Source organism: Falco peregrinus, chromosome 4, assembly GCF_023634155.1.
Source record: "Falco peregrinus isolate bFalPer1 chromosome 4, bFalPer1.pri, whole genome shotgun sequence".
Taxonomy (NCBI): domain Eukaryota; kingdom Metazoa; phylum Chordata; class Aves; order Falconiformes; family Falconidae; genus Falco; species Falco peregrinus.
The window spans coordinates 116,796,203-117,039,995 of NC_073724.1; the positions used below are offsets into that span (position 1 = coordinate 116,796,203).

Genomic DNA, 243,793 nt, shown 5'->3' on the forward strand with positions numbered 1-243,793 from the left:
TTGAGTCTGAGCTAATTTGCATGTATGTGAGACAAGTATGACCCTCTACATGATAATGCTACTGGCCCTGTTGAAAGCTCTGTTTCTAACATAGCTGTTGCAGAAGCAGAGTAACACACTGGTCCTGTGAGTGAGACTGCTGCAAACCCCAGAAGTTGGCAGCTTTCACAACATACTGTAAGACTTTTGCTTTTTCTGAAGTTTTGGCCTATGATTGATTGGTTTAATTTTGCTTAGCAAAGTTCAATTTATGCTTTACAGGCACCATTAGTATTTGAGTGTCTGCTTCTGTGGTGATGGATGCCATGTAGAGTTGGGTGGGTTTGGAAATGGTTTTCCTGTCCCCACAAAACTCTTCAGCATTTAAAATAAATTTTGTACCAAAGCTCTCTTGGAAGAAGAGGAGGGAAAGAGCATGTACATGTCATGCCATTAGTAATGATTTTATTTTCAGAAAAAACGCTTTGGGTATCAAGATCCTCCTGGGTCTCCCTGAGGCCAGTCTTTCTGCCCCACCCTCTGGTGCCCAAGCTCTTTATTTGAATAAATACGTGTTTATTGGAGCAAGGACTTCAGTGTGCAGGTTTCTCACGTCCCAAATTAGTTTTTAACCATGGGACTAAAGAGCTTGTCTCTTTTCTGGCAGAATGAATATTTCATTATTTATACAGCTGCAAGAGGACTTTGCTGGTCATCAAGCAGCTAGGTCTTTTGGGGTGAGTGACTTTCTGCTTCACAACCACGTAGCTGCAGCCAGAAAGCTTTTTTTCTGACAAAAGTTTCGGCTGAAGCTGGTGTGTTTTTTGTGGCTGGTGCCAATTTTGACAAATTAATATTTTCACATGAAGGACAGAAAAGGAGATTTCATCAAAAATTGCAGGCCAGCAGTTGTGTTAAGCAGCAGATCTCATGCAAATCCATGACGACCATGGTTTTTATTGTCAAAGTGTTATAATGTGGATTATCTGGAAGTACAAAGAACACACACAGAGATCTGGATAGCCAAATCTAGCTGCCCTGAGGCACTTGAGAATTGCTGGTCTAGAAAAACCTGAAGTGGATTGGATGTGGCAGGCTCCTGGTTCAGCCTCAGCCAGCTCTGTGAGCTAATTCCTGTTTACAGAGGTGTAGAATGCTTGCTCTTTAATTGAGAAAAGTAGTTAGGAGATTATCACATCTCATAAATGGCTACAATCCTCAAGTGGCAAGATGGTCGGGTGAAAATATGTTTTATTTTTAGTACATTGTTGCTGTGCTCCAGTAATAAAATGTGAAGTGCAGGAAGGCAGCAATTTCAAGGGGAGCTTTTAGAAAGGAGAACTAAGGGCTGCTGTTCACACCATTCCTGACTTCTTGTTCCTGTCCAAACCAATGTGATCTGAAATATGGGGTGGGGGTGAGGGGGGGTTGCTTGTTGTTTATCTATTTATTTGCTTGTCATTGGATTCTCATAGCTTTTATTTTTCATGAAATTATTGACTTAGTGCAGTTGACTGCAAAGTTTTGACTGCAGAGTCTTTGCATTGCATTAGCACTTAGAGGTGTCAGTTGAGATCAGGGCCGTCTGCGCATACATGGCCATATGCACATACATGGCCATAGTGACAGGTAAGGCTTGTCTGATGAGCTAATGATTTGTTTCAGCCCAAAATTTGAGGGTATGTTTGGATGCTACTATTTAAGATGAGGAAACTGCTGGCCCAAGGTCACATGGAAATTCACTATGATAGTGAATTCAGAAACTGAATCCAGGTTCCTTTAACTAACTTATGAGATTACTATTTTTTCCATCTGTGTTTCATCAATGAGCAGCAAAAGAATTAGATAGAAAAAGAGATTAAATAACTCCTTTCCTTTCCCCTTTCCTTTCCCCTTTCCTTTCCCCTTTCCTTTCCCCTTTCCTTTCCCCTTTCCTTTCCTTTCCTTTCCTTTCCTTTCCTTTCCTTTCCTTTCCTTTCCTTTCCTTTCCTTTCCTTTCCTTTCCTTTCCTTTCCTTTCCTTTCCTTTCCTTTCCTTTCCTTTCCTTTCCTTTCCTTTCCTTTCCTTTCCTTTCCTTTCCCTTTCCCTTTCCCTTTCTCTTTCCCTTTCCCTTTCCCTTCCCTTTTTCTTCTCTGTCTAAAAACCACGTCACATTTTTTTGCTGTTTCTTTTTTGCAGTGGGTGAACCCTCATTTGAGCAATAAAGAAAAGACACATCCAAAATATTTGTAGCTTATTAAAACGACCTGAGATGGTCTCAAGGCTATCTTTTCTCAGGACAGGATGATGGGGAAAACCTAACATCCACTTAATTTGGTTAAAAATAATTAGACTCATAAGTGTAAACATGTTTCATATCATGAGGTGTAGGAAGATCTAAGCACTGCGGTTTCAAATGCCAATAGCTGTGCAAATTGCAGAGCCTTTCATGAGGTTCATTGAGTCCTTAATCATACAAACTCCCAGGGGCTGAAGAGCCGTTCAGTCTGGGAAAACAAAGCTGAGTCTGAATGGCAGAGATTTCCCTGGTAAACATCTCTAACCTCTCTTTATGAGGTGCGTGAGGAGGTCACCAAACCAAATCAGGAGATAGAGAACAGGGGATAGGGTCATACCCAAGGAGTTTAAGGAATTTTAAGATGGCTGTTGTGAAGAAAATGTGCAATAAATCCAGGGAAACTGTGCTGAGACCTAGGCCTTTCAGAACAAGTGGTGCAACTCCAGGCAAAGAGAACTGTGGGATTATGGAAAAAATCAAGGAATAAAATTTTTGCTGTTGACTTCACTTAGAGGCAGAATTTCATGTTAGGGCTCCTGAGATTTATTCCCTTGTCATTCAAGTCTCATGTCCTTTGGGGGTGTTGTGCAGCATGGAGTTGTCATCTGCTTCAAGGAGAGGAAAGGGCTAACGGGGAAGGCTTGATTGAGGTGATCTGAACTTGAGAGGAGGTGGTGCAAAGGCAGTCTCAGTGACAAACCTAGTCAGAGGAGAAAGCTGGCCACTACCAGCATCAGTGCAGGGGGACCCCCTAGGAGAGAAAGGAACTGAGCCACGGGCCCATGGCGGGATCTGAGGATGGGCTGCTGAGAGCACACAAGACAAATGTGCGAGGCCAAGGCCTCACAAGATGCGTGTCAGGAGTAGAAAATTTAACCTTCAGAAATCTAGTGAGTCTGCAAGTGCCACCTGTGTCCCTTATCCCTTTCTGCCCCTCTCCCCGTGCAGGGACCATGGCTCAGGTGATGGTATCCGCTGCTTGTAAGACGGATGGGTCAAGGATCCAATAAGTCAGGACATGCCAGCTATCCCAAAAGACTCCCCATGGTTTTCACCTTTATTCCTAGTCCTACTTCATGGCAGAGTCACACCTTTACTAGAGACCCAGTTAAGCACAGTGGTTTTGAGGTTACAGTACAGGCCAGCTAAAAAAATATCTCTGAACCTGCCACAGACTTGGTCTAGAAACTTGAGAAGTCCCCTAACCTCTTCATGTCTGTGTTGACCTATTGATAAATTAAGGACAATAATATTTATCTCTTTGATGAGGTGATATCATGAAGTCGAGTTCATTAATAGACATCAAGTCTCCAGAGCTCCTTAGAGTACAGGCTTTGCTGTGACAGTCTGGTTTTCCGTCTGGATTCCTGAAGCCTTATGCAATTATTCTGTCCGTCCATCTCTTTATCAGTCCCCTTTCTAAAAACGGAAATCATCGTTGAATTAATCATGTTGGACAAGGGCTCAAAGTTGCCAAGAAAATATAATGAGGCACTGGTAAGTTCCATGAAAACTACTGGGAGAGTAGGAAGAGAAGACTGGAATTAATACACTCCAAATGTGGGAGGAACCCTCAGTTTAGGAAGGCTGTGACAGGAATTTTTTTCTGCTTGGTCTGACCCTGCACAATCAGCCTGTAGGTAGTGACCGGCCAGCTACCACACATGTGTTTTGGAACCACAGTTCCAAAGTTGGAACCACACAGAATGCAGTGCCTTTTGCCAGCTGGTCATTGCTAGACTTAGGAGAAAGCCTGAAGGCACGGAGGGTACCGAGGGGAAATGGTTATCCTCAGGGTATCTGCAGGCTTTGGAAGTGAGGGCTGAGATCACAGGGAAATGAGGAAGGAAGGGGGAAAAAGAAGGGGTTGTTGTGGTGCAGGGAGGCAGTAGATAGAGCAAAGCAGAAAGCCATCGGTGTGCAGGCTCTGTGAGTTCCCCTACTTGCAGTTATACTTGTTAATTATTATTAGAACATCTGTTTACTATTTTGAATGGGCGATTTCAAAAGAGTTTATAAAATGACAGGAAATGAGACAGAAATGTGAAAATATTTGTGTGTGTGTGTCACCCAACATTTATTTCTGAAAACATTCATTAGTAAGGGAAGCCTCAGAAAAACATTTCAAAAATGTGTATTTAACTCAAAAGCCCGAAATACGGGAATAAAATCAGCTTCATCTTTGATACTGACATTCAACAGGGAACACTGAAACCCTGTTATAGAACTAATCTGAAAAACACAATAGCTACTAACAATTTTTCAAGGAGTGAAGCCATTGTAGCTGTGGGATCAGGTACTGCTCCTGCTTTGACAAGGAAGGATTTGGGTTGTCAAACATTCTGCATGCTGCAGCGCATAACACACGTTCAAGTGACGTTCAGTCCATAATTGCCAACAGCTTTATAACGCTGTACATCCCTCAGTATGGCACCAAAGAAGACCAGCATTGATGTTGGCTTCAAGTAAGTCTACATGTTTGTTACAAGGGGATAAGAAGTGTTTGGTGTGAAAGCTGAACAGTGGAAGAGATGAAGCTGGATGGTGGTGGTGGTGGTGACTGGATGGTAAGGCTCAGTTTTCATGGACATAACTGGCGTTTTATGTCCAAGAACACAATTGGAAAAGGGTTTTGTGTGTGTGGCCTCATCAATTATTTTTTTTTTTTAATTATTATTACAAGAATGTATAACTGATTTCTTGATGTGTATAATAGTCATATACCCATCTGGCAGAGAGATGATAAGTCAGAACTACCAAACCAGTGAGCTACTAGGAAGTTTGCTATGCCTGTTAGATATCGCAGATTAAAATGAATTTGAATAATCTCAGCCTTTATGAAAAACAGGGTCTCCTATGCCTTCTTCAAACACATCTCTATTCTAAGTTCAGATGCAGGTGTAAGTCCAAGAGAACTTTATCTTTTGTACATCTTTAAGTAAAGAGGAGGTGCAGGGAGAAAGACTGTAGTACAAACATTATGTGTCCATACTTGGTTTCACTTTGATGCTGCAAGGAAACTGTGTTCCAAAATATGCACTTCAGGCTTGTTTAGACTAATGTGTCATTAACTGCTGCTTAGGCAATGCATAAATTTTTGTTTCTGGGATGAAGGCCACTCCTAGTATTAGGAACTGGGTTTTGGACAAAATGCATTTCATTTTTAATTATTTTCTTAATGAAGTAAATCAACCAACTTACTGCCTATGAGAAGAGGTGGGTGTAACTTCTTTTACACTGTCAAACAAACAGACTAGCACATTCCTAAACACTAGTAACATGCTCATTTTCAAGCAAGATGCCTGATCCATATAATTTCCAATGCCAAGAGTCAAGTAATAGGAGAGAAGTGGCAGAGAAACAATGATTCTACTACCTATATGTGGGAGGGAAATAAAGTTTTGTGATTCAAATTCAACAGGAATATGTGGAATATTGTTACGTCTTTAAAGTTCCAATACGTTGGAGACCTGGGCAACTTGCAAAGTTTTGATATAATGGAAATGAAGGTAAACTAAAATTTAGCCTGGAAAACAAGTACTGTGTTCTGTTCCAAAAGAAGAATCGCTACTGCTCTGTTTATGTCCTAAATCTTTTAAAGAATCAATGAATCATAGAATGATTTGGGTGGAATTGACCTTCAGGACCACCCAGTCCCACCCCCTGCCAGGGGCAGGGCCCCCCTCCCCCCAGCCCAGGCTGCTCCCAGCCCCGTCCAGCCTGGCCTTGAGCCCTGCCAGGGATGGGGCACCCACAGCTGCTCTGGGCAGCCTGGGCCAGCGCCTCGCCACCCTCACAGGGAAAGGTTTCTTCCTAATCCTGTTCTAAATCTACTTTATTTTAGCTTAAAATTGTTACCCCTTATCCTATCACTACAGGCCCTGGTAAAAAGTCTCCATCTTTCTTATAAGCCTCCTGTAAGTACTGAAAGGCCACAATAAGGTCTCCCCAGAGCCTTCTCTTCTCCATGCTGACGAAGCCCAACTCTCTCAGCTTTTCTTCATAGGAGAGGCGCTCCAGCCCCCTGACATTTTCCATGGCCCTCCTCTTGACCTGCTCTAACAGGTCCATGTCTTTCATGTGCTTGGGGCCTCAGAGCTGGACACAGTACTCAGCACTCCAGGTGAGGTCTCATGAGAGTGAAGGCACAAAGTATTGCCCATTTTTGCCTTCCAGTAAACCATTTTTTTAATTTTATTTATTTTTTTTTAATTTGGTAGCCTAACAAAGACCCTGTGGGTTCATAAGAAGCACCTTGGTTCTGTATCTCCAGATGCCTTTTCCTACTAAGTTCACAGACTTTCCCATTTTAGACTATTTCTACTGCTTCTCACTTTCTTTTACCTTTTCATTCAAATATTCCTAGACTCTCTCTACCAATGAAATTTATCTGACAGTGCTACCAAACAGATGTTCAGAGAGGTCCTCGCTCAAGAATCTCTCTTCTTCAAACCCTTCTACGTCCTCCACACATTCAGGAAACTTCTAAAAATACCCAATATCTTTGTCAGGAACAGGCCCTGCCTTCCAGATCTTCATGCAGTGGTGATCTACACAAGCCCTCTCTTTGCGTGAGCAAGTGCAGGGACAGCTTTTTGCCCAGATTTTTATATTCAGCCCTGCCAAGCAATTCAGCACTGCCATGCTCCCAGAGGGATCTACATCGGAACTTTTGTGTCGCTGGGTGTCTCACATCTATAAGCATTTCCATGGAGAAGAAGTCTGACGTGCAGTGTTGGAGTACTTTGGAGGAGTTTCCTCTCCCAGTGCTTATATACTACTTCTTTTGAAAGACAGCTTCCAGGACTATCATTCGAAGAAGTTTTCGGCATCTACTTTTATATTACATTTTAATTAAAAGGGAAAGGGGGAAAAACAGGTGAATCAGCTAGGAATGTAATCCAAGGAGGAAAACTGGAAAATTATACTTTATCCTGTAGGACTGTTTAAAATTGGCTAGAGTTTATCTTGAAATCTTGTGTGCATAGTATGCATGTGTGTATATCTATCTGTGTGTGTTTATCTATATATGCATGCATATATAAGCACAAACACGTAGAAGTCTTCAGGAGTTTATACAGTACTTTTACATTATCTATCAAGACTGTTTTTCCCTTTCCTATATTTAAGCCGAGTTTCTTAAGTTCATGAATCCAAGGCATCCTCAGAAATATCTGCATATGAACTGCAGCCAAGTCCTAAGGGAGACTTGCATGGCATTTGCACACCCTGTTGACATTTAGAACAAAAGTCAAGCCCTGAAAACATAAAAAAATTATGGGTTAGCTCTCTTTTCAGTGCCTGCATAAATTAGCAATACTGTCATCCTTGTCATTTAATACTATGGCTGCATCAGTGTAGAAATTCATATTTACAGCACCGACCCACCAGTCTTTGAACCTTGAGAATGGGGAATAGATTTCACAATGGGCTGCAGTGGATTCACTTTAGAAATCTTAGCAGAGTTGCAGCAGCTACCATGTATTGGTGATGGAGAGAAAGAAAAAATATTGAACTCTTTTTCTGTGTAGGAACACATATTAACTTTTATTAGTGGCCCAAAATCCTTGTTGAAGGTCTAGAATTCTGCTGAATGAAGAATGCAGCCTTCTAATAATCTTTGATATAATGATTACTATCGATCCTCTTGATTTTAGTGGCCAAAGAGAGCTTGTCCAAGGCCACCTGACTTCTTGACAGTACTCTTTTTCTTCTTGAATTGGTGGACGATTTGGCAAGCTTTGAAAGCATCCTAGCTTAGATAGGGAGCCTGAGATTTTCAGCACTCTTAGTTAAAAAATGTGCTTCTGAAAGAATTTGGCTCCAGCCCCTTTGGCTGCCCAAATTATATTTATAGTCAAACTTGGCATCTACCTGACACAGATCTCCAGGCAGCTTTACAAATCACTGCTCTCCTCAGTTTACAAAGAAGGTAAGAAGACTTGAGCACACAGTTGCTCAGTAGCAGTTGTCCAGACTCCTGGTCTGAAGAGCTACGCTCTGAACTTCAGCATCCCTGCAATGTTAGAAACTATATAGTCTGGAACAAAACTAAACAAAGCTATCTTGATTCAGCCTGAACGCTACTGTGGTAGGTCTAAAGAAAAAGAAAAAAGGTATAAATATAAATGCAAGCTACTGATCCTATGGTTAGAATGTCAGTAAGGACGCTTTAATACTATTTATAGAGAAAGTGTATATATAGTATTAAGGAGATGAGTGTATTTTATCTTCTGTCAATGCGTAAAGCTGTCTGAGTGTAATAACTCTCAGCTGGCCCTACCTCTGCGCAGACTGCTTACAAATCATTGCAAACATTTGTACAGAGCAAAGCACGAGACACACATGAATGGAAAAAAGCTGCAGGAAAAGCCCAGTCCTGAGCAGGGACACCTCTGGAGAGACCTTTATGTGTCTTACTATGTAAAGCCAAAATCCACAAGAATGGTGAAGTCGCGCTTAGCTCCATAATATTTACTGTAGTTTGCAGGCCTGGTAGAGCTTTACAAAGCCGATGGTCAAATGCTGCAGCTCTTCTGAAACCAATCTTCTGCTGCGGATGGGAAAACATTTGGTATGAAATATTTCAGCAGAATTAGCCTTCTTTCTGGCAGAGGATATCAAAGAACTCTGAAAGGTTCAGGAAGTGTGTTATTTAACTTTTCTGAATGAGGGAAACTGAGGCTCAGGAGTGCCTTGTCTGGGGACTGAAACTTCACTGTGGCATCTTCTGTTCAGACCCTGTGAGCATTGTGACTTGTCCTGGTGTAGAATGAGGCCATGGAGGCTACGGTACCACTCTGAGTGTGCATTAACATATACAGACCAGAACAGTTTCGCCTTGTTGGTAAACACGAGCTGTATTATTTTGTATTTCATTTCTACAAAAAGCATTCTGTCTTTTGGGTTGTTTTTTTTTGTTTGTTTGGTTGGTTTGTGGTTTGGTTTTTTTTTTTTTCCTTTTCAAATCAACTTACGGAAGAAATAGCATCTTTGGGGAAAAAAAATAAGGTCAATGTTTCCTCCCTAATCTGCCTCATGGCCTCGTTCTTTCTCCAGCAGGATGATGGGCTGGTTGCAGCCCTGCCAAACCTGCCTGTCCTCAGCCAAATGTGACAATCCCTGGGAAGCACCTGGCCCAGTTCTTGCCTTGCCTCGGGTCTCTCCCTCCATCACTGTCCCTGCTCAGGCTCACCACATTGCAGGCAGTCACTCTAATGAGAGGGAAGAAAGTTTTTTCTTCTTCTTTCCCTTTGCAAGGGAAGTCACCATTGAGCTGTATTCCCTTTCTGATTTTATTTATATGCCTGTTATTTTTCCTGGTCAACGGAGAGCAGTAATTACAGGAAACGTTTGGAAAGTAAGGTGGAAGCCATTTTAGAAGTTAGTTGGAGAGATTTAAATGTTAGTATAATTTCCAGTACCATACCCTAACTGTATGGACATCCGTTGCCAAATTAATGCGTGCAGTAGGAGATAATCAGGGATATTAGACATAGACCAAATGCTATTTCAAATAAAGCACCTGTGCTGTGAGCAGTATGCTCTATCATTTAGTTGTCTTTCCTTGCTTGAAGTAAGGAAATGAGAATTTCTTTGTGAGGAAAAAGGAAGAAAGAAGATAGTTTGTTTCCTACTGGTTCAGAGAGTAGTCCCTTTAATACACATTGTAAAACATTCTGACTAGCTTTTCTTTTTCTTTTTTTCCTATTTCTCTTTCCCCCCTCTTTTTTTTTATCTTTTCCTTTTCCTTCTTTTTCTTTTTTTCTTTTTTGCCTTCTTCTTTATTTCTTTTCTTCTTTACTGTTTGAATATGAATAAAGAAGCGCCTATGGAGGTTGTCATCGGTTTGACACAGTAAGTGGAAGCCTAATTTTCCACACTTCCAGTGAGATTTAAATCTCAAAGGCATGAATGACCACTGCAGACTAACCTCATTTCTGTAATTTCTTTGGCTCCAGTGCAGTTTTACATAGGATAAATTTAGTCATTATTTTCAAATGTGAGCTAATAACCCATATTTTCTGTTTTGCACAACTGTCATCGTGTGATTTCTTGAAATTCAGGTGCAAAGCATTGAACTGGAGGGACAGTGCTTAGATCGTTTTATGTCCCTAATTTTTCCACTTCCATTGGATAGCTTTTCTAGGACAACTCCGGTCTGTGTCATATATCTTCAGGAGGAATTCTGCCTTGATATCTAGGAATATTTTGATATACCATAGTTTTAGTCTCTCTCAGCTGTCACCTTCCATCATCATAACAAGAGCTATCCTACTAGTTTAACCCTCTAATCCCTGTAGAAATGCTAGTGTGGCCATAGCCTGGGATGCCATGGGCTGAGGCGTGTGTCCCTCAGGCTGTCATTTTAGTTTTTGTCACATGGCTTTCTTCATACTTGTACTTGGATAAAGAAATGCACTTTGAATTCTGGTCTTCTTGAGCTACAGCTACGTGAGCAACATAGTACAGCACAGCAGGAGCAGATTCATAGACTGAAGGAGCTTATTCTGAAGATCTGACATCCCCATTATAATTTTATTTTTTTTGGTGTGTTGTTTCGAGCTAGCTCTACTCTAGTCCCATAGAGTAAATGAACTTTGGTGGCTGGAACGTATCAAGTCAACTTCTGTAGCCCATCTTCCCCCTCACTTCTAGCTGAAAGGGATCTAGTTTGCTCCAAGGCAACTCAGAGGTGCAAACCAAATCACAGTGAGTGGGGACCATCAACAGATTTGCCTCAATAGCATGCTCCTGATACAAAGTAAAATGCCAGTGTAGATGTATACATGTGAGGTACAGAAAACTTGTTTCCTTTTTATTTCCAGTATCATAGGGCTGCTTATTTAACACCTACTCTGGATGCCGTTGCTCCTTCTATTTGCAATAGTCATCTCTGGTGGTTTAGATGGGTGTCATGATTCAGTTTGTGAGGCAAATGCCACCCCTCTCCCCTCTAAAAATAAATGAATAAGTAGTAAAATGACTTAATCTCTCTGTTATTTCCTCACTCCCCATTTTTTCATACAGAAGAGGTATTTGTTGGTGTTTTACTGAGGCTGGATTTAGAAATGAAGCTTCAATGTGAAGCACAGAACAAGCCTTGTTTCACAGTGGTGTGGGTAAAGGTGACTGAGGGGGTAGTGTAGTTTACCACACCATCAAGATTACATGAAATCTGGGGAAAATGCACATCCTTTACAAAACCAGGTTATTTGAGGAAGATAGTAGGTAAACAAGAATGGTTTGTGCACAAAACATAAGCTTCACTTTCATTTTTTTTCCACTTTCTAATGGGCAATATCTTTGTAATAAATGGAGCCCTCTCCTCTTCAGCTGCGTATCCTGTTGTGAAACATGCTTTTGTCTCCCTGCAATGGCTCTCTAGCTCTTCAAAAAAATCTTTATAGGGTTTAGTGTATTGATGATAAAGTGCTACCAGATTCCTTTTACAAGAATACTTACGAGAGGATGATGACAAGGATGATATCAGAAAAATGGCAGAGTATCAGGAGGCCACTCATGGGAGATGCAGAGACTGCTGGCCAGCCTTGGCTCACCAGGACTTTCCCACGGACATGCAAAGCCTGTAGCAGCCAACAGGCTTACAGGGGTGGTGGTCCAGCTGGGACGGGTCCCACAAGACTAATGGAGCAAGTCATGAGTATTTCTCTCGGGGGAAATATAACACCTTAAACATTAGGAAATATTCTGCAAACTTCAGATAGAAAAAAAAATATATTTCCATCTGGCCTATACATTTCTACAGCCCACAACTGACTCTGGTCATAAAACCACTGATGTTTACAAAGTAAACAAAGGGGTTAGATGGGGAAACATATCAGTTATACAGTATCCCACTAGGTATTTTAATGCCTGAAGATGATGCAAGAGGGGAGCAGGGGAGATGGCTCGCAGACAGATTCTTCTTTCCACTAATTTATTCGGTGCTCCACATTCCCTTGACCTCTGATCTTGCATAAGCACCAAAACAAGTTTGATCAGTGCATGTTTATATTGACATCAGTATATTAAAAACCCCCAAAAGCACTCCCTGACTGGCGCTGCAAGGGGTGCAAAGGGCTCTGTGTGTGTGCATGGCTGTGCGTAGCTGTGTGCAATCAGACAGTTCATTCTTCTTTTAAGAAGTATTACATGCCCAGGCTGTGGTATTCTGCCTCCTTTCGAAACGTGTCAGCTTAAACAGTCTCTGCAGCACACATCCCTTTCTTCTAGTCCTATTTTTTTTTCTGCGTGCTGTAAGAGCTGCTCAGTCCCACCCCGCCGTCAGCAACAGAGATTTTTTACATAAAGAGAAGTTACTGAAATGATCCGTGGGCACTTCATTATCACTGGTGTGCTGGATGATAGGGGTTGGAGTATCTGTGGTACCTGTAGAACTATCCTGGGATGGAGGGAGGCAGGTAACAGTCTGGGCTGCCTCCAGCAGAGGGAAGTGGTACACACGCTGTGCAGAGCAGCCGGCAGAAATGTCAGGTCTCCTCTCTGCAGGGCTGAATCTTCCCCACGCGCACACCTCATTTAATCCCCTCTGGCTCCTCACCTCGATGGTCTTACCTTCCCGTTCCCCCAGACCAAGAAATGAGGCGTCCCCAGGCCAACTCTCACATACACCACCCCTGCAATAGGACTTACATAGATGTTGGATTTTAAGTCCCAGAGTAAGTGCTGGGAAACACAGGTGCAACCAGGGCTCCAAAAGCTGTTTTGCTTTTAAGTGTAAGGTTTTAGTATTATATGCCAAAGGCTACTTTAAATCGGGGTTGCCTTTTCCCTGAAGCAGGGATGGCAGAGGGACCCCCTTGAAAGGTCCCCAGCTGGTCCCAGCGCTGCCTACAAATGAATCCGTGCACGGATACACACTCATTCCTGCATACCTACACAAAGCTGAAGGCTGCCCAGAAACATAGTTGTGAGGCATTTTTTCCTCTCCTTTTGCTTGTCACACATCTTTCTGTCACAGGGTCCCTTTTGCTTGTAGGCAAACACACACACACTGAACAAAAATGCACTCACATCTCACATGCAAGAAATTCTTTGAGCACTTCTCCTTGATAGTTATACACTTTAAAAACATATTTAACTCTTCCCTTAGCTTCTCTGCCTTTAGAAAAAGTAGAAGCCTGCTGGAGATTAATTTATGGAGAAGATAATGTCCTTAACCTACACTTCCCTGAACTGCCTTAATACTGTTTGCAAAGCAGCCAGATGACTTTGTCTCCTCCTCACCCCATCTAGAGCTGCAGGGAGGCAAGTTTTGCCTCGAGCTTTCAACCTTTTGATGCACGGATTTTCCACGCTGAGCTACAGTAGGTGGGTAACAAGAAGATCCTATTAAAGTGAAATCAAGTAGCAAAAGGATTGTCAGCTCAGCAAATCAGAAACATATAGTACCTATCCTTCCTTCACCGCATTCCTTCCTGCTCACTAGAAAAAAAGAAAGGGGGGGGCGGGCGGAGTGGGGGGGAAGTGGTGAAGGGGAAGAAAAGAACAACAGAGAGCAATAGCAGCACTGGTAAAGTCTTGATTTTATATGTAGGAAATTAATCGTTGCTGCTAAAGACACAGCCTCTTTAATGAAGAGGCTGCTGCAATATCATCGCAACAACTAGCAACCCACATGTTTGATTACAACAGGTTGAGCCAGTGCGTGCTCCCCTGTGCCACACTCAGAAAAAAATAAATCAAATGTCTATACCTGAGGCTCCTTCATTTCCTACGCAGAGATCTACTTTAATGCAGGCTTTTCACGGTACCTTTCTTTGCCAAGAAGGGGCTGGTGATGGCTTATTTACCTACTTACCTGTCCTTGAGCTATGTGGCTTTTATTTGAATAAATTAAACCGGCTGTTTCAAGTGATGCTTTTAGCCTCTTGAGTCTGGATCTAATTCTCAAAAGAGTTTTTGCTTAAAACCTGTTTTTCAAGGTTTCAACCAAGTATCGACAGTCTGCAGGATGCAGTTTTCTTAAAGGACCTTGGTGCCTATGGGTAAGACAAAGTATCATCCTATCTGGCTACCTTGCCTGCTTTGAGGTTTCTCATATATTGATGATAGACTAAAAGTGGAATGAGGGCTTGCTAAAACAAGGAAACTTGTCTTTTTCAGTTGAGTTGCTTTGCTTGTTTGCTGTGTGTAACTATGGGACTGGATTTTCAGCTGTCAGGAGTTACTTTAAATCCATTGCTAGCACATATGTTTAGTTTTTTAATGCTGTAATAGTATTTTTAATCTTCCTGAGTGGATACACCCATTTGCTTTGCTTTGCTTTGCGTGACTAATTCTGTCTTCCAGGATATTGGTGCTAAATACCTGAAAAACTCCTATAGTTAAGAAGTTTGATTTTAGTATCTAAAGCAGAGGAAAATCTCAACTTCTGGTTTTGGTGACAGGGGTCTTTGTCATTTATTTTCCAGGATCTCAGCAGCAGCAAAACTGCAGGGGCCAAATGCTCATTTGTATAAGCTGACTTATCTCTGAGGCAAGGAATTCTATGGTTCATCAGAACCTGTTGTTATGAACATGGGGTGATTTTTTTTTTTTTCCCCTGGGAGCCTAAGAGAAGAAATAAAAACCCCCGGTGTGAAATAGAAAAATATGTCCTAAAAATATGCAGAAGAAAATACGTTTTCTTATTAATACTCTGCAGAAAGTTTTAAAAATTGTGACCCAGGCATAATAAAATGTAACATGTATTAAATCTGGCATGCTGCTATAGAAAACTGGTTTTTCTCTGTAGTTTAGCATTTGGTATTTTTTCTCTATGCTATGCATTATCACTGTATTCAAGCATATTGTGCTTTTACATATGTATATACATTTAGAGGAGGAAGAGAGAAAAGCATAAGGATTGTAGAGAGCAAAAAACCAGAGGTCTGTTTCATTGCTGGAGTTGTCATGCATTCATCAGGACCAGGGTGCAACAGATGCCTTCAGAGCTCTCAGCAATGCTTAGGACAGAAGTACAGAGAAATATCCAAGCTCAGGCACTGCTTCAGAAATGTTGGCTCACTGTTTACTACTGTGAGTAGCTAGAGCTCGTCAGACATCGTGCTGGGCTCTTCAGTGACAATAAAATGGTCCCTGACTAGAGATCTGCATGCTTCACCCCAAATAAGTTTGGGATAGTTCTGTTGCAGGCAAAACGTTTATTCCAGATCTGGTCTGATGCACCTGAAATCAGAATACGGACCTAAATAGAACAGTTATTATTAATATTATTATTGTCACTGCTATTATCTCTGTGTAAACAAAATAACGCATACCATGACCTAACTGCTGCTTTTATCTCTCTTTGTAATGCCCCAAATCCTGTAATCTAATTGTTATACATCCTTGCTCAAAAGAAAGGCTCAAATATTAGCTTAAGATTGTAATAGCAATTAGCGCTGCAGAAGCTTAAGCTATCTATGTAGATCACAGGGTTTGCTTACCCTGTATTTTATCAGTAGGTGAGCTTGGGCGCCTTACAATCTGACACTGGAAATCCTGAATTCAGCTGATTTTTTAGGTGTCTGTCAGTCCTGAATGTTTGTGCTCGATGTTTTATGCTGTGGGTGACCATGCACTAAGCACAGAAGGGCATGCAAGGGGTGAGGGAGGCGGGGGAATGAGGAAAACCACGTTTCTAGGAGTGGGACGGTACTAAACAATGCCAAAATGTATTCAAAAGAGCAGCGACACTAGGATCTGCTTAACTGATGGTAGGACCAAGCCAGAGACGGGTTTTCATTTCCCACTGTCAGACCATGGGTAGTACCTCCCCCCGCACACCGCGCCTGCAGCTGGATGCAGAGGTGAGCCGGGCAGCTCTGCTGCCGCTTACATCAGGCAGGTTCCCCCACCAGAGATTTGGAGACTGGCTGCTCTGACTTTGCCACTGTGGCAAATTTGCTGCATACCTTTACTGAGAGCGTTTTAAATTGAACTTTTGAAATGTAATCCTGTTTGTCTTCTGGTGCCTCTGTTCATTGGCTGTGGAGGGGGAACCATAAGACTCCTTCCGTAGGTTGTCCTCTGCTACCGTCCTGTTGTTCTGCTCTTTCCTTAACCTCTCCCTAATGGTAACCATCTGAAACAAGGTATAGGATTATGAGGACCTTTACTTTTAACCAGAGCAGTTGTTCTTAGGCCCTGCAGATAAAAAGGAAGGACAGCCCTCACTGGAGAAGCAAGGTCCAACGCTGTCCCCCAGCACAGGAGGAACAACCAATTCGCTCCATTAGCAATTTAAATCACAGATTCCTCCCCGACAAAACCATACCCTCTGTCCTTCCTTTGCTTCTCCGCTTCAATAACACCATTTTCTCTTTCACCTCAGCCCTCGCCATGTCTTCATTTCCATTTTTCGTCTGTCCTCACACACACCTATTCCCTCTGCAAAGGTCTCCTCTCCCGCTCTGTGGCTGGCCAGATGCAGCGTGTGAAGATCCAACAAGTTACTAACAGGTAGCTGAGCTGGCCGGTTTGCACGTGCTGACTGGCCAGCTGGCAGCCTGAGCCAAGCAATTAACTAACGAGCTTATATCGCCGCCTTTCACTCAAACGAGCTGTGCTTTGTCGTTGTCTCCCACACCGCTGATTTTCATAAAAGATGTGGGATATTTATGTCTTTTAAGCTTTTGCCTCTCTAGAGAATGGGGTGAAATTAGCCACCAGGTTCAGAATGTGTTGTTGGGTGCAGGACTGACAGATGGGGAGCCAGATGGACAGACAGTACTCCTATAAAAGCCTTATTTCCTTAGGAAAAAAGGCCGTTGGGTCTAAGCACTGCTAGTATGGGGTTATAGGATGGGGGGGCAGATTATGACCCTCATTAGCAGATGTCATGTGTCAGGCATTTCTGCAGAGAGATGTAGATTAAAAGCAAGCAAAGTACTTTATTTTGTTTTGAAGGTGTGAGTTTAAAGTACTGTTCTGTCTTCGGTAGATTCACAGCAAACTGGGGTAGCTACTCATTCAAAAGGGAAAGGCAAAGGCAGGCAAATTTGTCACTGGCTTCATTACTCCTTTGTGCATTGTCATTTAAAGGCATTTGTGTGGCTTTTCTTAATCCGACCCAATAGGCTCATGAAAGCTTTTCTGATGGTTTTCTTTACCCAGCCCAACAGGATAAATTAAATAGCATATTAAGACTGTAGTCTCTCATCCTGCAAATGACTGAACCCATCCTCTGACCCAGTTGCACTCTGAAAATGGCTGGATCAGACATGATCAAGCCTAACAAGCAATGTAGCCTATATCTGGGGATTTCAAACAAGAAAAAATCTACTTTAAATCTACTGTCTACTGAATCTTAAACCCACTTAAACATCACTTTATAAAGCTGCAGTCACTAAATGTGAAAATGCTACAGCAAAAATTCAAACTCTGCAGCCCCTCTCTGGTGTGTAGTAGTAGTGGTGTACGGTAGCAGTTCAGTTTTTGGACTCTTTGGTCCCTCTTAGACTCACGATTAACAGTCTATAGGATCAACCACTTATTTTATCTGGCCTCAGATACAGATGGTAATTTCTGTAGCATCCCTCCATTGTAGCATCCTCTGGCTTCTAGTGAGCTGGCATGTGAGGTGGGGAGTGTAAAGGAAGTTAAAGGTGAAATGCCACAGTTGGAAGGATCACCACATGCAGAGTTGATATGAGAGCAAAATTTAGCTCCAGTGGTTATCAGGTTCCCCCCCCCAGGACAGTTGGGGGGACCCTTGGTTCAACCCAATTACCTGCTTGAAGAACTGTGATCAGCAAGGGCACTTTCAGTTGTCCTCACTGCTGTGTTTATCTGAAGTCTGGATGCTTGTTTGTAGTTGTTGACTGCAGCGTGGGACAGTCCTGAAATGGAAAGAGTAAAAAGTTTCAGAAAGTAATGTCACTTGCTGCATTTTTGAAAGAAATGGTGTTACTCAGAATTTTATTTAAATGTGTAGGATAGCTCTCAAAACGTTTCATGCTTTTGATGCTATGCATAAAGTTATCACAGCTGAGGGTATCCAGTACAATAAAATAAGCACAGATGCTGCTGGAGCATTTCAGAACAACTTTCACTCCACATTTTCCATGTAATCCGATGCGCCTTCACTATCAAAAGCTTTGTAATCATCCCTCTTTCTTTTCTTTCACTGCAAAAGTTCCTCTTAAAAAAACATCAGGTCCATTCTTCAAAAATATTCACTGACTTCTGCAGGATGTTCTCATCTCTCTGAGTTTGAAGTTCTGTAGAAAATTTGCTTATGTAGGATGGCAATCCAAATAATCTTATTTTATCTGAAAGTATATAAAGGTCATACCAAAATTTCATAGCATCTCCACCTTACAAAAAAGAAGTTGCCTGCCTATGAGAGACTGTTATAAAGGAATTTTGCATCTGGTCCTACAAATGTACATGATTGTGACTCCTTGCAATGAATAAAGGGAAGAGATGTGAGCAGAGAGTGCAGGATAAGATCCATAGCTTTTTTTTTTTTTTTTTTTTAACCCTCCTATGGCATTTTAATGATAAAAGACCAATATCTGCCCTTGCTTAACCTCCAGCAACCCCACTGATTTCCTCGTTCATTCCAAATTGTAATGAATGACTTTACACACTGGAGTCCTTTTATTCTTTCTCTTCCAGATTGAGTGTCTCAGCCCAGACAATGGGCTCCTGCCTACATGAGTGTACGACTGGCACAAAACCACTGACTTTAGCAGACGTGCTCCGTTGTGACTGAGAGCCAAAGCTAGTCTCTGATATATAAACTTTAATGGAGCATAAGCCAGGGAGGAACATGCAAGTAAGCACCATTTTTAACTCCTTAGTATAGCTTCTGTTTGTAATCAGCCCTGACTCATGGTTTATATACATAGGGTATGTATTAAATATCACTGTACTTGCACTGCTTGTATCTATTTGAAGTAATGATGGCTATTGTAGTACTGGTGGGACTTACAGTCTTTAATGCATTTATCCTCAAAACATCTGATAGAGTGAGGAAGTATTTTTATCTGTATCATATATAGAGGAAACTGAAGCCTAGATCATTTTTTGCTACACCAGGGAACTGAACCTCTATTTTCTGAGTTGAAAGCCAGCACTCAGACTGTTGGTCTGTCTTGATATGAGCGGTGCAAACAGGCACAGAGAGTAGCGCTTCTTGTAAATTGGGGATACTGAACTACTCGGTGATGATAGAGCAGACATGATAAATTGCTGACTGTTAAATAAAGTGTTCGGGAATTGTCACGTAGCTGCAGAGAGGCCACGCTATTATTAATGATGCACAAGGCATATATTTCAGCTTATTCTTCCATATCCATATTGACTCTGAAGTGCAAACAATAATACAAACTAGATTTTGCCAGTAAACTAACACAATTTATCTGGAGCACAGAGCAGAAAGCGGGAGCAGAGCCCGATTCTCCATGTTCGTGTGTGGTGGCGTGTCTGCTGATGGAAGCAGCCCGGGCGGGGGGCAAAGAAAACTTTGATGCTGTTTACTTGTCTGGTGAGGATGCACTGAGACAGGCCCTTGGTTGAGCCCTAAGAGATTAACAAGTGATGAAAATGTGTATCAGAGATAGTAATCGTACTCAGATCTGCTGTGCTGCTGCCACCAGCTCACCTTTGCTCTCTGTAATCACACAATAATGTGCTTACTTTGCCGTCTCAAAGTTTAACAATTGGTTCAACGCGTGGAAAAGAGATGCTTGAAGTGAAGGTGTTGGGGAAGTGGGGGCTTTATTCCGTTGTCTCAGAGGTCATTCTTCGAAGGGAAAGGAGATGTCTCTAGTTCTGACCTGTTCTTTTAGTAAGATCAGGGCTGTATGAGCGAAATAACTGGCTTTTCATTTCCCACGAGCATCTAGCATGTGACTGGTAGCACTAGTAGTACATTCATATGAATTTTGCTATTGCACAAGCATAAATCTGGAGCGAGTCATTTAAAGCTGGTTGAGATAGGTGGCCTTATTGGAGGATAAGGAAATATTACACAGTTGTCTAAACCAGCAGATTTCACCAGGAAAATCTCCTTCACAATGAGATTATGGCTTGCATATCAGTGCAGATTGGCCTTCCGAGTTTTATTTGATTTCAAATATTGTTTGATATGCTACAGTATTTCATTGCAATTTAATGGCAATTCCCATTCACACAGCTATTCTAAATAGGTTCTTACACATACCTATTACTTTGGTAGTCAGGTTTCTATATCAAATCCTGAACATTTCATTACTATTAAAAATATTAAAGTAATCTATTCCATCCATTTTGTACGGTGAGGTGAGCAGAACTGGATGTGAAGTCACAGTGCAGTGATAGGGTAATTATTGTTTAGAGGTTCTTCTAATATACTTACGGTCACTTATATTGAAGATGTATTATATTACAGTTGTTTGCAGCCATTTTTTCAAGTATTGTGGATTATGAAATATTCTATCCTATCCCATGGATTAACAAAACCAACAACCATGCTTTAAATTCTGTAGAGGAAAATGTGACTATGAAAAGGTGTCATTTAATCCTCAGGGCAATTTGTATTCTTAGTGATATGATCTGCGCCTCTTTGATGAAGATCTTCTTCCTCCTTCATAAGACATTAGTGGAATTTCCAGAGACAAAAGAGTCCTCATTCTACTTCATTACAACGACTGAACCAGTTTCTGGATTGAAGGTGGCTGTATACGCTATATGCAGCATGTTTACACAATACCAGAGCACGCACTTGAAGAACAAGTGTCTTCCACAAAAGTGGCCTCCTGAAATGCTTTGCTTAGTTAAAAAAAAAAAAAAAAAAGACACATGTACAGAGTGAAAATATAAATAATTCATAGAGAAAGAAAAAATAATAGGCATAGGGAAAGGAGAAGAGAGACCTATACACTTACAGGACCTTCCACCTAATTGTCTACAAATAATTGCCTTGCATGTATTACCCACAACAGAGCGTGGTCTCTGGCAGTGTTGTAAGCCTGGATGTCAGCTGCAGAGCTCAGCTGCTGTTTGTAAACGGTCTTAACTGTGCTCTTGATTTTTCTGTGCTTACTGTATGTAGTTTTGTTTTATTGGCACTGTACTGTAAGCATATTCTGCACTATGCAAATATAAGAGCTGAGAAGCATATGGGACGAATCCTGCAACACTCACTCGGGCAAATGCCCAATTCACTTGATGGGAACTTTTCCTGAGTAAGCAGTAGGAGCAGATTCTCAGCTCCATCGCATGCCTCTGCTGATTCTCAGGTATGACAACAGACACTGGTACTTCGCAAACAAGGACAGAAACATTATAAGACCCAGTACTGTGGGTAGATGCTCAGTTCTGCCTTCCTTAAGCCCTGAGATCAACTGGAATGCTACAAAAGGCACAGTCAAGACAGAATGACCCTCTTCAACCTTTAGCATCTTGCTAAAAGTCAGCTAATAAAAATAAAGACCCTTCTTTCACTTCTGTCCCCACTCTGGAGTCCACCTTATGGTGCCAGCAGTGGAGACATCTCCCTGAGTCAATGAAGACTGATTTAAGCTGCAGGCATCCATGGAGTGAGGAGGAAGAGCAGGGAAATGCTTCTTTTTGTAAAAAGCCTCCGTGATTTCTGATCCACCACCCTGCTCAAGAGCTTTGGCAGAAAGGCAAAACATAACTCAGAGTAGGAATTTCAGCATTCAGCTCTGCATCTAGCTCTGGTTCAACTCTGCCATCCATCATACAGGAATGAAGTTTCAACCCTCACCTGTGCAGGTGGTTAAAAGCTCTGTCCCATACCCTGGTCTCTGTGTATTACATGGTCCATTCTGTGGTGACAAGGCACATGCTGTGAACTTCAGGTTTGTGTCCTACAAAAGCTCACATATATGCTTAACTTCTTATTTAACTCCAGTTTTGTCTACACTGCCCATGACAGCCTGATACATATCAAAGCAGCTGGATTTCTTCAATCTAGCTACCATGGGAACCAGTGCAGCAATGATGATGTAGTACAGACTTCAGCACGAGCCCAGCAGGGACCCTGGCTACACACTTGGGGCTGCTAAAATGCATTGAAGACTGGGCTGTGTGTCTGCAGCGCCAAAGTCATCCCTAACAGCTAGCCTAGCTTTAGCAGTGGTGCCCGTATCTTCCTTCGTCCTGCAGCCATATCCTTTCAGCTGTGCCCTATTAGAAACTTAGGCTGCAGCCCTTACTCACATGCCTTATCCTCATCCTCATGCACCGTTAAACCAAAATGACTAATTCAAATAGAGGTTTAAAGGTCAAACACTCCAGACCTGGTTTTGAAAACTCTCTTGTACGTGGCTTTTCCCCTTGTCAAAAAAAAACCCCAAAAAACAACAAAAAAAACCCCAAACAAACCAAAATAAACCCTGTTCTCATCAGGAAATGTTGGCAAAAAGGGTTTAATTACAGAAATCATTTTGCTCCCTATGGAGAAAGCATGAAGAATGGCATATTTCCACATTTGAATTGCACATTCATCAAGAAAAGAGTGATTTCCCCTTAAGAACGTTCTGGAGGAGTAGAAAAGAGCATTGAACCCTGGGGTGTGTATTATTTTATAGTCTCTGAAAGGCAAATGGTTTCACTTCCATTGATTAAAATATATGAGTTTTTCCCTCTGGATTACTCTCCTGGAAATAGGGAAAAAAAAAAAAAAAACAACAAAACTTTAGCAGTGGCTGTCAACTAGTGCAGCACCTCTTGGCAAAGGGCTTACCTAACCCACTGAAGACAGTTCTGCTGCTGAACTTCTTCAGCAAGAAACCTTTGACCATAGCAAATGTTGCTACTTTTTTTTTTGCTTGATGAATGGGGACTTGACGATAGGTGTTTCCATTGTTTTGGAGCAAATGTCAACATGGAAACACAACCCGACACCAGGACTATTAAGGGCTAATTTGAGCGGCAGCTCCAGGACTTGCTCTCCTTGCTCTCCCAGCGTGCTAGGTCTAATAGGCTCATGCATTAGTCTTTTCAATCACCTTCTTGTTCCACAGATGTAGCTTTTTTTACAAATTCTGCAAAAAACACTGTTTGGAAGAGAGTTTGACTTAATAGCCTTTGTTCACAAGAAGCATTTCAACTGGGCAAAGCTGCTGTGGTGCAGGACACAGGTACAATATGGCAGGCTGGTGAACACTGACGTTTTGAAATGTACGTCTTCATAAAATATGCTCTGAATTGGTATGCAGCACACTTCTGCAACCACAGTAATTCACTGTGAATTGAAGCAGGGGGATTTTCCTAAGCAAAGTCGTTTTTTCCCATTAAATTACTAGTGATCTTTTTTTTTTCTCTCTCTCTTTTTTTTTTTCTCTTCTTCTTCCAAGAGCATCATTGTCTAGTTCAGTTACCAGGGAAAGGCCAATTACACAAGCAGAGCTGATCTGTTAAACTTGGATTTACCAAACACAATTCAAACAAACAGCATTCCACTCCTTACTAGTTTTCTTTTAATAATGTTGCTGGAGTTAAAAAAAAAAAAAATATATATATATATATATATAAATAAATAAATGACCAGAGTGAGCAGGCAAATTGAATAGAAGAATTTCAAAACTGCAGGAAAGTACCGCAAAGAAGTAAGAGCACTAAGAACAAGAAAAAGCAAAAGTTACATGCAATTGGAAGCGAAGATGTTCCATTTCCTTTCTAAAATCAAATGCAAACTGCTCATGTGACTGATTTAGTATTGAACAAGGGAGGGAAAATTGCTTCTTGGCATTTAAATGGAAATGTTTCTTGTTCAGAAATTTTGGAAGCTTGCATACTGTATGATTTTTGAAAGGCTTATACAATTACCATTGAATTTGGATGAGGTCTATTCCTAACAATATATATATTTCTCAATTAAACTTTGCCCTTCCAGAGACCTAAATTACTTTGTCTAGAGTGTAGATTCCTGATGTGGAATATATTCCAGAGGCAATAAGGCAAATGCAAATGTATTTCATTCTTAATATGTATGACTGAAAAGAGTGAACAGCAGCAGCAATTTTGCAAAGCAGACCTCTATGTTGAGAACTCTCCTGTTTAAGATTATGTTCTGATTTGCTCTGTGCCTTCTCATCCTGATTTCTCGGTTTGGACTAGAGCACAGTCTTACCTCTTGCCTTCCACCGAGGCTGGAAATTTTAGGACAAGGAATAAAAACAAAATAGAAAAGGCAGTACATAGCAGGCTTGCACCTGGCTGATTTAAAGGCATGCCATGAAGAGGACAATTCCCATATAGCTCAAAGCACTGCACGAAGTACCGCAGTCCGATATGTTCAGCGCTCTTCTTACAATGCAGTTTTAGGGACTAATCCAGTATCGTGCTAAGATTTGTGGTGCCAGCATAAGCCATGTAGAGACTGTTGCAGAAAGTTTTGTACGAGTGGATTTTGAGGAGGGACCTGGAAGAGAAAAGTGTGATTATTTGGTGAATGAGAAAATGATAGGCTGAGCGCAAACAGCAACAGGTGATGAATCCTGGTAGGGATAAGTTACTGAGGACTTGCCCAAGGTCAGGTAGCGAAGCAGTAATAGGGCTTGACACCTGGTAACACCACAGCCCTTTCTTCCTTCAGACCGTGTTGAACAGCAGCATTCAAAAGACCTAGTTTCCTGTCACTACAGTTTTAAAACAAAATAATAATAATAATAAAAAACCAATGCAACGCTACAAACATTTAAAAGGCAGAAATTGGTAACACTGATCTTCCTCCCAAAGAGGAAGTAACCTTAAATCATGCAACTGAAATCTTGCAGGCCTTCTTCCTGAGAATCTGATGTTATTTATAAAAAAGCATAATTAATAACGGTGGTGATGATGATGATGAAAATTAAGAGATATCCCAACACCACTGTAAATGATGCTTCCTGAGCCCAAAAACAATATATTAGGCAGGTTGCTTAACTAGGGACAACAGAGGACCAGAGGTTTCCTCCTCCTCATCACATGTGCTGAAGCTGTAGCCCACTTGACCCCAAGAAAAGAGAGGCTTACCAGGGCCAGGACATGAAAGCACTACTCAAGGCCCTCACCATCCTCCATCCTTGTCCCCATCCTGACCCCCATCCCATTCATATGCTGAAATCAATGCTCATTCCATCTCATCTCCACGCCTATGCAAAACCCATGCCCAAGCCCAGCCCATGGCTGTCACATGCTCAAGCACATCCTCTTCCCTCCCTATTACCTTGTAATGCTAATGTCCACACCCAACCCATCCCACCACCATGCCCATACTTATGCCCATGTGCATGTCATGCCCATGCCCGCTCCCTCCATGCTGCCGTCCACCTCCTCTCCATGCCATGCCCATGTCCATGCCTACTTATATCCCCTCTCCACGGTTATGTCCATGTCCATGCCCATGCCCATGCCCATGCCTGACTCTGCCTCATGTCCCTGCCATGCCACCTTGCCCATGCCTATGTCCTCCCGCTCCCATGCCTATACCGTGCCCATACACATTCCCAGCTCCATCCCATGTCCACGCCATGTCTATGCCCACCCCTGCCCCACTCCTACATTATGCCAATGTCATGCTCGCGCCACCCTGCCCCACGCCTGTGTCATGCCCATGTCCGTGCCCGTTCCTATCTCCTACTCTGCCCATCTCCTCCCCATGCCCATGCCCCCCACCCCATGCCCCTTCCCACCCAATACCCATATCCACGCCATGCCCATCGCCTCCGCATGCCACCCCCATCCCTGCCCATGCCCAGGCCACCCCCGTGCCGTGCCGTGCCGTGCCGTGCCGTGCCGTGCCGTGCCGAGCGGTGCGCAGCAGCCGGCCGCATGTGTGCCTGTCATTCCCAGCCCGGGAGCGCCGGCTCCTGCCTCCCATTCATGTAACCTGTGTGTGTCTCTCTTTCTCTCTGTGTGTAACAGAGAGAGGGAGAGAGCGAGCGAGGCAAGGAGAGGAGGAGGAGGAGGGGGGAAGCTTTAAATAAAGCCTTTGGATTGCAGCTGCTTATTTTGGGCAGTCCAACCAGGGACGATTCCTGCCAGGAAAGAAGCTGGACCGGTCCTTTTCAATTTTATTTTTTTTTAATTTATTTTGATTTTTATTTTTGGGGGTGGCAGTGGTGTATTGCCGAGCTGCCTGCTGAGATGAGCTCCGGTGCCTGGCTGTAGTTGCCTACTTTGGGATCGCTGGACACATAAGTGGCATTTCGGTGGGGGGAAGCCTGCAGACATGGTAAGCTTCGCTTTTTGCTCTGAAAAGTGCATTTGTGCGATCGCCTCCCTCCAGTTTTCCCTTCCCCCTTTCCTCTTCCCACCAAACAGACAGGCACACGGGTTGGGGCTGAGGATAAGCTCCCTGAATCCCTGGTTTTTCCTCCCCACCATCCCTCCCTCCCAAGCCCAGCTCTTTTTCCTCCCCTCGCATCCCAGCCCTGCTGCTCCCTCCGCGCACAGTTTGCAGCAATGTAGCAGGAGGCAAAGATGCTGTTGGAGCTCCTGGCTGGGGTGGTGGGGACCAGACACCCTCAGACTGGCAAGACCTTGCTCCAGGGTATGTTTGGGGTGCCTTTTCCCATCCAGCCCCCCCACCCACCGCCGCCCCCCAACCCTTCCCTCTGCACCCCAGGCGGTGCGGCTGTGCCGGGGGGAAGGCAGCAGTGCAGATTTGGAGGCACTGGAGCAAGGATGCAGCTTTAAGATCAATCGGTGTTATTTATGTAATAGTAAAAGCCGAGAGGAAGGGGGGTGGGGTGGGGTGGGGGGGAGAAAGAAGTAAAAAAAAAAAAAAGCAAAAAAAAAAGCAATGCCTCGGTATTTCTCAGCTGCACAAAGCTCCTTTTGCTCTGCCTGAACCCCCCGCCCCGTCCCCATGTCCTGCTGCAGGGTGGTGCGTGGTGGAAGTGTGTGTGTGTGTATGTTTACATTTGGCTCTGTGATAGACTCAGGGATGGGGATGGGGAAGGGGTCTCCCATTTTCCAACGGGAGGGTAGGTTTGCCTCCAACAAAAATAAGAAAAACGCGCTTGACTGCAACTTGAGTGACAATTCTGTTTCTTAAGCATTAAATGTTAAAGCCCTGCTTCCAGCTGTGCCCTGCCAGTATTAAAAGCTCCCCCAAATAGTGTGGCGTTTGAGAAAAGATGCTAGAGTGCCTGGGAGAACTGCAGTGGTTCAGACTCATACTCGTATTCTCAGCAATTTGCATTTACAAATACAAATTTTGGCTGTTGAACATAAGAACAGGCTGCTACCAAAAGGCATTAGTTTCTTGGTAGTTGTTTTGATTAAAAATACGTATATATATTCTTGGGCTAAAATATCTGGGAAATTTTACTTGGAATAAGTAGTAGTTAAGGAATGCCAAATCCTTAAAAAATAAGTTAAAAAACTCTTAAAGTATTTGTAAAGCAGTAGGCATTTACTCTTTCTTGCCCTGACCATGCTTAGAAATTCGCAGTGGTTACAACCATGTAAGCACATGATTTGGAAAAAAAAATAAAAATACATATTTATGCCACAGTCTTCCTTGTCTTATGGGGATACACAGTCTGAAATACATTTTTCATACAGCCAAACAGAGCTAAATAAATACTTATTGACTGGATAGACAAGACTATTCTGTGTCTTGAATGCATTTGCTCATGGCTCTTCCAGGAAAGTTCAAGTCCTTATGATTAAAAAAAAACCAAACAACCCAACAAAAAACCAGCAGACATCAGAACCCTGAATCAAACTATAAAATAATTTCTCCACCTCCACCCTGTCTTCCTCCTTAACTTTTTGCAGTGAAGGCTCATCTAGAATTTATAGCTGCATTTTTTTAATTTTTTTTTTTTTTTCTGAGAAAAGTCCTGTGTGAGGGGAGGGACATAAAATGAGAAAATGAGAACAAAGCTTTGAAGTTGGAAGTTGTCTGTGTGCTTTTTATAGGTAAACTTCTGCTGTAGCCTGGCAAGTTGTTAGTGTGCTTCTCCCTGCTCTGGGGTGCAGGAGCTGGGCAGGGGAACTTGGTAGATCCCAGCCTATCCCAAACGGGTTACTTTCTGCCTCATTGACCGTAATAAAATTGCTTACTAGTAGGGTGGCCCCTCCCCTCCTGCAGAAAGTGCTCTGCTCCCAACATGTGCGCCATATGTGCTTGCTATACCCAAGGTTTACCGTGTACGCCTATATGATGCCAGCAGCCCACATACGCCAGCCGCACACTGGGTCCAGCCAGGACAAGGCTATCGGCCATCGGCAGCCCCAGCAGCTCCCCAGTTTGCTGGGGGTGGCTGGGGCTGAGCCAGTGATTTGTATTTAATTTATTTCATTGGCCTCTTCCAAGCCAAGCGCCTCCCACTTAGTGTCTCAGCCTGTAGCACTTTTATAGGCTTGAGTGGAAAAAACAAGGACTGTGTATATATATGTACATATATATATAAAAATATATGTGTGTGTGTATATATATAGTATGGGTGTGTGTGTGATGATGGACTTAAAGGTAAGGAAGACGCGTCTCTGTGGCATGGTTTTGCAGTGAGACAAGCCTTCCAAGCAGCTCGCTTGGCTCTGCCTGTGTTACAAGGCTGTAGGAATTTGCTGGTTCGTGGCCATCGCGAGCTGCCCTTCCCTGCTAAAATTCCCTGCTCCCAGCCTATGCCATGCTGCTGGACCAGCCCTTGCTGGCGCGGGCTGGTTCGTGGCCATGAGGATTCCCTGCTGCCATGATCCCTTAAGAACGTGACACCTAAACGAGCACATGGGCCAGGAAAATGAGGGTCCGCGCTGGTTTCCAGCAGGTTTGGGGATGGGGAGGGGAGCGTGGGGGTCGCGGTGTGTGGCCAGGCACGTGAAGGTGTGACTTGGGTTGTGCCTTCCCCGGGGAGTGGGACCGCTGCTCTGCACCAGGCAGACCTGTGAGGGGGGTCTGCACCCGCAGCTGGGGCAGGGATAGGAGAGGTGCCTTTGCAGGCAACCTGTTTCTGTGTTTTCCCCTTTTCCCTTCCCCCCAAAAAAGTCACCAGAATTGGGAATGACTGCCACTGCACTGAGATGTACTACAGCTCCGCAGGGACTCCTGCTTCTGCGCCTCCCCCTCCCTTCCCCTACATACGTGCGTGCGCGTGCTCATCTTAACCAGCGGCGATTTTCAGTTTAACTGTCATTTATTTGTGTGATCTAGAGAAAAGAATGTCATGTTTTGGTGGGCAAAGGGTCTTTGGTACGGAAAGGCTGGGCTTTGGCACTGGAAGGGGGAAGAGGCAAAAGGAGGTGCAGAAGTTAACTTTGTAGTTTCCTTTTTTATTAGCCAGGGGTCCTGGTTTAGAAAGGCTTTTTTATTTGGGGGGGGGGGGGGGGGGGGCGGGAGAGATTTTGCCTTCTTTGACTGCAAGCGATATGGAAAAATAGAGAGGAGAAAGTAAAACTGCTCATCTGGTTTTGGTTGGGGAGGAAGGGGAGATACCCCCATCCCACCCCCTCCTTCATTTTATTACCTGTGTGGAAAAAGGGAGACGTCGCTGCAGTTTCGATGGGTCTGGGGAAGGAGTGAGGTTTGCACTGAGAAGACTGTGGGGTTTTGAAGTCCTTGTAGCTTAATTATTTTGCTTGACTCATTTAAATTCGATGCTTTTCTTTTGTTTTGGTGAGCAGATAGTACACTAGCAAGGGAAAATGTTCTCTTTTGTTTTACAAAGTGAGGAATTTTTTTGCTTTATTTTATTTGATTGGTTTCCTGGAGTGCATAATAACGAAAATGTTATTTCATTCCCACTACAGCATGTACACTATTCCAATTAAGAGCCCACTCTGGCTATTTTTAACCTGATAGTTTACCATTTCTCTGCTCAGGAGAATAAAATGTTGAGTTCTTACACTTTAGAATAGCTGAGATGCTTAAGCAAAACTACCTTTTCCCTGGGAAAGTCATTTCCAGTTCTGTTTGAGTTCCCGCTTCACTGGTTCATTTTCTGACAGAATCACATCCTTGCAAGGAGCAGAACTATGATCTTACATAACCTGATGTTTCCAGATCAAAAGTTACAAATATTGCAGTAATACCACGATGAGAGAGATTTGGCAGGAGGAATGTTGTATGACATGTGATTTCTTATTAGGATTTCAAATCAAGGCGATATAAAAAATTTATGGGGCAAAAAAGTAGAATTAAAAATGATGAAAAAGAACCCCTAAACTTGTTCATTTGATATCTTTTTTAACATCACTTTCTCTTTTTATCTTATCTCCGTAGGCACTTGAGGCTGTTTTCTTTTTAAGCACTCTTCTGTGTTTAAGAAATGTGTAATTGTAGTATCAAAAAGTGAAGCAGCTTGAAACTCTCTCTCAGATTTGATTCAAAGAAATGAAACTCTGTAAATCAATGTCAATTCAGACTTAAAGACTGGCTGTTACCTGCCCTGTTACAGGGTCTATCAGAACAGCTTATTGTAACTAAAAGCTAAAATATTCTGTTTCTACTTTTAACCTGCAGATTGTCATTGCTGGGTACTTTGACAAAGTAATGTGCACCACTTCCCAGTGAACTGGGAATCTGTGGGTCTTTGAACAATATGTTTCAGAAAAAAAGTCTGGTAATTAAATACTTTAAAAAATATATATGTAGTTTGTCTTTGCCGTAGATCAAAAGGAAAAAAAAATCACGAAGAAATTTTATATCTTAACTATATCAGTATAGCTTGGGGAGTGGTCCTGTAGTGTGGCTATAGGACTTATATTTTTACTCAGGAATAAATGTATGATTTCTGTTCCTCTGTTCCCTTTCACAGTTGTTTCATTCATAGTCAAATAGTTTTCCTAGATATTTTTTTTTCCCCAGCTTTCCTGAATCACTCTTCCTGGAACATCTTTAAATGCAGAATTGAAATCTGAATAGGAGGGCATGTTTCCTTGGCTATGTGGACCGACAAACACTCCTTTCAGAAAGTTCAAATTTCTTAGGAAGTTTGAGCTTTACGTACTGATAACCTTATACCTTTATATCAAATTTCTGTGAACAAGCTGTTTGTGCTGTAGAGGGATTCAAACTTCATCGCAATTTGTCCTGCTGGGTATCAGGCAGAGGTGATCTTTTGAATGTAAAGATGTCTGGGAAAGCAGCAGACACAGAAATCTGTGTTCTTCCAATGTGTTGGTAGCTAGGAGGAAAACGCACTGTGAAATGGAATAGGCTGGTAGTAAAGGTTCCTACTCAAAGTTAGACTTGCTTTCTAGGATGTGGCACATCCTTGTTTTTTTAAAAAGCCGGGGGGGTAAAGGAGAGGAGCCGCTGATGGTCATTTTAGGTGGAGAAGCTTGCTGAACCACGTTTATCAGTCCATTGAAATGGGGATGTTTCAACTAGATTTCGCTGATACCTCCTCAGGCTTTAGTGAAGTAATATTTGCTACAGCCTAGGAAAACCACTGCAGTCCAGAATTCCACTTCACCACCAGAACCACCACTCAGGCACCAGTGGCCGATGTGCTACCCAGGCAGCAACAGCAAATGTGAAAGCAGGAGCTGCCTCGCTACCCATTGATTTAGGTTTTAAGTGATTATTCAGTGCAGTTTTCTCTTTAAACACTGAGAAGACACTGTATCGCTCGTCTGCTCACGTGTTTGCACACACCGAGTCTTCAAAGTATTCTGGTGGTTGATCAGTTAACCAGTCAGAAGTTAGAAAACAGAAGGTTTTAATCTTATTTTAATGTTTTTATTCAGCCCTGTGTTATCTATGCAATACGAGCTCACAGGCTTTGTCTTCTCCCCCTCAAACTCCAGTAAGTGCACTTAAAATCTGAAGATTGCTTAAAACTTTCAGTCTAGGGCTGTGCCTTCCAAGGAATATTGGGTCCTTGCATAAAATCAGTCTTGTTCTTCCACATCACGCTGTATGGAGGGCAAGACAAGCCAGGATTCATTTCCTGAGTAGGAGCTCCTTCAAGGGCTGTCTTTCCACATGGAAGCAAAGTCCTGGATGCCACCAAGTCTTAAAGCATCTCGTCCACTGGGTCCCTTGGACTTAAATGGCCCAATGTTATAGATGAACTGAACTCCTAAATTTGATGATGGTAAGTTTTCAAAATTATGCTAATTCCTTTTGAACTGCCTCTGTATCGTTGGAGGCTGAAAACCCTTTTCCCCTCACCTCTGTAACGTAGCGAAGAACAGAAAGGGTTGTCAATGTTTGGTTAGTCAAAAAGCCTTCAGAAGTAACTGCCATAAGAGGTTGGAAAAACTGATGGAGCATGAGAGACACTGGTTTTTGCTTCCTGCTTGTTGATATACACAGTAATGGGTGGCTGGGCTTCGTGCAGCACAGATCCTGTCAGCCGGGAACAAGCTAATGTTAATGCTGCTATTTCTAGAAAATTGCCCTTTGTGCAGTGGGGTTTAAGGTGTGATCAGCTTTTTGGCGTTGGCACAGATTTCTGTGCTAGAAAGCAGAGAACAATCTCTGGAGCCGATCTTGCCATGCGTTCCTGCAGACAGAGCCATGATTGGGGGTGAGTTGCAGTGCTAAAGTGAAGCAAAGTTCACATGGCCTTTAAGTGCTGTTGTGGGCGTTTGACACATAAGCAGATCAGCCTCCAAGCTACCAAGATGATCATCCAGTAGTTGCAACATACTTCGCTTTGACACAGTTATGAAATGTTGAGTTGAAATGACTTGCCCAACATTGCCCACAGTCTTGGGGCATCGTTCGTGCTGCCTTAATTTCAAACACATTCATCCTCATTTCTCCGTCCTCTGCTTAGTCACTACAAACCTTCCAGCTCTGCAGTGGGTGAGGCAGGGATGGTTAACCTCATCTTCTACTCCTCATTCTCAGTCCTTCATCTTCAGGCTGGCTTAGATAAAACATGGTCTTCTGAACAATGACTGTATGGTAATGAAGGCAGGGTGCTTAAGTAAGGCAACTTTCATTGTTTTTTTTCTTAAATTCTGGGTCTCTGATACATACTTCTAAATCTTATTATTGTTCTGTTAATCTGTTTTTTGTTGGATATTTCTTTTTTTTTTTTTTCTTTTTTTTTTTAAGTCTTGGGAAAGCTAGAAGCTTTGTCATCTCCCATGATTTTGGTGTTTGTATGTGTCAATGGCTTAAACTAACAGATCATCAGTGCTTGGTTTAACAGAGTATTCTGCTCCCCTAAACAGTTCCCTCCCAGTCCATGCTGCTCAGCCTGGTCCTCCCCTCATCTCCTGCTTCTTCCAGCTCTATTCTGCAATCCCATTCTCATCCCTCTAATCCCTGCTCAGCAGGTCTCTCACCCCAAACTCATTCAGATCCTCCTGGCTGGGGATCACTCCGAGCACCGGAGAGCATCTCTCATTTCAATTTTCATACTTGGATGCAGCCCTGGCATGTCCCGCACAGCACAAAGCATCTTGTTTAGTCCCACACAGGTAGACTTTTAAATGATGGAAGCTGGCAAATGTGTACAAACGTACCCAGGAGCATGTAGCAACTGTGTTTTTATCAAAGATGTCTAAACTTGGCAAATTCACACAGATTCACACAAAATTCATTAAAAGGAAAACAGTTCTCTTCCAGGCAAATTTCAAGTCTTTCCTCTAAAGTCCTAGAGATCCCAGAGGAGGTTTTAGAGAGAAGGCTAAAGGCATTTTTTAACATGGGTAAAACAACATATTTTCCCCTAGCCTTGTTCTCAGAATCTGCTGAACTGTTTTGACTGAAATTTTCCAAAAAACTTCAGCCTGAGGCAGACAGCTGGCATGGAAATTTTCAGCCCAAACAATTTGCTTAGTATAGTTATGAGAAACTGCGAATGCTGTTTTATTATTAAAGCTGCCTCGCTCTTCCCATAATTGACAGCATTACCAACTTTGCTTTTCCCTAATAAAGAGATAACTTGAGATTTTGTTACAAACTAATTCTGTATTTGTGTGTTTTATAGATATTTTTATATATTGGAAATTTATTATAAAACTGACACATGCATTTCAGCATATGTTAGCAGATGATGAAATCTCAAGCTTCCTGGAAACAAAAGTGAATACAATTAATGAGAATCCCACAAAGCCGCATCAAAGCGATACAACATTGCAGGATTTGTAGAATGGGATTAAGCACAAAGAAATCTCAGGAGATGTTGCACTGACAGAGCAATCACACGAATTCCCATGTACCCCACCTTCGGGTTCATGGTCCTTCTAACAGAAGAATTCTGGGTTTTTTATAACAACATTCTCTTGCAACAGCAACTGTTACTGCAAATAACAGCCAAAAAAACAAGGCAGGGGGTGGGGGTGGGGAGGAGGGAAAGGAAACCCCTAAAACTGAAAGAGCAGGTAATTGTATTTTTTGTGTGATCAGCTTTTTCCTTTTTTTTTTATCATTGTTACAGGTGACTGCTAAAGCTGTAGCTTTACACCAAAGCCAACCTCAGGACTCATTGCCATGGAAGGAGAGGGGTCCTGTTTTCCCCTCTCCCCACCCCCCCCACCCCCCCACCCCAAGTGTCCTGCCTCCCCAGCTCTTGTCCTACTGCTTCAGAATGTGTCTGATGATTGAATTCATCAACCCAGGAGAAAACTGACTGCCTTTTGCTAGGGGGTTGAGAAGGGAGAAAGAAGGGGGTACAAGCTGCTTTTTGGAGGTGATGAGTTTTTAGGCTAGTCTCATGACCCAGAAGGTTTTTCACAGGTTGCCAACTGTTTACAGCAGTTGTACCGTGCTGATATGAAGCCTAATTTTATTCATATTAAAATACAGAGTGCAATTTTTCATTACACTGTTCTATCTTCAGGACAGTCTTACGTACCATCCTGCTCAGTAGGCACTGAAGCAGTTGTCCTCTAACAATATGCTGGATTCTTATTGAACCCAGGGTATAGTCTTGATGGTCACATAAAAAAGTTTTAAAATTGAAAATCATGCAATGAATGAAAAAGCCTTCCTTTTTTTCTGCTTTAAACTCACAAATCAGTAATTTCATTAATTGACTCCTACTTTGTGGGTTATAGGCATAATGATTTAATAGAAGTCTGTTCCTCCCACTTTTTATTGTTCTTTTCCAAGCTGAAAATCTCCAGTTTAGTTCATCTCTCCTGCAAAAATCTTTGCATATTCCTGATAATCTTTGCAGTCCTTTTATCTGTTAATTCCACTATCTATTTTAGAGATGGATTGGCCAAAAATGTTTATGGCATTAAGATAGGAATGCATCATTAGCTTGTACAGCACCATCCTGTTACATTTTTCTCTTTTTCTCATCATTTTTTTTTCCTAGCCTAGCTCCAGATTTTCACTGTATGCTTGACTGGCAGGAGCAGAGAGCCTGTATTTGTAGAGGGCATCCCATGGTGATTCCCCAGCCACCTTCCCGTGTGGTAACAGTTAATTTAGAGCCCGCGTTGTGTATGCATTGTTAGAACTGTTTTTCCCTTTATGCATTACTTTGCTTTTATTGATACTGAATTCCGTCTGATGTTTTTATCACCCAGCTAGTTACTCAGCACTGTGAGAGTAGGTTGTGGTGTAATGGTTGGAGGCTTCGGGAGAGAATCAGAAAACCCAGCAATGAAAAAGGCTCTCGTTTTGACTTTTATTCTTGTCCTGGGGATAATCTGAACAAAAATACAAGCAGCAAAATACACTTAATATCAAGTAAGAACAACCATCCTGCCTGTCTTGTGACAACCAACTATGAAGCTGACCGTGGCTCAAATGTTTTTGCTGCTCATCAACAGCATCTGAATGAGTCTTTTTTCTTAGGCTTCTTTCTAGCCAGCATTTGCTCTTCCCTCAAACAGCAGATTATGCCCCTGGCTTCATCCATGCTGGAGCACCTGAGCCCTGAACCAAAGGGTGACTTAATGACCATCTTCTCACAGCTAGCACGCTCCCCCTGCATCTCCATCTCCTAAATATCACTTCTTCCTATCCTAAAATCCATGTTGTGTCCATGATGCCCTGCATGGACACAAGAAACTTTCGATACTCTCCTGGTTTTGCTTTTAGTTCACAAGAAAGCGTGAGCAGACAAAGCCACCTGTCTGTCACTTCAAGCCCTGTCTGCTGATGGGCGTTTGGGTCTACCTGAACAGTGCTTGCTTTAGGGCTTGGGTTTTGTAGCTTGTTATTGCTGGTGCTATTCACAATATTACTTGGGATTGGAGGGATGCACAAATGACTCATATAGGAGCTACAAACCATTGCTTACATCCCTGCATACCCCCCATATGCATTAAAATGTCATTTATTTGGGGCTCCCTGTGCCAAACGCTGCTGAGTGTGGGCTCCAGGGAGCAACGTTATTGTACACCTGCATCACTTAGTTTTGTATTATTTTATGCCTTCTGCATAATTAATGTTTTGTTTAATTTTATGTATTTATTTATTATGAATTTTTATGTCTTCTCCTGAGATTACCAGACAGCAAGTGTCTAGCTGAGAAGGTGGTAACAGGAAAGAAGGGGATATCAGAGGCTGATACTAGGGAAGAAATGTGGGTCTTTTTGGGAGGTGGCCTTGGGGGTAAGGAACTGGGGGAATAGCAAGAATAGAGAGACCTCTGGCAGCTCTTTCGGTGCTGCAGCTGGTGTTTCGTTGTGCTCTGTGCAATGAAGATGGTGGGTTTGCTTTTTTCTTTTGGGGTTGGTTGTTTTTTTTATCCCCTCCCCTTTCAGAGTACAGAAGGCTAAAAATTCTGTAACATCTCTGCTGCACATGACATAAATAAATAAATAAAAAGCAGGATACTTTTTACTTGTCAGTTACTATTTCATTTCTCCACACCCAGCCCCAGCAAAGCTGCTGATCAAATGTGTGTGTGTGTGGGCACACACTCTTCATCTGTGAATACTCCTGTTTGTTTCTCTCTCCCTCTGTTCAAATGAAAATATCTTGAGTTAACTTTACACAGACTATATGGCAGCTCACCTAGCATCATGTTTCCTTGAATATTTCATGAAGGCTTCTTTTTAAAATGTGCACTGCTCTCACAGACTGAGTGTTTGGAAGTGGACATTCCCAGCGACAGAGATTTTTGGAGATAACAAAAGCCAGTCACATCTAATCTCGCTTGAATCCCCAAAGCACCGCAACACTTTAACCTAAACCAGGGCCAGATCCAAGGATCATTACTGTTAATTCAAAGGCTCCTGTTGGTTTTAATGGGCTCTGGATCAGACTTTTTCACTCCTGCTGTGGAACTCTGTTGGCTCCCCCAGTGCAGAAACATGAAATGGCCATGAAAATTGAAGGCTGGTTTGGAAATGGATGTCATTTCCACTGCCGGACTAATTGAGCGTACAAGGCTGGGAGGGTGATTGGTTTGGGGGTTTTCTTGATGTTTCCAAGTAAGTCAAAGTTCCTATAATGACAACATGTAGAGTGGTGTTTTGTAACTATTTTTATACTTACATCGGGCTTGATGTTAGTGGCTTTGAATTATTTAACGTTTTTCTTCCTCGGCTGTCCTCTCCAGTGAGTTTCCATTGCAGGGCTGCAGGAGTTGTTGTGTAAGGAACAATGCAGGCAGCCTGGCATTGTCTGCTGGGAGGGGGGGGCATGTTGCCTGTTTTTGTTTTGTTTCATTTATTTAATCCTATTTTATCCTTTCTCTTACTGCTAAAAGGGACATCAGGCCAAGGTATTAAATCATACTGACCAATGTAGGCTGAAAATGAAGAACATGCCAGCTAAAGACAGAAATGGGGAGTTTTCTGCTTAAACTACTGAGCACTGATGTCTGTCACATAGGAGGAGCCAACTATTTAGCATTCAGTCTATTCAAAAAACATTATTATGTCCCAACGGTAATTTAAAACCACATCTGTTATAATCATATGTGGGGGAAGTATAGTTTGTTGTTGGTTTTTTTTTTTGTTTTTTAAAGTCCCAAGTTATCCTGTTTATAGGGTTATCTTCAATGTGGGCCTCTTTCAAAATTTCAGACTGACAGCCATGAAATGCCTGGAACAAAAGAGCTAAATGAATTGAACTCTTATCTTTTTTCCCTTTGTAATTACTGTGTGGGCTTTTAGTGGATATCTGCAAGTAGACATGCAGATTTGAAAGGAAACCTTCTATAGATTGGGATCATGCCTTATGCTTCTGCTGTCTATAACCTGATATCTGGTTTTCCATCTGAGATATTGGATATTTCACAGTTTTCTCCTTGCTGTTATTCCAGCTTTTCATTAACAATGTATATGACCTTTGAAAACAGCTCTTTTGGGCATTCAGAGCATCTAACTTTTACTCTGTGGAATTGCCATTGGATTATTCTGTCCTTTACAAGGAAGATAGAGCTTTGTTTCCAAAGTATCCCATCATGGTTACCTGACCAGTACTGGCATAATCTTGAGTTCCTTAAACCTAAGCAGTGCTAACAGCATATCTGACATGCCTAGTGGAAGGTCGCTCCACAGAACCCTCAGGTCAAAATATCTGCTATAGGTCCCCCATTATAGGACGGGGAAAGTGCTCTGTCACCTCTACATTGCATGCAACTTTGCCACATCTCTGCCTACTCCGGTCCCAATTCATCCCAGCTAAATGTAAGCACCTGAGTGAATGGCTTGGAAAGTGGGTAATTGGTAGCAAACAGATTTCAAGCACAGAAATTAAAGGAGCTCCTGTTCCTTCAACCAAGTCACCTGTTCCCTCTATCCAAAGAGTCTTCAATAAAATCTGGACAAAGATGAATTCCTGAGTGGCAGGCAAGCACTGACTTTCTCTCTGTGCTTGTTGGGACTGCGTACTGTGTAGCGATAGGGAACAATTCCATTACACGGCCCCTCTTCTCAGAAGTCCCATTTTGGATGGTGATAGCAGTGTGGGTTGTGCTTCAGTCATGATGGTCAGGCTGTAACACCAAATACTAGCGTTCAAGCTGTGATCCCCTGCCATCAAACTAAAATTGTGCATGTTACGTGATGAATTTGGAGCACTCTCAGACCTCAAGCTAATACTCCAAACATCCCCCCCAAAACAAACAGCAACTAAATGTTTTGCTGAGTCTTTTATAGAAGTGCCAAGGGCTTAGTCTTGTGCAGAGTCCCGTAGAAATCTCAGCCCTTCCTTAAAGTAATGGATTTCCCCATTAAGTGCATCCACATCTGTTTGCAGCATCAGGCTTTCTCTGTTTGTCCTTCACAAACAGGCTGAGTATCTCAAAGAGAAATAATCAGAAAGTAAATAGATAAGTGTGCAAGTTGTATTCATGAAACCACCGCTCGTTCGTGTGCTGCACATCTTTCCAGTGGCATTTACAGCATGGCATATTGTGCGTCTCCCTCCAGCTGTGTTTTAAGCACTGAGTGATGAATTTCTTAGCTAAATAGGATGCTAGTGATCCCGATGCACAGAGCACCTGGCAACCGAAGAGTTAAATACGCAGCTATAAATAGCATGCCTACTTTGATGGGGTGCACTGTATTGTAAATTTAGCTCTGTTTAAAGTTTGGTTGTAGGCATGAAATATTTCAGTCTTTCAGGAACATGTGTAAATCTCTGAAATTAAGCTGGTTTTTGTTGTCTGAATGTTTTGGCACAGTTGTGCCATTGCATATGAAGTTTTATGAGGAGCAATATAATAAAGATGGTTTTGCATGTCAATGAGCAGCATTTTTTGATTCATTTTGGGTTAATCAAGTGCTGAAGTTAAATCAGAATGTGTTAATTTGTCCTTGGTTTAAAATGAAACTCCACTGTGTCCTGAAAAACTTGTGCCTTCCTGTAGTGAGTTTGATGTTAAAAAGGTTTTGTGGGGTTGATTGCTTCCAGATAAGTGGGAAAGTAGCTCGGCTGAAAAAAAATTAGATTTGAATGATGTGCATGGAAAATGTGGGAAAAAATGAAGAAAGCTACAAGAGAAACAACACATTTTATGTTTTTGGCACAGCATACTTCGTATTTCTACTCCCTGTCCTTGTGTGATCCCTGAGCACTTGATGGATGAGAAAGATAATTGTTGATCATTTCATGAAGCTCTGCCAGTAACACATACCAAATATAATTAAACCTCCAATTTTATGCTTTTAAATACATTTTTCACCCAATACGGCAATTAACCACTTCTCTTTCAGAGCAAGAGGAGGCAAGGCATTTTGGGTCCTATTTTCTAGCTACACTTAGTGTGACGTGTGGGATTTTTCATTCTCAAAACAGTTCCCCATTTCAGTTAGATCATTTCACCTTTGAGGTTTCATGGGAGTCATCCTGGAACTTCAGGAAAATTGCTACAAATGATGCTTTTGCTTGTTAGACTTCTTTGCATGGCGGAGTTGGACCAGCTCCAGTAATTCCTGTCTCACTAGGTAACTCACTGCAAGATTCTTGCAGCTGGGATGACGAACAAGGGAAGTTTTATGCCATTCATCTCTGATTTTAACCCTGTGCCTCTGGTGTAGATTTCAGGCTCATTTCTTGGAGGAAGGTTTTTCGAAGATATCTTTCATCAAGCTGATTCATTCCGTCCAGGGTTATCATTCTTCCGTATAATATAGGCAAAAAATTTGATCATAACCAACTTTGATGCAGCTGTGATCCTGCTCAAAAGGAGCATGGGGATTATCCTTTCCTCTGATAAGTGAGAATACCCAAGAAAGTATCATTTCGCAATGACAACCCTTGACCAGCGGGACCACATTTAAGGGAAAACAAGGGGGAATGACAGATCGATATTGAAAATTAACACCTGATGGACACTCTCAGCACAGCCTGTCCGCGGTGGTTGGTCTCTGCCTGTCCAGAGCCCGACTCCACTGGGACAGGCAGCAGGATGCACTTTGCTCTCTCCTTGAGCATAAGGGCACGCTCCATTAGCTGACACTTGTTTTTACAGCGTTTGTGTTAGACGGCTTGGGCAGGAGCTGAGCAGCCCCCAGCCTGCAGGCCGTGTCCCACAGGGCAGGTTAGCTGATCCCTTTTCTGTCACTGTTTTACGATCCTTGTAGAGATGTGTCTTCCCTGCTGCTTCATGGGAACGTGGTCCCCAGCGCTCCTTTTCCAGTTCCTTCTGGTTTAGTGCTGGGTAGACCTTATATCTGAAACATAAATATAAAGCAGTTCTGAATGTCCTGATTAAACTAGATACAGTTGTAGCTACGCTAAATAATCATTAAGGAGACAGCTTGACCTTAGTAAGTAGTTTAAAGGAGGGGACATGGGGACTTCTGATCTGTTTGCAGCTCTGTGTTGTGACCCAGCAGAAGTCGCTTGCATTTTTGTCTCTTAATTTGTCTGTCCTTAGAAAAAGTTTTCTAACAACTACCTCATTATTTCCTCTTTGCCAAATTGTTTCAGTGTCCTGGCAGCTCTGCCTCTCATGCTCCCTTCCTTTAACACATCACTGCAGTGCCCTGGCAGCACTCGTTTTAGGCTACAGAAATCCCGTCTATCATTCTTCATACAAAATTATCAAATGGGAATCACATTTGCACTCAAGCTGGGAAGTAGAAAGCCAGTTATCTGTCTTTTTGGGCATTTGGTTTTATTAGGTTCCTGTTTACTTTGATCCCTTCAGCGCTATCCTAGAAGACAATTCCAGGCCAGACTGTAAAACTGTCACTTTCTTCAAACATGTGCACAAAATGCTTTCTAAATTTGTCAGAACTTCTCAATTGCAAATCCATTGTTCTGTATGAGACAGAAAATTTTCACTTTCACTTGGAAGAAATTAGCCATTTAGCTGTCAGGAGCTTGCAGGATCCAGTACTGTCTATAACGTGTTGTGTTCGGTCTAGATGCATTCCCAGATCTATATTGTCCCAAATGTCAGTTTTAGAAATGAGCTGAATCCTATATTACACCAAAAGAGCTGAATCCTGTGTCATTCTGACAATACATGCATATTTCCTTTCTGCAGATCCCATATTCATCAGAGGTTGGTAGTTTCAGAGCATGCACTTGACCTGTGCTCCAATATGTTGTGGGTGGGTCTCTTCTTGGCTGGACAGTGTCTTGTCCTTATCCCCCCTGCAGCACTGCATCCAGCTCTGGAGCCCTCAGCACAAGACAGACACGGACCTGTTGGAGTGTGTCCAGAGAGGGGCACAAGAATGATCAGAGGGCTGGAGCCCCTCTGCTATGGAGACAGGCTGGGAGAGTTGGGGTTGTGCAGCCTGGGGAAGAGAAGGCTCTGGGGAGACCTTATTGTGGCCTTTCAGTAATTAAAAGGGGCTTATAGGAAAGATGGGGACACATATTGCAGTAGGGCCCTTTGCAATAAGACAAGTGGTAATGGTTATAAACTGTAAGAGGGAACATTTAGATTAGACATAAAGAATTTTTTTTTTTACTATGAGGGTGGTGAGACACTGGCACAGGTTGCCCAGAGAGGTGGTAGATACCCCGTCCTTGGAAACATCCAAGGTCAGGCTGGACAGGGCTCTGAGCAAACTGGTATGGCTGAAGATATCCCTGCTCATTGCAGGGGGGGTGTGGACTAGATGACGTGTAAAGGCCCTTTCAAACCCAAACTATTCTATAATTCTGTGATTCTATGAATCTGCCTTCTGTGAAAGGAAGAAAAGGACATTAATAATGGAAAAAAGGCAAAATGGACCTGGGTACAAAATCACCCCATGTTACTACTCTTGGCTATTGAATTTTCCACTTATCCATCCCAAGTATAGTCTTAAAAGAGGCATACATTTCCAAACTACCTCTGATCCAATATTAGCAGAGTTTTAGGCATCTGGCCCATTACTTTAGTGTAGATATATTCTCTTCATATAAGATGTTGATAGGTGGTAACAATATAGTTAACTTTCCAGCTTGTTTATCAGCAATGACTCAGTGCTTTCCACACGGGAGAACTGGGGTAGAAAAAGAAAATGCTGAATGAAGCAGACTAGCCGGGATTGCAAATTGAGAAAAGATCTGCATTTCTAAATGAAAGCAAGTCATTTTGTTGCCTTAATTTATCCTCATTGGTGTTACAAAAGGGCTAGTAAAAGACAAACCCAAAACATACCCTTATCTTAACTGTTAGGTCAAGTACCACTCATGCCTGGGCTGCTTTCTGCCCTTCTGAATGAAGGTGTTGGGAGAAGTATGGGACTGGCAGGTGGAGAAAGACCCCCCAAGTCTAAAAATTTTCTTCTTCACATTGGTTGAAGCAACTGATGCACTAAAGCCACACAAATCGGATAACATAAAAGGGCCATGCAGGATGACTCAGTTTCATTCATATGAAAAGATCAGCCCTTCAAACTGAAACACAGGAAGCGTAGGGAGGGGAGCATCCCAAAATAAGCTGATAAACCTAAATATTTTCAAACCTTGCACATACCAATTACTGTTAGTTTAGACAACCTTTTGGGGAGTCATCCAGAGAAAAAGGATAGAGTAGGAAAATATTTTTTTAAAAGATTAACACAAGAAACCTCCATCTTTTCATAGAAGCTGCAGTGGGAGATATGATGAAGACAGATTATGAAACCCCCCTGAGGCAAACATGCCAAAATTTTTTTCAGTATCTGTCCAGTTAAAGCCTCTATTTAGTGAGCCTATCCAAAGCAGATGCTGCTTTTCTCTTCGATAAAGGACAGTGCAGGAGCTCCTGATGGAGGCTGTTACCTGGTGGTCACCAGGGAGCTGCTTACTAAAAGAATTTAAAGTAACCGCCACAGCCCAGTGAGTATCAAATCCCTTTTTTCCTCCTCCTATTTAACTTAGGGTGAATGTGGTGAAGGCAGGTTCCTTGTCAAAACTCATTGTGCTAGGAGTCAGAAAATCCGGTGGGTTAGGTTCCTTTCTTCTTCAGATCTCCTTGGCAGGAAGCTCGCGTTGGCCAAGGCCCAGGGATTTCTAGCTAATAAATTATTATGTTGGAGGGACTACTGCTCACCCTGTAGCCATGCTAATTAGGTTCTTACCAGCAATTCAGGTCAGTTTATATTCTCAATATTAATGTAGGACAGGCAGGTGGGACCACGCTTTTTAGGGTTTTTTTCTTATTTGCAAAATAAGGCAGAGTCACAGTTTGTAAGGAAACCCCTGTCAAATTCTAGGTTTTCAAATTCTCTTTGGGGCAAAACTGGAATACCAGTAGCTCCCTGTCATTTCTTGTTATTGGCTCTCTGTCTTGATGGTCCTAATTAGAAATACTTTATGACTGATAAGGTAGCTAACATGTAGGTAAGAAGGTATGAGAATGACATGGATGTCCTTGGTATATATTTCTTCACACCCCAACTACTCTTTGAAAAAGTTCCATACGATTATTAATAACTCCAAGGCATATTATTTCCCACTTGAGAAATGGTGACTGAAAGTCAGAGATAAAGACAGAGGCACTGCCAAGTAATATTTTTCAAAGAATATTGAGTATATTTCAACCAAAAAAAAAAAAAAAACCACCCAAAAAACCTCACAAAAATGTTTTACAGTAAACAGTGTAGTTTTCAGAGTTGCCACAGTATCCAGTATTGCCAAGAACTTAGGATGACAGGAGAACTGCTTTAGTAATCAAACTATGTAAAATGAAAACTAGAAGGTTAAAGACCCTTCTGTGAGATGAGTAAGTGTATAATGGTTTCAGTATTCCCGTTATTTGTCTTTAGTTATCTGCAGGTGTCAGTTGACTCTTAATAACCCAAACACATTAAGTCAAAATGTTTTTTATCCTTTATAAAGTATATTGGATACAGCAACACAGATTAACTAGTGCCTATCTGTATAAGAAGGGCTATTTCTGACTAAAGTTTTATTCATAAAGGGAATTGTTCTGGTACAGTGTTTAAGTCTCTCTCGTAAGTTATTACTGATATTTTTATTTCTTACTTGCCTTTTCAACTAAATTTTTACAAGATTATGAGACACCATTTCCTGGATTTATGTTGCTGCCCATGTTTATCAGTGACCTGGGTTAAAAAATATGACCATTGCCAATAGTTTATAGGTGATCTAAAAGTTGGGGGAGTTAGTACTGAAGGAGCAGGAGATGGTGACAGAGATCTAAGTATCTTGGTAAGCCAGGTAAAGGCAAGCAATCTCTTCTTTAATGTAGTGAAACGCAAACTCATATACCAAAGAAAAGAAAAAGCAAGGCATACTTGTCATTTGGGATACTCCATCCAGGCACTCCAAGACTGCAAAACACTTCACTGGCACGATGGATAATTGGGTAAAAAAGGAGCATTCCAGTTGAACGTGAACCTTTAGTCATGTACACGAACAGGGGAGTGTCATGTAGGCATAGTGAAATCACCTCAGTATTTCACATGGGTTAACTGCTATTAATACTTCTTTGGTTTGGTACCAGTGATAGAGTAGGAATGTTGATAAGCTAGAGAAAATTAAGAAAACAGATACGACAATTATTAAATGCTTGGTAACAGATCACACAGGGAACAACCGGAAGAACTCCAGTTGCTTACCTCCTCAAAGTGCAAGCTGAGGACCGACGTCATCATTTTGACTGCTTATAGAGGCAATAAAACTCCCCTGGCAGGGGGTTCTTCTGACTGTATGCGACAACAATGTATCAGTAAGGAATGTCAGGAAGCTGAAGCTAGGCAAGGAGACCCAAAGCAAGCTACACATCATTTACTATGAAGGGAACAACCTGAGGAGGAATACAATGATTCTCTAGACTTGGAATATATTTTGCTTTGTTGTGGTTTCAGTATCTACTTTTGTTAAAGCTGGAATTAACTCAGCCTCACGCTTCACTCTGTGTTGCACGAAGGGTCTGGCTAGTGGCTCCTCTTATGTGTATAACTTCTGAATACCCAGTATACGCATATTTTGACATTCAGCATCTCATTCTACAACCTCCCATGGGGATAGCAGTGGTCTTTGCCTTGTGCATGTTTTAGAAATACTGACAAGTGCATTTCCTGAGCTGAGCTTTGATTTCTAAAACCGTTCAGGGTTTTTTAGTTGGGGTTTTTTTCTCTCTTTTGTTTATCAAAAGCTTGATCTGAGGTACTCACGTGTCCTAAATCTGAATATAATGAAACTGAACATGTGAGAAATCAGGTTTTCTTATAATCATCTGTATTTTTTGCCACTCTTCATGTTTTGTATTAATCTGCATCTGTATAAAATGAATGTATATCACTTATAATTTGATAGCAGTTTGCATCCCTATATATCCCATATGTGACAAGAGATAGATCATGCAAAGCAGCAGAGAGTCAAGTGTCTACTACTGGATCTAGATTGAAATGGAATTTAAGAATAGATACAAAACTGAAATAAATCTAAAAATAGTCAACCCTGGAAATAAAAAATGGTTCCTTTCAGGTTTTGAGGGTTTTGGAGTAGAGAAAGCATGGATATGAACACATAGCATTTATTTCATCTGAAAATTGTTATCTGTTGCTAACCCAGAGAAATCTCTGTCCAAGCAGTTGGGTCCCATTTTGCAGCAGACTTGTGCTTTGCAGCCTCAAGATCCCTCTTAGTTCTCTGCCTTGGCCCAGTCTGCAACACTGACTTCACATCATACGGAGATGTGGGGTTTTTTTTTCAAGAAGAGCAAGACAACAAATCTATTGATCTTATTAACAAGCAAAGGAAGAAGTAAGAGAAAAGGAAAACTCTGTTCTCTCTTTAATGTTGCTGAAATGGAAGGCGAGCCTCTGATCTGCTGCTAGCACCAGTCCATATCGCCTTTGTATCTCTTAGTGTAACTCTTCATGATTACATCAAAGTTAAAACAAGGATCACTGAGACATAAGATCTTGGGAACGGCTATAAGCAAACATGTGGACAGGTCCAGAGACAGAGACATGTGCTGACTTCTTGAAGTGCCTTGATTGGAGTTGCTCATTTATTCATTCCCTCAAACTGCAATAAGACAACATCAATCCAAAACTACCTGACCCACCAAAGGGTTTCACTCACTCAGATTTTTCAAAACAGACACAAACCTGATGAATGTGACCAGTGGATGGAGGAAATCCTTGTTCTTCATTGGTCTTGCCTTTTGCAGCCAGTCACACCAGTGCAAAATAAATCCTAAGAGAGAATACATGATCAGAGTCACTTCACAAGGCTCTGAACTATATGGAGTCAGACCCTTTTCTGTACAGAAACTTTAACAGCTTTATAAAGAACAATCCAAATAAGAAGGTAGTTTGTAGATCGTGGCATCCATCTGATGAATTTGGCCTATAGCTTTTCATACTTTAAGGTCAAACAAGAAGAAGAGCAAGCCCTAATAGGCTGGAACACAGAGAAAGAAATATCGCTGCCCAATTTGTATTTCCAGCTGTTCTCATTTCAGTCTTCCCAATTAGACAGAGATCAACCGTGTTTTGTCTTCTGTCAGAACTGGGGAGAGAGTGGGACAAGGGGTTTGGCTTTATGGGAACGGATGGGCATTTTGGGAACTGAGGTGGCGGGGCAAACGCGGTGTTATGAGACCATGTTATTTTGCTTCCAGAAAATTGTTGGGCTCTGCAAAACTTAGCAACCCATATGCTCATGAGCATGACTCCAGGTACTGGTAACTTATAAGTGCAGCAGTGTTCAAGGCCTTATTCATTTTTCCTTTTTTAGTGTTTGGTTTGGCAAGCGATAGCTTTCCTTGCAGCTTGAAACCCCTGATAATTGATTATTGAACCAATAATTGTGGCATCATAAAATACGTACTCCTTGCACAAAGCTTTCCTTATCATGCTCCAGGCTTTGCTGACATGGGGCCAACTCTATGTACTTACACATTCTTTCAGTTTTTCTTCACTGCATTCCTGTTTTAACAGATAATTCCCAAAGCACTTAAGGAAGTGGAGAATTAATGAAGAATGATACAAAAGTTTCCTCCCTTTCTAAGGGACTCTCACAAGCTGGGACCCAAAATGCCTAATGTATTGATTTTAGAAACACCCCCCCTCCTTTTTTTTATTTTTTGTAATAACGAAGTACCACTGGCAATTTAAAAAAGGAGATGGTTAATCTGAAAAGCAATTGTTTCTCTCTGATACCTTCAGCCATATTTGTCATTGCTTTTATCTTTGTCATTTTCCTTTGTCCAAAGAATTGATTCTTCCACACGAAATTTAGCCTCCCCTCCCTGTGTAAAATTTCCCATGAGTAAAAGTAATAGTAAAGGCTATTACCCAACATATTACCCAAGGCTGAGGTAGTTATTCTGACTGTCTATTTTTATTTAATACTATATATCTTTTTATCTTTACCCATGGGATAGGTTTTCATTCCCATTAGTCCAGTTATAGGCTGGTGTGACTCCACTGACATCACTCAAATTATAGGCTTGCTATCGGTGGTGTTATCGAGTGGCAAATTCCTATGCCCTGGAAATTTAGTTCTGATCCATACAGACCCATCCATGTTAAACGATATAACATAGCTTCTCATGCAGTTATTTATGAGTCTGCTATAGCAAATGAGAAACAGGCTTCAGATTCATAGGTACTCTTTTCATTTCTCAATAATGATTGGAAAGAGAGTTTTGTTGAGCACATGTTATCAAGTCAGTGACCATCACTATTCTCTGCAGTCTCTGTCCACTCTTTGTGGGCAGATGCGTGAGAAACAGAAACATGCCACAATTTCTTTGCTGGGTGGCTCTGCCTCATGAAGACAGAAGACCATTTAATGAACCTGGTATTCACATTTGGTTAAAGGGAGTCCTTCATTTAGCTCAGTACTTGTACTATAATGAACGTAAGGGTTAAGGTTACAAAGAAATGTTTTGTAACGTGTGGCAGGTCTATAGGACCTTCTTACACAGGAGAAATAATATTATCTATCAAGCTGTTAACCCCAGTAGGCAGCTAAGCCCTGCACAGCCACTCACTCGCTTTCCCCTGATGGGAAGGAGGAGAGAATCAGAAAAGTAAAAGTGAGAAAACTAGTGCACTGAGATAAAGACAGTGTAAAGGGTAAAGCAAAAGCCATGTGCACAACCCACCGCTTCCCACGGGCAGGCAGGGGCTCAGCCATCCCCAGCGCAGCCGGGCTCCCTCACACGCAACGGGGACTTGGGAAGACAAACGCCGTCACTCCCCGCGTCCCCCCCTTCCTCCTTCTTCCCCCAGCTCTATACGCTGAGCATGACGCCATATGGTATGGAACATCCCTTGGGTCAGGGGGGTCAGCTGTGCCGGCCGTGTCCCCTCCCCGCTCCTTGTGCCCCCCCAGCCCCCTCGCTGGTGGGGTGGGGTGAGGGGCAGCAAAGCCCTTGGCTCCGTGTGAGCACTGCTCAGCAGTAACTAACACTGTTTAAGTCACAAATCCGAAACAAACTACTATGAATATAACTGATCCCATCCCAGCCAAAACTAGTCCACAAACCCAGATATGAAATGAGCAGAGAAAGGAATGGAGGCAGAGGTGGGGGCTGTCCTAAAGCCTGGATCTCAAGTGGTTTGGATCATGATGTCTTACATGCATCTGCAAACTCATTGCCTTCAGAAGAATTATCTGATTTATGTCCAGCTAATGAATACTGTTGTTACCTTGAATAGTGTGGTTGTTGGGACATCTGTGAACTTCCATTATATGGTAGTTGAAAGAGTACAGCAGCACAGTCCCACAGCACATGATGTTGTAAAGTTACCAAACCACTTTATTACCTTATAAAATGGGAACTGACTTCTGCTATCATGACATCTTATGCCCAGAGGTGACACTGAAGTTAACAGGGTTTCACCCAGTTTGTGCTGAGCCGAAAACATCCCAAAACATTTGCAATATTCAGCTCACTTCCAACATCTTTCAAAAACGATCTTGGATCTACAAAGAAAAGTGCTGGGGCTCATATCCTTCTTAAGGAGTATTGCACATCAGAAAGCTGCAAGCAACAGCCATTGATCCAGAAGCTTGTGCAGTATATGAGTGTTTGTGTCACATCAGCTGTGGAAGGTCACATTTAATTTTCTCCCAGAAGAGCACCCTCTGAGCTGACACACAGAGATAAAGATACTACTCATTATAGTGGTTGTGATTTTTCTACCCAAATAGGTTATGTGGGAAGGAGATCAGACTCCAGTCCCTTGAGTGCAAAACAATCTATACAGCAGCCCCTCAGCTTGCTGAGCCAGCAAAGCAGCTCCTATTGCTTTCTAATTTCAGATAAGACTTAAACATAAATAATAATACTACCAAAAAGTCTGATTATCTCATGAGAAGGTTTAAGTGCTGCATATAATCTGGGGAGGGGTGAGGGGGTAAGGCAGGAAAACTAAAAAAGATAAAACTCCAAACTGAGTTTGTAATTCCCTGGTACTGAAGTACCCAGAATTTAGTCCCTTCTACCACTAAATTAAAGATGTAAAGGGCAAGCCAGGGCATTTTGAAAATGTGGGATGATGTTGACTTATTCAGTTATATTCAGCATTTCTATCTCAGGGACAGATCCTGGAGTGGCAGGTCCTTGACTTCCTTCTGAAATAAATGACACATTTTTTTTACCAGCTGAGAACCTCATCTTGTTAGAAAGCATCTCCTGTTATTTTCTATAATGAGTTGTGCAGCTGTCTTGTGGTTTGCATCAGGACTTCCCCAAAGTCTGTTCATTCAGGCCACCTCCACTGTCTGAGGGCTTGGCAGTAAATAATGACCTATCAAATTCCCAGCATGAATTCTGGAAGGGTTTTGGAAGGGTGATATCGGTGGGAAGAAGAGAAGAGGGGTTAATTAATGCAGGATTATTGGGGAAAAGAAAGTATATAAACAAAAATAAGCAACAGGACCAAAGGAAAGCGAGTAGAAGAGATGCTTCCATAAACGGGGAATGAATCGGGCAATTTCCAGGATGGGAAGATTCTTTCCTTAATTAGCAGCAGAAGCTGGGGGAGAAGAGATAAGAAGATGGTGAGTGAAGGAGGAGGAGGAGGAGAAGAGGCAGTTTGCTGGAGGCAGTGAGGAACATGCTCAGCACACAGGGAAGGTGACAGAAAGACAGCTGAGAAGAGTGATAGGGGTCCAAAACCAGTGGGGGGGCAGGGGAGCCTCCAAGTGTTCATTCCCCATCATACAAGTACTGGGACGTGGCACAATTTCCAGCTTTTACTGAGAGCCTTTACGTGGTGTGTCACAAGGCACAGTGCTGGACCTTGAAGGCCAAGTGACTAACTGCTTGAAAAAATGCAATATTATTTCAATCCCTGAAATGAGCTGCCTAGGGAATCTCATTGCCTTTGTGAAATAGAATTTGTACATAAAAGACAAGGAAGAGTCGTCAGACCCTACATGCGTGAGCCGGAGCTGCTGAGGTGCATAGACGATGAGAAATGGACTGGCAGGTGTGAGCTACCATCTGTGTCATGCCAGGAAAATAAGATCTTTATCTTTTTTTTGTGCTTCACATCTATATAAAGGAAGGAAAAAACCCCAGTGTTTTGGCACTGATTGAAGTTTCACTTTTGAAGTTTCACTGCCTCCTGGTCTGTTCCTTGATCCTCCTTTGGCAAACTTTCCTGTGTTCATCAGGTCTGGAGACCTAAACAAGAATGAGGAAACTCCAGGGCTCATCTTGGAGAGGATCTTCTACCTGGAAGAAGCCAAAAGTTTTTGGCCTCTCTTTCCCTAGAAGGCAAAGTAAATTTTCAGTGGGAATGATGGCAGGTGGGGTGCCAGTGAGGTGGTGGAACTGTCCCATTCCCAGCAAATGAAAGCCTGCACTGCCAGGAGCCATGCCCACCCATTGCTGTAAGTTTGTTAATTAGGTGTTTAAATACAGAATTTTTATGGACCCAGCACCGCACTCTCACAAGATTGTGAGTGTGGATCATAACTGTAGTTTTTTTATGTATTGCCTCTCTTTCTCACAGCTCTGGGGAAGAGGTTTGGGTAGGAGAATGACCAAGCGAACAGATTTGTTTCTCTTCCATTGCTATATATGGGGGTGATTCCATAAAGCATTGTAAAATATTTTGGATTCAGGGCAGTATGAAAGCAGGTTTCAGTGCAATATCTTTGTATCCTTGTGCGCATTTTTGCCTCTGTTCCCTTTCAAATTGAAATGCACTCTTTTTTTGTGTTTTATTTTTAAATGTTTTTTTCAAGATGCACTTTTGAGTTATATGTATTCTGTACTTGTGGTAGCAATCATCTGGTTTCTATTTGCACATTTAGTATGGATAGTTCTGTTTGTACTTTCTTTTTCTATTTGCACATATGAAGAATAGTGTGTAAAATGGCAAATTCAATAGGTTTCCTCTTAGGCAACTTCAGGAAATAAAAACACTATCATGTAGAAAAATTCTGCTTTAAGCTGTTCTCTGTAGTCTGACATCGCATAATTTTGAATTGACAATCATGTTCACTGTATGCATGATTAAAGAATATACAATGAAGCCTGGAAAAGAAAATGAAAAACAAAAACAAAGGAAGAAAGATTTATTTTTTTGCTGTCCCTGTATGTCCACAGCAATGGAGAGAGGAGGTTGTTTTTTTTTCAAACCAGAATGCTTCTTAAAGTTTTTTTTCCATGAGGTGGGAGCTCTTTAGAACATGAGGATTGGGGAAGAGAATGTTAGTTCAGACAATGAGACGCCTGGAAAGTGAGAAAGACCAAATTGAAAGCACCTTAAGTTTATTTCTGGGGATCATGGAGAGAAGAGATGCTTATCTAATAGATAGTAAGGGTATTGCTATGCAGGGAGAAAAGCTAGCACAAAACCATCTATAATCCTTTGTGGTTCTTTATTTTTCAAGATGGAGCAAATGTATGTTGCCTTCCCACTGCAAAAGAGCAATTGTAAGGTATTGTCTCTGTTTTAATAGTTTCTGATAGTAATGCCTCAGCTCTCTGAATATAAAACATTTAGGAAAAAGGACAAGTACAGCAAGTCTAAGTAGCGGGAGAACGTGCTCTTTCATTGTGATTAATATCCTGCTGTTGCTTACATATGGTCCATGTTGGGTGAATGGACAAAGGTAGTCAACCTTGAAATCAGTATGCAAACGTAGCCTTAATTAGGTGTTTCGAAGGTCCAATTTGCCTGCCCAGACACATCTTTTTTTTTTCTGATTGAACTTTCCTAGAAAGTCAAGGGATAATACTAGCAGTGTCATATTATTGATGCTCCACAGGGATATCCCAGAAGTGCTAGGTGCTTTATAACCAGAAAGCAAATCGGGGAACCCAAAGCAAAAAAAAAAAAAAAAAAAAAATGGCTCTATCAATTGACTTACTCATTAACAGTTATAATGTCTTTATTTCTGTGAAACAAAGGAAGGTAATCCTTATTGGTGCACACTGCCCACAGAATATCTGAAGTCCCAGTCTGTTGCTCCTGATTAGCTCTCATCACAGATTTCCCATGGGGAACGATGCTGAAAGCCAAGGGGGAGGTACTGTGACAGGGGGACAATACTGGGCAGTGTCCCCAGCCTACCTGAAAGAAAAATGTATCATCTGTGTGTCTGTAGGGGACAGATGGGATTTAACTGTGATTGTTTTGTGTGCACTTTCCAAGCTCTGTATCCATACTTGTGTAGGGACGATGCTATAAAGTTATTTCTCTTCTTTCTTTCCCTTTGTAAGCTAAAAAATGAGAGCTGAGGAAAGAACATGAAAAGAAGAGGAAAATGAATATATTCTTTCAGTTGAAGCCATAGTGGAAATCAAATCACACTTACACTACACTTAAATTCATTCAGACATAACTTTGTTCGGTCTTGTACCTTCTGTTTTCTCATTTATAGGAAGAAGCCCTACCCCCTATAGTCCTCAATACTTTCAAACAGCAGCACTAAGACGATAAGTATTGCTTTCTGTCTGTTTGCTAGCCTATCTTCTATAAGGCTTTTTACCTGGCTAATTTTAGTAAAACAACAACAACAAAAACCCCAGCCACCCCAGAATACCCCTTTTTAGGGATGAGGATACTTTTTTCAAATGTTGTACCATGTACTTATTTTGTGTCTTTGCAAAACAGAAGATACAAATAAAATGTTAGGCCCTTCACTCTTAAAATTAATTAAAGGTTCCTGGCTCAACTATTGGCCTCAGACTTTGAGCAACTACTACTCTGACTATGCCTTCTGCCACTACTCTGACTATGCCTTCTGCAGAGCAACTTCTCTGCAGCACAGTGGTGTAAAATTAACTGTTTGCTTAAAGAATTTGAGGTCACCAGAGAAAAAGCACTATGTGAATGCATCGTATTGTGAGGCAGGGAAACATTTATGAATGGCTAAAATTAGTTGGAAAAAATAATACCTTAGCAGCTAGACCAGTAAGAAACTAGCAGATCTTTGGCACCAGTGATTTGGGCGCCTCTTTCATATTGAGTGATGGAAGCTGATAAAGACACAATGAAACATAAAACACTCACCCCACCGTGTCTTTTGTTTGGGGAACAATGACTTTCAGATGCAATTAAAGGCAGAGGCCTGGCAATTGTGTGCTTGTACTGTGTTTTCATGAGCATGGAATTTTGTGCCTCTAGTATACCTCCCTCCACTTAATGAAGTATTTATTAAAAATATTGTAAAAGTGCCTTTTTCATTTTTGTTTTAAAGTAGTCGCTAAAAAATGGACTCTCTGGCACATTATTGCTATTATTAATTCTCTTCTAATCACATGTATTACAAGGCAAAACCCGAGAGGAGATTGAAACATGATATAAAAGGTGCTAATTTGATAATGATCGGCAATCCACAGTATGTCTTCTGTGCATTTTTCTCATATAATACCTCTTGATCCCTTGGAATATCACGTGCCAAGTGAAGCAGCTGAGTTAATTTGAATTCCCCATGTCCTTTTCTTGTGAGATTTTTCTTTTGCTCTTAGAAATTTTAACTGTGGCTGGTTTTGATTCTGTGACAAAAAAAAAAAAAATGTTTCCTGATGTCAGGTGTGGATCAGAAAGGCAGTTGTGGCTGCACGCACTGTCCAGTCCATCACAAAAAAAAATCTTGTGCCTTGGAGCTTTCGGTGGTGTTTGAGCAAATCGTGTAGACGATGTACCCCAGGAGGCAACATTTCCGTTTTATTCAACTTCACAAGTTAAAGATGAAGGTGGCTGTCAGGTGGGGTACTGAGATTCAGTGTTTCCAGCAAATCACCGCTGTACGTTTTAGAAGCAGGGAATGCTCTGTCCTGCTTTTTCTGTTGTTATCTGGCTTCCAGCAAACTGTCAGCACCATCCACATCTGGGTAAAATTCGGAGCCTGTAGAGTAACTAAAACTCTATAATAACCAGCTACTATAAAGTGTAAATGAAGGCAATCCCTGGAAAAGGTTTTCTCCACTGCACTGAAGGATCTGTGTTCCTTTCCAGATTACTTGCATCCCTAAAAATGACTGACATGGAAGAGTCTCAAAAAATGCAGGTGGCTTCTAGGTCCTGCCTTGTGGAGAGATCTTGAATTAAAAAGTATCAGAAATACAGTGGACCTATGTCTTAATGTGGCAAGTTCTTCTTAGGGCATCTCCTGTCTAAGTAGCATAAGAGCTACTCAATTGTTGGACAAATATTGACTAATATCTCCCGTCTGTGATCACTTGTCCCCGAGTACACCATGGCAACTACTTCTACCATTGCTTGGGGGTATGGACTTAAATTCAGTGGGAAAGCACATCACTTAGACTAGACTCTCCATCTCACCATCCTGCAAAGTGAATTACAGACTGGGAGGGGATGCTCCTTCATAATTCCCTGTGGTCCCATTTGCTCATAATTAATACAGTATTGGGAGCTTGTCAGTGAATGTGTAGGAATTATTTTTTAGCATATAGAGGAAGTGTCCTTATTTTCTTGGGGAGAATATTTGAGCTCATGTAATACTATAAAGACTACACAAAATTTAGAAGTATTGGGGAAGGTGATAAGTTCTGTACCATCAGGATTACAATTTGTCATTGCATATTACATTGCCAAGTACGACACTGTGATTCTTCATCCAATAATATACCTCAAAATCATTGTCAGGGCACTGTGGGTCTTGAAAAGATCAAATCAACTGCATAGAACTCAGGCATCTGAATTTATGAATGTTTTATTCAAGCCAGTCATTGGGTCCTCTTAAAGGTTCACAAGCTCCCTGTGTTAGCACAACCTTTTTAATATGTTCATTGTAAATAATGGCAAATGAAAGAAGGGCTAAGATAGAATCATAGAATCATAGAGTCATTTAGGTTGGAAGAGACCTTAAGACAATTGAGTCCAACCATTAACCCAGCACTGCCAAGTCCACCACTAAAGCATGTCCATAAGCACCATATCTACACACTTTTTAAATACTTCCAGGGATGATGACTCCACCAATTCCCTGGACACCTGTTCCAATGCTTGACAGCCCTTTCAGTGAAGAAATGTTTCTTAATATCCAATATAAGCAGGATGTAGGTGTGGTCTGAGGAGATGGCATCAAAGAGTGGGAAGTACCATCTTTTGTTCCTGATTGCGCTTCTTAGTTATGCTGCAAAGAAACTGTAATGAAAAGTCTTGCAAAGCAGCATTGGCATCAAATTTAATGATTGAGTTTCCATTCCAAGAAATGAAACTCCAGGGCACATCGCTAACCTGCTAAACATACAGAGTAGGCAATGCAAAACAAAATATCATAGCAATTTTATTTTGTAAAGCTGCTACCATTTGGTGATATGTGTGAGCCATACTTTCTCCCTAAATGTTGAACATACTATGTGCTAAAATCCTGGCCTCAGCGCAGATTGAAACCAATGCCCCTTTGCCCTCAGGAACGCCAAAATTTTACTTATCCAGAACCTTGATCTACAAATGTTCCCTGTGGAGCAGGGATACTTGATGAGGAGTCAAGCGCAGACATTGATAAAGAAAGCAGAATGTGGGCCCTGTGCAAAATGCACAATAACTGTTGCCTGTTAACAAGCAAACGTTAACAGTACTGTGGCAACACCTCTAGCAGCTCTGAAAGTATTGTCCAAACTTTGGTCACAACCCATCCAAACATCTCAACTTCATGTTCTTGTACATCTTGCAGCTTCTCTTATTACCTATTTCACATAGAATGAAGTCTAACAGCAGGCCTGAAGACACAAGAGTCCACCCTGCATCGATGTAGCCTAAGTGTTCTTGTCTATAAGAAGGATGACAACAAAAAAGGTTTCACTTGTGTAAGCTGTTCCCATTAAAATCTATGTGCAAAGTATCCTAACTTGTTTCGAAACCAAATATAAACTCAAATTATTTGTGTGGGGCAGAAACAGGGGCACAAGAAAGCACTGGATTACATTCTGGAGAATCTAGAGCTCCATGGTTGTTCAAAAGGTAGAGCCAAAGGGGGGATTGTGGGTATGAGCTTGCCCACTTTTCACTTAAAACTTTATTCGTCACTCTAGAAAGAATAGATTCACAGATTATAATTTTGACAAGTCTGACATCCTTATTCATCCTTTGCAGTCTTCAAAATCCTTTTGTTTCTTTCCCAAAAGTCCATCTTAACCACTGAAATATTGTGGCTTGTACTCAGGCTGTCCTGTGTTTCAGTAACTACAGCTTTTCTTTCTGCCTTTTAGCCCTTCCATCTCCCAAGTTATTCTCTGTGAAAGGTCTCTGCTGAAATTATCACAGCATCAGAGGGTCATACAGGTTGGAAGGGACCTCTGGAGGTCTCTAGCCCAACCTCCTGCTCTGTTCAGCTGGGTCAGCACTGAATTCAGACCACATTGCTCAGGGTTTTCACCAGTTGGGCCTTGAAAATTTCAAAAGATGGAGGTCCCACAACTAATATGGCCTTGAATATCTCATACTGGATTTTTTTTTTCCTTTTATCCGGATGGATCCTTCCATGTTATGCACCTCTGCTTGGCTTCAACTTCTTAATAACTTGCTCAGAGGTGCTGTAAGGCTGCTACGGGGTCCCTGCTGACTATTGGGGCTGAACAAATCCAGCCCTCTCTACCTTTCCTTGTGTATCATGTGCTCCAATCTCCTGACCACTTTGGTGGCCTATGCTGGACTCCCTGAAGTTTGTCAACAGCCTTCTTTTGTTGGGGGCCCAGCTGGATGCAGTATTCCAGATGTGACTGGATGACTGCCGAGTAATGGGAGAAAAGTACTTCTTCTGAAATATTCATTTTCCCTTATTCCAATCACCTTTTTTTTTTTTTTTTTCTGGCTTCAAATCCCTTTTTCTTGGGAAAAATAAAATAAAATAAAATAAAATAAAATAAAATAAAAGAAAAGAAAAGAAAAGAAAAGAAAAGAAAAGAAAAGAAAAGAAAACAAAACAAAACAAAACAAAAAACAAAACAAAACAAAAAACAAAACAATCTAGTAGGCAGTCCTTCTACTCCACATGTTTGCTGTTACTTACCCTATTTGCATTTTACATCCCTTTTCTCTGTGTTTTTCTTGTCACTAGTTTTCTTCCCTTTTGGATTTTCCCTTTCCTTCCACTGTTTGTCAAATATTTTCATCTGTTGGGTTATTATTATTATTATTATTATTATTATTATTATTATTATTATTATGTTCCCAGGGCCTTTTTGTGTCAACCTTTGCGCCTCTAAAATAGCCAACTTCAGAGTAGCGACAGGAACTGCTGAAGCATGAACCATCCTCTGCCTTCCAACAACCTTGTTTATTCCTGGGTATTTACCTGTAAGTTTAAATATTCTCAGCATCCTTCAACAACCAGCATCGAATTCACAACATTCTCAGTGTCGGGCATATAAATACTCATTTGTATTTTCCTCTTCAAATCCCTGGGTCTCAATGGTATCTTGTGGAAGGAGTTCCATGTGGAGCTGGCTATGGAAAATGTCAAGTTTCTTGATGAAAGCAGGAAGCTGTCCAGTTGAGAAGGGAGAATTCCAACTTTCTACTCAGCAGAAGGCTTGGGGATTGCAGTTCCTAAGCAGACATGGGGGTTTGAAGTACTATGATTTCTCTCCCCCAAAACACTGCCGAAGCAGGCAGGAAAGTAATTAGGCCTAGCATGCTTTAATTACTTTTCCCATTTTTTAATTTTTGTGAACTTCAGGGGTGCTGGCAACCAGTGTAATAAAAGAAAGTAACTTGTTCAGCAACAGATCTTCTTCCATGTGTCCCCTCATGGTATACAGATGAGGAGGTAACCAAATACTTGCTGGGATAGTGCTCATTATTTTGTTCATAGCTAAATTAAACACATAATATATTTCTAAAGTTTAGATTAACAGGATTGTGATAATGGCCTCAGGGTCAGAAGCATATCTCAGTACCAAGGAGATCCTTGTATTTGTTATCATCTTTATAGATATGTTTTTAGAATTGCAGCATCTTAGTGAAAGAAACATCTGCAGATAAGGGATGTATTTCAGTGGTAAAACTGTTTTGACCTGTCTTTTCCATGATTTGTTTGATCTCCAGAAGCTTAGCTCAACAGGAGTCAGTGGGAACACACCAGGCAGCAAAATGGCAAAACTCAGTGCTGAGTTTGGATTTATGCTTTTGAGGTGAACTTTACTTGCTGTACATCAGTTCAGCTTGGACAACAGGAGGCTGAAGACACTTTCAGGGGCTATCTTCTGGCTTTCTGAAATCGTGTCCTGTACCTATTATTAGCATATTGAAATTATCATTGTTAATTGCCTTTTGGGTTCAATGAAGGACACAGCCTGGAAGGGGTCTGTTTACCACTTTATTATTCTATCACCATATGTTCTCAAATTCCCTGTCCCTTTGCTTTCCCATTTGGAAAACAATGATAAAGAAGCTTGCCAAAACTTGAGATCTGCATCTGAAAGTCTCTGAATGTTGGTTTGATTTTTCCTGTCCTGTCCTGCTGCCAAGGGAATGATCTAAGTAGAGAGGCAGCACCTTTGCATGTGCTCTGAGCATGCTTTTCCTGAAAAGATTCCCAATTACTGGTGGTTTATTCCTCTGCCATTTTGTCTCACCTTCCACCATTTTGTCTCACCAAATTGGGAAAGAGAGCACTAAAGGGAAATGTAGATGAGGGGCGGGGAAAAGGTTAGTTAGGGAGTTGGAAAAGTGAGTGGGTATTTTTGTTCCTTTTTCTCTTTCAAAGTAGGACACTTGTTGAGCTGTGAAGCTTAACAAGGAGCAAGTGGAGAAAAAAAAAAATAATCCTCTGTTCTTTCCTGTGGGTTCTTTCAGTATTTTGCTCAAGGTTCGAGTGGCTGCTGGAGAGAAGCACTTCACTCTGTTCCTTCCTATTTCTTTGTACCCCCATTTGTCATCACCAGGGAAAGGGAGGATAAAGACTGAAAGAAAGGATGAAAAGCAATTGACAATCACGGGGATGAAACTTTCAGACTGCACCTGCAAGACCAGCTTGTAAACACTGGTTTCATCTTCCTCTCCAGTTTGGGATCACAAAACACATGCACAAAGACAGAGTAAGATTACATGCCTGCGAGCCCTTTGATTAATTTCTAGCATTTCCTAGTCTGAAAACTGGTTCTTCCCTTTCCCTCCCGCTGTTTCAACACCTTTGGTTCTCAGTGACCAACATTACTGCCCACATGCCTTTAAAATAAATAAATAAATAAATAAATAAAAATATGCCTATAAGGAACTTTCCTGTTCTATCCTCAGGAGAGGAGCTTGGCAGAGATCACAAAAAATGAAGTGAAAAATTTGGTGAAGACATGTTCTGGAAAAAAGTTTTGAAATGCCTTTAAGAGATAGTAAGGGCAATAAACACCTTGAGGCTGAGGCACATGTGGGAATAGGGGCTGTGCATTCATTTCTTCCAGGCCCTCTTCCCCTCCACCTGCTCAGCCCCCCACGCACACATATCCAATTTTCCCCTGTTGCTGCAGGAAGGTAAGAGAGAGCTGAATTTCCAGGATCTGAACACAGTGCTTGTTTCTCACAGCAGTGATCGAAATTCTTTTCCACCTCAATTATATCTTATTAGGGAAAGAGATTCAGTCATTACAGAGATTAATGCAACACAAAAGCATCTGGGAAGCTATGAAATATAAGATCCCCTCAAAAGGCAGCTCCAGTATCATCACAAATTGTTGCTTTTGCAATGGCTTCAGGGAGGAATGGAGATTCTCTTATCAAGAAAACTGTATCAATTTCATCCCTCTTCTGTAATCTCACTTTTTTTTATATTCTGTCCCAAGCCTTTTGACCAGACAGATTAGATAATAATTCAGATATTGCTAAAAATAGTTGTGTGTGTGTGTTTGGGGTTTTTTTTGGGTTTTTTTTTTTTGGCAAACCGCTTCACCCAGCTGTTTTTTCAGAGTTTTAGCACTACTGTGTTACTGCCAAAAAATCGATCCCAACTCAAATTCTTTCACAAATTTGGACAGTACACATAGTAAATTACTGGGGACACTTCTCTGTTTTCAAGATGTCCCAGTCATGAAGCAGCTGATCACCGTTTGGTCTCTATTTAATAGATGAATATTGGGAAAAGTGTGTTACGTGCTGCGTGATCCATGAAAAAATCCTGTTTAGCCCCATTCTTTGTAAATACTCTGCATCACTCTTGTGGAAACATGGTCAAAGACACAGCTATGAAGTTCAAGGTTCCTCTTGTCTTTCCCCATCAGTTTTACAACATTGAAGTTTCACTGGTTTTGGTGAAACTGTTCATGATTTGTTACTTAATTGAGAGAAGAATCAGACCAGTAATTTCTGCTTCTGCACAAAGGCAGAAGCCCCAGTGAGGTGTCCTGAAGAGTAAAGTAACGTACAGATAGGTGCCTGTCAGTAGATAATCTATAGGCAGATACCGTTATGCCTTCCTTATAACTAATTAAAGCCTAATACTACTGGTAAAAATATGCATATATCCATTTACTTCTGTGAAAAACTTAGTTAAGAGAAATGATCCCTCTTAGCACATTGGCCAGACCGTCTGGTGGCCCCCGAAGTTTTTGTAGTAAGGACATGATTTAGCAAGACACACCAGCACGGGCTTTTCAGCAGTAATCTCAGCTGAATTGCTAAGTAGCTCAACTGCTTTGCAGGCTCCAGTGAGATAAATCAAACCATCAGGTGAGGGATTCTGCTAAATCTAAATGTTCAGGATTGCATAAGACTTTGAGGAGATGATACAAAAAAAAAAAAAAAAGAAAAAAAGACATTGCAGCAGGCTTTATCTCTGCAGCTCAGTTTGAAACTGGCTGTAGCCTTGCTTTCAGTGGAGTTAATTTCTAGGTTTCTTTAGTGTTAACGAGAGGACAGAAGATCCTGCTGACTGTGTCCTATGTAGCCCAGTCTTAAACCACAGACATAAGTGGCAGCCAAGATACCAATAAAAGATGCTTAGTGGGATGGTGTGAGCGAAGGAACTATAACAGTCTCAAGCTTGCTGATATCTGTACACAGCCTAGGCACTATGTTGTACTGAATCTGAGAATATCAGAGAACTACCCAAGCCTTGACAAAGCTTTAAAATTTCCATGTGATTAAGGCATTATTTCTACTTTGCAGATGTAGCATATAGTCTAATTGATTTGTCCAGCAGGGAAGAACACAACCCAGGCGGCCACCTCCATTTTCCTGTCCTATAATTACAAAGACACTACATATGTTGCAGTTAGATTAGATGGTATGCAAAATAGGCCCCTTTACAATGTTTTGCAGCTATGTTAGCTTCTTAATGCTGCATTGCCAGTACTGTAGGGATTGCTTATTTCACAGTCACCACGCGCCCCCCCCCCCCAAAAAAAAAAAAAAAAAGCTGCACTGACATAGTTTAAATATTCAAAATAAATCATGAGTTTCTGTCATGTGGAAACAAAAAACTAATGATACAGTGAAAGGCTACATTTCCATAACTCTGACTCGCATCTACATATTTGCCATTTGAAAGTCAATGGGAACCGTGTGGCTAAGTGCTATGTGACTCTGAAAAACACAAAGGCAGCCTGCCTCCTTCTTGGCAGCCACAGCTCTGTCCTCCCGCAGAGGAATCACCTATGTGATTTGCATCTGATTTCCTTGCTAACCTGCAAGAGAACTGGAGCCAACAGTAGGAGATGCACCAACGAGATCTGAATATTTAGCAGCATGGGAACGAGGGGTAATTGATTCCTGTCTTGGGCATGCTGGTGTAGCTCCTCTTTGCATAGTCAGGAGGGAAATGGAGTTGAGTTGAGCTAATATATTCATCAGCTGCTAGCTTCTCCACAGAAGGAGACTTTTAACCCCATAAAGATCTTCTGAGGAGCTGCAGGTCAACCCTTCACATATGAAAATCCATTTTTCCATCCACAACAGGTTGGCCAAAAGCACACCTGGACATTAGAACAACGTCAAATATTGATGTTAATGTTAAATAACGTGATTGCTGACTGCTGGGATGCATTCCTAGTGGAAGTAGTTGGTTTCATCCCGCTGGAGTTCCTTCACGCCTGTAAGGCGTGAAGGTGATCAAATGGTCAGCGTGTAGATAAGCAAACTAAAGCCAGAATGTGGTTCTGCTTTCTGCAATATTTTTTAGGTAATTTCAAGCTGGTTCCTTGAAGGTGCACTCTCAACTTTTTTTTTATTCATTAAAGGAAAATCAATTCTGGACTGTGCACTTTGTCCTGATTTCCTTAGTAACATTTGATTAAAAAAAAAACAACCAAAAACAACACACAAACCAAAAACACACACACAAACAAAACAAAAAAAAAACCAACCCAAAAAACAAAAAACAACCCCAAAACCACAAAAGCGTTCAAAGCTTTCTTCAGTTCTTTCGAAAGGTCTGTACAGCAAGGGAGAAATACATTGAATCCCTGTTGCTGCAGTGAACTCTAACCAGCTACAGACTTTCCCAATTACCAGAGTCCACTGGCAAGGACCACACTCCAGTCTTGCAGTCTATCTGGTTGCACCAGGAGGAAATAGAAAAATTAAAAATGATCAGTTTTGTGAAATGTACAAATAGAAAGCAAACATTCTATTTTTAGGTTCATTTCTTAAAAAAAAAAAAAAAAAAAAAGTTATCCCACTGCTCTTCTTATATGCCATTCGCCTTTTCTTTTTGTCTATGCCTCTGCCACCACTTCTTCTCAGCCAAATAACAGCCCCTGAGGTTGTTCAGGTCCTGCGGGGAAGGTGACCCTGTGGTCAGCCTAAGGCAGGGGGGCTCAGGAATTGCTCACCACGTGCAATGCATCAGGATGGAATCTCAAGAGAGAGATGAAACTGTGACTCTAGCTGGAGTCTGCACCTTTCTAGACACACCGGTAATTAATTGCAAGACACAGCTCCACAGAAAAATGGGTTTCTATCAGTTTCCATCAAAATCAGATTTTCTGGCCCCAGTCCTGCCTCACACGGCCGGACCTGGTGGCAGGATACAAGCCATCAGGTTTGTGTTAGTGCTGTGGTTTTAACTTCTGCAAAACATGAAAGTCTGATTACTTCCCAGGGTGTTCTGAGTAATGGTGAATTAATTTTTGTTTAAATGTTTTGAGATCCCAGGAGCTACGCAGATGGGAAACCTTTTCATTCATAATGTAGGGCCCCTGACTCAGAAAACCATTCTGCCCCATCCATTTACTCATTCAGCATCGTTACAATTTCAAAAGCAACATGCATTTATAAAATAACCTGAGTGACAGTCAGCAATCAGGACTGTTATGGACTTTCAGGTCAGCAATTAAGGAATTATTAGCAACGTGGATTTAGTAATTTGTTTGTGGTTACTGTCTTTTTTTTTTTTTTCCTTTTTTTTTTCTTTTTTTCTCCCCACCGCCCCCACCCCCGTGGTTAATTCAGCAGATCTAAAAACAAGTGTTTAGCCATCAAAAAAGGAATTTGAGGATCCTGCTTGAAAATCTGCATAGTGGCTTCAGCTCTTACAGACTGATTAAGCTGAGCTGCTGGAGGACTGCTGGATTAGCATGTCACAGGGCCTCCTCTTCTAAGGCCCCTTGTAGGGCCACAAAGGATTAAAAGAAAGCCGAGGAGAGGGCAATTTTACTGCATTTAAACCCGTCTACTTTATTCATTATTCAAGTGGCTGTGATGTCCGTGAAATTTTCAAGTAGTGATTTCCTGGGGAAGAAAAATAAATCGTTCCTTTTAGCCTTTCTACCTTATTTTTCATTTTAGCCTTCTATCTTTATTTCCCTTGATTTTAAAGCATAAATGCATGCTTCCTCGCTTCTTTGGGGAGTGAAGCGCACCTTACTATGAAACACTCCTTTAGTGCATTCACAGATGATCAGAATTACCGTTAAGGCTTCTACTGTTAATTTTGCTTTAGCACGGAAGCCCTTCGCTGGTGAACAAGGGATACTGAGCAAGCAAGGAAGCTTGCCTCGAGGAGCAGGGGGATCTGTCTTCTAAGCCGAGGAGGGAGTCCCCAGAGCAGCAAGGACGACATTAATTGCAGCCTTGGGATCTGGGTGGGCATAGGCTAGTGGCCTTTGTGGAAAATACTTCATTATTAATTAAACCTGCAGCTGGTGGCATTGTCCACGAAGGTGCTGTACAGCTCCCACATCCCACCCCGGGACATGACTTTACCCAGAACCAGTAAGAAAGACCGGGGTGGGGGTTGACAAACACTGTTCACGTACATTTTTGGCAGGGAAAGGAAGGCTTTGCCTTTTGACGGAGTGTTCAGATTGCCAGAGTCCATCCTTGTGATTAGTGCCACGTATCACACCACCAAAATGCCCTGGCACGACAGGCATGGGGCTGCGAGTCTCCCTTGCACTCCATGCGAGCTCCAACAGCTCGTTTCACTTCACACTGGGCTGGCTGCAAGCAGTGGGAAGAAGCTGGCTTCCCCCATCACCTTTTCTTTTGATGAATTTCTTGCAGTCTTGAAAGACATCACCGTCAGGTGAAACGGCCAGTAAAAGCATTGGGAAATATTCCCATGCTCAGCACTCACTGGAGTCCAGCAGCTGACCTGCGCATTTAGTTAAATTGAATTTCAACTTAAAATTTATTTGCAAAAAAACCCCACAGTTGGAGGAAAAGCTACAGGAACACCACTGATTCCGAAACCCTTGTCATTGTATAGACTTTACATAAAGAAAAGGCAAAGGTGGTTGGATGCTGCATGGGTTTGAGATCCATACAGTCGGAGATGCCCATGGAGGGCTTCAGGAAGGTGCCCCCCCATGAGCCCCAATGCTTCCATGTCCTCTATATAGAGGGATAACTGGGACAGTGGACAGCCCCAGCTCCCAACACAGCCAGGCACCATGAACTCATGGGGTTTCCAAAGTGGGTGACCTCTCATCCTACTCTAATTCTATAGTAACACATGCATCACTACCTAAATCTCAAGGAAAGACAGTCAGTAGAGAATAAAATGGGGAAGCACATTCTGAAGTCTGTCAGGATTAAAGACTTTCTGAAAGGCTCAGTTGGGCTGTTGGACCCACATCAGAAAGGATGTGTAAACACATTATCAACTTTGAATGTGCTGAAATCCTACTGATACCTTTAAGGCCTTAAAGATGCCCTAACATCAAGAGATTTCCTTTGACATGGGTATGACTCCTTATATCTTCCCGAATCAGGATGCTTTCTTGTACGCAAGTCTAAAGCTGCAAGGTCAAACTCAGCCATTTGCACTTTCCTATAAAAAGCCAGGCATTTAAGGGTGAGTATTTACTAAAGGAAAACCAGAACATTAAGTAGACTCCAAAATGCTTAGTGGACTTGCCTGTGATTTGGATCCCTCATGCATTTTCTGGTTTTGCAGACCCTGGAGATCATAAGGTGGTCCTTACAAAACTCTTGTCCTCAGGCTGCAGGTCTAATGAGAGTGGGTTTATTTTTTCCCCGACTTTTCTTTCTCTGTGTGACTTGCTATCATAGAAAATATAATAGAAAATAGAAATAATAATAGAAAAATAGGCAACCAGATACGGTAATTGCTTTATATAACATTTGAATAAGGCAAGAATTCTGTTCCATTTAGAATATTTCCATTTTTCTACTACCAACCACCGGGTGTTGTCACTGATCTCCTTAGTCCAGGAACCACGTGTCTAAAAAGCGTAGTATGTACCTAAAAAATAAATGTCTCCCTTAAACCCATGATCTCCACAGAGGTTCTCACAAGCTGATGAGATGGTTCCCAGCCTACGAAATGAAGGGAAAAAAAAATATTGCAGAAGGTTTGCAGAGGGTTATTTTCTGAACATGAATGCAGATAGGCCATTATTCCAGCTGCTTGTGAAGGAGCACAGCAAACTAAAATTACACTGTAAGCAAGTATTTTTCTCAACTTTCTTTAAAAGCAACCATGATGGTTATTAAAACTTAACTTTAAAAATGTCAGTTTACATGTTTATTTTCTTTGGTTTTGACTGAAATTGGAAAAGGAAGGTGTAAAAAATAAAAACAAAAGCAACCAAAGAAGCTTTTCTTTGTGCCTCCTAGTCACCTTATTTTTCAGGTTTTTAAAACTGAGAAGTCTGGCTTTCCTATGTGACAGGGAAGGACTGCTTCAATAACTTCTGTGGATATTTTATTCTTTTTATATTTGACAAATATATTAATATTACTGGATATGTCAATAAAGGTTTCTTGAAACTGAAAATTTCCATCTAGCAGAGCTTCCCAAAAGTGTACAACTGTACAGCACAGACCATGTCTAACGGTGTCTCATATTTTTTCTTCCCCTCTACACAGGGTGTTACAGGAAATTGAAATGAAATTTTGTTTTGTGTAATTTTTTTTCAGTGTAGGCATGTTGTAAGATGCAAGCAAAGATATGTTCTTTGCTATCTTATTCTCCAGATCTTGTTTGCAAGATGGAAACAAAATAATTAGGTGATGAGTCTATCTGCAATCTTTGAAGGGAGAAAATAGAAAAGGTATAAAACCTCTCAGCAATTTTGGGGTTTGGAAAAAAAAAATAATCACACACGGACAAGGCTAAAGCTAAATTCCTTTTAAATCTTTAAAGACATCCTGAGCAACATTTCAGACTACAGCCAGAAATGCTGCAGATCAAAGCTTCATTGGGCTCGTCTTCATAAAACTCAAGACTGAATACAATTCCCTGGGAAGCTCAGGAGACAAGGGCAAAGCAATTCAACAGCGGCACAAACATTTTTAGAAGCTTTTTACAGCCCTGGCTATTCTGACCTCTGCAGTGGTCTTGCTGTTGTTTAGGATAGAGGAGGTTTCATTTTTCTTCCATTTCAGAGAGTTGTTTATGCGACACGCTGTTTTTCTCTGTTCTGGATCAGCTTGTTCAAAAGCATTTCCTCTGCCCTGCAGAAACCGTGGGGCTGCGAAGGAAACAAGCTCGCCAAAATCAAGGCCAGCCACTTTCACAGATCACTTAAGTGGGTACCCTTAGCTTACAGAGCGCAGATGGATCCACACACTTTTGAGGACACGGAAAGACTTTGCTGCCATTATTTCTCATAGACTCATTTCAGTTCAGATTCCAGCCCATGCCAGAACTTCCCAGGTGAGCTCCTTTGCACAGGGGTGACGGGAGCCGATTGTTGTTCCCAGCACTTTGTGAGCTAAGAGAGAAAAAATGGCACAGATACTAAGTGACATGACAGAGGTGCTACTGGACATCAGTGGCAGAGAATGAAAGAACCGCACCTCAGAGCACGGGCTGCTCAGCACCTTTCCTGCTACACCTGGTGATGGTCCCTGCAAGGGGGATGACAGAACTCAGGGTACTAGCCCAGCTCTTCCCAAAGCCTTGTAGACACACCTGGCCTGAGACTTACCACAGCCACTCTGCCTTGCTTCACTTATCTTTGCCACACTTAAGGATATGCATCTAAGAGTAGGTGCAAGTGCCTGGAGGAAGGGAACCTGTTGTTTTGTGTGGTTAGACTGTAAAGTAGCCTGAGTACTTGGGAGTACTGTGAACTGAGGCTTTGAAAGATGCCTGTGGCAATTAGTTGTCCAGATGCCATTGAAAGTCAATGAGAACTGGGTGACATCCCGAGAATGTGTGAGCAGCCAAATGCTACCATATGCTCATAAGCTTTGCCTCGTCTAGCACTGTGATCAGCACAAAATGGCAGCCGGAGTAAGGCTTAAGACTGTGAACAGCAATTGACGTAACCATAGTAAATACAAAAGCAAATGCTTGCCTTTATTTCATGCGTGGCAGGCACGTGATTTTCAGTTCAGAAAGTTATGCCTTAACCCTACACTGGAGCACAAGAATTACCAGCATCCCTTTTTTCCATTCCTTGCTTTGGTGGCAGTAAAGAGAAAAAGAGAAAATCAAGGTGGCCATGTAAGAACTTGTTTCGTGCTTCATCTTCTCCCTCCTTGGGATCAAGAACTGAATCGGGGCAAAACAGAAGCGGACAGTTCATTTCCCTCACTGTTTCTCATTTCCTCCTCAGGTGCAAAATTTGGCTTCTATTCAGCATCCGTAACATTTATTCTGTTACCCATGCAAAAGCATGAAAACTGGAAACATATTAAGGTGGGGGAAAAAAAAAAAAAAGAGAGAAAGCAAATTGCTATTTTTACATGTGTATAGAACATTGTCCTTCCTACCCTGTTTATTCAGTAAGCACTTTGGAAAAACCCCGATGAGTTTAAGATGAAGAGGGACTACAAGAGATCTTTTTTTCTCCTTTTTTCCTTGCACATATGTCCCACAGCAGGGGAAGGATGCTTCAGTGCTCCATAAACACCTTGCTTTTGTCTTGCATTGTTGCTGTGAGGGGTTGCATCATGCCTTGTAAAAGTGACACCGCTGGAATTGTGCTGTGCAACTACAGGGGAAAACAAAAACACAACCCCGAGCTTTAACTGCACATGTCTGACAGCAGCTTATTAAACTCGGAGCAGTCATCAGAAAAGTGAGAGCAAGCATGTGGATGGAAAAAAAAAAAAAAAAAAAAAAAGGTTGTTTCTCACAGCGTGAAGGAAAAATGTTTTCTACTAAGTGAAAGAAAACAAGGCAGGGAAAACAATTCCTGGGTTGGGAGGAGGTTCTTTTTTATGGAACTCAGGTTCAGGATGTCACTTGCTAATATGGTCTCTACAATTTAAATCTCCATCCAGCTCATCAGCCCAAATATTTGCACATGCTAATTTGTTCAGCTGAGGCCCCTTGATCTGTCATATTCCTGTGAATCATGTTTTCTGTTGGCTCATTCTTTGGGACAGCTTGCCTCCTTTTGGATTTGTTATTAAAAGATAATATTGACTTAGTTTCCTTTACATTGAGCAACAGCCTTGTCTGCTAAAGCTTGCTTTGGCTTGTGTCTGAGTGCACGCATGCATGCATGTATGTGAGACAAGCTGCTTTCAAAGACTCATTTCCTGCTGCTCTTAATGACAAGAATAATTAACATCATCTTCTCAGGGATACTTGGTGTCTTGTGTCCCACTGGCATGGCATGTCTGTCAGGACTTCAGCCTAGATTTGAGCATCCACATGAACTTTGGGACCTCAAGGAAGAATTTGCTGGTATTTATTCCTCCTGGTACCAGCTTCTGCTGGATGCTATGAGGGAACAGGACCCTCAGTGCTAAACCACACTGCACCACTGACCCTCAGCAGGGTAAACCCCTTGAACCCCTATCCAGGCACCCCCTGCATGTCTGCCTCTATACCCGCCACCTTCTGCTCCCAGACACCACAGCTCTGGGGAATCCTTCAGCTACTTCTTGATTGCACTCAGCTCTCTTGTCCTAAAAATCCCTAATTGACCACCAAAATTGCTGCTGGCTGCCCAACCCCCCACCCAGCTCCAGGGCTGAATGCCACTGCTTTTTCTGCCTGGCACACAGGTGTGCACAAGGGCAGCATCCCCAGAAATGAGCAGCAGGAGCTTTCCCTGACCTTCTCCCCATCATCTGCTTGCCCAGGGCAGGTCATGCCTTAGCTGGGAAGCAGTGATGTTGGCTGCTGCCTGTGCTCAGCTCCCACCCTCACTGCAGACCTTGAAGGCTGTAAATCTTAAGACTGATGAGTAATGATTTCCGCCCCCCACCCCCCCCCGCCCCGCTCTATTTCTATGTGTGTGCCTGTGCACTTAGCACTCATTCTCTCTCTTTACGTTGTGGCAGAAAGCATCAGAAAGGAAAGATTTAGGATTGCCTCTCCCTCTGGACCTGTGATGATGGGCGGTGAGCCCTCCGTGTATAAAATATGTGGATGCACAGCATACTCCTCTCTGCTATTCCCCATCGTTGCTGCCATGTGTTCAGCAATGGGACCAGCAGAACCCAGACGAGGTGCAGATAGGGGATGTTTGGAGTCTGAGGGATGGTAAGAAGATTCTTACTTACCTTTATCTTAAATTTCTCCATTTGCTTTACCAATGACTTTAGATAATGTAAGATAAGTTTTGAATTTCTGTGATATGTTGTCGTGTTTGGGTTTTTTTATTTATTTCATTTCACCCAGTTTTGACCATAGCTTTGAGCCCAGTTAATTTAAATTCTATTTCTTATTGCCTCCTGCTTATGTATGGGAAAACGAAACGGAATTCTCATCCAGACAATAGTAAGTGGAACTAGTTTTCAGAAATAACATAGGTCTAAGAGATTCGGGTGGGGGTTTTCTTCAGGTTTTTTTGTCCCTGTTAACTTTTTCTGGGACACTGAGGAGAGACCACTTAGTTCATTTGGAGAATGGTGTCAGCATCCACATAACCACATAGTGACTTCAGTTGTCTCATGGGCTCACCTCCCCCTTACACTTTCCCTTCTTCTCCTAAGTATATCAGTAGTGTTCATGGACTGAAAAGACAATTCAAAGGGATTGCACAACTTTATACTCACTCATCAAAGAAATGTGATGAAGTTCACACTCCCTTCTCCTTTAAAGCACAGATGCTGAAATGGAGTGGCTCAGGCTGCGTAGGAGTGAATTTCATTAAGCAAGACAGCACAGAAATTCCTTAATAACACTACAACCTATCCACTGCCTTCGGCTAAAAACCACAGATTCAGACTGAGAGCTCAGAGAGGTCATATTTACATCTTGCCTAACAGCTTGCTTTTCCTGGGATACAGGATATACAGGCAAATATGCTTCCTACTTTGTAGAAAATCATCCTCATTCTTTAGCTTCTTTTCCCTTACTCCCAGGCTCCGAAGGGAAACCAGCCCACAGAATAAGAGTACAATTGCCATGCTTCACTGGATGCAGAAAATAAATAACTTGTCTCCTGCACCCATTACTTATCTTTGCTGTGTGTTTTTAGCCTACCACCTATAAAAAGAAGAAGCTAATTTATAATCATGTTGTTTGTCGGGAGTGTTTGTTCACATCTGTCTGTCGGCAAGTTTTATAAATCAATTAGCCCCAGACAGACACACTCTGTAGTTTTCTGTTTTCCCACAGATGTCACCTACTCATCAGCAGAAAAAACACTAGCCTTCGCTGTCTCCTAATTTGGGTGCACGTGAAAAACAATTAAGTATGTCTTCTGCACATGTGTATCAAAAATGTTCCAGTTACCTGGCAACCAAGTGAAAAACTATGCTGGAAAGCCCAACACCTGAGCACAATACTGTACCCATTTGCATATATGTGCATATATATGCCTGAAGAGATATATGTGGATTTATTTTAGTATTAAAGAATAAGGACTTGGGGAATTTCTTAAAATAACTGCCTTAGTTTATCACCATTTCTGCAAATGTGAACTTAGTGGCAAGGTGGGGGGGAATAACGCTGTGTATGAGACGGAGAGGGATTTGGGGAAGCCACAGGGTGTGCACAGCCGCCGCAGTGGTGTACTGCAGTCGGAGGGATTTACGGGGAGCGTTGAAGTGACAGGTAAAGTTTACAAGCATTGCGCAGGAGATAATTGCACTCAGCTGGTGCTTTACAGTCCTACTAACTTCTCTAGTTTGCTTGAAGAGTCATCGCAATATATTCTGTTATTGCGCAGTACGTATGGTCTGGGATTGATCCCTCTTTGGTTGCAAAGCCCTTGCTATGAAAAGCTTAGGCTGGTCAGTTCTTCAGCTCCATCTCCTCCTGGAAACAAAAGGAGTGGGCAAGATATGGACAAAGATCTCCATCCATTGTAAGTGTAGAAGGAAGAGAACTGGATTAAAACTCTGTGTTTCTTGAATGTGGATAAATGTGTTGTTTGAGGGAAGGGCAAAGAGTAGGACGCGTGATGAAGAGGAGGATAGAGAGCAGGTGAGACGCAACTGAGAGCAGGTATGGAGAGATGTGGGCAGAGGTGGAGGAAGAGTGACACGGGGACATGAAGGGTCAAGAGGCTGCCCACTAGTAGGTGTGCATCTTCAGCTGTTGCAACTGTTGCCCACAGACAGGGTTAAAAAAGAGGAGATGGGTACAATGTGGGATGAGCACAGGTAGACATCTCCAGAACAACACAACCAGACTGCGAACCTGGGGCAATTACAGGACATTGTGTGATGGAAAGAAAATGATGTAGTGGTCATTCCTGTGTGCTTTTTTCTCTGTTTTTTGTAAGCCTTCTATTTCCCTACCTTGACTTTACTACTTCATTTCCTATAGACCAGTGGAGGGGTTAATCTTTAATACCTTGCAGTAATAAAACTGTTTTAATTAGCATTAGCTTGGAATGACAAGACTACAAGTAATTAAGTTACACTGGGAACTAGTTGGAATGAAATTGATACCAGGGGATAGCATAAACATAAATCAGCATTTAAATAAACTGAAATCAGATTGCTTTAATTAAAAGGAAAATCCATTGGCATTAAGACATAAAAATTACAGATACAGATTTAATAAACATAGCGAAGGAAGGGGAGAGAGCCTGGAAAAATGTAAATTGGTCCTCCCCACATACCCACTGTCAAAAAAAGAAAAAAGATAAGAGATTACTCTTTGGTTAGTATTAAGGAAATACGATTATATTGGGATGGGAGAGAAGTTAGAAAACAGAGAGAAGATTATGAGTGTCTTACAGAATGCCATTAACATTAACCTGATGCATTGCAAGTGAGTTTTAGTTATAAAAGTAATTACTGGCTACCAAACCCATCTGGAATCTGCAATCAAAGGACGAAGAGAGACGAGCGAGTAGAGGAGAAAGTGATTACTTCTCCAAAGTTTAGAAAAGCATGTGCAGTCAGGAGCCAGCAGCAGGCTGATGTATTTTTTTTTCATGCAACAGAAAGAGCAAGCCAGCATATGCCTACCAACTCCTACTGCTTTCTTTAGGCTGCTTACCACTATAGGACATGGCATTTTTGTATGGGTAAAAATGATTCATTAGCCTTTTGGATTAAGGGAATCATGTGTCTTCTTTAAATGTTATGGTAATTAAGATAAACTAGATGAAGTGCACCCCCCCCTCTTTTTTTTTTTTTTTCCCAAGACAATAGTCTGTCAGAGCAGATATAGGATTTGGAGGCACTGGTGTAGGAAGGAAGATTAAGGGAACTCTGTAAGAAGTGATTCCATTTCTGTGGTGACCTCTCAGGCTCAGGTAAGAAAACCCTACCTGAGCTGTGCATAACTCAGCAAAAGCACCCAGGCGGGTTACGGTGACAGTCACAACATAGTAAACATTGCTTTATGCTGTGGGTCCTTAGCTCTTCTGCAGACAGGTCTTACCTTCGACTGCAGGGTCATCCAAGATGAAGTTGTAAAGGCCAGTGTGGATCAATGAGGACAGGGAATAGAAGAACAACATTATTTATACACTATGCAAGAGAAAGTGTCAGGCAAGCTTTATAGACAGAGCAAAGATGTGGCTGTGTTTACAGCTGTGCTGGATAATGTGAAAGTTTGCTCAAGGCTAAACTTTCCCTCTGGAGTATTTTTAGTTTGTACAGATGGCCTGCACAGAATGTGGAAACTCAACCCGTCCCACCCATTTCATACTTACTGGTGATAAGTGGTGGATCTGGGAAGGCCACGTGTCATAGGACTGAAGTATTAGGAAACCCTGAGGTCTACCACAGCTGCGCTGTGCTGCTGATGGGTAGATATGCCCACTGAGTCTGATGTCTACTGTATGCATTAGACGTGCTGTTAACAGATGAGTGGGTTATCCAAGGTACATAGGGAATGATAGGGGCATCCCAGCTGAGTTATGTTCCTCATGCATCCACCAAAGATTTGACCTGCGCTTGTGCAGGATTTCCCGATACTTTAGGGTCGTAGAATGGCTTGAATAGAAAGGAAACTGTGGAGGTGATTTTATTTTTTCTAGATAGACCTATTTTTCTAGTTACAATAGTGGATATTTTGAACTCCAAATAATCAAGTCTTCAAATTACAGCTGTTTTGTTGTTGTTGTTGTTGTTGTTGTTTAAAAAAAAAGACACCAAACCCAACCAAACAAAAAAGCTTAGTAAAAGAAGGCGTGTGCTTCTAAATTCCTGAGGTTAAGATGAATAGATTTATTTAAACTGATGTAAAAGGCTGTGTGCATGCTCTTATTCTGGGTCAGTGTTGGCTTAATTTATTTATGATATTTTAAAACAGTATAAAGTCACAGAAGCAGGCCCAATTTCTGACCCAGTGTAAGAACCTGAAGCAGAGTTTGCGTCACTTAACTAAGGTGGTATATGCATGCTGTGGGCAGGCAGCACGGTGGCTCAACGATGGTAAGATGGGGAGAAAAAGACATAGATCTGATTTTTAAAACTGAGTCCAGTGAAGGCATGAATTGTAGAAAAGGGGAAATAAACTCTTTGGCAGTGGCACAACCTCATTTCCTTTTGCTTACTCAAATGTAAAAACTGGTGAAATAAGTGGATTTTTATAAAAGTGTACAATACTCATCCCATTTGAGTTACTGGGAGTTTTGCCATTAACTTAATGGGACTGAGTTTCCAGTTCCTGTATTTAATCATCAGAAATATAATTTTATTGAGTAGTAACGGAGCAATTTTTTACCACATATTAGATGTCACTTGCATACATCAAAGCTGTTCCTTCCATGATGATCATATTACTTAGCCTAGAATAATTAGCATTAATAATAGTGTTGTCAGTTGCAGGGCAAGAGTCAGGATCAGACAGAGAAATTAACAGAATAACTTTTTGACATAAATCGAGCAGGCATTATTCAACCTCACTTGACCATACATTCACCTCCTTGAACTAAATGACTGCTTGTAATACAGACCTGCTAGTTTAACATCGGAGCATCAGGCCTAAATTGCTCTCTGCAGAACAGCGGAATTTTCTAGGCATGTTTGTGCCCCTGGATAGAAGGGAGAAGAGGAACAGTTTGATGAGTGTCCTTCACTTGTTGAATTGGCAACCCATGCAGCCATCAGCTGGTAAATGCGAAGTGGGATGGGGATCTGAATGATAGTACCCTGGTAACATGACTGTGCTCCTGCATCTGCTAAACCCTGTCTGGACCCTGTTGTGTTTTACAGACGTCTGTGGGTATGGATGTAGAATGTGCCATGCTCTGTAGTGCAGTCACCTTATGGGTGAAGCTCAGCAACTGACTTACCAGCATCCTGCCTCATTACATGAGAAATTTTGAGACAGAATGAGAAGTTTTCCTGCCAAGTGATGCAGGGAGAACTTACCTAGGTCAGATATAATCACCAAATAGACCGTGGGACCAGAAAAACTAAATGTTGTTACATACAGGGTAACTAAATATTATTACACACAGTGAGGGAATGAAGGACCCAACTCTAGTTTCCCACTCTCTTTTCTTTCAAACAGAGCTTGTAAACAGAATGAAATCGTCTCCATCAGAAGGAACCAGAAATGACAGAGGACAGAGATTCAATTTCTTACTTCATTTTCTTTTCCTTGCTCACCCAGTGTGAACCAAGGGATTGACTCTTGTGTATCACCCACTCTTGTGTATCTTGTGTATCTTGTGTATCCCTGTTCTTATACAAATCCTTTGTTAAACCAACCTTTGTTTTCTTGGCAAATTTCACAGAACCATGGCTTGCAATGCTAAAGTTGCAGAGTGGAGTTATCATTTGTGGTGTTTTTCTAGCAGGGAAAATCAGATGAAAGCTTTCTGCTAGGCTACTCCTGCACAAAAGCATCAGAGAGTCATTTACTGCAGCGCTGCCATCTCCTCTGGACAGAGCTGCTATCTTTCCTCTTGTGTCAGGAGGTAGTAGCACAAGCTTATCACTACCTAGATGAAAAAGTTTGAGGGAAGAGGCAAAAAGCCAGATTTCATAGCGGAAGACAGAGTCCCTAGAAAGCTGGAGACCCAGTTCCTTCCTGATACTGCTGTTTTTGAAGTTTCAACTCCCTATTCACCAAATGTCTCTTGCTGTTCATTTTTTCAAAAAATTATATCTTGAGTCTATCCAAAAATATAGAACAAAGCCACCTAGTGAAATCAGTTACATTGACAAAGTGTCAACAGACCTGAAATAGTGTTTTCATCCCCTACCGTGCCAAACAACAGAGTATGTCTAAATACACTGGCAGATCCTGAAGTACACCCTGATGGGTAATAAGCTACTTGTTGCATGGAAAAGAGTATTTTTTGCTAAAGTCGACTTTTGCTCTTCTGACAGCCTTATAATAAATAAATCTAGAAGTTATCAGCAGGTCATAACTTTTAAGCAATAATAAAAGTAGGCAAGTGATCTTGTCTGTCACCAGAGCACAAACCATAATTCTAAGCGGCATGAAAAAATACATCAAAACCTGTCTATGGAGCAGTGGTTCAGCTTGATAGATACGTAAAGTATGGCTAGGGAAGGTGATCATTAGACTTCAAGATCAGATGAAGTTTCTGGGCAAACTTTTAGACCTACACGGAGTGCAATGCAGGAAGCTAGTCCGAATACCAGATAGGATAATAGTCTTCTTTGCAGAAGGAGTAACACCACCAACACACATAGTAGAGTCAGTTGCATAAAACTGGAGAACAGCTTTGCTATGTTAGATAAAAGCAACATGTCTGTGCTTTAGAAGATCCTCCAGTTTGCTTTCTTCTTACTTGAGCTGAGTTTCTTCAGCCAGAAGTGTGGGTACCTCCTCCCCTCTTCCCATTCTTCGATCTCAGCTTGAGGAGTGACTGCGCTATCCAGGTCTAGTGAAATAAACAATTGTGTCTCATTGTATCACATCCCATATCTTTAAATAACTCTGTATGCATATTGGGAACAGCAAGGGGACCTGAGAGTATCCCTTTGTCGTGAACAACATACCTATTGTCACTACATGTGAACAACAGGTATGTCATGAACAACAGTATTGCAAAAATATCCAGTGGTTGATGTCAAGGCAACGTGATGGTTTCTGAGTGGGAGGTTTTTCTTCAAGATCTTGGCTATTCACAGCTTTGCCATTGCTGCATGACTTTGCTGAATTCATCTCACTTCAGCATGCATCAGCTGGTCAATGAGTAATATGGGGATAAACATATTTTTTTAAAAAAAAACAACAACAAACTGAAAACCACACATACTTTTAAAGTTTCCTGACATTCATGAATGACAAGTGCAATAGGCAACCCGGGTACAGCTCAGCTATGGTCTTACAGTTGCTTATCTCAGAACACTGTATGGATGAAGCATGCTATAGCTCCTGGTTGCCTCCATTCCCCATCGTAAATGAGATTGACGCTGAGGTTTGGCCTCTGGCCTCTTCCTGGGGACGGCATAGTTATCTCTGTTGTCACGGGGGTTTGCTAGAGGGTTACCAGGGCTTTTGGAGAAATCTATGACAAGGATGCATCTTTCTCTCTCCTTCCTGCTGTCTTGCCCACTGCATGAGTTTAACCACAGGGCACGTCTTCCCTGCATCTCACCGATGTGTGAGAATTCAGTGCCTCGTTAGGAAACAGCTAGGCAGGCATCAACAGCTCGCACACAGCAAAAACCGGTTTGGTGTCATCGCTGCTGCATAGCGTGCACGTGCCGGGGAAAGAGAGAAAAAGAGATTTCATAGCTTTTGGGAAATCAAATTAAGATGGCATTGAAATGCGCAAGCTGTTCATTGAAACAGCATGATTTGGGGGAGGGTGGGAGAAGAGATTGTGGGAGGCATGGAGGGTAGGAACAATCTAGAATTAAGATATGATGTGTTAGAAAAGCCATTTCAGTTAAACCACAGAATTCCTTTGCTAGGACGGAAAAATACGGCACCTGGCCTTGCTCTGCTTTTGTAAATCTCTAGCTGTGGAGGCCATGATGGAGGATGAAGTGTTGTGCGGTGCCGGCTCAGAGTTGAATCAATTTCCCCATGTGGACTTTTATGTCCCACTATGTGAAATGGAAAGATTATTTCATTCAGATTTTGGTTTTCTGGCCTCTTCTTTCTGAGTTATTTACAAAACCCCAGCACTGCCCCCACCTCCCTCAGCAAGCCCCACCATCAGGTGGATCTGGCTCTGCTCCCAACTCTTGAGAAGTAAATATACTCAGCCAGGCCTGCTGACTAATTCTTCATTCCTTTTCTGCATGTTGTCGTTTGCTAGTTGATCCGTGCTGTGGGATGGAGCACAATTAAATGAAGAAAAATGAAAACGTGGTGTGATGCCAGACAGTTTTGCTGCTGTCTTGCTGATTATGAAAGATGAGTGTGATTCCGGGCAAAGAGACAAGAATGGATAATGCTGTGTCCTTGAAGTTCTCCACCTTAGGCAGCTTCTTCAGAGCTCTGGTCCTTCCTCAGGACCCGTGGGAAGAGTAGCAGTGCTGATGTAGGCAGGAGCTGCCCTTGCCCCTGGGCTTGTTTCTTACAGTGTTTGTCACAACCTAAAGTGCATGATGGTTTGGTGTTCTGAGGCATTATTTTGTGATAGATCTTTGTATAAGAGGTAAACCTAACCTGTGCCAAAAGAGCTTTCTGTTACTTTACGCAAGGATCTTCCTGTTATAAACCAGCCCATCTTCTTCTATGGAGGCTAAAGCTTCTCGTTCCCTCAGCAAAAACACAAATTCTCACAGAAGATCTTAGTACTATTATTATCCATTACTATTTGCATAGTGAGTTAAAATTGATTCCCACGCCTTTCCTTCTTCAAGGCCTCTGTTTTCTTCCTTTCTCCTCCTCACTCCTGTTTCTGCCCCTACATCCACCTCTTGTTTTCCCCACCGTGTCCGTTCAGAAGGATCTGCCACTACTTTTTATTCCCCAAACTCTACTGTTACTCCATCCTCTGAGATCACTTTTTTCAGCAGCTGTCTTCCTCTGAAAGTTTCCCCATCTAGGTCTCAGATCTTCCACAACCACATTACAACTTTAGTTCTCCATTCTGATCCCATCACCCATGCACCCATAAATCCATGCACCCATGTCCTGACCCGTTTGCCTGGGCTTTTGATCCCTGCTGCCCTCCAACCAATATCACTTCACCTCTCATCCTGTCTCTGACACCCATCTTCTTCTGGATGGCTTGTTAGGGAAGATGACCACAAGATAATAGAAGTTTAGTCAAGTTACCCCTGACTGACTCATTACAGTATCCTTCTAACATCATTCAAAGTAGAGGACTCCCCCAGGGAAGCCAGGTCCTGGCAGCTCTGCCCTCCCAGCAATATCTGATGCAATGCTCGGTGCCCTAGCGTTCAGGGGTGCTTTTGTACAGACCAGACTGGGAGAACCATTTGGCCACCGCGTTATCTCATGGGGGCTGGATTTGGCATCTATGCTACCCATCAAGAAACAGTGCCATACAGCACCCAGGTGGGCTGGCTGCAATGTGTGAAGGTCTTGGGCATAGAGTACCATCAGATTTGGACTTAGGTCTGCTGGATACCATGGTAGATCTCCAGTCTGTGACTTGGGAGATCAAGTGCTTTCCAGCCTTGAAATCTGTGAATTCCTTTGCTACAGCAGTTCAAAATCACAAGGCATCTGAATAGGTTTATTGCTTCTGCTGCTCCTTCAATACCTACACTGTTTTATTAAATTTAAAATAAGACTTGGAAGCTGAGCCTTCCTTCTAGAAACCTGAATTATTTAACCCAGAGAATTACTTAAGCCCCAATTCATTTCCTGAAAAGCAGGCAATAACCTTTTCAGAGATGGAGAACTGAGGATGCTCAAATGATAGCAAAGAGAGAGGGATTAAGCTGGTAAGTAAATTGGGAATAGGGTCTTGGATACTTGTGTGAGAAAACTGTCTTGGTCTGAAGACCCTCTTTCCTGTCCTCGCAACCCACAAAAGCCCAACTCCAGCAGCAAACTACAGCCTGCATGTAACTGGCAGCCCAAGTAGTGACTTCAGCCAGATTTCTCTCATGCTTTTGCTGTCGATCCCTATGCTGGTTTGAAGTCTGACCAGAATAAAAGCACATCCTTTTCCTCTTCCCTGAATCTTCACCTGAAATTTGCATGGAAGCAGAGTGTCTACTGAAACTCCAAGTAAACTGGTTATTTTTGTTCCTTCTCCAGATTGTATTTTTTGATTGATTTTGTTTCTAGGTCTTCATGCTTCATTGTGTCCTATGTCATGAAAGACTTCTTGTGCTAGAAAGCTCTGTAGAAATGAGCACATCCTAAAATTTGTTAGAGAGGAACTAATAAATTCCATTTCTAGCGAGGGATGTAGTCTGAAATGAAGAAAACACTGGTGGAGGACCAGGTATGGAGCAGCTTTCTCATGCAGGTGGCAGCAAGGCTTGCAAGATGCAGCCAGCCAGCAGTGGGATGCTGCACAAATCCAGCACCTGACAGGCTTAAGTCTTCTGCCTAAACACCCAGACACAGTCAGTTTTCCTTTTATCGTGAGAGGGGAGAGGGATGGATTTCCCCAGCTCTGGGGGAATTAAATGCCCAGTTGAGTTGACTCGATAACGTAGAGTGAACAGGGTCAAAAAAATGACTTCAGCTTTCAAGTGATGCATCTGTTTGCATCGGTGTGAACAAATTCTCCATTGTATTCACCACAAACAGGCTTTTCTTCCCATATCAGCCTTCAAGGGCTTTTTGTTCCAAGGGTTTTTTTTTCTGCCATAGAACAAACATATTTATTGTCAACACTGCAAAAAACCCCTGCTTTCCTTATGTCTGAGTTCCCATGTGTCTCTCTTACACTATCCTAGGGCATTGATAGACTGTAGGATCTTGTTCCAGGTCCTTATCTGGTTTTCATTTCAGTCATCCTTTTTGAGTCTACTCCTATACAGCAACTTACCCGTGTATCTGTCTGACCTTCTGCACCAAAAGCCACTCTGTCCTTTAAGCACTGAAATAGATTTCCCTTCTTTCATCAGCCCTGCATGTGAAGCCCCGGATTTTGCCCCTAGCCCCAGCCCTGCGGAGTTTGTATTGACATTGCCAGCAAAGGATGTCAAGGCAATGGCTTTCTGAGCCTTGGCAGTGATATTATCAGACCATTAACCTGAGTAAGCCGTATCGCTATACCTGCGTATTTTGACACCTCCGAGTTACTTTGCACTCTCTTGCAGTTGGCAGCTTCCTCTTTGTAGCTGACTAGCTGCTCCACACACTGGTTTCACAGTTGCCTTTTAGGATGTGTAAAGCTTATCTGCTTCTTCTGTGCACGGTTTTTTTTTTTATTTTATTTTATTTTATTTTATTTTATTTTATTTTATTTTATTTTATTTTATTTTATTTTATTTTATTTTATTTTATTTTATTTTATTTTATTTTATTTTTATTTTTATTTTTAAAAAAGGCTAGCTCTTCAGTTGGTGTGATTGCAGCCAGTGGAACTGCAGTGATTTACAGGAGCTAGCTCCACAGCCCTTGTTTGGAAAGCTGTTAAGCGTTTGCTATTCTTCGGAAACAATTAAGTATTCTAGGTAATATGTAATAGCATAACACTTAGAGCAAACCATGCATTTAACGGAGTGCATTCCTAGTAATGGGTGAATTTTAATAAGATTAAGAAAAAACATTTCTTCACATGTCTGGGCATCTTAATTACTGTTTGGTGGTAGGTGGGAAGATTGTCCCTGTGTCTGAGACACAGCTTTGCAGCCGAATTCCTGTGAGTCTCTAGGTTAACCACTTGAATCTATTAAGTATTTGAGTCTAATATACATTAAGTCTAATATACATTTCTAAATGGGCTCAATTTTTAGCATTAAGGGTGACCCATATGACAAAAGATTTAACAGAGCTATGTTTTTAAGTTTGTGGTCTGGTGTTTTTTTTTTTTTTTTTTACTTTTATAGCTTAAACAAGAATATGCTAATACTTGCTCACAAATCAGGAAGCCATTTTAAATAATGTAAACCTTACTCATTTGTATGAAATCATACAGCTTACTGTCCATGTTTAATTTTGGTGTAAAGGTTTCTTTTCTTCTTTCAGTGGATAGGATGGGTTAGGATCTGGACGCCTTTAGGAGTGATGATCTGAATTGCTACTGCTGAGTCATCATAGTAGCTGTAACGTTGAAGAGAGAAATTTAGAATAGCTGCTGTGCATATGGACTTCAGCTTCAGTTTTACACGTCAAAAAGGATATGACTTTTTCCTTCTTTCTGCCAGGTGAAGTAGGCTCATCAATCTGCAGCTTGTGTCTTGGTGGGCGTTTGTGGAGTGTGGAGTAGGACTGGGTTCCCCGTGGGCTGTATCACAGAAATTTTGGTACATAATGTGAAGGTCTCATCTTTCACCTCCCACTGGGTGAATGTAAATCCTTCATCACTAGACACACAAGTCGTTTTTGTCATACCGAGAGTGATCCTGGATACGTGATGTTAGATCTGAAAGGTGACTCTGCTGTTTGATCTCAGCAGATACCTCATTGATCTGAAAAGCATGGTCTCCCTGCTTAGGCAGGTGCCACTCATCATTTGATGATCAAAAGCAGGAGAGCTGCTCAATCACCACATGAAGTTGCAGAAAGCTACAGAATTATTACAGAGAGATGTCCCACTACAATCCAGCATCTTTCTTTACTGATGCAACGTTGTGATGAAAACATTGCAGCGCATACCAGGATACCAGTTCCAATCGCTTGGTGGTTCCAATACCCTTTACTTTATAGGCCATCTCTCTTCTTCCAGCTGCAAGGATGCAAGAAAGGATCTTGCCCATCACTACTAGCTGATCAACAAAAATAAGCCAGCTGCTGATCAGCTCACTTTAACTATTTTTCTTCTCTGCCTGCGCTTAAACTTTATGGGGCTGTGATGCTTCATATACCCTAAAGCCAGTCACTTTCTTTTTAATATCACTAAATGTTTAAAAAAACGTTGATTGAATTTACAAAGGTTGTGTTTCACAACCACAGAGTAACTGTATTCTTTTAAATCAGGCAGATTTTGCTTATATGAAATTGGTTACAACCACTATAATTCTGGGATATGCCTTTTGGCACACAGATAGTTTTCTAAAAGCAGAAGGGCGTGTTTTGTCCTGGATCTGGTTGCAGGTACAGATTAGAACAGCCTGTGATCTTCTTTAACATATGTCTGTTCATTGTGACATTCAGATCTGCCAGCTGAAGACAGCGTTTCCCCCCCACCCCCCCACCCTGAATTTACGAGCGAGCTCAAGCAGGCTGCTGCAGAGCACCTGGGAGGGTGGTCTCGCATCCTTCTGTTGTACTTTAATGTGCCTCAAGTGCGGCAGAGGATAGCTGAAACTGAACCCAAACCCTTGGAATACTGAGAAAGCGTGAGGGTCTCTCTATTGATCTCCAATATGAAGAGTAGTCTGGCTCTCGATTGGCTTTTGGAAGTGTTTCGAGTATTGTCAATGTGATGCTGACAGCACAGCTCCCTGAAAGGGCATGCGTTATAGCCACTTCAGAGTACACTGAAAAATCTGGTAGTTCTATTGGACTGCTAAAAAGCAGCTCTATGTAAAAAAAGTGCATTTTTGACAGTGGCCAGGGAATACCTTCAAGATAAATTTTGCTTCTTACTGAAAGCTGCAGCAGTCCAGATGTTTTTTCTCAGACAGATGTTGCTTTGCCCAACACCAGGCACCATTGCTCCTGAGCTGCTATTTTGCCTGTACACAGCGTCTGTTCCTGGAGCTGCAAAAGCTGCAAGTCGATGATTTTTTTTTTCTCTCACTTTTTGTCATTTATACTTCCTGCACAATTCAAATAACCAAATGGTTTCCTATTTAGGAAGCAAAGTTGTTAAATGATGAGATTTGTTTAAAAACTTCTGGAGGACTGAAGCCTTAGATAATAAACGCTCCTATTTCATTTTAATAGACTTCTGAGTTTCACAGCGTAACTACATGCTATGCAGCGTACCTACATGCACACAAATCCCCTCCCTTTGGCTTAAACCTGCCACCTGGCTTTGTTTGCTGTTTGCTAAAACTGGTATTGAAAGGGACCATGAAAGCATCCAGAAAGTGTCTCAGTCACAGCCTCTCTCAGCTGTCTCTGGCAAGCTGAAGAACCTCAGTACATGTAGTTGTTCCTCATGTGCAAGCTTACCTATGCTTTTGATCATCTGCATTTCCTTTGTAATATCTGGTTTTCACATTTTTTGGCATATAAAGTTCAGCTCTTTGTCTATCTGCATTTCACATGTGAGGACTGGACACACTGGAACTTTATCCGATAATGTAATCATACTTTTCTTTTTGTTCTCTATTTATTTCTCAATTTCTCTGATGTTCTTTTGCCATGTGAGTAGCCACAGGGTCATAGAAGAAGTCAGTAAACCTGCCAGGGATTTTTTTACAAGTTCAAGGCCATCCTTGTGTATAAAAAGAGGAGTTCTTCACACAGCAGCTCATATCCCAGCCTGATTTGCAATCTCAAGGGGTTATTTCTTTCCATAGACTTTAGTCTACAAAGGAACAAAGACAGGCATTTCATTGGGTGCCTTCTGTTACATAGGATAAATCTGGATCTACACAGTTTAGCCAAACTGAATTTTTGAAATTAATATGGTGCAGTGCTTAGATGTAATGGCTTGTGACATACACGCAGTCAGACAAAATGATCTAGCAATCTCTTCTGGCTTTAAATTATGTGTAGATGTGATTACCACAGTAATTTTTAGACTGTGTTTTCAGACCCAGCTTCTGAAAGGGTAGGCAGATATCTAAACCAGCTAGCGTCAGTGAAAAGAGCAGTGCCTGAATCAGTGCCAGTCAAAACATATACTGAACAGCCACTCGTGGATAACAAAGGCTGTTCTCAGAGGATAAAACTAAAGGGACTGAAAATACTATCAAGAAGCTGACAGCCTCCCCTGTCAAGTCAGTACATGACTTGTGGGTGTCCTTGAAGGGGTATAAAATTTTCATCCAAGAAAGTTACAGGAATGGTTTACAAATCTACTGCACCAGCTGCTAGGAGGAAATAAATTAAAAATAGCGGAGCTTATCAACATAAAAGTCCATGCCAAGAAATAGTCTCCACACCTGTCTCATACTTCTCAGATTAAAGATGCAGAGCTGTGTTGAGCTGTTGTCATGAAGAGGATCAAACCTCCAGAGCAGAAAACTTTTCCCTTAAAGGAATACTTAAATGAATGCTATTTTCCTGCTAAGCTAACGTGGTTATGCAGAAACAGCAGTACTGTTTGGAAAATACAAGAAATGTAAATACTTCCTTTTTTCATATTAGACACTTGCATATGTACAGCTTTAATGATTGCATCTAACTAACAAAGAATGGTTTCTGTAACATTTCAGTAAAAAGAAAAAAAGAAATCCTTGAGGAATGTTTATGTACCAGTGTCATGTACCTCTTCAGTTTCTACTTCAGTTATTCACCAGTTTTTTAATCTTTAGAGTGACAAGCTCTTTACTACTAGGGTGCCTCTAGTAATCTTTCAATAAGTGCATTAAAACATCACCTCCAATATTTTTGTAAATAATAATTGGGAAAATTATATTCTGTAGAAAAAGCATTTATTGATATACAGAAGCCTTAAGAACAGAGTGGTAAGAGTCTTTACTATCCCAGTCAAAAAATGTTGAGTCCTCTTTCAAAATATGCTCCTTTTTGTCTGTGGCTGGAAGACTTTAAATATTGAGTTCATGGATGGTTTCTTTCCTCAGATCATGTATGATACAAAGGTATGTTTCCAAGAACGAGAAATCTGAGTGAAGGGTTAGCTGTCATACAAAAAGAAAAAAAAAAATATTTGCTCTTTCATAGAATATATCCAGTGCTGTTTTCAAATTAAAGATTTTTGGCTTGATAAAAAATGGCTTGAAAAAAAATATACTAGGAGAACGTAAGTGATTGTTACGTAGTGATACTTTAGACAAGCACTTGAAATGACTGGTTCTATATCTAACTAATCAAAACAGAAAATGACAACCCAACCTGAAACATACATATAATGCATTGAAAAGTGAAAGATTAAAAAAAAAAATAAATCAATTGCGTGTATTTTTTTGAACAACCTTAAACTTCCAGAAATTACAGAAGAATAAAAGTACATTATGAAGCAATAATATCCACTTAAGCTCGAGGAAACCTTCTAATAATAAAATTCTAAGACTGGGCAGCTTGAGCATTGACTTGTATAAATCTTCCTAGTAGCCTCTGGTGCCTCAAATATTTCAAATCTTCTAACACTCCATTGAGCAGGGAAGACTGCCTGATGCCCTCTTGGAAGCTAATAGATTATCATTCTCTTAACCATTATCATTAATTAATCCAGGCAATAAAACACTGCAAACATCTTAGCAGACCAGCTACCTCTTGGCATGCAACTACTAATTTACACTGAACGAGTATGGCTTTATTCCAAGTTTGAGCCACAAATTCTTGTCTTTTTTAAACATTAAGTACCATTCATTATATTAAGTGAAGCAGCCTTTTCCTACTATTTATTTATATCTCTACATGTAAGTATACATATATGTGTACGTATACATAAACACGTAAGCACATAAATTCAAAGTGAGTTTTGGAATTCTGTTTTGAAGATAGACAATTTGGGCTGTCATCTCCAACAAACTGTTTAACAGGTTTTTATTTGTATTTTTTCTAGAAGCTTCTGATCAAATATTTTCTCATTAATATTTTCTTGTTGATTCAAAATATTTTCCGTCACCTCCTTCATTTTTTTCAGTCCTTTTACAATCCAAAGCACCTCACACCTTTTCTAGAACGAGACCTGTGAGATCACAGTTCACAACCAAAAATTTAATATCACATCAGCCATAGACATAAAGCAGAAATGGTATTCATATAAGACATGGACCTGTTGGAGCGGGTCCAGAGGAGGGACACAAGAATGATCAGAGGGCTGGAGCCCCTCTGCTATGGAGACAGGCTGGGAGAGTTGGGACTGTGCAGCCTGGGGAGGAGAAGGCTCTGGGGAGACCTTATTGAGGCCTTTCAGTACTTGAAGGGGGCTTATAAAAAAGATGGGACAAACTTTTTACCAGGGCTTGTTGCAATAAGACAAGGGGTAATGGTTATAAACTAAAAGAGGGTAGACTTAGACTAGATTTAAGTAAGAAATTTTTTACAATGAGGGTGGTGAGAGACTGGCACAGGTTGCCCAGAGAGGCGGTAGATGCCCCATCCCTGGGAACGTTCAAGGTCAGGTTGGACGGGGCTCTGAGCAGCCTGATCTGGCGGCAGGTGCCCCTTCCCATGGCAGGGAGTTGGACTAGACGGCCTTTAAAGGTCCCTTCTAAGCCAAACCATTCTATAATTTTATGATTCTTTGATTATGGCATTTTTTCACAATTCTGCACAGTTTTTACAGTAGCTCTTGCTATGGTACAAGAATTCATTGGTTTCATGTGAGGGCAGAAGCAAAGTGTCTTTCCCTTCTTGCTACCAGGCTTCTCATAAGCAACGTGCTGCTGCTGACATGTACATGTTGTCCTGCCACAGTGGGCTGAATAGCCTTAGATGACCTGTTTGCAGTTCTGCCAGGAAGATCTCTTACTCCAAAGTCGTATAAAACTCAGCTTCTGGGACTTTTTGTCCATAGGGACTGCTTGCTGAAAGTTAAGAGGCAATAAAGGCTGATGTCAAGCATTGTCTCTTTTCTTCAGACAAGTAACAGCTTAGGTGGGTTTCATTTCCTCTAATCTTGGCCATTTAAAAGTTTAAGTTTACAAGTTATTGTTGATTATATCGTCTTTGACTTTCATTTTGTTCTTGTCCTACAATTTAAGCAGCTGGCCACATTCCAGTGAATGTCCCTTTCTTTATCTCTCAGGCTTTAATAATGACCAAGGCACCACACTTCCCCTTGGAGTCCGAGTTGGTTTTTATTTTTCTCTCAGATAACTTTTATTATTTAGGATTTCATTGCTAAACTCTTTTCTCCTTCAGATGGGGTTGAACTGTTGCACAACCCTCTTAGGAATGATCTCTTGCCCATACAACACTGATTATTCCCCAAAATTAATTGTAAGTGCTGGATCAAAACTCTGCCAGGGGCCATATGAGCAGTTTTACAGTGGGGACAATCACAGGTTAGTGCTCGTACTTCTGACACTCTAATTTACCCAGAGTAGATGTAGCTCCTGATGACCAAATCTATGAAGTTTTGCTTACTTAGATAAAATGTTCTGGGTTCAGTGAGTACCCTTTATGCCAGAACTGTGTTTAGTGACTGCATGCCAATATGTATGCCACCTTTGGACTTTTAAGTCAGAAATAGATCTTCATCTTGCGATGGCTCTAAGCAATAAACTGATGGGTCTTCTACCTCAGTTACAGAACACAAGGGTCAGGCTTTCAGCCTTGTTTGCAAATCCTTTGCCAAAAAACATTTCTGATTCTTGTAGGAATATTGTATCACTTTCCAAATGGTCACTTATAAAAATGTTTGACATAGAAGGTCAGGTCGCAGACCTTACTTTGTTGCTTTTGTGCTCATTTGTTTGCTTCTTCAATGGTAGATGTTCCCAGGAGTATACGTAGGAAGTATGGAATTGCCCAGGGAAGAAAATAAGTCTTTATTAAAGTCCCTTTATTAAAGTCCCTTTAATAATGACTCTCTTAGGCTGGTAAAAGGATGGGCCAGCACACGCACTGTCAGGATAGAAAATTTCCTCAAGAAAAATTGTAAGCTGTTTCATTATTTATTCTAGGTTCTTACAGCTCTTCTTTTAAAAAAAGGAAAGTATGATTACCTCTGTTTTTACAGAGGGTAAGACTTTAAAAACTAGATTTAAAAGGTAACTAGATACCAAAGGTAAAAATGTAGTTAACTGACCTTTCATCACCACATGAGCTGTGCTTCTCTCTGGAACTACCTGGACCTCTGCACTTCTCATTCAAATGCTTCAAGTAAGTGCTTACAGTTCAGGATGAATCTGCGACTACCTCTCTTGTCCAAGCACGCAGGAAATAAGTAGATCAGAGGACCATCACTGGGTTGCTGGAGTGTTTAAAAGAGCAGCATCCTGAACCCTGGACCAACTTTGCCGTGTGGCTTCATCCTCAGAAGTTCATTAGCAGAGAGCAGAGCTCCTCACGCAGTCAGAGCTGGCGCGGATCGGCGGTGGCTGCAGCTCTTGCTCGGAGCCTGGCATTGTGTGTTGGTCACACAGAGAGAAAGCGCTACCGATGGAGTTTGTGTCTTGGTAACCTGTGTGGTGGGGACAGTCCTGATGAACAGCCTTTTGCAATGAGATAAAAACATGGAAGCTGGATGATACACTTCTCTCAGCTAATCTTAATTTCATTTGCCATTCTGTTCCTGGTATTTTGCTATTTCAGCTTTTAAAAGTCCATTGTGCAGCCTGTTTTTTCTCTCCCCTCCCCCCCCCCCCCCCCCAGTTTGAGCAGTAAAGCACTGTGAGGGGAAACCTGCTTTGTAGACATCGTATTCTGTAGCTGATTAAACAAATTTAACATGCACTGTGCCTTTCCTGCTCTTCTTTTTACTTGTCACAAGTTGTGAATTTATCACTATTACCTGCGACTAAGGAAAGTAATGAAAGGCAAACAAATTACGAGTTGTTTTCCACACCAGACAGGTTTCAAGTTTCCTGAGGGCTCTGAGTGTTTGTTTATTTCCCAGAAAGCATTAGATAGTTAATTCCCCAGCATTTCTTGCTGGTCTTTTACATCAGCTTCTTTGATAAATCATTTGGGACATCACATAATCAAGTGTTGCCATAAAACCTTTATACAGATCTATAAACTAGATTACATTGTGTGGGAAATCATTAACCTCCTCTACCTGAATTGTGCTGTTTGTACTAAAAAGGTGCAGATAAGCATTGGTACAGAACAGTACTTTCACATTTATCCTCTGGCTCAAGAGTTAAATCTACTCAACAGCATTATCAGACACAACATCTGGAAAGAAACACCTGGTGATTCTAAATTCCCTGCTGATTTTGCTGATGGTGGTGGCGGTGGTGGTGGGTTTTTAATCTGAATTTTCTCTGCCAAGCCCTTCTCTTTTGTCTGTGACAATGGTAGAGTTGTTCTGAATAATTAAAAGATGGTGCATTACTGCTTGGCAACTACTTTAACATTTCCAGTCCATCCTGCACTGGCATAGTCAGGGCATGTATTGAATAATTTTTTGCTCTGCAGTAGATGTTAATGTTCATCTCACTGATGGGAACATTAAGACTATCTCCAACATGTAAATTTAACAGTGTCTGGGAACAGTCCCAGGCACTAGAATACAGTCATCTCTTCTGCACTGTTAGAAGCATCTGTGACATGGCATTTGCCTGCATCAACTAGTGCTCTCCCAGAGAATTCCCAAATCTGGATCAGGAACTGGAAAAAAAACCAAAGATCATTCCCACCAGGTGCTTTTTACATATCTGTGTGGTTTTGGAGGCTAAGAGAGGTCCCTAGCTTAGGCAGACTGCTCCATGCCAGTTGGCCTCTGCTCGTGAACGGTTTTTGTGCATTTAAATTACCTCTGTAGTGTAACCTAATTTAGCAGAGCCCCTGTGAGAAAGCATCCTTGGGGCCAGTCCTCATGGCTGTGATAAGCAAAGTTCAGATGTCACCCTTCTCCACCAGCATAGACAGGGCAAAACCTTGGGCATACCTTCTCAGCCTCATAGCAGAGACCAGTACTGAGCCAGTGAACAAATAGGGGTTAGGTTCAGCACTCTTTTATACCTGGTTTACAGCATTGTTTCTGGTGAAATTCTTTCTAATCTGTTCCACTTAATTTATTTGATAAATTTCTCCAATCTGAGGTTTTGCACTGTTATTGATAACTAACAATTTCCCCATTATACCAATGCAAAAGTCTGACTGACGGAAAACTACAGTTACATGGGTGTTATAAATGTCTAGCACTCACCTGGGAGAAAAAAATCCTTCCAACATAACATGAAATTTGTTCAGAACATGGGCATGCCCTCTACCTCTCACAACTGTGACTTCAGTAAATCAAATAACAGCAAAATAAAATCAGTTACACAGTAAAATCAATCAACCATCAAAACCACAAATCAAAGGAAGAACAAAAATGGAAAATTCTCCCTTCTAAAACCTAAGAATTATTGCCAAAGAGAGAAGCCATTGCACCATCATGAAGTCCCAGAACTTTTCTATCACTCTTGGTTTCTCGTGAAATATTATGTGGTTTGGGGGTTTGTTTGTTGTTTGTTTTTTGTTTTTTTTTTTTTTAAGATGCTGTGATGATGGAGAATGTTATAATGTCTTAAAGAAAGACAGATTATTGCTATGTTGAATCAAGCCATTAATATTTATGTTCTTCATGAATAATTTCATGTACTCTTTTGAAAACTTCACAAACATTCACCACCCTGTGGAAGAAACAGATGTTTTCCCCATTTAATAGGCAGGGAAATAGGGAGAAAGAATATATGCCTTGATCTTTGTCGCAAGATTAGAGTGGAAGGGGCTGTCTTCCAGTTCTGCGTGCTAAAAGACATTGGTTGAGCTTCCTGACAGACAAAATAATAAGTGTGTAGCACAGCACCCTTTTGATGTCAGATCTACATAGAAATACTGGCCCATATAAAGTGAAACATTGTTTTGTTTATATAATAAAATATTTCACAGGTATGACATATTGGTAAGTGCAGAGCAAGACTGGCAATTTATATCCACATGTGGAATATAAAGATAGGATTGTACATTCATAACTGCAAACAACTGCTGCTGGAATTGTGTTTCCAAGCAGATTGGTTGTTTATCCCTGCTCCTGTGCAACTTGCATCGGGAAAACATCATTCTTTTTCCTGTAGGTTCTCCTGTAGCCAGTCCCTGCCCAGCACCTAATATTGAAAACTCTTAAACTACTAAATCTCATTTTTCCATTTTTATTTTAATAGAGACCTGAAATTTAAATAAAAATGTCAACTCTTTATTTGATTTATGATTTTTTTAATAAAAAAGGAAGAGAGAAAACTCAGTTGTCCGCTTCACAAATAATTCTTGGGCCCCTGTTGAGAAAATGTCATTGGCACTGCAATCTGCTCCCCTAGATCATAGGGCTTTGGCTGAACTGGGAAATGATTAATCTGAACATTCACTTCATTTTTACTCCCGAGTATTTTCATTTTTAAAAAAGTGGGATATTTTGTGTCTGTTAGGCTGATTTCATGATTATGTCATGAAGTAGACCAGCTAAGGAGACTAAACATTTATAGGAGAAGGTTTCATAAGTGAAGCGATTGAAATCTTCAAGGAAATCCTGTCTTACAAGGGGAAGAATCAGGATTGATAATGTCTAATTTTTGGCTTCTAACTGTGACAATGATATCAAAATTTCAGTTGCTCTAGATGGTCTTTTTAGCCCGTGGACAGAAGCACCTTCATCTGGCAGTGGGCTATTTCCATTCCCCAAAAGGATTATGGTTTTAATTTAGCAGCTCAGTTAAGTGTTTAAGTTCAGGGTGAGAAGAATCTGTCCCCCAGAATCCTCCAATGCCAGGCTCTGTTGAGGATGTTGAGCTATTCACTTTGGTAAATCATGTGGAACCACCTGGAAAGGTCTTCAAATGTGCAGGCAGCCTCTGAAGAATGTTAACCTCATCCCTGGGCTGGAAGAGTTCCACAGCCTGTGAGTTTACTATGATTTTCCTTCTCAGCTGATGTAGACTGTGCAGGCTGGAACATTTTCAGGGGATGGAAGAGGATGTTTGTGTACCAACAACTGTGTGAATCTTCTTTTCTCTAGTGGGTCATAAAGTGTCACGGGGACTATTCCCACCTGGAAGCTGCACTGACATTGCCACTAGGATTCTGGCACCACTCTGTTCCTGGGATTTTTTAATGCAAATTTGTCCCCTCACACTTGACTAGAATAGGCTATTCCTCATTCTGCCCAACCCAGTAATGATGCTTTCACCGTTACATCCTTTCCACACATAGGCGTTTGCTGCTCAGGGAGTACAGGAAGGAATGATTGAAAACTCATCATGCTACCATTCATCCAGTCTTTCAAATGTGACTGTGTTCTTCACAAGACATAATGCTCTTGCCTTTTTCAGTCTTTCTCTTGTGTGCTGAATTGTTAGCAGGGTAAACAGTCACCTTTCTTTGTAAATAAGTAGTGATCAGACCTAGGTCCAGTCACATGCCGGTAAAGCTCTGAATAGTACTGGGATAAACCAGCTGCACAAATGCGAGAAGCTCATGCAATTTCTTCTGGTTAGGATTCACATTGAGGTTGTTTACTCATCCTTAAACACAAACAGGGAAGGTCTATTATTTGATCAGACCTGACTCTCAAACAGAGATCTCATTATAGTGGCTTTCAACAGCACAGTCATGTTTTCAAGCTTTGAGAGGTGCAGCAGCTCTTCATTATTACCAAAATGGAAAAAAAGAAAAGGAAAAAAAAAAGGGGTGTGTGTGGGTGTGTGTGCTTATTCCTTTAATGACCATTGAGAGACCAGTCTCCCTTTCTTTGTCATGCCTGGTCAAAGACTCTGAGATGTCAAAGATGTCAAAGACTTTGAGATGCCTCATATCCCACCATGCTCTGGGGATCAGTAGCTGCTTTCAGATGCTTGGGCTGAGACCCATTTTTTATGAAAATAAGTACCAGAATTCTCATCAGAATTAACGAGAAGGGAGGGCACCTGGCACCTTAGCTAACACAGAGAAGCCTACTGTCACAACCACCACCAATGCTTCCCTGGTACTACCTTGATTTTGTAATCAGTCATACATAAATCCCCACCCCAAAGCCAAAAACTTCCTTTCTTTTCCACCTTTCCCTCCATTCCTAGTTCACCTTTGCGCATGAGATTGGGGTCCTTGGAAAAAAAAATCTCGTTTGAATTCAGAAACTGACTTTTAAGAGTAATTCAGTGCATCTAGTGAGACAACATCTGATCTGTCCAATCTTTAATCGATTTAATAGGGGCAAGGGCACAGGCAGGCAGGACTTAGGAATTTTCTTCTTATTTCCATGGAGCCCTTCTGGGTATTTCACAAAGCTGCTAAAGTTCACGTTCTAGGACAAGGTAAAATGTCTTTGAGGCATCGAGTAGCACACATTTAATGAAGATAGAAAGCCAATCACTTAACATCAGATGAGGAACAGCAATTTCCTTCAGTCTGGCACTTTGTGTATTGAACAAAATTGCATGAGAGCTTTGAGCACTAGGAGAGCTGTCAAGCGGCCGTTTGTCTGGGAGCTGGAGCAGTCCCCTTGGAAACAGCTTAAACCTTTTAAATGAAAGCATTACAAAATGTACATCTGTGTGTAATATATTGTCCATAGCCTCAACTGTCAAGGGCCAGGCAACACAATGTTTATATATATTTTTTCCTGATAGCCATTTTCATGCTTTCACATGTAAACAGAACCACCTTTAAGATTGCAGAGTACTTGGCTACTCAATAAGCAAGCATCATACAAAACGTGTGCCCTTAAAACTGGTTCAGCTGGGTTATTTGACCTTTTAACAGTTACCTTAAAATTTGTGATATTCCCTGGGCCTCTCTATTGCAAATACATAGATATTTGTTGTTAAATAAGGCAAAATGAGAAATGTGACAGTCACCCTCTGTACATTATAGTAATAATTTGTTGTTTTTTTGGGGAGGGGACCTGTTAACAGCCATACTTGTTGACATATGTCATCATCTGCATATAACACTGGTCCAAATTCAGAAATCTGTGTCATACCATCATAAGTGACTTGTGAATGTGAACTCTGGGAAAACACTTTATTTGGTTTATTTTTTAATCTTCTTTATAAAGCAATGTATTTACTTTATTTACTGTATTTTTCCTAGCAACTACAAAGAAGGATAGCAAAAAAGGCAGAAAAAAGAATACAGAGACCATACATATTGTAAAATAAATTCCCCTGGAACACACTTGGTCTCATAGTGCTGTAAACGCAGGGCAGATCTTCTGAAATTAGCTGTTTTAACAAGTAAAACTGCTTTAAGTGAATCAAGTCTGGCTTGCTGGGTTTTTTTTAGTCACCCCTCTCTCTCTCTCTCTCTGAGATGTCCTTGATCCTCTCCCTGCCCATCTTCTCCTCCAAAGCCTGCTTGCAACTTGCGCTCCCAGCAGCCACTTTCTTTAATGAAAAGTAATGCTGAGCACTGAGCAGATTCCACTTCAGCTTTGACGCCAGGAAGTGGGTTTAAAGTATCTGACAGAGCTGCAAACTACAGCTGATTGGGCATTTTGGCGGTTTAAAACTATTGCTTATCTTTGGCATGTCACTTTTTTCCCCCTCGCTACTCCTATCTATTGCTTTTAGTCCCCACAGTACGCCTTGTCCTTGACCTTGTCACCAGCTTCCCCTAGATGTATTCAGTAACAGATACTCTTGGTCTTCAGTACTAAAACCCTCGCCATGCCCTCCTCAGAATCCATCCCATCAAGCAGATATTTGACCAAGGGATGATAAATCTGTGCAACAAGGTCACAAGATCAACATGTCATCACAAGGTCCTTCTAGATGGCTTTTGTGCAAGGACTGCAGTGGTCGGTCCACCCAGGAGCATGGCATTGACGACTCCTTTGCATATATTTACAAATGAGAAAACTGACAGCTGATCAGGCATCTTGGTGAAGAGCATACAGTGGAGATCTCATCTTCGAGATCTCATCTTCCGTTACAAGCATGAGGACATATTTTGTATTGATTTACATTGAACTTGATGTGAAATCGTCAAGGAAAAAAAGTTTCTTAAAGAAAATCCCATTTCATCTCTTTCCTTAGAATAACTGTAGGAACTGCATGGAGAGGCTACACAGTTGTGCTCTTTATCATGAAATTCTGATGGCTTATTGGCACTAAAAAGCCAGCCCTTCTCCCATTCTCCAGCAGGGCTTTCCTATGGTGATGCTTTCCCAGGCTGATGCTGAATTTGGGAGAAAATACAATGAGAATTGGTCCAGTAGCTCACAGAGGAACAGGAGAGCTGTGCTGCCTTTTGCTCAAGTTTTTGTGATGATAGATGGGATTATGGTTGCTGTTTTGAAGATATTATTCATGCCATGACAGTGATCCATTGGGATCAAAATAAATCCACAGCAGCAAAATAAACAAGCATAAAACAGGCCTACTGTAAACAAGTGTGGGAGATAATAGTAGTTTTATGACAACTGGGTAGACTTTAGAAGTTAGAAATTGGGAAAGCCTCCAACCCATGATTTAAAAGACAGCTGCTGTATGGAGTAGGAGTTTATAGATCAGTAGAACAAGCTATCAATTTTCAATAAAATATTAGTAGTTTAATGAGATTTAACCTCCTGGGAAGTGTGGTGGACCAAGTTCAGAGGTGCACTTGGAAGAGAGTCCTGGCTCCAAGCCACACCTGGAAAGTATGGTTGTTTGCTGGGTAGAAAGGAACCACACTTTTTTTTTTTTTTTTTCATTCCCCTTATCCCTCAATTCCTTCTCTAGCCTTTAACCTTGAGTTACTCTGCTCTCCCTGCAAGAAGCCTGACCACTTGATCCAGTCTGTCCTAGGAAGATATCCCACCCTCCTGTCTTCTAGAGGGCACTGAATAGTATTCATGCTGCCAGTTCTGCAGACATGGTGGTTTTCTTCTCCTGCAGAAAGAGGGGACTATCAAGGCCACCAGAAGTAAAGAAGAAAAATTACTGTAGAACATCGATAAAATACAAGGGTTACAGAGTGAGCTGCTTCTTGCTAATTTTAGCCATCTAAAGATTAGTTATCTAGCTGGTTTTGGATGTTTTAAATGACTACAAGGAGAAATATCCTTTGAAAGCTATTAATCACAGCATCTCTTTCTCTAACTGGAGAGGCCCTTGAGTCACAGTTTATTGAGGTCTGGGATAATGTTTGACAGACTTAACTTCTGTTATGCTTGCCTGTTCATGCACTGCTGCTCTAGAAGTCCATGTTGGTCACTTGACTTGATGAATCACTGGTCCAACCTAGTACAGTCATTCCGAAGGGAATCATTTGGGCCTCCTGTATCATTAATAGAGGGAAAGAAAATAGTTTTGTGGAGGTGGTTCTCAATGCTCAATTGTAGAAGAAACACAATGACTAACAAAGCAGGAACACCTATCTCTGAGAAAGTTATGTCTATTACCAGCCATGTGTCGTGAAAAAGAGCTGTTAAGTGGTGAGCTCTTCAGATGTTGGATGCTGGTAGGTGATGGAGGACTAGGAAAAATGATGAGGGATGACTTTCTGAGACTTGCGATCCTTTCACTTGTAGAGTGTAACGTTTTTTTAACATCAAGAGTTTCCCAGGGGTGTAGAACTCAAGAAAGTGATTGGGTTCTTTTAGATCCTGCCACAATTCGATGGGGGAAAAAAAAAAGATACAGAAGGTGGTGTAAGATGAAGAGTGTGAGTATTTCTAGAAAATACAGCATTTCTCTGTTATTTACACTAAAGCAAATGACAATGAGATTGCACTGCAGCAATGACAAGCCCCACTTAAGAGTTAGACCTCACTTTGCGAGTTTTGAGACTGCAAGAGACTTGAGAGGAAAATGAAATTGCTGAGGTGAGCCAACCAAGGTTACAAAGAAAGTCAGTGACAGCTGCGTAAATGTCTCCGGACTCCTTGGCCACTGCTTACAGCAGGAGACCATTGTGCTATCAAGTCAACAAAGACCGTGATTTATTCTTACCGTGCAGGAATATTTATTATTGAACAGCTGTTGTAAGTCCACCTAATCTATTTGAAAAAATCTGAAGGAAGGATATTCCCTGCCCATGGCAGGGGGGTTGGACTAGCTGATCTCTAAGGTCCATTCCAACCAAGATAATTTTATGATTCTATGATCTAGTTCTTCCCTGGGGAATGGTTTACAGCTGGATATGACTTGATTAACTGTCTATACTTCTTCCCTTTCTAATTTCACCCCATCACATCTAATTTTCCACCTTCAGCAACCCTAAATAATTCCTACACGGACTACTTACTATTCAGTAATTTAATAAGACAGTAAGTAAAGTGTGCCTTGATATACTAACCAAGACAGTAAATATTTAATATGATGCATTCTATGAGGAGCAAAGTAAAATTAAATGAAAAGTCAGATAAAATGAGCTTAAATGCAATAAATACCAGTTACAATTCAGTGCCGAGAAGTTACATGTGTATTTGTTTCCTCTCAGTTAGCAGTATTGGCAGCCTACTTTTTTGTGGTTTTGAAACAGCAACAGACACCCGCTTGCAAGTCTGCTTCATCGTGCCTGTTAAAATAATTACTGACATTATTGGCTTTATTGTTTGGCATCCCAGTTTATTTAATTTTTTTTTTCAGTTAGCTGCAGGAGGTCCAAAAATCTGTGTTGCTTGGTTAATTATTTCTTTTTCTTTCTTTTTTTTTTCTTTTTTTTTTCTTTCTTTCCTTTTTGGTTTGCCTGAAGAAAAAGAAAAGCCATGGCAAAATTGCAATAAATATTGAAAAATTACTCATTTGTATAAAATGTGGAAAACATAAAGCAGATTTAATCCAATTTTATTTTTAACCTGCAAGGTGAAAACATTCAAACACAAGCAAAAATTATCCTTATGCTTTCATTACAACTTTGAATTGGATATAGTGTTCTTTATTTATTGTCCCATACTATTATGTTCTCCTCACCAGATGCTGTGCTCAATCCGGACCACCTATGTTTTGCCACCTTCTTTTGGGAAGATAAATAATTTTTGTCAAGGCATCATCTAAAAGCTAAGAAACCATTTCTAGGAGGAGGAATTTTCTTGTTAGTATATGAAGAAGCAATGCTAGTTAAGATCCAAATTAATCCAGCCTAAGGACTGTACAATCATGGCTTCAAAGCTTCCTAGAACAACTCATAAAGATTACTGCAGGCTTCTAGTTTTCAGTATTCAAGAATATTCTCTAATCTTGACTCTTCAAGACCAACTATATTTAGATTTTGTACCTGAGAGGAAAATATTGTCTACAGATATATGTACTTTTTTACCAGAATCTAGAAATCATGAGTAGCACTGAAACATCTCCAGTTTTTATGCTTTCTTCTGAAACATTCACTTGAAAACTATTGGCTTCTTATATCAGAAATTTAATCCAAATTGCCTTTTTCTGTGGGATAGCTCGTGTATCCCACTGATGCTGTTGGACGTTTCAGTCACATAAGGCCAGGTTGTAAACACATTCCCTAGCATGTATCCTTTCCATGGATCCAACCTGTGTCTTACTCCTGGGGGACATCATGACCTTTCTTGTGGTCTCCAGTGATGTTCACTCCTTGAGAAAAAGCCAAAGTCTGGAAAACACTTGCCCCTTTAATAAAATTCTCATAAGGCTGACTGACTGCCCACACCACCCAAAGTACACCATTAATGGAGGGATTCACTCTCACATGGAAAGTTTTGAACTACTAAAGTAGTTTCCTACAGAGTGGTCACTTCCCGTTGTTTCTAAGATACTATCAGTAATTCTACCACTAATTAATTCAAGGAGATGCTTTGACCTGCATCTGGATGCCTTGCTCTGGCATTAATATTGCTTTGCAGTTACAATTAAATACACAAAATGAACAAGACTGCTTTCACTTCATTCTATACCTTTCATTTTGAAGGTCTGTCTAGTACAGACTCATATCATATACTGGTCTAGATCAGGGGTTTTTTTTTCAAACATGACAGGGTGTCTACAGGATTCTTCCAACCTTTCTGAGTGAGTGATGCTTTGAAAGGATATTTTTCCCCTGATTTTCCCTGGGTAAATACTTCCTCCGGAAATTATGTACTCATTGATAGATATTCAACCCCCGGCACTGTATACTGGTTTATAACAGTGCAATTATTTGGAGCATAACTAACACTTACTTTGGGGAGGTATGCACAGGAATAGAGTTTCATTTGCATCCATGTTGGAAATGCAAAGACAACTATGCAATAAAGCTTATCCCTGAAATCAATAGGAACGTAGTGGAAGAAGAGGAAACAAACTTGCTGAATAAGGCGTTGTTTCTGCATAGTCATTGCTCATTTTAGCAGCAGATATTAACAAGTTACTTGTTGCTGTCACCACAACTTCTACAAAAACATTTCAGATGTTAAAAAGACATGTAGCTTACCTTGTAAACACACATTTTTCAGGCTACTGAGAAAACAAGATCCCACTGGCTTGTAGAGCTACTGAAGTTGTATTTGACTTCTTTGTAAAAGTATGCGTGGAAAATGGCAATAGCTAAGAGAAGAACCACCTCTAGAACCAGAAAAAAACCTTAAAATGTTCCAACGAATTCCCTGGAGAATTAGGTAGAGGAGTGTAATTAAGGTTTCTGGTCTTTATGGAATGTTCCATGTTATTAAACAAACAATAAAATTCATCGTTATTTCTACAATAAAATTTAAAGATATTTCTCTTGTTGAAATAAACTTAATGTACAGTATCATATGATGGGCAAGTATCTTCGTATTTGGCAGGTTTAATGGGATTCAGGGATTATGTCATGGCACTGTTCGAGAAGTCAGGTTGTAATAAAAATTTCACCTTCAACTCTTAAGTTTGTAATATATTAATGTAGTTGAAAATTTGTAGAACTGTTTGGCTGCTGCAGTTATGGTTGTAGTAACCTATCTGAAGTTTTCTTAATGTAGTAATGCAAGAAACACTTGGAGACCGTTGTGTATAACATAGAGAGAAGTATGTCCTACATAACAGAGTTTTTAAGGCAGTAAATACATGAGAGGGTTGGTTTATTTATTTGTGTTGGTTCTTTTTTTCCCTTCATTACCACTCCTCACTGAAACCATGAATAGTTTTATGTGTTTGCAATGTCATTAAGATACAATTTGATAATAAATAGCAGAATAGTGGAGTACTTTGGATTAAATTACAAAGGATGAAAGACATCTGTAGGCATCTGTTATAGGCCTTGAAATGAAAGAAAATATAAATAGTCTAAAACTAGTTATCCAAAAGCTGGACACAGGGTATAGTATTTGTGTCATACTTTAACTGCCTAGACATCTGCTGGGTAAAACCCACCGTTAAACATGGATCATTAAAAAAAATCCTAAGTTACCCATAGGAAAAACTTTACGACATGGAAAAAGGACAACTGAATCTAAAGAAGCTGTTACGCTTTCACATTTCAGTAGTTAGAAAAAAGTGCAAGGGTAAATAATGAAGCTAGTCAAAGATGTCCACAATGGTCTACAGTTGTCTATAGCTGCTTACATATCTACAGCCAGGTCTACTGGGCTCTTTACACGGTCACTGAAAAGAAACAAATACTTCCAGGGTGTAGTTTGTTAAATTTGGGTTTGATGCTTATTTCAGGATGAGTTCAGGTTACAACTATAGGGGAGCTTAGACTGGTTCAGGTGTGGACTGTCTATAGTATAGATACCAAAACTTAGGTAGGATGGTTGCATTTTTCTTTCTGGCCATAATGCAAGGATATGGGATAGTTCCAGGGCACCTGTATATTCCATCACATTGATGAAAAAAAAAAAAAAAAAAAGTGTTCTAGCAGTGAACAAGGATGTAGAACCTAGCAGGATCAGGGCAAGACATCATAGGACAAAAGGACTGAACTACGATCAATTCCTATCCAAATGTTAATAAGGGCTTTCCAACTTCTGCCTCAAAATAATAAGCTATGTTTAATTACGAGGAGAATGGGACATGTCAGAAATATGTGCTTCAAGTAACAAAATGAGATTTGACCTAGAAAAATGTAGGATAATAAATCTGAGAGTGAAATAATCTAAAGCACAGTTATTAAGTCAGACAAAGATACCTGGAAAGCAGAAATGTCAAAGGAGACCTTGGGGTTTTAGCAGACAGCAAATAATATATATGCATGCTGGAATGCTAGAAGATGACAAAAGGGGATGGTGTGATTTGGGTGTCTGCGTGCAGAGTCTTCATTCCTTTGTCCACAGGGAGGTGATTTTCTTGCTATACAGCAGCGATGAGATTGCACCTTGAATCTAGTGATGGATGTTGACAAATTGAAGGGAATTCCGAGAACAGCAGCAAAAATCATTATGGGGCTGAACAACCTGACTTGGTAGGAAAAAAAAGTCATGCACTCAGAGGATAAAGGGAAAAGAATGTTTCTGTTATCCCAAGGTGACAAAGACAGGCATGATGGGATTATGTTAAACAAAAGAAAATTTGAGCTGCAAAGCAGGAAGAAATTCCTGCTGCAGTGTAACTTAAAGAATTTTCTGAAGTATATGGTAGAAGACATTTACGCAATTAAAAACGGATGTCAGCATTGAAAAGTTAATCATAACTTAATTTGTTCTAAGTAACTTTTTAAATTAAACCTAAATGAAATTCAGTAAGCTATGTCTTCAGATTGTGCATTCTGCGCGTTTGACAATGGCAGTATCCTGCAAGTGTCACTGGTTTATAGCTAGTTACATTACACATATCATGATGACCTTGCATGAAGTTATTTTTCTGAACTACCCTGGGTAATAAACATTACCATTAACTCCTTGTGATGTTCTGCCACCTTCTACTGGTGGTTTAACACAGAAGTTTATGCACGGACTGCAGCCTGTTAGCTGATGCACTACACATATACACTTTCCTATTCAGCAGAATAGGTTAATATTTATTCTGCCACTGCATAGGTTTTTCTCTGGTATGCACACTGTTGGAAGCCCAGCATCCCTGTTATTTTGTTGATGATGTAGTGGTGATACAGCCTTCCAAAAAAAAAAGGTTTGGATATGCACTTTGTGAATACCAGAACTCATAACGTATGTCTTGTGACATCAAGGTCAGGGTAGAAATGACTGATTTAGACTGCTTTCCTATATGGGTCTGTCAGACCCCAGAAGTCTGTAAATAGTCAATAAGAAAAGTTTTCGGGATGCTTAAGTCAGATGTCTAAGGAAAGTGGTTTGAACAAGCTCCTCATGACACTGAATGAAACAGCATCATTTTGTAAAAATGGAAAGGAGGCAATGAGCTGTTTGCATCAAAAGGAAAGGATAAACACTGCTTCTTGCACTGAGCTCAGATGCCTTTCTAATACATAATATATTTCTAATTGTGTGAGAATGTATAGCATACAGTATTTAAAGACTACTTGCTGAGAAGTTTCACTAAAAAAAGTAATTTATCCAATTAAGAGGAAAAAATTCTAAATCACTGAGTCACTTTTAAACCTCGAGTGGGATACTTCATCGAATGCTCCATAGTAAAGAAGAATATGCAGTGGCCAAGGTATGGATTAGTAAACCTTTCCCAGCCATAATTTCAATTATCTTCTGATGAGACTTTTTAACTATGTTCCATTCACGTTGGACTCCCTTCACAGCTAGAGTGTACGGCCACTAATACAGGAATCCCATTTCTTCTGCTATTTAGCTATGAAAAATTAATGGCAATTAACTTATAACAACTTGACACGAAACCTTAAACTATGGAAGCTCCATTTGCTTTTTTATCTCATAATCTGTTAATCTGCTTTAATATTTGTGGGTAATGATAGTTACACTAATTTCTCATTATTTTCACTGCCTCCCTCCTTCCCCCTCCTTCCACTTGTTAACTGAATCTCTTGCTTAAAGAATAAACAAACTCATCTCTATAGGCATTTCCCAAGGGTGTGTTTGACAGGATCATCAGGTGACGCCTGATGCCAAACATTTTAGGTGTAAGGACCTCAGGAATTTCTTTACCCCACTGTCATATGCAGGGTTGGGATCAAATGTGATGTGGATGGGAAGGAGGCAAAGGATTGAGGACCTGCTCCATGATTGCTCTGGAGTCACCCAAGCAATAACTAGGGCTGCACTGGGCAACAGTAGCTGTAAATGTAAAATGCTTACCAATCTCCTATGCCTCATAGCAAATCTGCTCCTTTATAAAGAGATCTTACAGCGAAAGAACTTTGTCAGCTTCATCAAGTTATATCAGTTTACATGTAAATCTGGTCTACAGTTTCCGGTGTACTGTCTGTAATGCCAGGAGGATTTACTGTAAAAGGGTGTCTCTCACATTCACTAGCTTATATTTTAACTGATTTTTTTAAAATTATTTTTTTACTTATCCTAAGAGAGGCAACAAGAGCCTGTGCACAGAATGTGCAACGTGGCTGTGCAACCAAGATGACTAGGACAAACTTAGTGAACCTCTTTCATTAGTTCCAAAGGTCATATGCCATTGACTTCTGTGGCACTGCACCAACCTAATTCAAAGCATAATTTGTTCCATTAAAGTTGGGCTTGATCTCCTGTTGCAGTTGTTCTGGCTTTTAAAACATTTAGTACTGTGAAATGAGTGTAAAAGTTTTGCTAGGGTGAGTGATTGTGATTTAAGATTATTTGTGCATTTACTTTCTGGTTCATAAATGACCATTCAAGGAAGGCAACAGATGAACTGCTCTTTAATTTCATTCCCTTGATCATCGCTTAATTCCATGCCATGTTAATTTCTAAAGGAACCTTCTTACACTCCACACGTCTGAAAATATTTAAGTTAAAAAATGTTTCCCCCATTTTACAATTTGAAGGTATTTGAATCTGCATCTCGGATCATTATGCTCCCTCTGGATACCAGTTAGGTTTAGCTCAGAAGTTACATTTCACCCGTAAGTCGAACACCTTCAGGTGGAATACAGGAACAACATGGCTTGTCATAGGTTTGGCCCAGTTTATCCAATTTTAGATAACTATATCTAAACTTATCTCCCATGATTTGTTCTACAATAAGTGGGAGGATAATTCTTTAACCTACAGACGGCCAGTTCATACTGATGGGACAAATTCGTCTAACAGGAAGAGGGGCAGTTGGGTGCTCTGGACTTCTGTCTCCCAGGGCATCTCTCTGCTCCCTGTCTCTTCACTGTAGACCTGCAGGAATGCCAGCACCTTGTACACTTATATTCAAATGCAATATGGGATTTCCTAACATTAATTGAAAAGCTAATTCATATATATATATATGAAAAAAAAAAATATTAAGGCAGTAATTTATCCAAATTGTCTTTGCTAGTCACTGCTGAAGACCTGTAAGGCTTTAAGGCATGCTAAATAATCTAAAAATATATCTCGTAACAGTGAGTTCAAAACACTTTGTTGATATCCAGTGCCAGAACAGCAGTGCTTCCTGTTATAGTCAGACATGGACAGATTGGATTCTTGTAGCTGAACAAGTACCATGTGGTTTTCCCCCCTTGTTTAAGAGGTAGACCAACTCCTTTTTTTGTTGTTGTTGTTGCTGCTACATTAACCTCCAGGAGGTTTTGTTTTGTTGCTGGCCTGTTCCCCAGATGACTGTTTTGAAGTGGAAGGGGAGGTAAATCTTACACAAAAGCAATAATTCATAAAGAAAATGACAGCTATAATGAAATGCTGCAGTTGTGGAAAGGTTTCCCCAGCAGAAATGTGCAGCCCAGCTCACCTGCTGGAAGTTCATTGACTTAAATGTGTCTTCTCCAGACCTGTTTTGGCCCAATGCATCTTCTTAAGCATAAGGCAAATTTGCCCTTTCACAGCTCTCACTCATTGGTAAAGGCGACCCAAATCTTAATACTTATGTGAATCAAATCATAATAATTTACTGCCCAAGTGCTGTTGTATGAACATGCTGCCTGATGAGTTGCATTGTGTACGGCAAGATGCGGTGGCCTTCAAAAGAAAAACATGTGTGTGAATCGCTTGTTTGCATGAGCTGATCTTTTGGCAAAGTTGCAGAGAAATGAGAAGAGCACCACCTTAACAAGGACCAAGGACTTAAAAAAAACCCTTGCCTTTCCCTGTCAGGCCATTCATTCTAAAGAAAGAAGTAGAGGGCCATAATTCTTCCATGAAACCAAGTAACAACCTTTTAATAAGCATCATTAAGTCTTTAGATTGAAATAAGAGGCTATCTACCCTTTTATCCCATATTATATTGCCCAAATTCCTCTTTGCCATCCTCACTGTGGTTAGATGAAAGCCCCCTGTTTTCATATTGATCACTAAAAGCACTTTCCCCTTGTACCAGTTCACTGCATCGCTTCTAAATGCAGTTCATCTGATCTCTCCTACTTTGGCTGCTGCTCATTCAAGGCTACAAAACCTGTAGTTACAGGCAGGTCTTGGAACCCAAATGATCATGTTTCTTACCTCATTCCAGGGGATAACATTAGGATCTTTGTTTAGGTGGGATTCAGAGTAAAAATAAATCTCACTTTGCTTTCCCACGCATACCCACACACGTGCCCACCCATGTATATATATATACACACGCCCCTCTTTCTCCACAAGGGTTATTTGAAGCCAGAACAGTAGACATTTGTGTGTGTTTCTGCCTATTTCTTTTCAGTAACACACTTTCCAAATGTTAGATGCTGGGGAAGTGTAACTGCCCTGAAATGTTACCCTAGGTACAACCTAAGCTCTTCAGAGCTGTGGATTGAGTGGTTCTCAGCGTTTTTCTTTTTCCCTGGCGAAGAGGAAGTTGCTCTTTGACAAGGAAATTAAGCGACACAGGCAACAAAGTTATTGTTTTAGGGGTTATCAAGAACTTATTTGTAAAAAGGTTGCAGCCTGAGTTGCACTGTTTCTCTACAGTTGCATGCGTAGTTTGTGGCTGTAGATCTTATTTCCACTTGCAGTTCCTGTGGGCATGGAATTTTACCAGTGTGAGGCAACTATTTTGCCTTCTTCTCTTTAAACCCTGCCAGACCAGCACGAAAAATCCATATTCTAGCTTGAAGGAAAACCATCCACGATGATAAGAACCAACATGCCAGATAGACTGGAAACTCAGACAAGCATTTTAGGTGACTGTTCCTGGACTAAAGTACAGTGACAAGCATAGACCCACACAGCAGGCTGCATTTTATGAATGCACATCAGCAGGATATCTGCTGTGATCAAAGCAAACTGCATGATGTAAACAAGCAAACAAACAAACCAACCAACCAACCCAAAAAGCAATGACCAAAATCCACTGAAAAAATTGTTTATTAAATAATTCAACTTTTCCATAGTCCAATTCTTACAAGTCTTAGGTAGTGCATGTCCCCATCTTGTTTACATTAATGTTCCCCACTTTAATGTTCTCCGGCTTCCTTTTATGCCGACACAGGCAGCGCTTTCTCTCCTTTGTTCCTTGTGGGAAAACAAATTTCTGTATGTGTCTGATACCTTGGATTAGGTTGTCAGTAAATGAGAACGTTAACTCCTGGCCAGGCTTCACACTCCCTTCTCTTCCTGCAAGATTTAATTGATCAGTTTCATCATATGCAGCTTAACCTTATGCAAGAACGTGAAATGGCATATGGTTTCCATCCCAGAAAGATAATTGACCCCCAGGTGATTTCAGTCAAATGGGAAGAAAAAAAAATATAGTGGGGTTGTTTTTTGAAGCGATGAGAAAAGGACGAAGGAGGGGAATGATTTCACCTCTGGTAGCTTTTTGAACTTTGAGCCCTGAAATCTCAGGCTTGATAAATCCACTCAATCCACTCATTATAGGAAAGCTGAAGTAGGTCTCAGGGTCTCCTGATCATGAAATCAATGCCCTAGGGCATCAGTGTGCACAACACTTCCTACACCAGCAAGCCCAGTTGCTTACTCAGCAAATAGCTGTCTTGATCTTGTTCTTGCTGGCCTGATCACAAAAACACTGTCCCTCTCAAATAATGTTTGCATTTAGAGAGATAATATTGCGGCTGGCTTCCCTTATCTGCTCTAGGGATACTAATTTCACAGTACTCCATTGGAACCTCAGTATAAACTGTTTTACTCGGGCTCCTTTTCCCCACTGGCAAACTTAACTATAAGCTAGTTTTTATGTTTGTTCCCTCCGCTTTGTGTTTTTATTTCTGTGACATTGCATCTGTGCTGTACCAGTGATGCATGATAGGAGGAGAGCTGTTACATTTGTACATCAAATCCTATATCCGTAGTCTGCCCTACACAGTCAAAACATATTTGTAGGCTTTACATCTGATAAAGGTCATCTGAAATGCAGAGGTGCAGAAGAAACTTCTTGAGTCTGAAGACAGATTGTCTCCGATGATCTTTGCTACAGTTCATTTCTTTTGTAGAAGGAGGAGGCTCAACATATTCTGGACAGGTTCACCATTGCTTAACAAGAACTGTGAATCATGTCAATGCGTTGCAGTTGCAGCTGCAGCATGGGAGCAGGAGCAGGGGCAGGTACTGGAAAAGTTCACAGGAAAAAGGATTTAAGAAAATAAATTAACAGTATAGTGCGAAGACCTGTATCCTTCCTTCTCTGTCTTCCACCAACCTGAAGAAGGAAAGATGCAGGAAAAAAATTAATTAACTAGCTCAGATGAGAGACAGAACTCCAAGTATGTCATGCGCCTACTAGAGGTAGAATGACATGATACATGAAGCTGTCGAGCAGGGAGCAGGACTGATGCAGACCTGCCAAGTCTAACACACTGAGCCCAGCTCCTCCCCAATGCTATCAGCCAGGGTTCCATCTCGTGTGTTTATGCAGCACTGAATCATAAACAGCCGCATCTCCTATGGAATGGTCCCTGGCACCAAATGCTGTGGGGTGGCAGGTGATGTGTCCAGCAGACCCATGATCAAAGGAGACTTGCTGGGTAGCATATCTCCTTCTCTTTGAACTACCAATTCATTTGACGTGTTTTATCATTGCTCCCACTAGTTCTCTACAGCCTGTTCTGCTTCTTCTGGAAGGGACAATTTTGGAGAGGTCTGTCCTCTTGCTTTCAAAAAGTTAAGGAGCCAAGGCTGTAGATGCTGTCCTACACCAAGCAGTTGCCCTTAGGTCTCTTTGCAAGAGCATCCCACACTGATTTGCCGGATTTATTTCTGGCTTGGAGACTAAGTCCTTTTAAGTCAGTGAATCCTGGCAAACGTTTCAAGCACCTGCCTTGCTTCTGGCTGAATGCTGAGCAGCGCTACGGTTGGGCTGTTGCACAGTGTCTTTCAGGCTCTGAAATCTTGGAACTGTTGAGATGGTTCTCCAGTTCCATGGGATGCTCCTTTTGTCACCAACCATCTGCCAGTTCCTTTGGCTGCACAGGTACAAAGCCTGCCTGCCAGCCTGTCATAGTGTCAACACTGAAAATTCCCCCGTAGTGTGTTGTGTGCAAACAAAATGCTTCCTTCCAAGTATGGAGGAAATTTTCTAACATTCTGATAAAAAAGTTCCCAAGCCCTCTGGGGAGAAAAATAAATAAATAAATAAATAAATAGTTTTCTTGCCATTATAAAAAAACCAAACCAAACCAAAACAAAACAAACAGATGATAAAGAGAGGGAGGAAATATCATTTATGATAGGAGCAACACATAATTAGTCAACAAGCTATATGAAGGGGGGTTGGTAGCATCAAAATCTATGTGTGTCAAGTGCAGCCATGGTAGTAACACGCGACCACCAGGCAGAAATTGTGTGCCAGTGCAAAAATTCATTGGTGTTGGCAAAACAGACCTGACCCAGCTGGTCCTCTCAGTGTCACAGGAAATATTAGAGTATCACCTTTGAGCTCTTCCTCCAGTGAAATGGGTCACAACCATTTATTGCCAACTGATATAAAAGCAGGTGAAAGACACACTTGAAAGAAATGTTTTGTTTCCACTACTTGCAATGTATGGCTGATACTCCAGTAAAATTAGCAGTATTTTACTTTCCCCATCCTGAGATGGAAAGCCATTGGATTATATCCAATCCAAAGATGAGCAGAGCTGTTGGATTGTATCACTGCATCTGAACTAACCAAGGTGACAAAGCTGACACACAAACACATTACTCCAGTTTGCCTGGAATAATATACAATATTTGCATAGCAGCTAGCAGCTGTGCCTGACAGGGTCAAGTAGTTTCCATTTTGCAGACAAGTTCACTTAACTGCAGGAAATTCTGCAGGTTCAATATTAAGCAATGGCCACTTGTTCCTTTTTCACATCCCCAGTTGGAGAGTATGCAAGAAAATTGGCACTGAAGTCTCTCAAGACGGAATTCCTCTTGCCATGGTGAGGCAGCTGGCAACAGTGACCAATTATGAGTATTTTGGCTTTTGTGAGAGTACATGGAAAAGCCATGCACAGAAACCTGGGAATCCATTGGAGTGGCTTCATCTTATGGACTCAGAACCGCGGGGTATGACAAAGACTGGAAGGGACATGGAGATAATCTAGACCAACCCACCCTGCTCAAAGCAGGGTCAGCCACAACACCTCAGGGTTGTGTCCAGAATGTCACCAAGGTTGCGCACTCCACCACCTCTCTGGGCAGCCTCTTCCAATGTTTGACCACTCTCCCCCAGTCCAGAAGCTTTACAGGACCTAAGAGTTTTAATTTCTCTGCTGTTGATGACCTGATACAGAAAATGGGTATGGGCAGAATAATAACCTTCATTCAGGAGATCAAAAATCTCTCATAACAAGGCTTGGTAACCTGTTGGTGCCTTAGTGAGTGAAGTATCCATAAATAATTGAGCTTTCTCAGCTGAAGCAGGGTGACCCTTGGCCTCCGCAATATTCATCTTATTTAATAAAGGATGTTCTGGTGGTACATTCAGGATCAAGAGGAGTTTTGTTAATGCTGGAAGACGGTACTGGTTTCATAGCCAATTAATGTGCCTGTTCCTAATAATGATAAATGGGTCTGTAGTCTGTTCATCTGGCATTGTGCCTCCAGCCTTACATAATCATTTGTGGGTATACCCAAGGGTTTTGATAGCTAACCTTTCAGCTTTTACAGGTCATCAGAATTCTTCAAGAAAGATGAATTTGGTAAATAGTAGTCTGTAGCAGAAAAACGGAGGTGAAAAGAAAAAAAGTATTCAGGCAGTGATAAGTTCTGTAAAATGGGACAAAACCTGTCTGGGGACAAATCTTTTGGGTTCTGTTTCAATCAGAGTTCAGGGAGAGAAGAAAAGGAAAATGCATCTAAGGAACGCTGGTGGATCCAGGCTGGTTTAGCCTTCATGGGTTAATAGCTCATTTGAAACTGATGTTTTCAGTGGTTCTGAAATTGCAGGAAGTGGTCTGAGGCCGAGAGGGATAATGACTCAAAGAGACATAATTTCTAGGGGGGAACTGAGGTCCTGCAGTTGTGCTTTGGAGGAAACACAAGCCACAGAATGAAATTTCCCGCAGTTTCAAGGTTAGCAGAGAAGCTGGCGGCAGGAGGAGAGAAATCTGAGGAGGGAGGCAGAAAATATGAAACGATCTCTGTGTGCTTGTGTGCATGCAATGTTGTGCCACACAGCCAACACACTTTGTCCTTTAGCCAGGAATCTGAGCTGAAAACCCCTTTTGCAAGGTCCTTGCAAGACACATAGAAGCTCTCTGATTCAGGGTAATACATGTTAACCAACAATATAATGTTAAATCAATGTGGAAGCATTGAGATCTGGGCTTTGAAATGTTTTAATGGTTACCGTGCTCAGTTAGATGGCAGACAGGCAGAGGAGAGAGGTAGGGAGAAGCTTTGATCATCTTGACGTTCCACCAGATGAGAAGACAGAGATGGCCATGCTCAGCTTGCACCACTCTTATTGCTACTTCTGATGGTTTTCTATCAATACGCTCACATCTGAGAATTATGGACCAGCTGTTCACAAAGACAAAGGCACACCATTACAAATCAATCCCACCGAATCGGCAGGGTCACAAAAGTTAGCTCTAACCTAAATTTAATATGCAAATCTCCCTGGAGTCAGTGGAGAGAGGCACCTCTGGAGGGCAATTCAGAGCAGGAATACGACTGCAAGGGCAGCATGACTGTTCTCCCTTTGCCAAGAGTCAATGGGATCAATTCGTAGCTGAGCAGAGACACTGGCTAAGGAGCAGTCCCAGTATCAATAAAACTACCACAGTGTGTTCTCTGTATCACAGAACGGCCATATGTCTCCACTTATGGGGACTGGGCATGGGGGCTGTGGGGGGAATTGCCTTCCCGGGCAGGTCAATGTAACAAAAAGCGAGCAGCTTTGCAGCCCTTAATCTCCCTAAAGCCTACAGTCACAGCCCTCCAATGTTTTACTCTGTGCTATGCTTCATTATGGAGTCTTTAAACACCTAAGCTAAAGATAGAGAAAGTAATTTAAAAAGAAAACACAACTTTGGCTCCTTTAGTCGGAGTTTTGGATAAGAAGTAAGGTTCTTCTTGGGTTAAACTTAATAGATTTTTGTAATTTTGTTTATATAGTATTACAAAGCCCAAGTGCTATGGAGCAGGCACCCAGAATTAATACCCAACACTAGTATATTTAACAACTCATGATAAATAAAGGTATTTAGAATTGTGAGTTTTAAACGTTATAATATTTTTGTTCTTTTTATTTCTCTTCCAACCACAGAACTCCCATTTCCAATTTAGTAACAATATCTGAGTCCTGCTTTTATTTTTAATAGTAATCTTATTTACTCACAGTACTCCAGGAACTGCAGCTTCAAGAAGAAAACATAAATAAATGTTTAGCGTATATAAAACCACCTCATTTAATACCTTGGGTTTGGGCTTGGTTTTTTTGGTTTGTTTGTTTGTGTGTTTGGGTTTTTTATCATCAAGAGGTATCCAGTAGCAATTTTCTTTATTTTGATTATGTCTGGAATATACCACTCATTGTAAACAAAACACATAGTTATTTAGCATGCAGGTTTTAGCTCAGGGATTCGAAGCAGTCTAGTGGGCTAAGACACACACTCTGTATTTCCATTCATCTGCTTATAGAAGTTTGTCAGGACTGGCCAGATACCTTTGAATAATCTCAACTTTCCTTTGTGTTGTGATTTTTCTTTTCCTTATTGAATTAATATTATAAATACATTAATGGAGCTGTTGGTGGAGAGAAGATAAGCCATTTCTGACAGTTCCTTTGCTGCTGTAAATCAGGATAATGCCACTTACATCAGTGAAGCTACTATTTACTCCAGCTGAACATCTCCTCCTTCAATTCTAATATTAACTCAGTTAAAAATAGGAGATTTATATTTAAACCTCTGCTTCCTGAAGTGACGGTAGGTGGGCCAACTTGTAACATGAGCAACATTTGCAGCATTATCGCTACTGGATTCCATTTATGTTAGCTTCTAACAATCAAAACATAATGGCTTTTTTGAATTGCCATTGCTTTAATTTTTACCAAAAAAAAAGCAATATTAGTTAAATAACAACAACAAAAAAGTGAGCCTTGATACAGCAGGCATGCATGTGCACAAACAGCATATGACATGAAAGTGTTGGCATCTCAATATGCCACCCAGTCCCTATGAGCGGTACATGTGGAACGGGGTGGTGTGCTGGTATTATATATGGGGAGTAACAATAGTGAGGTGGGGGGATCTCAGCGTCCTGTTATCAATGTCTGACTTGTGATTTTGTGCATGATTTAGTTTTATAATAAACTTAGAACCATTTGAGAAGCTATTTAGGAGATTGGCAGAGAAGATGCAGGATCTGCAGGAATCCTTTGTCTTTCTGGATGGCAGCTGAAGGACAATCAGGATAACCAGGGCATCTCTAGTGGCACTGGACAGTTTTGTGTTGCCAGCTGAGCTAGGCTGTGTCTTACATCTGCAGCCACAATTTTTCAAGTTTTTTTTTGATAACACTGAGGGGCATGCTAATTGTGACCTATCAGAAGCTGTTGGCCTTTAGCAAGATCATATACTGGCTCAATTTCACTGCTGTGCCACATATGACACCTGTGAGTGTTGTCACTAAAGTGAGTGACATTATCAAATATGCTTCACAGTAAACTTATATATAGATATAAGTGCCTACAAAATTAAGAGTTGTGGTCAACTCCCCATTATATATTGAGCTGCTGAAAAAATGCTCATGACATGATCCAATTAAATTTAAAGTGTCTGAGCAATATGGACCATGAGACTGAGACAGTAGTTTTTTAATACGTTGAAACAATTGGCCGTATCCAGGTGTCAGACACAGAAGTCTCTCATCTAAATTCTTTAAAAAGACCAATACAAGTTTGTAAAAGCCACAATATTTTAATGATATCTTAAAATAATGAAATGTGCTTTATTACCAGCTCTAAGCATGAAATCTAGAAAAGAAGAAAACTTAGTGCTGTTAGAAGGTTTGCCCCGTGAAAAACATATTTTCTCTTTCTCCAGTTTTAAATACGTGTTCATGCTAACTTAAGTCCAATGTTACTCCACTCAGCTTGAAGCACATCACATTTGGTGCGCAGTTGCTTCTTATCCAGGAGCACTGTGAAGGTCCCCTTGGATGGTGGCACAACCTCTATATCTTGGGTAGAGATGAGCCTGCAACGTGCCATAACTCTTGTTCTAGTTGCTCAGGTTCCTGGGGAAATCAAAGCATGGGAAGGCAGCTTGGGCACGGCTGTCCTGTAGGTATGAAAGACGATATCCACTTCTCTGTATCAATACAGAAATAAAGACAGATACTAGTTGCTGTCTGATGAGATGGTAGCCTGGGGAGAACATGCTTCTGATGTAGGTACTTCAGCTGAAGCACTCACAGTTAGGAGGAGTCTGGGTCTTTGAACATGTGAGGGATCCGACATGGAGGATCCTGACAGCTGCCATGCAGACAACCTTTATAAACCCATGCTAGTCTTTTCTGACACCCAACACCTGGCTCCTTTTCTGTAGTGAGAATGGCTGGACCGTGGCAGTGGCGCACTGATTTTTGTGGATGGTGAACACAAAAAGGGGATTAAGAAGAGACCACCTGAGTTATTCTGACACATGACTTGAGTGCTTTCTATTCTTAGACAGATGAGGATCTGAAATATGTAAGTACATTACTATTGTTTTTTAGATTTATTTGTAAAAATGAGAGAAAGAAAACTAACGATCTATCTTGGGTGTGGGATTTATACGTTTATAATTTCCTTTCAATGTGTGTTTACACTGAAGTGGAATTGATAAATCAAGCTACTCCTTGTGATATTTTAAAACATCTTTAATTGTCTCTTGATTCTATCCTTACTTTTCTTTAAAGAAATGAAAAGAGCAAAACCATGAAATTATATTTGCAGTGCCATTTTAAATTTATTGTCTAATAAATAGTGATCACTTGGAAGATCCATTTTTTTCTGTATTAACAAGAGATTTAACCAAAGTGATTGAATCAAGACAATAAATGATCCCAGGTTCCTGAAGCTTGAATGAATGACATTTTCAATGTTAATGTGCTGTTCTGGAAGTTCATTTCAAGCATAAGAAATATCCTAAATATAATTTCATGGCAGCTCATATACTACTTAACGTAATTTATTCTTTACTACAGAGCCACAATTCTCTGTTTCACCAGCATCTCATGAAATACCTACCAACACGCACCTCTTTACCCTTCCACACTCCCAATACAAAAAAGATAACACCTTTTTCCCCAACACATACAAACTGTATGCTGACTTCCGAACTGACAACTTTATCTTGACTTCCACCAACACTTTTGCTGAATGAATGTAACCACCACTGATTTTATAATATCATGTGGATCTACTACTTCTGATTTATCTAATAATGCTGCATAAGATACCTTTTAGAACTGTATTGTTGTTCATAAAACAGTATTAGTGCTTAAGAAATAATAAACAGACCTTGTCAGCCACAGAATGCTGTACCTCAGTTTTACAAATGAGTGCACATTCCAAAGTATTTCAAAGAGACCAAAAGAAAATCGATAGAAATTTGATATGTTCTTAAAGTCCTACATATACCAAAGCTTTAACTAGGCATAGATAAAGGTTTAGAAGCACAGTTAAGTTTATTTCTACAATTCCAAGTCAGGAACTCCATGTTTCAAAGTACAGAAAGAAATCAACAAGAGCTGTAATTGTCTGACTTAAAAGGACAGAGCTAAGAGTCCTATGACATTTCTGGTTTTGAAATCCAGCACAGGAGAATGCTTTTACTGAGACAGGGTTCAAAGTATAGCTTCGTGTTTCAAGAATGTACTGATTCTCCTTTTGTTTTAAACAATAAGCCTATGCTTGTATTCTTCCCTCGGTCCAGGCTATAATTACATATTTCAGATTACTCTGTTTATACAGTAATGAGGCTAGTCTGAATTCTTGCAGCTTTGGGCAAGTTCTTGAAAATACGCATTGTAACAATGACAGGCAGATTGTTCTTGATATGTCTTTATTAAAATAAAAGTATGTTAAGGAGTGTTTAGATTTCTGACTGTAGTTGAGTGATTTGGTAGAGAGTGGTATAGCAATAATGTCATTACATCAAGCCTCTTTTCTCTTTCTTTTGGGGATTCCCAGAGATATTTCAAGAAAAGAAACTATTGCCTAGGCATCTCCACTGTGTTAGGGGGAGAAAACAAGGTTTTTCAGGACAGATGAAAAGTGTGGTGAGGCAACAGTAGAGCACTCAGATTTCCTTTCAGAAAAGAAAAGAAAAATGAAAAGCCTCTGAGTGGTAAAGTGGAACAGTTGGACATTTTCTCAGACATGTAGATATGCAAAAGATGTTGATGATTCCGTGACATATCTGCATTTCTCCAGATAGGAGCTTTTATCTCAGAATTCGTTCAGCAGCTATTAAAATATCTCATTCCTGGAAGAAAAAGCCCTCATAAGTATCAGGACTTTCTTAAAAAGAAGAAAAAAAACCCTCAATTGCTGTAAATTATACTTTGTAAGAGACCTATCAACCTAACCTAGACTTTTTCACAGCTATGGAAACAAGCCAAGATTATATTAAAAATTGGTATTGTGCTGGGGGTAACCATTCCCTGCCAGATGTATTGTGTATACCCTGCTGTGTGCATGGATATTTATGGATACGTCTATACAGCATATACAGTCAAGGAAAAAAAAAAATATTTATAGGAAGGTGTGCTAATATCTGGTTGTCCATGGATAAAACATAATGTTCATACATTGTCCTAGCAAATGAAAGTGAAGGACATGAATGAAGGGTTATTCCCATAGCGATTCAGTAGTTACAAGACATTAATCAGTACTAAATATCTGCCGGAAAAAAAAGTGAAGAGGGGATTCATTCATCTCGGTTCCCCGTGGTTACTATTTGATAGTAAATCCCATCCACCCCTACCTGTATGGGGAACCCTGAAAACTGGGGGGAATTTGAGTTATCTGAACCATGCGTCTCCCTGCATGTCACCAGGATGGGGATTTACATTTGAAATAGGAATTGCTTTATAACCTCGCAGAAATGCACAGGAGTAATAAATGGATCTTGTCAGGATGTCTGGCCAGTTTTGAGTTCCTGCAGAAGTGTTGCCCCATAAGGATCTCCTCTGAGGTACTCAGATATCAGTGTGATTAGCCTGATAGACAGACCTCTGTATTGGGGGAGCAAGGTCAGTGCTCCTGGGACAATAGGAGACATAAAAATTCAATAATAATATCTTATTATTCTATCAAATGATGTCTGCAGAACACTTTAAAATCATTATGTGAAGGACAAAGGATGCTATATAGAGAGAGGGGTAAAGGCTGACATTTCCACAGTGCATTTAATTAACAGAATTCCATGCAAGCTTGGCCTTTGGAAGAAAAATAATCCTTGGTTGCACACTGGGCACGTTGAGCTTCCATAATAAACACACAGGGAACCTATGTAAGGCATATACTGAATCAAGGCTATTGTTTTGCTGGTGCCATGTCTTCAGGACCCCAAGCTTGAAAGACCTTCTATAAAAGTGAAATCTGTTCTGCTTACTGCAAGTAGGGTGTTGATGGAGACAAGAAAAGGCAGCAGTGTCAATCATTTTTATTAACGGTGCTTCTCGAGCTGTTGGAGCTCTTGACATAGCTGAATTTCAGTGAGGAGGCAGAATATGTCTAGGTAGGAATATTTTCCCCAAGCCAGTACAAGTGCTGTTCATGGGAAGTGTTGTGGTTCCTTTTCATAAAAAGTGGTCAAATGAGCACTAGTTGGGATGCTTTTTATTGGTTCCTACTAAGAAATTGAGATTTCCTTCTGCTGACAGTGCTTCAAGGTAGCCAGACTGCAAGATGAATGCACCACAAAATCAAGCCAGTTATTGCTCCGTGTCAGGATCCACCCCTATTGTAATGGAAAAGGCGCACAGGAGATGATCAGAAATGATCATCCCACCATGCCCTTAGTTCATGCATTTATCCCACATGGTTTGTTCTTTCTATGATCACATTTCAGTTTCAGATCCTGCAAAAAATTAAGAGCTGTGGTGTAGCCTAGTGTGGAGACCACAGGGCTGAGATGTGGTAAAATAATCTTACATCTACTCTGCATTTACAAGGGTTTGATGGATTATATCAGTCTGTCTTGCCCACTTATACAATGAAATTAATCAGATTGATGGATATTTGTAAAGGACATTGAGATAAATAGAATAAAACCACCCCATAATAGTTGCATGGGTTTATATATATATATTTTTTTTTTTTTCTTTCCCCCCCTTGATGATACATTCTTTCCAGAAAATGGGCCCAGGATGGCAATAGGTCATATACTTGCAGCCTCCACTATATAAACTTATTTGCAGCACCCTATCTTTTAGTTGAAAATATTAAAATACACTACCTGTTTCATTAGACATTGATCATTTCTATAGTGCATGGTTGGTGTTGCTGCATGATTATTTATCAGAAGGATTTGGGAAAGGCATGCAATGCCACAAAACTGGCAAATAAAGCTGATTCTGTTTTCAGAGATGGGACAAGAAGAAACATATTTGTTGATGTGCATAGTAATTCTTTTCCTCAGATATAAACCTGTAGGGATAACTATATTATGTGGAATGAGGCATAGAGCTCTCCTAGAAACCAAAACTATCTTTAGAAACTTAATATTTTTAATGGAATTAACAAGACTGACACTGTGGTAGCTTCAGGTTTGAAGTCACTACCATTGCCAGCCTATGGGAGAATAAATTGTGTAATAGGTACAAAGTGGTTAAAAAATAAAAACTGCCAAATATTTTTTTTTAACTTCTTCCACATGAAGGTGATCAGATGTTTGAACAGCTTGTCCAGGGAAGTTGGGTAATCTCCATCCCTGATGACTTTCAAATAGTGGGACAAGTTCTTGAACCACCTAATCTAACTCACCTACTTGTGAGATGGAGGTTTGAGTACAGATCTCCAGAGGTCCTGCTCAAAACTGAATTATTTTGTGATTCTAGGAAGAGAGACCATCAAAGAAGAAAGTTCAAAGAAAAATCTGGAAAGTGCACCTTTGTCATTATCCAAAGGCCTCTCTATAGCTACAGATACCTTAGTGGGACAAGGAGGTTTTCTGTTTATCTGTTTCTCAGAGGGAAGGACAAGTCCACCTTCTCTGACAGCTCTTGCAAACAGTGTGAGGAGAGGTCAGCTGAATTTGCTGACACCCACATTTAGCTTCAGCTAAACGTTAGCTGAACTTGCCTTTCTCCATATCATCACTTTTATAGTGGGGATTTAGAACTGCCTATTCTGCACTAGATATCCCCATGCAAAGAAGCGGGATGAGATTCCCGGCTGGAGGCTTTTCCATCCTTGTAAGTTCCTTCATATGGCTGTATGTCAACAATAAAGTGAACTGTTATCAGCCACTTCAGAATATCCCTGCTAAGAAGGAGGTTAATCCTTCTGGATCCCTGACTCAGGTTGCTTCTAACAGCAATATGATGGACACTATAGCCAAATCCAAACTGCCTGGGGGGTCAAGATATGGGCCAAGTGGCTTCTCCCATGCTTGAATTTTCCTACTCAAAATGCACTGTGATTTGCTTCAACTCGAAGCCAGACTGCCAGCCAACAGATAGGCCATACAGACAACATCTGAGATACTCATCAGGATTCTCCTACCATCCGCTCCCCCCCTTTCTCATCTCCACTCAGTCCCATTCCTTTATCATTGCTTGCTTTTCCTACCTGTGGCATGGGCAGGGGAAGCAAACTTTTCTGCTTGTCTCCTTGTTTCTGTACTACAAGAAAGCAGGGTTGTAGGTAGGAAATCAACAGTGTGTGTACCATGCCAAAGGCCTGAGAAGAAAGCTCCACAGCACCTGTGCATTGAGCCAGAATTGCTATTTCAGGCTCTTTAACCCTCACAACAGTAGTATTCCTATGTTTCCTTTTCTCCTCAGGTTTTAGTGCAGTTGGGTCTAGGTAGACAGACTGGTTTTCCCTCAGCCACTGCTCTGAAGAGAATCGCACACTGTGTTGTCCTCTCTGTATCTAGATCTGTGCCAGTTTTGGTGCCTCCAACTACTATTGCTGTGTGAGATGCTCCTTGAAAAATTTTCTTAACCCCCTCCAAATCCATGCCTGTTGCATGAGTCCCATATTGTAGTAAAACATTCACAGACTTGGGGTGGAGGCTGTTTTTGGCCAAGGGTTGCCTGAGCTGTGTCTTCTGCTGTGTCAATTTCCATTGCACTTTGGTGGCCTTCAGCTGATAGGAGTAATTTGAAGTTTTGTGCCATTAGAAATAGTGAAGGAAGTTTCCATGGTGAGAAGGCTCACTGCAGAGCTTGCAAAATAGATTTTTAAGCGGTTTTCTGAGTACTCTTTTCCCTCACCTGTGTGGCCTAGATAGCACAATCCTCAGTGTATCAGCAGATAAAGCAATTATGTATTTTAAGCTGGTCCTTAAAAATGCACCCAGCCCTGCACAAATACCTTTACTCTTTGCATATAATAAGGATGCAAGACCTTTCCACCTGCCTCTTATCTTCCTATTGCAGATAGGGCAAGAGGGAAAGGCCTCCTGCCACGAGAATGTGAATTCTGAGTTTGGTATGTGATCTGCAGGACAGAAACAGTTAATTCCTCTAAATGCATTCTTTTCAGTAGAGATGGTTTTTGAAAACAGAATTTAATGAAATCCAATGTCACTTTCATAAAATATTTGAAGGAAGTTTTGTTCGATAGCACTTGTCAATCAGTCCTTTGCTATTGTTACTTTTTCCCCTTTTTTTTCTCCCCTTTTTTTTTTTTTTAATTGGCCTCTGTCTGGAAAGACACAAACAAATCCCGAGCTGGTATCTTAACTAGGATATTGTGGAACTGTTCTCTTTCAATCCTTGAATTTCTCTGCTGATAAAGATAAATAAATTGTAAAGTCTGTATTAATAGGTGCACGGGGCGAAAGCATGAGAAAACCTTCAAAAAGCACATGCAAAAAAACCCTAGAGTATATTGAAAGGATACTTTTTGAAATCTTATTTACCCTATTACCAATAAGTTGTCAAAATATATGTGAGATTCTACAAAATCTAAAATCATCAGACAGTTAATTTGCCTTTTCTTTATAAGTCAAATACAAAATAAGCAGATATTTAACCTCTGGACATTTGATGTTCCCTTTCTGTCAGTCACAGTATTACTAGCAGTTTCCAAGGAGTTAGTAGAAATCTTGTAGTTATGTGCAAAATCAGGCTTAGAACATGTATAACAATCTTCAACAGTATTTCCTACTGATGTTGCCAGTCATTTCCATTTCCCTGTATTGTGAAATACTAAGCTATTTTACATTTGCTGGCATTCCTGCAAACAGGTGTACTGCACTTATGGTGTAATTATCTGGGACTTCTTATACTTCATCGTACTCAGTTAACCTCACACTACAACATAGCTGGCTTTAGGTGCTATTTAAAAGCACCTATACACAACTTGAATAGAAATTCATAAAGATTCAGCTTAATTAGACTGTTGTAAAAATAGGTGAAAGTATGTGTATGTCCAAAGGATTGCTGAGCGTCTTTTCTAGCAGAATAATTATTATGCACAAGAAAACAATTTTCTTACCAGCCTGTGCAACAGTGTCTTTGATGATGGCATTTTCTATCAATAGTCATGTGAGATAGAAGGATTCATTTCAAATTCAAACATTACAGCCTGACAGATTAATAAACCATATTTATGAAATAATAATAATTCCCTGAATGTGTTTTTTAACTCAGGAGATTGAACACTGATATTGAACAGGTGTCTTTCTTCAGGATCTGCATAGTGATATATAGCACACAGTTTGCTGTGATATTGATGTACAGGGAGCCAGACTGAAGGATGAGGTCGCACAGATAAAGCCCGCATGTTTCCACTGCAATGTAAAGTTGTGTATCGGAGCATAGACAGCTATTTTGCTTGGAGGTTCCTAAGTTCTGAGATCAGTGCTTTCTCTTCTTCTTGTTCATGAGTGGACATGTGAACGCATGTGAAGTTTTCAGAAGGTCTTGAAAACCACACACAAATGCACGCAAGCGCACACAGATCAAGAACACAGAAAAGCTTAGAATTTCAGTAGGTTTAAGCATGACCAGGGACAGTTAACTGGGTATCACGGATCTCTGTTTTGCTCAAGAGGGTCAAGAAGGTAAAAATTTCCACAGGAAAATGTTTGACTTAAGTTAAAGTTTGTGACAAAATGTATATATGAAAAATAAATACATAAATAAATTGTTTCAGAGTGAAAACTAGAACACTTTTTTTTCTAACAGTTGCTCACATCTTCAGCTTTTCAGTACCAAGACAGAACTAGCGTGTTCACAGTGACCCTAACAATTTCTGCTGATATTTAGACTTTGTTGTAAAATAAATGGACTATTCCCTCATGTTTTGAGCAGGAAAACATCTAGGTGAGACCAAGGTTAGTGCATCTTGACTGAGGGCTGCTCCACATTTCAAAGGTGTTGTACCACTGTCGGTGAAGACGCGCATCTCTGCCTAGTGGAAATAATTGGCTATCAGCAGGAATACGTCTTATGCCGCTGTTGCTGCCCTTTCCCTGTCGTAAAGGGGACAAGGTGACACTTTTAATATAGGTTTAATTGAAGACTAGGTTCTGTATGAGTATAGCCATACAGGCAGCTAGCAGCCTACAACACTGACCAAGGTGTGAAGTAACGATGGCAATACACAGCCCTGCCATCTCACCAAGGAGCTTCAGCTCCACATCCATTTTATAATAATTTAAAACCACAGCTGTCTAATTGTTTTAGGAAAAAAAAAATAATAATTGCTAGGTCTTTGAGGATTCAGGATGAATATTTGGGCTGCAGTAGAACACCGCTGTCTCCAGAGGTCTCCCAACAGACCTTGAGAGACTAAGATGCTTTTAGCAAGACAACATATCTTTTACCATGTAAATATATATAGCCATTCTGCTGGTGTTAAGGAGACAACTACATGACTATGTCTAAAGGACGAAGCGGCCTTGGGAATTGATTGGTTACAAACCATCACAAATCTGAATCTGAATTAGTATTTAATTGGATCAAACCGCTGCCTGGCCAGGCCTATCAGCAGGTTTGGTTTTATTTCAAGCTTCCTATGTTAGTACCGCTGACAGGCAGGGAGCAAAGTGATGGGCACCAGATCCCCAGCACTGCTGGCCACTAGAAAATGGAGAAGGGAGACCTGAGAGAGCTGAATTTACAAAATAGAAGATGCAAAAACACATTTAGGCAGGACAAACAGCACAGAAAGCAAGGGTAAGACAGAAGGCACTGAGCAAACAAAAGCAAAGGAAACAGCCAGGAGAGCAAGATGATGGTAGGTACTGAGAGAGCCTACTTGCGGGGGCTGAAGGAAAAGAGCAGCTGAATTTCTTCCCACATTCTGCAGCTGCTTTTTAATTAATAAATACGCAGATTATGCCAAAATAAAGCAACAGAACACCTACTTCACCTTCTGTGCAGCAGGATCTCATTGATTAAACCTGCGTTGAGCCTGGCGGTTCATGCCCTTGGACTTTTCTCCCAGCCACTGTCTAATCACCGCTCTTTGGAGTCAACATCTTGCTCCTTTGCCTCCCCGCAGCCTTTAGGAAGGTGTGGAACCAGTACAGCAGCACTGGTGATAGAAGCTATTCCCAAGGAGACATCATTAACGCTGTGGGAGCAGGGTTCAGGCTGATGGCTGACTTGCAAGGGCACACATATGCAGCCTGGGCACCCTTGGTTTCTGTTATTGCCTCTTCATTCTCAAGTAAGAGCAATTTTGTTGATCTTCTCTAACTTTGTGTTTCACATGTGTACTAAAATGAGCAACAGATCAGTCCAAGAAGAGAATCCAATCATACATTGCTCCATCACAGAGCAGAACCAAGTGGGCTCTTTACTTGGTTTCGTTATTCCAATCACACCTCCCCTTTGCACGGACAGAGCAGCTCTCAAAGGTGAACTAGCCTGGACAGTCATGAAAATTAGGGTGGTTTGGACTGTTGTTTGACTTAAAGACTCGCTTGATGGGACAGACTAAAACCCTGTAACTGAGCAACCCTGAACTCACAATCTAAGTCTTAATTTGACAGACTGGTCTTATTTTTTACCTCAGTAGAAAAGCTTACGTACATCCAGATTTGCCCTGAAGGTTCAGTAGATCATCTTGAATACAATCTCATGTCAAGCCTGTTGAAGATTCCATAAAAAGATGTTTTAGTTTAGTTGTTCCTTTGTTGCTATGAAACATCTGTCCTTGAACCTGAACATTAAAGAATTTCAAATCATTATATTCACTGCGTTAGGCCACGAAGTGTATCTCTGCGAGAGCACTCTCTTTTTCCTGCATCTGCAAAACCCTTAATGACAAAACAAGCACCAAGAATTTTGTCTGGATGAATTGCAGAGAAGGAATTTAGCTTTAAAAAGGCAAGTAAAATTAAACTTACAGCTCTGGGAAGAATGCCAATCTTTAGTATTAGTAATAATTCCATTGTTTTAAATTCACTTATAATTACATAAGTTGATTTTTCTTTATTGCTGTTAATTAACAAATATTTAATTGGTTTAGCAATTCACTAATGTTGTTTATGACAAAACATTTAAAAGGAGATGCAGCACAGAGAATGGCTTTAAGGGATCTTGAAGGGTTTTTTTTCACATTGTAGGTACTGAATGTCAACCAGCACTTACAATCGACAAAACCCCCTTGTTTTTAGAGAAGCTATGTCTTGAGAAATAACTAAAGGTTAATTATTGTATCTATCCCAACTATAGTAAGTCATAAGCAATATATTAAATTAAAAAGCCTATATAAAAAAACACCCCACAACTCCAAGTGACCCAGACAATTAGATCAGCAACCTAATCTAATAGTTTCATAATTTCAAAGATTTTTGAGGTCAGAGAAACCATTAGCTCTTCCACCTTGACCTCCCAGTTAATAGGGGTGATGGAATTTCATTCATTCCCAGTTGGAGCCTAGCAACTTCTGTGCGGACAACTCTTATCTTCCAGAAAGGCACTGAGCACATTCAGAGATAGAGATCCCACCATGCCTATCGCAGCTGGGCTGAAGTGGTGGAACGCATTCACTGTTAAGCATCTATACCTTTTTTTTTCTGGTGTGTTTGTTTAGCTTTACCTTTCAATCCTTGGTTTCTGTCTTTCAATATTAAAGGGTGTGCTCCGGTGTCTGTCTCCTCCTCTTGGATTTATTTGTGCACATGAATAATTTTTTCTCTTTACGGTCTTCCCCAGTGCTTTTACCTTTCTTTGCATTTCATTTACCTGGGACAGGGGAAATTAATTGATCAATTCCTCTATTGATTTCAGTCTCCTTCTCATTTTCAAGCACAACAGTGTCTGGCAAATTCTGAGGACACTATTTTTATTAGCTTTTTTTTTCTTTTCTTTTTTTTTTTTTTTCTAATATGGGAAAATCATTTCAGTTTCTCCCAGCACTGCTCTTTTCTTTACTAACAGGTGCTATTTAATGTTGAACTCCTGGACAATATCTCTATAAAGTTAAAATGAGACCCTTCATGGTGACACAGTCAGAAACAAAAGCTTGCCATTTAAAAAAAAAAATATTTATGGGTCACCTGCTTTGCTCCCACAACTGCTGATAACAAGCAGATGGGAAGGAGTTTACTTTAGCCAACTTTTACCTTCAGCCCAAGTGTTTCCCATTATTTGGTAGCTACTGATCCTATGTGAAAAGAATTCTTTTCTGGTATTTCTGTGTTAGAACCACAAGAGCCATGATTTAATAGACGTGCTTATAGCACATTATAAGTTGCAGGCGTCTTTTCAAAGATTTCAAAGCCACATCTTGACAGTTTCATTTTTTTAAAGAGATGCCTTTAATAACCATTTCTTGCTGAGTTAAGAAATGAAGGAGGAAAGTGTAACTTCAAAGTGTTGGCAAAATAATATGAATTATCCAAATGCACTTGTAAAGTTGTTTCCAGTTACAGTAGTAGTAGTGACTCGAGACTGATAGCTTATTTCCCCTTTCCCAACCGTTTCCACTTTAAACTGGTATCTTTTGGAGCTGTTTCACACTGCGTTGCTACTCTAGGACAAACTAGTTCATGCAACTGTATTTTCTAAAAAAAAAAAAATCTGAAGCAAAGCAAGAAACAATACACAAAATACACTAATTACTAAAGTAAGTAGTTATGATACTTCCAGTTCTTTCAGCAAAAGAGCTAGACATAATTAACACAATTGGAATTAAAGAGATTTACAAAAATTTAAATCAGAACATCAAGACCTATGTTTATTCCAAATACAGGGTTGAAAATCTACCAGTAACTTTTACATATAAGCTATTGCAGGCAGAGATGATGTTTTTGCCTTCTATGCAATATAGCAAAATAAGAGAAAGTAAAAAAAGTTATTAATATTTAAATAGTTAATCATACATAATTAATAGCATTATAAGTGGCATTAATTAAGACCCTTACATACTTTTCCCCATCCCCTCTCTATGTGGCTGTCCAGACTAATCATGTAACCTTACTATACCATTGACCTCTGACCAGATGCATAATTATTATTAATTATTATTCTTACTGCTGGCACTGGGACCACTAAACTTTCCCCTTCACCGCTGCTTTCAGAGATGCAAAATCTCAGCTACTGCACATCAACCTATGCACCCTTGTATGTTTTTTCTTTTATTCCCCTTTTTCTCCCTTGGGTATTGAATTTTTCTCCCCCTGTACATTTTCCTGCTTCTTGTCTTACAACAGCAAGGGTGGATTTATAAAGCTGGGAAAGAAATATTTCTAGCAGTTGAGGACACTAAAGACCAGGCACAGATTATCTGCAGTGGTTGCGGAGTTTCCATCATGATGAGAGCAAGTTAAACAAACATCTGTCAGGCATGACCTCCCTGTAGTTAAGCCTGCCTTGAGGCAAGGGGACGGACCAGATGACCTCTAGAGATCTTTTATGGCCCTAAGTTCCTATGAGGGGAATAAAGCAGGCTGGGCTCACCCCCAGGCATGGTTATGACCTGGTCTGTCCCGTGCATGTGCCCCCATGCTGTAGGAGCCCAGGGAGCATCCTGACCCTGCCTAACATACAGCACATACCTGACTGCTCCCCCTGGGTCCTAGAAGTCCATCTTTTTGTTGACAAAAAGTGGACCAAACAATAATTTTAAGTGATCTGCCGAGAGCACTTTTCAACATGTTTATTTTTCCTCTTGGTCATCCGCAATAGAATTTATAAAAAGAAATGTTTTGCTGGCCTTTAAACTGGTTGAATACAAACTGAAACACGCCAATCTCCTCACAGCATTGTTACTCTACAAGTTGTGTTCTTTCTAGCGGTGAAAGGTGTGCATTATCGTAGATGCAAACGAGGATGATATGCTGTAGCCTGGCCCATTGGTTAGTATTTTTTGGCTAGCAAATATTTTGTGAATTCAAACCAGTCCCATCCTTTCCCCAACAGCAAAACCTGATCCTGTCATGTGACATGAGAATTGGGGTGTTCTTAATCTTTACGCCCTCTGCACAAAATCATAACCCTGATAAGTAACAAAAATAAAATCAGGTGCTCTATTGCAAGGTGACTTTTCCCTTATTGTCCCCTTTTACTGCTTCCATCCTCTTCTGCCCTACAAGGAAGCTTAATAAAAAGACCAAAGAAGAGGTAAAGCTCAATTCCCCATCCCTGGGGTCTCACGACAGAGGCAGGTGTTGCATTATGCAGGGGGAATGTGTTCCTCAGTAATATTATCCTGGGAATTATCTTAGAGAGATTGACCTGTGAATAATAGCCAAGCCTCAGGGTTAGCCTAGCAGTAATTATCTGCTAGACGTTTTCACTAGCCGTATCCTTTCAGGTCAAAAGGCAAACATGAGGACTCACATCCATGCTTCACGGCAAATTATCATTCAATTACAGTGACTTTTGAACCCCGCCAAATGTAAATTGAATTGTCCTTTCTTTGTGATATTTATTTGTATGAAAAAATCCAGGGAATTTAAATGCAATGTACATAAGCCGTCCAGACTACATACAGAGTCTGGGACTGTAATGAAATACTTTAGAAGTTTTCCACCCAAGCAGTTCTGGAGAAATCTGTGATTCACGGATATAGGTTGCGTCTTCACGGCAACTTAGTTATAACTAAGTTAACTGAGTTATTCAGTGTTACCCGTTCTTCAGCAAGCCATTTCATTCGAAAGGAGTCATCCCAGTACAACCATCTTCTTGCCCACAGAGGGCATATTAGGAGCCCGGGTCAGTAATGTTGCAGCAACTCATGAGCTGTATTAGCTTGGCTCTATCCTAAGATGCGCTCCTAGGCTGGGGTTCATCCCAGCTGGGAGGGAGCCAGTAGTAGTAGTTTCTTTCCATCAACAGTAAAAGGAGTTGAGGGTGGCTAGCTCACATGAAGATGTCCTCAACATTCAGAGTTTAATGAAAAATGAATCCTGTGTGTGGAGTAGTTCAGAGTAAGTGTCTGCTTGTATGTCCCTGGCCTGCCCTCTGTTTTTGCCAAAACTTGCTAGGTTAAACGCTAATTGCGAGCCAAGTCTTAGAGTCAGAGCTCTGATGTGGTGAGGTACCATAGCTCAGTAAGATGGAAATGTGTATACAAAGCTCAGGGAAAAGGGGTTAGGCATTGGAGTAAGAAGAAAATCCTCATGGTAGCTCTTTTTTGAAAACATTTTACCATTATGATACACAAGCAATAGAGAACTGTGCCTGGTTAACCACTCTGGGGTAATAAAACTTCCTTTATTCCATCGAGGTCATTGGCATGAAAACACATTGAAATGAATCCTTAAATAGACATAATCCACTTCAAATCATAACTTGCAGGTATCTTTCTTAATCTGACATTGCAGGAATGCCTTAGACCATGGAGAGGGAATTCATTTGAAAACGCACTTGACTTGTTGTTAGCTATTGATATTCTATGTTTGATTTTGATTTTGCATGTGGCTTAGCCTGCATGGGGAAAAATCAATAAAATCTGTTTCAGTTTTGTTTATAGTCTGTTTCTCCCTCTGGTTGCCCAAATAGCAGTGGTTAGATTTCAGGGTCTATTCTGGGACATGAATGTCTGAAACCAGGAGGTTTTAATTTGATTTTTTTTTTTTTATCCTGGGTTTTATAGAAGTTTTGTTTTGAGATAGTATGAAAGACGCTTCTTAACAAAAGGCAAGTTTTGTTTGGAAAAGAAGATGGCAAAGCCTACAGAAAAACAGCCTGGATTAGGTGCATCTGATCAAATGTAAATATTCACAGCTGAGACGGTCCCTTAAAATTGTCTGTTTTTCTCTGGGGATTAAAAAAGGAGCCCAGGGTAACAAGTTTGGATGGACACTGGAGATGACTAAAGTTATATGATTTTCCTTCTTATCTGCATGGGATCTCTCTCTATTGCTCATGTTGGCGTTACTCCACTGTGCAGGAAAGACACTGTTCCATGGCTGAGAAACCAGGAGATTAGTCTTCTAACTACTCAGCTACAAAGTGGTGACCCCATTTTTGCAGGTAGCTCGGCTGCCTTGCATTCTGGCCTGCAAAGTTGAAAAATGTCAACAAGGAGGAAAAAGAGCATCCCCCTCTACACAGCCTTTAAACTGGTTCTGAGATCACTCAGCCGGGAGGAGGTTAGGTCCTGCGCTAGCAGGAGCCCTTTCTCACCTCCGCCTGAAGAAGCAAGTTTTGAACGTAGAACTTCTATTTCTTTTTGAAAGTTTAGGTCAATACCTCACTGCATAAAAGAGTAGGGAACAGGCCAACGCACCCTTGTCCATGTCTTGGAAGAACAAAGAGAGAGTTACTGAAAGGTTATAGGCACTGAGGTTGAGGAGGGCTAGCCAGCCTATGAACCAAATCATTTCAGTTCTTAAACCAGGAGTGGGGGCAGAGCCAAGTGACATCCTCTCCTTGGTGGCATCCTATACTCTCTTTCTGGAGAAACTGGGACTCTGTGAATTCTGTGTGTGAACTCGAATGGTAACAAAGAAATCTACAAATACATTTTTAGTGGACTTTTACACATGGCATAGAGGTCCTTGCTGCAGTGGAAAATCCATAGGAGGTCACAGAAGAATGAAGATTGAAAATGTCTGTTGCAGAGGAAGCGTAAGGAGGCCACTCTCTTACCTCCTTTCTCTGCCAAAAGATAGACAGGGAGAATTTGTACTGAGTCTGCATGAGTCCTAATTCCTTGCTGCTGCTACTGGTAATGTCCTGATCTTATAGTTAAATGACCATCTAAATAGAATTGGCTATAATATTTTGGAGTAGTCTGTTTGCTGTATAATGTGGTGTGACACCGATATATTTTAGCAGCTCTCTCCTCCAGAGAAGAAAAATGAGAACTAGAAAAACATTGACATGAAAGATGTCAGTGGCTTGGTAGAAACTGTTGGTTTAAGCCTCTTGGCCTAAAGAAATGAAAATGTAAAAGAAAGAAGGAAAACTCCAACCGTCACAAAAGAAAACATGATATTTCAGTCCAAGTAAAATGTTTCAGTTGATTCCTTTCCTTTCTTCTCCTCTTTTTCCTCTTCATTTTTGCAGCTGTTTTGTTAGTGAAAAGAAAAACACTAAGAAAGCTCACACAAGTCAGCCCAAGACATAGTTGCTCCTTTTTGATTTTCTGGGATTCAGCTGGTGTATCAAAAAGGGAAACAAAGCCACAGCCTTGCAAAACTCCTTTAGTAGCCTAAACCAGTGGCTGGAACTTGCATTACTGAGGTGAGATCAAACACTAACGATAGTGTTTGGCATTTGTTTTAATTTTGCAGTGAAATATGTTACTATTTTATTTGGAGCCAAAGTATACCATGCACAAACTTCACCTGGTTGGAGTGACTGCATGAATAAAGTCTTCTGTATGGGAATGATGCCCGGAAAATATACAGGGAAAACGGGGAAATAAAAACGCAATGAAGACAGCAATGACAAAAAGCCATCAGAGCAAAAGTCTGTAAGATGTCCGCTGTGGAATAGAGTTTGTTTATTAAATTCAACTAAGTGGTGTAAGAGTATATCTTATTACACATGGATATGGATAATGCTTGCTGCAGGAGAGCTGAAGTAGTAATAATAGTAATTCCCATCAGGAATTTGGTATTCTACTATAGCAAAAATATTTTCTCCTAACAATAATAATTAAAAATGCAGCCATCAGACACGTATCCTGGCTAGACTTTTGTAAAGTGAGGTGATTTGACCAAATTCCCATTGGAATGATGTGTAATTGAGCTTTTGAATTAACATTTTCCATCATGATTTAACAGGCAATTAAAAAAATGTTTTGGCTTTCAAGTGAAAGGAGAGTAGAACCATTTATAATATTTAGCCTTCAGGTAATTTGATTGTTTCTTTGAGTTTCTGTGTCTTAATTAGTAAAAAAAAAATTAAACAAATCAATTCTGACTATTTCAGTAAGGAAAAAAGTAAATGAAAGGTTAAACTTTACAAAGTAGTATTTGAAAGCTAAGAGCAGAGGAAGAAGACATGATAGCTTGGAGGTTAAAAAAAGCCTCATTGTGAGCTTCACTGGTTAAAAAAATTGAATTTTTGTAATTCTTTGACTATGTTATCAGACAAGGCTTATAGTAATCCTCCCAGAAGGTAGATGATCTATAGATGTTTAATGTATTCATGAAAGTTGTGCAGGGTACTGGCAGAATTTGGAGCCTGGAGTGGGGAGTTCCCAAGTGAGCATTGTTGAGCCAGAGCCCGCCTTGACTCACAAATACTGTGCGCAGAAATACGTGCAAAGCAGCACCTGCACTAGGCAGCTGCGCTGGGTTTGTCAACACACGTCAAAACCAGGCCTCTCCTTAGTGCCCACCTCAGGCTGTGTTGGATAGATGTGGAAATGCTGTCCAAAAGTTGGACATGACTCACCAGTAAGCAGGTGAACAACCCTGACCGCCGTCACCGCCAAGCCTGTCAGGAACTTTATTCTGCGTGACATTTCTCGTGGCTGGACTCAGCCTGCTTTTGTCCTCTGCAGCAGAGCAAAGGCAACTTTTCCACCCCGCCACACCACCACAGCCAACCTCACAGCAATGTAGGAAAAGATGCCCTAAATTTGTCAACGAATGGGATGGCATCTGTTTTGGTTTCTCTGCTATGAAACTTTTTGCCTTTTGGACTTTGCCGTGCATAGGAGGGATGGGGCTCTGCATCCAGAGGGCAGGACCCTGGGCTGAGCATCAGGAGACGGAGGAACTGCTTGTCTTGGTCATAATACATGTCTTTCCAATCCTGTGACCTGTATGACACCCAGAAGTCCCTGATTACTCAAAGGCTCTGAGAACTTAAATATTTGATCTTACCCTGATTTCTAAATTGCTATTTAATTGCTTTATTTGTAAGCCAAGAAGCTGAATACTTCTTCCATTTTCTCAATGAGTATCTAATTAGAGAAGCTCTAAGGTTTTCCAGCCAGAAATTTATCGAGATAACTATGCCAAGATCCATAACTCTGATAGAAGTAAACGGTACGTCTTCCGTTGATACCGAGTGGTGAAGCTGATGCAAACCAGCTGGGCCTGGTCTTACAGTTTATTTAACAGTAAACTATCTAAAAATATTGATTTGCACTGTCTGTGCTTCTGCTCCCTGCCTCTGACCCGTGGCCTCCTCTTGTGTAAACACACATTCTTTGGTTGGTGAGAGACATAATGATGGTCTGGTTCCATAAGCTGAAATCAGGTTTGTTTAAAAAGCCTCTCCAAGGGCACTTCACCCACTGATAGTCCTTATAAATCTGACACTAATAACAACATCATGACCTGCCCAGCAATGTGGTAGTGCTGACCAAAAAAAGCACAGGCTCAGACAACAGGAAGATCTTTCTAACACACTACCAGTTATATACCAGAAAATGTTAAAGTTGAGATTGCAGTATAGAAAAAAATTCTTCCATGCTATAGACCTGCAGTAGAAGGGGCTGGCTCAGTATGGAGGACCAACCATTACTTAGCTTGGCCATATTGTGTGTCCTGTGGTGGCATTGCTGGCCCAAAGAGTAAAGGATGTTAGCTGCATGTTGAGGTGCCTGTTCTTCTTCATCTAAAAAAAAATCAGGACCTGAACACCCCGACGGAGTGGCTGGCTCTTTGGTGCCTTGGATCCAGTCCTGCTTCTGGATCCAGATCCAGACCCAGACCAGAACAGGAAAAGTGAGTGCCATATGGGGAAGAGCTCTGATGTATGTCCTGGGATACAGGTATTTAGGAAATATTTGTTTGCTGCAAAGATAAATCTAGGTCTTGGTGAGACAGTGCGCGACGGACTGAGGTTGGAATTAGGGGCACCAGCACTGCTGGTGGAGGTAGGGGTGGAGGCAGGTCCTTAGTCACAGGAGGGAAATTTCTGTCCTCAGATGAGCCTTTCCCAGCTAACTTCATCAAAATCTTCTGTTGCTTTTTTCTTCTAGAAAAAATGTGGTACTTGCTTTTATCAGACAAGGCCAGAAGGGCATTACGGGATGGGTGAGGACTAGACAGTGGTATGATTATCTCTTGCCCTTCAGTCTGGTATCTCTGTAGAAGGGATGTAAATCATTCCAGTCCAGCTAGTTTGCATTTGAGGTCAGGCTGTGCACACATTCCAATGATTGCAGAAATAATCAGTCCCTCCAGATTTTATTAACGAAGGACTGTATATCAACTCCCTACTGGAGCTGGTTACCACGGGCTGCATGTCTCTTTCTACCTGTGAACTTGGATCTGCAGCGGATTGTCAGAGTCACATCACAGCTCCTTGATCAAAGGCACCGCCTGATTAGTTTGGGCACATAGAGCCTAACATGTTGAGTAGGAGTCACTGCGCAAACCCAGGCGCTTAAAAGAGATGCGTCTTAAGACAGACCAGATCTGTTGCCTTCTGGAGGTACCTATTTCCACTGGGTGCAAAGAAAAGCCAGGGGAGACTAGCTTACACACAGATGTCTCATGTGGGCTGATCAGTGACCTATTCAAAAAACCAATATGAATATATGTAGTTGTCATAGCTGGTTTAAAAGTCAGGTGTTCGGTGTTTAATGCCTCAAACCATTGCACCTTTCTGAAAACATCAGATGGATTAAAAGGTAAGTGAAAGCAATATTTAAAATTCCTGGAAGCAAAGCAAGTCTAAGGGAAATGTCCACCGAGCCAAGTTCTTGGGTATGAGGAAAGCGGTGAAATTCTGCAACTCTGGGTGGACATACAGGTGGTTTCACACGTGAATTTTAAGCTGATCAGTGAAAAGCAGAGCGAACATCCTCATAGCCTGCTACAGAAACACTGAGATCCTTGTCACTTATTAAAGTTTTATTTTGTTCCCCCATGAACAAGGCAATTAATTATTTAGAATACCAATCAATCAGGGGTTAGATATACTAATCAAACACATTCCAGCTGCTAAGTATTGCTCACTTAAGACATTGATCAGCTGTAGGATGCTCCGTAGACCATTTAGATGAGTATTTTCTGACAATGTGCTTTAAACCCCCTTGAGGTCAAATCTTTGACACCGTCTGCTGGACCATGTGGAAGGTTGAATGCCAGACTGTCTGACAGACTGTAATTATTTTCTGTCCTCATGCCCTTTCTGCAGTCATTAGGGGATCAAATTTCTGAGAAAGCCAGAAAAGTTCCTTGTACTGCAAGCGGCTAATGGCCTGAAAATGAGTCTCTTTTGTTATGTTGATTTGCCACTGGATGTTGTTTGAAGCCCAGAATCGATTATTTAGGGCTAGCTCCACTGTTATCATCTATTCTTGGTCTTGTGCAGCTCTATGCTTTCTTGCCATTTCCCCCATGCTGAAAGACTTATGGTGGGTATTGAAACACGTTTGGTCAGTCTGCTGGTGGTATCTTCAGTTGCACTGGTAAGGATAGATGTCAGTGGGAAGACCCACAGGAGTGTTGATCCAGGACTCTCCAGCTAGATGCTGAATGAGCATGAGGAAGTCTAGATTTTCTGTCTCTCAGGACAACGTCCTGACTGTTCGCAGAAATAGCTAAAAGAATTAAAGACATTTCCCAATAAATAATTGAAGAATGAGACACATTGTTTGCAGTCCTAACATGACTGCAAATTTAGGCTATTGCCTGGCAAGTTACTATACGAATTCCCCTTATGTTGACCCCTGTGGTAATTGGAATTTCAATTATTCATTTTCAATTACAAGCATGGCATGATGATCACAAATGTCATTAAGTATTAAATTACATCTAATGATGGATGGACAGAAGGATAGATAGATGCCTCTCCAGATCTTTTTGCTATTTAATGCTAGTAAATCACACCCATGTTTTTTATGGAAGAACTTTTTAAAATACTGAAAAGATGGTAGAGTGCCACTTATTTGCAGCAGGTAAAACCTTCCTCAAGCACGTTGCCTGAGCGCAGTGTAAGTTTTCATCATCTGTGTCATGAAGACGAGTGGTACCCAGCGTGTGTGTACACAAAGTCGGGTACTTTGGCCTGCAGTGAGTGGCAAGGCGAAGGGAGGCCATTTGCCTCCTGCCTTATTAGACATGATACCCTGGTGCTCATGATCGGGATCTTTGTGGAACAGCCTCCCCAGAGTCCTCCCATAGTTCATTTGCCTGTAGAGTGGGCTCGATCACACACCCTATTTTAGCCACCTGAAGTCCAGGTGGCGAGATTGATCAGGGAGAGGTGGTGCCATAAATATGCTTGACCTGTGTTAGATGACCTGCGCTCACCTGTGTTAGTCCTTGTGGGCAATTTTTACACCCATGAGCAAGAAAGAGGTTGAGGACAGGGGGTTTTGGACAGGTTTGGCCCTGAAGCAGCTCTAGAGCTGCAGGAGGTGGTGGGAGGCAGAAAAACACCAGAGTACCCTTGCTTTGAGCACTTGCAAAGGGCACCTACCTCCTGCCTTAGCTACATTTTGCTATTCTGCCAGTGGTATTCACTCCACCCCAGCAGGAAAAATCTGCAAAAGGACTCAGTGCAGAGGAGAGAGGCCAGAACTGCTCATAGGAGGGCCAGGATGCTGGCTGTAGCAAGGCTGAGCTCATGCTGGCTGTCTGGGAACTGTGGACATGAAGTTCTGGATTTTGGGGTCACTGAGGCCAGCGAGCTCTGGGAGTACTGGGGAGAGGCTGGCAGCTGAAATCCAAGCTGGCTGAGCTTCTGCAGGACATGATGAATATTGATGGTGCTAAGAAAGCTGCAGTGTCAGACTATGATCACTTGCATTAGAACTACAGAAATTCCTGGTTTACATTCTTAGCATTTTTTAAAGTAGAGCAGGAATCCCACTTTAGGGAAATCCTGTTTCCACGCTATTGCAATGAACTGCTGAACCATCAGGCATCCAGTCTAAATTAGGAGCCTTGAACTATTGATTTTAACATGTGCATGGGTGCCAAATTTCTGATCTTACATTTCTTGTGAATGAATGACCTGTTTCTAAAACAACAATACAATTTATTCACAGTGCTGTTGTGATGCTTAATTATCTCATAACTGTAAGGTACTTTCAAAATGATACCGTATGGACATCAGTAATGTCTACAAACTGCTTGGTGTGCCTGACATGGTTATCTTTTATGCAAAACAGAAACGAGACTCACAATATTAAAATAGCTTGCCCACGGCTGCGTATCAGCAGAGGCATTGTCAGAGTAAAGAGAAAGAATCTACATCTTTTTCTTAAGTATCTCTTTTCTACCAGCCCTTCATTTCTCGTTGTCTGATGGGAATGAGACTATTCCTACCCAAACCTAGATATCCAGAATTTACATTTGCCGCTTTTACTGTTCACCCATGACCTTTGTGCAGTGGTACTTTTTTTTCACTCTTTCTGCTGTCCAGGTATGTATTTCTTGTTTTTTTTTTAACCATTTCTCCTGCCGCCTTAATCTTTTCTGTCTTCCCTCTTTCTGCCCTTCCTCTCTCGCACATAAATACCTATTCATGCCATGACTTGGAAGCGTTCTTTTGCCAGTCACATCCTGTAACCCCACATGATTATCAGTCCCTCCACCCGTGCTCCTCAGCTTTTATTTATATACTTAACCGCTGTCTCCTTTTTCATCCCTTCCTTCCCCAGAATCTGTTTCCTGCCTTTCCAACCCCCTTCCTGCAGTGCCTGTAGCAGCAGTTGGGGAATCATCCATCACTGTGATCGCAGCTTTGTTCCCGCAAGGCATGGCTTTCGCAGCGTTGCCCTCAGCATTGGGAAGCTGATTAGAGTTGCAGGGCCCCACTCAGGTTTGCGCTGCTGCCAGCGCTTCCCAGGAACTGCTATTGTGCAGATTTTGCAAATGCAATCTCAACCGAGCTGATTAATAATTCTTCAGGATTTTCTTTTTCTTTTCCTTTCCCCCCCACCATGCCTTGCTTAGGTGAGTGGCAAAAATACTAGGATGGGCACCTCCTTCTCATGCAACAACCTGCCTTCTTCCCACCTTATAGAATCACAGAGTAGTTTGGTTTGGAAGGAACCTTTACAGGTCACCTAGTCCAACCCCCCTGCCATGAGGGACATCTTCAACCAGACCAGGTTGCTCAGAGCCCCGTCCAACCTGACCTTGAATGGTTCCAGGGATGGGGCATCTACCGCCTCTCTGGGAAACTGTGCCAGAGCCTCACCACCCTCATTGTAAAAAATATCTTCTATCTTGTCTGAATCTACCCTCTTTTAGTTGAAAACCATTTCCCCTTGTGCTGCCACAACAGGCTCTATCAAAAAAGTTCATCCCCATCTTTCTTATAAGCCCCCTTTAAGCATTGAGAGGCCACAATAAGGTCTCCCTGAACAGAACAGCCCCAGCTCTCCCAGCCTGTCCTCTCAGCAGAGGGGCTCCAGGCCTCTGACCATATTTGTGTCCCTCCTCTGGACCTGCTCCAACAGGTCCATGTCTTTCCTGTGCTGAGGGCTCCAGAGCTGGAGCCAGTGATGCAGGTGGGGTCTCACCAGAGTGCAGCAGAGGTGCAACACATACTAATATTTGTGCTGGGTTGTATAATTTCTACAGCCCAGCTGCCGCTGTTTTTTATAATTTTGGTTGCAACCAAGGCTAAACTTCAAAGCTTATAAGCAACCTGAATCTGAGAAAGCTGATCACAGGGGGTTTTTTCCAAATTTTCCTGGTATATTTACCTGATTGCTGAGTGTCTGCAAACCTGCACCCCCAGTAAAAAAAATAATAAAAAAATCGGATTCTAGTTGCACAAAGTTGAGTGACAGTTTCTGTACATAATAGGTCAATGTCAATCAAAAAAGTAGGCAAAATGTTACACTGTATGTTTGCCAGCTATCAAAAGAATATTTTAAATATTGTGAAATAATGGTATAATTTTGCATGTGTTCAGTATTAACTTTTGAGAGATGCAACAGAAGCAGCAGAGAAATGAAGAAATTTGCTATAGTTGAGGAGAGACTTTCTACATAAGAGGAAGAAGATTGAAACAGTAATTCAGAGAGGAAAGGCATATGATTAGTTGAACCTGTGTAGAAAAAGTTTTGTAGTGAGTAAATGAATCAGATTTTTCCATTTCACCTGTCAGGAACCATATTAACAAAACAAGATGAAGAAGTTATCCAATGAAAGTGTGTGGTAGCAAATTTAAGCCTGATATATAGATCATTTTTTTTCCAAAAAACATACAATATAACAATTAACCTCTGGATCTCAGGGCAGCAGGGAGGGAGGGGGGAATAAATGCAGTTAAAATTTGAGAACGAAGCAGTGAAAAATCAGAGATTTATAGGGATAGCATATAATTTACCCTAAAACAGGCTAATTCTATTAGAGAAGGGCAGGCTTTAATGAGGCTTGGGTGGAGACGGAGGAGAGTTGTTAAGACAGCAAGTGAAACCCAGCAATCGAGCTTAGCTCCTATTCTGCGTGTTGTGGGTCAGACGTTACCGGATGCACAGGATGCCCTATGGGTATCCCGAGCCCAGGGTGCCCTGCAGCCATCCTGTCCTGTCCCTCCTCCAGCAAGTTGGAGAGCAATGGAGGAGAGCTTCAGAGCATTGAGAGGCAGCTCAAAAAGAAGATCCAGGGAGACCGCTCATGCGATGTGGAGGTTAAGGAGTTCACCGTCTGCTGTTTATCAAGTGCAGATTGACAGGGACTTGGCTTCAGTATGCAGGCACCAACACCTAGATAAACTTTTAGACATGGAGGTCTTTTTGGTCTTGCAGGCTAAGGCACAACACAACTCATTGGCTGGAAGACAAAGCTAAACAGATTCAACCTTGAAGGAATGTGCAATTTTCTAGTGGTGAGGGTAACTAAGCATTGCAACACCTTACCAGGAGAGGCGAGAGACTCATCATTGTTCTGGTTCTTTAAAACAAGATTATTTATCTTTCAAAAATGGCTTAATCCACCTCTCGGGAGTAGCTGTTTTGCCTGTGTGTTGAGAAGGGCTGGTGAAAGTTCCCTCTGGCCTTAGAGCCTGAGCATCTCTGAATCATTTTGCAGACAATGAGCTGAGGCACCGAGGGTGAAATTCACCCTGCTGCAGTGGTACGGCTACATTTCTGTACTGCTTAAATTCCCTTTCTGTCCTCAAAGTAGAAGTGATGTGCACTCATGGGAGGTAGGCACCCTGCTCGGTACTTACCCCAGGAGATGCTCAAATCCCACGTGTCTGCCCTGTCCCTGGAGACTCCCGGAAAGGCAGGTCCCAAATGGCTGTAGGCTATGCCTTGGTATGCAAGATTGGTAGCAGCTTGGTTTAATAAGCTAGGCAATAAACAGAAGCATTTTGAACAGTGCTTTATGTGATTTTATTTTTTATTTTTCTTTTTGCAGTTATTCCTGCTCACAAACCTGTGACCACTGAGGGAGAAATCAGTGTGGGACAGTTTGGTTATCAAACTTACCCACCTGGGGCATATGTAGTGCATCCTTCCACCCATCTTTCTGGGTGGGCCACACTTTACGTGGCTTTCGTTCTCAAAGGCTGGGATTCACCTTGCTTAAACTTAGATGTCTTCATCTAAGCTGGGCACCCTGGGCTTTATTTGTGCTCCATGCTAAGGAAAAGGCACTATTAAAGGAGTGATCGGTCACAGCTATTGCAGATGTCACCTTTAAGATGTGATGAATCATGCCCTAGCAGTGCCTCTGTTTCCTCAAAGGTTAAAGAGGAAATCTGAGGTATAAACTTGGTGGTCTTAATTTGGTCATGCAAACCTATCGATAATATCTCAACACCTCTGGAAATTTAACCTTTACTTTATGTTTGGTTAGCTAGTTATTATAGATTAATGATAATAATCAGCTGTGACCCACATTATTTATTCATTCTCCTGCTACACTGTCTGCAACTAATTCCTGCACGGAAAATGAAACATTTGGATGCTTAAGATTCTCTGCAGATGCTTTGGTTTGGCTTTTGGGCCTTAGCGAGGTACACCTGTGCCAAAACTAGGTCTTAATCTTGGCTGTCTCTACATTTTGCATCATTGTGTGGCACATTCAGTTATTTCCTGAACTTTAAAGGGAATCTGCCATTCATTGTTACCAATTAGATGCCTTTACAATATGACCTGGAAACTGTTTTCCCAACAACTTGGTGTTATTAATAACATGCACTACAGCTGGGGTGTGCCAGTAGTTCAGGAGTCACAGAGCAGCATGACAGTTTAATTTGGTACCTTGATGAGATTTCTGCCTGCAAAGTTGCACAGAATATATAAAAGACTGCCAGTAGGGCATTGGTGGGAGCAATTCAAGGGATTTCCAGGCTGTCTTTACTTATTTGAAAGCATTCACACGCAGTGATTTAAAAAAGCATGTCTTTTAGATTAGAAAACTGGAAGAGATTATTCTGATCACCCTAATAACTAATAATATAATTTAAATTTTTTTGATTACTACACAGACATTTGTTGACTAGTCAAAACAGTTCCACCCAAGCAAGTAAGGACCTTTATTACTTGTGGTTAAATGCCATGCAGCCCAGCACTGATGGAGTCCTTTTCATGATGTTGTAGCCTTATAGGCATGTCTTCAGCTTATCAAGTCTGATACGCAGGGCTGAGGAGCTGTAGGTATATCAAAGCACTGGTTAAAGTGCATCACTGGAGCAAAAGATGTTTTAAATACTACTGTAAGTCACTGTATACAACTTATCCCCAATTTGGCAGATAAATCACGGGTTTGCTCTTGCCACTCCAGACTGCCTGTTGCTCTGGTGCCAATCCGCATTAATCTCACAGCAATCGATGGCTTTGCTGTGGGGAGCCCTGTGGCTGGGATCTTTACTGTGGTTGTATGCTGGGACTGCAGACCCACTGTGATGAACACTGAGAAAAGCAGAAAGCAAACCTCTGCTTCATCTAAGTCATTTGATAACTTTTTAAAAGCTAAACACACACACACACACACACAAAATTATACAAAACTCCCAACACTGCTGTTTGCATAATGAACTACAATTTCAGTCCAGTTAATGACAAAATGAAAGAATGTCTGGACTGAACCATTTATGAAGAAGTTTGGAAAAACTGGATCATTGCCAGATTTTGTTTTAACCATTCACTACAGAATAAGATTTAACAGTAAGTCTGTCAGTGTCTGCCCAAGTCTGCAAGAAACTCTTTGAAAGATGGTGAGTTGCTCTCACTTTATTGTAATGTATGCCGAATTTGAAACTTATTCAGCATGGGACTTTTTCAAAAGCTTGAGGAGACACAGGTGCCCCACTCCATACATTGATGTTTTTAGCTGTATCACTATGAGGCAGGGTAGCAGAAATACAGTCATGCACTTACTATCATCTCTGAATATTATCTAGACATTGCCTATAGCATCACAAGATAACCGAGCACCCTAAAAGCTTATAAAAGTGACAAGGAAAGTACTGATAGTAGATGAAAGTGTCATCATGTATCAGCTCAGAAAGTTTTCTGAAAGTTTGCAACTTGCAGTATGGCAAAGTAAACACAGGAAAGGAGTGAACAAATGAATCATTAGGCAGATGAGTTCTTCTTTTTCCTCTCTTTTCTGAATGAAAGCAAGTACTGTACTTATTTTCCAGCTGAGAAGTGAAATTAAATTGTCCGGGTACTTGATGGCCCACTGTTTTTAGAAAGCTATTAAGATGCTGCTATCAAGTAGAGGACAGCTTTCTTGACCCTCTTTAGCTGGCTTATCTAGTGGCCCCCTGACGGCTTCATCACTGTGCAGAAGGCAGATCACCAGAGGTGACCATGTTTAACAGTGTCTTCCTCTAAGTGGCAATTTAGTGAGCGAAGGAACACACCGGACTGGCTCCTCAATCCAGTGGGGGGGGACCTCAGGGAGGAAGAGAACATCTTGTGCTGGTTATCTTGTCTCTAAGGAGCACAGTGGTACAACAGCTTTTCAGTTTACTCCAGCTCATACTTTGGCTGAGACTGTGAATTAGGAACGCCAATGTTAAGAAGTCTATGTAGGATCAGAATATCAAGCAGAAAGGTCCAAGTCTTTCTTAAGGAGGTTCTGTAGTGAAAATATGGGTTTACATAATACTGGCTTTTTGTGAAATGTGTGGCTCCTAGATCTCATCCTTAGCTGATCCCTGCAATGTTGAAATTGGACAAAACAGGAACATGCTACTGAGGTCAGAAAGTCAGACAAGTCCTGCTCACTTTCCTTGTCTCTTTATTAGCCTTCAGTCAAGGGAAATCTAATTGATTTCTTTTCTTTTTTTTTTTTTTTTTTTTTTTTTTTTTTTGACTGAGAGAGGACCTTAGGTATGAAAAGCAAAGCAGATTTAATGCTCAAAGCTTTTTTCTTTTTTTTTCCCAATCATGTCTTTGGCAACAATATTTTGGCCTGATGTGACCTCAAGATCCTCGTGGTCTGAGCCTCCCACACCCATGCCACCCTTCTGCCAGGGACAGTGTTTCTCATCAGGGTGCTTGAGCAAGGGAAAGTAGCCAGGTGGGCACAGAGTCACAGGCAGAATCTTACTTTTTGGGTCAGCGACTAGGATACTCAGACATGGTGTGAGGTCTCTGCTGACACAAAGACCTGCTATCTGGAGACAGCTGCTTCTCAGGTCACAAATGCATCCCTGCCAAGGCACCGACTACTTTGGACCTTCCTCCATGTGTTAGTCAGGCAGAGGTTAAATGTGATGCTTCGGGGGTGTTTAAGGGCATGATCTTGTGTTTTCAATAACTGATCAATGAAAGAGACCCAGGTTTGCTCTCCTGGACATACAACACTTCCTGCCAGAGGTGTTTTCCTTCTTCCTTTTATTTTACTTCTTGGTCTTTGGTCAATGCTGTTTAAAGGGCATAAAGGTTCACCTTAAGGGGAACAGTGGCAGATAGCAATCATTCATCAAAAAGAACCCCTTTCAGAGACCGAGGGAAGCAGAAAAGACAACTGGCAACCAGACCCTCTAGGCAAATTTCTGGTTAAATACTTCTGGGGGCCCAAGTTCAGACACTTGTTCTAGGAGCAGGCAGCTCTTCTCCCATCCTGGCTTTAAGTGTAGTTGCCTCCTCACAAGCCACACAGGAGCCTGAATTTTGTGATGGCAGAATGGATGAATGACTGTCTTCTCCATCCAGCTCTGAACCTTTCACTCAGGATTTCTGAACTGTTATTTGCAAAGAGCAAAGCTGCCCATCAGACAATGTCAGCAAATGAACCAAAAGGAGAACTGGTTTCACTCTGAAGTGAACCTATTGTGTGGGCACTTCAGAGTACGGTGACAGCAGCTTAAGATGCTCCTTTATTTTTTCCTTCTGTAGATTGTTCTTTTTAGAAAGCTAACCCTGCATCCAATTATTTTTTATGATCTAAGAAAAGGCTATGGGAACTGTTTATCTTTTTGTGTTTATATAAGTTCTCTAATCTAAATCTAACCACTCAACCATTCAAAAGCAAAAGAGACTTTTATGGTACTCTGAGAAAGATCCTCTACTTGTAAATCAGCATATCACCATTGAATTTCAATTAATTTCACCCTTGGCTAAGTAGACTGCAAGGGATCTAGATAGCTGAGTGATCTGTCCTTTTGGTTTAGTGGATTGTTATATACAAACTTGTAGGAAATAAAGGAAAAGGTGTAATTATAGGGCATTACTCTGAGATAACATAGCCGTATATTTTATTTGAGCTCTCCGAGTATATTGCTTTGCAGTACAAATCCTTCTTTCTTCCTTTCTCCCCTTTTCTTTTTTTTTTTTTTTTTTTTTTTAGAAGTCATTACAGATCCAATTTAAGGAAGGTAATAAAAACGAAGACGAAGAAAATTCTTTCTCTATAATATTATAGAAATGCAGCCTTTGGAGCAGCAGTATTCTTCAAACTCAGATGACTAGCTTGCATTGACACGAGTTGCATTCACAGTAGAAATATTCTTCAAATGCTTGGCTGCAAAAGAAAATAATCATCAACTTGTTGAAACCATGCCTCCTTGTTGCTGCAGCAAATCTAACCATGGGTAGCTTTAATTACCCAGAGGTAAAGGGAGGAGCCTTCATAATACGGGTGCTCAAATGCAATTTCCAGTTCTGCTTGGGTTTCTGTTCATGAATTGGTTGTAGGATCAGGCTTGAAAGGAAGTCTGTGAGCTGTGCAGCTGAGTGCAAACAGAAATAATAATAAGGGGGGGAGGGGGGAACAACTGACAGAGATGATAAGAAAGCATCTTGGTCTGATTTGCCACTGGCTCACACAGCTTTCACAAACGTGTGCAAGGGAGCAATGTTTGCGGGTTGTACTGACTTGAGATGGTTGACATTAAATTTGGAGGGACTTTTTTTTTTTTTTTTCTGGAGGCCAGCGCCCTTTGGCCTCAATTATGGTCCACATACCTGCTGCCGTAATTACCCAATTCAAGCATCTGTGTGAGAGATCATGGTTCTTCAGGGAGGTTTCCATTGGGAGGAAGGGCCCTGTGGACTCACTGATGTGATGTGGTGCTCAGCCCTGCTCAAACCCCATCCCAGAATCCTTTCCTGGCTGGAAACAACAACTCTTTCCTCCTTTCCCCTTTGCGGAAATTAACTCAAGGGCGAAAAGGTGACATTGTAACTAAAGCCGAGGAAAATTGGTCCTTTCATTCTGTATTACATCCACACACAGAGGTGCATAAGTCAGAGTCTGCTTCTAAAAATTAATAGTAATAATAACAACAACAACAATAATAGTGTGCAAGGAAGTTTATCACATTCAGTTTCCATGGCAGTTAATGGTGCTTCGTGTGGCTCATCATCCAAACAGTCTGAAGTTCAACATGGGAGGAGGAAGAACCAGGAAAAAAAGGAAGGCTTTAGGACAGTGCATTCTGAGTGGATCTCAGAAGTGGTCCTTCTTCAACAACCCTGACCACAAAAGCAAAAGACCATCTGTAGTTGTCAATACCGGTATCATTTTCCAATAAATTCAGAAATGTGTCAGTAGTTTGAAGTCTCTCCTGCCACAGATACCCATCTCACTGGCGACAATATACAGCCCAACATCTCAATGCCACTGAAGTCCAGCGGAGATTTCTCCATGACTTAAGAAACTAAGATTTTTCTCTGGTCTTCTGACTCCAGCCCTGCAGCTGGCGAGGAGACTGGTCTCTGCTGGCCACCAAAGTGCCACTTTAAGGGTCACTTGCTGAAGTCAGGGTGCCTATGAGTAGTTCCCAGGCATGCTTTCCCCACCCATATATAATTTTTCAGCAGTCTGGAGTCTACTGTTACTGTATTAGGGATGCTCTGGTTCCTGTGTACATTTACCTTGCTACCTTCTTCAAAAAGAGATCTAAATCTAAAGCAAACCATTTAATCAGCTTTAAAACTTTTTTTTAACTATGTCCACTCTCCCTTTCCCAGTAAGTCTCCTCAACTTTTCCTTGCTAACTCTTCTCCATTAGTTTGTTTGCAGCCAGGCTCACAGTTTCTAACTTTCCCATTTTCACTCTTGGTTTTTGATCCAAATATCCAAGGGCCTTCTCACTGGTTTTGATACCTGGCAAGTGTTGCCAGAGCCAAGAGAAAGGCACAAGCAGGAGATTAGGGCAGGAGCCTGGAATCTGGGAACTCGAGTTCAATTCCTCTCTCCATATTTTTCCGGTGCAACTTTAAACATATCCTTTTCTATCTCAACACCTTTTTTAACTGATTTGAAACTAGGAATACCAGTGGTTCCTCCATCCACTGAAGTTGAGAGGCAGCTAGCTAGCTGTCTAGGAGCAGGGAATGGAGAACATGAGAGATGTTTACATGCTACCCCATTCCACAAAGTCCATCATACTTTTCTGTGGCTACCGGAGGATGAGGATAAACACATTCCTGTTTTGTAATGAATAATCAAAGCTGGTTCACTTCGGGTTTCTTTCCAGCTAACTCCTGAAGCAATGGCATGGTGGATTTTTAGTGACCTAGAGAGCAGGACAATGACCACAAATGCACAGCCTTATTGTCCTGGCTTTTTTTTTTTATTTCAACCTCCTTAAACTCTTTTTTTTTTTTTTTTTTAAAGGCTTTGTTTTCTGCCTTTCAACAGATAATTCTGTTGTACGGTTATAAATAACTTTACGGGCTGTTTTTACTCACACACACACACACACACACACACTGCATTCTGCAAAATGAATGGCAACAATGAAATCAAGAACCATGCTTCTCCAACTCCAAACAAAGGCACGGCTACTTCTCAGCAGCACCAGGATTTGACCTGGGGGTCCCCTGGAGCAAAGACTACAAAAGATTAACATTTCAGTCTGCTGAGCCCACCAGTGCAGTCTTGCCTTATCTCATAAGCTCTGCCAGAGGAATGAATTACCCTAGTTCATTAAGACTCGTTTTGAATTGTGGTGAGAGGTCGCCACATAAGTCACCTCCAGTCTATTTTGCGAATAATATGGATTATGATAAAAGCTGTCTGGGAGGTTGAAGCCCAAGGATTTTGTTTTCTTTATTCTTCAAGGTGGGTAGAATACAGGGTGGGGAAACCCTGATCTGGACATTTCCTAACACTGCACAGTAGACTATAGAAAAGTCTTTTTTGTTCTTTTTTTTTTTAACCCATGAATGGGTGACCTCTTGATCTCTCTGACCCCTTTATTTTTGCCATGAAAGAACTAAAACTAGCTGTGTCCATACAAAATCTTCTTTCACTTCAGTTTTCTCATGATTAAATTCCCTGCTGTGTTTTTGTTTAAGTGCTCTGATGCTGCCCTTTGGAACCGGGCAAACTTTGACTCTTTGAAATGGCTTTTTAAAATTATTTTTTATTTTTAATAAATTTAGCAGAGGTCTACAGTTAAGGCATGTTCATCCACATCAGGAATAAATGAGAGGTTTCTGTAGTGGCATTCATGACCCACCATCTAAAAGTACTTTGCAAGTGATACACCAGGATACAGAAATTGTTAATTTGCATCAAAACATACTTCGATACACAGAAAGCTGCACGTAGTGAAACAAAGGTAGATTATTGGGAATATATTAATTACAGCTGTAGACCTGTACAAACCTATGTCAAATGTTGGTAATGGAGGGTAAGGTTGAAGCAAAAGGTATATGATCTACTGTAATAACTTACAGAAAAATGAGTGGAAGCCTGTCATCAGGGAAAATATGCAAAAATAACGTTGAAGAAAATGGATGTGCTTCAAATATCAGTTAGTTTTGTATGTGCATAATCCCACTGGCTTTGTGGGAGCTGTGTTAATTCATTACTGTTAAAAGCATGGTCTTTAGGAGAGGAAAGGTAAACTTGGATAATTTTAGATCTCGTATTGGAAACACATTTTATCAGGGTTGAACTAAATCCAGATTCTCTTTTACCTAATCCTTTGTCAGGCCTCTGTAGATTATGGTTATTAAAGATGGGCATTCATATAACATTAGCAACTAATTGAGATCAAGGCATCATTTTTCTACTTCCTATACAAATAAACTGAATTTTGTCCCAAAAGAAAGACAGGCTTAAGATTTACCAGAATTCAGTAGTATGGCAGCTGAGCTAAGTGATTCAATCCTCAAGTTTTGCAATGTGGACTTAGATTTACTCTGAAAAATTGTATGAATCCCACTAGACCTGGGAAAAATTTTCTATATTCCTCACAGAAGTGCACCAAGCCCTACAGCATCCCTCTTGGCTGCATTTCAGAGGTGTACTGCATCACACTACTGAACCTAACACCCAGGTTCAGCTCCTGGCTGGATTTGGGGGTCCAGGACTGCATACCCCTCTGCCTCATCATTCTCACTCACGTGAGCAATCCAAGTCCATATAACTTTAGGTAATGCCTGTTACCCAATTTACTTTCAATTCCATGCATTCAAATACAAGCCAAACAAACCTGAAAGAAATAACATACAACCTATTAAATAGACATGTACTGGCAACCAACTTGCACTAAAGGCCACCCCTCTTGGGGACAGTCTGGTTTAATTATCCACTTGAAAATGTGTCTAAGGTTTCCAGCACAATATTTTCAACCTTTCCTTGAAAAACAAATTCCACTGAAGGACTGATCTTGTTCTGATCCGTCAGGAGGGTGCTTAGGGTAGGTTTCAAAATGTAAAAATATTCCAAATATTCTAACCAAAAAGAAGGAGATTTCATATAAAAAACCCTCTCAAGCTCCAGTCATGGAATGACTTGCATTCAGGATCATCTTCCCATGGGATGTCATTACTTGGCAATATCGTGTGTAGGCAAAGTGAAGCACAAGGAGGGTTCAGATCTCGGCAGACCAGGCATGGACAGTTCCTGTTCACCTTATGCCTAGGAAATAATCTCGGTGAGATGTGGCTGTGGGTGACTTAAATAGATCTGTAACCCCCTTCTTCCTCCCCATACTTTTCAAGAGGAAATATCATTGTCTTTTCCACAGCCCTGGCTTATGAAAGGATGGATATGAGGGAGGGAGAGAGACTTAAAACATGTCAGCTTTATCCTGGGAACGGCTGCACTGAAGTAAATTATTGCCTAGCAGTGAATTATCATTTTTGTGAGATCTTAAAAACCAACAGCTGTGAAATTGACTTCTAACTGATTTTAATTGAGATGGGCCAAAACTTAAAATATCAGAAATAAAAAGTCTGGATGCTGTATTGAGTCTGGCTGAGATTGAGTTAATTTTGCCCACAGCAGCCCTCATAGTGCTGTGCTTTGCATCGGTGGCTGGGAAGGTGGTGATAACGCACCAGGGTTTTGGCTGCTGCTGAGCAGTGCTTGAACAGCATCAAGGTTGTCTCTAAAACACTCCCCCCTCACCAGCAGGCTGGGGATGGGCAAGATCTTGGAGGGGACACAGCCAGGACAGCTGATCCACGCTGACCAGAGGGATATTCCATACCAGGTGACATCTGCTCAGCAATAAATGCAAAGAGAGAGGAGGAGGAGGGGCATGTGTTATTATGACACTTGTATTCCAGAGCAATTGCAATGTGTACCGAAGCCCTGCTTCCCGGGAAGTTGCCTGCTGATGGGGAGTAGAGAACAACATCTGTTTTCCTTTGCTTCCACACATGGCCTTTGCTTTTGCTTTATTAAACTTCTTTTATCTTGACCCATGATTTTTTTCCGTCTTATTTTCTTGCCACCCACCCCCTGTCCTGTTGAGAAGGGGAGTGAGAGAGGGGCTTGGTGGACACCTGACATCCAGCCAAGGTCAACCCACCACAGGTGCTTATTCCCCTAGCTGATGTGTGAATGTCTTTATAGCACTTACTGTATTCTTGTTTCTTCCAGATATGCTAAGGACATGCAGTTTGTTATGTAGTAGTACATCAGGCAACCTCAGACCGTGCTGAAATTCAGAAATATTCTGGCCACGTTACATATTGCATTATAGCAAGATATCTTTTTCTTCTCATCTGAATTCTGCATTGTTTACTTATCTATTTTTATCCTCTTGTTTGGAAGTGTCACATACCAAAAAGGAGTTATTGAAATATCTGACCACCCAAAAATTTTCAAAAATGGCCACATAACATACATAGTTTACATTGCCTTCTCCTTCATCACCTAACAGATATTTAAGCTAGAAATAAATTTGACCCTCAATTATATAGAATCATAGAAAGATCTGGGTTGGCAGGTGCTGTCAAAGATCATCTAGTCCAACCCTCCCTGCCATAAGGAGGGACATCTTCAACTAGACTAAGTTGCTCATAGCCCCATCCAACCTGGCCTTGAACACTTCCAGGGACGGGGCATCTACAGCTTCTCTGGGCAGCCTGTGCCAGTGTCTCATCATCCTCAATGTCAAAAATGTCTTCCTTATGCACAGTTTAAACTTGCCCTCTTTCAATTTGAAACTATTGTCCCTCACGACACGCCTCAACAAAACGTCTCTCTCCATCTTTCTTATAACCCCTCTTTAAGTATTGAAAAGCTGCAGTAAGGTCCCCCTGAAGCCTTCTAGTCTCCCACCTCTCTCATCCTTTCTTCATAAAAGAGTTGTTCCAGCCCTCTGATGATTTCTGTGGCCCTCCTCTGTGCCTGCTCTAACAGGTCCGTGTCTTTCTTGTACTGGGGATTCCAGAGCTACAGGACAAAACCCCCGAAGTTAGATGACTTCCCAAAACCAAACCCATGTCTTGTTAGAAAAAAATTACAGAGGTTCTATGAAGAACATTGACAATTGTGAACAAGGACAGATAACTGTGGTCTTGCAGAGCCTTGGAGGAGACCACTGGCCATGCTGGACATTGTTGAGGCTATAACAGCTGATGAGTGCTATCTACCAGTAGCTGTACATCTAGCTTGAGCTGCCACTGGCCTGAGCTGTAGCTAAAGCCATAGCTAAAGGCTGGATGTTAAACACTTTTTTTTCAGGCAATTTATGACTCCTCCTACTTTTTTCGTATTTGTCGTAGAAAGTGCTGGTGTGTGAAGAGCAGGACTCATTTTATTTTGGTGAGCGTTCAGGTGTTTGGCTGTTTATTTCTTCCATACTCATAGTTGTTCTGCCCCCTTTCAAGTGACAGGAATTGCTAGGTCAGGCTTAACCCATCTTACCCCACATCCTGGGATATGCACCATTGCAAATGCTTCTTTGGAAGTTACAAGACTATTAATGTGGATGATTATAGATTAGCTTCTGTATAGGGGGACTTATTTTCAAACCTGAGGCTGTTAAAGGATGGATTATCTTCACTAACATCCCAAATAAAAGGCTTTGTGAATATAAAAGCATTTTTTTTTCTGAAACTGGTAAAATTTTACAGCAGATACTTAATCTTAATATATTTGTTAGGACATCTGCATGCTAGTTATCAAGTACAAATATGAAATAAGAATGATAAAAGCAGGGCAGTATCACAGGTTTATTATACACTATGCCTTCTTTAAGACAATATGTTCCAATTTGTTTACTATTGTCTCTTCAGAAGACACAGCTTTAAAAACCAGGTTTTCCTATAATTATAAGGTGTTGGGCTTTTTCCAGTCTCTTTTTTAACACCACAGAAAAACCTCACTAACTCAGAAGCACACAAAGTTGATCATGCATAAAGACACCTGGATTGCATTGTTCAGGAGTTAGTAAATTGAACGGAAATTTGGATGGCATCCTTCACGGAGCTGTAGGCTTTCATGCAATCACTTCAGTTTTGTCATTGCATTCAGCCCGAGTTGGCCATTCTTTCAACCAAAACAGCTCCCCCAGGGATCCAGATGGCTACTGCCACTCTCCATGAGACACTTTCTGTTTTGGTTTCATAACCAGAACAAATGACAAAGGCGTAATAGAACACAGACGGCAATTCAGAAATTACGAGCCATCTATTAATCTTTGGGGGCTAATATTGCAAAGTAAGGAGTGTAACACTACTCCCAATTTAATTGAAAACTCTCTGCATAAAGGACAATTAATGAGAAATGAACAATTTGGTGTTTCAGGAGAGATGAAATGATGGAACCTCAGGGTATATCAAAGATTTAAGCATTGGATTTGACTCTCTCCTGTGACAGGTGGGAAATTACTTAGTCAAACAGACATGTGCAGTATCTTATACTCTATGGTGCTGTTCTGCAAAACAAGCCTAACTTCGCCCACTTGTGCTCTTTCCTACCCCTGCACCCCCCCACCCCCCCCACTGATATCAGTGGGAAAACAACAAGGTTGTTAAAACCATTGGAACTGATGCCATGAAGAAAGTTGGGGTTTGCAAGTCGATTGCTAGAGCTAACAATGTCATTGCTGTTGTTTTACAACTTACCAGGTTTAATGGGCTCCATCTCATACCAAAAGGGATGTACTTGACCTCCTTTAGGAAAGTACCTTGGAAGAAATAGGAAACAAAAATGATATGCTAGCTTTTTTTTTTTTTTTTTTTTTTTTTTCTTTTTTTAATTATTTGAATGCAGGTTTATATGGAGGAGCTCCTGAGATTTCATATCTCTCTCTCAATTACTATATTTGTTCCCAGTCTACATTGCTACAAGATGGGGCTCATAGGAGCTACTTCTACAAGAACAAGATGGTGTGGAGGTTCATTATTTAGTTTTGATTGCTACATAAAGTTCGGCACATCTCATGATTTTCAGTGTCAACACAATGACCAGTTTTGGCCCTTTTTATCTTTGGTAAATATGCTACCTTTGCTTCCATGTAATTAGTGACAAAATACATTGGTCTGGAGACTTTACAGAAATAAACAATTTAATTGAGCATAATGCTTCCTTGCTAGCACTTTGTTCAAGGACAGCACAAGCTTTTATGACAGCTAAAGCCAATTTCCCTTCATTTCCTCTTGATGTACTATTCTAGAGGAGGTCAAGTAATGTGTTTGGACATCATATGCTCTCACTTCAGATTTTTCTGATTCAAGGTGAGGAAAGATGAAGAGCTGTGAGTACAGGTTATTTTGAATAACATTTGTCTGGCAGCAGTTGCTGCTTTTTGTTCTTCACAAAGAGATTTCTCGGGGGGCAGGGGGGGAAGGCAACTGAATAAAACAACCCTTAACATATAATAAAAACTGTTTAGATTGTTGTAAGGTTAGTTTTGTTGATTGGGTTACATGTTTGATAGAAGTTTTGGAGAGGTACTTGTATTTCAGGGCTCCACTTTCACTGCATTGGCCTTGGTTTACTATCTCAGATCTATATATTTGTAAGTATGCATGGTATGAATTTCATTAAAGTGTGATAAGCTGGATGATTAGTTTGAAGGAGAGAGTGAGTATTATCAGAACAAGGAGAATGTAGAAACGGGGGACATGTTTTACAGTTTGGGAAAAATGTGTTGCTTATTATCTTCCTGGAAATCTGCAGTTGCACAGCAATCGAGGCAGTGCGCGGTTTTTGGCTCCCTTGTAGTACCAACAGAGGTACCTGTAATATTGCAGTGAGGATGCTTCTTTAGGTAAATGTCTCAGGCATGCTGCGCCTGAGCTGTTTCATTGCTTCACCTTAATACACGCATGCATGCAGATGACCTGGGAATGGCCACATCAAAATAAATAAAGATATTAAAATAAAATAACCATTGGGCAGGATTCATCTGCATGTTCAGCCACAGGAATTTCAGTGTCTTGTGAATTGAATTGTGAGCTAGGCAGTGAAGCTCCCTTTAAACTTGATCTACTCAATATGGGCAATGGAGTCTACCGAGCTATTTATCTGACCCTGAGGCAGACACCTGCATTTGACCAGCCAAATGGCTTTCTAGACTCCACCAACTGGGCTGATTAGGTCTCCTCTGCCTGTAACTGAAGTGTAGACAGACATCTGCCCCTCGTGTAGAGGTCTAATTTTAGGTGTCTGAATCTGGACCTTAACCCACCTTTGCTCTACCAGAGCTGAAACAACAAAAGTTACAAACTGCAGAAGAAAACAAAATTATATATACTTCATGATAGCCCCCACTAGTTTTTCCTGACTCCACCTGGTGGTTAGTGTACCACTCAAATCATGAAGATCAGTGATATTTAGCACTATCCTAGTTGCTGGTTTTACTGGAAAATTAGCCTTTGATGCTGTTAACCTTTCCTTACTGTCTTTGCTCACATCCAGGTGACCTGAGATGCACCCGGCTCCTCTACAGGATTAACAGATTTAGCAATATGATTAGAGTACTGGCTGGAACTGGTCCAGCAGTTAGAAGCAAAAATATATGATCGGACTTTGATCACTGGTGGTGATTGCCACTGTTAGCTGTTTCAGTGGCAGTTTTGCCACAGACCCATCTATTTTGCTTCACTTCTATGTATTTATGTGTGTGCATTTGTGCATGTATAGATGTGTCTTCATCACTATCCAACTTTTTACATAGTGGGGAGACCAGATTGTAAACCATGCTTGGATCCATTAGGCTTTTTCTTAAAACCTTATCTCTTTCTCCTATACATCTTACTTGCAGCCTTAAGCCTTACCTACAACTTAAGTTAAGCAAAAAATATCACTGTCTGTTGCTCCTGCAGTGCATCTGTTTACTATATCATTAATCCTAGATCTGCACAGGAAGACAATTGACATTTTTCTTATGATAGGGTAGAGTTACTAAAAGGCAAGAAACATGGAAACTATACAGACAACAGGATTTTAGAAAGCTGTTACTTTTAACCCAGTGTAGAGTTGTTATTTGCATTTCTTGCTTGACAGCTGCAGTCAGGAACTTTCTAAGACATGGCTCTTAATACAGACTGCATATTGTTTTACAAAGAAAAAAAAAATCCTATTTGTTTTGTACCTTTCTGCAAGTCAGTGCACAGATTGGGTGATTTCTTATGGTGGGAAGGATATGCCAGCCAGCAAAAAAAATATTTACTGGGCTGATGCAGGCTCATTCCAATAACATCTTCCACAGATCAAGGCTCAAATTCACCTCACTTGTCTGGAACCACCTTAAAACTCAATGACACTTTTCAGACAGGTATTTGACTATTTGATAAAAAGTTTAGTATTGCTGTGTCGGATTCATGATTTATGTATCCACAGGTCCTGAGGCCACAATATGGTTGGTTAATAATAAGATCATCCAATAAACTAAAAATCGGAAAGCTCTGACTAGTGACTCTCTGCCACCCACAGGCCGTGCCCCAGACAGAACTTTAATAAGGGGTAAGGAGCTGCTTTTGCTCTGGCAAGCAAGCAGGTGGGTGCTCACGCAGCCAATCTCCGAACACTTCCAAATGCAAAATGGGAGCTTGCAACTCAGAAACCATAAAAAGGCTTTACCTTCTTAACATGGTTGCTTGTTTTCAGCTAACTGAGCAGTTAGATGGAGACAGGAAATTTATACAAGGTAGCTTGGGAAGAGAAGTGCGGTGTCTATGTTGAGTTGTTCCATGGAGTAGGCCCCCTTCCCCAAGTATATACAGCTTTTTCTGAATGTTACATATATTAGTCACCTATTGGACATTAAGATCAACAAATGTGGCTTATCTGCTTAAAAAGGCGGTGGAGATGCTCATATGAGCTACGTGATGATGCGGGCTGAAGTTTGCTGTAGTCTGTGGACGGCTGTGTTGGGTGCTTGAGTTGTCAGCATAGCTTGCAGCGGGATCCAGGTTATTTGCATGCACTACTTAATGAAGTTGAGCCTGTTAGCTCCAAGTGAGCTCTCATTACCTCAAATGGGTTCTTAGTCATCAAGAACCTTCCCCTTTTAGGAATCACAACATATAAAAGTTAACCAAATGCTCATGGCTGATGCACTCTTGGCTGCGAATACTGGTGTATAAAGCTTTTAGCTGTAACCTGATTCACATCTGCTCTCAGCACTTAAGCTGATGAAAAGTGACAAGCCTGAACCACTGCCACTGACCCAGCCTCTTTCTGTCTTTTTGTTAAGTAAATGGCAAAAAATCGTACTAATTATTGATAACAATCTGTAATTCCCAACTCTTTGCAGCATTATGCAGACCATTTTCTGTGCATTTCTAAGCGTAAAGTACTGGCTCCAGGGGTCACAGTCTAGTTAGTCAAGAAAAAGCACCAGGGCTCATTATGGGAATGCACGCCAGTTCAGAGAAAGCCGTATTGCTCCTGGCAGCCCCCAAAAGCCAGAAATGAACCCTAACCCTCTCTTCAGGCTTGAAATGGTTATCTGTATGATTTACTACCTGATGTTTGAAAAAGTTTGCGTTACTTGAAACGTGCACACAAACAGCCTTCCAGCTGCATGGATTAAATTCTTGCAATGAAATCCACACGTCCTGCAGCCAATGCACGTGCTCAGTGTTCTGAGACGTGCCATTTGGATGTGCTGCAATGTAGCAGGCCATTTAAACCCCACAGCGAGGGGGTAAACACAAACATACTCAACTGGACTGTGAACCTGAAAGATGCTCTTTGCTTCCACTCTTCTCCTCATGATTTTTCTTGGGTACCTCTTGGTTTTGGAAACAGTCTTTATTCTGTTTTCCAAAGGGATGAGTACCCATCACTGTGTGTTACCATGTTCCTCCCCATGTTGTCAGTACATACAAGAGATGACTCCTCCTTTACTGCCATTTGGGAAGCATAAAGCTTCCAGATAGACTCTGGTGACAGTCCCACTCACAGGTGGAGAAACCTGTAATACTCTCTGCATTGTGGTGTGGCATGGGCTGGCATGTGCTCCGGCGGTCTCCATCTCCAGGACAAGCAGAAGTTGTCACCATATAGCATGTGGCCAAGCCCATACTAATCGTCTCGGTATTAATGGGATATATTAGCTCAGAGCTGTATTCCTGACAACATAGTCACATGTTTTGACCTGGAGCTGAGTCTTGTATCCACAGAAGTATCATTATCTGCTCACAAGGTATTGCCCAGACTATAAACACTATGGAAGGTAGTGACTGAAAGGTGAAAAAGGATGCCTTTCTGCCCACATTCTCTCTTTTCCCAATATATACATCTATGCAAAACCTGGGGAAAAAAAGCATGCTACTGGAGAATATCAAGGAGCAATTTCCAAAGTTAATCCCTTTAACTCTCCTGACTCTAAAAGTGAAAAGCACAAGATGCTTCAAGGGAAACCTAAGCCAGTGGGCTGGCATGACTTAACACAGCCACAAGTTCATTGTCACTGTCACCTCTAATAGAGACAGTTCGTACTTCTGGGCCATGGAAACATGGCCTGTGTTCAGATGAGAGATTAAAAATCCAGAAGGACCATAAAGGTTTTTAAGCCACTCAGTATCTGAGGACCTAGTTCATGCTTTTTAGATGCTTGGACTTAAGATGGCGGTGGTTTTGTTAGCAATCGTTTTCATGTAGAGTTGACCAAAGCTGCCAACAGTTTCAAAATACCCTGTTTCAAATCTGGATCCCCGCAGCAGTATGTTCCACCAAGGATTCAAGGCTCCTGGGTTCCAATGGCATTTGAGATGAGTGCTGGAATGTAGTCTGAGACTCTTTGCTTGGCTGCTAAGTCTTATCTTTCTAAAATCCCTACTGATTATTAAAGCTAACAGGATAGGAAGAGTAGGAACGTTGTTTATGGAGTCTGTGACATATCTTTAGCACTAGCAAGGGAGTGTTTAACTGCTGCCACGTGGGTGTGCATTCAGCTCTCTGCACTGCCGCTGTGAGCACAGACAGCAAATAAATATAAACAAAGGGGGGTGGGGGGGAAGGAAATTTTGTAAACCCACTTGGATCCCATAGCTGAATGACAATCTCTGCGATTTAAAGGTGGAAAGGCAGGCTTCCCTAACAAAGGCAGTAACTTTCTATTCTCTGTCAATGTATTCTGCGCAGTTGAATCTACTGACAAGGCAGCTATTTTGGATAAACCATTTTATCATCAGTATTTTTATGGCTTCCTTCCCTAATAACCACAGTATTTCCATTTCTTAAATACATCCCCATGCTCCAAGCATTTTGCACCGCTTTAAACAGTTCCCTCGACTCAAAGATGCTGACGTGTCCCAAAGTCTGTGCGCTCTTTGGACACCTTTGTCATCATATAACCATATTCTGTATATTTACCTTCAGAAGTCATTCCTCATTAGTGAATCCTTATACATTCCTGTGAATAAAGTGCTACGACAGTGACCACATTTAATGAACCCCTGCTGTTCTGACATATTTTAGGCTTCATGAGACTTGTGGTTATGAGTGCAGCAATAGTCCCAGGAAGCTATGCTTCTTATGATCTTCTGTGGATCATCAGAGCAGGACTGCAAACGAACAATGAAACCTCGACAAATACAGCGTTGGGAGAAGAGACTCCCTTCTTGCAGGAAATCCTTGGAGTTTTTAATCTCTTACTCATTCAGATGTCAAGAATGAATGAATTCCTGCCGTAGCTTGAACCAATTATTCACTGATCCAGAAGGTAAAGATGCACAATCAGTAAACTATCGTACTAGTAGTATGTAATGATTGCACTTTAATCTTAGACAAGGAGCATTTTCAAGGTAATCCCAACAGGTTTATCATTCCAACTAAAAAATAATGGCAACTTTCACCTTGACTAGTGTTTTCCAAATATTTTTTTTTTTTACTCTTATAATTTCTAAAGCTTTTTTGTTAGTGTCTAATAGTCAAAGTTTTCCATTGTGATCTGCCCTGCATCCTCCAGTTTTCAGATCTCTGTGGCACACAGTCATCTGTTTGCATGGCCAGCACCAGAAAAGCTATGAGTGAAACAAAATATTTGCAACAGAAAGGCATGCAGCAGAAAAGGGGCAGGGAGAGGTGTGCAATGAAAACACAATTCAAAAGAAATTATATAACATCAAACCTAAAAATAATATAAGCTTTATTTAAGCTACCGCTGTGACTCAGTTGTTAATGCTGCTACATACATCTCTTTCACTCAGGCCATATCTAAGTAAAGGGTTTCAGAGTGTTCTATATATAAACAAGGTATAGTAGTCCATTTCATATGAAGGGAAGGAGGTGATGGTAAAGTAAAATAACTAGAAAAGTGAGTAAGTCCAGAGAAGGTGGAGCTAAGCCTATAAACTTGTCCTCCAGTACTTGAAAGATATTTTTGAACCATGTAAAGATGGTTTGGGAGGAGAAATAAAGTTCTGTCCCTTTTCATAGAAAATCCGGTTGGTTTTTGTTTGGGTTGGGCTGGGTTATTTTTTGTGTCACTGCATTTATGTTAGGTAAAAGGTTGACTTTGTAATGGTGAATACTCTCATGAGTCTGCATGATATTTAAGAATGAATTCTTCTCTCTTTAGTGGCTACACTGGCCAGGGCAGAGAATTCTTCGTTTTCCTCCCCATAAAGGGAGGACAGATACTACCCAACTCCTTATTCTCCTTAAAATAAGACCTAAAAAATGTGAGTTTCATTATGGATTGTCCATATGACCATAAAGTCAGACATAAAGCATTGATAAATGTGTAAGGCAAGAAAGGATGTGTTCTGGTTGTTTTTATCTGCCTTTGGATAAGTCTTTGGACTCAGTCTTTGGATCAGTCATACTGGATTCATATACATTTCTTCCTCTGAACAACCATGCTGATTGCTTCCAAGCACTGCAGTCTGCCAGTTAATTGCTTCAGTTTTGCTTTTTGCGTTTGTAAATTCTTGACATCTTCTGGCTGAATGAGGCCCATGACTATATGGCAAATGTTATTCTCCTGTAATTGCAGAATAACTTCAGAATTATTTGAGTTTACTGCATTAATGCCAGACTTGCATCACTGTACCAAAGAAGAACTGAGTCCATAGCAAGCCCCATGACAAGATACTGGTAAAAGCAGCAACATCTTTGCAATGCGATCCAGCTTTTTGATCTAAGTCAGTAAGGACTATCTTTGTCTTCAGGCACAATTGCATGGGGCTGCATCCTTATATGCATTTATAATTTAGGCATCCATGTGTAGTCCTTAATATTTGGTTATGATTCATTCTAATGGTAAAAGCAAATAAAGACCCATAAAGGAGAAAATCAAGGCGCTTGGGGTATATAGCACAGTGCTGGAATCTCACAGAAGACGTCTCCATATGCAATTTCAGGTAGCACTAGAAAACAGAGCTCCAGATAACCCACCTTTGGATGAAAATTAGGACCAAATCTCTCTAATTTTACTGTTTTTTCTGTAGGCATTTACATTGTAAGTGTGATATAAGACAAAGACTAATCACAAAGTAGGAGTATTTGAGGGTGGAAATATGATGGAATGCTCTTCTTAGAGGATTGGTTTCAGTATTAAGAATACTAGAAAGCTTATTGTGAGTTCAACCGTGTTTGTGATTCTTGAGTTCTTGGAGTCAGATAATTAGACAAAGATTTCACCCTTTGCTTAAAAAGGAAAAGGTTCTCAGATTTTCTAGTCACAAGGTATTAGCTTGAAAACATGCCCTAATTCTGGAACAAATTGTTAAGATCCAAGGGAAAAACTTTTACACTTTTTCTTTGGATTTTTTTCCCCTTTTTAATGAAACTTTTAATGACATATGAAGATGTATGGACTTAGGAAGACTGTGTGGTATAAGAAAAGATGGCATTTGTTTGGTCCATAATTGCTATTACAGAATGTGTTAACCTTATTGGATGGCAACACCACCACAAATGTTCTCTTCATCTCCTCCTTAGGGTTTCTCACCCCGCCTTCCCAGCCCTCCTCTCTGTTTGTCTGAGAAGAAAATTACATCAGGTCATCCTGAATGGATAACAATGAAGAAGTATTGCCTGCTGGATTTCACACCGGCATGGCAGACTGGCTTCTTTGCTGGCAATTTAGCAAGTTACTTTCTTCCCACAGATTCAGTTTATTCACCTTTAAAATGGCCTCCTTCCTAAAACACTTCTGAGTTCTACTGATTGCTGAAAAAGCTGAATATGAAGAGTGGAGCTGATATGTTAGAGAGGAGGGCAGCCACTTTGGAGACAAAAAAGGGGGAAGCAGACAATTCTTAAATGTAGCATTAGAAAAAAATTGAGTGAGCAACAAGCTGGGGAAGGAAGGAAACTGAAAGCAACGAAAATGGAGGAATGTGAGAGATCGGCTTAATGTGGGGACATTCAGAGTGTGGTAGCTAAGTAACAGAGGAATCTGTATTGATCAGCTCTGAGGCTACAGAGGGTACATCCATGCTGGCAGTTAATAATAAAGGAATCATAGGAACATAAGTCTGGAAGGGACTCAAAAGACAAAAGCAGGATCAGCTGTATCACTGTCATTTCTGGCACGTTTCCATAATTTGTTTTGATGACTTCCTTTGATGGAAAGTCCACAGCCTCCCTAGACCATCGATTTCAGCGTTTTCCTTACTCTTAGAAAGTTCCTCTGAATGTTATATCTGAACTCTCCTTGCATTATTTGGAAGTAGTTAGTTCTTCTCCTGGCCTCAGTGGATGTGGAGGAGAAATTACTCTTTTCCTCTTTGTAGCAGCCTTGTATGCATTTCACCACAGTTACTGTGCATCCACTTGTTCTGGCAATCCTCAAAATGTTGTCTTCTGAAGTCTTTCCAGGTGCTCCACACCTTCTTTGAAGCAAAGGGCTCAAAACTGAACAATTCTTTTTTTTTCAGGCTTGCTCCCACGTTGAGACTTTTCTACCATCCAGTTTACTTACATACCAGAAGATGCTCAGGTGGTATTTTGGGAGCAGCTCTTTAGGAGGACATCTTGAATATGTCAACATCTTCCTTAGCTGGGCTGGGGTTCTCATGTCTACTGCTGTTTGCATAGAGATAAGGACCATAGAGCTCAGTCCACCAGCAGGGTCCCAGGACGATCTTCTATGCAAGCACTGGTAACTCACAGTGCAATGTATAATGTATATCTAGGCTACTGGAACTAGCCACGTAGGCAAAAAATGAATGTCAGTTAGGACTGAAGGAATTCAAACCTCCTGGTGAGCTGCATAGTGACATATGATAGGTCAGAGAGCAGAGTCAACATATATTATCCTTAAATATGAACTTCTAGGGAAAACAAAAACAAACCAAAAAGCAAAACCGCAAAACTGCCTTCACCCCCTCCCACCCACCCCCACCCCCCTTTCTTTTTGGGCTTTGTGAGCACTTTACAAGAAAAAAAGTGCAGGAACCCTCAAGAACACGCATGTCCAGAGGAGATCAGTTCATCTGTCCTATTTATACATTCTTTTGCTTTTCCAGCTACTGAATTGGGATGTTTAAAGTCATCAGTACCAACGAAGTGCCACCCACACCAGCATCTACTGCCGAGCAATCCCACCTGCACTCACTGTGGCTTTAAAGTACTGCATGCTTCATGCTAGCAGGCTCTAACCACAAAGGACCAGTAAAAAAGCTCTTTCTGTCCAACATGAATTAGGACGCTCAGTTAAAAATTCATAGGAAGATTACATAAAACCATATGCTGCCTTTATTTTTCCCCTTTTGCATTAAAAATGTACAGCTGCTCTGCATTAGACATTCCATTAGCCTGCGAGTCTCACAATCTGGACTTTGCAGTTAACGATGGGGGAAGGAGCAAGAGAAAGAGGAGAAGAGGGAGAATGAAGGTGTTTTAGGTACAATATTCAAGGCTTCTTTAAAAAAGGCAGCATGTAAGGTGGATGGAGAGTTTAAGTGTGGGAGTAGAAGGTGAAGAGGAACTGCATATTAGAAGAGACCTGTTTTCGGAATTACTGACTTGCCCTCAGAACCTCTGAGCAGCATCAGCAATAATTAAAATGATATAACCTGTTTCCTGTGGTCATTTGGGAAGAAAATAAAAAAATCTATATTCCAAATGGACTCAGGAAATGTTTAGACTCTTCTAACAGTGTTAAGTCGCAGAGAGTTTTATGGCTGTCTGTTTCTTCTGCAGGAGACCCTTTAATTTAGTTGGAAATCTTGAAGGGTCCGGTTTTATTATTTGATAATTGACTGTGTTGGGCAGTTAATTGCCTGGGATTGAATATGTGGCCACTTAACATACTGACAAAGTGCATCACTTCACAATAATCTTTCTATACGTTATAATGAGATGCATTCCAAAGAGCCTTCCTGAGGATATTGTGTCAATAAGCGTCCTAGAAGGCTGTATGGGAAAACCCGTGAAGATGCTGCTAGGGATAGGTGTGCACACCGTGATGGCAAGCTCACCACCAGGTAAGATAGCTACAGAATAGGTGTCTACTCACTTATTCACACAAGCCAGGCCCGAGTCTGTCTTTGTTCATGGGGCACAAGCAAAGGGGAAAATTGAGAGCTTCTGGATCTGTCAGAAGTGATGGGTCTTACATCGTGAATGCAGCTACATGTATTCAGTCATTTCAGATGGCATGTGCCATCCCCATACAAAAAGAAGCCTCACCAAATACAGCAGATAATACAAAATGTATTTAAAATATCCTCAGCAGATGAGGAAAAGAAATACTTTGTTCATCATTTATAAATTATGAAGGAGGTGTTTCGTTTCTAACCTAGGCATATTTCAACGCGTCTTCTTTTTTTTTACTTATTTTACATTAAATACAAAAATGAGATATAGCACCAGAGTCTATTCTCTCCCGACATGGGTGATCCCCAAAGAGCTGTCATGTATTTTCCGCATTTGCCTATTTCTTCTTGGTCTTACTCAGTATTAAAAGTCATAAACATTGCACATTTTCGGATTGATTGTAGTTCTTCACACTTACCCGAGATGAGAAAACTGAACAAGTAATTTATTTTTTTTTTGTTTGAGCCACAGATAAAATTTTAATACAAGGCATTGTGAAATGTGTGATGCAGTCACCATGCTAAGCTGCATGTTTAATTAACCGCTGCCTGAGTGCAGGTACTAGGCAACAAGAACACAGGAGCACATTAAAGTGTCTTAATTAAATTATAGGCAGTATGGCCATATTTAATTGTACACAGGATGTGCTTTCTCCTTGTTTTTAGTCCTGCATGTCTTTGTTTTCTACATCATCAAGTAGATGGAGTACTTTTGAGGTACGTTTTATTCAAAAGAAAATACAGAATTTTTTCCCGCATTTGGGGGGATGGATAAAATTTAATACAATGGTTTGCTTCTCTGAGCTGCTGCAGAATGAGCATACCAATATAAGTGAGTACCATGAATGAATCCTTACTTCAGACCATACTGGTTTGAAATTTAAACTGCATATCATGCACCAAATACAGCTCTTTGTATTGTCATCTTGGTCTAGGAAATAATTTTAGACATAGTTGCATGTGATGCCTATGAATTTGTGGCTGATGATCAGATCTTTTGTAGCTTTATGCAGTCTGATAAGCTTTGAATAGTTGAAAGAAGTATTTTTTTCAAATTAGTAGTGCTGGAATTGACCACTGAAATAAACACTGTGGATAAAACATGTATTAACAAAGCAGATATTTCAAAGTGCCCTGATAACAGAACAGAATAAAAATAACTGATCTGGAAGGCTGAGACCTTGGTTACAGCCGAGAGCAGATGTCATGGCCAGGCATAATCTCTGCTCACCTAGGGAGCACGGGTGACGTGCTGCGAGACCTCCAGCTACAAGAGCTGTGAAAAAGGACCTGTTTCTGCAGGTTTTAAGGGAGCATCTTGACCTCTGTGTCTCGGGAACACAGCTTTATGTGACTGTGGGTCTGAGCGAGCTGCTGTGTGCCAGAGATAGGCAGCGCAGCCAGCCTCCTTCAGGTCAGTGCATTGAAAGGGAGGAACACTGATGGGAGCTTTGGGTAAACTGAGGTGTTGCAGCAGTGCCTGCTTCTGCCAACCTTGAACTTGGACAGAGTCTTAAAACTGAGCCTGATAGAGCTAACACTTGTTAGAGGTAATACTTGTTTTGGCCAGATTTTCTCTTCTTGCATCTTTCCTTTGCTGCCAAAGACTGTTTTTTCCCAACAGGGCTGTAGTAGTCTACACCTCAGCCTTGTGTTTCTAGCAGCATCTTAGTCCCTGTGAAGCAACAGAAAAGATAAAAAATTTCCATTCTTCACTGCAAATACAACTTTGCTGCTCAGAGGGCTTCTTAGAAGCTCTTCCAGCAGAGTGGTCTTGGAAATGTGTTGAACTAGCCCTTCTCTGTGCTGCCTCAGCCATAGCTTCTCTCCAAGCAAACCCTCCCATTCTGACCATGTTGACCAGGTATGGCTCGAATGGCCTTCTTCAGAGGCAAGGCATCCCCGGCAGTGCAGGGCTGGAGGCTTCTTTTCACTGGTGACTTCACACACAACTAGCTCGTGGCTCATGACCAGCCAGAAATGTGTGGGGCCAGGGAGCAGGAAAGAGGATGGCAGAGTAAGCCATGGATGCCCACAGTAAAGGTGTTCGGACATACAGTGATGGAAGCATGTGAGATGGTATCAGATCAACCTCATTCTGGTGGTATCAGGTCATCATCATTCTCAGTGCATGAGATTTCGTATGCTGCTGCGGCGCTTCTCTTCAAGCAGACTTTCTTAGGCTGGGGTTCTGGAGAGTAATGCTGACCTTTTAATCTTTGCAAGCACGGCAGATCTGAAGTAATAATTATTGTACTGGGAACTTCACCCATAGAGGCACCAGTCTCTGTCATGGCCTTGAGATGTCAAAATGGGCTGGGATGATGTGAAAACTCCCCTGAAACCCTCCATTCGTAACGAAGCTTAAGGAAACCTAACATTGTACTGATGTTTTAAAAGGGTAAATGGAACAACCCAGGTAATTATAGTCTTGTCAGATTGACATCGATCCCAGGGAAAATAATGGAATGGCTGATGCAGCTCTCAAACAGTAAAGACATACAGGAGGGTAATGTAATTAATGCCAATCAATGTAGTTTTCTGAAAAAAAAAACCCTATATATCTTGTCAAATCATCCTGATGTCTTTTTTATGAGATTACAAGTTTGGTATAGAAAGGTAAGAGTTTTGATGTAATAGACTTAGACTTCTATAAGGCTTGACTTTGTGCTGCATGACATGCTGATTAAGAAACCAGAATGATACAAGCTCAAACCAGAACTTATTAAAAGGATAAAACATGGCTGAATATCAGGTCTTGAAACGTGTTTGTGAATGGGAACATCAAGCAGGTCTGTTTCTAGTGGGCCAAGCGCATACGATTTGCTGAGCCTCAGCTGTTTGATATTTCTAGGAACAATATGGAAGAAGATGTACTCATTACTGATAAAGCTTTCAGATTTCACAGTTTGAGGGAGTCATAAATCATGAATAGGACTGATCGGTGATACAGAACAATCTGGACTGCTTTGATAGCAGGGTATGAGACAAAAGTAAAGTCAAATGTGTAGGAACAAAGGCCACAGACTGATTCTATTTTCAGAAGTGGTGATTCAGAGATATGTTTGAGGGGTCCTGGCTTATCACTCACTGCTTATCAGTGCCAAAAATAAGTAATGTAGCTTTTGGGGGATCTTGAGTAAAACTAACTGTGTCACCTTTGTATTTTGCGCTGATGAAACTGCTATCAGAATATTGCATGTGGTATCGACATAGATGTTAAAAAAAACGGGGAAGTTTCAGGCAAGATTCTCAGGAATGATTAAGCAATTAAGACACATGCACATAATGGAAGATTTCAGGATACCATAAATATTGTTTGAGTTAAGTAGAAAGTGACTTGATTAGGTCCTTACATATACTTTTGCAGAAAATAAACATTGTGAATAGCTCTTCAATCTGTTGAAAAGAGCTGAGAAGATCTTGATACAGCCTGAACCTAGACAACCTTCTTGAAATTAGGCACCAGTTTTTCAAGGGTTGTATTTAATCCTGCAAATAAATGGGGATTTTAAAATCAAGATAAGATATCTTCTTACAATATAGGATCTTGTTCAAAGACATTATGCAGGATTGCAGAACGGTGATTGTGAAGGTCCTTTAAAATCCATGAATCTCTGAGCATCAGCATATAGCAATTATGTGCATTCTTGCCAGAACCTGTGGCAAAATTCAGATTAGTTTCACTGATGAAAGATCCATGCTTTTCTACATCTGCTTTGTTAGCTCATCCCATTCCTCACACTGAGAGCTCTTCTGCGGCCACCTATGCAGTAACACTTCACTGCTTTCTTTTCTACTGGGGGGAAAATTGACCTGTTCAAGAAGGTAGACCTTTGAAATAGCTCATTTTCCAGAAGGACTGGGGAATATAAAGCACTAAATAAAAGCACTGTTGGATGCTTTTTGCTCTGGGCAAGAGCCTTGCCTTTGACTGCTGGAGCTTCGTTTTAGTCTCTGGTAGCTGTCCCTTTGGACCCTCCCTTACTCCTTCCTTTATGGCCCAACTTCCATTACATTTGAGATGAACTCCCAGTCTTCTGACTGTACCATATAGGAAAGCAAGAGACTAAAAAGCAATCAGAGCTGGTGTCTATTGCCCATATTTAACACTTTTTCTTTAGCTGTCTACTAAAGACTGCTTGTCAGAGGGTACGGAGAGTGGAAACCCCAACTCCGCAAAGCCATGCCTGCACCTAAGGAATCAGTTAACTACGTGTATGCTCCTCCTAATAATGAGAGCTGTTTTGGAGAAGATTGTGGCTCATATCATAATCCTAAATGCTGATACATTCCTAGAATTTAGCAGAAAGGCTTTTAACCTTGTACCTAGAGGAAAACAATCACATTGCTGTTGGGAAAGAGCTTCAGAACAAGTTACATCAAGTATTTTTCTGTAAGAGCATTCTTTGCTTCCTGCCCTTGATGCTTTTCTTTCTGGGAACCTCTGCCCAAACCTATGAATCTGAATTCAGTAATAATATTTAGCTCACATGACATTAAGACTTGCACATTTAGTCTCCAAAGCACTTTCTGAGTATTATTTAAGTCTCTCCTTCCTGGTATGTGGTAAGGATTTGCGATAGCCATCTTCTCACTTAGCAGACAGAAAGATTGTGATTCCTCAGAAACCAGTGCCAGAGCCATAATTAATATTGTGGGTTGCAGCTGACTGTCCTTTGCCCTGATCCTTTAATGTCTCAGTAGCGTTATTTAGAGAAAGAGGTTTGGAAGGAGCAAGTATCAAGCTAGTTAGCTGGTGATAACAAAGTGAATTCAAGCTCTCCATAGGTCTGCTATGCATTTTGTCATATCCTCACATTATCAACGGCTTTATTCTCCTGTTTCATATATCCCTCAAAATACATCTGGGCTCTATCTAGCAGATTACTTGTTATCATGGACCAAACCCAAACCAGAAAGGGTGCTGAAATTAAGCAATATGGGCTGTTGCGCTCAAGTACTCAAGCCAAAATGCCATCCCTGTTTAATTTATCAGAATAGTTGTAGCTTTTGTGCCTGACTTTGCCATTTATTAACTTGAGGAATATTTTGGGCCCCATGTGATGTGATAGCATAAGAAACTAAGGATCATGATACTAAATAAGTTGGATGGTGGATATCAGAAAGGATGTGCTTTTCTTTCTTTTTTTTTTTTTTTTTGGTGTGTCTGCATGTGCTTTTCTGAACCGTGTTGTCCCTTGTTGGTGCCATGCTGCTTGCCCCTGTTATGACTTTGAGGCTGGATAGCAGCAGTGTGCATGATAGTATCAAAACCCAGGGACAGGTCTGGTAATTTGAAACTCATTTTCCTTCATCTGTGAACAGAAGCAGACTATTATCAGCTTGATCCAGGGCCGGCTGTGAGCACGCTGCCTGTCTGCATCAGGAGGGGATTCCGTGTAGCTATTTCTCTTAATTTCTGGTTTGACTATCACAAGCATTCATTCTGGGTGCTAGTCACCCTTGAAAAGAGAAAAGCTGCCTCTATCAGCTGATCCCAGGAGTCTTTCACTAAGCGAGACGATTGTGACTCAAATTTCCTTTTAGCCTATTTTTCTGCAGATGGGGAAGTCTAGGAAAGGGAGGGGAACATTTCTAATTCCAGTCCTTGTGTCTCTTGCCTCTTGCTAGAGATTGTGCAGCAGATTTGATGACCTTTTTCATGAAAAAGAAACTGAGGCTGAGAGCAACTGGTGGGTGCTGATAGAGCCTGCTTGCTTCTTTCCTGCAATGGTGGATGCGAAGAGCTGCCCCGCTGCCTCTGCCACATTGCTTTATCTTTACCAACACCACAAGACACAAGGCAGTTCAACACCTTAGCGCTGAGCTCTTGCTGCTGCCATCACTGTTGTTATCCCCAGGTTTCAAGCTCCCATCCCTCCCACGTTGCTGTTAAATTCCCTTGGAAGCAGAGCCTGATGTGTAGGGGCAAGGGAGAAAAGGCAACGTTACACAGCCAGTGAACAGCTCATTGTGTGTCCCTACAGTTTCACAAACTCTTTTTGGCCTTTGAGTTGAGTTGTTGCTCTTATAAATGCTTGTATCCAGGACCTTGGAGATGAGGTAAGAGTGAAAGAAGCAGTCGATAAAGGTCTCTCCCATTGTCCGGGAGGCCAAAAGGCCATTATCTAGACTGAAGGCTTGACTTTTGTGCTCAAAGATACAGGATGGGTTTTTTGGGGGTTGTTTTTTTGTTGTTGTTGTTGTTGTTTTTTGTTTGGTTTTGGGTTTTTTTTCTTTCTGGACAAGCAAGTGATATTTATCCTTTCTTTACCTATGTCCTATGTGAGGCACACATGACAGATATATCTAACCACTTGGACTTGGACTGAGACCATCAATCCATACTGTAGACAGCAGAGAGTGGGAAGTAACTAAAAAAACTTCTGGTTACAGTGATTTTGGGATGTATTTGACCTCCACATCACCTTACAAACCCCAGACTATCATGGTTCCCTCCTGCAGTTATTCTAATGAGCTGAAAAAATGGTTTTGGACATACTTTCAGTGTGTTGTTGAGACATAAATACACTCTAAGTGAGGACTACATAATGTTTTTCTGTTTGTACATAAAAAATAATGGAGCAGTAAGCCAGTGACCCAGAGGTGAAAAGCCTCTGCGTTCCATATTGCAAATTTATTACATATGCAAAATCTAACTATATAACTAAATTTCAGTGCAGTTATAGAGCTTTGGTGTGAGTCCTCTAATTTGTTTTCCAATAATTTAGATTCTAAGCACTCTCAGCTTGATAGATCTACCATAGAACAGCCATCCATGATTTTTACTATTGCTGGGAGCTTCTTGCTCTATAATCGCCAATGAATGATCATTCCCACCTGTGTGTCCTAGCAGAGATGGTGCAGTCAGTCTGCCCTGGTGGTTGGACACTCCAGAGATGTTTCTGCAGTTCTGGATCACACATACCCTGACTGAGGCCAAACTCCCAGAATTTGCAGTGCTTGAGTCCCTGAGCTATTCCTATAGACTTCAATCATCTGCATTAAGGGCCAGGTGGAAACCAGTCAATGGCTTAGTTTTATTTGGATCAGGGGGGCAAAGAAAAGCAGAAATTAAGCTGCAGTATTTCTTCCTGCTGTTGTCCAGGTGTAAATGTCTGTGCATAGCTGTAAAGCACACAAGTAATAAGCCTAATGCTTAGTGAACACACTGGACTTGCAATGCACATGCTGGACACCTTCCCAGATGAGTCCTGTGCGTGCCTGGTGTTTGCTGCAAGAATTTGGTGCACTGTTGTTGCAGCCTGGGACTACAGAGCATGTATAAGTCCAGAATTTGCAGGGGGAAAATGTTTGTTTTCCATGCCTGCGCCACAGAGCTGATCTGTGCAAGCAACATGGAAATGTCTGTAATTTCCAGACCTGAGGCAGGCAACTGGATCCTGTATCTGACTGGGGCTGACACACATGAGAAATCTAGGAGAAATGTAAAAATCTGTAACCTTTTTTTTTTTTTTTTTTCCCAGAAGAAAACCCAAATTACTCTAAACAGACTATAGCTCTAGCAGACAAAACTGGTAGGAGGCCGTGGCCTTTACTCTGTTCCCAATCAGCAACATGTTTCTGCTGTGACCCTGGGAATATGGGGCCTACAGCTTTCTCTAAGCCACCAGTCTTTGCTTTTCCCCTCTGTTCCCTGACAAATTTGTCACACTGCAGATGGGGAAACACAGACTTGGTGGTACAGTAAGTAAAATTATGCTACAGGCTTTGGACTGAGGCAACTTTGCCTTCAGGGCTTAGGAAAGAGCATCACAGATGGACTTGCGGGTGGGTTCGCTGGACTGAGAACTGGGTCACCTTGTAGTGGCGGCAAGATAGATTCAGCACACCAGTGGTCTGTTTCTGCATGACAAATAGCCTCTGTTCTTGAACTGCAGTAGTAGAACCAAGTTAATAACTCTGCAAAAGAGAACCACTGCAAAAGAAAATAAAAATATCCCCAACAACCTGTGGTTTAGTAGATAGTTCAAACCATGCCATGTCTGCAGGACAAATATTGCATTTATTTATACAAGTTCCAGTGAATTTTCAACCTTTTGGAACCCTTTCATTCCTGAAGGATGGAAGGTTAATAGATGAGGTAAGAAACCAGACCTATCCTGAATTAACTAGCTACTTGGTTCTTCTGTGTGAGTTTGCAAGTGGTAGACTATAATCATCGACCCTCTCAGGTAACTTCTCGTTGCGGTTGATACAGCATAAGCATGTCTACCTCAGTGAAAATGATGGCTCCTAGATATTTAAATTTCAGTTTTATAAGGTCCAAACACCTTTGCTGTAAACAGTATTACTTTAGTTGGTAATAAAACACACTAAGGTAATCATTATTTACCTGTCCCATGTCCTCCCAGCAGCAGCTCTGCGTAGACATGTCTATGCAATTAGAATTAATGCAAACCACTTTAAACTTGAATGCCTAGTTTATTTTCAAATGGGAAGGTCAGCATCATTATCCTTGGTGGATTCAATTACCAAATCCTGCATAATCACAGACCGCGCTTCCTGTCTGCTAATCATGACTTGTTCTGCATACATTATGTGCAAATGTAACCAAAACAAGAGATGGCATTTCCATATGTTTTGTGCCTGTAATTACTTCTCACAGGTTGTGTTTAACTTTCTTAGTATAATGTAAATTCCTTTTATTGGGTTTGGGGTTTTTTAAAAAAAAAACACAAAAGAATAATAAAAAATGGTGGCAAGCAAAACTAGGAAAGCATCTGTATGCAATTAATCCTTCTGCTTCATTTAGACCTCACAGAATCTGTGAACATAAGTCACAACAGTAGAACAAAGTTGTTAGAGACATTGCATTTGAAAACACTTCTCACAAAGGACAGCATGTGTAATTAACAGCTTTGGATGTTGGTTTACTTTTGCTTAAGGAAGAGAATTCTAATAAACTTGCATTCAAGATTTTTTTATTATTGAAGTGTTCACCACTATTGTAAATAAAAATCCTAATGACAAGAACAGGGAGAATTAACACACAATAAAAAATACAGTCACCCAATTAAATGTAGACATCTTCTGATGAAAGAAATCGCATTCCTTCACAGTGAGCTTGATCTATAACCAGTGTGAAATCAACAGGTGATTTCCCAGAGCTCAGTCAGTTTTGAGTCAGAGTTGTTAAATATGTCCCTTCTCTGTGCTGTATTTAGTGTTCTGGAGGGTTAGAAACTGGTAAGTTTTTATATTTTTGAAAATATAATTTCCCCCATCCAGCCTCCCTGAGTATTTGTGTGTATGCACATGCACCCACGTGCACAGGCACACTTCATTGAGCTTGAGACTCTGTTTGCTTCTTTTTCTGCCTTGTATTCTTGTTCTTCTGACATCCTCAGGGCATGTGAACATCCTCCCTTTTGGTAAAATGCCATTGGGATGGAAATTATCATATATTAATATTAGGGCACAGCAGATCTCCTTTTTTTTCCAAGTTTCTATCTTGCCATGACAGCTATTGTGAAGCTGCTATTACGTCTGGTTTTATTCTTCACTGATGTGTGGAGGACTCACCATCCCACAAACAGAAGGGAAACCAGCACAGAAAGGTGCTGCACCAGCACGCCCCAGGGGTCCTCTCTCCCCAAAGGTTCCTGTTATTTGAGGATTGCTCTGAAACCACACAAGAGATCACGCACTCCACACGGCCCCAGCAGTGCCACCAGGTTCCCACGAAAGCAGTTGCGATGCCATGTCCCCACACATGCATGTCCCCACCCAGCACATGAGGGCAGCTGGTCTTTGAGCTTCCCCAGAAAAGCCCACTCACTGTCATGCCACAGCCACACATTGGCAAGGTGGGTGGGCTGGCAAACAGGCTGCTCTCACAGGGATGCTCTTCTGAACGCCCACCCATCGTAGGCAAAGGAGCCCTGATGTAAGGACCAAAATGCAGAACCAGAGAGCTTGGAAATGCTCTTACTGACTTGCATCACAGAAGAGCAAGGAAATGGTGGTAAAGCTGTTGTGGGTCATGCACTGAAGGCAATGCAGAGCTGTGTGTTATATGTTAAAACAACTAATAAAATTATTTGGAGAAATTACTTTAAAGAATTCTTATGAACAGCATCAGATTTTTTACCTTCTGAAATGCTTAACAGACCTCTGTTCTTAGGCCAAAACGTTCAGCCTCACTGAAAGGACAAAAAATCCTCCACACCAGCAAGACAAAGGATTTTTATTAAACGTATTTTAAGTTTTTAAGCGTTTGCATTCGCTTTAGGTTTTATTAAATTCTCTCTCTGCATTTATCTAAACAATTGTATTTATCTTTTCCTCAGATGAGGCTGTGAGCCCAAGCTAGCGACAAAGGCTGAATCTCCTTTGTCAAGAGAATTTCACTAGCAGGGAACTGAATATGTTTTAAATGTACAAACGAGAGGCGGAGGGTACCAATTCACAATTAGCAGAATTAAATAAACATCAAAGATGACATTTTACAGGACTTCATTCCTGCATGTCATCAATATTTGAGCCATTTTGAGAGCTAAACATAGGGAAAACTTAGAAATCAACATGGAATGGGATAGGCCTGATCCTGGATTTCCTTTCTCTAAGGTTTAGACCAATGTAATTTTACAGATTTTGGTGGTACCACTTCTCATTGCATTAAGGCAATTTAGATGAGACAGACTCATTAGCTATGGTATTTTGTATAGTGGAGAGTGGGACCATGTTTAGCCACAAGCAACAGATCGTGTCCCTTTTTCTTTTAAACAGGAATAATCTGAAACTCCCACCAGGTTGTTATCGCTACAGTGTGCAAAGACTTTCATTGAAACTGAGTTTCCAATATGTCAATAACTTTTCAAGCCCACAGTAAGAGATCACCTAAAGCTCTGCAGTCTAAATAATTCCTTGCCTCAAAGAGTTTCAGTGAAGAGCTTTGGCAGCTCCTGGGAAAGATTAATTCTAGGGTGGGATTTGCCTCCTCCAGCTTCAGACGTTTTAGTGTAGTTAAGTTTTCTGCATGTCAGCTCCCCAACTAAACTCCTGCAGTCAATGGAGGGGCAAAATAGACACTTTTCAGGTGTGATTTCCCTGACCTGTTTCAGATGTCTACCTTGGGATGGAATGAATCACGCCCCAGAAGCACCTTCCTTTGCTCTAAAGTGAATATCAAAGGACCAGCTCAGACGCCGAGATGTACTTTGTAGATGTCTAAAGACAGGAGAGATGAATCTTGTCAAAACCCACAAAACTTGTAGTCTTCTGAACATTTCAACTGATCTAAGGTGGATAATGTCCTTTCAAATCCATGCTTTAAAATGGTCAGAAACCCCTCTGAGGAGTGTGGTGTGAGTTCCTGCAGCAAAAGAAAGTAAAGCAGAGCTTTGCTGCTGGATGACACTCACCTGGGCTGTTATTTTACAAGCTGGAGTGACATGTTGGCAGGTAGCAAGTTTGTCATTGCGCCTTCCCCCCCACCCCTTCCAACTTCTAAACTTGCCAGGAGGGCTTTTCTCAGGGTCTGTGATCCTATTTTGTGACCCTTGCTTGAAGACAGCTCCCGCTTTGTTCGAGATGATTTGGTCAATGGTTAGTGACATTTTTTGCCCTGCCTGTCCCCCTCCACATCACATTCCAGTGCCAGCTACTGCTTTTGGATGCTTTCACACCGAGTCGTGACAGGGCCATCTAACTCAGTCATGGCTGTGAGGCTGCTGTATTAATATCAGTGACAAACAGATGTTGGTGCAGTGCCTTGAGAAGGTGAAAAAATCCCTACAGTTACTTCATGGCGAGATCTGCAAAGCCCTTTTTCTTCTGGTGTCGTCCTGCTCCCTCCAGCCCTTGATGCTCAATGTGGTGTTGGGTATCCATCTGGCCTCTCTTGCCTCTCTTTCACGGTGGGGTCAGGCCATTTCTTACCGGCAGGGGGTTACTCTTGATCCTATACTGTTGTGAAAGGAAGGAAGGATGAGGCTTACTTACAGTTTAATATGTTTTTCTACTGATAAGCAAGCATCTAAAGAGAATGAGATCATTGTGGGAAGGCTGGATCTCACAATTTCCGTTGATGGGGTAAAGAAAGAGCAATTCAGTTGCTTTTATAGAACAGCTTATGAATTAATTGCAATTATACTTTGGATTGTAATTAATGCTGCATATAGAGTTTTATTATATGTGAAAGCAAGAGTCAGGGCTTCTTTGCGGATTCTAGGTACCTACCTGCTACCGTTGCCTGGTCAAGGGCATTTCCAGTTAGTCACTCATTTTCATCTGCAGGGTTCTCTGGTTGTGAACAATTAATGACACATGTCCCTTCACCACAGAAATCTCTTGAGGTGCTAACACTCAGTTTCCATATATCTCTTTACAAGCTGCCTTGAATCTGTGCCTTTCCTCTTTTAATAAAGGTTTTGCAGATGATTTTCTTTTAATATACACAACTTGATGAAACACTGAGAGGTAATAACAAAAAAGCTGTTGACCAGATCAGCCTGAAACTTCAGAGTTAATTTCTCACCCTCTGCCTACTTTACATCCCAGCAATGCCATGTACATAAATATACTCCACCTTTCCACTGTATTACAGGACTGTTGTTTGCCCCTTGCTACCTAGCCTGGGGACATTGCTTCTGCATACATTTATTGACCTGCAGGGTCAACTTGTTTGTCTGACTTTAAGTTTTGGGGCACTCACGGTTTGTTTTAAGCTACAGAGGGCACAGAGGAATCATTTTACCAAAATGCCCCAGCAATATGGCATCTGCTCCATCCACTCATAACCTCTTTGGCCGCAGGCAAAAGCTGATGGACTTAGTGCTGGTCCCAAACATGATCATAAATATTCAAGAGATTGTTTTTTTGAAGTCTGAGAGACTGTGTCTTCACCAATACAGTAGCTAGAGAGGAAAGATGTTACTGGCTAAATATACCTGCTGGTAAAAAATTGGGGACAGACTTTTTAGTAGGGCCTGTTTCAATAGGACGAGGGGTAATGGGTTTAAACTAAATGAGGGTAGACTTAGACTAGATTTAAGTAAGAAATTTTTTACGATGAGGGTGGTGAGAGACTGGCACAGGTTGCCCAGAGAGGCGGTAGATGCCCCATCCCTGGGAACGTTCAAGGTCAGGTTGGACGGGGCTCTGAGCAACCTGGTCTGGTTGAAGATGTCCGTGCTCATGGAAGGGGGTTGAACTAGATGACCTTTAGAGGTCACTTCCAACCCAAACCATTCTATGATTCTATGACTGTATGGAAATGCAGCAGGTTTCCTCTCCGGGCTTTGCTTTTGCCATTTATTGGGCTACTTTGAGTGGTTTTCTGCCTCTTTTCGCTGGCAATAGAATCCAGATTTTGAGCTGTTATCTTGCCATACATTCCTGGGGTGGGTGGATGAGCAGAACAGAAGCATGGGTTAGTTTTGCTTCATTTGATTTTCAGCTTGTATACAACTTTCTTATTTTTCTAATTGAGCCATCTTTACCAGTTCTGCTGCTCTCACAACACTACAGGGAAGCTGTTGAATTCCCTTAACATTAATTTGCTCATGCAAGGAAGAAAAGCAAAAATATTTCCAGGTTTTTTTTAATGCAAACTGTGCTGTCTTTCTGGTTTGCACCAATTGGAAAGCATTTGCAACTGCTTCTGTCTCGGTTGCTGAAAACTGCCTCCCCATATGTTTTCCTGATTAAGAAATTCCATCCACCAAATGGCAGAGTTTGCTCAGCTGGAGCTGACTGTTTGGTTGGGATTAATAAGCAGTGCTCCTCTTCCCATACATCTTCCTGTTTAGCATAAAAGAAAACAAATTACTGTGGGGCTTTCCTGCTTATTTGTTTTTTACACAAAAAGTATATTCTGGAGCGTTCAGGGTGTGTCTGCATCCCAGAAATGCAACACGAAAGCAACTTGCAGGCTGTCTCCATCAGCCTCCGGTGCCTAACAAGATCCGTGCTTGGGCAGCGCGAAAGCTGGCTGGTGGAGCTGTGAATGCTGAGGGAGAGGGAAATAACTGACTGATCTGGGTTACACAAACTCTTATGGGGATTTATTGGTAGATTTGCCTTAACAAAGACAAGAAGCGGCAAATTTAGTGCTTGGATTGATTGCCCAGGAAGCTGAAAATCCTTTGAGGAGAGGACAAGTGCTGCCCAGGCCAAGCAAAGCCATCATTTCTCAAGCTGTCTTACGCGTGTGCCTATTTCTTTTTTAACTTTTCCCATATGGCAGACACTTTATGGACTCCAAAAGTCTGTTGTTCTGACTCCCCTCAATTTTGAAAATGTTACTGAGTTTGACAAAAGGGTCACACAAGTTTCTAGAAGAGGAATAAATGGCCAGAGCTTTTAGGCGCTGACACCTGCAGCTCAACTTTAAAAGAGCTTATAGCTCTTGAGTGTCCCAAATCCAGCCTAAACTCGACAGGGTTCGGGTGCATAACACTAACAGGCCTCCTGTCAGGTTATGAGCTTCCCAGACCTCTGTTTTTTGGGACCGCTGACCTAACCAGGTCCACCAACTGTGATTGGTACATGATGAAATTTTTTTAAGATGATGGTTAGATGGTGGCTTCATAAATATTTCTGATTCCTTCCCCCCTGCCATCCCCACATACTACTTCATTCTAAAGTTCCTCCTTTTCATCTTTATGTGTTAGTCTTTTTATTTTCTGAATAACTTTGGCACATTTTTACATACCTGTGTGTATGTACATGCGCAAACATATAAGCCGCAGTTTTCTGTTGGGGCCCACTGTTAAGTTTTGTGTTACAGATGGTTCTTTACAGCTCTTTTCCTGCTGATGAAGTTTCTGAAAAGATCATTTCATCAAATGAAACTTTCTGAGGGTGGCTTTGCTTAAAGGTGGGGTTTTTCACTCCCAGGTTGGAAAGTAAATTCTTTTTAGGCTTTTTTCTCACATGTGGAAGAGCAAGGAAAGAAAAAAGCATTCCGTTGTCTAAACAAGCTAGATATGCTGTAATTTCTTTTCTGACCTGACTATGGGGACTTGGCTAAATGCTTGGTAAAGTGTGGGATTTGAGATGGGAACTGAGCCCTGCATCCTCACAGTAAAAAGGATGGGTAACTTGTAAGTAGAGGCTGACCTGAAAGAGCTGTCTCTTCCTGACATCCAAATACCTTTGCACTTTAAAAAACTTTATTTTAGGATCTGTATTTTTCAGTGGAATCCAGCCTCTGGCCGTATAACCATGTTTGGTGGGGATTTAGCGTGGTACAAGAGACAACAGCCTGTAAGCCCTTGCAAAGGGTAGATTTCACTGAATGTGGAGGTGTCTTTTTTCCTGAAAGCCACTTTAACTGGCCCAAAGCAGTCATGAAAGCATCTTTGTGAAACATCTGTTTCGAAAAGCGCCTAGTGAATGCCATATGACAAAGAGCTCATTTACCAGCAGAGCATACAAAGAGCTGTAGTGGGTAAGGGCAGAAGCTGCCAGCTGCGGTACCCGATCCCCCTCGTACTGAGATGCGGGTGCAGGACAGACACAGGGTGCAGTTCCCCTGCACCACCTCCCAGCTCCCAGCAATCTGCTGTGCTGGGACTACTTGAGCCAGAGGTGGTATCTTTGTGTTTAGTAGACCTCAATGGATTTTTCTGCAGCTGTCCGCTCCTATTTCTGGAATGTATTTATGCAAAAGAGCAGCAACCGAGAGCAGCCACAGTGTCTCATTATATACTGGTCAGGAGAAACAGAAAATAGCTTTCAACCTCCAAAATTAGAAGGTTTCCAGACTTTTCCATTTCCAGTTCCCATTATAATTCTAGCATTTAACCAGCCACTTTAGAGCACTCATATTCCTTGCCAAACAGCCGTGCAAAGCTGCCAGGTCTCATTCTTTTGACTTGAGAAACACTTATGTTTTGTTGTGCCTCTTTATTGAAGGTAGTGTTACATGGGTGTTTCCTAATATCAGCTGTGTTCAGGAATCTCTGTTGTACAATCAAAGGATAATTTCCCCTTAAGAGTTACACTGGTCTTTTGAAAGGCTATAATATTTCCCGTTTCATCTGTCTGTAGCCTGTGGCGTTCTACGGGGGGGAGGAGAAGCAGCAGCAGCGGAGCCAGGTAAATTCTGATATAGGGGCTGTTTGTCAGACAGTGGGGGTTTTGTGCTGTTGCCCAGTTCCATGCTGTTGCCCATATGCAGTAGTGGGCAGTGAAGCCCTGCTGGTGCACTGGTCATGACCTGGAACTACCTGGTGAAGGATATTTCGGTACAGGACACAGGTGAACAGTACAAATGTTTTCAATGAAGTGCAATACAATCCTCACACTAGTGACTTGGATAACTAAATGAATCCCTGTTTCTCTTCTGTCAAGGCAAATCATCTCTCTTTGGCCAGCAGCTCACTCTGCTCCAAAGGCACCAGCAATCTTTTTTCCCTTGAATTTTTTAATTGAGTAACACAGATTAATTAAACTTGAGGATGTAATAACCCAGTATGTTGCTTTTGGCACTAAAGCCGTTTTAAGAAATTCTTGTCCTCACCTTCTTGTTTCTTCTGCAGTCTGCTGCCTCATTTTGTTACATAGTTTGTAGGTGTTGTCGTGCAGTCACTCAATTCAGATAAAAAGAAAAGGAAACACCACTTTTAAATAAATATAATCTAATACCCTTCTTAAAATCACAGTCATGCAGATGGTATTAGCCCAAGTCAGTGAATGGAGAGTAATAGGGATCCAGCAGGACTGACTGCGTGGGACTATGAAGTCTTACACTAACTTTTTTTTGCCAAAGTATTGTAGAATGATAACTTTGGAGCAATTATTCTTAGTTTTTATTCAGCTTGAATTTTCCTGCTTCTGCTTCAAGCCTGAGCATGTGTCTAAAAGCTCACTCATTTTCTCCACGTTTATCTGTTGGGCTAATAAAAGATAAAATCTCTCCCCACAAATGTTGCCTCTTTCAAAGCCTATTTTAGATTTACTTCAGTGTTTGGGGTTTTTTCTCATAATAACTAGAAAAACCTGAAGGCAACATGACTGTGAACTATTCTTGTGTGGAGTTTTAAGAGCCAGTACCAAGCACCATTAGCACTGGATGAAGATTAATTTGTGGGAGTCTAAACGGAGAATACTTTAGAAGTGTACGATAAGTGACTAACTTGAGGCAGGCTCAAATCCTGTTTTATGGCAATGAATGCTTCACATTATCAAGCCCCTTTGGAAGCATCTCAGCTGGAGCAGTTAAACCCTGAGGCCCTATAAACAACCAAACACTTTTGCAAATCTTGGCTTTTCTTTGGATCCTTTCTCATGACAGCTTTTTCCTTTCTGCAGTTTTCTATACCACAGATGCATCTTCTCCCTGTTTCTATTTGCCTTCAGGGAAAACACTGTCTTTTATCTAGGTTTGTATGGTAGGCACCAATAATGCTGTTTAGAGTCCCTAGACACTACTGGAATGTGCATAAATAAAATCAGGAACTACAGATTTACAAAACCATTTCAGGAATGAGACAAGTTGTGGAACAAGGACAGCTACCTAATCCAGCCGGAGATTTTTTAAATCATCTGTTATAGCATAAATAAGAGCATTTCCAACATCGTCTTCAGAGTACTGTTTACTTTCATAGTTAGGCACTTCACTATTGTTTCTTTGCAGGACTATTTTTTTCTTGCTTCAGAGTTATAGAAATAGAAGCTGAAAGACCCACATAAAAAAAACCCCAACAATACCACCCCCCCCAAAAAAAAAAACCCCACACTCCAAAACCACAAAAAAACCCAAACCACACACACACAAACAAACAAACAAACAAACAAACAAACAAACAAACAAACCAAAAAACAAAAACCCCTCACATTTGCAATATGTTCTGCCTAACATGTGAATGTCTTCATAGCAGTGCGCCGGGCACTTCCATGCTTTCTTCCGCTGCTGACTGTCATGCCTAGGGGGGCAACTTTGCTCCTTAATACAATACAGCTGCATCACATTCCTACCTGAGATACCTTTTGAAACCGTCCTTCATCGAGTGCTAAAGAAGTCCCAACGACCAGCCAGCTGTGGGCCAGCTGTGATTGCAGCACTGTGCTAGAGTGTCATCATTTTCTTGTGCTCTCCCTTCTGCCTGCCTTCATCTCTTACCTCTTGCCATATAATTTGTCAGTGGCAGAGTTCCTCGATGGAAAGGAGTTCTTGGTTTTGCTGATGTGCCAGATGGGATTCAGGTGCATAAACACTGGTATTTCCTGCCTTTGTATAAACCCAGCAGTATCTGAGCTTTCCACCTTGGAATGGTAGCTGTGACTTAGGATCTGCAAGAAATCCACCACCTTCTGGGATGGCAGATGGAAACCAAGCAGGATAATACCCAGGTCACTAAAATCTACCTGGCTGGTCTTACTTGGGGACCCCGAGAACATTAGTGATGTAAGATATAGTTAATGAGCGTATCATGGGAATACTGGTAAGAAACTATTTATAATTAACATTTGTTGCATTTCCACAGGGCTCTTTGGCAGTTCCACCATATGTATCATAGCACTTGCTTCCTTCCCCACACGAAGTTGTATTCTCTGGAGCAGTCTTTTTTGTTTATGGTAGCGATTACACTTTGATAGGCGATTCCAGACATTTAGACTTGCCCGGGGGGCATGAGGTCTCAAAGGAAGTGTCCTTGTCTTCTTTGTTTGAATAAACGGCTATGATTTTTTACCAAATTGCTTGCTCTGTGTGGGGTCTGACAAGAGAATGGAGCACTGTTTGATGCTCTGTAAGGAGAGGTGACCTGGGTGAAAATCCCAGAGGCAAACATTGCTATGCATTGGGAGGAATTCCAGGTGGGATCTGCATTTTGCATGGAGGCATGGTAGTCTCCTCAGCAATTTGTACTTGGACAAGGGACCACCAGTGTTAAGGCCCTCAGGCTCACAAGGTGAGGGCCTGTGGATAAAAAAAAAAAAAAAAAAAGAAAAGAAAAGAAAAGAAAAGTTTGTTGTATGTATGTGAGGTTTTTCTAAAAGAGGCTTGAGAATGGACAAGGAAGGTGAAGGCACTGCAGATGAGTGAGAAGTGGATCCTACCATCAGAGCCACTGCATAGCAGAAGATACAGTTTTCAGCTCTGCTCCTAGCTCAGCAGCCACTGGGTACATTGATTCAATTTGCAGTGGAAAATGATGCAATTGTTTTACTAGTTCCACAAAGATAAATGTCTGTATTTCATCAGAGCAAACACATAAATGAGCAGCAGCTCTATAATCTATCCTTTTTGATGGCATTGGAACTGAACACATTTGGCTCTGAAGTTACCAGCTTAGCTAAACTGGCAAGGCTCTCGTTTGAACAGGAACAACTTTAAAAAGAAGAGTTTAATAAGCCAATGGAAAGTTTCACATTCTTCTTCCTACACCACCACCACTCCACCCCTTCATACTAAATCAAATACATATTTCGATCCCATTTTTCTTTCTGGAGCTTATTGCATTTCTTTAGGTTAAGGATGAGCACTGTAAGCTTCCTTGGAGCCAAACACATCTGCATGAGTTGGCTTTAAGATGGTCCTTGTTCATAAGCCAATTCCAGATGTTGCTGTTCCCCCTGTTCAGTGTGGCGTGCACTCTCCATGTACGATGTGACTTTGGTGGCTCTTTTTTCTTAACACTTCTTGTTAGCCATAGGCCAACGGGCTGACAGCCATCCATCCAGAGAGTTTTAGGAAGCTGAGGCTGATTTATAAAAGTGATGTGTTTAAGTATGTGCTGTAAAGTGGGGCAGACATTACATATTTTTCATGCATCAATACTCAGAAAGATTTTGTTTCCAGAGAAGAATGAGCGGTATTTTTGCACAATGAGAAAACTTTCACCCAGATGAGTACAAAACTTCTTTGCATGGCCAAATAACCCCATCAAGGTGAGGTCGTGCCAGACAAACAGTTCTAAGGATATCGGAGCGTGCAGGGAAAATTTTGAGTAAATCCTTCTTTCCAGGAATGGGTATCTTGAAGAGGACAGTTTATCAAATCAGTCACATGATGGCAGAGCAGCAGAGGAAAGGGGGGCAGGACAGGTCTTCCCTTCATGAGAAGAGAGGCAGGCAATGCCATAGGGGGTCTGCAGCACCTACTGCTCCCCAGATAAGTCTGCCCGCTCTGCACGCTCAGCATGTCTTCTTTGTAATTTGTGTGCTTGCTGAATGATAACAGATTTTATCAAACAAGGCTTGCATGAGAAATGGAGGCTATATTTTACTTCTCTCTTATTGCTGCCACTATTATTAAAGTCTTCAGACAATCACTGTGTCTCCGGCTCTGTAGGCAGTTGTCTTACTTTGCTGACATGCCGTATCTTTTGTAGAAGACGACTAGCATTAAAATAAGAGTAAACCTCTCTGTTAGGTACGGCACATAGCAATTAGGGCACCACAAATGGGTTCACTGTGCTTTGAGACTGAGGTCATCAAACTGTGCTGCGTGAGTTACTGATACTACGTGAAATTGTTGGTAAGCTGCTTATTTACAAGTGCTGTAGCACATTTAAAGACATGTAATAATCCACGGCAGTAGAATTTCTCCATCAAACAACATGATTTGCCCAGGAATAAGTTTGGTGGGAATAGTTCAGGCAGGGAGCACGAGGAGGCACTAATAAAGCAAGTTTCATTATGTAGATGCACAAGGGCAAGCTCTGAGAAGACAACATCTCTGGGCAACGCCACCAGGTCTCCACAAACATAAGTGCATGTAACGCAGACATCCACACACATGCCAGATGTTTGCTTTGTCACTAGTCTTAGCAGAAAAGCCAAGGACTTTGTGAAAAATTACTCTTCCCTGGAGCTACATTTTGAAGTGTTCAGCTCCCCTTGGTTTCCGAATCAATCCCACATCAGCGCCTAAATAGAAACACACTGACCATAATGTTCAAAGTCACTGATTTCCAGTGTGAAGCTCATAGCAAGATTTTCAAAGGACTTAAAGAGCTGTGGGAATCTGTATTTGTTGGTATATAGTAGCATGTATTTTCAGGTTTAAAGGAAACAGAGTTTGTTTGAAAATCTCGTTCCAAATGGGTGCACTGCTTCAGGGTGAAACTTTCAAAAATAAAATACAATAAATAAAAAATAAATAAAAAAAAAAAGAAGAAAATAAGCTAAGAACTGATGTACTAATTTGTGTAAGTACCTTCAGAAACGTCTCTAGAGCTGGAGTTTTCAATGCTGGGAAAACTCCAGCCGGCAGCACCTCCATCTTCACCCATCTTGTAGAAGAGGCTGTCCTTCCCAAAACCTTTCACACTCCAGTCTTTCACTTGATTTTTCATTCGTTTGGGATGAAGGCTGGGCTGTCATTTCCTATCCTGTTAGGTGCCACTTCACACAGCATGGCCTGCAGACAGTGCGGCGGTGTGGGTGCCAAGTGCTAAAAACACTCCAGGAGAAAAGAGCAAGTAAAATGAGGAGAGCGGAGAGGATGGCACAAAGGGTAAATCTGTGTACAGCAGTTAAGGTTAATTGTTGGGGTCATCATGGGAGAAGTCTGAGCCCCGAGAGTTACTTAAAATAAATACAGAATATATATATTTTATTACATTTTTATATATACAATTTATATAGAATTTATAGAATATGAAAAGCCCTCTTTTATATGATGGGATCGAGGCCTTTTTACTCCAGAGATCTGGAAGAAGCACGTCTTGACCTTAACTGACAGCATCTGCTTCTGTTTTGACTGTATTGATGAATAAGACAACAGCAACGTGGTGGTGTGTAGAGCCCCGGGGAATATTTATAAGGCACATTAGTATGGCGATGCAAACTAAAACAGCTATTGACAAGCATGAAGTTCAGAAGCTGTGATTTTGCCCACAGCCATGACTGCTCCCCCGCCTTGAAAAACCCTTGTCAAGACCGATCATTGCAACATAAGGAGGCAAGAACAAGGTGCCATTTCCATGAAACAAACCCAGCGGTATGGGGAAGGACAGAAAAGGGCTTTGGTAACCTTAATGCTAATTCACTGGGAACATACACAACTGGGAAGAGATGTTTCATATCTGGATCCCTTCGCATGGGAGAGTTTGGGAAAAAGGTCTCCTGGATTTTTTGCAATCCACACATGTAGGAAATTTCAGCTGAATGTAATAGGATGTCACTTACTTTCTGTGCTTTTACTTTTGTCATCTTTGATAAATGCTTTGCTGCAGTATATGGAGAGTCATAACTCTTGTATGGAATCTTATAGGATGCTTTAAAAAGTCCTATTGTAAGGATTTCTTTATTAAAATAGCATTTAGCATGATCTCTATAGAAACCAAATTACACTTTAGTAGACTTTCAATAAGGGAACATTAGACTTTTAATCAAGACAAAAGTACTGTCATTGACCTGTTTATTTACAAGTCTTTTGTTGGAGGTACTACAGTCACATATCCTACTTAAAATTGGTCCAGGGCACAAAACTCAAGGAAGAGAATTAAGTAGGTTTTGGGTTTAAATTTTAATATCTCCATTTTTTTCTTGAATATGGAGGTTAACACTTAAGTTTTCTATTCCTCATTTTCCCAATCTATAAAATGAAGATAACACTTAAACACACCACAAGGATGCATTCTCATATCTACTTACTTCTCCAGTGATTCATAGGAAATTTTATTTTGTTGAAGCAAAAACCTGTGAGTGAGTGACAAATACCACAGTACATTACAGCAAATATTTATTACAAATTTCACAAGTTAGCAAGGGAGCACATATGCCTAAAAGAGTGCCTCTACTCTCCAAAATGTAGTGTCAATTGTTTGGGCAAGCATGACTGACTTTTAATTTTTTAGGGTAATTCCCCACTGGCTGCTTGTATATTTTTTTCTATTTGGTTGGGGTTTTTGGTTGTGAGGGGGTTTTGGGGTTTTTGGGTTTTTTGTTTGTTTTGGGTTTTCTGTTTTGTTTTGGTTTTTTTGTTTTGTTTTGTTTTCAAGAAAGAGGATCTCACAATATAAAGAACAAACTTGAGGGTAAGGCCCTTGGATTCTACTTTCATCACCAAGCTCCCTGTGTGACCCTGGCTAAATCACTTAATCTTTGTATTTTCTTTCTATATATTAAAAACAAACAAACAAAAAAAAAACCCACACAAAAAAAGATTGTAGTCTTCAGGCACACTGATACACTTTACATGTTTCAAAAATATTAACTCCAAAGTGAAGGAAACAGGGCTATCCTTCACCTTACACTTGGAGTTTCACTCAGACTTCTCGCTTTTCAGATTTAAGGTACCAACTGCACTCTTGAATGAAACAATGTGACAATTATTAGAGCATAGAGATTTTTGTGACTGTTAATAAGATCTTTTCACATTAATGGACGGAAAAATAAATTGAAACTCATTGTGTCAGATAATTTTCTCATTTTGTGAACTCCTTCATTTTCACTCTTCTTCTTCCTGTGTTTATTTAATCTCTTCTCTGATCCAGACGGTACATAGTGTTTGCAGAATATTTGTTTTAAATATTTGTCTGTCCAGCATATAGAGTAAGAAAGTCTTGATTCCAGATTGCTCTTCCTGGTAGTTGCTAGAAGATGAAGAATAAAAAATACCAGCAAATAAAACTTAGAATTTGCAAAAATCTGAGAGGATGACTTTTAGAATTTCATATCAGAAAATATTTGCTATAAGTCCAGGGAGAAAAACAGGTTAGAAAAGGAAATTAAACTTACCAAATTATGGGTTGTCACAAAATTCTTCTTGCTCTCTAACAAACGATACAGTGTATTGGAGGGTCAGCTTTATCATTCTTATAACAGAGAGGATGAATCTTTCAACTGTACTTGTACATCTCATGTACCAGCTACACCAACCAGAGAGTATAAGACAATTTTTTAAAGAATTTATCAGCTCACTCCAGAAAAACACTGTTGCATAAAACAGTGTGTTATGAAGCACAAAACCACTATGCACAGTTGTTTCATTAATCCTCTAGAAGATAACAAGCAACCTGATCTGTCCGTTTCCCTGAAACTCTGTTTGGTAGGAATCAGATCTATTTTTACTCCATATATGAACTATGTCTGTGCATCACGGTCATAAATTCATGTCCTTTTTGAGTCAAATTCCCATTGGTTTGAATAGGAACTGATCAGGCCACAAGTGAGGAAGGATTAACAAAGGATTTGTCAGAGATTAGTAATAGATTAGTCCATGTTGGCTAGTGGTTTTGAAAGGTTTAAGTTAGCAAGAATGAGAAAGGATGGTGGGGAGTGACATTGATAACATGGGCAGCATGCTGTCTGGGCATATCAACAGTAGCAGATAGTGTAATCTCATTTGTTGCATTAACTAACATAGGGAAAGTTGCTGAGAGATACCGCTGAGAAGGGGAACAACAACTGTTGCCTTCACAGGCGTGCAGTGACCTGGTTCAGGAACGGCACGGCGGCCAACCCCTGGCCGCGCGGTCCATCAGCTCACAGACACCAATGTGGTGGATGGCAAATGGCGTTTATTGCTGAGCGGCACCACACTATATAGCCTAGGTTTACAGTGTCACTTCCGTCTTCTTACATCATAAGCTAAAAGCTGTTGGCTACCTGGAGGGGGGCCCTATGTTTCCGTACAGCGCGACATCTTCCGGCTGCCAGGCCCTACCTAGCAACAACAACAAAAAAAGGTGTTACAAATGGATTCCATTGAAATTACAGTAATGCTTAGCTATATCACCCTACACGGGAGCAGGTTCCTGAGACGTAGACAAATATACAGACATGGTGTCCCCAGAAGAGTCCTCAGCCTCAGACAGGTTAAGAGATGGGAGGGAGCAGAGGCATAAAGGTTGTCTCAAGGTCTAACAAATAGTGAGTGCGAACAGGAGCTCTCTGTCTTGTTGACTTGATGAAGCTGAAGGACTCAGTCGAGAAAGCCAGAAAAGCACACCACCAACATCTGTTTTGTCACAGGGGCTACAGCATTCCCCTGAGAAGCTTCCTTTCTGAACTACAGCACATCATGTCTTTGTGTGCTGGAGAATTGCTCATCCAATGCCAGAAATTGGCATTATTGGCTACTCCACTGGAACTTTTGGCAGACTCTTAACTATTCTCGCTGTTCTATGAGTTTCAATAATTCTAGTCGGAGTTTATCTAGCTTCTGTTTTCAGACAGTAAATTTTGCTGTCTCTTCTTTCGACAATTCCTCTGCTAGCAGGTGCATTTCACTCCATACCACGGGTATTCTTTGTGACACAAGTTAACCCTTAATGAAGGAACAGACCTTTGAAGCTGGCATGGAAACTGGAACTGCTTATCAAGCACTCTTCCAGCATTCAGCTCTTTTCTTTGATACTGGAAGGAATTTGTTGATTTAAGTGTGTCTGAGAGACATGACAAAGAATGAGGTGTGCAGTTTCTTCAGTAATTCAGATTACCATACTTACTGAGACAGTCAATAATTTTGTAGGTCTAGATTCTTCCAAACTAACCTGCAATTAAGTTTCCGAGTCTGGTGTCAATTCTGGCTAAATCTTCCAGAGCCTGTAGCTCATAGCTGTATATTATGTTGGATGACAGTTTGGGTCCGTGTGTTCACATGTTAAGTCAAAGGCATAATTCTCAAATTGTGATGATGGAAGATGCAGAAGATGGAGTTTCTTTGGCAGTGGTCAAATCCTTAATACTATTTTTTTCCTTCATTGCTGAAGCTCTTTCAGCTGAGTTGAATTTTTTTAAGGTACCTTCAGTTTAGTAAACTGCCCTGGGAACTTCCAATACAAACATGCCAAACATAGTGTGCTCCCTCGTCGTGTGGTTCTGTAGATGGTGAAAGCTTGTGGACTCTGCCCAAATGAAAATAAATAGATTCATTTAGCGGATTTGGACACCCAACAGAAGTTGCCTTTCCTAGAGGTGGTTCACATATGCATTTGTTTTTCTTCTCAGAGCTGTGGAGCATGTTTGACAGACTTTATATGAAACTCTGAAGAAACTGTTTGGTTTGGCTATGACGATGCTTAATCCTTCCCACATTGGAAGTCTATGAATTCTTTACTAGAGGATATGTGTTCAAGTTTTTTTGTATTCTGTCAGGATAATGCAAGCTGACAAGTATGCAGGGAGATGATAAATCTGGACAAGGTCTTTTTCATGGTAGGTGAAGAATGAGCTAGAACTGTTTTCGTGGAGAGGAGCAAATCTCAATGGTAATTTTTTCAGGCACCAGGCAGTGTTGTAGTCATGCGGTTGCCATGAAAGACAGTATAAAAGAGTCACATGCCTAGTAACTCCTACACTATAGTTCTTCAAAAAGTACCTGTGGTTCAGTAGTTTAATGATACGGGTTTATATTAACTGAAAAGGGTTAGGGCCTGCATTTCCTATACTTGTGCCCAATTTCAGGGCTTAGGGGGAATTCAGGGCATCCAGAAGCATGCAAGTGAAGTCTTAGGGTGAAATCCTAACAAAAGGGTATTATCAAAGGTTCATTCAACCGCATGCTCAGAATCAGCTTGTGGGCTTGATATTTCTAAGAAAGTTGCCGTAAAGCTTGAGTATCTCCTTTGTGGATTATAGTAGCCCCTTCTCTGCCATATCATATTTCTGCCCGCTCTAGAAATTTCTCTTTAGTGTTGTTTGACTGTAAAAAAATCTTTCTACCATTCTTCTTCATCTACCTTTTATCTCTTTTGACAGCACTCTCTCTCACCACCTGATGTTCAAACCTCTTGTGGTGTTCAAAGCCTCTGCCTGCCTCCCCCAAATACCTCAAATATCTATCCTTTTCCAGCCTCTCCCCGAAAACCCAATTCTATCACTGTGCCCATAAGAAATGGATTGAGATCAGCCACAGAGATGGCAAATTGGACCTCTGATATTTCTGAAGTTGAAGTGACTGACATGCCGAGATTTAGCTTAGATAAACCCCTGCTTTTATGACTGTGACCTTCTCCACAAGGCTCCTTTGTATTATCTGCTTGAAAAAGTTAAGCTTCTGTTTTTCCTATGCAAAAAGACTCTGAAACTGAGCCACAGGTTTCTTTACATTTCCCTACCCTGGGAGAAAAAACTTTTTTCACCCCATCAGAATGTGTCCCCATGAATATCCGAAGATGAAGCATTTCTGCTTTGAGCCTTCGCTTCTTCTTCTGGCTGTGACACCAAATAAACAATTTTGCTATATATGAACATATATATTGTATCAGCCTCCAAAGCCATTGATTTTACTTTTACATTTCCCCTGTGTGTACCATGTCCCCAAGACCACGTTGTTCTTGCAGAGCCAGACTCGGGGAGACTCCACCAGCTATCGTGCTTTCACATCCCAGAGCAGAGCTCCTGTTGATCTCCATGGGAGTGCGGTGTGGGATTCCAGCACAGGATGCACAGGAGGAGAGATAAGAGGGCGCCTGATAAGAGTTCACACGTCTGATAAGAGTTCTGCAGCGTAGACAGGAGAGCAGCATTTTCACTTTAATTATCAGTCACCTTCTTTTGTGCTTCAATGAAGTAAGCTCCATTTTAATAGAACATCAAGGCAGGCACCTAGGAACTGCCTGAAGTCCCACAGAAAATGGCACTGATACCATCTTTAAAGTATGCATCTCCCTTCCGCTGTGAATTTTAAATACAGCACTGTGCATCCTGAGCTGCACTCAGCAAGCACGGGAGTATTGAAAAACCCAATGATCAAACACAGTCCTTGGTGATAATCTCCAGCAAAACTAGTTCAGTGATGAGCAACAAACCAAGGAGAGTCTTTGGAAAGGATTTACTTTTTTAGTACGTGCCATAAAAATAAATTCCAATATTTCAGTTTGTGTGACAGAAATGTGGAGGTTTTTTTGAAAGGCAGTGGTGATAACAATAGGCTTATTAATACTAAAAACCGAGCTATATAATTATAATAAAACCGTTGAGTCTCATTTCTTTTATATAGATGGCAGTATGCAAATAGGGAGCCATCCGCCTTGATAACTGCAGAAGCTATGAAATCCTTATTTGAAAAATTTCAATTTGGTTTCCCTATAGCATTCAGTATTCAAAGTTAGAAAAGAAGCTTCTCCCCTCCTCCCCTTTTCTTTCTCAATATAACAATGTATTTTAAACTGCTCCAAAATTGCAAAGCTATTTCACAGTTTCATAGAGAGGAAATGGCTTGAGGGAACCATTTGCTTTTTTATGTCTGGAACATCAAAATAAAATACCAAATGGGAAAATGAATTCTGTTGTATAAAGGATGGGAGCAAGACAGAAAGGGCTTTGTGGTAGAGGGTGAGTTGGCTAGGGAGTCCTAGTGGGATTGCAGAGCCTAACGAGGTGCCTCAGAGGTTGGCTTAGATATGCTGAGGCTGCCTGAGCATGGCAGGACACCTTACAGGAACCCACAGCTCTTTGCTCCCTATTCATCTAGCGGCATATCCTGCATGGTCCTCATCACAAAAGGAAGGCAGTGAATGTGGGTTATTGGAGATCTCAGTGATGGAAATATCAGTAGATTCAGGTAGTCTCTCTGTCTCCGGTGCTGTAAAATAGGGGATCCTAGACAAATCCATTCACTTCTTGATGTCTTTATTGCCCCTTTGTGTTTTTCATGAACACTGAGCTCTGCTTGAAGCAAGAAACCATCAGGAAGTGCTAAACCTCATTGAAAACTTTAAGAGGTTCATTGCTCCAAATTAAAAAGTAGCTAATGAGCTTTTCTCTTAGTGGTTTCATTGGAAATAAGGATATGTTTAGATGTCTCAAGGATGGGGATGTTCTCAGGAAAGAAAAAATAAAATCGAATTGGAAAATAATTTCAGGATTAATTAAATATTTTATAAAGCATTCACTGGCAACCTGTCAATCATGCATTAATTAGTGGGAAAGACTCAGAACTTGGCTTCGTCTTTGAACTCAGTTGTTGCATATTGGCCAAGTTGAGTTTTTAACTGGAAAGTAGGCTGTTCTTGTGTTCTCCTGCTTAGCCAGAGGCTTCAGTGAAATTTGAAAGCTGTTCTTCTCCAGGGTGCAGCACATGTAGTTTAACACCCAAATTTTAAGTCTCAACATGCAAAGTGACCTTGGAAAAGTACTTTGTCTCTCTACTTTTCCTTGCTCTTCTGTGCAGACTGTGGGAGAACCTTCTGCCTCTGAGCACCAAGAATTGTAGTCAAGGGCAATACACAACATTGAGTACCATGAATGACATATAAGTGCCCTCTTCTGGGCCAGCTGAAAAAAGTTGCTCAGAAAGTTACAGAATTCTTCTAGTGATCTTCACCTCTTGATAGCCAAAGCCACCCTGGTCAAGGGAAAGAAGTGTTCCCCCTAAGGCATAGTACCTCTTACCTGCAGATTTTCTTTGTTATGTTTCCAAAATCTTAAAATGCCTCTCCTTAGGTTTATCATTTTTGCTAAGGGATAAGACTGATTTACTTTATCACAAACTCATGGTGCTTTGAGGAATTCAGGGTAGAATTCTAGAGCTTAAAACTGAATGGCCACTAAAGTGAAAGGGAATTGGGTATGTACAACCCCTTAAGTAGCTCTGAAAAGCGGTGACTGATTTTTTTCCATGTGGCTCCTCACCTCGTAGAGAAAGGAAATACATGACACCAATTTAGATACAACCATGGGGCTTGTTTTCCCTTTGAGGGCATAAGCATGGTCTACATAGTGCCAGATTTGAGAGTGTAGCTGTACCTGGAAACCAGGTTTATGAGGACTTATATTTATACTGGCAAATGATTTTGACCATTCACTAGCTCCCTGGATGCTTTTTTTTACGCTAGTGAAAAAAGTGATTTGAGGTGTTCTAACTACATCATGGCAACAGGTCTTGGTGGTATAGATTAATAACACTGAATCTTGCCTTATTTATAGATATAAAAATACATTTTCCTGTTTGTGCGTTGTTCTGTACAGAGACCACAGCTGTACATACAGCATTATATATAAAGCTTATTTATATATAATTCTATATGTGTAGACATATATTTATGTAAATCTATGCCAACATGCATTAGAGAATGACATACCCAGTGTTCAGTGCCTTCCCTTGCCACTGGAACTCCCTTCTCAATATCCATGTTTTATAAAAAAGTCCAGTTAGAAAGAAAGCAACATTTTCAGCCAAGCATCAAGTAACGTCCTTCAGACGTGCTTGAATTTAGGCCACCAGATCTTCAAAAGCACCAGGCAGGAGCAGTATGTCTCAGAACAAAATGATTGTCACAGTTTGGTTCCCCTAAACAGAACAGACCTTCTCACACCATGTAGCTCTAGAAGACAAAGGACACACAAAAACAGATAAATTGTTTCCTTGCAACAATTGGCGTCCTGTCGAAAGAAATATTTTTTTCCTAAGTAAAAAAAAAAAAATCATTACAAACCCCCCAAGTAATATATCTAAACAATATATCTAACAATCAGATATTGTTTTAAAGAATTGCATAGACGTAATATGTTATTTAAGCTTCCTGCCAATTTTTTTTTGGTTGTTTTTTTTTTTTTTTGAGTACAAGTGAACATGACAAAAAAAAATCCGGAAGCTCACAAACTTCTTCATTTTTCACACTGAGCTCTAGATCTCATAAGGCAGCCCAAATCAGGGTTTGTGACTTCTCTTCTTAATGACTTATTGAGGAACATCTCTTCAGAAACCCTGACTTAGTTTGTCATTTGTCAGTACTAAAATACATGAGTGGCTGAAGAGATTAAGATAGGTATACTTATTAGCTTATACAAATATGGCTCTGCTCTGGATTCTGCAGGTAGAATTATATTTTCCTCATTTTGGACTTCAGAAGTGAGAAGTAATCTTTCCCGCTGGTGGATTGAACCCGAATTCCAAAAACTTGAATAGTAGTGGCATAAATGTTACTAAGGGCCATGTTTTGAGTGAGGGAGTTTCTGAGTTTAATAGAGAAGGGACAGGGAAGAGAAATAGGTAAAAAAAGACAGGACATTCTCAAGAGGGGAAGAAATCAAGGGAGAAAGTGGTTGAGTTTCAGGACTGTGGTATCTGAGTTGGTTGGGAAAGAGGGTATTGCCAAGATAAAGCTCATATGTATTTTGCTCCAGATAAATGAGGCAATATGGAAATAGAAGACTTGCACTGCAGCATGTATCCTGGCTCCACATCGCCAGTGGGAGACTGACCTTGAAATCCGCTATCACATAGTAAAGGGAATCAGTATTGACTCTTGCATTCGAGGTGAAAGGATGTTTTTCAGTTTGGTATCATGATTTCAAATAGCTGCAGTTCTTGACAAGTATTTAGGGGTACCCAATTCCAAGAAGACAGACATGATGAGTTTGAATAAAGGATCATAACCCACTTCCACTTCTAGATACTTTTCAATTTTTTTTCTCCTTCACATACACATAGTCCTTCTAAACTACGTTCAGATGTTCGAGTTTAGTCGTGGCCCAAAAGTAAACTGTTTTACAGACATATTTCCACTGGTTTATAGAGGACATGACTCTTATGTATAATTTCATGGTCTGGTTCAGAACTGAAACTGGCTGAAGACATTTTTCTACATCCACCAGCTTGCTTTGGTGAAATTCAGTTCAGTAATAACAAATTAGAATAACAAAACTTATTGCTTTAGGACTCATCACATACGCAACATCCCAAATGAGTTACCAGATAAAAATCAGCATTAGTTCCTTAGTCAGTTAAAGAAACCAAAGAAAGGGAAAAAATGGGTCCATAGATCTAGAGGATTTTAGCATTTTTTTAATGTAGACTTTGCTGAATCTTCCCATCCCTTTTCTCTGCTCCTTCCTTCTCTGCCGTGCAAAAACAAACACATCTAGTTGCCTTAGGAAGAGATGTATCAAATTTACAAAATAAACCAGAGCCAAATTACCTGCTAGGTATGGCTGGGGAGACTTTATTGAAAACCAGACACCATCACGACTTTCAAGTCTGTATCCAAAATATACACACCGAGGCAGGTGAGGATGACAGCGCAAACTAGGAATCGCAGGTGGGAGACACCCCTCATCAAGGCAGCAAAGGGGCATAAAGCCAAGGCTTTATCTCTTCTCGCATTTCTTAAGCTGAGCAATGCTGCTGGCTCATGTTCCTACACCCGTTACACCTTCCTCCAGGCTAGCAGGGAGCAGTACAGAAATACCCAGCTGTACTTTTTCTTCTCCGCCTGCTCTGGTGGTTCTCCTTCCTTGCTTAAATCCGTGTATCTGTAGAGGAGCCGTCTGCAGGCTGTGCTGGTTTCAGCAGTGCTGCTTTAAAGGCTGTCTCATCACATGGAGGTGAATATCAAACTCCTCAAGTAACTGGAATACACATGTGAACATGTCACTGCTTGGGCTGAGCAGGTACGCGCAGATGGCTTCACTATCTGTGTTAACCAGGCTGGCTTTTGCAGCTAGTCCTGCCACTCTGCGGTGTCAGAGGTGTAGAAGCAGCAATGCAAGCAGCCCAAGCAATGTCTGTGTCAGCGCTCTTGCCACACTCTGGAAATCCCGTCTTAAAGTGGATACAAGTCTTATTAGGCTGTCTGCAGCGCCCGGGGAGGAGGAGGAGGAGAAGCCTCAACTGGATGCACTGCAGCAGTTCCCAGGCTGGGCTCCAGGCTGCAACCCCTGGGCTCTCTGCCCTCTTCGGCTGTTGACCTGGCTCTGCCTAAATCACTTCAGTCCTTAGTACAGGGATTTTCTCTCACTGCTTTTCACACTCAGACAGGCAAATCAAAGGTCCATCTAGGCTCGTATCTGTCTCTGGCAGTAGCCACTTGTCAGAGCTTAGGGAGGTGTTTGAAAACATGGCATTTCCCAAATACTCTCACAGTCCTTCACCTGGCCAGATAATACATTCTTCAGGGCAGAAAGAAAATATTCCACTGTGCTTGTACAACAGGATACCAGTAAATTTCAAGGCCAGGTAGTACCTGTGTCATAGAAAAGAATGATAATTAGTGGTTGGCAACTGGAATTGGGTTCAGAGTTAAGTGTTTGCTGCTGCTGCTTTCAGACAGGATGGGACAGTCATTTCCATGCTATGGAAAGCTTGCTGCCCTGTGCCTGTCGCAGGGATTAACACACACACCGCTAGCAAGGAGCCAGTGAGGGTCTAACAGTGTTACAGATGATAAGTGTATAACAGGAAAGTCAATTATCAGCTAGCAGATCCCGGTGTTACCTTCCAAGGCACAGAATTATAGCCTGCCACTTGCCTTTTGCAGGTCATCTTTCACAGTGTTACAGACCCACATTAAAATGACTTGTGACTAACGACGGAGCAGGGCTTAGTGCCTCTTTATCACTCTGCGGTGAAAGGAAGGTCTTCTCTTTAATATTGCAGAAAAAGCTTTGTGATTGAGACTTCAGACTGGCTACAGAAGATTTGCATGGCTAAAAAGAATTGCCTGGTTTATGTTTCGACACAGTTCAGCTCACTGTTTGCATTATTCACGGGACTGACAAAATCTCAGTATTATTTTTATTTTTTCATTTCACACACGCTATAGTAAACGTTTGCTTTGGCCTGCTACCTGCTCTGACTAACCTTTGCAGTATAAATTTGGTATTAAACGTTCGAAGAACCAGGGGCTTCTATGATGCATTTTAGAAAGTAGATCAGCGGTGCAGCTTCTGAAGAATATGCATTTAAAAAAGGTAAAGAAAAAAAAATATGATCACAAAAAAGGAAGACACTCAGAAATGCACCTGGGGAAACCTCCCCTGGAAGAAGATGGCTTGTCTGTGGTCTCTACAGCAGTGTCTCTGCTGTGAGGGGAAAAAAAAAAAAAAAAAAAAAGGTAAAAGAGTGCTAGGAACTTACTTATAGACCAAAGGACAAGTGGCAAGAAGTTCATATCGTCATAGCTACCCTCTCCAGAGCTATTTTGGTGAGACCAAGCAGTAATGGTCCAAAACACAGCTATGGAGCACCAGCAGCCAAACAGTGCCAGCAACTGGAGAGCCAGTGCTGGAGCTCAGCCCCTGGCCCATGGTAGCTGACAGTACAGAGGTGTCCTGTGATACCTGGGACAAGATTGCATTCCCCTGGAAGATCAGGGTTAGAGCCTGGGCCATGCTCCATCTTGGTGCAAGTCAGCATCCCTCTATTGACTCACGGGGCATGTACTGACCTCCACCAAGTGTGAAAGCATCATCCCGTCGTGTGTACAGCCCTCAGCAAGGGCTGCGCATCATGAGTCACTTACAGCAGCCCTGAAGAAGCCAGGAAGTACTACAAAGTGTTCATCTCTGAGTCACAATTTCCTCCACGCCTGGCTCTTGTCTACAGCTAAACCAACAAATACTCGACATTTCATGAGCCACCTGTACATACGCAGAAGTGTTGAAGGAGAGCTCAGGCTCTGTTCAGACATGCTCTCCCCAGCCTGAAGTAAGACAGAATGAAACAGGGCAGCTGTGTAATAAGTTTGGGATTCACCAAAACAGAGGGTGTTCCAAAAATAGAGGGCAGAGATATTGTGTCAAGCAGACCTGTAGCAGATATATAAAAGACTGCCTAGGGGAAAAAACAAATGCATGTATTTGGGGTTGATGTAAATGCTTCCATTCTTTTAGAGTTTTTAAACATTTTGAAAATGATGAGTAACCAAGAGCATATTTATAATCTAAGACTTTCTTTGGAATGAAAGTTTGAAATCTTTTTGTTTAAAAATAAGAATAACCAACTCATAGACCTGGTGGCCATCTATCACCAGCTTTGTTGACTGTTTTTTTATTTGATTGTCAGTTATAAAGTTATGGATCACAACTGAAACTGGACTTCTGAAGAAAAATGACCAAATCTTCAAGATCTGGCAAATATACCAAATTTATAAAGAGCAATTATTTTTGATCTGCTGAGGAACTGAAAATTGCTTCATCAGACAAACTGAGTACTTCATCTATCATATGTGCATTAGAAAAAAATGGAAATAATTTTGAGATAGTGGATATATTTCACACACAGTGCACATCAACAGGGCATTTTTCACAGAATTCACTGTCTTGTTGCTAAATGTTCATACAGAGTTGCCAGAGTTTTAGTCAGATTGCCGTATGACACTTTTCCACAAATTTCAATTTGTAAAGATCTTCAGGATCTTCTGAAATGGAAGGCAGTGCAGCTATGTAAACTGTTACTATCTTTGCTTTCACAAAACTAAAATTATGTTCTGAAACTGCTTAACAGTGTTCTTTCAATCCCTCAGAGGTATTACTCTTGTTTCTCAGCTAAATACCAAAATAACAATTATCTCCTTGTCTTTCCCTCCCACCCTGCCCCCCTCCTCGAAATGCATTATTGTTTTATATCATCTGGGAAGAATGGAACGAAAAGAAAAAAAAAACCAAACAAAACAAACAGTGTAAAGCCAAATCAATAGCGTGGTACAGCATTTACAGGCTGGTCTTAATTCAGATCAGTATTGGCAAAATGTTATTTAGGAAGTACTTTCTGGACTTGCTGGCCTAGGGGATTAAATTTTAAAATCCTATCAATGGGCCATGTAACAGGAATCATGAAGAAAGTGTAGCCATAACAGAACTGAATGCGTGCATGTAATCTGTCTACAATCTGGAGGTATTTTATTTATGTGCCTGCTCTTAAATGCCCAATTAGTGAGTCCCTAGTGGTGGAGATTACTGTAATACATGCCCAGCATGCAGTTTATTGTGCAATTCCATCCTGCTTGTTAAGAGTTCCCAACCCATGAAGGTATCCTCCCCTTCCCCCAGCGTGGTATTCAAAATATGTGCCCATCTGCTTTGATCTGGGAAATGTTGTTCTCCTGTTCTCATTATAACGCTCTGTTAGCATGAACTGCTTTCTGATGTGGAAAAAAAGGTCATCATTATATATTAAGCATATTAACGATGGATTGATAATGAATTTAACTAAGCTGATGGCCTTCCCATCCCTTCCTTCCATTTTGCCTAACTAAATGCCAGCATTCAGTGAGCCCTTTGGTTATAAGCAAGCAGTGGATGGAGACCATCCCTTCCTCTGCCCTGGAAGATACATCCATCCCTGAACCAACCCTGCTGTGAATAGTCAGAATATTTTATGACTGAATGAGGAAGCCTCTTTAAAATGAGCCCAAACCCAGCTGCTTTTCATCCCAATTTTTCTCTTCATCTCATATCAGACAAGTATCTCCCTAGACTTCAAGGGGGAACAGATGTATCTATCGGACTGTATTATCATTTTCTCAAAGCAGCCCATTTGCAATCATTTACTTCCAAGTCCAATAAGATTTGATGACAAGGCCAGCTTAGGCTGATGCCTAAGCTCCCCACCTGCACTACTGTGTTCATCTCTGGGCCCCCCAACATCAGGGGGACATGGACCTGTTGGGGCGGTCCCAGAGGAGGCCACAGAGATAGTCAGAGGGCTGGAGCCCCTCTGCTATGGGGACAGGCTGGGAGAGCTGGGGCTGTGCAGCCTGGGGAGGAGAAGGCTCCGGGGAGACCTTAGAGCAGCTCCCAGTGCCTGGAGGGGCCGACAGGAAAGCTGGGGAGGGGCTTCTTACAAGGACCTGTAGTGATACCACAAGGGGGAATGGCTTTAGACTGAAAGAGAGGAGATTGAAATTAGATATAAGGAAGAAATTCTTTACCATGAGGGCGGCGAGGCGCTGGCCCAGGCTGCCCAGAGCAGCTGTGGGTGCCCCATCCCTGGCAGGGCTCAAGGCCAGGCTGGACGGGGCTGGGAGCAGCCTGGGCTGGGGAGAAGGGGCCCTGCCTGTGGTGAGGAGTTGGAACTAGATGATTTTAAAGTCCCTTCCAATCCAAACCATTCTATGCTTCTATGAGTCTATGCTTGCCTTCTAGCAGGATTGGAGCAGGAGGAAATTCCACCTCCTACCGGGGCAATGTCAAAAAAAAGTGGAGGAGGGGTCAAGGCTGGATGTAGCTATCAGCAGCCACTGAGATCTGCATGTGCTCACAAGGGTTCAGAAGCAAACAGTTATTTCTGTTTCTGCATGCCTTGTACGCAAGAGAGGGAGGAAGATCATTTACCACAGCCTGATGAAGGAAGATGAGTGAGACCTCAACTCAGGAATGACAGAAAGGTGAAGAAGGCTTTCAGTCACTTCAAGAGTAGGAGTGGATCCAGTCATCTGGTGCAGTGACAACATCTAAGGAAGCAAAGAGGGCAGAGAACTGCATTCTGGCATGAGCAAAGTCTGCCACGGGCAGCACCCTGTTCCAGCATGCAGACATAGTCAGAAAATAGGAACAGAAGTTGTTCTATAATCTACTTTTGTGAAGGCAGCTGGGCCACCTTTAGAAAAATCCCATGGAAAGACCTGGATCACAGTTAGGCTGAATCCTTTTCCATTTTCCTGCTGTTTTCTGAGTCTATCTATTTGAATGTCTGCAGCACAGCCCAGGTGCCACATCCATCGCACCTGTCCTTCTGCACTGAGTTGACCAAAGACAGAAAAACGAGTTACCCTCCACTGTTAATTCAGACCTATTATAGCCGTTCTCTTGTGTAATGTGCAAAGTAAACAGTCTAAATTACTGTTTACCATCTTTACACAGGTAATATGGCAGCTTTCTTCTCCCTAGAAAGCACTCTTCGGTTAAGTGGTAAGCTTTTATAATGTAAAAAAATATAGAAGTTTCTTCATATGCATTGAGACTTGCATTGCAGAAAGACAGGAGAGTCAGTTTGCCTTCAGTCCTTTAACAGCACAACTCATCGCAGCACTGAAGTGGGTCAGCTAATGTTAGCGCTGAGCATTGTGATGGGGAGGAAAGTTAGTGCTGCCTTTGTGTCCCACAGGCTTTTAGAAGACAAAAGCAAATCAGCTGAAGAAATAAAATAATATGCTGATGAAATTTTTTTTTTTTTTTTTTTTTTTTTTAGCTGAGGGTCACTACATCTGGCAGATATTGTGAGGCCTTTTTTTTTTTCCCATGAGCAGTTCAGTGAATTTTGCTTGGAGGAAGCCAACTGAATCCAGGTCAATCTGATTAGAACAAATAAAATAGGCTTTGGGTACGCTGGAAAAGAAATTTGCCCCGACCCTTAGTTGCAAAGGACACAAAATCTCTCAAGCTTGTGCAGGTTAAAGCCTGAAGAGCAAGGCTGCAGCCACTTCCAAGTTATTTAAATATCCCAAATTATTTAAAATTGCTTTGATCTCCGTTTCTGTGGTAGAAGTCTGAAGCCTTCACTGGAGTCACTCAATATTCACAGCAGCCTAACAAGGATCCATAACCTGTCGTGTCTGCAGCATGACGGGATATATAACAACATTGCCTGTCCAGCTAAAACAAGGTCAGATTATTAAAATACAAATCAATCTGTTATTGTTTAATGTGCTGCTCACTGTGGCTCGCATACATGACTGACCAAGAGAAGCACATTGTATAAAAGTAGGTGTCGTGTGTAAGTCATTTTAGATAAAGACAGCTCATCAGATAAGGGGTCTGCAGTTTGGAGGTGGGGGGTGGTGGTGGCAGAAAAAATAAAATTTTATTGACCTTCTTGGGAAGAACTGAAGTAAAAGATATAACAAGGTAATGAGCTAATTATTAAAAATATACCTTTGCACTTTCATAGCTCTGTTTAGATGACAAATAATAGTCAGCTAATCCTCCTATGCACTTTGCAAAGCAATGATGTAAGTACTGTCCCCATTTTGTAGGTGGGGATATAAAGGCAGGAAAAAAAATCTCACGGCAACAGAGGGAATTGGTGCAAGAACTGGAGTCTGCAGGAATTTCACTTCTTCCTTTGCCTTACTCATACTTGTACAGGATGTTCCCTCAGTAGTGATTTCTGAACTCTGGTTTGGTTTTGTTCTTTCTTCTGCCTGTCTTGTGACCTGATTTTATCTTTCTTAAAGTGAAGAGGGGCACAGCAGTGTCTCTTGTTTGTGTGCACACCGGGCTTAGAGAAGTGCTGCAAATGTGGGGCATCTGTGGTTGTAACCCTTCCCTGCCCACGATGCCTCCTTCCAAAAAATGTCCAGCTCCATCTGCCTGGCAAATCCATCTCTAAGGTCTGTCAGAAGGGGAAAATACAAGGAAGAGCAAGCTGATCATGTGTAAGCTCATCCTACACCAAGGATTTTCTTAGAAGCTTGGCAGTATTGTAAATTCTCATAAATTAACTCCGTAAGTTCAAGAAAAATCATAGTATCTTTTTATGTCACATCTACAGTCAACCTATTTTCCCACTCTCCCTTCATGTGATTATTTCACCCTGAAGAAGTTTTTCATGATCAAAACCCTGCTGCTCGCTGCTCTTTGTAGCAAGATGTAAACACTATGCTGGCATCTTTAAAGGTTTTGGGAGCCTTTATTCTGCAAGTGTGAGGAGTGAGGACGGGAAAGGAGGCTGTTATACACTCTTGCCCTGGTGCAAATGAGGAATTTTCACCCAGCCCACGTGCATTTAATTCTCCATAACACCTTTCAGAGAGGGGCTGCACTTTGTGCAGGGATTCACTTACCTATTTGCATGTGCCTCACCACCTTTTTAGATTACTCTTCACAGAGGGAATCATCTAGCCTGATGAAGTGCAAGCTCAAAGGAGTTTTCTGGGCATAATGCGCATTATCAACTAGGCCGTTTTTGCCAGATACCTTTCTGAATCCCCTTTAGGTTTTACCAAGTGTCCTATCAAAGACTGCAGGTTAACTTAGGAGTCTACTCGGAGAGGCATCACGGAAAGGAAAGGTGTCAGATACATGTTCCCTGCCAAAGTGCTTTTGAACTTATCTGTCCTGAGGAGCTAATGGGACAGAGCTCTGGGTTGCTTCAATTTTAAAGATAGTGCTGGATCTCTTTTCTTAGAGCAAGCGTAAGAATGCTTGGGAAGTTGCCATGAGTCTGACCAAGTCTGGGAGCCGAGTAACTCCCAGGTGGCCATGCTTGGAGCTTGATGTGAAGAAAGTCCTGAGCGGAACCTGCCAGCTCAGCCCTCATGCAAAGCACAGAAGCCTTGTTTTATCCCCTATGTTAGTTTGCTGTTGAAAGAGAAACATTAAACAGGTAGATTGGGGTTTCCTTGTCTTAATCAAGGATTTGGATGGATCTTCAAAATCCCGAGTCTTGAAACTGCCCGTCTGCAGGTAGATCTAATTCTTGCAATGAAATTAATGTAGACTTGGTGCCCCAGTGGTGCGAATGTGGAAGCTAACATTGTCATGCACGTGTAGAGCTGGTATTAGAGCAGAACTCAGCAAGCTTTATATAAGGCATTAGGTAAATCCCTATTTAAGAGGTTACAGTTTTCAGTCTTCAGCCTACAAATAAGAAAAATCTTACAATCCTGACATCCAGAACTAAGGTGTGTTTTTTTTCTTCTAATGCTTCCTGTGGGTTGAAATGCATGATCTGTTCTCCATGCTGCAAGCCAGAGAGGGTAAACGAGCTCTACACTGGTCACATATTTTCATCCTGTTTCTGCAATGTTTGTTCTCCAAGGACTAACTGCTATTGTGATCCAAGCAAGGAAAGGAAGCTTTCTGCAAACTCTGCTATCTCATCACAAACTAGCCTTAGGGTGAAACTGTGGCCCTGTAAAGACTGAAAAGCAATTCAGGTGCCTAAACATAGGCATTCACTGCTAGATAAGATGTCAGGAGGTATTCCAAAAGATGTGCATGAGATGGGAAAGAAGCCCTGGGATACCTCAGGAGATCTCAAACAGGACTAGATGTTCCTACTTAGGTGAGTGAGTGACTCTTTTGGAGTTTTACTGTTGAACTCATGAAAGTGAAGATTTTTTTCTTGGCATGTCAATCCAGTAGTAAATATATGGCATAAAACTTTACTTTTAGATAGAAGAGGAATTATTTTAGACTTTTAGTAATTTTGGAATAATTTCCTCATTATCCTCAGCCACTGTGAGAAAGGCAGGGTGGAGCTGAGTGCATGCAGTGATGGGTTTGTGAAGCTGACGGAGGGTGTTGAGTTAACACCCCCAGCCTTTCCAGACTGCTGTCTGGCACCTCATTCATCTGAAGACCTCTGAGCTACAGGGTCTGTGATAAACAAAGGGGGTCTGTCTTGTGCCTCTGGGTTTCCACTGGCTTATTAAAGATTGGATTGTTTAATGTTATCCTTTAACAGCGAGATATTTCTGTGGATAGGGAGACTCCTGTGTCACTGGACAAGAAAGAAAAGGCTTTCATGTTACTTGTTTAAACCATTAAGCACTGATGTTTTGCTGTTTGACATGCCATTGTTTCTTGCTCTTTCTAACCAGTCCTGTTTCTCCATTCCTTGTGGTTAATTATTGCTCTTATTCTCTTTCCAGCATGTCTTCTGCTCTGTTACTGGATCCGTAGGGGAAAAGTGACTCAGGGAACTCAGCACAGGACCAAGGAGCAGAGAATTAACTGTCCCCATGGGAAGCTTGAGTTACTAGCTGCCACATATGCACATTTTCATTGCTAACAGTGAAGGAAAAGTTAACAAAGAGCTTGTCACCTAGAGCAGAATAGAGGGGAGTAGGAAACAGTTCTGCAAGTAATTTGTATTGCCTACCCATGACAGCACAGTGCATGCAGTTCATGTCCAATTATTACTTTTTGTTATTCATTATTTACATTATGATAACATTCACGGGTACCAGTCAGGACTGCAGCAGCACTGTGAGAGATTCTGCTCCAGCACAGACTGGGTGAGCACTGGAAGTTTTTAGCAGTATAACGATGTCACCTGAGAATATAAATATTCTACTAAAATAAGTATATTGTTACAAGCCATAGTATTGCATGACAGTAAATCCACCTTTTCCTTTTGCAGCTTATTCCTCTTCCGACACAGGAAAGATATGATGCAGGTGTAAACATTTTTCTGTTGAGTATTTATATTTGCATGCAGCTGCAGCAGTTGAGTGCTGCCATAGTTTCAGGCAACGTGAGTCCACGGGTAAATGCGTGTTAAGACAGACCCTGCCCCAGAAGGCATCACGTCTCAGTAGGCAACAAGCGGGAAAGGAATCAGAGGCATAAATGAGTCATAAATCTGTTGAATGGTCATGCTGGACAAGGTGCATGTCTCATCCCTGGATCTGGGCTGGCATTTGCTTGCTACAGGAGGAGGCAAACTAGTCTTCACTCTAATTCCACATCAGTGTCAATGCAGCTCTACTGAAGTTAATGAAAAGCCAGGGTAATTCTAATTAGGCCCCAGCTGTCTAAACGTCTGGTTTGTTATCTTCAGCTCTGGGGAGTTATGTGCCAGGGGCTTCTCAAAAAGTATCTGGCTGGCACCTTTGTTTTGCAGCCTGAAAGAGCACTTAATAGTCTGATCCACCTTGAAGAGTGTCTTGGGCATCTTCTTCCCAATCACTAACTAAAACAGAAATAAGAATGAATTCAGGTCCTGTTACAGTTTGGTAGAGTTCCTGCCACATTTGGCAAGTTGGCTTCAACTTGTAACAAGAGGTGCTTGAGAAAGTGTGAAAATAAATGCTCCTGCAGAATTTTCTTTGAGGCTCGGTGTGACAAATATACTAAAGCAGTCAACTTCAGTTGACTTTTCTTCTCCAGGGTTTTTAGTGTAATGGCTCTGAGATTGGCTGATGGGCAGCTCTGGAGCTTGCTGCTCCTGCAGCTGGGCTGCAACATTTTGTAGAACAGACTACTTACTCAAGACTGGTAGCCTGATCTGTGCAGCATGAGGGCTTTGTTAGCCCTTCATATATGCAAAATGCTTTGTGCTTGAGATAAATTCTGTTACTATCAACCATGTTCTCAGGATACAAGCTTTTAGGTTGGCACTGGTGGCATAGCACTTGTTTGTGGTGGGTGTGGAAGTACAGGGAAAGATTGAACAAAGCAAATAATCCTATCAATTCCCAGCAAAAATACCAGGTTGGAATGGCAACCTCTAAGTTTTGCTGAATTTCTCAGATGTTTTGTTCAAATACAGTTAAAAAAGCAGCAAATGTTGGTTTATAAAATGTTGGTGGCTATGTAAATATTTTTAGGGATCTGTATGTTTTAAACAACCTGACTGTACATATAGATGTATTGAAGCATATGGATTAGCTTGTTTTATCACTTCCTGATTGATTATGATCTCTGTAGTCCCAATCAATACACTCTGTAGATTTAGGAAGCTATCTGATCCAGATTGTAGTCTCAAGCAGAGATATATGTCAGAGCTAAAGTGATATGTTGACTTGGTAGCTGGCAGCCAGTGACAAATAGAAGTGAGGAAATTTTTGCTATGGATTTAAAGTTAGGAAAGCAATAGGTTGAACTATCTATGCACGGCATGGCATTGAGCTAAACTGCTCATGTGGTGAGATGCTTCCATGCAGTGTTTCAAAATATGTCGGGGATGCATGATAAAGGCATGCTGCTGAAGTATAAGCAGTTACAGGACCAAAGAAAGGCAAATCATCAGTGGGTGAACGATTGTCACAATGTCATAAAAATAAACAAATGACTGCAAAAGGAACTGGGATTATAATCTTCAGACTATGAGAAACCTCCCGAGATGCCAGTATGCCAGTGTTGCTCAGTGCTGTAGCTCAGGAAAGCAAAACGTATTCAGAAACATCTGAGCATCAGATGCATCACAAAATTGTCCCTGGTCATGGGAAAAAGGGAGAAGTCTGGAACAACTGCTTGTGGCTAGTAGATGGACAACACCATCCCTTATCAGCTGGAGTGCCAGCAAAACAGGACCAGAAAAATGTGGACTAACATCCCTGGAATTATTAGCATATGGAGGTAATTTAATGTAGATAGGAAACAAATCCATGTATCCTGCTTCCAGTTAGTGCTCTGTCTCTAGGCAAGACTGACGCTTACTACCTCCTTGTTGATTTTGCCAGCAAAGTGGACAATTACGGGTGCATTCACGCCATTTGATTTTAAATGTTAGTTGTTAGTTTTAAATGTTAGTTTAAAATGTTAGTTTATCTGGAAATGTCTGCGTTAACTAGGCAGAGGATTTAGGTTCCCCCTTTCAGGTGTTTTGCGTTGCATGAAATTAGGTGCCTAAAATATTCTGAAGTGTATGATATGAATTTGTGTTTACTGTGTCCATCGTGGTCACCTTCTGCATGCGGCCATCTAACCAGGAAAAAGTTGTCTGCAGCCTCCACTTACTACACTTTAAATTGCCCTGTTGTGGTGTGAGTATCTCCTAGTCTGGTTGCAAAGGTTCTTAGTGTTTTCTCACTAATGCTCTGATAACCGTTGCTGGGGACAGTGGACACTTTCAGGTCTATGACTACAGAAACTGGCACAGCTGACAAGAAAGGAAATACGGTGTGGATACCATTATTTGGGTATAGAAAACACATCTAAACAACTGGACATGTGCAGAGACTGGCTTGCTGATGTGAAGATTACTTTAACAAAAAAAGAAAAAGAAAAAAAAAAGTGTTGTGATTTTCCTGGCTTCCCATTTTACATCCCTAACTGTGGGCTGTGGTGGGACCACAAGCAGTGTGGATCTTCCTTTTCCAGAATACGTGATACGATGGTGTCAGCAGGGCAGCACACAACTTGTTACCCAGCTTTAGATTCTTTCAGTGACAATCAGCTCCTATAAAAAGGGAAGGGGAAGAAACGGACCGGAGGTGGGCTGTGGCTATGTTAAAGGGAAAACAGTAACCGATCACTTTAGAAAACTTCACCTCTGTTTGATGGCATCTTACCAAGTCTGCACTTCTCACACCTGAGTTTTGAACTTGTTAATACCAACTGGTCTATCCAGAATCACTAAAGCATGTAGGAGCCCAAATCAAGTACCAGGGTGCTAGATCGAATAATTTCTTACTTCAAATTTATTTTTAATACCAGCAGTAGTTATGCTATCTTTCTCTTGCTTGGATAGTTCATGCTGTACCACAGGTCAGAGCTGATTTTCATCTCATGCTGATTTAACTCAGTTCTTCTGCTGGATTAGGTGAGAGAGGTCCAGTATATCTGAGTGCTACTGTTAAGAAATATTTCCAGATTTCAGACTCATTTGGGGGCCACATCATTTCCAAAATAAGCTTCTCATACTCTCCATACATAATCTGCATACTTTACAGGCAGACAGGGATCAGCTATTCACTACAGAGCCTGAAATGCCTGAGGCTCTTGTCTCTGCTTATATCCATTAGAGGTAAACCTGGGATGATTACAGGGAACACTGTACTTCTGATCATGTCAATGAGCGCAGCTAGCAAGTGTTCTGGGGGCAGATTCTCATCTCATTTGCATTGGTGCAAATCAAGAGTAATTGAGTTATTCCAGATTGAGAGCAGGCAAACTGCTCTAATAGGATTTTCTCTCTCAATAAAAATATTATTGAATTCAGCCACTGACTCTGTTTTGTCACTGTTTTCCTTTGATTTTATGCTGATACACAGTGTTTAGCTTTGGTTCACAGTGAAGCCAAAGAGAAGGTCGCTTGGGAGGGAAATACAATTGAGTCCCTGTTCTGGGACCACTCTTTTGTGAATAGAGTGTGTAGCAGTTGCCCCTAAAACAGATTGTTTCTAGCAAGTCACGTACCTGTCTGCTGGCCCTAATGAAACCCAAACTCAGGGGAAACCAGTAGCCCTCACGCACCATGATCACTCATCGCAGAAATGGGTGGAGAGAAAAGAAACCCATGCAGCAGAATGACATTAAGCTGAGAGATAAAAGGCAGTCTTCAAAATAAAAGGACCAGCTTGAAAGATGGTTTAGAAACAGAAAATTCTTCACATGACGCTTTAAGACAACATAAGCTCCTTTTTGTTTCCTGGCTATTTCTGCCTGTTCCTGGTCAAGAACGTCACAGCTAATAATTGTGTCAGAAAACCTTCCTGTCTGAAAATGATCTCTTCCTAATGGATAGATGATTCCATATGGTTTCATATGTCATAGATGGAGGGAGAACATATTGGACGACTGGCCACAGCTGGCAGTTCGTGTTAGTGCCATATGGATAAATGTGCGAGCTCTACTGCATTGTGTATTCAAGTAAACCATTTATCTAAACAGGTGCTGACCCACTGGGAATGCATTTTTATGGTCAAACTTGCAGCATGCATTCATACGAATCCCTCTGTTCTCCCCTCCTTTTTCTGCAGTGCAAACACGAGTTACTTGGATATCATTTGCCTCCATTCTGTGTTGCACATCAACGTCCATAAAAGCACACCTGGGCAGACCCTTTGTAAACGAGACCATAATTTGGCTCTCTGAACTGTATGGATATTAGAAGACCAGTCTCCAAAATCCTCTTTGGGAACCAGCCTGTAATATTCACTTCCAATAGACATTGCTATATCATATTCAGGAGATTAAAATCACCCCATTTATGAGGCTGTATAAATACAGAATCAGACTTTCCACCTCCTTGAGCTACTGTACTCTGTCCCTAGTTCCAGATGAAATTTTTGCACTTCTTTTCTCTTCATGCCATAATTGCCTCTTTGTCTAAACATGCTTCATTTTGGAATTCCTCTCACTTGCATTCCTAATATGTGCAGTTCAAGGTACTTGCTGACTGATTTATGCTGGGCTTGTGTAGCTCCTTTGGAAATGGAACAGAGCACATTCCATCCATCTGCGTAATAAAACCAGCCAGTGCAGGGTGGGAGCACTCAAACCGCAGCAGAAATAATCTTCACCTAAATTTTGACTCAGTTATCTGTCTCTCCATCAACTCTCCTGATCGGCTGGGGTACTAAAATCATGCCTAGGGAGCAAACCTTCATGAAAAAAGGTTTCTTATTATGCTGTTTATTCTAGAGCTCTGTGTCACAGCCAGCACCAAATACGGGGGTGAGGGAAAATGCCTCATCTGCATTGCTGAGCAAGTATTTTGTTAAGATCGCAGCCCTGTTAATTTGGTCCTAACATTCAGAAAGTTGTAATATCAATTATACTCTCTGGGCTCCTTATAGAATCACAGACCTTTAAAAGTCATCTAGTCCAACCACCTGCCATAAGCAGAGACACCTTCCACTAGACCAGGTTGCTCAGAGCCCCATCTAGCCTGGCTTTGAATGTTCCCAGGGATGGGGCATCTACCACCTCTCTGGGCAACCTGTGTCAGTGTCTCACCACCGTCAGCATAAAATATTTCTTCTTTCTATCTAATGTATATCTCCCCTCTTGTCCTGTTGCCACAGGCCCTACTAAAAGGTCTGTCCCCATCTTTCTTATAAGCCCCCTTTAAGTACCGGAAGGCCACAGTAAGGTCTCTCCTTCATCTCCTCCCACCCGCTTTATAGGCAGAGTAACTCACTCGCCTTTATCACAGGAGGAAACATTTTATATGAATTAGATCCATTTGGGGTTAAACCAATCTACAGTCCAAAGCTCAGATAAGTAATTTTATTAATATGATATGAGTTGTATTGCCCATTCACAACTGTACCAACCCCATGGCATGCAAAGGGACAGAGAGCTAGTTTGGGTAGGAAAATCAGGAATTCTGCAGTGGTTGGAGGAATAAGCCTGGCAGTCACCCCATGCTTTTTTCTGCTCAGCAGTTTCATGTAACTAATAGTTCACCTGTGGCTTCTTGAGAAGTGAGAAAACAGAATGAGCCTCAACCCACCAGAAAGAGGATGGTGACACTAATTCTTATCTCACATCATCTACCTACCTGTAGCCACATGCAACGTGCATGTTCCCTTGCTTCAGTTTATTTGTGCTCATATATTCTAAACATTAGTTAAGCTTTCATAGCGTAACAGTAATCAGGCAGCTTAAATAGCAAGTTCTCAGCTGTGTTTGGTGCATACTGTGCTGTGGGAGATTTAAAAGAAAATCAGAAAGTGCATGACGGAGATTAAGATGATTCTGAATTGCTGTTTATAAGACTGAGTCCCCTTTGTGCCTCTTATCTGCTGTTTGAAGTACCGTTACTTAAGCTCAGCGTTGGGGGCTGGGGCGGGGGGATGCGGGGAGGAGAATCTTTCTGAGAGGATGTGAGAAGCCATTTCAAAAGACGATGACACTCCAGTAAATAAAGCACAAAAGTTTCAGGTCAGCACTGAAATGGTGGATGAGATGGAGTTGCACCCGAAAGAAAACTTGTTCATCCAGGAGGCTTTCAAATCTCGTTGCTGAGATAAAGAAGATCAAAGTGTTTAAACACGTTGATCCACTACTGAGGAAAATTTAGTGCTGGCAACAGAGAGCAGCTGCAGTATAGCTGGCGTGTCTAAACTCACAGCAGGGGACTAATTGCTCGTATGGATATAGGTTTGCCTGACAAAACCAGGTCTGAAGGAACGTCATTCTCATTCACAGAATGATGGAGATCTATTGGTAAGCAGTAAAATGCCAATCTAAAGTACACAGCATCGTCAGGAGGGATGGAGCTGCTGGGAGCAGAGCTGCAGCATGGGTGAGGGGGGTGCATGAGGATTCTCTGCTTTTATTCAGCTTCTATTGTGCAGGGAAAGATCCCATCAATTTGCTCAAGATGATAGCATTAGCTTCAAGCCTGCCTTGAGATGTATTAAATAATGAAATGAGGAAGAGTAGCTCAAAGTCAAACCTTAATGCTATTTGTACAACATATTGTCCTAGGGAAGTAGCCTGGAGAGGGGGGCTGTGGCCACCAGAGAATTCCAAATTTTATATAAAAACTGAAATGTTATCTTTATACAAACTATTAACTGGGAAGGGCGTGGAGAATATTGAGGCTGGTTATAAAAAAATAATCCAGTCAACTATTCCTGGTACAATCACAGCTGTAAAGTTACTTATGGCAAGTCTGGTGGAGAGGCTGTTCCGGCATCTCATTAAACAGGTTCCTTCTTGCAGTCCCAGCACTCGACAGAGGGTGTGTTCTGGTTTTATTAAGGGATTGAGCAGAAAGAAGGTCTGAAGCAAGGGTTAGTGATAGGGCTTTTCCCATGACACAGAAGTTATTTCTGGCAGAGGTAGGAACTGAACGGTATTTTTGCATTTGGCTGTGAATACTGAGACGTTTGAGTTCTTCTGTGTAGCTAATACTTGAATGCCCATTTTCTTCGCATTCCAAGGGAAATAAATAAATAAATAGATACTGCAATTCTGATCCACAGCATCTTCTTCATTGAAGTATAGCACTTAGTGTCATTGTATGTACTCAGCAAAAAGCAAAGGCGGCTCAGCCACCCCAGTCTTTCCAGTTGAGAAGGACAGACATTTTGCCTCTGGGAGGAAATTAAATACTCCTGTGCTGAGTCATTACAGTACAGTACAACATGGCAATCCAGCTCCAGATGTTCAGCCCGTATTTGGAGTTTGTAGTTCTGGTAACAGCAAATGTCACAGTGTGTGTATATGTATGTGTATGTATACCTACATACATACATTTGTGTGCACATGTGCAGCCACATAAATGAAGTGTATGCTTTGACCCTTTTTAATACCACCTCATTCCTGGGGCTTTCCAGAAGTATCTAAATCACTCATTCTGGGATTCCAGGATAGGCAACCAACGGAGGGAGAGAAGGGCATTCAGAGGCCACAGACCTCTCCTGTCACCACAAATGAAAACCTTTTCAAAGCTCTGCCCTTGATTGCTCCTTTCAGTGGGGATCCTCGTTAAAGCCATTCAAATGCCAATATGTCACCTAAATGCAGGAGGTAAATTCTTCCATGGTTTCTAGAAAGAGCATCACAGCATGCCTACATTTGCCTCAGCATGATGGCCAGCAGGACAGGCTACTAAGCATGTAGCAATGGGGTAGACATAGCATGTGGTGGGCTGCAAAGAAAGAATACAGTTATGAATGTATTCTCTGATGGATTAAAAGTTCGAGTCATTCGGGATGTCCTAGGACATTCAATGTGGCCTCTCTTTGCTGGTTTGGAAAGGGGCAGGTCTTTCTTAAGTATTGTGTCAAACCTGCCAGCCCAGAAGATGCCTCAGATAGGTGATGGCATCTCTCAGGGTCAGAAGCACCCTTGGAGAAGTACTGCCCATTCCTCTTTGGACCTGTCCTGTGTTGGGCTGTAATCACACTGAGCTGGAGGAGAAAGGCTGTGGCACAGGCACAGGGGACGGTACATGGAGTCCCTATGTGGTCCACCTTGAGTGCCCCTCTTTCTCAGCAGTGTCCCCCAGCAGTGTTACACCCCCTAGGAAGTCAGGAGACAATGCTGAGGAGCACATCCTCCTAACCCAGAAGCACTGAGCTTCAAGGAACAGTGTCCTTGGCCTCTGTTGACCTAGTACTGGTCACACCAATGCAACAGCCAGCTGATTTACACCAGTAAATCAATTACAAATTAAGGAATGGGTGCAGCAGCCTGTATCAGGCACGATGTGCCCCCAGGCAGTGCAGAACTATCTCGCCCAATCTACCTGTTGGTCCAGCAGCTATGTAACATTTTAAATTCTGAGAAAATAGCTTTTAAAAAGATGTTAAAAGATTATTTAATATCCATTTCACGTACCATTAATTTGTTACAACAGTTATACCAGGAGCTTTTGCTTTGTACATCTCGTTAATCACTGGTGTCTCACATTTTTTTATGCTTATTCTACTTTTAAGACATTTGCAAACACAAATATTCCAGTGGAGTTTTTGTGGACAATGTGTCATCTGTGGCAAATGGGATAAAAGCATTGCAAGGAATTGTAATTTTTCTCAACATTTTCAAGTCAGAGTATGTCAAAGCTGAGGTGTACAAATAACCTACAAAATGACCAGATAGCATGTATAAGGAGGTATGCAGGAGTGTTTATAGTCTACAAGAAACTTGAGCTCCACATAGGTTAGCCCACAATTGCCAGCCTGTATTAGGGTCAAGTTTTCCATCCATGAGATCAATAGCTGTGCTCCTGTGAACTTCTCAATGTCAGCTTACCTACCCATTGGCGAAAAAAGCAGGGGCAGAAATTACCCTTCGTTGCAGAGCATTTGAAGGGGTCTGGATTAAAGATCGGCACTGGATAAAGCAAAAGATTATTGTCTCCATTTAACAGCTTTAACGAAAAGTGTATTGACTGTGAGATTATGTTTTATTGTCGGTCAAGTCAATGATGAAAGACCTGAAGCCATTACAGGACAACAATTGAGCAACAATTATAGAAACATCTGTTGTGAACTGGGAAACATACTGTGATACTTTTCTAGGCCATACAGAAATTCTTTCTTCTACAGGGACATTTTTAATAGCCAGTTAAAATAGGCAAGGAGAACTGGTTTTACTTATGAAATGAACCCAACAGAAAAAATATTTTTTCCCACAGAAAAAGGAGTAGCTGAAAAAATGATCCAGTAGCCAAAGACGACATTTTATTTTTCACAGTAGACCAGAAAAATATTTATCTTGGAGATGTTATTGCACAAAAGATGTATTTTAATGCTTTGAATATAGTGATATGGATTATGATAATTTCAAAGCAAATTTTGTGGTAAGAGCCAAAGAAAGGTTTTACACATGCAGGAAGGCTGCTTTCTAAACTGCTTTGCAAGCCTTGATCAGATGGGTATGTTAATTTTAAATTAGGCAACTAATTCACTACAAAAAAGAAGCTGTTGCATTTCTGTACAATCACTTAGCCCACCTGAAATCTAAGTTTAATGAATCAAATTCCCACAACAGAAGCAACTCAATTAAGGTCGCTACACTTCAGGCTGATGAAAATGCCCTGTTCTTTGTTCCAGTTGGCCAAAATTGGATATTTTGTCCTCAGCTTCTCCTGTTTTGCTAAAATAAGTTATTTAACAGTTCATTATCATGGCCAACTGTAACGTTTTGAACAGTGTCATTACTGAAATGCTGCTCAGCCTTCGTCAAGGCAACATTATAGTTATTGGCTGGAGGGGTAGGTACTCACTTGTACTGAGAAAATATAGTTTGGGCTGAGATTCTTTGTTAATTTATGCAACTAAAAACTAGGCATCTAAGCAAGTCTAGGTTAATAACTCTTTAAAGTCTAATATGCACATGTCTAAAGTCAGCTGAGAGAAATCTGTGATTACCAAAGCATATACAAGCAAATAAGACTTACATATGGCACAATTAAAAGTAGAACATGAAAGCTAACTTTTTGCACAAAGCATATCTCGTGATCTTGCAACAAGTGAGGAAGAAGAGCTTGGTATACAAAGAGCACAGGACAGTAATTCTTTGATGAATGTTAAAATGTAATTCTGCTGAAGCTCGACAGGACCCATTCTACATCCTTTACTTGTGGAACCATTTCCCAGAAATCCAGTTTTTCACCTGAAATTATTACACACTGAGAAAATTATCTTAATTCTGAGAAGCCTCCACTGTGTAACCTTTTCCAACCTGCTCTACAGACTGCTTAAAAAACAGCCTCACCCTTCTTCAAAGAACCCCCAAAAAAACAGCAAACAGAAAATACCGTGAAATGGCCCCTACAACAATTGGAACAGATTGGGATGCGCAAAAGACTCACTCTGCTGGGAGCTAGCTGTCCTGGCTGATGGGGTTCAAAATTGAGTTGATATGTGGGCTAAAAAGAAGAGGTGCTTAGGGGAAGAACAGCTCTCCAGGCTTAACTGCTTTTGTAGTTCCTCCCCAAGGGTGGCTCAGACTGCACTCTCCATCCTCCCTCTAATGGTCCTCCCTTGTTTCCTTTTTATCCAAAAGAGGGATGGATAACAAGCCTTAACTCTTCCCCAACTGACTCAGTGTCTGGGGATGATGGTCCCTTCAGGCAAACCTTGCCACCTGTTATGGGTTGGTTATGAAGGACCTCCTCCCAGATTTCTAAGCTCTGCCTTCCCCATGTGTTTGCCACCACGGGCTGATTGTGTGGATGACAATTGTGATGATAATTATACTAATTTGTTTTTTCTTATGACAATCTGTGAGCATATATGATAATGAAACATAAGGCCAAAACCAATGAGTATTTCTACATGGAGTGTCAATTTGGTGTAAAAAGGAAAACCTGTGCAGGTCTGGAGCGTGCCTATAGAATCACAGAATCATTTAATATGGAAAAGACCTTTAAGATCATTGAGCCCAACTGTTAACCCAGGACTGCCAAGTCTACCACTAAACCACGTCCCTCAGTGCCTTATCTATGTGTCTTTTAAACACCTCCAGGGATGGTGACTCCACCACCTCCCTGGGCAGCCTGTTCCACTTCTTGACAGCCTTTCAGGGAAGGAATTTTTCCTAATACCCAATCTAAACCTCCCCTGGTGCAACTTGAGGCCATTTCTTCTTGTCCTGTCACTTGTAACTTGGGAGAAGAGACTGACCCCACCTTGCTACAACCTCCTGTCAGGTAGCTGTAGAGAGCGAGAAGATTATGGTGGTGGTTTGGCTTCAGTCATTGCAAAGGAATATGCTTACAGAAAGATGTTCTTTGATTCTGCTGAACCCAACGAGATTCTCTTCTGCTTTCATTTGCTGCCTTTTGGAACATGCCTGTGATCTCTGGAATATATCAGCCATGCCTTCCTGTTCTCCATGGGGGAACAAAATAATGAGAGGTTGTCCTGTGAGCAGGGCTTCAATTGGGAGGATGATTTTCAGCTCATTTCCGCATGCGCTGTCTCCGCTTCCCACCTCACTCTACTTAGCTGCTGTGTTAGACAGCAAACCCCCAGCCATCGCTTACAGCAGAGGGTGATAATGGAAAAAGAGATGGAGAGAAGTGTGCCGCAGTGACCGGTTTATATATGTATGCATTTATTTAATCCTGGTCATGAGTAAGTGTCTCCAACTTATCAGACTGTCCCCATTTGGCCACGGTATTTTGGAGGAACACTTGACTTCAGGGACATAGTGAAGCTCTACTAACTCCAGCAAGACTTAAACTTATGCTTAATGGTAAACGTCTGCTAAAAGCATTATTTGGGGATGGAGGGGACCACAGAACATGGCGAACTGCTTTGCAGGATCCTCAGTTCAGGCCCAGAGGTGGGGACTAAAGTATTGCTTGCCACAAATGCAGTTAGTCTGAACATCCATGGTGAGGGCACATTCATGATCTACCTCCTTCACTCAGCCTCTCAGCAGCAACCAGGCCATCTACCACCATTTCTTGTGCTGTTGAGGATGGCACTAATTACTGCCATCTCAGGGGTGGTGTTTGCTTGCAAAGTGGGCACTGTCATTAGGAATTCAATTGGTACCACAGTAATTCAGAGGCATCCCACCTACTGTGAGTTAATCAAGGAGGGACCACAGCAGCAGGCTAGCCAGGAAAAGCTCTGCTATTTCTAGGGCTGAGCACTGCTTTGACCCTTCAATTGCTTTTGGAATATATAATACATTTGGAAATAACATATCCAAAAAGGCCCCAAGCAAGTAAACCCCAAAACAATCCAACCATCAAAAATCTGGATTAAAGACCACAGGTGGCAAAAATTGTTCTCTCCTTCTGTGTGGTCCCTAATGCAGGTGCCTTATTTTCACAACACTTACAATGAAAACATTTTCTTTTTGGATGCTCTTTAGGGCACAATGTAATGCATCAAAATAAATCATTGCGTCATACGCCTGTTGCGAATAAAAGCTGATGCACCAAATGTCAAGGTTGCTCACTTTGATTAATCAATGAATATTGCCAATTTTTCTAACAGTGTTGAGGGAAAAAATGGTAGTGAAGGAGGAAATATTGAATCATTACAAAGACATAAATATATAAGATATTGATATGATAAGTTTATATAGATTTAGAGATGATATTTTTTTCAAGTAAGGCAAAATCTCCCTTGGATCTGTGATTTGGTAAAGAAACTGTACACCATTTCCCACATCCCCCCACCCCCCCACCCCATTTTCACTTATTAAATGAATTCAGTAATCTTCATATTGAAAAAGCATTCATTTAAACTGCTGTGGAGAAAACTTCTGATCAAATCAAGAGCATTAGCTTCAAGGCCACCCTTCTTCCTCTGAGACAGGAAGTATCTGTGTGATAAATTAACTATGGGTGAATGCTAAGTCTTTAATGAGAAGAAACATGCTCTGTTGCATTCAGCCTTTCATGTGAAAGCTGTTTGGGACCTTACTGAAAAGAATGTGTTAATCAAGAGAAAAGCATAATTACTGTCTTGTCAACAGACACAAATGGGAAAGCCTGGTGCAAATGAGGTTGAAATTAACTCCAAAAAACAGACAAAAAAAGAGTTTTTCTATAAGGTTTTCAGAGAGCTTGCTTTACACTGCACAGTGATTTATGACAATTGGAATCTCACTATTTCTGCAATTAATATTACTGGATGCTTCCTATTCAGAGGAATGTTAATCATAATAATGCAAATTAAAGTATTATTGCAGCTATGCCTCAGAGTTCATATTTCATATTGAGCCAAAGGTTCAATATTCAGCATCCTTCTCAATGGAGCATTTGCATTGTATGGATAGATGAATGTGCACCAAAGGTAAAATAACTGAATTAATATAAACCAGAATAATATGTCTGGAGCACAGCTTCCCATTTTCCCATTTTGCTGTAAGGTCCTGATTGTTCAGGCTTTTTAAACCAATAATAAATTATTGCAATGCACTGCTAATTACACCTCACTGAAGTTGTGTACAGTATAAATTGCACTGGCAGTGGACTTAGATTAAGTTTCTTATGCTTATTTTTAGCAAGTCGAAGGCAATTCATTTCCAGCTATGCCGTGTTTAAAAGTTTAGAGTGAAAAGCCTGTAATTATTTCCTAATAGGATGAGAATATTGGTGACAAATATTTTGTCCTACACATCTTTTTGCAATGAATACATCAATGAGAAAGGCAAAAGCAAGAACACATATTAATTTTGACATGTGTTTAAAAAATATAATGCATATTTATAAATTTTGCTCCTGCAAATATTTTCTACATTTGTCTTCTTCATGTTTTTACCTCCCTTTATGCTCCCATAGATCATATCTTAGCTCATGATTAGCTTTTTGTGACTGCTGAAGCTCCTGAAAATATTTGGTCCCTTTCCTTTTTCCTTCTTTTTCTTTCCTTTTTGTTGTTGTTGTTGTTGTTGTTGTTTGTTTTTTGTTTTATTTTTCCCCCCCTATGAGTTTTGATTGGTGAGGGGGGTGGGAGAGAAGAGGGGATGATTGTCTTCTTTTTCTTTAATTCTGCTGGATCAAAAACTTGAAGTTTTTGAGACTATTTCAAAGCTGATTCAGAAACATCAGTATTTTATTTCAGAAAACAAACAACCCATGTAAAGTAAGTCCATACTACAAATGCTTTTCCTAATCCTTTTCTCTGTAGCAGAAAGTTGGTTTTTATTTTCATCCAAAATGAATGTTACTACTGCATTAAAACTGTTTATCAGGAGGTGACAGTAGAGGAAGTTGTGCATGCAGACCAGGTGAGACCCTACATTTGAGGGAAAAAAAGAGTGCAGTCATAGAGCAGTGACTAGAGCTTAAATGTCCATCCCATAGTGTTACTGTCCTCTTGAGAGGAAATTAAGGAAGTCCTTAGGTGGGGGACACATTTTAAGCTTTACAGATCTAGGTTTAAATTCAGGACAAACTTCCTGTATAACATCACGGAAATCACTGTGGACCAGGTCCTCCAAAATCCCTCACCACCCTGCTGAGTGAGCAGGAGGTACCCAAATAACTTTCAGGACCAGATCCAAATGGTATTGCTGTATGTCTTATTCTATAGCCTGTGGTCTGGATTAAGCAGTTATGTGCTCTGGGTGCCTGATGCTCACTTTCTGGCATCGCTTTACATCTACTTGGGCTTGGTCTTTCAAAATGGCATTCAGGTCATGACATAGATACGTACATACTGACATATAAGCATAGATTTTTTTGTTTTAAAGAGAAGAAATCACCTTGATGGTGCATTTGATGGGTTATCTCAGAGATACACAGGCAGGCAGGGCACTGTAACTTCCAGAAGAGAGGTGCAAATGCACAAGCAACTGTAACTTTTCAATTTGTAACCATGACTGCTAAAAGAGCAGAGCTGACCACCTCCTTATTCTCTCTATGCTGGAGCCTATTCACAAAAGTGGAAATAATAGCACTTCCCTACCTTGACAAGCAGTTTAAAAATACATATATTAAAAATCAGGAGAAGTATAGATGCTATGGTAGTGGGGGACCGTAAGTTTACCAGAGTCCTGAGAAAGGAGAATGAACAATTTATTCTCACATCCTCCTCATTTCCAGATCTCCCAGAAAAACATTCTGGTGAGCGATAGCCTCTTCTGCTTTTGTTTTCCCTCTCATTGAAGTGAACACCAGTGAGAGAGGAGACTCACAAAATTAATTCAGATTGGCTTAGATAAGGACCCTGTGATGTTGATTAAAAACCATCCACAGGGCCATTAGCAAAGTGAGATAATAAATGAAAATGCATTGAATTGCATGAGTTTTCCAGTGGGGGAACATCAGGGAGCAGTCTTGAGTCCAGTCTTCTTTAAACATCTTCATTCATTAGCCAAAAGACAGGAAAAGAGTACATGTTAATTAAAATCACAGATGATCCAAATTGGGAGGCACTGCATAAATCAGTGAAGATAGAGAGATTAGAAACCTTAGGCAGGAAATGACAAAATGAGATGCAGCTTCGAAAAATGCATGTGGGGGAGAAATAATCTGTACAAGGACGCAATCAGCAGAAAGGAGGGTTGTTCAAGAAGCAGAATAATTGGGAGGAAGCCAAAGGATGTGGACCATGGAGTAAAGGGCAACCTAGCAGAGAAGATATTTAAAGGTGACCTTTGCACCTTTTCAGTGGACAGCTTGGATTCAAAATTAATTTACAATTGGCAGGATTAAAAGGTCAGTGTAGTTTTGGACCATATATGCAGAAACAAGTTGCCAAGAAATTATGTGGAAGCCCACCTCTATAATAGCATGTTATCACATCATTCAGGCTTCTTATTTTTAGTATTTTCCAATTCTGTAAGACATTGTAGACCAGAATGCATGTAAAATAGATGCATATCAAGCAAAATGGGTAGCCTAGGAAAGTTGCTGGCCCTGGCAAAGTTGTCTTTCAATGAAACTACACACACCGAGTTGCTGTGGTCTCTTCTCCACCTCCCCAGACCCTATGGGACTTTGTCTCCCTGAGACGAGAAAAGGAGCTAAGAGAAGGGGCTTGAGGCTAATCAGCTAATGAGAGGTGCAAGAGAAGAGGAGCCCCAGTGCTGTACTACACTTCCTTTGAACCTCCTGCTTGTGGTGTGACAGGTTTGTCACACATGAATCATCACTTTTAAACTGAGGCTCTTCCACCACAAGCAGCTCAGATAAGACAAAATTTACTGATGTGAGTGGAAACAACAAGAAGCATCTGTGTAAGATCTCAGTCGTTTCGCTCTAACAAAGGTATAAGATTTAAGGAAGGAAATACTTGGGATACCACATAAATAAAAAGATTTTTTTCACCCGAGGACTGCAAAATCACACAATGAAAGGAACAACTACCATGTTAATTGGAAACCTTTGAAACTACAATAGAGCAACTGGTAAATTACTCTTTTGGCAAAGGGATGGATATTTGCACAGTTAGCCACGGACAGGCATTTAAATCTAAGAGCTGTACAGGAAGCCTTAGATTGTATTTAACAAACACATTTATTTCCAGGAGATGATTAAGCATACCTTAGTACAGTGCTGATGTGATATTATACTAGGAACCACATACGTATAGATAACTGTTTTATGTGCCCTGTGTAACTGTTATAATTTGTTTTTAAATCATTTAGGGTAGCAAATAAGTTAAAAATCACTAAATAAAACACTGATTTGTGTGTGTGTGTGTGTGTGTCTTTTTGCAGGTAGACTGAGAGTAACACATGTCCAGATTAAAACTGTATCCTACAAGAAGTATTTGATGGATTATTCCTAGACATTTCTAAGAAGGTAAATACAAAAAGTGAGTACTAATTCCAGTACCTGGGGTGTTTTAATTATGTTTTGTTGTTTAAAATCAAATTACGATAGTTGTAATGTTTCTTGTGTGGATTTCTCTAATCAGTTATGAAGAATTTCCCTAATTTCTTTAGAACATGTCTATTATTGATCTGTGTTTATTTTTGTTATCTGACAATTGTAATTTGCATTACAGTCCCAGTCAAGGACTCATTTTCCCTGTGGCAGGCACTCCAGAAACATAGACATTCTCTGCATGAAATTATTTACATCTAAGTACAAATCAAGAAGCCACGGATAGTGACAGACAGATGGAGACCCACAGATGTAATAAAGAACTGCTGGTCAGTATGACAGGCAAGGCGAATAGAGCATCTGCAGCCTAGCCCTTGTCAGTGCTTTCTAGATATTGCTGCAGTGAAAGGAAGAGAATAGAAAGGTTATTTTATAGATATTTATGGAGAGTAGCATGGAAGAAAATACAAAAGCAGTCATTTGAAAATCCAGCACATGGACTGAGGAAAATGGTTGTGTGGGTTGACTGGATGCGGACAGCCTAGTTTTGATATAAATGCTGAAGGGAAATCAATGGTATATGTGGGAAAAGGGCCTTTGCATCCAGGGAATATCATCAGAGCAAATTAACATCTGTGAACAATGAGAAAAAGGGATTCTGCAGTAATTAAGATGTTCAATGATAAAGTCTGAGATAAGAGATTCACCTAGACGGCTAGATAGAGAGGAAAGACATCTTCAGTGTGTTGCACAGAACAGATCTGCAAGACTGTGATTTAACTGGGAAGTGGCATCTGGGAGAGGAGCATGAGTTGAATCTGATATCAAGGTTATAGGCATGTGACAGGATGGTGGCATTGTCCACAGTGAAAGAGAAGGAAGGTTGCTTGGAGATCATAGCTGGGACTCCTCAAATGGAAGGAAAGCAAAGCTGAGACAACTGAGTACACAGACCAGGAAAGGGTAGAGAAGTAGAACCATGAATCAAAGAATCAGAGATTATTTGAGGTTGGCAGGGTCTACTGGAAATCATCTAGTCCAACCACCTGCTCAAAGCAAGCTTTCCTAAAGAAGGTTGCTCAGTGCTGTGTCCAGCTGAGTTTTTAGTAACTCGGTGAGTGAGGCCTCCATAACCTCTCTGGGGAACTTGTTCCAATGTTTGACCATGCTCAGTGCAAATAAGGTTTTACTAACGTTCAAATGGAATTTCCCATATTTTGGGTTGTGTCCATTGCCTCTTGTCCTGTCACTATGTTCCACTAAGAAACATCTGGCTCCATCTTTTTTACACTACCCATCAGGTTTTATGCACACTAACAAAACTCCCAACTCTCTCACCCTCTCCTCATATTAGAGATATTCCAGTCCCTTAAGGAGTATCACAGCCGTTCACACAACTTGCTCCAGTATGTCCATGTCTCTCTTGTACTGGGGAGCCTGGAAAGGTACCCAGCACCTGGATGTGTCCCAGCAGGGCTGAGTACGGAGGAAGGATCACCTCCCTCAACCTGCTGGCAATGTAGCTCAGGAGGCAATTAACCTTTTGCCTTGCTCATTGCTCGCTCATGGTCAACATGGCATCTACCAGGACCCCTACTGGGTCCTTTTCTGCCAAGCTGCTTTCCAGCCAGTTATCCCCAGCCTGTGGTGGTGCCTGGGGTTATTCCTTCCCAGGGGCAGGATTTGGCATTTTCCTTTGATGAACTTCAGGAGGTTTCTGTGGGCTCATTTCTTTAGCCTGCTCAGGTCCCTCTGAATAGCAGTGCAACCCTCTGGTGTATCAGCCACTCCTTCCAGTTTTGTATCATCTGAAAACTTGCTGAAGCTGCACTCTGCCTCTTCCAGACCATTAATGAGAGGCTTAATAGTATTGGACCCAGTATCAACCCCTGGGGTATATCTCCAGCGACTGGCCTCTGGCTGGACTTTGTGCTGCTCGTACTTTGAGCGTGGCAGTTCAGGCAGTTTTCAGTCCACCTCCCTGTCCATTTATTTAGGTCATATGTCTTCAGTTTATCGATAAGGATGTCATGGGAGACTGTCAACACATTACTAAGTCAAGATAGGCAACATCCACTGCTCTCCGTTCATCCACTGAGCCACTCACCTCCCTGCAGACAGTGATTGGGATGGTTAAGCATGATTTCTCCTTCATAAATCCATGCTGACTATTCCCAACCACCTTTTTGAACTTCATATGCTTTGAAATTTCCAAGATATGCTCTGTCACCTTCCCAGGGACTGAGGCTGACCAGCCAATAGTTCCCTGAGTCCTCCTTTTTGCAGTACTAAAGATAGGAGTGATGTTTGTGTTTGGGCCTCAGGAACCTTTCTCAATTGCTACAAGTTTTCGATGATAATTGAGGGTAACCTCACAAGAAGATCAGCCAGATCTCAGCACTCATGGATATGTCCTATCAGGTCTCATGGACTCAAGCATATCCAGTTTGCTCCCTGACCTGATCCTCTTCCACCAAGGATATGTCCTCCTTGCTCCAGACTATCTCACTAGGCTCAGACACCTGGGACAGCTGAGGATGTGTCTTACCCATAGAGGCCAACACGAACAAGGCACTGAGTACCTTTCCCATGTCCTCTGTCACCAGGCCCCCTGCGCCACCGAGCAGCGGTACAGCATTGTCCCTCCTATCCCTCGTATCAGCATGTGCTGTGCCGGGCTGACCCGGCGGGCCTGGCGCCGCCGCCGCCCTGCCCCTGCGCCCAGCCGGGCCGGGGCTGTCCCGGGGCCGCGGCCGGTGCCGCCCCCGCTGTCCCGGCCGCTGCTGCCCCGCCGGGGGAGGGTCCTCACCCCCTGCCCGGCCCCAGCGCGGGGCCCCCCGCGGGGCGCAGCCCCTCAGGCCCAGCCGGCTCCAGCCCCCCCGGGGGCACCGGCCCTGCCCGCAGCCCGGCCCCGGCCCGGGCTCCTCCCCGCGGGGCCACGGGCCCTGCCCGGAGCCGGCTCCAGCGCGGCCCCCGCGGGTCACAGCCCCCCGCGGGCACCCCCTGCCCCGGGCTGCGGGGGGGAGCTGCTCCCCCGCGGGCTCCGTGGGCTGAGGGGCACAGCCTGCCCCGCCGGGGGCTGCCCTGCCCTGCCCTGCCCTGCCCTTCCCCGCGGGCTGCCGGGGAGCCTCTGCTGCGGCGCCCGGAGCCCCCCCGGCCTCCTCCGGCCCGGCCCGGCCCTGCCCCGGGGGGCTGCGGGGCTGCTGCTCGCCCCTCCCGGCCCCCCTCGCTCCCGCCGCTGTTCCCCCCCGCGGGGGTTTTTCCCCTTCTCAGCCCCTTCTCCCCGCGGCGCTGCCCCCGCGGCTGCGGGGCTCGGCCTCGGCCAGCGGCGGGCCCGGCCTGGAGCCGGGGGGCAGCGGCTCTGCCGGCCGGGGGGAGCTGCCCGCGGCACCGGCACCCGGCCCCCGCCAGCGCCCGGGCACGGGGACCCGGTACATCTGCCTAATGTTAATAGTGAAGTTAAGTTTGTGGGTTAGATTACAGAGATGGAATGTAGTGAGAGAAGGCATTCAGAGTTGGAATGAGGAATAAAGCAGATTTATCAAAGGGGAAAAAGACAACCAAGATAACCTGGAGAGGAACTGAGGTAGCCACAGGAGGGCAAAGCATCAGAACTGAGAGACTGAATAGTTGGCTGTTTGGGGCAGCTGATAAAATAGGGAGGAAATGTATGAAAATCAAGTTGTTAAGATGTGGCAAAGGATACTTGACTCATTAGAGATGTTGGCAGGAGTGGCTGCAGCGAGGTGCAAGACATGGAAAGGTCTGAAATGCTGGAGGTTGGGGTCTGCAGCGGTTGTCACAGGTGTGCTGGCTTTAGGCATGGAGGAGAGCGGAGTTGAGAGGAGATGAAGATTCTTAAAAGATGTTTTGGAATTACTGTCTGCAATTCCTGGAAAGTCTGGTGGTTTTCTATTTTGAAAGGACAAGCGGAGAACGAGAAGTGCTGGAGGGGATGGGACAAAATGGGGCAAATGGGAGGTCCAAGAAGAGGGTGAGAAGAAGGTGCTCTATCTCAATTGAATTAGTAAAGATGAGGCAGAGGAAAGGACTAGAAAGGGGTGCGTAACGGCAATCTTGTTATATTAGACAGTTTTCTTCTGAATGAAACTGATAAGATCCTGTGTGTTGAGAGGAACGGAGACAGCAGGAATGGGAGGTCCTAAGGACAGAGTCAAAATGGTACAAAGCTTGCAGAAATGGCATTTAGTCTAGAAAGCTAGGGTGGATTTTACATGGGAAATAGGCAGAAGTGAAGAAGAGGATGAATTAGCAGTAGGGGCAGACAATCTCAGATTTCCCCCTAGACACTTCAACAGGTGAGAAAAATGACGGGGGCTGTGGATATTTTTATAATGAGTACTGAAACCTAAATTAAGAGCTAATTAATCCAGTCTTCTTGTACAGGTAGTGGGAGAACATTGGATGTCTTTAAAATATTTAGTCCATACAGCACATGAATTGCTTGTAGAATATTCTGGTGCTCTCTTGCTCTTTCTTTCCTTGTAGACTACTGTCTAGGGCAACTAGATGCCTGAATGGTTGTTGTCCAAAGCTGAATGGGATGATGGCAGGAATTAATTTTCCTAAGGCCTTATTTCTCATCTGTGATGTGGGGTCAAAGTTACCCTTTGATATTTGTCTTCTCTAGTCAGATTGTAAGAGCTTTTCACCTGAAAGGTGTGCATACAGCACCTAGCACTACAGATGAAAACTGGGGCACCTGCAGGCTCCTGCTGTATAAAGAAGTAGGAAATGTTCTCCTCAACCTGGAAAGGCTTGACGTGAATGATGAGTGGAGAGAATGAAATGGCTGTTACTGATAAAACTACAAGTATGGTAAGGGGAGTTCTAAAACACATAGTCTTGAATATAAAGTGATATTTAAATGAAATTGATGCAGAATGATGTTGACTCGCAATATAGAATGGAAGTTGTTAGTGAACACCTGTGCTGTACAGGTATATGACATAAATAATAAGAGACAGTTCCCAAAGCATGATAACTCTGCCTGAAGGTTGTGTCCAGGAGTTCATTCTTTACTCTTTGGGGAGAAACCACTTGCAGCTATAAGGAATTAAATTGCTTCTTTCCATAATAACAATGATCACTGTGAATTCATTGAGAACTCAGAGCCTGTCTCCTATATATATTATATATATATTTATATATGTAAGACATATAGATATCTATATCTAGCCTACTCAAATGAAATATACAGTGTGTTGGAATTCTGATTGCTTGGAAGTATTAGGGCTGGTGTGAGCTGAAATGTTGTGTCTGTAGCCAGGATTCAAAAAACTGAGCCCTGAGAAAGATCTCACTGCAAGATAAAGACTGTGCATCAAAGAAAAGGGGGAGCTGGAGGGGGGGGGGGGGGGACAGGGGAAGAGGGGAAAAATTGTCGGAAAAAGAAGTGGTTTTTTTCAAGGTTTCATGGTAACTGGTAACAGTGTAATGAGGTGACAGCCTACAGCAAACTGAGTGGAGTGAAGAAAAGGAGAGGAAATCTCTAAAATAAAACTTCCTAAATTGCTGGGAGTCACTGGACACGACAAGCTCTCTTTACTAAGACATGCGTAAGTTCACAGGACATATCTAGATGGCTTTTTACTGAAGGTGAATTCTTGTCAACATAATCTGAAGAATTATTAAAAAAACCCCAACTAATTGTTGCTTAGTTTTCCTTAACATTGATGCATTTAATAAACTTTTTGCTGCCAGCTGATCTGATTAGTGACAAAAGGTCAGAGTCAATAATGGACCCCTGAACAATATGTTTTCTGTGGAATCATAGAATTTTTTCCCCATTTATGTCCAACTGGGCAGTGAAGTCAACCAGGCCAGCCACATGGCAATCAAATCTCCACCTCAAGTGGCTGGTCCATAGCTGCCTTCTCCCATGCTGGCTGGTCCAGTGCTATCTGCTGAATCAAGCTGGCAAAAGGCAATGGGTACAGAAAATCAGTGTGAACAGTACAAACGGTAGGGGCTGTTATTTTACTGCCTCATTAAAAATAATAAAATGCCCCAGGGTAGCTATTTCTCGGGGTGCTTTTCAGCCAGCATCTTTGCTTTAGAGAAGCCAACTGATCTGGAAACAGGCTGATTTTCAGAGTTGCTGCTTACTTGCAGCTCTCAATTGAAACTGTGGTTCATTGCCAATCAGACTATTTTTACTCGGGTGCGGAAAGATAGCATTAGCTGGCTGACATTGGGTTCCCCAGCTTGAAGACGCTGGCTGTTGTCTTTCATGCCATTCTGCTGCAACCTGTGTACTCTTTTCCTGTCTGTTTTCCTGCTAAACCCCATAAGATGACTCTTATGTATTTTGGGGTGTTTACAAACACTTTATATGAATAAAGGTTTGGGAATAAGTTTTTGTAAAAATTCCCCTTTGTCCAGCTAATTAGAAACTGGTAGATAATGTGTACATCTTTTCAAATTTCCTTAAGTCCCCTGTTTTCTTAGCCTTTATCTACCTGTCACAGGATCTACACAGCATATCTTCTTGTTTACAGTACAAATCCAAGGTAAGCATCTTTACCAACTGTATATTTATATAGCATCTAACATGTTGGGCTGCTGATGCACTTAAAGCCTGCAGGTGCTACCGCTATAGAGATGGTATATAATAATAGGGAGCTGCTCATTCTCCCGTAAGGCATCTTGTTTCAACCCACAATATAGAGACATTAATTTAAAAGGTTCTATTTATTCAAATCAATCTGTCATGCAATGTTAATTAAGCATTAATTGATACTTCTCTGAGGCACCAGATCATCATTTTTCTTGAATAACCCTTGAAGTTTGGCTCAAGATACTGGAGGAAGGATGGAGTAGGCTTGTCTTTGTGACTACTAGAGGCATTATTTATTTATTTATGTATTCATTTGCTTATTTATTTTTGCTGTCAAGTGCATCAGTCTTCATAATCCTCTCCCCTCCCATTTTTTGCCAGAGGAGGAATTGGCAAAACAATAGGAAGGATGTAATTAGCAACTTGGCTGTAGGGTGCGTGGAGGGCTGGGCATAGAAACCAGTATGAAATCAGAGGTTTAATACGAGAACTGTACGTTGTCAGTCAATCATTTTCTCCCTGTTTAGATTCACAAGTGAATTGCAGATGTATTTCTTGGACACACCAGACTTTGTTTTTCTTTTGCTTTGCTGCAGAAAGCTATTTTCAGCCTAGGTTTTGTTCCTCTTGTTATGACATGCAGGAGATGTGATCTCACACCCTCCAAAGAACTGATACACAACATCAACACCATAACAAAGATCCGTCTTTACACTGCTTGAAAAAAAGAGGTAACTTCACAGCAGTGGAACTGCCTTTAGCTGCAGATGTGGAGTATCTCAGAGAAATCTTCCCCTGGAGATACTTATTGCTCATCTCCTTGTAGGTTTAATAATAGGTCAAAATATCATAGCATCTTCCTTCTGAAAACCATTTGGAGAACGTTAATGACATGGGCTTAACCCACAGCCTGCACAGTGCAACACTGTTTACACATACCACCCACCACCACGAACAGGCTGATTCATCCAGATGTTCTAGCATGGATGTACTGCTTTCCAGATCTTGCAGAGTTTCTCTCAGGATTTCCTTATGTACCTCTGCGTGTTCTCACAATGTACATTACAGACAGGTCTAACAGCGCCGTGCATGAGACTGACACAGCCAGTACATCAAAAGTGCTACAGGCACAGCCTGTGACACTGGACAGTATAGATGCCACAGTGGCAGCTGTTGCATCCTCTCTTCCTTCTTGACCTCTGAATATCTTTCCCCCTTGCAGCAGATGTGTAGCTCCTATTAGCACTGTAGCATTGTCCCACACCAAGTCTGAACTGCACTGTAACAATGCCCAAGCTTCTTGACACTCCTTACTTCACAGCTCTGATTGAGCAGCATGGTGCCACCCTTGGAGACTGTGCAAGCCCTGGTTTGTCACCCACAGCCATGGTGCAGAGAGGTGACTTCACTAGGGGCTCCAGTGGGAGCTATGCATCCAAGGATTTTCATCCCAGTTTGCTTTTGCTCATTTATGTTGGCTGGGGAAAATTAATTTTGTTCATGGTAAAGCTTTCAAATACTCTGGCTGTTCCAGACTAGACTTGTTTTAATTTATGGATTCTAATTAAACGTTAACTGATTGGGTGGGGAGGACAGTGGGGAGGACAGTGGGACAAGGAACGAAATTTGCTTTGGGGTGCATAAGCATCAGCTTGCATTCTGCAGGGGTGCATAAATTGTTTCTGTATGAAAAAGCAGAGCTTTTCCAACAAATTCTAATGCTAATTATTCAACTCTGTATGACTCTATCCTTGACTCTGCTGCTGGGGAAGTTAGTTTTTTTACGTGTTTTCTCACTGGGGTTAAGAAGCCACTGCATATCATAAGGCAAAACAAGCAGGAAGGTGAGGAGGAGCATTCATCTCTCATGCAACAGGATAACCCAAAACACAGAAGTATGGAAAAATAAATGAAAGTGAGTTATAGGATCTGTCTTCACCTGGTACAAAAAAGCACCCTTGAGTACTGCTGCTGCAAAAGCGTTTAGCATGTGTTTAACTCCTGTGAGGAGTCCTATTAAGCCCTAACATGAAGGATAGGCTTAAATAAGGAAGGCAATTTAAAATATACTTCAACAGGTGAGGTCCTTCCCCTGACTCCATTTTGTAATAACAGCATAGTATTACCAGTGATAATAATGGACAATCATAAATTTGGTAAGGTTTATATGCCTTTGAAGTGGAGCAGTCACCTTTTTCACTTGTATTGCTAAATTAAGACTAGTTATTTTTTTTGCACTGGATGCCAAGCAGACACGAGTCTTGTCTGGTCCAGGCACAGAAGCAAGTTCTTTATTTTATCGCATTTAACCTGTTAGCAGGAATGGGCAGTCTGACTCAGCTGAAAGTACTATCCTGAACACTTACTATGAGCAGTGTATTAACTTAATGTGGCCACGTTGGGAAAGATAAGTACATTAGATTTTAATACAGAGGTCTGCACTTCTGAATTACAGCTCAGCTCAGAAAAGACAAGTAACAGTATGTGGCAGCCTTCGCAAGGATCTTACAAATCCAGCTGAAACAAGAAATACAAATGCCTGTGAGAACAGCAGACCAGGTATAGGGAATCTAAAGGCTGGATAAATGTTTTGTGAGCTGGACGTCTGGCTCAAGGAGGTTTGTTCATCCCTGCATGATGGAAACAAATTGTTTTCTCCTAGGATTGCTAAATATAAGGTGCTTGTGGGAAGGGGAAGACGGTTGCATGCCTAAGGCATGCACTCAGATCTACAGAACATTCAGTCCTTTTGGGAAAATAAAGAATTAGCTTTGCCAGCCACATGCAGAGCTGCTACCTTATTCAAGGTAAACACACAATTCACCTGCAATTTTCAATTTTTGCTGTCTGTGCTAGGGAACTGCACTTTTAAGTGTAATTACTGGGCACTAAGGAGTCATTCTTCTGGCAGTCCCAACAAGGACAGAACAGGAGAGGCTCCCTCAGCTTTTTCAATAAGTAAATGCAGAATATTCGGCTTATTTTTACAGCTTCTTAATTCACCTATATTAGACCATATGTGAAAAAAAAACCCCTGCAGCTGTGCTGGGCAGTACTGAGCTACAGAATTTCCTCCAAGTGATGTTCCCAGTTAGAGTCAGCCACACTGCAAAGGACGCTGGCAAAATGTCCTTCCTCTCTGTAAAACGTGTGCTCTGCAGTCATAGGTGGTGGTCTTGATGGAGTGAAAGGACTTTTTAGCATTTCTCCTACACACTTGCTTACAAAGGAGGCCACCCATGACCCCGAGGGTCTGAGGAATGAGTTTCAAGCTGTCATTTATCTGGACGATGTTTCTCAGTTTCGCTTTATTTTCTTAATTCTATCGGGGTGGTTTGGTTTTGTTTGGTTTGTTTGTTTGTTTGATTTTTGGTTTGTTGTTTGGGTTTTTTTTTTTGGGGGGGTGGGTGGGTTCATTTTAATGGTGTGACATTTGCCAGGGAGAACATTTGCAGCAATAAATCTCATCAAAACCTCAACCAAAATCTCATCTATTGCTTGACATTCATTTCGATCCTTTCCACCACAGCTTTCTCCCTGCAGATTTCATCTTTGTGCTGGGAAACAGGGAATTGCTCATCCTACTCCATTGCTCTCAGAGCAGCCTCTGGGTGTTCCGTGATGGGAGGGCACAGAGGAGATTTTGTATTTTTGTAGTTAAATGCGGTGATATAACTTCCACATTATTCCCTCTTGTCTGAACCTTTTCTGATCTCTTTAACCATTGTCTTGGTGAGCTTTTAGCATGTTTGCTCCACTATCAGAAGCTCAATAAATAAATCCATGTACAGCTGTACAGTGGGACTGTTTCCCCTGTTTGCAATTGCCCTGCTTATTTAGAGACTCTGCAGCAGCCACCTCTGTTCCAGGTGGCTCCTGGGGAAAGGACGTTGTCTTTCTCCCTCCCGTTGCACTGGCCAACCACGGTAAAAGCTAAAAAAGCATGTGTGCAATGACAAAAGCAAAAAGTGCATATGCAGTGGCATTGTCTTCTGTTTGGGCAAGAGAATTGTGTAGCTGCAGCATTGAGCTCTCCAGGGAAGAAAGCAGGTTGGAGATCTGCTGTGGGAGGTCACAGGGCTGGTGGCATCCTAAAAAACATCCTACCTGGCATTATTCTGTTGACTCATGTTGGAAATTAGCTCACTTAGCAAGCCCATGCAATAAGTGTAAAAGAAAACATCTTAAAAATGTTAACATTGAGATGTGCTGACAATATCTTGGGGTAGCAGATGGGCATCTCTGGGGCACCTCTAAGAGGATTATTCTGCTTTCCACGTTGGCACACTGGGTTCTTCTTCACCAAAACATGTTAGCTGGACCAGCCACATGTTGAAAATGAAGCAGTGGAATATCCCAAAGGAAACCAAACCAAACCAACCAACCAAACAAACAAAAAAAGGCAGCTTGTTTGTTTCCTTGCTGTTTTTTAAAGCCAGTAGTTACATCCAGGGGGAAGACTGAGGGATGCAACTGGGACACGTACTGCGCTGTGATGGCATGCCTTGCCAAAGTGATAAAATGCATGACGTTTCCTGACACATGCATATTCTTAGTAGCTGCTGATGAGACAGGATGAGCGATAGTGCAAATGTTTGCTAACTTGGGGATGGCTTCCGATATGGAAGGTATGCAGAGCTATCTGAAGGCTGTAAAAGCCAGACACATGTAACTGGGATCAGCAGTGGATGTTCATTCTCCGAGGACACCTCAAAGGTTGTGTCAAAAAAAAACCCCAGGAATACAAGCCTAAGGGTGATATCATTGGAACCCTCTCCAAGTCATGGCCAGCTTGGGGTGCTGAAGGTCCGTGTGGTTGTAGTGGCTGCAGGAACTCGTGAGTTGATTGTGGCCTTGCAATACTCAGCAGTAGGATATGGATTTTGGAGCCGATTCTGAGCCCCATTTGAAAAAGGGTCTTTTTGTTTCCCCTGAGATGTTTCTCCACAGTCATGCCAGAGGAACCATAGTGGAATTGACAAGTTCATGGCTTTCTGAGACAGCCTGGTCTTTCTGGGAAGACACTTGTGTCTTTTTATTCCTCTTCTTCTTTGGCCATCTCATTTATTTTTCCAGGCTTGCATCCAAACTCCACGAGTGCTTTTTAAATCTTAGGTCAGTTACTCCCCGGTGAAAAGAAATGTATTTAGAAAATCATCCAGAGACCCAGATCAAATATTTTTAAAAAACACTACACTTCAGCTCACCAAAGCATGGACCACTTCTGCCTCCTTTATTTTCTTTATGACCTTTACAGGAATTTTCGTAAGAAAAGGTAGCTGCTCTCGGACTAATAACGCTTCTCCTCTCTGTGTCTATCTGTTAGATGAGGATGCTAATAGCAAAAGAAAGATAATTGTGCTTTAATTGGGTTCTGCTTGTTCAAAGAAGGAGGGGGCGAGGGATGCCTTTTGGTTCCCATGGCCTCCTAGATAAGTTTCCACATAATGCCAATTAAGAGCAAAATAAAGAGTATGCAAAACAGATGACAACTGCAGCTCACCAGGAATCATTCTTTTGTGACTAAAACAATGGGGCCTTCAACCAAGGGTGTGCTTTTTGCTGCTGTAGTTTCCCTTGATTTTTTATTACATTTTGCGTAAGATTTGCTGCTGAATGGATCAAGCCTAGAAAAGTTTAAGATGAATGCGACAGTCGTAGCCTTCCAATTGCGTATATGTGTGTGTGCACATACATTTGCCAAAAGCAGAAAGGAAAGTAAAATTAAGTTATTTTTTTTTCCTTTACAGGTTATTTTAATTTTGTTTTTATTTCAAAGGGATCTATTATGTACGGGGAGGGGTCAAGGTTCCCCCCCCCCCCCCCCCTTTTTCTGCATTTTTTTTCTTTTTCCTTGTTTGTTAGTTTTAAGGGTAATTATTCACCAGGGTCTTTTCAACTGTCAAATGCAACAAAAAGTAATCCGGCCTCTTCTCTTCCCTGCCCCCACACCCGCCTTTTCCTCCAACAAAAGCAGCCTTTGTTGGAGAGGGTCATCATTTCACAAGGATCCTTCTTCATCCCACAAGTTAGAAACGCTCTTCTACTTTATATCAACAAGACCTCTTATGAATGCCGGGAGACTCGGGATGTTGCAGCTGATGCTCTGCACTGGGTGATGTTACCCATGAACAATTACCAGTTTGACAAATTAGGCTCCGATAGATACTCTGAATGCTTTCATTTCCTTTAAGCGGGATTTCTAACTTACTACATGAGCTGGTTATCAATTTATCTACAATACATACCCTGGCATTAATCACTCTCCATCTAAAGGGAGGTCCTTAACCACTGGCTGGAGTTCACAGCTCCATTTGACTGGGATGAGCCCTCTGACTTCTCAAATTGTGTTTTCTTTTTTCTTCATGACTTGCAGCTCCTTGCTGTTGAGGAAGTGCAAAGAACACTGTTCAATGCCAATGCATTTTGCAGACAGAATTATGCTTCTTATAAACGGATCAATATATGCCAATCTCCAGCTTCATATAAATATTTGCTTAGATACTAAATTGATCTTGTCCTAGATTTGCCATAATTTAAGTCTATGAAGCTATAATCAAGACTCCTTGATAATAAAAAGAACCCATCAGCAATTACACTCATTCACTTCCCTATATTTAAGGCTATTTCAGCATTTCACTGATAAACTCCCGTTTTCAATCAAATTTGCAGTGTGAGAATCAACATTGCACACCAGTTAATGATGTTGGAGTGTTTCGTGTGTGGCATTTTGAAGTTATATCAGCATGCAGACATGAGCTATTTCAGTGGTGGGGGTTATCTAACAAGGAAACTAGATTTTACTAAAAATATACCTAAAACCTTATCTCAAAACTCAAACCGAGTATTGTCATGATGGATTTGAATGTACTTTTAGGTTTCTGAAGGCTTCCAGTAACCATATTTCTTAGAAACAGAAATATGTTTCTGTTTCCAGGCATATATTTCTTATCACCATGATCACTTAGCATTTTTATTATGGAATTATCTGGTAGTTCGAGTTACATCAGAGACCCTTTGCACTAAATGCTGGACTCCCCGTATGCAAATACTTTTGTTCTGTACATACGGAATGGACAGAAAAGGGCATCTGTTAAGGAATGTTGTTTTTATTTTGCAAGTGGGGGATGTGGTCTGAGGGGAAACTATACTCTTACAGTGTCATTGAGGAAGCCTTTTGAGGAAATAGATTGAAGCATCCCAAGGTTTGTTCTGGTTGACATCGAAACGGGGAAGTTTTGTTTAGAGATTAGGAAAATAATTTTCACAGTGAGTTTAGTCAAACACTGGTACAGAAGGAAAACTCAGTCCTTGGAGATATTAAAGACTGGTTTGGGCAAGGCCCTGAGCCACTTCGTCTAATTCCCCAGTTAGATCCGACTTCAAACTTGGCCCTGCTGTGAGCAGGAGGTTGGACTAGGTGGCCTCTAACCTAACTCTATGATACTCTGAACTTTGGAAGCTCCCCTTCCTCTCAGCAGATGTGTATGTGCATATATATTAGTAAGAACCCAAAAGAAGGCATATCTTAGTAAGCAACTGTGGGAGCAGGCTTGTAGGTACTTGCTGGTAAGGATCTCAGATGACAAGTGTGGGTTACGCTGGCTGGAAGAAAGGGCTAAATTCCCTTCACTTTCCCAGTGACTACGTGCCTGACCATAAGACAAAGTTCCATGTCCTTATGTTATTTCAAGATGGAAATGATTGCTATTTTGAAGCATGGCATTTTTGAGGTTAACCCATTGTCATGGTTTAGCCCTGGTAGGCAGCTTACCCTTACACAACTGCTTGTTCCCTCCCCCCCAGGGTGGGTTGGAGAAGAGAATTGGAAAACTCATGGGTTGAGATAAAGACATTTTAATAGGCAAAGCAAAAGCTTGTGCACAAGCAAAGCGAAGTAAGAAATTCATTCACTACTTCCCATGCGGATGTTTAACCATCCCCATGAAAGCAGGGCTCCATCTTGCATAAGGATTACTTGGGAAGACAAGCATAACACCACACCAGCTACTATAGAGAAACTTAACTCTATTCCAGCCAAAACCAGTACACCCATCACTGGCTGGTTTTATTTTTTCTGAGCTAGACTTGGCTTCCTGTGGCATATCCTAGAATCTGAAACACCTGCCCTCATCCATAACCATTTAACCAGCCTGAGAGTGCTTTACAAATAGATGTGTTAGGTGATACTCTGAGTCCATCCCCGTATCTTAATGTGTGGTTGCACCCATTATTAAAATGAACCTGTGCTGGGAGTGCTGTACAACACGTGCTGAAGAAAATCACCCTTTTAAGTGAAGAGCCACGTGTGCAAATGAAACCTTTAGGTAGGTCAGAATATTACATAAATAATGAACAAATTTATAATTAAGTCAAGATATAGCCTCAACACTTTCATTCCCAATAAAGATTCCTTGAGACTTTTAGAACCAAACGAAATGAAGTTTGGTTTGATGCCTCATTTGAAATTACTTCAACTTCCACTACACTCTTATAGTCTTTCCTAATTTAGAAAAATATCTGTTCAGGGCTGTCTTTTCCTCTCTAAACTGGCATTAACATCCTACATGGATCAGATGGATATTGTATACTGCAGGGTGCACCGGTCCTCACAGCCCTTCCGTCACTGCTTGAGTATTTCATATTTCCTAAGGAGCCTGAAGCACCAGAAACCATTAGTAAACTGAATGCATCATGCACCCCTGGAGGAAGGCAAATAGAATTAGACCTATTTTACAGATAAGAAAACTGAGGTCATTTTCCAGCTGATGTCTGAAGTTAAGCACCTATCTCACCGCTTTCAACTGTAAAACGATCTAACCACTGACGGCCTGCAGTGCTGGCTCTTTACCTTCACTTTTGATCCTCAAACGTTCAGCTCCTGACGTCCCTCGCTCAGTCCCCAGTGGTGGCTGTCACAATATTTCAGGCTTAATTGTCAGGAGAGCAGAGGCCCCTGGTAATCATCAAAACGCAGTGGATGTGCTGCACCTTCTGAGTCCATTTAATGCCTGGCTTTGCGCGTAAGCTGAAGGTGACTTTTCTCAGGCTTGTCACCCAAACGTGCTGCAGACAAATGAGCTCTGGCCAGAAAAATAAGAACTGCAGAGGGGTCTGGAAGAATTTGCTTGCTTGCTTTCCAAAAGGCCTTGCAAACTGTTTTGCTGATAATGTGAACAAATTGGTATTTAGGGCCTGGACTCTAAATCAAAGCAAACACATAGAAAAGCACCTAATAAGTAGTACTCGTTATCAGGTCATCACTGGCTCCAGAGCCTGCGGGGCAGGATCATATTCCGTTGCCTTCCTATCAGTCCCACCAATAGCTGGAGCCAATGCTGACCTGTGGAATTATCTCTCAGGATTAGTTGCCACCTCTTTATTTGCTGATCATTAAAAATCAAAATCCAAATCCCTGATCATGTTATTTTCCCTAGAAAAATCAAGTGAAATAATTTTGACTCCAGTTTCTGTACCAGCATGCTGAACACAGTCCAGAGATGTTGTCCATGGGCAAAGTAACCAATTTTGCACAGCAATTAACAATTGAGAGCATGTCTTCCTGTGCTGTAAAGACGTGTGTGTGTCATGTCACATCAGCACAGCCGTCCTGCCCCGTGCATGCCTGACCCTGCGTTCTCTTGCTTGAGGGTTGGCTCACAGCAGCCATGCTGGCACCAGAGATTAGAAACTCAGCTGCACAAGAGCAGACAGAGGTCTTTATTCTTTACTGATGTTAAAAATAAATAAATAGATAGAATAAAGGCAGTTCCTTTCTGAGTGTTGCTTCCTTCGTGGTCAGCAGTTGTCAGGGTGTAAAGGTGGAGGTGGTAAGGGATTGTCATCTCTTGCATGCAGGGTTGTGTCTTCTTTCTCAGAGCAGCTGCATAGCCCTGGGAATCAGAACAAGAGGAGAGGATGTGTTCAGAACTAGGGATGTTACACATAGGAGAGCAATGCCAGGGCAGTCCCTTCTAGCAAAACGGTCCCGTGTTTCTTTTTTTCATGGAATTTGTATAATCATTTTTTTCATAGGATTTTAATACGATCTTTTATAATCTTAATAATCTTTTCTGATTAGAAGAAACAATGAATTTCTACTTTCACAATACAGTAAAATAACAAATAGAAGAGTTACAGCCTGGAATCACTCTTCTTAATCCTATTTGATGCAGTATTCATCTCACCTAAAAACCCCTAAATGTCTCACAAACTTCAGAAACAAAAAGGCATTTCAAATGGCCAGTTCCTCTCACCTTCAGTGAACATATAAAACAGAGCAGCTAAATCGAGCACAGAAGTGTAACTTTCTGTCTATTTTCTAAACATAGGGGGAGTTGAGAAAACTAGGAAGGGGCAGCTGTCTCATGAGATGAATCCCGTTTCCTATGTCCCATGGGCTCCCTCCAGCTATAGACATCTCGGGAGGAGATTCATGGGTCTTAATGAGGAAACCACCCTGAGGATCCTCTATTCTGCCTGCACCAATTGATGGAGGAAAATCCAGACCAAAATATCTTCTCACCTAGATCATCAGCCAGGCTGGGTGAGATGAAGCTGAACCCTATGTTGCCCAAAGCCGATGAGGTGTGAACTCCACCTTGGTATTTTCATAGAATCATCTAGGTTGGAAAAGACCTTAAGATCATTGAGTCCAACAGGTTTTTTGTCTTCTCCAAGGCAAAATCCACCACCTTACACTATGCAACTCCACAGGAATTCTGTCTCTTGGTTACCATATGGAAAAATCATTTAAAATTAACCTCAAGGCTTCTTGATGAGTGTTGCACATTGATTGATTGAAAAAACTGTAAGCGATGACTAATGGGTGTATTAATCATAGCAGGACACATAACTTGGGAACATTAAGATAAAGGCCCTATTTTAAATATAGAGAAGGTGAGATCAAAGCTGACTTGTTGTCCTTTCATGCCCAATGGCTTTAAGGGGATGTCATCCAAAGAGTGGAGAATTGGCGCTACTTAGCTCGTGTAGTTCATCTTAAAAAGGAGACTAAAGGCAAACAAAAAGCAGTAAAAGTACCAGAATGTGATGATATGAAAACCTGTGCTTTTCTCAATGTGCTATTTAAAAACAGAGGAATTAAACTTGGTTTCGAAGTCTTGTATTTCATATATTTATACATTCATCCCAGGGAAACACATGAACAGAAGGTATTAAACTGAATATGTTTTTTTCAGTTAAATAATAAGATACTGGCACATTGATCTTTGCAGGCTTTGAATAGCTCCCATGAGCTTGTTGAGTGCTTACAAGACCCATCAAAGTTTTGAGACCTGAACAATTCCACTGATTTCAAAAAACACTTGGGAATTCATAGAGGTAGAATTTGCCTTGCCTCATTTTTTTAGCTTTCTGCAGTGCAGACATCCCCATTCTGGCTAGTCATCCTGGACTTCATCCACGGTCAATGAAGGGAAAGAGACTTCTGTGGAGCTCTTTAGCGGATGCATTTTGTATGTGTACCTTAGGATAAGATGAATTTTGCCTGTAAAACTCATGTAGATAGCTATACTGTAGGCATTTTAATGCACGTGGAAAATATTTTTCAATATTTGAACTGAGATCTGATGTTATCATTGTGTCACATAGATTTGTGGGCTCTGTAATCTACCTTTCTTATGTTGATTACGTATGTTCCAACCAAAAGGAGTACAAGTACCCACCTTTGATGTCCAGTTACATTGAAGAGTAAAACTTGTGCCTTTGTTCTTTATCTCAGCATTGCTCTTTAACCTCACAGGAGGCTGAATACTACTGATTAGCCCTGTTCCCCATAAATTTAAGCCATGTTGACTCCGTTTAATTTTGTGGGAGTTCAGATCACTGTTTGCTTCCCATGGATGGGCTATGGGGAAGGAGAGAGCTTGAGGAGCTGGGGAGTTTGAGGGACTAACGTTCTGATGGTCTGAATAAGAAGAGCTGAGAATATTACGGCGAACAGCCTATTTCCTGAGGAGGTGGGAGAAAATTTTCCTGAAGAGTTGCCACTTACAAACTATTTTCCTCTCCACAAGATTTAAAAAGAGGCATTTTTAAATAACATAGCACACCTCCTCTTCAGTTGGGAAGCTGAGACGCAGTGTGGGTAAGTGGTTTTGAGACAGCATTTTCCTGAATCAGTGTTAAAGCTGCAGATAGTACTGAAAAAAAAGTCTAACTCCCAGTAGCAAAATTGCTCTTCTTCTGTTGATCCCTGTGACCAGTCACAAAACCAACACAGATTAAGATTTCCAAAACTGTGTGTTAAAAAAAAATAAAATGCAACTAGCTGAGCTTCTGTAATTCCTTGTAGGTAGTGAAGATTGGATGTGAATTTAAATACCCTTTTGGGGGAGTTAGACAGAATTATGGTTGCCAGAGTAAATGTGATGATCTGAACTTCTTAGTGTTGCGGGTTCATGTTTAAAGCATGGGCTGAGCATTGCATGCTGGGGGCTGAACGCCAGCTGGAGAACCCCTCTCCCCAACAAGTTCAGCATAGGTATGATGGCTAGTCCCCTGCACCTTGCTAGGTAGCTGTTTAGGAAGAAGATTCCTTCATGGCCTTTACTACTGGACACCGTATGTCTCCTCTGCAGCGACAGCAGCAAACGTGGCAGACAAGACATGGTCCCATGGGCCACATCTGAACGCAGGGCTGTCTTGGTCTAATATTGTACATCAATGTCAAGTCATAGCTTTGTTAAACATTTATAGATACGTATATCTATATGGAATAGTCTTAAAAATATATAGACACACCAAAAAACACAAACCTTTTTGGCATTTATACAGATAAGGCCATTTTTATTGGCAAATATTTTGCTTGGCACAGATTCAGTGTGTACTAATAGCTTAATAATTTTGGCAGACACACCAATGAAAAATGTTACTGAACCAGACCCAATTATGTGTATAAAATGTAAACAGTTGTGTCTGCTGGGGATAACTGCAGTATGTTGTCAAGCTACGGCTGTAAATTACATATGGTAGATTGCTCTAAATTTGTTTTTGACAAACGACCGTCTGATGAGGTTGTTTCAGGGCCACACAACTGATGGAAGGACATTATCAGCAGAGCGTAATACCAGCATGGCTTTTGTTTCAGCTCTCGGTCCAGCTTTTCAAAGTTTGGCAGCTCTGACATAAGTTTCGGGCTGGTTTTCCGCTGTTTGCTTTCAGTAGACCCTCCGCAATATCCTGACGCTGAAGTTGTAATGAGTTAATTCCCAAGAATTATTTCTTGTTCTCCATATTAGCTGTCAGTGGAATAGTTCTTTAAGCTATTTCTTACTCTGGAAAAATTCCTGTGGCACTGGAAGAAGCTGAAGTTTTATGGCGAAGCTTTGAAAGCACAACAAAGACCTTTCTTACCTCATTTATGCACCCATTTTGCTAAGCTGGATATACATGTGTCGTTGAAGCTACCATTCAGCCCTCATAACTGAAAAGCAACTCTGGAACTGGCTAAAAATCCTTTCAGGAAGAATTTGCGTTAAGCCTGGGCTGTAATTAAAGAATCACCATGCTGAAGGTGGGGGGGTGGGGGGCACTGAAAAAAGGGGAAAAAATAATGCAGCTTTTCAGAACATGGCAATGAGAAGACCCCTCCAACCCAGCACCTGGTGAAACCGTCAAGTATGCCCTCCCGCCAGCTTAAATTAGAGTAACACTGCTACGCAGCAGGCTCCTGCTAAAAGCAGGCAGGGAGGGAAAAGTCTTAAAAAGAGCCTTTTCTGATGCATTCAGGTAGAAGAGTGTAAAGTAAATAATGAAGCCGAAGGGCAGCATAGAAGAGTGTGACTTTGCATTCCTTTTGCGCCCGCTGCCACATCACTCAAGGAGAGCGCAGAAAATGAACTGCCGAAGGATGCAGAGCGCTCTGCTCCGGCTTTGCAGAAAGCCGGCATCAATGGGGAAAAGAAGTTTGAGTACCAGCCATTTGGAGTGTAGCCCACCACCAATCACTGTCCTTATCAGACTTTTCCAGAGTGCCTATAAACATGCACACTTCAGTAAATGGCATGTTATAAATATGGGTGAGTAACAGCCTTGTGGTGGAAAAGAAAACAAGCTATTATTTATCACCACTATTCTATGATCGTCATATTCTTGTAGAAGTAGGTAGTTACTAGGAGAGGTTATTGACAGGGCATTGTCAAGCTCCATATGAGTAAGCTTAATTTTTAGATAACAGTGGCTTATTAATTCAGTAGTTCCTAAAATCACATTTTCACCAAAAATTGCC

General features: G+C 41.4%; 1 long non-coding RNA gene across 1 annotated transcript; it reads left to right on the forward strand.

Annotated features, from left to right (window-relative positions):
- The first annotated feature begins 26,133 nt into the window (after positions 1-26,133).
- On the forward strand, positions 26,134-222,951 carry LOC129784368 (uncharacterized). The gene is made up of 3 exons (XR_008747019.1): positions 26,134-26,438; positions 115,707-115,849; positions 222,854-222,951. It is a non-coding gene; the product is annotated as an uncharacterized LOC129784368 (long non-coding RNA).
- Positions 222,952-243,793: the final 20,842 nt, after the last annotated feature.